The 224,853-nt window shown below is 45.8% G+C and overlaps 9 protein-coding genes across 33 annotated transcripts; 4 read left to right on the forward strand and 5 right to left on the reverse strand.

Annotated features, from left to right (window-relative positions):
• Positions 1-379: 379 nt before the first annotated feature.
• Positions 380-45,034, forward strand: CEP250 (centrosomal protein 250). Of its 7 annotated transcripts, none has more exons than XM_084888604.1 (33): positions 380-490; positions 7,102-7,390; positions 8,602-8,658; positions 9,781-9,863; positions 10,088-10,253; positions 11,030-11,136; positions 11,397-11,648; positions 13,222-13,318; positions 15,516-15,617; positions 16,363-16,524; positions 17,002-17,180; positions 17,479-17,661; positions 19,815-19,959; positions 20,717-20,863; positions 21,930-22,160; positions 22,982-23,175; positions 23,400-23,527; positions 24,632-24,801; positions 26,443-26,610; positions 27,000-27,134; positions 28,443-28,586; positions 29,257-29,390; positions 31,197-31,335; positions 32,236-32,578; positions 33,142-33,263; positions 34,234-34,354; positions 35,391-35,512; positions 36,001-38,583; positions 41,264-41,377; positions 41,556-41,711; positions 42,179-42,280; positions 42,958-43,017; positions 44,425-45,034. In XM_084888604.1, the coding sequence occupies exons 2-33, from the start codon at positions 7,205-7,207 to the stop codon at positions 44,692-44,694; spliced, it is 7,302 nt and encodes a 2,433-aa protein (XP_084744730.1). In that variant the 5' UTR covers positions 380-490; positions 7,102-7,204; the 3' UTR covers positions 44,695-45,034. The 7 variants fall into 7 exon arrangements, with proteins under 7 accessions (XP_084744730.1, XP_084744731.1, XP_084744734.1 ...); XM_084888605.1 differs by having other exon boundaries at positions 380-485; XM_084888606.1 differs by lacking the exon at positions 380-490 and adding an exon at positions 516-1,153.
• A 16,501-nt stretch (positions 45,035-61,535) lies between these two features.
• Positions 61,536-73,436, forward strand: ERGIC3 (ERGIC and golgi 3). 2 transcript variants are annotated; one of them, XM_084887960.1, is made up of 14 exons: positions 61,538-61,700; positions 61,836-61,906; positions 62,032-62,119; positions 62,335-62,454; positions 64,383-64,476; positions 65,537-65,702; positions 65,835-65,892; positions 70,371-70,385; positions 71,034-71,065; positions 71,873-71,969; positions 72,047-72,111; positions 72,782-72,918; positions 72,994-73,049; positions 73,217-73,436. In XM_084887960.1, exons 1-14 carry the CDS (start codon positions 61,613-61,615, stop codon positions 73,294-73,296), a joined length of 1,167 nt encoding a protein of 388 aa, XP_084744086.1. In that variant the 5' UTR covers positions 61,538-61,612; the 3' UTR covers positions 73,297-73,436. The 2 variants fall into 2 exon arrangements, with proteins under 2 accessions (XP_084744087.1, XP_084744086.1); XM_084887961.1 differs by lacking the exon at positions 70,371-70,385 and having other exon boundaries at positions 61,536-61,700.
• A 1,840-nt stretch (positions 73,437-75,276) lies between these two features.
• LOC311624115 (fer-1-like protein 4) lies at positions 75,277-105,734 on the reverse strand (the record flags this gene model as incomplete). The annotated part of the gene is given in 45 exon segments (XM_084886966.1): positions 75,277-75,513; positions 75,618-75,718; positions 75,796-76,094; positions 76,494-76,717; positions 77,020-77,118; positions 78,725-78,810; positions 79,560-79,720; positions 80,269-80,423; positions 80,845-81,015; positions 81,200-81,327; positions 83,136-83,252; positions 83,353-83,490; positions 83,567-83,667; positions 83,757-83,799; positions 84,426-84,632; positions 84,637-84,704; positions 84,841-85,036; positions 86,487-86,648; positions 86,742-86,858; positions 87,522-87,695; positions 87,815-87,949; positions 88,798-88,922; positions 89,057-89,210; positions 90,187-90,339; positions 91,496-91,612; positions 91,683-91,770; positions 96,856-96,956; positions 97,388-97,508; positions 97,602-97,776; positions 97,974-98,082; positions 98,461-98,822; positions 99,577-99,763; positions 99,865-100,048; positions 100,144-100,306; positions 100,496-100,580; positions 100,672-100,734; positions 101,414-101,545; positions 101,674-101,734; positions 102,506-102,667; positions 102,954-102,995; positions 103,187-103,278; positions 104,648-104,747; positions 104,845-104,933; positions 105,332-105,387; positions 105,656-105,734. Coding segments are annotated over 45 exon segments (6,087 nt in total). The 3' UTR covers positions 75,277-75,308.
• Positions 105,735-109,136: 3,402 nt separating this feature from the next.
• On the forward strand, positions 109,137-117,219 carry SPAG4 (sperm associated antigen 4). 2 transcript variants are annotated; one of them, XM_084887727.1, is made up of 12 exons: positions 109,137-109,535; positions 109,952-110,056; positions 110,329-110,395; positions 110,571-110,632; positions 110,851-110,894; positions 111,202-111,224; positions 111,309-111,453; positions 111,651-111,726; positions 111,896-112,011; positions 112,325-112,492; positions 113,116-113,205; positions 113,301-117,219. In XM_084887727.1, the coding sequence occupies exons 1-12, from the start codon at positions 109,259-109,261 to the stop codon at positions 113,448-113,450; spliced, it is 1,323 nt and encodes a 440-aa protein (XP_084743853.1). In that variant the 5' UTR covers positions 109,137-109,258; the 3' UTR covers positions 113,451-117,219. The 2 variants fall into 2 exon arrangements, with proteins under 2 accessions (XP_084743853.1, XP_084743854.1); XM_084887728.1 differs by having other exon boundaries at positions 111,345-111,453.
• Positions 117,220-117,338: 119 nt separating this feature from the next.
• On the reverse strand, positions 117,339-155,536 carry CPNE1 (copine 1). Of its 6 annotated transcripts, none has more exons than XM_084887722.1 (17): positions 155,396-155,508; positions 123,765-123,843; positions 122,840-122,968; positions 122,566-122,745; positions 122,323-122,397; positions 122,167-122,238; positions 121,937-122,017; positions 121,694-121,783; positions 121,500-121,586; positions 121,305-121,391; positions 121,151-121,210; positions 120,940-121,073; positions 120,785-120,839; positions 120,492-120,543; positions 118,253-118,386; positions 117,882-118,118; positions 117,339-117,678 (listed from the first exon to the last, which is right to left on the reverse strand). In XM_084887722.1, exons 2-17 carry the CDS (start codon positions 123,780-123,782, stop codon positions 117,538-117,540), a joined length of 1,632 nt encoding a protein of 543 aa, XP_084743848.1. In that variant the 5' UTR covers positions 123,783-123,843; positions 155,396-155,508; the 3' UTR covers positions 117,339-117,537. The 6 variants fall into 6 exon arrangements, with proteins under 6 accessions (XP_084743848.1, XP_084743851.1, XP_084743850.1 ...); XM_084887725.1 differs by lacking the exon at positions 123,765-123,843 and adding an exon at positions 149,750-149,802 and having other exon boundaries at positions 155,396-155,480; XM_084887724.1 differs by lacking the exon at positions 123,765-123,843 and adding an exon at positions 149,750-149,834 and having other exon boundaries at positions 155,396-155,445.
• RBM12 (RNA binding motif protein 12) lies at positions 142,192-145,782 on the reverse strand (the record flags this gene model as incomplete). The annotated part of the gene is made up of 1 exon (XM_084887720.1): positions 142,192-145,782. The coding sequence occupies one exon, from the start codon at positions 145,780-145,782 to the stop codon at positions 142,945-142,947; it is 2,838 nt and encodes a 945-aa protein (XP_084743846.1). The 3' UTR covers positions 142,192-142,944.
• Positions 155,537-159,409: 3,873 nt separating the features above from the next.
• NFS1 (NFS1 cysteine desulfurase) lies at positions 159,410-175,152 on the reverse strand. The gene is made up of 13 exons (XM_084887729.1): positions 175,018-175,152; positions 174,338-174,447; positions 173,510-173,626; positions 171,693-171,776; positions 168,011-168,163; positions 166,179-166,272; positions 165,485-165,619; positions 162,613-162,770; positions 162,092-162,197; positions 161,932-162,013; positions 160,932-161,015; positions 160,437-160,526; positions 159,410-160,081 (listed from the first exon to the last, which is right to left on the reverse strand). Exons 1-13 carry the CDS (start codon positions 175,112-175,114, stop codon positions 160,018-160,020), a joined length of 1,374 nt encoding a protein of 457 aa, XP_084743855.1. The 5' UTR covers positions 175,115-175,152; the 3' UTR covers positions 159,410-160,017.
• ROMO1 (reactive oxygen species modulator 1) lies at positions 175,020-176,637 on the forward strand. 2 transcript variants are annotated; one of them, XM_084887731.1, is made up of 3 exons: positions 175,020-175,275; positions 175,411-175,586; positions 176,453-176,637. In XM_084887731.1, exons 2-3 carry the CDS (start codon positions 175,456-175,458, stop codon positions 176,559-176,561), a joined length of 240 nt encoding a protein of 79 aa, XP_084743857.1. In that variant the 5' UTR covers positions 175,020-175,275; positions 175,411-175,455; the 3' UTR covers positions 176,562-176,637. The 2 variants fall into 2 exon arrangements, with proteins under 2 accessions (XP_084743857.1, XP_084743856.1); XM_084887730.1 differs by having other exon boundaries at positions 175,456-175,586.
• A 3,146-nt stretch (positions 176,638-179,783) lies between these two features.
• On the reverse strand, positions 179,784-211,776 carry RBM39 (RNA binding motif protein 39). 11 transcript variants are annotated; one of them, XM_084888184.1, is made up of 17 exons: positions 211,452-211,776; positions 210,758-210,821; positions 208,947-208,996; positions 204,202-204,396; positions 201,718-201,783; positions 201,567-201,617; positions 200,090-200,207; positions 199,343-199,495; positions 196,297-196,434; positions 195,029-195,094; positions 191,441-191,645; positions 190,732-190,809; positions 186,259-186,291; positions 182,984-183,065; positions 181,842-181,947; positions 180,850-180,928; positions 179,784-180,761 (listed from the first exon to the last, which is right to left on the reverse strand). In XM_084888184.1, the coding sequence occupies exons 2-17, from the start codon at positions 210,806-210,808 to the stop codon at positions 180,661-180,663; spliced, it is 1,572 nt and encodes a 523-aa protein (XP_084744310.1). In that variant the 5' UTR covers positions 210,809-210,821; positions 211,452-211,776; the 3' UTR covers positions 179,784-180,660. The 11 variants fall into 11 exon arrangements, with proteins under 11 accessions (XP_084744310.1, XP_084744308.1, XP_084744309.1 ...); XM_084888182.1 differs by having other exon boundaries at positions 186,259-186,309; XM_084888183.1 differs by having other exon boundaries at positions 201,567-201,620.
• Positions 211,777-224,853: the final 13,077 nt, after the last annotated feature.

Genomic DNA, 224,853 nt, shown 5'->3' on the forward strand with positions numbered 1-224,853 from the left:
GGTTCTGGATCGCTCCCGCAGCTGCTAACTGCGCTCGGGTTTGTGGCTGGAGGTGCGCCGGCCGCCTGGCACCATGCACATGCGCAGTGCGTGACCCCGAAGCCAAAAGTGGGAGGGTTGAGGGCAAGTTTTTTTTTTTTTTCCTATTTCTGTAATCCCCCCTTGATCCAATTCATCAGCTCTGGCTGTCCCCATTTCTAGCTAAGAAATCTTACTTTTCTTCATACCACATAACCCCTCCTTTCATTCTGGGCTACCCAAGGAAATCCCTGCCAGTACTCAACATGGCGGGCGGCCCCAAGCGGCGCCCGCGGAGCTCATTGGCGCCCCGGTTAAGGGGGCGGAACTCCCCCAAAGGGCGGGAGCCGGGGGGCGGGGCCTGGCCCCGGCTGGGCGGTGGGCCCGTTCCCGCCGGCCTGGCCTTCGCTGCGGCTGCGGCCGCTCCCGCGCGGAGCTGCAGGCGGGGGATCCGCGGACCGAGCGCGGTGAGGTGGGGCCTCCTGGGCAGGTGGGAGGTGCCGGGTTAACGGTCCGAGGCCGGAGCCCGCCCGGCTCAGGCGCCTCAGGGAGTTACGTTCCCCCGGGAGGACCCCGAGGCCCACAGGGGGTTGGGACCTGCCCCAGGGCTCCCGAGCCCTCCCCTCCGCGTCCGGCGGCCACCTCCACTCTGGGCTGCAGTCCGAACAGAAAGGGATCTTCCCGATCCCCTTCCTCTCCCGGCCGCCGGCGGGCCAGGGTCTCCTGGATCCGGCGCTGAGCTCCCCGCCCACCTCGCTCCCGGCTCCCTCTGCCTTTGGGGCTTTGCACGTGGTGTGCTCGACCCGCTCTGGAACTCGCATTCCTCGAGACCCGACTCAGGCATCCTCACTTCCTCCGAAGTCTTTCCACACCTCCCTGCGGGCGCAGGGAGTCTCGCTGCTCGGATTCTGCACTCGGGGCGCCGGGTCACTTTTCCTGCCCTCATCCACACCTATGCACTTGTTGGGGGCGTTAGGCTTTGCTTTTTTTTTTTTTTTTGCATCTCCACATCCCGGGTCTAGCACATGATGGCAATCAATAATAACCAATGTTGACTGAGCAGCCACAAAATGTCAAGTGCTACTTAATGCATCACATGTAAAGGCCCATGTCATCTTTTAAGCAATTCCATAAGGTGGGTTTTATATTTTCACATTTTATGCAAGAAAAAAGTTGAGGTACTCATAAATCAGTTTGCCTGGAGTACTACAACGAGTGAGTGGAGCTGGGGAACGAATTGAAGGCAGTTGGCTTTGTTAAATTTCTGCTTAGTTGGTCCGCATGAGCCCCTCTAGTTATGAAGGCCGGGACTAGGATAACACATTTTATTTCGTCGGAAAGGCTTAGAAAGGAGATGTTCCTAATCGTGTAGAGAGTTCATGACAAAACCAAGGCTACAGCCTTGCTGCTCTTCCTTCAGTCACACTCCTTTTCCATCAGAGATCTGCAGACTTCATCATTTCACACCCGTTAGGCAGTGTCCCTCACAGAGTTGTGATTTCATGTTTCATGATTTGGGAGGCACTTAATGGAGAGGGTACAGAGTTTGAAAGCAGGCTGGGGTTTAATCTTTGACACTGACCAGCTATATCCCTTCCATTTTTTCAACCTCAGTTTTCTTGTCTGTAAAATGGGGACAATAATTTTATCTCAAAGGTTTGTGGGGTGTGTTTTTTTTTAAACTGCAAATAATTGTTGTGAGAGAGTAAAGTGCTATACAACCTACATGATCTGTGTTTTTGTTTTTGTTTTTAAATATTTTATAGTTATAGAACTGTCAGCATTTTGCAAGACTATTGGTGATATGAATCAATTTACCTAATTTCCTTATATTCATTCAGGCATTGTTTTAGGAGCTGAGAATGCAGCACTCAACAAAACAATGTTCTTACATTTGGGAAATTTAGACTCTAAACAGGGGTCTTCAAACTACGGCCCGCGGGCCACATGCGGCCCGCAGAGGAGTCTGATCCGGCTTGCCAGGTTTTTTGGGCAGTGAGCGCAGCCGAGGTGTTACAGTAGGAATTAGTAGTTCATATAGTCCAGCCCTCCAGCTCTCTGAGGGACCGTGATCTGGCCCCCACTTTAAAAAGTTTGAGGACCCCTGCTCTAATAGCTGTATTACACATAATAATCAGGAAGGGACAGGAAAGGCACGATAAGGTAAATAGAAATTTGTGTGAAGGGTGGTGGAACTTTATTTTGGGTGGTTAGGGAACAACTTAATGAGAAGGTGACATTCGAACAGAGACCTGAAGGTGGTAAGGGAGTGAATCGTGAAGATAAATGGAGGAAGGAGCCCTGAGATGAGAGCGTGGCTTGGGGTGTTCCAAGTGTGTACAGCAAGGAGGGCTGGTGGCTAAGGGGATAGGGGTAAGAATGGGAATGAAAACAATTGGAGACTGGGATCAAATAATCAGGACCCTGTTGGCCATTATAATGACCATGGGTTTTACTCTGACTAGTATTATGCGTGGCATAATCTGTCACTGTTTTAAAAGGATCACTTTGACTACTCTTTTGAGGAAAAGCAAATACTGGAAGCAAGGTTGGAGCATTGCTACCATCTAGATAGCTTTCACAGTAATCCAGATGTATTATCTTTTTTTTTTTTTTTTGTGTGTGTGTGTGTGTGTGTGTGTGTGCAAGTAATTAGCACAAAATTTAGTAGCTTGAAACAACAATCATTTATTATATGTTTGTGGGTTGGAAATTCGGGAGTAGCTTAGCTGCATGTTTCTAGTTTAGGATCACCTAGGAGATTGTAGTCAAGTTGACGGTTGCTCTGCTTCCAAGTTGGTTCCTTACCACTGAGCTGCCTGAGTCTCCTCAGGACAAGTGGGGAGAACTGAGTGCCTTTTATGACCTCGCTCTGGAAGTCACTTCTGCTTTATTAGCTTCATTAACTTTATTCCAGCTCACTTTTAAGGGGAGAAAATTAAGCCCTGAAACTGGATAAGATTTCCTGGGAAATAAAGGTTGATGGAGAAAAAGTCTGTAGCCTGAGCTCTGGGGCCTCCAACTTTGGGGGAGATGAGGAGAGCCAACAAAAGAGATGGAGGGGAGAGGCCAGAGAGGTGGGAGGAAATGAGAGAGAGAGAGACCCCAAGTATGAGATTTATAAAAGGAGTTGCATGTTAATTTTTTTCCTGCAGTAAGAAACTAATTGTCTCTGCAGACTAATATATAGTTTCTTTGCTCAGAAAATAAAATGTTTGTGCCCTCAATTGTTTTTCCTGTTTTGCTTTAAGAGACAAATTCTATTTCATAATAGTAGTCCACATCTTAGTCCTTGCAGCATTTACTAGTACCTCTATCCCAAGTTTAGGTGGTGGTGCTTCTATTTTACACTCCTTTTAAATACTCCTTTTTGGGTATTTTGAATGAAGGAAGACCAAATACATAATCTATGCCACTCTTCTCTCACTGTCCGCCCAGGTTCAGAGTCTCCTGCCCTTCCCAGTCTGGTTTCTAGCAAAAGTAGGAAGTTGGTCTTATTCATTTCTGTATCACTGGTAGACAAGACTCCCTGCCACAGAGCTGGAATTCATGACTGTATATGGGGTAAATTAACGTATAAAAGAAGTGATTCTTCTTCCTTTTCCTACAGTAATGATAATGTCTCTTCGGTGGTTTACAGTTTACACTGCACAGTGGCATCCATTATCCCATTTGAATACAGTCTAGTCTTCCCATTTGCCAACTTCCGACCTTTTCCTTTTCTAAGGGACAGCGAAACCAACCTTCTTTGGGAGCTGTGCTAGTTTATTTTCTGGCTGATCTGACCGTGTGTTAATAAAAGGGTACTGAACTGTGTCTTGAAGCTCAGAACTGAATCTCAATTTCAGAATTGATGTAATTTACTATGCTCCCTCCCTCTTTTACTTGTTTTAGGGAATTGCAGTTTTATAGGGATTTTGTTTGTTTGCTTGTTTTAGTCGTAAAACACTTCAAATCATTTTTAAACTAGACTTAATTTTTTAGGAACCATTTTATTTTATTTATTTTTTTAATATAGTTTATTGATTTTTCACAGAGAGGAAGGGAGAAGGATAGATAGCTAGAAACATCAATGAGAGAGAATCATCAACCAGCTGCCTCCTGCACACCCCCTACCGGGGATGTGCCCGCAACCAATGTACATGCCCTTGACCGGAATCGAACCTGGGACCTTTCGGTCCACAGACCGACGCTCTATCCACTGAGCCAAACCGGTTTTGGCTTTAGGAACAATTTTAAATTTATAGAAAAATATCACAGTACAGAGAGTTCCCATATACCCTGCACCCAGTTTTCCCCATTAGTCGCATCTTACATTATTAGTATGGTACATTTGCTGCATTTTCAAATTATTTTCTGAGGTAAAGAGGGCACATAAATAAAATGTGAATAAAATGAAGCCTCAGGTTCCTTATGGTCAAATTAGAGGTTTGGACTAACTTTTTAAATAGCTCTAAAAATACTTAGTTATCTGCTAAGGTAAAATATTGGGTCGGCAACTAAGTAATTGCGGGTTTCACACATATATGGCTTCAGTTGAATTTTTAGGTTTGCAGACGTAGTACAAATGTAAAACACATTTTGTATTTGATAGTTGGCTATTCAGCTGTTAATCAGTAAAAAAAGTTTTTTGATCTGTTTTGTAGTTTTTGTTTGGCGTTCGTTGAAAAATGGAAAATCAAAAGGAACATTTTCGTCATATTTTGCTTTTTTATTTCTGCAAGGGAAAAACGCATCACAAGCTCATAAAAAGTTATGTGCTGTTTATGGTGACGAAGCCTTAAAAGAACGGCAGTGTCAAAATTGGTTTGCCAAATTTCGTTCTGGTGATTTTTCACTCAAAGATGAAAGACGCTCTGGTCGTCCAGTTGAAGTTGATGACGCCCTAATCAAAGCAATAATCAATTCGGACTGTCACAGTACAACACGTGAGATTGTAGAGAAGCTTCATGTATCACATACATGCATTGAAAATCACTTAAAACAACTTGGCTATGTTCAAAAACTCGATACATGGGTTCCTCACGAACTGAAAGAATCACAGTTAACGCAACGCATTAGCAGCTGCGATTTGCTAAAGAAACGTAATGAAAATGATCCATTTTTAAAACGACTGATAACTGGCGATGAAAAATGGGTTGTTTACAACAATATCAAGCGGAAAAGATCGTGGAGCAGGCCAGGTGAACCAACTCAAACAACATCAAAAGCTGATATTCATCAAAAGAAGGTTTTGTTATCAGTTTGGTGGGATTACAAAGGAATTGTCTACTTTGAACTCTTACCACCCAACCGAACGATCAATTCTGATGTCTACATTGAACAACTAACAAAATTAAACAATGCAGTTGAAGAAAAGCGGCCCGAATTGACAAATCGAAAAGGTGTTGTATTCCATCATGACAATGCAAGGCCACACACATCTTTGGTCACTTGGCAAAAATTAATGGAGCTTGGTTGGGATGTTTTGCCACATCCACCATATAGTCCTGACCTTGCACCATCTGATTACTTTTTGTTTCGATCTTTACAAAACTCCTTGAATGGTAAAAATTTCAATAATGATGATGATGTCAAATCGTACCTGATTCAGTTTTTTGCTAATAAAAACCAGAAGTTTTTTGAACGTGGGATTATGATGCTGCCTGAAAGATGGCAAAAGGTCATTGATCAAAATGGGCAATACATTACAGAATAAAGTTATTTAGTTCCATGAAAAAATTGTCTTTGATTTTCTTTAAAAAATCCGCAATTACTTAGCTGCCGACCCAATATAATATATAATTGATAGAATACTATATATATGTGTGTATGCATATATGTATCTACATCTGGGAGGACATGATAGGAAGTGACATTTGAGCCAGGATGCAGGAGGTATTGGATATGTTTAGAGGCATAAGAAACACGGAGGTCATGTAGCTGGGTACCCTCACTTTTGGACAAGGAGTATGAAGAGCAAGTGGCATGCCCAGGCAAAGCTTGGGCTAGCACCTAGAACTCTTCTTGACCACCATCCCTCCCCCTCTCCTGGGAATATCTAATGCTCATTGCCTGCAGGTAGCCCATTGCCCTGTTTCGGCCCAGCTCTGTGGGTGAGGAGGGTTTGCCATCCTGCTGAAGCTGGTTCCTTCTTCCCTCTCTGTTGGATCTCCCTCCTGAAATGCCTGCTACTCCATTTCTTTGAATTCAAATCCCTAACCAGCCAAATGCCAACTATGTGAACTAAGACATATTGCTTAGTTTTTTCTAAGCCTCAGTTTCCTTATTCATACATAGAATTATAATCGTACCTATGCAGAAGTGTGATAGGAAGGCAGTGGAAGGCTTTAAGATTCTTAAAATGACGGAATGGCATAGTGTTTGTAAAGAACCTATGAAGTGACTGAACCCTAGAAGCACTTAGCAAGTATTAAATATGATGATTCACACAGTTCACAGCCATCAGGTTGGTTAAATGCCCTTCCCTTGTTTTCCCAGACTGTCCTGCATTGCCTCTATTATTGCATATACTACATTGTACAGGTCCTCAAATAACATATTTTGTTCATTGTTGTTTGGTTATAATGTTGATGCAATGCCATAGGAACTTAACTCTTGTTTATATCAATTAGCCTGTGTTAAAATTGGTTTTGTTATATGTCGTTTTACTTAAAGTCGTAGAACCTATGAACGGCATTAAATGAAGATTTACTGTATTGTAATTGTGTCTATCTCCCTTGATAGATTAACATCACCTTTAGTGATTCATTCATCAGGTGTTTATTAGGCACGGTCCAGGCACTGGGATGCAATGGTAAACCAGGAGCTCTTGGTCTAATGCAGAGTTTCAAGAGGCATGGCAGGCAACACTAGTCCTGTGAGCTTGGTCATGGTCAAACAAATTTAGGAAATAATGCTCATCAAAGCTCTCCTTAGAGACCGGGGCCCATCTTAGTATTATAAAGGCTCTGAGGGGTCCTGTAGGAAAGGAACGTATTTACTTTGCCCAGCCCAGCTTTGTGGGACTGAATGAATATTTGCTGAATACATTTGAGTCTTGCAGACAGTCCTTTTAACCACACCGTGTGCTTTGGTCCCCAGCTCAAGAGAAGGTCCAAGTGGCACCGCGATGATTAGAGACCCTGCTGGGAGCAAACAGCCTCTGGCTGCATAGGGGCCTGTGGGCTCATCGTCTGGTGCCTCCATGGAGACGGGAGGCCCTGGATTGAACAATATGAAGCCCCAGTCACTGCAACTGGTGCTGGAGGATCAGGTGCTGGCGCTACAGCAGCAGATGGCAGAGAACCAGGCAGCCTCCTGGCGGAAGCTGAAGAGCTCCCAGGAGGCCCAGCAGAGGCAAGCCGTCCTTGTGAGGAAGCTCCAGGCCAAGGTGAGGCCGCTGCCTTTTCAGGGAGGGGAAAAGAGAAGAACGCCCAGAGCTGGTGCTGAGGTGGGATACGGGTTGCAGGTGGCAGATCCATGTGGTGGGAATGTCCCAAACAGCCTCTCTGATGCTCACAATTACTCCATGAGATATATATTATCTCCCTTTTATCTTTTTGTTATTATATTTAATCTTGACCTGAGGATGTTTTTTCTGTTGATCTTCAGAGAGAGAGAGTGGAGGGGGGAGAGAGAAACATTGATGTGAGAGAGACACATTGACTAGTTGCCTCCCCAACACACCCTGACCAGGGCCAGGGATCAAACCTGCAACGAGGTGTGGGCCCTTGATTGGGAATTGAACCCGCAACCCTTCGATCCACAGGCTGATGTTTCTAACCATTGAGCAAAACGGTCAGGGCTATCTTATCTCCCTTTTAAAGATGGAGTTCAGCCGAAACCGGTTTGGCTCAGTCTGTGGACTGAAAGGTCCTAGGTTCTATGCCTCTTGCACACACCCGGTAGGGGGTGTGCAAGAGGCAGCTAGTCGATGTTTCTCTCTCATCGACCTTTTTAGCTCTCTATCTCTCTCCCTTCCTCTCTGTAAAAAATCAATAAAATATATATTTTTTTAAATTTAAAGATGTAGTTCATGAGGGTTAAATTAGTTGTCTAAGGTTGCTTCCCTAATCTAAACCTAGGACCTACCATAGGTTTTCTGGTTCCAAAGTCCATGATCTTGCCTTTAATACAAAAGATGTAGAGAAAATATTTTTTAAAATATATTTTTATTGATTCCAGAGAGAGAGAGAGAAACATCAATGATGCGAGAGAATCATTGATTGGCTGCCTCTTGCACATCCCACACAGAGGATCGAGCCTGCAGCCTGGGCATGTGCCCTGACTGGGAATTGAACTGTGACCTCCAGTCACATTGGCTGGGCAAAAAAATATTATTTAGATGTTCACATAGAAACTATAAAATGTTTTGGGGGGAGTTGGCCCGGTGGGGGGGAGGGGGCGCTGGAGGAGGTCAGTGGGGTCGGGGGGAGAGGAAAGAAAGGGAAAAAAAGAAACTATAAAATGTTATGGCCTTACCTCAATGTCATCACCAAGTCCCCTGTTCACGGCAGATTTGCCCACGATTCTTGGGGCCTTTGGTTTGGGCCGTTTGTACCAGCTGTGCCCATTGCTCACATCCTGCTCTGCTTGCTTCAGGTGTTGCAGTACCGGAGCTGGTGCCAGCAGCTGGAGAAACAGCTGGAAGCCACTGGGGTGAGTGAGGCTGCCCTGTGCTCCCCCTGAGCCCGCAGTGAATATGCTTGTGAGGCTTCGCTTGCTGACAGGGGTTGGGTGTGATAGGCGGTGTTTGACAGAAGCCTCTTTCTTCAGCCCCTGAGGGCTTTGTCATGCAGATACCGTATTGGACCTAGCTACTTCTGGCTCTCTAAGGACAAAATGCAGCTTCAGGAGATTTATTTTATTTTATTTTTAAAATATATTTTATTGATTTTTACCGAGAGGAGGGGAGAGGGATAGAGAGTTAGAAACATCGATCAGCTGCTTCCTGCACACCCCCAACTGGGGATTTGCCCGCAACCAAGGTAGTGCCCTTGACCGGAATCGAACCCGGGACCCTTCAGTCCACAGGCTGACGCTCTATCCATTGAGAGAACTGGTCAAGTCAGCTTCAGGAGATTTAATCAGATTGGAAGTTTTGTGGAATCAGAGGGAAGAAATGCACTTTTCCTCCAGAAGGTGTCAGTGTTTCTCTGTCATAGAGAGATGTGCCTTTGCAGCCTAAAAACCATGTTTGTGGCAGAGGGATTTGTTTGTGCTTTTGGCTGGGTAGAACTGGCTTTCAACAACTCATTTGCCTTTGTTCCACCTCCCTCTCAGTACCATCTCACATTCCTCTTGGAAAATTCTCTCAGAGGAAGGAAAGAACCAAAATGTATTGAGTACTAAGGCCTGGCACCATTAGGCATTGTTATGTAATTATATCACTTAATCTGCAAAACAACTTTCTGAGAGGGATTATATTACTTCATTTTGTAGCTAAAGATTTTGTGGTTCAGAGAAGTTAAGTAACTTCCCAGGGTCCAAAAATTCGTGTGGTAGAAGTCAAGGCCATCAGTGAAAGACATAGCGTACGCTTTTTAGGTTGAAAGTTCTTTTCACTACCCGATGCCGTCTTTCATGGGAAGTCACAGTTCACTTTTGGAGAGAGGGATACAGTGGACTTACTCTCAGGATGCAGTGACTGAGAAAAGAGGCATACTGCAAACAAAGGGAAGAAAGAATAAAAAGGAAGTGGCTGCTAAGGGGGGCATCAGGGAGCTGGTCTGAGTGCTGTCCTCTTTGGAGGTAAATAAGGCTTGTCTCTGTCTGGCTAAGGGACCGATCCCTCAGATGTGGGACAGTGTGAAGGAGCCAAACTTGGAACAGCTGCTAATGCGATTGGAGGAGGAACAACAGAGGTGATGGACCCCAAACCCTCTGTCCTGGGTGCTTGGTTAGTGGGTAGGAAAGGCTGATGGGAACTTCTGTTCTGGGGGCTGACACAGATTAAAACATGGACTGCCAGCCATAGCCCTTCAGTCTTGGCCCTGGAAAATTCCAGGGGTTGTCATCTTACTCCAGGAAGTCCAGCAGTTGGACCAGACCTTTATTTTGCACTTGCTCTTCCCCTTCCCCAGTGCAGGTGTGAGAGTCTAGCAGAGTTAAACACTCAGCTTCGGCTACACATGGAAAAAGCTGACGTGGTCAATAAAGCGCTGCGGGAAGATGTGGAAAAATTGACAGTTGATTGGAGCCGGGCCCGGGATGAGCTGATAAGGAAGGAGAGCCAGTGGCGGATGGAGCAGGAGGTAGGAGGGACAGGGGCTGGGACCGTGCGAGGAGGGCTTGTACTCTGGGCACTACCCTGGTCAGTGTTGGGAGGGGTTTACTTGAGGACTTGGATGGAAACTGGGCTGTCATTAAAGTCTCTGACATCCTCACCACTCATGCTGGCAGCTGACCCTGCTTGGGCCTTCAGCTTAGTTCTGCCCTCACTTGCTTAGTTGAGATTTTGCTGGCAGATGACATGACACGCAAAGCAACTCTGTCCCTGTGTAAGTAGACTAGCTTTATAGATGGATCTGAAGTTACTGACTAGTCTGCCGATGTAGATGCTAAGGAGGTAGCTATTGAAATTGAATGGGAAAGAAGTACCAGATGTGGACCCTAAAGAATTTTCAGATCCCAGTTAAAGGACACTAATGTTTTCTGAGTCTTCACTCTGTGCCAGGTATTATATATTATGATAGGTGATTTAAGATATGTCGTATCATTTAATCCTTATTATAAATAAGTCTAATAACAATGGTAATAGAGTAGATCCCATTTGTTGAGCAGCTACTATTTATCCTTTTCTAATCTAGCTCAAAAGAAGGCCAGAAATGCAGGTCATATATCCCAGGCCCTTTGATCTCTTGAATCCCTCTACTGACTTGATTAAGCTCTTCAGCACAACTTGAGTATAGACACCCATTTATAAGCCATAAGTCCCTCCCCCTCAGTAGTTAGGAGGAATCCAAGACTCCTGGTTTGGCAAAAGATAGCCCTCTGCCCTTTGGTATGACCTGGGTTTCTGGACACACAGTTCTTCAAGGGCTACCTGAAAGGGGAGCATGGTCGCCTTCTCAGTCTGTGGCGGGAGGTGGTGACCTTCCGACGCCACTTCCTGGAAATGAAGTCAGCCACTGACAGGTCAGTGGGGCATTAAGTGGGGAGGTGGTTTGCCTCGACCATTCTGGACTTAGGATGGTGGGTGGGCTGCTGTTGGAGGGGATCAGATGACAGAGGGCAGGGGGTGGGGGTCGGTGAGGGGAAATGTTGGTGGGGAGGGCTGGTGTAACTGCGTTCAGATGATTTCTCCCAGACCTGCTCCTCAGGCTTCACTGGGTCTGATCTCCATGCTCCCTTCCCTGGTCCCTATTGGAGTCTGCTCTTTCCTTGCTTGTACTCAGAGACCTGACGGAGCTCAAGGCTGAGCATGTGAAGCTTTCAGGATCCCTGTTGACCTGTTGTCTGCGCTTGACTGTGGGAACACAGTCTCGGGAGCCTGATGGATCTGGGCGGATAGATGGGAGTGCGCCATCCCAGCTGCTGCTGCTGCTAGCCAAGACCCAGGAGCTGGAGAAGGAAGCGCATGAAAGGAGCCAGGAGTTAATCCAGCTGAAGAGTCAAGGGGATCTGGAGAAGGCCGAGCTTCAGGACCGGTGAGATGGGCTGGTCCAGAAAGGGGTCCCGGGGGGAAGTTGACTCCCATAGGGTGTGAGAGATAGCAGAGGAGATGTGAAGAGCATTGCTCCCATGAAAGGGGAAGGAGATGTGCCAGAGGGAGTAGGGTTTGAAACGAAATGCCACAGCTGGGGCCATGTCACTGCCCTCTGCCCTCAGACTGTCTTGTATCTCAGTTTCTCACCGTTGATTTATAGAGCTCGCTATGACTCTCTTCTATCAATACCAAACTGCGTGCCATCCCCAGGCCAGCCGAGCGCTTCCATGTCTCACTGCTGTTGTACATGCTGGCCTTAGCCTGCAATGCCTCCTTCCCCTTCGCTCTGCCTTACTCTTTAAGACAGTTCAGATGTCACCTCTTCTGTGAAGCCTTCTCTGACCTCAGCAGCCTGTTAGATTAGGCCCATCTTAGTCTTTTGACCTGCTTATTGCAGTATTGATCTCATTGTAGCTCATTAATTATTTAGTTTCCTTTTTTCGTTAATTTTTTTATTATAATAAAAAAAGATTTTTTTTAAATGGTGATAAGAAGGACAGGGACATAAACAAAGAGCCTGTTTGAATCTCAGGGCAAAGTTCAGTTTATACCCCATGGCCAGGGTTGTATGGTGGTGTCCATAAATTGCATTTTGTTTGGTTTGATTGTGAAGGCCCCGGGAAGTATGGCAGAGACCTTGTCTTAGTAAGTTTTGTGTCCCCAGTGTTTTGCACTTTTTCTGCCATATAGTACATACTCAGTAAATGTTTATTGAATGATGCAAAAGTTAAATGAATGATCATGCAGTGAGTTAAGGCTCTTAGAGTTGGTACAGAATAAATGAGTAAGACTTTGAAAAAAAATTAAGACCCCCTGGGGGAGATAAGAGATCAACTGAAGGACTTGTATATATGCATATAAGTACAACCAATGGACACAAAACTCTGGGGAGGGAGGGTATGTATGGGCGGGGAGAGGCAATGGTAAAATATGTACACAGATAATAATTTAATTTTTTAAAAAAAATAAATAAATAAAAGCATATAAAAATTAAAACTCCTAGATGACATTAATTCAAGAAATATTTCTTCAGCTACCCACATAATACCAGGTACTGAGCTCCAGGATACAGTGTTAAAGATGTATGGTGATTTTCCTGGGAGGTTAACCATAATCTCCTCCAAGTTGCCCATCCTTTTTTCCTATCAGAGAACCTTGGGACTATCCCCTGTGGCAGTTCTGATGTTCTTACTGACTTCAGGGTGCTTGACTTCAAGATCAAGCGGGGCCTGGAAGGGCCTGGGCCAGGGCTTACCTTCAGCTCTCAGGCCCACACACACGTGTTCCAGACTTGAGATGTGGTAAATCCCTGCATGCGTCTGAGTGGCTTTTGGCTTCCCCCCAGTTCAAAACGATAGCATCCTGTGGTATTCAGGGAGTGCCGGGGCTGCGGGCCCCCGGGCTCTGAGGGGGCTACAGTGGGAGTGTCTGTGTTGGGCATGGGGTGTGCTGCATAGTAGCTCTGTTCCCAGCAGTGAGCAGCCCAGGTGACAATGCTGTGCTCTTCCCTTCAGGGTGACCGAGCTCTCTGCTCTTCTGGCCCAGTCTCAGAAGCAAAATGAAGATTATGAAAAGATGGTGAAGGCTCTGAGAGAGACAATGGAGATCCTGGTATGTGATCCTGTGATCTGGGAAGGAGGTGGGAGTAGGCTTGTAGATTCCTTTAACTGGGTAGAGTTAAATCTCTCTCGGTGAAAACCCCTAAAGCTAGAAAATAAATATTGGCTGAATCTGAAAATTAACTAACTCATTTATTAATTCAAAAAATATTAACTGTCTACAGTCCCTGGGGAGACTACAGTGGTATACGTACGCAATGTCCTTAGCAGAGAGAGTGGGACACACATTAAGGGCACACTGGCAAACTAGAAAGGGGATGTGTGGAGAGATTCAAAACCTAGTCATAAAGGAACAACTGGGGAGTGTGGCGAGGTTAGCCAGAGAAGAAAGGCTTGAGGAAGCCGTGGTGGCTGCCTTCACATATCTGAAGGACCGACACTGGGGGAAGGGGTTGACTTGTTTAGTGTTTTCCGGATGGGCACAGGCAATGTCAGTGACTAGAAGTTACAGATTGGTAGGGTTTGGCTAGCAGCTGGAGCTTCTCCGTAGTTGAATGGTCTACCTTGGGAAGGAGCAAGGTGTGTGTCACTGGCTTGACACCTGCCAAGGCGGTTATCACAGGGATTCTCTCAGGCTGGGCGCTAGAACTGCAGGTTTGGTCCCTCATTTCCTTTCATCTCCAAGAGCGTTCAGACTTCTGGTTTTAGGCAGATCCTGAACCCTTACCCACATGCATACCCCTAGGATCCCAGCTAAGATCAGCTGGGAGCTGGACATGTTTATATCTTTTTGGTTCCTGTTTGTCAAGAATTTGCAAATTCAAAAGTCCGCAGGGTCCAGGTAAGGTAAAGTGAGTGAAGTGGTAAGAATTCCAGGGCTGTCATATTTAGTTTTCAGTATAGAGAGCACTTGATCTTAGTGTTAAGAAAACAGTGAGGAGTAGCAAGGACTGCAGGACCCTGAAGAATACGTGTCTCATCTGGAAGTGGTATCCATTACTCACTTAAGTAAATTATTGCCATGTAGGAATGAGGGCTGGTGTGGCCCATTTGTTAAGTTTTTGAGAAGACAGAAATTCAGATCTCAATTCACAAAATCTCTCAATTTTGTAAATGTTGGTCCAACAAAACATCGCTACAGGTATGTGTCATTAGGCCTTCACTAACACAATATGATAGGAAGGAAGAGAGGAAATCTTTTTTTTAACTATATTTTTATTATTGATTTCAGAGAGGAAGGGAGAGGAAGAGAGATGGAAACATCAATGATGAGAGAGCATTATTGATTGGCTGCCTCTTGCACATCCCACACTGGTGATTGAGCATGCAATCTAGACATGTGTCCTGACTGGGAATCAAACTGTGACCTTCTGGTTCATAGGTCAACTGTCAACCATTGAGCCACACCAGCCAGGTGGGAGAGAAGAAACCTTGAGTCTTTCAGATTTATTGCTAGCTTTGGGGCTAGAGGTTTCTTTGGTTTAACCTTAGTGTCTTTTTTTATATGTATATTTTTATTGATTTCAGAGTGGAAAGGAGAGGGAGAAAGATATAGAAACATCAGTGATGAGAGACAATCATTGATTGCCTCAGGTCCCCTTCTGGGGATCGAGCCCGAAACCCAGGCATGTGCCCTGAGCGGGAATCAAACCGTGATCTCCTAGTTCATAGGTCGATGCTCAACCACTGAGCCAAGCTGGCTCTAGTCTTAAGCATCATTTTGCTGTTTAAAGACAGTAACCATCCTCCAATGACAGCTCACATTTATTGAGTATTTGCTTTGTGCCAGGCATTATGTTGAGTAATTTACTTGTATTGTTTCCATTTAAGCATCAAACCTGTGAAGTAGTTACTGCTAATTATTTTTGTTTTAAAAGAAACTCAAAGCCCTGGGAGAGTATGGGTGAGTGTGTCCCAATTCTAAGTGCCTCCCCCACCCCCCATATATATATATTGGTGATATATATGAAGGTGATGAACTCTTACCTAAAGTTACCAAGTTAGTAACTGATAGAACAAGAACTCTGATCTAGGCAATCTAGTTTGGAGCTCTTAATCTCCAAACTGAGCTCCTAATCACCACATCCTATGGTCTTCAGTCTCCAGGGATGGCATTAGCATTCATGCATGGTCAGGAAAAAAGTGGGTTAACAGAATAGACAGAATGAGACTGGTTGATTTGGGGCTTTGGCATGATAAATTCTTTTCTGAGAATTTGACTCTTAGGTCCTATTTTGTTCCCTATTCAGGAGACAAATCATGCAGAATTAATGGAGCATGAGGCATCTCTTAGTAGGAATGCCCAAGAGGAGAAGCTGTCATTACAGCAAGTGATCAAGGATATAACCCAGGTACTGGCAGACCTCCTGTTCATGATAACCAGGTGATGTCTCACTCCTCCCCAGGCTTCCCATCATGCCTACATTTCCACCCTCTGAGGTGTTTGGACTCAGGATCCTGTGGGCATGATTTCTCTTAGTGTATTTGAAGACTGGAACCTAAGGAGGAGCTAAGCATTCGTGTGTTCGTTCTGCTTGCTGGAACAGGCCCCCTCTACTCCCGTTACTTCCCCCGTTGATTTCTAGAGAGAATGGGAGGGGGGGAGGAAAGGGAGATGGAAGGGAAGGAGGTAGGAAGAGAGACAGAGAGAGGGGTGGGGGGACATTAATTGGTTGCCTCACGCACGTGCCCCTACCAGAGTTGGGGAACCTGCAACCATGACTCTTGGGTCCATGGACGGACACTCTAACCATCGAGCAAACCGGCTAGGGCCAGGGTCCCTTTCTTACTGCCATCTGTAATTCGCAGGCCAGTGGCTGGGTTCTGGTCTATGTTACCTCAAGGGCCTCTTCTTCATTTTGTCATTTATTACCTTCAGAGAGTGCTCTAGCCTTGTTGCTAGTCCTAGGTTTAGGTGACCGAAGGTGATGAAGAGTGGAAGGAACCACCTGTTTTGCTCTCAGATACCCTCTTCCCACTTCCTAGGGAGAGGACCCGAGAAGGAAAACATCAGGTCTGTCCAGCCTGTGGTGTTAGTCCCTGTGTGGACTCCAGTCCGTGCACACTGGAGTGATGAGCTGGCTGTGTTGGTTTCAGGTCATGGTGGACGAAGGGGACAGTCTGTCCCAAGGCTCTGGTCATGAGAGCACCTTGGAGCTGGACTGTAGTGACTTCTCCTCCCAGTTTGACTCCCAGGACCCGGACAAGGCTCTAACTCTGGTGCGTTCAGTGCTGACTCAGAGACGCCAGGCTGTGCAAGTAAGAACCCCAGATTCCGCCTCAACCACGGGGTGCTATGTGCCCCAGGTACCCTCCGAGCCTGGACTGCCCCTCTCACTATGTTGTCCAGTCATAAAGTGTTTTGTCAACACCCCAAAGTTCCCATTAGAATCTCTCTGTGTCTGCCCAGTTGTACTGGTGGGTAACAGGCACATTCTCTGTGCCGGTCAATGCAAAGATTGGTGATCGAATCCCTGGGAGAGTATGGGTGAGTGTGTCCCAATTCTAAGTGCCCCCCCATATATATATATGAAGGTGATGAACTCTGAGACACCAGGAGCCACAGAAGCTCAATAATCTCTGATCCTCTGTCTTCTTCACTGATCGCATTTCTTCTTAGCTTACCCGTGTCGCGGCAGCCCCCAAGCCCTTTGCCCAGCTCTCCATTCAGGCTTCCGACATCCCTCCTCTCCCTCCCTCTTGTCCACCCTCTCACTTCTGCCACTCTTCCTGCAGGACCTGAGGCAGCAGCTTTCAGGCTGTCGGGAAGCTGTGAGCTCCTTGCAGCAGCAGCATAATCAGTGGGAGGAAGAAGGTGAGGCCTTGAGACAGCGGTTACAGAAGCTCACCGGGGAGCGGGACACGCTGGCAGGGCAGACTGTGGACCTCCAGGGAGAAGTGGACTCGCTCAGCAAGTGAGCAGGGGCTGCTCAATCCCCACTTTCTTCCTGGCTCAGTTCTTGCCTGGCCACTTACCCTCGTGTTTCTGGTTGGCGGGCCCTGCTCTCCCTGAAACCCAGGGCTGCCTTGCTTTGTGCTCTGCTTCTTCCTGCTCACTGGGTTTTGGGTTCTTGTGGTAAAAAAGTGTCCTCAAAAGGGAGGATGAGATATTTAAAGGAAACAGATGCCTCTGTCCTTTAACCCTGTGATGTCTGCTCCCAGGAAGAACTCTAGGTTCCAAGGTCTCTGCTCATGTCTGATTCCTTCTTCCAGGGAGCGAGCTCTCCTGCAGGAGACCAGGGGGGAGCTGCAGCAGCAGCTGGCGGTGCTGGAGCAGGAGGCCTGGCGCCTGCGCAGGACAAACATGGAGCTGCAGCTGCAGGGGGACTCTGCTCAGGGCGAGAAGGAGGAGCAGCAGGAGGAGCTGCACCTGGCTGTCCGAGAGAGGCAGCGCCTGTGAGTGTGGCCCGTCCCTCCTCACTGGGGCTTGATCTTCCCTTCATTTTTTAGAAAATACATTTTTATTGATTTCAGAGATGAAAGGAGGGAGAGAGAGAGAGAGTGAGAGAAACATCAATGATGAGAGAGAATTATTGATCTGCCTCTTACATGTCCCATAGTAGGTATCATGCCCACAACTTGGTCATGTGCCCTGAATGGAAATCAGGAATCAACATCCTGATTCACAGGTCAATGCTCAACCACTGAGCCATGCTGGCCGGGTAGTCTTCCATTTAATTCCACACCCTCCTCCACCACTCCCCTCTCTTAGAAAGTGGAGTAAATTGAAGCCTGGTGTGAAGTGGGTTCAGATTAGCTTACTACTCCTTTCTTTGCAGAAAGATGACTACAGAAAGTTCATCCAGGCTTTGCTTAGTGCCTTTGGGAAAACAAAAATGACACAGGCCTTAATCTCAAGCAGTTTGCAATCTGACGGGGAAGAACTAATTGTAGCATGAGGCCAGATGAAGTATAAGCTAAATAGAGTTTCAGACCAGGAGCATAGGAATAACAGTTATTGAAAGCTTCATGGAGAAGAGGGTAGACTTTGAATTGGACCTTGACATATTTTGATTTGTGGAGAGTGGAAGAAGGGCTAAAGGTGTAGGTTAGCAAAGAAAAGGAGGCAGGAAAGTTTATGGTGTGTTCAGAGTAGCCTGGGCTGGCTAAAGGGTAGGACTTACCTTGGAAAGTAGTGGGAAATGAGCTGGTCAAGAAAAGGAGTTCCCACCTTAGCCAGTTTGGCTCTGTGGATAGAGTGTTGTCTTATGGACTGAAGGGGACCCGGGTTCGATTTCGTTCAAAGCTACATACCTCGGTTGCAGGCTCCTCCCCGGCCTGGACCCTGATCAGGGCGTGTGTTAGAGGCAACCAGTTGACGTGTTTCTCTCACATTGATGTTTCTCTCTGTATCCCCCTCTCTCTTCCACTCTTTCTAAAAATCAATGGAAAAATAACCTCAGGTGAGGATTAAAAAAGAAAAAGAAAAGTAGTTCCAGAGTAAAGAGAACCAGCTAATCTGTAAAAAGGAAGGCCTTTCAGGCTTGGTTTAGATTATGGCGCTGCTACTTGGGCAGTTTATTTGTAAAGTGGGGGTGATAATATTTACCTTGACCAGTCAGAGGTGTTTGGTTGCCTCCCGCTCGTGTCCCTACCAGAGCTGGGGAACTTCCACCACAACCCTTCAGTCCATGGACTGACACTGAGCCAAACCGGAAGAGTCGTTGGGAAGATTAGAGTTTTTGCAAAATGCCAGTGTAGAGCCCTGAATACGGTAGGCTTTGTGTAACTGGTGCCAGGAACTGTATCTTCTTCACCTCTAGTATAACCCCCCTCCCCTGTGCCCTGCCTCCTTGCACCTAATAAGCACAAATAGTGGATTCTTGAAGGATTACCATAAGGATCATGACTTGTGCAAGGAATGGTTCTTTGTACCAAGGAGAATTATTAACAAACCATAATAAGTACATTTTAAAATTTAATTTGTTTGAACCGATAATACTTTTATCAATATTTGTCTGATTCAAAAGTCAAAACTATTCTAAAAGATATACACAGAGCCTGACTGGTGTGGCTCAGTGGTTGAGTGTTGACTTATGAACTAGGAGGTCACAGTTCGATTCCCAATCAGGGCACATGCCCAGGTTGCAGGCTCAATCCCAAGTAGGGAGCATGCAGGATGCAGCCAATCAATGATTCTCTCTCATCATTGATGTTTCTATCTCACATTCTCCCTTCTTCTCTGAATATATTTTAAAATAGATTAACAAAATGATTTACACAGAGAAAGTCTTACTCTCTTCTACTTCATTCATCCCATTTTTCTTCCTTCTCTAGGTAATTATTTAAATTAATTTCTTGGTTGTCTTTCCAGTGCTGCTTTATGCAAACAATGCATACTTCTTATTTTCCCCAATATCTTGTATATACTACATACACTGTTCTGCACCTTCCTTTTTGTCACTTTATGTCTTGGAGATCTTATCATTTATTAGAGACCTTCAGTTTTTTGGGTTTTTTTGCATAGCAAAGGTAATTATATTCCTGTTACCTTTAGTCGTGTGGCCACTTGTAAGACTTCCTCTAGCCCCATCTCCTTCCCACCTTAGTCAGGAGATGCTGGCCGGCCTGGAAGCCAAGCAGTCAGAATCACTCAGTGAACTGATCACTCTTCGGGAAAGCCTGGAGTCGAGTCGCCTGGAAGGGGAGTTGCTGAGGCAGGAGCAAACCGAAGTGACCGCAGCGTTGGCGAGGGTGTGTAGGCCTCCCCTCACCTCCTTCACCCTGCAAGCTGGGTCCTTTATGCTTTTTGCCTCAATCACTAGTCTGTGCTTTTGGGTTCTTTCCCTCCCAATGTACTCTCTATCTCGGAATTAGAACGGCTTTCTGAAGTATAAATATGTCAGTCTCTTTTCTAAAACCATTTAGTGGCTTCCTAGCTCCTTGGAGCTGCATTCAAAGCCCTTTGCCATCTGCCTCAAACTGTTTCCAGCCTCCCCTTCATCCCAAACCCCAGTCCTAGCTTCTCACGTGCCTGTACTCCTGCCACAAAGCATGAATTGCAATTTCAGTTCCACTGTGTTCTTTCATGACTCTAATACTTGCAGGTGTTACTGCTTCCTTCCTCCCCTTTAACCACAAACTGCTCCTTATCTCAGTAGTATTCAACTTAATAATGGTCAGCTCTCCTCCAAGCATATTTGACTCTCCCAAACTGAATCAATGCTTTCTGTGAGTTCCCAAAGCACTTTGGCTTACATTGTCTATGCTGTCATTCCAGTTGTAGTTGTTTACATCCCGCTGTCTATGCCTCTATGTGTGAGCTCCTCTTACTCCTCAGTGAATGAAGAAATGAATGAGTGAGTGAGTGGAAAACTTGGTCAGACTGTAAGGGAAGGAATGGAGTGCTAACTAATCTCTGCAAGGAAAGCAGCAGGTGTTGGGGATGTGAGCTGTGAGCTGTTGCAGGAAAACCGGAAGTAGGAAACCCTTTGACTCTCTTTATTTTTAGGCAGAACAGTCCATCGCAGAGCTGTCAAGTTCTGAGAACAGCCTGAAGGCTGAGGTAGCTGATCTTCGGGCCGCAGCTGCCAAGCTCAGCGCCTTAAACGAGGCTTTGGCCTTAGATAAAGTCACACTGAACCAGCAGCTTCTCCAGGTGAGGGGAGCTTTTTCTGATAAACCGGGTAGGGCTGGGCCAACTGAGGATAAGCCAGTGACAGAAGCAGCTGATACCCATGATAAGGAAGAGCCTTTAAATGGATCAGCTCAAGGCAGATCAGCTCCCAAATGTAGTTGAGAAATGAACAGAGCACTTATGGTGCAGAGAAGAGCAGACTATAAGGACTGGGCTTAGCCATTAAGCTACTCCCTTCCCTTGCCTACAGAAGACCCTCCTTTGGGCGTTAGGGTAAAATCACCAGGGCTGGGAAAGAGACCTGTGCCCTCAGGAAAGAAGACAGGGTTTTTATTTATTTAATTTATTTTCATTAGCATAACAATTTATTAGAAAACAAATGAAATGACACCTCTAGATCTCAACACATAGGATCTTAAATAATAAACATCACAAACACATGAAGATTAGGGTTTCTTAAAATTGCTGATAGTATTACAGATGTCTCTCGATTCCTCCCCCTTCCACCCAGCCCCACCCCCCAGGCCTTCACTACATTATTGTATGTCCATGGGCTGTGCATACATACATATATGTTTTTTGTTAATCTCTTCCCTCCCCCTTCCCCTGCTCCCTTCAGGTTTGTCAGTTCGTTCCATGAATCCATGCTTTTGGACCCATTTTGTTCATCAGATTATTTTGTTCCTTTAGGAAGACTAAGTTTTTAATCCTGTTGCGTGAGATACCAGCAGCCACCAGAAAAGGATTTGCTGAAGAGCCTAAGTCTCAAAGCATCTTCTCTATGGGTTACAAATTTAGCATGTCTCTTTACTACCTGTTCCCTTGAGCCCCAGAAATCTTTGATGTTTTCTTATTCTGAGTTTTTTAAGAATAAGGTTTTGCCTTTTTATCTCTATCCCAAGCACCAGTCCATCTAATACCTGGAATATAGGCACCAGATCAAATGAATGCATCGCCCCCCTCTCTTATAAGCACTCCTGTGTTCATCATTGGAGAAGAGAGTCATATCTCACTTGGATTTCCGTCTCAGCACTTGATCGCTAAGCTAACCCCTTGTCTTTGACGCCTTTCCCTTGTCGGTCAGTAGTTAGAACAGGAGAACCAGTCTGTGTGCAGCAGGATGGAGGCCGCCGAGCAGGCGAGAAACACTTTGCAGGTGGGCCTGGCAGAGGTGGAGAGGAGCAGGGAAGCCCTGTGGGAAAAGAGCACTCACCTGGAGGCCCAGCTGCAGAAAGCGGAGGAGGCCGGGGCTCGGCTGCAGGCAGACCTCAGGGGCATCCAGGAAGAGAAGGAAGAGCTTCAAGAGAAACTAAGCGAGGTAAGAAGTGAAATGCATTCTGTCATGTTCAGGTATAATACAAACTCACTGCAAAACACTACGGAGATGATTGAGAAAGTGATAAAGTCTTACTTCCTAGAAATGACCAGTGTTACTAGTTTGGGGTATATATTCCAATTTTTAAAAAGAATTCCTGTAGGAATCCTTCGTGATCCCCCACTACTCCACCCCCCAGCTTGAATTAGATGCCTCTCCTGTATGCTCTGGTAGTACCGTGTGCACACCACACCTTCATACTATATTATAATTGTCTGTTTACCTGTCTCCATCATCAGAGCACAAGCTCCTTGAGGCAAAGGGAATAAAAATATATTATTTGTTTTTGTTCCTCCAGCTTATAGTACAGTGTCTCACACATAACAGGGGCTCAGTAAGTTTTTCTGAACCAATGACCTGCTTCAAAGGTCATCTTCCTCCTCCACCACACTTTCCATTGCCATAATAATTACTCATAATCTCCTTTCTCAGAGTCCCTTTCTTAGGGCACTGATCGCTTTCTTCCCGGTATTGTGCACGTGTTTTTTCCTTAAGACTAAAAGCTCCTTAGAGGTAGGTCTCTTGCAGCCCTAGCACAGGGTTTTGCTCGAAGGAGAGCATGCTTCCTGTCTGGGGGCTCAATGGGTTGATAGAGAAATACATTAATGCTACTTTGTATTATTATATAAAGAGAGAAATACGTTAATGCAGTGCCCACAGAGCTGGGTCCAGAATCTCTGAAGAGCCGATGGTCCTAACCCATGATGGCACCTCTGCGGGGAATCCTGTCCGTGCTCTGAACCCCACCAATGTCTGCCCCTCAGGCGCGTCACCAGCAGGAGGCAGCCTCAGCTCAGCTGGAGCAGCTCCATCAGGAAGCAAAGCGACAAGAAGAAGTGCTGGCCCGGGAAGTTCAGGAGAAGGAGGCCCTAGTTCGGGAGAAGGCAGCTCTAGAGGTGCGGCTGCAGGCTGGGGAGCGGGACCGGCAGGACCTCTCTGATCAACTTCTGGGGCTCAGGTAGGACCCAGACCCAGTTCAGCCAAGGGCACAAGGAGCTTTTCGAGGCAAAGGGTAGCCAAGCTCAGTTCCCTGCCCAAAGTGTATGGGTTCTATATGAGTTATGGATTTGTGATTGCCCCCCTAACTTCTTCAAGTAGCCGGTACTAAGAACCCAGCTCCTCTTAAGGAAGGGTAAGGGCCTTGATGGGTAAGAACTCTTTCTGATTTCCTGAACCTGACAGCTCAGCCAAGGAGTTCCTGGAGAGCAGTCTGTTTGAGGCCCAACAACAAAATTCTCTGATAGAGGTCACCAAGGGGCAGCTGGAGGTCCAGATTCAAACTGTCACTCAAGCCAAGGAAGTAATCCAAGGTGAGAACCAAATGGAATGGCCGCCCGTGGGATGCTGAAAGCCTGGGAGGCAGAGGGAAGCTACCAGAGGTCCTTCTCTGGCCCGGTTCAGGGCTTCTCCGATGGGAGTTGCTCAGAGGTCTGGGTAGAGGAGTTTTGTGTGTGTGTTTTAATTAATTTTTTTTAAAAAGAAAGATAAGCCGGAACTGGTTTGGCTCAGTAGATAGAGTGTTGGCCTACGGACTGGAAGGTCCCAGGTTCGATTCTGGTCAAGGGCATGTACCTTGGTTGCAGGCACATCCCCAGTAGGGGGTGTGCAGGAGGCAGCTGTTGATGTTCCTCTCTCATTGATGTTTCTAGCTCTCTATCCCTCTCCCTTCCTCTCTGTAAAAAATCAATAAACTATATTGTAAAAAAATAAAAAATATAAGAAGGAAGAGGGAAAGATAGCAGCATCGATGAGAGAGAAACATTGATCAGCTCCTCCTGCACAGCCCCCACCAGAAATTGAGCCCACAGTCAGGTGTGTGCCCTGACCAGGAATTGAACTGGCAACCCCTTGGTGCATAGGTCTATGTTCAACCACTGAGCAACACTGGCCTGGTGGGAAGAGGAGTTTTGTTTTTATATTTTTTTTAATATATTTTTATTGTCCTAGCCAGTTTGGCTCAGTGGACAAAGTATGGGCCTGCAGACTAAAGGGTCCCAGGTTTGGTTCCGGCCAAGGGCACATACGGGTTGTGGGCTCGATCCCCAGTGTGGAGTGTGCAGGAGGCAGCTGATCAGTGATTCTCTCTCATCTTTGATGTTTCTATCGCTCTCTCCCTCTCCCTTCCTCTCTGAAATCAATAAAAATATATTTTAATTAATTAATTAATTTTTATTGATTTCAGAGAGAGAAACATCAGTGATGAGAGAGAATCCTTGATTGGCTGCCTCCTGCATGCCCCTGCTGGGGATTGAGCCGACAATTCAGGCATGTGCCCTTGACTGGAATCGAACCCAGGATCCTTCAGCCCGCAGGCCAATGTTCTGTCGACTGAGCCAAACCAGCTAGGGCAGAAAAAGGAAGTTTTAAAAGGAGGGCAGAGGCTCAGAGACTGGATCCTGTCCCTTGCATCTTAGGGGAAGTAAGGTGCTTGAAGCTGGAACTGGACACTGAACGGAACCGGGCCGAGCAGGAGCGGGACTCAGCAGCCAGACAGCTTGCCCAGGCTGAGCAAGAGGGGCAGGCTGCCCTGCAGCAGCTGAAATCAGCCCATGAGGAGGAGGTGAACCAGCTGCAGGAGAAATTGGTAGGTGGTGGATGTGGCTGGGGATGGGGGAGGCCTCCCTGGCCTCCCTTCAGGGAGTGTTCTACCTGCTGACTCCTGGTCCAGATATTACTGCTTATAAGAGTGAAATATGTATAGGACTAGCCTGGCAACCAGGGTGCCAACTCCTGCTTCTAGCTCTTTTATTTTTTTTAGTACAGTTCACAGTCAATATTATTTTGTACTATAGGCCTGGTGCATGGATTCATGCACTGGTGGGTCCCTCAGCCTGGCCTGCAGAGATTGGGCCAAAACCAGCAGTCCGACATCCCCTAGGGGTCCTATATTGTGAGAGGGTGCAGGCCAAGCAAGGCCAAGGGACCCCACTGGTGCATGAATCCGTGCACCAGGCCTCTAGTATGCATATAAGATCTTTGGTTAATCTCTTCCCTCCCTCCACCTTCTCCCTTCCCTCTGAGATTCATCGCTCTGGTCCATGTTTCCATGCCTGTGGTTTCTGCTCAAATGGTCGGAGAGTCAGACCGTCACTTAGGCATATATATATATATATATATATATATATATATATATAAATAAATTACTTTCAGGTGTATAGTGGCTAGGCAATCATATACTTTATAATGTGGTCCCCCCATATTTCCAGTACCCACCTGGCACCATGCATAGTTATTACAACTTTAGTGATTATATTCATATGCTATACTTTACATCCCCTTGACTATTTTGTAGCGACTAATGTGGATGTGTGTGTGTGTGTGTTTGTGTGTGTGTGTGTGTGTGTGTGTGTGTGTGTGTGTGTGTGTTGATTTCAGAGAGGAAAGGAGAGGGAGAGAGAGATTGAAACATCAATGATGAGAGAATCATTGATCGGCTGCCTTCTGCACGCCCCCTACTGAGGATCGAGCCTGCAACCCAGGCATGTGCCCTAGGCCAGAATTCAACCCAGGACCCCTCAGTCCGCAGGCCTACGCTCTATTCACTAAGCCAAACTGACTAGGGCTACCTGACTTATCTTAATCTAGGAGGGAGACCCTGTTGTTATCACCATTTTTCTAGATGAGAAAACTGAGGCACGCAGATGTGATGGACTTTAACTGAGGTCACACTGATAGTGTTGGACTAAAGACTAATCCAGGCAGCCTGGCTCCGGAGCCCTTCACCACTAACGAGAGCTGGGCTAGTCTGGGAGATTGGGGAAGGCTTTGGGAGGACCGGGTCCCGCGTCCTAGTGCTCTTGTACACTACAGGAGACACCCTTGCTGGGCGCGACCTGACTTTTTGGAAGGCTAACTGCCTCCCTGAGCAGGGAGAGTGGGCAGCAGAGAGCGGGTCTGCCACCTCAGTTCATTGTTACAACCGTGAGCCGTGATGTGGTTGCTTTAAAATAAGGCATAGTCGTAACTTACATTAGGGACAGCTACGCTTTAGAAAGCACTTTTATGTGTGATACCGTTTGATTTTTTTATAAATCTCATCTGATTCTCATAAAGATTGGTGAGATAGGGAAGGCAGGGGTTATTAGCCTTACTTCACAGATGAGGACACGGGCTCCTAGCAGTACCAGGGTCATACAGCTGGTGAGCAGTGGACTTCTCTCATCCAGGTTTTCTGCCGCCTCTCCTCACCCATTTGGTTCTAACAGTGTTTCCTTTGTATGACCAGGAGAAAGAGTGCTCCCGGCACCAGCAGGAACTGGATAAGGCTCTGGAGACCCTAGAGAGGGAGAAAACGGAGCTAGAGATGAGGCTGAGGGAGCAGCAGGCGGAGACCGAGGCTCTCCGGACCCAGAAGGAGGAAGAACGGGCCCAGGCCGAGAGCGCGCTCTGCCAGGTGGGAGTCTGGACGTCCAGCCCGCGGCCCCCGCCTTTGAACACCTCCTCTCCGCTCCCCAGGGCAGGCCGCGGGGGCTTCTAGGAGAGCGTGCAGCTGCCCTTTTGCTGCGACTGAGCCGGGTGACAAGCAGCATTCGTCGCAGGGCCGGCAGTATGTCATACTTCCTGAGGGAGGGCTGCCGTTTACCACATCCTGTCAGCTTGAAAACCAGTGGCAATCTTTGCACTTCCTGGTTCTCGGTCAGGGAGTGGGTCCAGACCTTCCTTTGCCCTCAGCCCCCACCCCATCTGCCAGAAGAGCAACAGAATAGCTGGGATATGCCGGTGGCCTAGTGGCTGAGCATGGTGACCCGATCCAGCAAGCCCTGCACTCCTGTCCCGCCCCAGATGCAGCTCGAGACAGAGAAGGAGAGGGTGTCCCTCCTGGAGACGCTGCTGCAGACCCAGAAGGAACTGGCAGATGCCAGCCAGCACCTGGAACGGCTGAGGCAGGACATGAAGGTTCAGAAGTTAAAGGAACAGGTATGGAGGGAGGTCCTGGGCAGGGAAGAAAGGGGAAACATGGATTTAGTCATGCAGCATTGGCCAGTTCTTTGGCACTTCGGGTCAGAGCCTGTGCTGGGTGGTAACTTATGGCAGGCATCCTGTGTGGCACCCAGTGAAGGTGACAGACATGGTCCCAGCCCTCAAGGAGCTTACTTTCCAGTAGCAGAGACAGACAAGGAGGAGCAGACACAAAATCAATGAGATGATTGCAGGTTGTGATAAGTACAGTAAAGGAAATGCATAAGGTGATGATATAATTGAGAGTGATTCAAAAGTGGCCACTTTGGGCAAGGAGGTCAGGGAGGACCTCACTGAGAAAGTGACATTTGAGCTGAGACATGAGGTTTAAAAGCCCCGTGAACAATAGGGATGGACCTTGGGAACATGCGGAGTGAAAGAACCAGTCACAGGAGGCCATACGGTGTATGAGTCCATTGATAGGAAATGTCCACAATAGGCCAACCTACAGAGACAGAAAGTAGAGGAGTGGTTGGGAGTGAGAATAAGGGATGGGAGTGTACAGGGTCTCTTCTGGGTGATGAAAATGTTCTAAAATTGATTGTGGAGGTAGTTGCAAAACTCTGTAAATACACTGAAAGACGCTGAATTTTACGCTTTAAAAGGGTAAATTGTGCGGCATCTCAACTATGTCTCACTCAGTAAAATTGTTAAAAAGCAAAGAAGCCAGCATTTTTAGGAGTAGTTTAGGCAGAGGAAATGGGCGCCATAAGGGCCCTGGGGTAGATAGTAACAGGTTTGGGGAGTTCCAGGACAGAAAGGAGGGGGCGTGGCTTGAGCGTGATAAGCTCAGGGGTGAGCGGAAAGTTAGGCAGGAGCCCTTTGGCAGCCATGGAGGAGCCGGGATTTGTTCAAGAGCAATGGGAAACTGTTGGTACTTGAGAAGAAGAGAAGGACATAATTGTGTGTGTGTGTGGGTGTGGGTGTGGGTGTGTGTGTAGGTAGTGTGTGTGTGTGTAGGGGGGGGAGTAATGAAGTAGAAATAGGGCTATGCAACAGGAGGTTGTTGTGATGGTCTGACTAAGGGACTGCTGCCAACTCAGGGACCTTGACCGAGAAACCCTGGGTGAGCCAGTGCACTTTGTGAGGGAGGAGAGGGAATGGGGCATGACAGACACAAGGGGGATTGCTGGGTCCTGCCTTAGCTTTTGCTACCCCAACTAAAAAATTAGTATTTATATGATATTGATTCCTACAACATGAATTTCAAGGCCAAGGCCCCTGTGAAAACTTTCCTCTTCTCACAGCTGTCTTCTCCCTTTGCAGGAGACCATTGGAACGCTGCAGACGCAGCTCCGGGAGGCTCAGCGGGAGTGGGAGCAGGCAGCCCAGCACCACAGAGATGACCTCACTGCCCTCCGAGGAGAGAGCAGCTCCCTGCTCCAGGATAAGATAGACCTGCAGAAGCAGGTCCCTCCTCCTCTCCTCTACTACCCCCCACCCCCCCGCACTTCCCCTGCAAAGCCAGGCTGTCCCCTCCTCCTGCAGGACAAGGGGAGCCTCGGGAGCTTGGGAGGAGAAGGGTAGGCCCCAGTACTGAGTGGAAGATTGAAGGGTTCCCCCTGAGCTCTGGGGTGGTAATCTTTCTGTGTTGACTACAAAACTTAACATATTCTCAGGCAGCTCTACTATCAGTTATTCTTTTTGTCTTCCCTCCTAGTTCATGGGTTAACACTCAACCACTGAGCCACACCAGCCAGAACAGATTCCTTTTTTTATTCTGATTGCTTCTCCTTCTCAAAGTCCTATATCAGATGGTGTTCTGATTGTTCGCTTTAAAAAAATACAGTCACTCTACACTTGCCCATCACTTTGCCTTTGGGTGTAGTTATATTCAGCGAAGATTTTTATTTCTGTCTGTCTTTATCCAGCAAAAGTGAGGCTGGGAGACAGATGACTAAGCTGATGGTGTTTGGGGAAGAGGGTAGGCAAGGAGAGCATGTAAGGGTTGATGGGTGGAGCCTCCAGAGCGCTGGGAATGAGCTGGCGATTGGGGTGAACCTGGAAGGACCAGGAAGCCGTGGGCGAGAAGCATCCTCCTTCTGGGCCCCTGCCCGTCCGCATGCCCTTCACTTTCCAGGTGGAGGACTTGAAGTCTCAGCTCGTCTCCAAGGATGACTCCTGGAGGCTGGTGGAGCAGGAGGTTCAGGAGAAGCGGAGAGAGGCCCAGGAATGTAGCCGAATTCAGAAAGAGTCGGAAAGAGACAAAGCCAGGTAGGCTAGCCAAGCCATGGGGTTGGCTTTTGCCTGACTCGCTCCAGTGGTCACTGGGGGGTTGACAGTTCTTTGCTTAGTCATCTAGCCAGCTGTGGGCTGTACAAGTAGCCAAGGGGGTAGGACACAGACCCTGTCTTCAAAGCCTATCCTTCTTTAGTAAATATTTAGACAAATGCATATGTACCAGGCGCTATGCCAGGGGTCAGGATACAGTGATAAGCAAGATAGTATGGTCCTCATTTCAACAGAATTTATAATTTGGTAGGGATGACATTAAGCCAAGAATCCCCAAGATAAATTATTGCGGATTATGTTCCCTGGTGTGGAGGAAAGAAACGGGATGCTGAAATGGAAAAGGAGCAGGCTGGGAGGGAGATCTACTTTAGACGTGAGGGAAGGCCTTCCTCCGCTGCAGGAAGAAACGGAGCCGCCAGCAGAGGCTGGGAGAGCTCTGTGCTGTGGGGACAGAAATCACACGCAGGGGCTCGGGAGCAGGTCAGAGCTGGGGTGTCTGGGGACCTGAAGGTGCAGCATGACTGGAGTCTGGAGACTGAGAAGAGTGACCTGAGCTAGACAATCCATGTCATTCAGGATTTCGTAGTTTACAGGAAGGAGTTTGTAGTTATTTTAGGTTTGGTAGAAAATCATTGCAGGGCGTTAAGCCAGCAACTCAACATAATCCAATTTATAATGAGTTGAACGGATAGTGATGACACAGAACATCAGGAATGAGGTCAGATCACCCGGAATGAAAAGCCGCATGTGTTCTCCGCACTGTAGGAGGTTGGGGAGGGACAAATCCTTTTGTGAACGACTGGAGGCAGGAAGACCAGTTAGGAGACTAGTAGGCTGTCTAAATGAGAGATACTAAAGCTGAACCAGGATAGGGGAGTGGGGTGGGGAGGACACAAGGGGTTTAGAGGGCGTTTAGGAAATTGGAATCAGTTACATGTAGTCATAGATTAGGTATATGTGGGATGAAGATCGTATATGTGATATGATCAAGGCTTCTAAGTTGGGGCACTAGGTGGGTGGAGGTGCCATTCATTCACTGAGCTAGGGAACATAATAGGGTGATTGGGGAGGTGCAGAGGGGATAGAACAGATGGGACATGTTGAATTTTAGCTATGATATAGATATTTCTGGAATTTCCCAGGTAAGAATAAACTATGGTCGAAACCAGTTTGGCTCAGTGGATAGAACCTCAGCCTGTGGACTGAAGGGTCCCGGGTTCGATTCCGGTCAAGAGCATGTACCTTGGTTGCAGGCACATCCCTGGTGGGGGATGTGCAGGAGGCAGATGGTTGACGTTAATCTCTCATCGATGTTTCTAACTTTCTATCCCTCTCTCTTCCTCTCTGTAAAAAATCAATAAAATGTATTTAATTAAAAAAAAGAATAAACTATGAAGTTGAAATTGGGTATCATATGCTAGAACAGGGGTCTTCAAACTACGGCCTGCGGGCCACATGCGGCCCGCAGAGGAGTCTGATCCGGCCCGCCAGGTTTTTTGGGCAGTGAGCGCAGCCGAGGTGTTACAGTAGGAATTAGTAGTTCATATAGTCCGGCCCTCCAGCTCTCTGAGGGACCGTGATCTGGCCCCCACTTTAAAAAGTTTGAGGACCCCTGTGCTAAAAGTATCTACAAGCACTTAGTAAGTGCTCAATAAATAGAAGTTTTTATTGTTACACTGTAATGATTATCATTACTATATCCATTTTGATTAAATGTTTAGAACAGTAAGATGAGAAGGCAGTTCATTCCCTGAGAGGATGGCCTAGCTCTCTGACCCCTCTTTTCAGCCTGACTCTGTCTCTAGTGGAAAAGGAACAGAGACTCCTTGTTTTAGAAGAAGCTGACTCTGTTCGACAACAGGAGCTGAGCTCCCTGCGCCAGGACCTGCAGGAGGCCCAGGGAGGGCAGAAAGAGCTCAGCGCCCAGGTACTTCACGCCGCTGACGGGCCCTGTTCCCTGGTGGAAGCCTGCCCTGGAGTGGAGATGATTGCTCAGAGTTAGTTCATGAAGAGGACCTTTCTCTTTCCGAATTACAGGGCATGCTGGGACTTCAGTAGCCCTGGCAGAAGGGGGAAGCCAGGACTGGGCAGGGTGAGGGTTTGGAACCTGACACAGTTCAGCCACCTGTGGAGAGCCTGATGGCCCAGAACACTGTGCCTAAAGGGCAGAGCTCATGCAGGCCTAGTTCATTCAAGCTTGGCTACTCCCTAGTGTGCTTTGTCTGTTTGGCAAGACACAGCAGGGCCATAGTATCACTCCAGAATAAGTAGGCAGCAAGGGGGCTCAGTCTGCTCGCAGGAGGACCCACCCCAATCCGTGGTGCAGAGGAAAGATGGAACTAGGCGGGGACGAGTAAGAGAGCAAGAGAGAGACAGGAGACTGCAGCAGAGAAGGACGCAGATCCTGAGTTAGACTCCCAGCTCTACTGCTTCCGGGTTGTGTGAGCATCAGTTACATCATCCGTGAAACAAGGGTGACACTTGTTAACTGTTATAGTTCTATAAAGTGTCAAGAACACAAGCATTCGATAAATGGTAGCCAGTATTATTGTGACTGGTCTTGGGTTCAGCGTCAGGGTTTCAGGCAGAATTCTAATAGCAGGGAGTTGGCATAGTTGCGGGGGGACCGGGGCCAAAGCCCATCTGTGTAGCCTGCATTCACGTGTTAGGAGTGAGTAGGTAGGCGTTCAGGTCAGGTCTAGGGCAGTACTTGCAGTACTCCCTTCCTGCCCTGACCAGTGCGGGACTGAGTAGTGTAAGACGAGGGAGGGTCTGAGGAGCAGGTATCCACCCCCTGCTCAGGGTGACTACTACTTCCTCCCTGTAGGTGGAACTACTGAAGCAGGAGGTAAAGGAAAAAGAAGCTAATTTTCTGGCCCAGGAAGCACAGCTGCTGGAGGAGCTAGAAGCATCTCGAGTAACAGAGCAGCAGCTGCGAGCTTCCTTGTGGGCCCAGGAAGCCAAGGAGGCCCAGCTGCAGCTGCGGCTGCGCAGCACGGAGAGCCAGCTGGAGGCGCTGGCCGCGGAGCAGCAGCCCGGGCACCAGGCCCGGGCCCAGCTAGCCAGCCTCTGTTCTGTCCTGCAGCAGGCCCTGGGGTCCGTTTGTGAGGGCAGGCCTGAGCTGAGCGGCGGGGGAGACTCTGCGCCCTCCTGCTGGGGTCCGGAGCCAGGTGAGGCAGCCGTCCATGTACTCAGTCCTGTGGGCCAAAGCCAGGCCCAGCTCCCAGGGGAGAGGGAAGAGGAATGCAGTTCCTTAGACCAGTGGTTGGCAAACTCATTAGTCAACAAAGTGGCAAACCACAGCTCGCCGACCACTGCCGTAGACAGTATGCCACAAGGCTAAGGCCACAGATTGGAATTAATCCAGAATTTGAACACCCCGCCCCCGTCATCTCTATGATTTGCTAGATGTATGTCCTTGCCCAAGTCACCTGTCCTCTCTCAATTATAAAATGCAGATATTAAAAGTACCTACCTCCCAGGACTTTCCTAAGGAGTTAATGAGGTTAGAGAGGTAAAATAGCCCACACAGTTCCTGGCACTTATTAGATGACAGCTAGTATTACTGAGCGCCCACCACAGTGCCTGGCACATAGGTATGCAGACAGTGCATGATGAATAAACTACTACTTAGAAGGGCTTCTTTGAGGGGAGGAGGGATCGGCGGGAAGGCCAAGGCCTTGTCTAGGGAGGTGGAGCTGTTTTTTCATATGGCATTGCCTCATTTGTACAGACCAGAATGGAGCGAGGGTCCTCTTTAAGAGAGGGCCCGTCCTGACAGCTCTCTCGGCTGAGGCGGTGGCTTCTGCCCTCCACAAGCTCCACCAAGACCTGCGGAAGACTCAGCAGGCCCGGGTATGTCTCCCTCTCCTTCCCTGACCGCTTCACTGCCCTGGAAGATTCAGGCAGCGGGTTAACCTGTTTTCTTCCTGAGATCACGTTGGGATGAGTTCCATCTTTATCACTTCCTGCCTGGAAACTGAACAAAGCATTGGGTTTTCTGGGCCTTGGTTTTGCTAGTCAAGTCGGGCAGATCATGCCTGCCTCACAGGGTTGAGAGTGTTAGGTCAGTGAGGGGCTTATGTGATCCCTATAAGCTAAAAACCCTGTACAAATGTGTGACATTATTTTGCATCATTTTCCTCTGGTGCCAAGACCTCCAAGAAAAAAAAACCAACAAATTGGGACACTGAGACTTGAGGTTGTCATTTATAGGAACATGCTAAGCCTAAGACTGAACAAAATGTCCTGTAAATTCCATCTCATAGTGAACGTATTATCCAATAAAAATATAGAGCCACCATGTGCCAGCTCGTCTGAACTGGGAACACAAAATGCAGAAAGGCCTGATTGCTCCCTCAAGGAGGCTTATAACACGGCTGAGGAGCCAAACTGCATTGTGAGGCAAAGCAGAACCGAAAGAATTAACTGGATCAATACAGATGCACATGATGATAATAGGAGGGACAATTCATTCTGACTTGAGGAAGGTCAGAAGGAAGAAATGACCTCTGAGTTAGGCTTTGAAGGAGGAGCTTAGGGAGAGGAGAGGTGACCCTGGGCTAACACGTTAGCAATAGCTCTGTTTCAAATGACACAGATGGGTCAAAAAGGGATTCTAGGCTCCAGTCAGCTGGAGCGGAGCTTGTCATCACTTCAGGAAGCCAAGTGCATACGAGTTCAGAGGTAAATAGCTCAGGATTATGAGTAGGTCCCACTGGCAAACCCCAAAAGAGGCTGAAGGGGAGAAGCGGGCTTGGGCCCTGGGCTGGGATAGGTTTGTGGGAGAAGAGGAACTGCGTCAGCCGTGGCCTTTCTTTCCCAGGATGACCTGAGGAATCAGGCACAGAAGCTGAAACAGCATCTCACTGACACAGAGGCTGAGAGGAGCCAGGTCCAAGCAGAGTTGCAGGATCTGCAGAGACAGCTCTCCCAGAGCCAGGAAGGTGAGAAGCTCAGGGCGGGCACAGGGACTCGGAGGGAGGAGAGGAGAAAGGCGGGAAGCCCGGAAGGGGCAGGAGCAGGCCTCGCAGCCACTCTTTACTGCTTGTCCACAACTGTGAGGAGGCCTGGAGGCATCGCCAGAGGGGTGAGACCCGTGAACCAGTTTCTGCTTCCCGAGGCCTTTGAGGGCCGTCCTGGCAGAGGGGGTTAAGAGGAACAGATCTGGTGAAGTGAGAAGTTGCTGGTGAGGCTTTTGTTTTCTCTCTCTGCAGATTAACAATTGGCAACTGTGAGGACATTTTAAAATTCTTTATCTTTTGTCATTTATCCATGTTACTTATTTTTTTCATCTTCAACTATGTCCCCAAAATGATTTAAGCTTTGACAGCAGGATTGAGGACTGTTGGAGAGATAGCAAGGAGAGGAATTTGGGGAGAACGTATCTGAGCCACAGCCATGGGCTGAAAAGGGTGGCGACTACTTGGAGGGGAAAGGAGAGGAGAGGATGTTGAGGCACACGGCTCTCCTGTGGAAGAGAAGAGGACAACTTGGGGAGTGGGTCTGGGTCGTGAGCGTATCCCAGAGCTCTCCCTGAGAGACACACACATAGAGCGGGGTTAGGTGCATTTTGCAGAAACAGTAGGGATGGGGACAGCCAGCAGACCAACCCTGGTCTCCAAGAACCGGAGCAAAATCATAGAGTAGGAAACTCGCAATGATCACAGTGTCATCCAGCTCAACCCTGTCTGGAACCCAGGGTCGAGGATCTGAATGTGATCAGGCTAAGAAAGTGCTGGGATGATTTAAGGCAGGACTGGAGCTGGGCAGCAGACACAGACATGAGTCTGGAAGCAGCCAGGAGCCTAGACAAGCAGGAGCAGCTGGCAGATGGGTGATGTCTCTATGAAACTGGATATAATTCTCTCCTTGGCCTTCTTCCCCTTTGATTCTGTTTCCCATCCTCCATCTGCCTCTGCCTCCCACTTTTCCTCTACTCCCACCACGGGCCTTGCTCCACTGCCTCTGCTCTTCCCAAAGAGAAATCCAAGTGGGAAGAAAAACAGAAGTCCCTAGAGTCTGAGCTGACGGAACTGCACGAAACTGTGGCATCCTTACAGAGTCGCCTACGGCGGGCAGAGCTGCAGGGAATGGAAGCCCAGGTATGGAGGTACTGGGATGGGAGATACACTGGTGAGGGCGGGGGTTGCTTCAGGAGTAGTCCCTCAGGACCCAGCTCTAGCTCTCAGACCCATCTTGGCCTGTGGTCCTATCTCACCCATATGTAGTGCCAGCTTCCTTCAGCAGCGTCTGATTCTCTGGCTGGCTCCACTCCCTGAGCCACTCCTAAGGCCCCAGAGAATCCTCACTCAGTTATTTTTCTAAACTAAGTTTGAAACTGTTGTCCCTTGCCCTGAAGGACCAAAGTCTGGGATGACTCATTTGTACAATGCGTTCTCTGGGCAATAGCCGATCCCTGGGACATGGCAGGTATGTTCTTTCACAGTAGAAGCTTAAGCGGAATGCAGGAGTTCTTTTGGTCCAAGTCCTTGACAATGCTCGTGCTATAAAGTCAGGAGAGAAAGGACCTGTGTTGGAGTGATGGCATCAGGAAGTGTGGTCTAAGGTGGCTGTGCGTCTTGTTTTGCAGAATGAGCGAGAGTTACTTCAGGCAGCTAAGGAGAGCCTGACAGCCCAGGTGCAGCATCTGCAAGCATCTGTCTCCGAAGCCAGGGCTCAGGCGAGCGCTGCAGGGGTCCTGGAAGAAAGCCTGCGAACTGCTCACTCTGCCCTGAAATTGAAAAATGAGGAGGTGGAGAGTGAGCGCGAGAGAGCCCAGGCTCTGCGGGAGCAGGGCCAGCTGAAGGTGGCCCAAGGAAAGGCTTTACAGGAGAACTTGGCTATGCTGGCCCAGGCCCTATCGGAAAGAGAAGGGGAGGTGGAGGCTTTGCAGGAAAAAATCCAGGAGCTGGAGAAGCAGCGGGAAATGCAAAAGGCAGCTTTGGAATTGCTGTCTCTGGACCTAAAGAAGAGGAATCAGGAGGTGGATCTGCAGCAGGAACAGATTCAGGAGCTGGAGAGGTGCAGGTCTGTTTTAGAGCATCTGCCCATGGCCATCCAGGAGCGAGAGCAGAAGCTGACTGTGCAGAGGGAGCAGATCAAAGAGCTCGAGAAGGATCAAGAGACGCAGAGGAATGTTGTAGAACATCAGCTTCTAGAACTCGAGAAGAGGGACCAAGTGATCGAGTCCCAGAAAGGACAGATTCAGGATCTGAAGAAGCAGCTGGTTACTCTGGAGTGCCTGGCCCTGGAACTGGAGGAAAACCATCGCAAGGTGGAGTGCCAGCAAAAGGCCATTGAGGAGCTGGAGAGCCAGAGGGAGGTGCAGAGGGTGGCTCTGACCCACCTCACCCTGGACCTAGAGGAGAGGAGCCAGGAGCTGCAGGCGCAAAGCAGCCAGATCCACGAGCTGGAGAGCCACAGCGGCCTGCTGGCAAGAGAGCTGCAGGAGAAGGAGCAGGAGGTGAAGTCCCAGCGAGAACACATCGAGGAGCTGCAGAGGCAGAAAGAGCATCTGACTCAGGACCTCCAGAGGAGGGACCAGGAGATGGTGCTGCAGAAAGAGAGGATTCAGGTCCTTGAAGATCAGAGGACGCTGCAGACCAAGATTCTAGAGGAGGACCTGGAACAGATCAAGCTTTCCTTGAGGGAGCGAGGCCGGGAACTGGCCTCTCAGAGGCAGCTGAGGCAGGAGCGGGCAGAGGAAGGGAAGGGCCAGGATAAAGCACAGCGAGGGAGCCTCGAGCACATGAAGCTAATCCTGCGTGACAAGGAGAAGGAGGTGGAGTGCCAGCAGGAGCGTATCCAGGAACTTCAGGAACACAAGGGCCAGCTGGAGCAGCAGCTCCAGGGCCTGCACAGGAAGATGGGAGAGATCAGCCTACTCCTGACCCAGCGAGAGCAGGAGATAGTGGTCCTGCAGCAGAGCCTGCAGGAAGCCAGGGAGCAGGGGGAGCTGAAAGAGCGGTCGCTTCAGGGCCAGCTAGAAGAGGCCCAGAGAGCCCTGGCCCAGAGGGACCAGGAGCTCCAGGCCCTGCAGCAGCAGCAGCAGCAGGCCCAGGGGCAGGAGGAGATTGAGAAGGAAAAGGCAGGCACACTGCAGAGAGCTCTGGAGCAGGCCCACGTGACACTGAGAGAGCGCCAGGCGGAGCTTGAGGACCACAGGGAGCATGTGCGAAGACTCCAGGGAGAACTGACAGAGGAGGGACAGCGGGCACAGGCCCTGGAGGAGGTGTTGGGTGACCTAAGGGCTGAGTTTCAGAAGCAGGAGAAAGCTCTGCTGGCCCTCCAGCAACAGTGTGCGGAGCAGGCACAGGAGCGCGAGGCGGAGGCCAAGGCCTTGCGTGATAGCTGGCTGCAGGCAGAGGCGATGCTCCAGCAACGGGACCAGGAGCTGGAGGCCCTGCGGGCAGATAGCCAGTCCTCCCAGCATCGGGAGGAGGCTGCCCGAGGCCAGGCTGAGGCTTTGCAGGATGCCCTCAGCAAGGCTCAAGCTGCCCTGCAGGAGAAAGAGCAACATCTCCTTGGACAGGCAGAACTGAGCCGCAGCCTAGAGGCCAGCACGGCCACCTTGCAGGCTGCCCTGGACTCCTGCCAGGCGCAAGCCCGGCAGCTGGAGGAGGTCCTAAGGAAGCGGGAAGGTGAGATCCGGGACCGGGATCTCCGACACCAGGCAGCTGTGCAGGAGCTCCAGCAGGCACTTGCACAGAGGGACGGAGAATTAAAACATCAGAGGAAACAGAGGCAGCTGCTGGAGAAGACTCTGGCCCAGAGGCTCCAAGGGGATGTGATCCAAGAGAAGCAGAACGTGGGCCAGGAGAGCGGAGAGGAAGAGATGAGGGGCCTCCGTGAGAGCCTAAAGGAGCTACAGCTGACTCTAGCACAAAGGGAAGAGGAGATCCTGGAGCTGAGAGAGCAAAGGAAGAATCTGGAGGCCTCAGCCCACAGCCGCAAAGCCTCCCCCGTGGAGGAGCCCAGGCTGCAGCAGGAGCTGGAGCGATTACAGGCAGTCCTGAGGCACACGGAGGCCAGGGAGATTGAGTGGAGGGAGAAGGCCCAGGACTTGGCACTGTCCCTGGCCCAGAGCAAGGCCAGTGTTAGCAGTCTGCAGGAGGTCGCCATGTTCCTCCAAGCCTCTGTCCTGGAGCGGGACTCGGAACATCAGAGGCTACAGGTGAGTCATCAATGGGTCATAGGGACCAGGGGAGCAGATGTTCAGACCTGGCGGCTGAACTCGGGGGCTGCCTGCCATCCTCCACTTGTGTACCTCAAGGTGTGGGAAAGCTGAGATCATGAGCATCTCAATGTAAGTGGAATCCAGGTGGTTGTGCTAGTCGGGGGGATGGAAGGGGGCAGGGAGAGGCACAAAGGGAATAAGATACCCACAGTCCCTACCCTCATAGAGCTTACAGTCCAGTGGGTTAGCAGTTAGAATGCAGCGCCTAATTATACTCAGTGCTTCTTTGGGGAAGTGTAGGTGCTCTGAGTGTGCTAGAGGGACACCCTACCTTTCCTGGGGGGCCCCGAAGGCCTTCCTGGTAAAAGTGGTGTCTAAGGTTAGATCTGAAGGGACCAGCAAGGAATTAGCCAAGCACAGGTGGGAGGAGCTTTCTGGGTAAGACAGAGCATGGAGTATCTGTGTAGGGAGTCCAGGCTCCTGGAACGTAGAGGAGGAGATGGCAAGAGAAGTGAAGACAGCAGGGGCCCCGTCATTCCGGGCTTATGAGTCTTTTTTTTTTTTTTTTTTTTTAATTGATTTTGTACAGAGAGGAAGGGAGAGAGATAGAGAGTTAGAAACATCGATGAGAGAGAGTCATCGATCAGCTGCCTCTTGCACACCCCCTACCGGGGATATGCCCACAACCGCAACCAAGGTACATGCCCTTGACTGGAACCGAACCCGGGACTCTTCTGTCCCCAAGCCGACACTCTATCCATTGAGCCAAACCGGTCTCGGCACTTATGAGTCTTGTTAAGGATGTGGATGACCAGCGAGAAGTGAATGAAGGGTTTAGGGCAGGCGAGTGACATGATCAGATATACAGTCCAGAAAGATCGCTCAGGCTGCTGTGTGGAGCAACACTAGACCTGAGGCTGTAATCGAGGTCAGGGAAGAGGTGGTGACCTGAGATAGTAAGTGCAGATAGAGGCACAAGTGCAGACCTAGATGATCATAGGACGTTAGGCAGTTGATTGGTCAAGAGACTGTGGAGTAAAGGAAGGACAGAAAGGAATCAGACCCCAGGTTCTGCTCACTGAGATGCACCAAGGCAGGTTTGGGGAAGAGGAGTGGAATGGGTTTAGTTTGGAAATGGAGTGAGGTACCTGTGGGACATGCAAGGGGAGATGTCCAGTAGGCAGATCTGTGAAGTGATCTGAAGGTAAAAGATGAAATTGAGACTAGAGAGACTTGGGAATATCAGCAGTTAGGAATGAGTAGGCTCCTTGGTGGAATGGTGAGTGAGGAAGGAAGTGGGCCTTAGGGTATAACGTTTAACCTCCTAGTCAGGGGCCATATCTTAGTCATCTCTGCACCCACAGCACTGAGCACAAGGCCTCCACCGAGTAGGCAGTCGGGAAAAAGGGTTGACTGTTTGCCAGGAGGAACCAAGCCTGCTTTTCCTGGGAGACTGACTGTACAGCCTTGTGCTGAGCCCCAGATCTCCCTTCACCACCTCAGGGGACTTCCTTCTGGAGCTCACAGTGCTCTGCTCTGGTTAAAGGGCAACCTGCATAGAAGGGGTTATATTTATGAACTTTGGAGTCAAGTTCCTGGGTTTGCAATGCAGTTCTTCAGTTTATTAGCTGTGCCTTCACTTTTCTGGCCCTTGGCTTTCTCGTGGATAAAACAGGGAGTGATGGGACCAGCCCCAGAGGGCCATTTTGTGTATGAAATGAGATAGCATGTTTAAAGTGCATAGGAAGAAAGCATTCACTGAGTGGGGGACTGTCCTGTTTCCAGGCTCACTGCTACAGGCACAGAAAAGTGAGGTGTACAGCTGGCAGGAGGGCCCTTCCTGACCATGCCCTTGGGTTACTGAGCGGTGATTTCTCTACTGTGGCTCGGGTCAGCCTCTCCTGCCACACCCACTCAAGAACATCTTTCAGATGCAACCCTTCGTCACAGTATAGTACCATTTTTTAATTTTTAAGTATTTTATATGCTGGGTGCTGTCATTCTCACTTTTTTCCACATCAAACCCGGAAAGGAGGAGCTGTTATTATTTTCACTTTATAAATGAGAAGTGACAGTTAGGGAGGTTGGATAACTTGCCCAAGGACACACAGCTTAGTAAGTGGCAAAACTAGAATTAGATCCCAGCAGCCCTTTAACTGCGAAGCTCTTCCTCCCAGATGACCTCCACCCACACATGCACACTCACGTGTCTCACTTCTCGGCCATTATCACTCAAGAAACTAAATGCCTAGAATATGTCAAGCACTAGGTTCCCCACTTATCTAAAGGGATTAATTCCAAAGGTTTGACTTACGCTTCATGGAGCATGTATTCATTTTACAAATGAGGAGATTGGGGTTTGGAGGGAGCCTCCCTGACCAAAGTCATCTAGCCAATAGTGTGACATAATGCCCAGCTCCGTGTGGCTCAGCGTCCGTGCTCTTTCCAGCGCTCCAAGTTATCACTGAGCTATGGGAGACCTAAAACAAGACGGGTTTCAGTCCTCGCCCACCACGTGTCTTGTTTTATCCATCTGAGAAGTGAGGGTTTTGCACTAGAATAGCTCAGAGGCTCCAGGACACACAAGATTGCACCCAGATGAGAAAGTTGAACTGAGGATAGAGGTGGAGTGAGTCTGGACCTGAGGTGGTGATTTGTTTCCCACCCTGGCCCCCAGGATGAGTTGGAGCTCACCAGACAGGCCCTGGAGAAGGAGCGCCTCCACAGCCCTGGCCCGGCCAGCGGAACAGAACAGGGACCCAGAGGAGAGGCAGGCGGACAGCTGGGCCAGGTGAGCGGTGGGTCTGGGGGAACGGGTGGCCCAAGAGAGAGCTTGTGTCCAGGGGCCTTGTCCCCTTCTCTTGGGAATCGTATGCTGAATCCCAGACCTGCCCAGTTGGTCCCTTTGCCCTCTGCCTGTTGACCTGTCTCAGGCACTGCCCAGATGAGATTCACAGTCTCTCCCACAGGCCTCAGGAGCAGAGGCAGAGCCTGGTGCTGGGATGGAGGAGAAGCAGCCCTGGGAACAAAGGCTGGCACACCTGCAGCAAGCAGTGGCACAGCTGGAGGTGGACCGGAGCAGGCTACAGCACCACAATATCCAGCTGCGGACCACCTTGGAGCAGGTAGCATCATCCTCAGCTCCCTCCCCCGGCCCAGTGGACATGAACTCTACTGCTGGCCCTGCCCGCAGAGCAGGAGCTGGTACACGATAGCCAAGGGCCAAGTTCGGCCTGCTGCCTATTTCTGAAAATAGTTTAATGGGGATACAACCAAGCCCCTTCATTCATGTATCGTCTGCAGCTACTTGCTGGCTACGATAATGGAGATGAATAGTTGCAACAGAGGTCAGATGGCTCACAAGCCCCAAATACCACAAAAAATGTTGGTTAACCTTTATTCCAAAGCCTGCGGGGCCTCCCTACCTTTCCTGCCCCAGGAGCACTTCCTTGCACTCAGGGCTGCCCTGGCATGTGCTCCCCTCAGCAAGCAGCTTAGCTCCCATGACTGCGCCCCCTGCCACTCACCCACATGCACTGGCCTTCTCATGAAAAGGCGGGCTGAGCCCTGACCTCTCATCGCCTCCCGGCAGGTGGAGCGAGAGCGGAGGAAGCTGAAGAGGGATTTCCTGCGCTCGTCACGACCAGGGGTCCCGGAGACCAGTGAGGCCACAGCATCGCCCCCCGCCCCGCAGGTTTGCCTCTTCATCGACCGCAGCCTCAGGAGAGCCCGGTCCCAGCCACCAGAATCATCCCTCTTCCGTGCATATCCCAGGCCACCCTGGCAAGGGGAGACAGGCTCTCTGCCATTCCAGAGAGCCCCTCCCGACCCGGCTCTGCCCCGGGCAGCTCTGCCCAGTCTGCCCTGCCCGGGAAGGAGGCTCAGCATCGGTGGGGTGGAGTCAGGGCCGGCAGCCCTGCATTCGGAGGAGCTCAGCCCACTGGTAAACAGCCCTGAACCCTCACGGGGACTGTTTCTGTGTGCTGAGCACCTCCCAGCTCTCCACCGCCTTCCTTTAATAAGAGCTTCTCAACGGCAGACACCTGTCTTACCTCCTCTCCACATCCCTAGCTCAGAGCCAGGACTAGCACAGAGCAGGTGCATGGTGTGCTTCTGTAAGCGAAACGGTGCCTCAGTGAGGCCAGTGCCTTCCAAGCCTTTTGGAAACAGCGTCAGGTCTCCGTGGGCATCACCCATGAGGCTGGTTTGGGCCTCTCCTGGCCCTGGTGCCCTAGAGCGCTCAGGCTGAGTCCCAACACTTCTGACCCTGAGCCCCCGTCCTGGCCCCCAGGCCTGTGATGAGCTGAGGGTGCCTGCAGAGCCCCTGGGTGGGAAGGCCTCTTTCAACAGGAACGGCCTTGTCTTCCACAGAATGGAAGAGGACAGAAGGGCTCTTCAGAGGCCACGCACGTGGTGGAACTGCAGAAAGAGGTATGTTCTAGAAGGATCCGTTTTCTAAGCCCCCTTTCCCTCACCTGCACTCAGGCAACCGGCTTTAATGCCTGCTGTGGCTGGCCCTGTGTGCACCTCCCACAGGGAGAGGGGAACAGTTCCTGGCTCAGCAACTTCAGCCTCGTGGGCGCTAAGAAGAGCCCAGTTCTGACAGCCTCCCAGTGGTTCGGTGGGCGGGGAAGGAAGCTTTCTCCAGGCCCCAGACCTCAGTTCCTGCTCAGGAGAGGAAAGGACAGGGGAAAGGACGGAGAGCAGAAGAGCCTAGGAGGAGAGACTAAAGCCAGAGAGCGCCCTGGCCTCCCTGCCCTCACACGCACCCTTGCAGGCAGGACTATTGCCAGCACACCAGGCGAGTAGCATGGCACCAGGCCCGCCAGGATCCATACCTGCCACACTCAGGGAAACTGTAAAGTGCCTTCTTGCCTCCTAGGCCTCGCTAAAGGTGCTCCGTCTTTCAAGGCCCAGAGGTAAAAAGAATTGGAATTTTTACCTCTGAGCCTGTTTTATAGATCACCAGTCTCTGCTGGCAGGGCCTGACTATAAAGCTGGACCTAAGCTATTACTTTGAGTTCATACAAAACAATCCCGAAGACAGGACCCGGATTAGGATGAGGCAAGAGAGGCACCTTGCAAGTAGAATTTAAGGAAGCCCTCACCCTAGTCCTGTGTCTGCCCTGAGCTCCCAATACTTCACCTCCTGGTAGTCTCAGTATACCCACCTGAGAAATGGGTGACTTTCAACCCTGGCTGCACATCAGAACCACGTGGGGGGGGGGGGGATTTAAAAAAAAATACTGCTGCCCAGTTCTTACCCTAATCTAATTAGGTCAGAATATTTTTTCAAAAGCTTCCAAAAGAACACAGTGGAACTTTCTGCAGTGATTAAAATACAGGGTGTCCCAAAAAATGTACACACACACTTTGAATAATTATTAAGGCAGTGTTTATTAAAATACATTTCATTTTCAAAACTGAGCCATCAGCTGTTAAAGTGTGAATACCTTTTTTGGGGACGCCCTGCATTCTGTATATTGATTGGGAGAGTGTTCCACATGGGTATACGTATACATTATCAAATTCATCAAGATGTACACCTCAAACCTGGGATTTTATCTCGTGTAAGTTGTCCCTCAGTGAAGCTGAGGAATAGTTCTGTTGTTCAAGCTCCCTGGTTGATTCTTCTGTGTAGGCGGGTTGACCATCACTGGGTTCTGATTCCCAAGGGCCCTTCCCCCAAACACTGTAAAGCCTGGTCCTGAGATTCGTAGATGTGATCGAGTTGGTTCACATGCTGGTCTGACGAGAGCCACGGGAGCAGAGTGGGAAGACTTGGAGCAGCCTCAAGACCCTCAACGGCTCTCTCCCTCTTGGTTTTCCTGCCCCCAGGTGGCCCTGCTGCGAGCCCAGCTGGCCTTGGAGCGGAAGCAGAGGCAGGACTACATCGCTCGCTCGGTCCAGACCAGCCGTGAGCTAGCAGGCCTGCACCACAGCCTCTCCCACTCCCTTCTCGCCGTGGCCCAGGCCCCTGAGGCCACTGTCCTGGAGGCTGAGACCCGCAAGCTGGACGAGTCCCTGACTCAGAGTCTGACATCCCCAGGGCCAGCGGTGCTGTGCCCCAGCCCCAGCCCCCGTGCTTCCGAAGCCACCTCCAGGTAGCAGCCTCAGCCAGGGCAGCACTCGGGTCAGCCTGGGAGCACACAGACAGACAGATGGCTGCAGCGTGGACCGTGGCCCCTCCACACAGCTGCAGGTTTGCCAAAGGAAAGGTCAGCTGGCGTTCCCAGGAAGAGAGAGGGAAACCTGCCAGGCTTGGGGGAAGGTCCCAACTGACATGGGAAGGAGACAAGCTAACCTTGCCTCTAGCCTGCAGAGTCCCCAGAGGCGTGCCCGCCCTGGCCCAGGGCATGTACTGCCTCTAGAATTTATTATCCCAGCCCTTGGCCCTCTCCTTCCTCTTCCCTTTCCCCTTCAGTAATAAACCCTAGACTTTTGCGTTTGTTCTGTCTCCATGTGTGTGGCTGGGCTACAAAAGCACCAGCGGCATCTATTAAGGAAGAACTTGCTACTGATTCCTGTCAGGTGGCATGAATGTGTCACCTGCCTGCGTTCTGATAGAGAAGGATTACAGGAGATCCAAAGACAAGCTCCCCCCGCAGGGAGCTGGACTCCAACTGCCAAGACAGACATCAAGGAGTCAGACAGTTCTGTGTGCTGACTGGAAGTGCTGGAACATTCCAGGGACTAAGAAGGAAGGCATGAACTGGCCCCTGAAGGAAGGAGATGTGTTGGGAGGGGTTGCTTAGCATGCTGGTGAGAAGATTGATCTGCCCATGGCAGAGTGTTGGGGCTGAAGTTGGATGGGTAGGGAGGAAGGTTATGGAGGGCTTTGGTATCTAGATTTGAACTCCTGGTTAGTAAAGAGCCATCATATGTTCTTGACTTAACACATATTCTGGGACTTCAAAAACACTGAGTTGACTAAAGTCAGTCTCTGGCATTCAGAAGCTCGGCCTGGCCTCATTCCCCTTCTGCTCTGGGTGAAAGTCCTTATGGTGTCCACCTGGGCATGTCCGCCAGAACCAGCTCGTCCCTGTAGTCCAGCCATGCATCAGCTGGTAAGGAGCATAGACAGCGGCAGGACTTGTCACGTACGGACTGGCCCCTGTGAAGGCAGTCTGGGCTGAACCCAGTTCACAGTCTTAAGACTCGTTGGCAACCTCAAAACCTAAGAGAACAGTTTTCCTTAAAGAATTCCTCTGGCATTCCAACAATAACCTGGAATTCCTCTTACCTAAGCCTGGGGTTGGAGCTAAGGCCCGGCCGAGAATGTGGGGCTTTGAGGGCAGCCCCCACCCACCAGACCTACTTACTCGGGGCTTAGACCCCATGGTGTCCCGTTGCGCCACACAGAGTGGAAACGAGGCTGTTCACAGCTGCTGGAGCTTTGTTCCAAAATCCCATGAGTGGGATGCAGCACATTGGTGTTCTTGCCAGGGTGTGGGCATTCTCGGGTGTATTATGCATAGGGAGGTTCCATCACCCATGTTCTCAGAGCCTAGAAGTGAGGCCTGATTCATTTTGCAGAGGCCAGAAAGGAAGTCAGGAAGGCACTGGGGCTCACAGCCTGGCACTGATCACACCCTCCCCTCCTGCCTCCACCAGAGCACAATGCATCCTCACCACTAGTTATCTCGTATTCCAAAGATTTCTGATTCCCTGAGTTCCCCACTGTATAGCAAAAGTCTGGCATGGAGGTTCTCAAGGTCTGGTTGGCCTGGGGATCAGCTGGAATAGTTCTTCCTTGGGCAGCTGGAGTTGAGTTTGATTTCTTGCATCGGTACCTACGGACAGGAGCACAGACCATTTCTTACTTCACTCCATGTTCTAGCTCAGAGGGGAGCTGGGCCACATTATAGCAGAGAAAGGGGCCAGGGAGGGGTTGCAACTCAGAACCCAGGACCTCTGGATACAGGGGTCTCCAACTCCATCAGGAGCTTCTGAGCCCATTCGGAAGCTTTGGTAAAACCAGGTAGATAGCCCTGCTGGTGAAGGCAGGTTATGCAAATGTGGTGCCTTATAAGCAGCCCAAGAGCCTCTCTAGCTTGGGGGCCAGCAGCAGAATCTCCAAAAGTTCTTGTGGAGGTGGGGATACCTCACCCACAAAAGCAGCCAGGCAACTGTCAGCCTAAGACTTTGCATGCAAACCTCATCTCAGCCCGTGAGACAGTTCCCTTATCAGGCAGCTGATTGGTTTAGTTTGGGCTTAGGACAGATGACACTTCCAGCTCCCCCCACCCACCCACCCACCCACCCACCAGCACAATACCTCACTTCCTCCTTCTGGACCTGATAACCACCTACTCACTCCCAGAGCAAGGAAAGGAGTAGCTGAGCTCTATGTAAATGCAGGTCCTAAAGAGCAGGGGTGGGTAGGGGCAGGGAGGAGGAAGCAGGGGCTGTCAGAGTGCTCCACACAACGAGATGCCTCTGTGTGACCCTGGGGAGCAGCGGGGAGGGTGTAGGCTCACCTCTGCTCCCCACACTTAGAAAGTGGGCAAGGGAGGAGGAAGAACAGGAACATGGGGTCTCGGGGCCCTGGGGCCCTGGGCCTTGGGATTCACTCCCTGTATCCTTCTGGAACTATTGTAGTTTGCCTAGAGCCTGGAGGAAGCGAGGATGGGCAGTGAGGCTTCTCCAGAGAAGGAAGGACTGCGCTCCCTTGTCCTGCTGATCTCACTCAATTCGCTTACCTCGGCAGCCTGTCACAGAGTACACAGTATGACCTCTTTTCTCTCAGTCCTTTGTTGCCAACACCACCAGCTGTTCATATGCCTTCATAAGGCCTGAAGCTTGACAACATTGGAAGGGCTTGGAGGTAAAAAGTTGGATGGGTCAGGGGTCCGCGGAGAGATGGGAGTCTGCTAAGGCTGGAAGGTGTCCCTCTGAGCCTGGATGCTCCCTATTCCCAGCACATGGCCATTTGTGTGAGGCAGGGAGGGGGGTGAGAATTAGTATTCAGATTTGATTCTTCTTTAATGACTAGTATTGTTAAGGTGAAGAATCAGGGAAGGCTTTTATTCAATGCCTGCACCTCCTATCTTGTTTCCTGTCATCATCTCTCCTGTATCTGAATATTCTAGCCCTATCAGTCAGATCCAAGAATCTAAGGCTTGTTGCTAACCAAGAGTAGTCTCACTTTTGAGCTGGCTGGTTTTCTCACCTTTTGCTATTGCCTTAGGACTCAACAAGTCATGCTTTGGATGTAACTGTCTTCCCTGAGTAAGGGCCCACCTCTTCAGCTTGTCTGCCCAACCTCAAATAGCAAAGCCTTGTGGATGGATGGAAAGCATGGGCTGGCTGCTGCTCCCTGCCCCTAATCCAGCTTTACACTCATTTGGCAAACACTCACTAAACCTGTGTGTCACAAAGCTCCACAATAGGCACTCAGAGGAGCAGCTCATCTCCAGGGGAGACAGAGCCTGGACATAGGCACTCGGAGAATGGCCTGGATGCCCGGAAGAGACTCACTGGCCACTCAGGATGAGGTCAGGGGAAGTGTCACCGCACATTTGGAGAAAGAGGGGGCTGACTGCCCTTCCAAAGTGTTTGTCAAGCTGATTGGATACGATGGGTATACAGGTCCTGGGCGTTGTACTACCTAGCATTGTTCCCATTAGATCCTTCTGACCAAAGGGCAGAAACATTGCCCATACGTGAACATCAAGGCGCCGACAAACCTAAAAACTACCATAAAGGCTTTGTTCCTGTCCCAAAGGAGAAGGCACAGGGCGAGTGGCAGGCTGACTCAAGCACCAAGCACTGGGAAAAGTAGGAAGCTATCGTCACAGACTCCACCCTCTGCCCTGGCAGCCTCCCTCACTTCCTCAATCCTCTTCATCACTTCTCCTCCCAACGTGTCTCCTCTCGTCTCCACAGCTACCTGCTAAGCCGTACAGGGTGCTCTTCTGAGGAAGCTGAGAGGAGGGGAGGGGTGACATCTGGTTTGTCCTGTGACCTCTCTTGAGAAAGGGTTGATGCCCAATGGGGTCCTTCATGCCAGTCCAGTTTTGTCAAGGACTCCACCACACAAGTCACATGGAGTTCCTGTACAGAGACTTTGTGGATAAGACTGCCTACACTTTGGCATTTAATCAGGGTCCAGCTGGTATGGGAGGACTTGGAAATCAAGTGTAATGGAGACAGAAATGAAAAGGGCAAGAATATGTACCAGGAATGATGTGAGAGGGGCGACTTCTATTCCCAGCGCAGGGTTGTGAAGCATGAAGTAGAGAGGGGAAAGGAAGAGCCTTTGGCCCCGCCTGAGGAAAGAATCTATACAAAAACCTTTTAAATATCTACCCAACCAAACTTTTTTGGTATATTTTCTTTTCATTTAATTTAAAATGAAACAATTGCATGCACATGATTTCAGGATAGAATATCACCCTACGGACTAAAGGGTTCTGGGTTAGATTCAGGTCAAGGGCACATGCCCAGGTTGCATGCTAATCCCCACTAGGGGGTGTGCTGGCCACTCAGTCTATATTAGAGGCCTGGTGCATGAATTCGTGCATGGGTGGGGTTCTGCCAGCCTTTTATTATATAGGATATACACTGAGTGGCCAGATTATTATGCATACAGAGATCATAATAGTCTGGCCACTCAGTGTATATATATATATATATATATATATATATATATATATATATATATATATAAACAATGTATTATTCATATTTAATTTTGTATGCTTTTAATGTTATAGTTGTAATTATTACGTGTATTTGTGTGCAACTGCTTTTTTTTTAAGTGAAATTCACATAACATACAATGAGTCATTTAAGTGTACAATTTGGTGTACTCATGTGTTGTGTGGCTACCAGATCTCTCTACTCAAGACTTTTCAAAAGCACCCTATACTTATCAAATAATCACTCACCATTCTCTCCTGCCTCAGCCTCTGATAACCACTAATCTGCTATGTCTATATATTTGCCTTTTCTGGATAGATCATATAAAAATTATTTTTTTGTGCCTGACTTCCTTCACTAAGCATAATGTTCTTGAAGTTCTTCCAAGTTGTAGCATGTATTAAAACTCTGCTCCCTTTAATAACTGAATAATATCCCATTGTATAGATAAACCATAATTTGTTTACCCATTCATCCACTGACAGACATTTGTGTGGTGTCTACCTTTTGGCTATTGTGAATAATGCTGCTATAAACATGTGTGTACAGGTTTTTGTGTAGACATATGCTTTCATTTCTCTTGGGTATCTACTTAAGAGTGGAATTGCTGGCTCATATGGAATTGCCAAACTGTTTTCCACAGCAATAAGGTAATGATCTGCTGGCCGTGGAACTCGCTGGCCTTATCACATACTCACCCAGTTCATGGAACTGCAGGAGAGCTATGAAGACTTAGTTTTGACTCTAGTTCTAGCAAAATAATGAATTAAAGATATCTAAAAACTCTCTGACTACACATAGACACAAAGAACAGACTGACAGCTATAAGAGGGAAGGGCATTGGAGGATTGGGTGAAAAAAATGAAAGGATTACAAAAAAACACACATGCCGAAACCGGTTTGGCTCAGTGGTAGAGCGTCGGTCTGCGGACTGAAAGGTCCCAGGTTCGATTTCGGTCAAGGGCATGTACATTGGTTGTGGGCACATCCCCGGTAGGGGGTGTGCAAGAGGCAGCTGGTCGATGCTTCTCTCTCATCGACGTTTCTAGCTCTCTCTCTCCCTTCCTCTCTGTAAAAAAATCAATAAAATATATTTTTTTGAAAAGAAAACACACAAACAGCCGAAACCGGTTTGGCTCAGTGTATAGAGCGTCAGCCTGCGGACTGAAGGGTCCCAGGTTCGATTCCGGTCAAGGGCATGTACCTTGGTTGCGGGCACATCCCCAGTGGAGGGTGTGCAGGAGGCAGCTGATCGATGTTTCTCTCTCATCGATCTTTCTGACTTTCTATCCTTCTCCCTTCCTCTCTGTAAAAAATCAATAAAATATAAATTTTAAAAAAAGAAAGAAAATACACACACAAAAAAACAAACACAGACAACCGAATGGTGAGAGCCAGAGGGAAAAGGGTTGGATGGAGGGGGAAGAGGGCAAAGAAGGGATAAATGGTGACGGAGAAAGACTTGACTTTGGGTGGTGAATGCAAGATGCAGTATGCAGATGATGTATTGTAGAGTTATACATTGAAACCTGTGTGGTTTAATTAACCTAGGTCACCCCAATAAATTCAATTTTAAGAAGTATAGTCTAAACTACATAAATAAATACTCTCCTGCTACAAAAATTCAGAACTGCTGGTCAAAACATAGTATTAAGTTTTTTAAATTGTATTTATTTTTGAATATGTATAATATGGCACACAGGCCAAAGGGTACAAAAATATATGAAAAGAAACAATCCATCCCTCCCTAGTTTTCTACCTACCCAGTCTCTTCCCCCCGCCCCAGAAGCAACTATTTACTATTCCTATTGTCTGTCTATCCTTCATGTATGTATATGTCTTATATACATATATGAAGGAGAGAGAGAGAGGGAGAGAGAGAGAGAGAGAGAGAAACAGAGGGAGAGAGAGAGACAGAGAGAGAGAGAGAGAGACAGAGAGAGAGAGACAGAGACAGAGTTTTTTATAGAAACTATTCTAAATGCTGAGCAGAGAGCAGAGAAAGAAAAACAGGAAGTCCCCAGATGCCAGAAATGAAAAGAGAAATGAAAAGCAGCACAGGGAGAGCTTGTGCTACCTGAGTGGCTGTAGGCGTCCCAGAGGACGCTGAGTACAGGGGAGGCAGAGAACTGGGACAAAACTCAAAGAGCTGAACCTTCAGTGAAAAGCTGAGCTAGAAAAAATTCACCCTCCGGCATAGGATGAAACACGGAGGCTCATCTCATGGGGAAAGAGCTTCCCCCCAAGAACTCCGTCTGGGCTTGCACTCTGCGTGAGGTTGGGTCTAAATCATACAATCTGCGTGATCCGGGGCTCAGGCACAGAAAGGCCCCTGAGATCCGCGAGTCGAGTCTGGCCATTCCTCTCCTGACACTGTCCTCGCAGGTAAGAAAATCAGACCAGGTTTTTATTCAGTGCCCGACCGATGTCCACACAATTTCCTCTCGCCCTTCACCCCGGAGGTCCTCGTTGCTCTGCCGTTGCTGCTACAGTCCCAAGATTCCCCTGCCTTCAGGGCCAAAGGGCTAGGACTGGTGTGGACTCTGACGGCGTTAGCTGTTGCTGGTGACTTCCATTTCTGCTTCTGTGCTAGGCATATTCTGATTAACTTTCTCCCGTTTTCCTCGCTTCTCTGATAAAAATCCAAAGCGGACATCCTGGTGAATGAGATGAATATATGTGTTAGTAGACTGTCCTTGTCCCACTTCCCCTTATTCAACATCGAATGTGACAGGCTGCCTCCTGGAGCTGGGAGGAGCATGGAGTTCACCTTCTCCAAGGAACACACAGTGACCCCGGAGTTCAGAAAAGAGAGCCTCAACTGGCTGCTCCTCCTCAGATGGGAGGAAGAGGAGGAATCCCCCAGGAAGACAGGAGAAGGGCACTCCGGGGAGGGGGAGCAGTGTGTGAGAAGGTTTGGGGGAATGCCAAGAAGCCCAGTGTGTGAGCCTGGGAGAGAGGAGGGAAGGAATCAGACCAGGCAGGGTCTTGAAAGCCAGGCAGAAAATGCCAGGCTCTGTGCTGAAGTAATAGGGGCAAAAAGTTTTAAGTGAGGAAGGGATATGACACTGAACCGGGTCACAGATGGACGAGGCACAGAGCAGCCATGAGCCCCTACGGGTGGGTACTGGCCCTGGTTACTGGCCTATTGCCCTGGTTGTATGAGGAAGTTGGAGCTGATCACCAGGACTTGGGGAAGAGGGGGGAGGGGGCCTGCCTCCCTGGGGCCCTTCCCACAGCAGCCCAAGCCATAGCTCTCTCCCTCTCATCCCCTACCTGGTCTGTGCTATGTTCCATTCCACTAGGGAATGAGATCTTCTTCCAAAATCTAGGAAAGAAGTAGGAGGTGGGGGAGTCTCAGCAGCTCCTAAGACCCGGACATGGCCTGCAGCTGCCTCCATAGGTTACCCTGCAGGCACCTCCCCGCGCCTCCGTGCTAGGATTGTCTGAGTGCCCAGACCGTCACCTCCTGGCTCAGAGCATCGGAGGTCCACGCCAGCCCAGACAGCTTCAGGACCAGCAGAAGCAGCTGCCTCCAGTAGCCCTGCTCCCCCACACTCCTTCGGCAGATGGGGCGTCCCCTGGTTTGGTTCCCTACCGTCTTGAAGCTCTGAATGGGTCCCTGGCTCATCCTGAGGAGGAGAACAGAAACTGGCAGAACTCCAGGGGCAGGCCTGGGCCTCCCTGCCCCTGCCCTCTCCTCAGCGCCCACCCGAAGGCCGCGGTGTGCCGGGTGGCGTTGTTGCTGACGCCAGAGGCCGGCAGGATCTTGGAGTTCCCCACCAGCACGCAGGTCCTGCAGTACAGATGGCTATGGCTCACCGAGGGCCTGAGAATCACCTTGAACAGCTTTTCCCACATTTTGCCCAGCTCGCTTGTCGAGTTCATGCCCTGGAAACAGCCGGAGGGAGGAGGGTGAGGGCTAGGACCCGGGTATCAGCTCCCAGTGGAAGGAAAGCAGCCCCAGGTGGGTGAGAGCGCCATGCAGAGCTCAGGGGCTGAGGCTCTGAAGATGAAAGGTGCAACTAAACCAGGGCCAAGATAGGGGTTTGGGCCTGAAAGTGGGAGATGGGCTAGGCCTGGGAAGGACAGGGGCCGGGACCCTGGCCAACCACCAGAGCACAGAATCAGGGGCCATGAACGCTGTTGTCCCCACCAGGTACCCCATCGTCCTCGCATAGCATGCATCAAACCAGCTCTGTCCTCGGACGGGGCGGTGGCAGAGGGAGTCGTTGAGGGTCCCAGGTGGGCAGCCGTGCTTCCTGAACTTAAACCAAAGGCAGCTGCCACGCCGCGGTGCCAAGTGCATCACTTTCTCCCGGGGTGCCGAGTCAGGCTTCTGATCCAGGCAGGGCACCGTCAGGCACAAGATGAGCACCCAGAAGACCCATAGGACACAAATCTGCCACATGCACTTCATGTCTGGCTTAGGCGATGGCTTCCATGGGCAGGCGGTAAGCTGGCTCCTCCACCTGGGACAGGGGCAAAGGATGATCACAAATGGCCTCTGTCGCCTCCAGGCCTCCGTCCCCTTGGCTTCTATGGCTCCTCAGTCCTCCGTACCATACTTCCTCCCAGACCCTCATCTTCTGCCTCCTTATCCATTTGCTCACCTCAAGTAGGACTCTAACTGGGCCTGGGATATAATGTGCAAGAGCAGAAAGGTAACATATGGTGTATCCTGAACCCTCTCTGCAGGAGGCAAGCTTGGCTCTCAGTGGGGTCCATCTGCCACCCATTTATACCACAGGTCCCATCACAAAGTGCACATTGTGACTCCCCCCTTTAGCCTGCCCTGTCTGTAACACACAGCTGCCCACACTGACTGTGAAAGCCATGCAGGCAGGGACCAACTTTGTCTTCTTTACTTCTGCATCCCTAAAACTTAGAGCCATATCATAAACGTTTACGGGATACAGGAACAGGGTTGAGAGGGAATTTAAATCCTGTTTTTGTGTAATACCCCCTCTCCAATTGTGGAACCAGCTCAGAATCCTCTCCTCTCCTCTCCTCTCCTCTCCTCTCCTCTCCTCTCCTCTCCTCTCCTCTCCTCTTCTCTCCTCTCCTCTAAACCCTATCTCCTTCAGCTATTGGACTTCCACTAAGATGTCTCAGAGACTTCTCACACTGAACAAGCCTGAGACTGAATTCAGATTTTTCCCTTTAAACCAATTCTTTCCCAAGATTTCTCTTTCTCTAGATGGTCTCACCATTCACTCAGTTGCTGAAGACAGAAGGCCATGTGTTATCCTTGACTTCTCCCTCTCCTATGATTTCCAAATACATTTAATGCATGTTTTTATTGACTCCACAGAGAGGAAGGGACAGGGAGAAAGAGAGAGAAACATTGATTGTCAGCCTCCTGCATACCTGCCACTGGGGATCGAGCCTGCAACCCAGGCACGTGCCTGGACAGAACTGAATCAGTCATCTCCTCATATATGAGTTGATGCTCAGCCACTGCACAACACTGGGGGGGGGGGGGGGGTGTCAATCCATTTTTAATCCATTTGCTTCTGTCTCCAAACTGCATCCTCTTCCTCTCCACTCTCACCCCTTAATTCAAGCCTAGCCTGGGTATTGTATAGCTTTTAAAACAATTCACAAAAAAATTTGAGTAAGGTCTGTCATCCAGTTAATTATATTGTACTGGTATCAGTTTCCTGGTTTGAAAATGTAATATTGGTACTACCCTGTTTCCCCGAAAATAAGACAGTGTCTTATATTAATTTTTTTCTCCCAAAGTTGCGCTAGGTCTTATTTTCAGGGGATGTCTTATCTTTCCATGCGCTAGGTCTTATTTTCGGAGGATGTCTTATTTTTGGGGAAACACGGTATATGGTAAGATGCTCCCATTAGCGGCCAGGCCCGGAGCAGCGGCTGCCAGGCTGGGAGCGGCCAGGCCCGGAGCATCCGGGTCTGGTGCGGCCAGGCCCAAAGCAGCGGCTGCCAGGCTGGGAGCTGCCAAGCCCAGAGCAGCGGCTGCCAGGCTGGGAGCGGCCAGGCCCGGAGCAGCCAGGTCAGGTGCGGCCAGGCCCAAAGCAGCGGCTGCCAGGCTGGGAGCGGCCGGGCACAGAGCAGCCGGGCACAGAGCAGCCGGGTCGGGTGCGGCCAGGCCCGGAGCAGCAGCAGCCAAGTCCAGAGCAACTAGGTCGGGAGCGGCAGTGACCAGACCCGGAGCAGCTGGTTGTGGAACGAACCAGAGCAACAGAGGCCAGGCCCGGAGCAGCCAGGCCCGGAACAGCTCGCTCCTCGCCTGCCCCTGCCCCACGGCTGCCTCTCAGACATGGCTGGAAACTTTTGTGGGAACTTGAGGGTCTGCTAAATCAAGTGATGAAGGCTTAGATCCGGATGTGTTGAGTTGGTATAGGGCTGGGGTGTTGATCTGTGAGTGCCTTGGGTGGGGCCTGGATGAGGCTGGTTGACCTATTTGGAAATGTCTTTTGTGTGAAATGTATCATTGGGCATGTGGAGGTATTATTGATATGAGAAAATGCTAAGTAACTGATTTACTATCTGAAAAGGGATTTACTATCGGGGAAAGGGAGGGAGGAAGAGACTGAACATAAACTGCACCTATGAATGAGGACAATGGGGGATGGGGAGGGGGCGGAGGGTGGGGGGGGGAACCTGATGGAGGGGGAAAGAAATGAGGAACCTTTGTAATAATATGAACAATAAAGATTGATTTAAAAAAAAAAAAAAAAAGATGCTCCCATTAAGAGAAACAGCATCAGTACCAAAAATGTTGCGGGTTTGATTCTCGGTCAGGCACATACCGAGTTCAATCCTCAGTTACAGAATATATGAGAGGCAACCGACTGAATCAATGTCTCTCTTGCTCTTTCTCTCGCTCTGTGTGTGTGTGTGTGTGTGTGTGTGTGTGTGTGTGTCTCCCCCTTCCTCTCTCTAATATCAATGAAAAATATCCTCAGGGGGGGTAAAGAGAGAGAGAGAGATATAAATTGTTTGATGGGTACATGGGACCTCTTACTATTTTTGCAATATCTTATGTGCCTATAGTTATTTCCAAATAAAAATATTTTTAAATCATCTAGAAAAAAATACATAGTAAGTTGAATTGCTGATTTACTTATGTCAATTGATATAATCTTTTTACTGTTGTAACACTCAAAAACTTAATCATTTTAGCCAAATCCCGTTTGGCTCAGTGGATAGAGTGTCGGCCTGCGGACTGAAAGGTCCTGGATTCGATTCCAGTCAAGGGCATGTACCTTGGTTGCGGGCACATCCCCAGTCGGGGGGAGGGGGGTGCTGGAGGCAGCTGACCAATGATTCTCTCTCATAGATGTTTCTAGCTCTCTATCCCTCTCTCTTCCTCTTTGTAAAAAGTCAATAAAATATATATTTTTTTAAAAACCACAATCATTTTAACCATTTTAAAGTGTACAATTTATGGTGAGCACACAATACAATATGCAGGTATTATAGAATTGTACACCTGGAACCTACATAATTTTATTAACCAATGTCACCCCAATAAATTCAATAAAAAAAGAAAAATGAGCAAAAAAAAAAAAAAAATAGCAAACTTCTGTCAGGATATTTTCTCTCATTCCTCTCCTGTTAGCCAGCCTATTGGCTGTGCATGCCCACTTAATCCATCAATGTGGTCCGCGGATTCCTCTCGAAGACCCTGCGTCGGTAGTAGTGAGAGTGTTTGGAACTCTGTGATGCCTGTGGAATTCAGACTGGAGAGAACCACAGGAGTGTTGGAGGTGGATAACGGGGTTCTGGAACTTCTTTTGCCTTCAAAGATGAAAACAGCGAAGAAGAAAAAGATGTAAACATTCAAGACTCCACGAGCCAGGAGCAACAGACCCTTTCCGGCACCCGGGGGGAGGCCACGTTCTCTTTAGGCAGGGCCGCATGTGGAAGGAAACTGGACTGGGAGTTAGAAGATGTGGGTGTTGTCCCCTGTCAGCAGCAATGAGCTGGGTGACATTGGCAGGAAAACTTGATCTTTACTTGGTCGTGGTTCCATCTTTTCAAAAAAAGAGTCCGGCCAGTGTGGCTCAGTGGTTGAGCATCAACCTATGAACCAGGAGGTCACGGTTTGATTCCCAGTCAGAGCACATACCCAGGTTGTGGCTCAATCCCAAGTGTGGGACATGCAGGAGGCAGCTAATCAATGTTTCTCTCTTATCATTGCTGTTTCTATCTCTCTCTCTGAAATCAATAAAAAAAATTTTTTTTTTTTTTTTACAGATGGGCTTATAATGTTTTTCTTCCACAACCTGCAACAGCTTCCTAACTGGTATATCTGCTTCCGTTCCATCTGTGGCAGAGAGAAGAGAGAGAGCACACTTACTTCTTTGTTTAGAAGTTTAAATATTTAGGTTTCTCCAGCTTGCAGTGGCCATGCCCATCCTGGCCAATTACCTGTTTCCAGGTATGATTGACAGGCAAGCGCCTCCCTTGTAACTCACACCTTTACTGGGCATGTGTCTAAGTTACCTTTGTTCAGTCCCTTCCCCCAGCAATCAGCAGGGAACAGACTTGGAGAATGTTAAATGCAGCTTTATGGCTAAGCTGAATAAATGGATCTCCCCTTTTCCCCTTTCCTGTTAAATAAAAACCAGGTTATTGCCATGGCATCATACCCATTCGTCACCCATTCTTCACCCAGTAACTGTCATGATCTTAAACTAATTTCCTACTTAGATCCTTAAAATGGTGTCCCATTGCACTCAGAATAAAATTCAGAATCCTGCCCTGGCCAGTGTAGCTCACTTGGTTGGGAGTCGTCCCGTGCATTGAAAAGTTGCCAGTTCGCAGGCTGGGAGCGGCCAGGCCCGGAGCAGCAGCTGCCAGGCTGGGAGCTGCCAGGCCTGGAGCAGCCGGGTCTGGTGCGGCCAGGCCAGGAGCAGCAGCTGCCAGGCTGGGAGTGGCCAGGCCTGGAGCAGCGGCTGACAGGCTGGGAGCGGCCGGGCCCAGAGCAGCCGCGACGGGTGCGGCCAGGCCTGTAGCAGCAACAGCCAAGTCCAGAGCAACTAGGTCAGGAGCGGCAGTGACCAGACCCGGAGCAGCTGGTTGTGGAACGAACCAGAGCAACAGAGGCCAGGCCCGGAGAAGCCAGGCCCGAAACAGCTCGCTCCTCGCCTGTCCCTGCCCACGGCTGCCTCTCAGACATGGCTGGAAACTTTTGTGGGAACTTGAGGGTCTGCTAAATCAAGTGATGAAGGCTTAGATCTGGATGTGTTGAGTTAGTATAGCGCTGGGGTGTTGATCTGTGAGTGCCTTGGGTGGGGTCTGGATGAGGCTGGTTGACCTATTTGGAAATGTCTTTTGTGTGAAATGTATCATTGGGCATGTGGAGGTATTATTGATATGAGAAAATGCTAAGTAACAGATTTACTATCTGAAAAGGGATTTACTATCGGGGAAAGGGAGGGAGGAAGAGACTGAACATAAACTGTGCACCTATGGATGAGGACAATGGGGGATGGGGAGGGGGCAGAGGGTGGGGTGGGAACCTGGTGGAGGGGGAAAGAAATGAGGAACCTTTGTAATAATATGAACAATAAAGATTGATTTTAAAAAAAAAAAAGAAAGAAAGAAAAGGGAATAGGGTGTCAAATTTTACCTACCTTACTTTCTTCTTAACAACGAGAAAAAAAAAAAAAGAAAAAAAAAAAGTTGCCAGTTCGATTCCAGTCAGGGCACATGCCCGTGATTGCAGGCACAGTCCCTATTGGGGTCACGCAGGAGGCAGCTAGTTAATGTCTCACTCTCACACGGATGTTTCTCTCTCTCCCTCTTCCTCCTCTCTCTCTCAAAAAAAAAAATCTATAAAAAATATATTTAAAATCCTCACTCATCTCACACATTTTCCAATCATTCTGGCTTTTTATTTTTTCTATTCCTAGAACTTTCCAAGTTCCATCTTTTTTTTTTTTTTTTTTTAACTATATTTTATTGATTTTTTACAAAGAGGAAGGGAGAGAGATAGAGAGTTAGAAACATCGATGAGAGAGATACATCGACCAGCTGCCTCCTGCACAATCCCCAATCGGGGATGTGCCCGCAGCCAATGTACATGCCCCTGACCGGAATCGAACCTGGGACCTTTCAGTCCGCAGGCCGACGCTCTATCCACTGAGCCAAACCAGTCCCGGCCCAAATTCCATCTTGCCTCAGGATCTTTGCACTTGTAGTTGCTCTTCCTAGAACATATTACTCCCTCCTACTCCCACCCTCAGCACTTCACCTCCCTACCTCCTCCCCTTTCTTTAGATCTCATGTTAATGTCACTCACTCGGGGATCCTTCTCCAACTCCTATATTATTGAAGTCCCTAAGAAGCTCTCCTAATGGGTCCTGAGACCCTCCCTGAAACATGTTACCATTTCACCATGGTATTCCCAAACCCAGGGAGACCTAGGAAATAGGAAGAGCTTGATACCATAAATACGTGTTGAAGGAGTGACAGAGCAGATCATTTAGTCTAGAGCCCCACTGAGGACGGACGGCTTTGAAGTGAAATGTGGACGGGCACAGAAGGGGCACAGGTCGAAGAGGAGAGGATGCTTTCTCTAAGGTTATCCCTGGGCATTGCTGTGGGGTCGAATCCTGGAGTCAAAAATAAGGCCACCGGGGGCTGCTAATTGATTAAAAAGCAGGCAAGGATTTATTGAACTGGCCAGGACGGCCGCGAGAGCACCACCCGCAGGTGGAGTCCACACTCAGGACCACGCCGTTCCAGGTGTAGGCAGTCCTTTCAAAGGTCTAAACCACAAAAATTTTCCTTTGTTCTAAATTCCAAAGGCTGGGAACAGCCTGCAGGGTCGTTCCCAGCCACATCCTGCTGGACATTGAAATGTGGCCCTATCTTGCGATAGCAGATAGTACAGAAGCAGAGCTGAGTGCTTAATCTCTAAAGGTTATCTACAGTTTCTACTCCTGGAGCTACTGAGTCAGTGGGAATTAATCTCCTGTGGTCCTGGTCCACAGACACAGGAAAATTGCCTTAGCCTCCAGGTCTCCATCTGGAAGCTGAGGCAACTACCCTATTGTTTAAGCAAGTAGGCGAGTGCCGAAGCCAGAATAGCAGGGTTAAAACTCAAACAGCAGTTTTTACCTACGTATGGTTGCTTCAGGCATCCACCTAAGAATAGTTGCCTCTCTCATTTGGTGGTGGCAGCTTATGTGTGGGAAAGACCCAAGCTCTGGAGGCAGAAAGAACAGGCCTTGAATCCTAGCTTTGTCCCATTAACTAACCCTGCAACCTTCGGCAAAATCAGCTCACTTCTTTGCTTCCCCATCTATAAAATGCGGTTTGAAATAGCACCTACCTCCCAGGGTTGTTCTAATGGTAGAAAGGAACTAGAGCAGTTAGCATATTGCCAGTTTTCAAGTAAGATGAGTTAGTCCTTTCCTTCTCCCCTTCCCTAACAAACTGAAGTCTGAGAGCAGAAGGGAGACTCTGGCACTGCTCAGCTTCTCCCGAGTCAGACTGCCACAAGGCACCCAGCTCGTGTCCTTCCTCCTGTTCCTGGAAGCCTTTCTCACCTAGCATGGCAGTCACTTTCTCCTACAAACGCCCGCAGTCCCCTGAGCCACCTCTCATCAAAGCCCTGGTCTCACCTCACTGGAACGATTTGAGCTGTGCACCACCAGGAGACATACTCAGAAGCACTGGTGCTGTTCCAGTAAAATCAGCCCAAGGACTCTGGCTCCCAGGCTTTGAGGGCCAGTAGAAATGGGTTGGCATCAGGTCCTGCCATTAATGAGCTGGGATTAGGGCACGTTACCTGGCTTCTCCAGGCCAGTTAGTTTCTCCTCCATGAAATGCACCACGGCACACCTACTTCCTATAGATTCTCAAGCTTGTAACTTGAGAACCACACCTACGGGTTCTGATTCCAAAGGTCTGTGGTTGGGCCCGACATTTTTCATTTCTAACCAGTTCCCAGATAATAATGAGGCTGCTGGATGGGGACACCTGGAAAACCACTGTTCCAGGAGGAGGTTCCAAGTGGTTCCAAGAAGTCTGATGTGAAACTCTTGTCGCAATTCCTTGCAGAAGCTGCTAGGCAAGCGAGTGCCGCTATTGCTCTTTGTAGCCCGCAGAGACCGCCTCCGGGCACCCCGGTCCACAGAGGACCACCCTGATTTGGGGCGACGTCCAACCCACAAAGCTGCCTGCAGCACCTGTGGCCGGAGGAAGGGAGGAGCGAGTGAAAACGCGGGAAGGGGCGGGGCCAAGCTGCTGAGGGGTGTGGCCAAGGGGTGAGGGGCGGGGCCAAGCGCGCGCGCGCTGCTGCGCCTGCGTGCGGAGAGGGGGCGTGGCTCGAACTCCTGGCCGGAAGCTGGAGGCTGCAGGGGCAGACCGGCTGGCATCCCCTTTCCGGCTGGTCCCCATGGAGGCGCTGGGGAAGCTGAAGCAGTTCGATGCCTACCCTAAGACTCTGGAGGACTTCCGGGTCAAGACCTGTGGGGGCGCCACGGGTAGGCGGCGGTGGGCGGGGGTCGCGGGGAGAGGGGCGTCCTGGAGTTTGGCTGGGCCTCCTGCAGGCAGCCGGCCTGTCAGGGGCTGCGGGAGCTGAGCCGAGGCCGTTCTGCCCCTCGCCCCCTGCCCTGCAGTGACCATTGTCAGCGGGCTTCTCATGCTGCTGCTGTTCCTGTCCGAGCTGCAGTATTACCTGACCACGGAGGTAAGGGGCGGGGCCGAGGCCGTGCGCGGGGCCGGACTTTCTAGGAATCGGGTCTTTGCGGATGGGGATGGGGATGGGAGAGGAAGAGGCAGGAGGCCAAATCTTACTGAGGCAGTGCCGCCCAGGTGCACCCTGAACTCTACGTGGACAAGTCACGGGGAGATAAACTGAAGATCAACATCGATGTGTTTTTCCCGCACATGCCTTGTGCCTGTAAGTACCTTCCCCCGGTGGGAATTGCAAATCCCAGGGTTCTCAGGTGGGCCTCCAGATTGACACCTCCAGCTTTAGACTTAGCTGGACCCCAGGACAGCCTCCTTCCCTTAACCCACTGCTGCCCCAAGGCAGGTCAGCATTCCCCTACCCTCCAAAACCCAGATTCCCTTGTCCCTGGGACCCTAGTCCCTTACCTGACTAACTCCTTCTAGATCTGAGCATTGATGCCATGGATGTAGCTGGCGAACAGCAGCTGGATGTGGAACACAACCTGTTCAAGCAACGGCTGGACAAGGATGGCATCCCCGTGAGCTCGGAGGCTGAGCGCCATGGTAAGTGGGGGCGGGGCCTGCTCTCCCATCCCAGAGCTCAGCATGCCTAAGCCCTGCGTTCTGACAAGCGGGCTGTGGCTGGCCCAGTGACCAGTGAAGCAACTGTGACCCGGAGAAGTGAAATGGCTTGCCTAGGGTTCCCCAGCTATTAATCGGAGCGGGCAGAAATCCAGGCTTCTGGCCTCTATCTGTGAGTACACTCCCTGGCTGCCATTCTCAAAGGTCCCAATTCTTGCATATCATGGTTTGAGAAACAGAAGTTTGAGGACATATCCTTGCAAGTATTTTCTCCCATGCTGTAAGTTGCCTTTTCTTTTTTTTTTTTAATATATATTTTATTGATTTTGTACAGAGAGGAAGGGAGAGATAGAGAGTTAGAAACATCGATGAGAGTCCTTGATCAGCTGCCTCTTGCACACCCCCTACTGGGGATATGCCCACAACCAAGGTACATGCCCTTGACCGGAATCGAACCCGGGTCCCTTCAGTCCCCAAGCCGACGCTCTATCCATTGAGCCAAACTGGTTTCGGCTGCCTTTTCATTTTAATTGTTTGTTTTGCTAGCAGAAGCTTTTTATATTGATGTAGTCCCACTTGTTTATTTTTGCTTTTGATGCCTGTGCTTTTGGTCAAATTAAAAAAATGATTGCCAAGACCAATGTCAAGAAGCTTTTCTCCTATGTTTTCTTCTGGGAGTTTTATGGTACCACGTTTTACATTTAATCCATTTTTAAAAAAATATATTTTATTGATATTTTACAGAGAGGAAGAGAGAGGGATAGAGAGTTAGAAACATCGATGAGAGAGAATCATCGATTAGCTGCCTCTTGCACACCCCCTACTGGGGATGTGCCCGCAACCAAGGTATATGCTCTTGACCAGAATCGAACCCGGGACCTTTCACTCCGCAGGTTTCGGCACATTTAATCCATTTTTAGTTAGTTTTTATGAGTAGTTTTTATAAGTAGGGGTCCAGTTTCATTTTTTCCATGTGAGTATCCAGTTTTCCCAGCACCATTTATTGAAGAGGCTGTCCTTTCCCCATTTTGTACCTTGGAACTTAAGTAGGGAAGTAAGGACACGAAGGAGTGGTAGTGTCAGTGGTGTCAAAGAATTGGTGGATTCCGCCGAAACCGGTTTGGCTCAGTGGATAGAGCGTCAGCCTGCGGACTGAAAGGTCCCAGGTTCGATTCCGGTCAAGGGCATGTACCTTGGTTGCGGGCACATCCCCAGTAGGGGGTGTGCAAGAGGCAGCTGATCGATGATTCTCTCTTGTCTATGTTTCTAGCTCTCTATCCCTCTCTCTTCCTCTCTGTAAAAAATCAATAAAATAATATATATATATATATATATATATATATATATATATAGAGAGAGAGAGAGAGAGAGAGAGAGAGAGAGAGAGAGAGAATTGGTGGATTCTGCATACCAGGGGTAGTGAACTGGGAAAATAAGGATAAGTAGTTGAATACTTGACATTGCATTTTTGAAAGTTTGAGTAATTGCTAATGATAAGGTCTAGGTGTAAACATGGAAATGGATAGCTGAGGTGAGATGACAAAATAAGAAGAGTATTGGAGGACAGGTGGTCAGGTTATTGAATATTGAAATTGCCAATTATGATGGGGTAGTTAAAGAGTAGGAGCCAGTGCAGAGACAGAGGTCTGAGAAGCACTATGGTGAAGTGGTTAAGGAAATACACTTTGGAATTGGAGCTGAAATCTGCAGTCAGTTCTCATCTCTGAGCCTCAGCATCTTCTCCAGTATGATAGGGGTAATAACCTCACCTTCATAGAGTTATTGTGAAGATGAAGTGAGATTATAACTTTTATTATTCCCAAGCCACAGGCCAAAGGGCCCGTGCAGGGCTTGTGAGTAGATTTCACTGAATCTGCCCCAACTAATGCCTGCCTCTGCTCTCTCCTTAGAACTTGGGAAAGTTGAGATGAAGGTGTTTGACCCTGACTCCCTGGACCCTCACCGCTGTGAGAGCTGCTATGGTGCTGAGACCGAAGACATCAAGTGAGCCAGACCCCGGTGGGAAGGGGCTGTTTGCCAGCCTTCCTCAGCCTCAGTCTGACTCTTTGAAAGTTGGACCAAGAATTTAGAGGGGATGGGGGTGTGTGCCTCAGTAACAGATCCTGGTGTGAGTGCCAGGCCCTGCCTGCAGACCTGGGCAAGAAGCTGAAATGGTCCTTGCTCTGGTTCAGAGGTGCTCTCCAGAGTCCAACCGCCTGATTCCACCCATGTGTCCTTGGGCCTAGCCACATAACCTCTCTGTGAATGGGGATGATCGTAACACCTTTCTCAAAAGAGTTACCTCTGGATTAAATATGTGTACCGGGTATACTCTTTGTAAAGCACTGAGATGGAAAGCCTAGTTCACATTATTAAGCCCTTGATATATAGCAACTGCTATTATGTTTCCAATCTCCTGACCTCTGAGAGGCTCATTCAGAAAGTCTGCCGTGGGTCCTGGGAATATGCTTTGTTTTGTTTATTAATTTTTATTGTAATAAAACATATATGACATAAATGTTACCATTCTAACCATTTTCAAATGTACAATGTAGTGGCATTAACTACATTCATAGCATTGTGCAATCATCACCACTGTCTGTTCCAAAACCTTTCATCACCCCAAACAGAATGGGAGTGTGTGTGTGTGTGTGTGTGTGTGTGTGTGTGTGTGTGTTTAATATACTTTTATTGATTTAGAGAGAGGAAGGAAGAGGTAGAAACATAATTGAGGAGAGAGAGTCATTGATTTGTTGCCTCCTGCACCCCTCAACCCCCCACTGAGAATCAAACCCACAACCCAGGCATGTACCTTGACTGGGAATCAGTGACCTCCTGGATCGTGGGTTGACACTCAACCACTGAGCAGCACTGGCTGGGCAGGAATATGTATTTTTTTAATATTTCTGCTGCCACTGAGGAAACACGCTTTGAGAACATTTGGTGGTCAGGGATGAGGCTAACAGACTCCATTAGCAGGCAGAACTGCTCAGGCTTTATTTCCCAAGGGGCCAGCACTGTTTTGTGCTTTTCTGACACTCAGCCCGTGCCTCCTCTCCTGCAGGTGCTGTAACACCTGCGAGGACGTGCGGGAAGCGTACCGCCGCAGAGGCTGGGCCTTTAAGAACCCGGACACTATTGAGCAGTGCCGGCGAGAGGGCTTCAGCCAGAAGATGCAGGAGCAGAAGAACGAAGGCTGCCAGGTGTACGGCTTCCTGGAAGTCAACAAGGTAGAGGAGGGGCTGAGGCGACGCAGGGCCAGCGGGGCCCCCTCCACTGTGAGCCTCGGGCCTGCGTAGGCCCTCAGGGGACAGAGGGAAGAGAGGAGACAGCTGGAGAATGAGAGGGAATATCCCCTACAGGTGGCTGGGAACTTCCACTTTGCTCCCGGGAAGAGCTTCCAGCAGTCCCACGTGCACGGTGAGTGACCCTCCGTCAGCCGCGCGGCGTAGTCCCTGCACCCCGGGCGGTTTTGAGCGCCCTTCACCTGCCCCGTGTCCTTTCGTCTTTGGCCCAGAAAAGACCCTCCCATCAGGGTGGCAGTTGGTACAGCAGCTAAGAGCACAGCTGAGGACCCAGACTCCTGGGTTCAGATTTCAGTTTCAGACCTTACTGGCTGTATGACACTTTGAGAAAGTTTCTTAACCTTTTAAACAATTTCCTACTTTACAAAATGGTGATGACAGCACTCATCTCCTAGGGTAGGGGTGTCCAACTCAATCAGAGAAGGGGCCAAAATCTAAAATCCGGCCTAAATTGCGGGCCGAATGGTTTACTGAACAGTCATAAACTGACAATGTCATAAACTGACAGCGGAGTGCAGTGATGACAGCGCGGTGCGGGCCACATTGCAAGGCCTGGCGGGCTGGATTTGGCCCGCGGGCCTTGTGTTTGACACATGTGTCCTAGGGTATGTGTGAAGCTTAAAACCTGTAGCCTAGAGCCAGGCTACGGCAGGCACTTGTTTAAAAGGCAGCACCCAGTCTCTGCTGAGCTGCATGTGAGGCTTTGAGGGAAACAGTGGGGTTGGGGCACAGGTCCTGCCACTCCCAAGCTGTGTCACAGTTGGAAGCAGTGAGCCCTGCTCAGTTTGTTCTTCTGTAAAGTGGGGCTGACGATACTAGGACTTACCTCACAAGGTTGTTCACGGGTATGAATAAATGAAACTTAAGCTCATTCATTCGTTCATTCATGCACTAAGTATTTAATTAATCACCGACTATGTACTGTATGCTAGTCTAAGTGCTAAAGATACAACAGTGAACAAAACAAAGTCCCTGCCCCTTAGAACATTCTAATAAAAAACAGACAATAAACAAGTATGTGAAATATATAGTATATCAGATGCTATTAAGTAATGTGGACCAAAAAGGCAAGATCGGGCATGGGGACGGGGGCTTAGGTGAGACGACACGTGTGTTCTGTTTTCTATGGGGTGACCAGGGAAAGACTGACGGGGCAGTATTTGAGCTGACCCTGTGGGCGTCTTAGGGAAAGTGCTTCAAGCAGAGAGCATAGCAAATGCAAATCCCTAGGTAAGAATTCAAGGTCCAGTAAGAAAGTTAGGATGGCTGCAGCAGAGTGAGCAGAACTTCACATTAGAAAGAAGGTGAGAGGCCTAGCTGGTTTGGCTCAGTGGATAGAGTGTCGGCCTGAGGGTCCCCGGTTCCATTCTGGTCAAGGGCACATGGCCAGGTTGCCAGCTTGATCCCCAGTAAGGGGCATGCAGGAAGCAGCCCATCAATGGTTCTTTCTCATTTTTGATGTTTCTATCTCCCCCTCTCTCTCCCTTCCTCTCTGAAATCAATAAAAAATGTTTAAGAACAAAAGAAGGCGAGAGCCCTGGCCAGTGTGGCTCAGTTGATTGAGCATCGTCCATGCACTAACAGGTCGCCAGTTTGATTCCCAGTCAGGGCACATGCCCAGGTTGTGGGCTCAATCCCCAGTAGGGAGCATGCAGGAGGTTGCCTGTCAATGTTCACAACAATGTATCTCTCTCTAAAAATCAATAAAAAGGAAGAAGAAGGTGAGAGAGGGAAGGAGGCCATGTCACGTAGGGCTTGGAGGGGCATTGTACAGCCTTGGGCTTTTACTCTGAGATGGGAAGCCCTTGCAGGGCCCTGAAGAAGTGGTATATGATCTGACTGAACTTTGAAAAGGCGGGCAGCACTCTGCTCTGTGGAGAAGACTGTGGGGGGAAGGGCAGGACCAAAGAGGCCAGTTTGGAGGTTTTTGCAGTGACCAGTCCAGGCACAAGGTGGTGGGGCGGGGCCAGAGTGGTGATAAGATGGTGAGAAGTGACTGCATATATCTTGAAGGTAGAGCTGAGAGTTGTTGCTGAAGGAAGTGAAGGGTAAGAGAAAGAGGAGTTAAGGTTTTATACCTGAGTAGGAGAGGGATAAAGTTGCATTTAGTGAGAGGGGAAGATTCAGGGGAACAGGGTTAGATGGTTGGAGGTGGGGAACATAAAGCAGGTGTTTGTTCAGCTTTTGACAGGTTCCGACCAAAGGCATTTAGATCCAGGATGTCTAGTATGTAGTGGGCTATTCAAGTCTGGAGTTCAGGAGAGAGATCTGGGGATACAAAGGTTATAGAGTCATCAGCGTATTTAAACCCATGGGGCTGGATGACATTGCCTGGCAGTGAGGATAGACGGAGAAGAGCAGAGCTCAAAGCACTGAGCGCTGGCTTCCAGCATGAGAGGACCAGGGCATCAGGAGGAAGCAGCAGAGGAGGTTAGTCAGACGCACCAGTGAGGTGAGAATGCGAACCAAGGGAGGGGTCCTGAGAGCCAGGGGGTGGAAGTGTTTCCAGAGCAGGATCACGGTCAGAGCTTCTGGACCAGGAATAATTGCCCGAGGATGTACATGGCGTGTTATCCACCCTGACAGAGCAGTTTGACGGAGTGATAGGGAGCACCCAGAGGAAGAAATGGGCAAGGAGTTGGAGCCAGTGAGTGTATGCAACTCCAGCTGTAGCCTCTCGAAGGGGAGAGAGGCTACAGCTGGAGGGAAATGGGGAGTCCAGGGAGGGCTTTGTAAGATGTGTGATGTGGGAACCCCTTTCACGTCGCGTGGTGCAGGGTTCAGGTTCAGAGTTTGCGTTTTGGAGAAGGCCGCACACAAATGAAAGAGACTAGAAAAGTATTAGTTTGGGAATATTGGGGGCCACCTCTAGGGGGAGGACTACCCCTCCCCCCCTCTGGCTTTGCTATCCCTTTATTAAGGTTATGAAATACACCCATATCCTTTAGGCAGGAAATTCCAATAATAGCCAATCAGCAAGAATTTACATAAGAGGAACAGGTGGAGGCTGCTTTAGCTACCAAAGTCTCAACTAAACAATGAGTGATTAGCTCCGACAGTTCAGAGCAATTAAGGTTGACCAGCCTTCGATTCCCTGTTCACATCTCTTTATTAGTGACAATGATCGGTTTTGCAGTGTGATATGTTAATCTGCTGTCGAATTAAGGAGAGACAAAGTGATGCTCCAGAGATGAAAGGGACAGTTAGTGCAGTGAGGACCTTAAGAAGGAAAAAGAAGACAGGATCTAGTGCCTCTGAAGTATAGGAAGCTCAGACTTGGCACCAGGAGGAAGGCAGACTGTTGGGTAAAGGTAGATTGGCAGCTGGGTGATAGGGAATCGCCAAGATCGGTAACAGAGTCACGTGGGAGAGATCTCTGACAGCCGGTGGCTAGGACCTGGGAGGACTGGCCTGGGGCTTTGGGTGGGGCTCTCAGTAAGGAAAACAAGGGGGGCTAGTTGGAGGGATAGTTTGCCAGGAGCTGCAAAGCTGGGGGGTTTTAGGGGAGATTGAGGGACAGTGATCCGAACGAAAGTGGCATTTAGGAGCAAGGAGGACCTCTCAGACCAAGGAGAAGGGTGGGTGTGGGGAATAGTCACCATTGGGGGCGAGGGACGCCAGGGAAATAGTCCTTCCAGGGAAGTGCCCGGCTGCGGCTGAAACAAGAAGGTGGGGGGTGTTTGGAGGTTGAAGATGTAGAGGTTTTGCTCATGAGTAACAGGCCCATAAAAGGTCTGGGAGGAATGGGAGTCAGGATCATAGTAGGTGACAGGAGTCTAGTGGGTGAGAAATGACCTGACAGCCCCGAGCTGCCCGTGGCTAAGGTGAGCAGGAGCAATGGCCCCGTGGAGGCAGCGCTGCTGGTTTTTCAGGCAGTCTGTGGGTGTGAGGCCGAGTGTGGGGAGGGACAGGTAGGTGGGTCTGGAGCCCCCTCTACCCTGGAAGGGGCTGAGGAAGGGTGGACTTATTGGGATTGTGGGAAGTTGGCAAGCTGTTGGCAGAGGACCTGAGCACATGCAGTAGGAGATGGTGCTGCAGGCTGCAGTAGTATCTGCTTCTCAGCCTGGGCTATTGTCAAGAGTCAGGGAGCCCAGGGCGAAGGGGGTTCAAAGCAGGAAGCTACAGTAGTCCAAGGCCAAAAGTCTAGCTCAGTTGAAGGGCCAGGACCTAGTTCTGACATCCTTTTGACTTGGGTGGGCGAGGAGGAGAGGTTATAGAGCGTCCGGCACTTTTCCATCTTAGATCGGACCTGTCCTCAGGACAGACCTTTGCAGAGGTTACTGAGGCCCTGGGAGGGCAAGTGATTTGACCAGCCTCACACAATTAGAAAAGTGGCTCGGCTCTAGGTCTTTTGTTTTTTTCTAGGCCACCTTACTCCTGCCCCCAACCCTCCTTTAACTCTTTCCTGCCCGGGGAAGGGCTCCTTTGCATCAGGAGGCGGCTTGTTAGCTGAGTCCAGGCCCTGCTGCTGAGGCAAAAACATTCCAGTCTTCCCTTCTACTACATATCTTCTTGCTTCATAGTCCTCATTGTAAAGCTCTGAATTTTCTCTCTCTTCCTCCCTTCTCTCCCCTTCTCGCCCCCATGCTGCAGTCCATGCTGTGGAGAGTAAGTGGCCCTGACCCTGGGGAAGCCAAGCCCCCACGTCTGGGGTAGCCTGCCCATCCAGGATGGGGGAGGTTTGGATGGGCCTGGGTTGGGGCCTTGTCCGGATGACTATAAAAAGCACTGGGACATATTTGAGTTGGGGTTCCTTGCCGCAGGAGGAATCAGGGTCAGAGGGAAGGAAGAACTGACTCTGGAACTGGTGGGACGGGTACCATAGGATTTCCTTCGGGAGCTCTGAGGGTAAGGGCGGAGGCATCCGGGAAAGAGCCTGGGCGGCATTCGCAGGCCCCGCCTCACGTTGGGATTCAGTGATTGGCCATTGTGAGAGACCAAAGTTGGTGGAGCCTGTTTCCTGAGTGCAAGCAGGGCCTTGGTGGGGGTGAAGTCCCAGAGCGATGCCCACAGAGGGCTCCTACATGCATCAGGGAAGAGCTGGGATCTGTGTTCTTAAGACGAACGGGCCCAAGGCAGGCCCTTCCCGGCTGCCCTCAGTAAGGCCAGGCTGGGAGGGGAGGGGAGTGAGGGGTCAAAGAAGAGCTGGGTGGGTCATACTCCAGAGGGAAGATGAGGAGGCCTGAGCGAGGGCTCTGAGGGAGCCAGGTGGCCAGTCCTGCTCCACCAGGTGACACTCTCCCCCTTCTCTTCTAGTCCACGACTTGCAGAGCTTCGGCCTTGACAACGTATGTACCGGGTGAAAAAAATAGAGAGAGGATGGGGGGGAGATGGTTGCTGCCTTAATTTCTCGTAAGGACATCAGGGGTTGGGGAAGCAGATAAAAAATATATACCACATTCTGATAGGGGATCTAGACTGAAGGTTGAGTAACTGGGGTGACTTTTGAACTGAGACCTGGGCAGGCTGGGGTTGGATAAGAGCATTCTGGTCAAGGTCAGAAGGGACATGGCACTTCTCATGAACCACAAGGGCCAGAGCCATTGTGGGTGGATGAGCTGGAGAGGTTGGTGGACGCTGGTCCACAGGACTCAGGGGCCATGCTGAAGGGTCTGGTCTTTGTCCTCAAGCAGTGGGAGGCTGTTCGCCTGCCTTAACTAGGGTCATGACATAATCTGATTGGCGTATTTTTTAAGATCCCTCTAGTGGCTGGGTTTGATATAGGCTGAAACAGAACAGGAGTGGGAGCTGAGGACCCTCCAGTCTAGGTTTCCTTGGCTTGAAACCTCAGGGAAAGCTAGCACCTGCCACTAAGGGCCCTTGCCCGTCTGTGTTTGCCTAATGTGTACGGATTCAATCGGAACCTCAAACTCCGGAACCCCAGCAGCCCACAGACTCTGTGAAGGTGGAGTTCCTAAGTGGGGAGGGGGTGCCTGTCTCAGATTCTCCAACAGGGCCCTCCCTCCCTCCCACCCCATCCCCACACATCTACTCCCCAGACCCAGGTGTCCCTGGCTTCTACTGGCCTGCAGAGCTTTTGACGGGGTGGGGTCTGCTGGGGCGTCCGTGCTCTGAGTCCCAGGTGTTGCTTACAGATCAACATGACCCACTACATCCGGCACCTGTCATTTGGGGAGGACTACCCAGGCATTGTGAACCCCCTGGACCGCACCAACGTCACTGCACTTCAAGGTACCAGCCTGGAAGGTCACCCCCAGCTCCCAAAGCCCGGCCCGGCACCCATGCCCCGTGCCCTCTCCTCCCTGCAGCCTCCATGATGTTCCAGTACTTTGTGAAGGTGGTGCCCACGGTGTACATGAAGCTCGATGGGCAGGTGAGTCTGCAGGAGCTCAGACAGCAGAGGCCCTCTCGGTGTCAAGCACTGGAGGCCCTTCAGCCTGGGAAGTGGAGTGCTGCTCTTATTCCCACGTGGTGGGTGACAGCCAAGGCTCCGAGAGTGTAGGCGATGTGCCCACCGAGGCCCGGGCTGTCCGATTTGAAAGGACTTGCTCAGGCTGCATCCATCTGTTCCTCCAGTGCCCACTGTCTGCCTCACTGTACCCCATGGCCTGCCTGGGCTGGGGGCTACCTTTCCTGGGCCCCCTGCTCCCTTTCTGCTGTGGCCCGCGGAGCAGCACCTCGGCAGACGGGTAGGATGCGTGGGACTGAGTTTGCAGTCAGGCCCAGCCTTGCCAGGTGCTCATGGTGCGGCCTTGAAGAGCTGCTTCTCACCCATGGACCCCCGTTGTGAGGATCCGCCATATGGAGCTGGGACTGGTAAACTCCAGAGAGCTGGTGACCCGCGGAGAAGCTGGGATGGTCAAGCTGGAAGAGGGCGTCTGGGTGGTCCCCAGGCCCTGCCATACTCATTACCAACATGGCACCTTGTTTCTCCTCCACAACTCTCAAGGTGCTGCCAGACTCAGGCAGGGACAGGGGCAGGGTGGAGGGGGTTGGGAGTCAGGGTGTAGACCTGGCCCCGGCTCAGCCCCCATCCCGTCCAGGTGCTGAGGACGAATCAGTTCTCTGTGACCCGACATGAGAAGGTCGCCAACGGGCTGCTGGGCGACCAGGGGCTTCCCGGAGTCTTCGTGCTCTACGAGCTCTCGCCCATGATGGTGAAGCTGACCGAGAAGCACAGGTGAGGGCGGGGAAAGGGAGGGCACCCGGCCTGGTGGCAGCAGGGGTGCCTGCTGACCCCCCACTCCTCTGCCAGGTCCTTCACACACTTCCTCACAGGCGTGTGTGCCATCATCGGGGGCATGTTCACAGGTTAGTAGCTCTAGGGAGTCTGTTGGGGGTGGGGGGTGGGGAGTGTAAAGTCTGGGCTCCCCACAGATTTTGGTTGGGGGAGAAGGGGCACCTCCAGGCCAAGGGGGGATGCCGACCTGGTGAGCAAGGCTCTGGCGGGCAAGCCAAGGGCCCTCGTCTCCCCCCAGTGGCTGGACTCATCGACTCGCTCATCTACCACTCGGCACGAGCCATCCAGAAGAAGATTGATCTGGGGAAGACCACATAGTTGTCCTCTTCCCCTCCCCCTTGCTGTTCCCTCTTTCTCCTCTTCTCTGGTTCTGTGGTCATTTTCCCAGCCGCACCCCTCCGCCCCTCCCGGAGTGTCTTTTCAGCCCCAGGTTGATAAATCTATTGGTTGTGATAGTACTCACTGGTCTCTGTGTGGTTCTTGGGTCAGAACCTGGGGACAACCGCTCATCACAGCCACTTGTGGAAGGCAAGCAGGACTGACAGGTCAGGCCAGGTGCCCCCGGGAGCCCCACGTGGACACTTCCTGGTGTACAGGCGTTGTTCGGACTAGACTGATGCGGGCCACACAGCCCTCTCCTCCGCCTCCTCACTGTGCTCTTTGGGCCTTCTGGTGTCAGCCTCAGGGCTGAGACGGGCCTTTGTAGGATGAGTCTCCTGGAGCCACCACAGCTCCCAAGTTCATGAGCGTCTGAGTCCAGTGTTAGTAATAGAGCCTTGGGAGCAGTGACAGCTGAAGCTAGGGCCCCTGCCACTCTGGCTTCAGTCACCTGGATCTGTGACCCTGCTCTGTGCCAGCCCTTGCTGGCTCCTGGTGCCAAGAGCTGAAACCAGTTTAACTCAGTGGATAGAGCGTCGGCCTGTGGACTGAAGGGTCCCAGGTTCGATTCCGGGCAAGGGCATGTACCTTAGTTGTGGGCACATCCCTGGTGGGGAGTGTGCAGGAGGCAGCTAATCGATGATTCTCTCTCATCGATGTTTCTAGCTCTCTGTCCCTCTCTCTTCCTCTCTAAGAAATCAATAAAATATATTTAAAAAAAGAAAAAAGAGGTGTCCAGCCAGATCCAAGGCAGACTCCTAGGTGGAGGCAGAACTGAAGAACAGGGAAGGGAGGTAGAGGCAGTCATTCTGCAGCAGAGCTAGCATCAGACCCCAGCCCTGGCCTCAGCAAGGGCTTCCCGTTAGAGCTGCCCAGTGTAGAACCAGGCCCTGAGACCTCACCACTCCCTGAAGCTGGTAGTTCATCCCGTCATGTCTCGGGGGGTTCAGTGTAAGACAGTAGAGGGGGAGAAGCAAAGGGAGGACAGGAAGCAAAGGAGGGTGGTGATAGCAAAACCCCTGGAGGCAGACAGCCCCGAGCTCCAGCTCTGAGGTGATCACTTATGACCTGAGACGTTGGACGTGTTCTCTGTCTACGGGCACTGGTCTCACCTGTATAATGCGGGTGATGGCTGTAGAGAGCCTTGTTTTTTGACCACCCAGGAACCATCCCCATTTGTTATCAACATCTTGAATTTCCTCTGGGAAGCCCCCTCCATCCTCTCAGCTAAAGGTTTGGATCGATCTCCCACCCTGAGCTCCAGGGGAGGGTTCCATCAGCACATCCCATCCCCCTGGTCACGGTGACAGTACGAGCCAGGCTGTAAGGACTAGGAAGCTTTCCTTCGGATGTGAATGGGGACACATGAGGTTGTCGCAGCCATCCTGCAGTCCCCAGGGGAGACCCTAGTGGTGAGTGAGCTGCCCCCAGAGGATAGCAGAGCCTAGAGGCAGAGAACCAGTCTTGGTGACATTTGAGCCCTGTGACAAGCTGCACTCGAAGCCAGTTTGTGTTGGGATTGCTAATACTTGCAGCCAAAAGAGTCCTTAACTGATGTGGCCACCCTCAGAGTTGGTGAAGAATAAGTGAGTCATTGAGCCTGTGAACTGCTTAGCTGTTATAAGCAGATTAGGCAAAAGGGACCCCGCCATTGGCAGGAGCAGTGCCTGACCACCGCATTCAGGTGGGCTCTCAGAGGGTGTGACACCTCACCAAGCAGGCCTCAGCCCTGAGCCTCCTGCCAGGTCCTATTCCCGGTGGTGGGGCCACGTGGTCAACTTTCCACCCTGTGCGTTCATTTTCCCAGTGAGTCCCCGGCATCTCTGTTCTCTGCCCCTGAATTCTGCACTTTCTCAGGCATCAGAGTGGACGTGAGTGAAGGTTTATTCAGAGAAAGCAGTGAGCCCGGGAGTAGGAGTGGGGGGATGGGTGCGAAGAGAGCAGTGTCCAGGTCAGTTGGGGCCCGGGGGGTGGTGGAGGGGCTGGAAGATGACCTGGCTGATCTGGCCGGGCATGCTGTAGAAGACCAGGAGGAGGAAGAGGATGATCAGCGCCAGCAGCACCAGGAGCACCAGGATGCGCCAGTACCGGCGCCAGATGAAGAAGACGAAGGTCTTCAGCGGGTTCACAAACCAGTTGAAGGAGGTTTTGGGGCGGCTGTTGGGGAGCAGGGCAGGGGGTCAGGCGACTGGAATGATGAAGAAGCCCAGCCCTCTGGCACCTCCCACTCAGGCTCCAGCGGCCTCCAGCCGCCCGCTCACTTGGGCTTCTCCAAGGGCTCGGGCTCCTTGCGCCCCATCCCCACTGGCCGCTTCTCCGCCTCCTCCACCGTCAGCAGCTCAAACTCTGCCTCCACCTTCCCCTGGAAAAGAGGGAACGGGCTGAGCTCTTCGGTGGCTCAGACCTGGCTCCCGCCAGCCCAGGCCTGGCTGCACCCACCGTGAGGATGTAGACGTTGCCTCCGGAGTCTGCAAACTCTAAGTCTTCTGGCCGGCCCTTCCTCCTCCTCCGCCGCCGCTTCCTGCCAGCCTGGGCCTCCCGCTGCTCCCGCTGCTCATCCTCCGGCTCCCGGAGCTTCACCACCGGCCACCAGCCCCGCACGCGGCGGCAGCGGAACAGACTGCACCGGGGCCCGGCCCCGCGGCGGGCCAGCCGCGCGGAGCACAGCTCCGGGCCCCGGGCGCCCCGCACCATGTCCGGCAGCTGCAGCTCCAGCGACCCTGCGAGGCCAGAGCTCCCTGGGTTAGGCTGGAGACCGAGGGGTCTCTGGGCCGGGGCAGGAGGCAGCACAGCGGGGTTGTAAGCCAGGGCATCAGAAGTTAGCATGTGGTGGTCAGGCCCCGCGGTGGACCACACACCACAGCCCCCGCGGAAACAGGGCCAGGGGCGGGACCAGACTGCTGAAGCAGCACCCCAGGCCATGGACTGGGCGTCCAGAGCAGCCCGAGGACTGAGGCAGCGACTTTGGGAAGGAATGGAGGTCGTGATGCATAGGGCTGAATAAACTTAGTAACTAGGCCGAGAGCAAAGTTAGTGACCGAGGGCCTGAAACCCAGGGTGGGGCTGGGTTAGAACAGGGAACCAGGGCCAGGAGGGCAGGAGTCAGGCTAGCTGAGGTGGAGGAGGCGCCGCAGTACCGAGGAAGTCGTAGTCCCAGACCTGCAGGACCAGCGCGGCGGGCTGCCGGAGCTCCGCCTCCTCCAGGGCGAAGGGTCCGGGCCGGCGCCGGACGCTCACCTCCCGCTCCGTGGGCAGGTAGTCGAAGCGGAACACGAAGCGCCAGTTGAAGTTGCCCTCCCCGGTCAGAGAGTTGAAGTGCACGTCTGTCTCCTGCTGGTCCTGCTCCAGCCCCTTCACCCAGCTGGAGCCCAGGGGAGGCAGGGGGCCGGCTGAGGGCATCAGCTGGGACCAAGCCCAGAACCCAGCCTGCCCCTGCTCACCCACCATGCCAGGCCCTCCCCCCCCCAGCTCCAGGCATCTTAGAGGGCCCAGCCCCAGGGCCCGGCCCAGCCCCAGGGCCCAAGCCCCAGCCCCAGGGCCCAAGCCCCAGCACCAGGGCCCAAGCCCCAGCACCAGGGCCCGGCCCAGCCCCAGGGCCCAAGCCCCAGCCGGCAATCTCACCTGAGGATGCAGGTGTTTGTGCAGCCCAGCGGGCAGGCCTACCTTTTCACATAGATGTCACTGGACATCTCTCCAGTGAGTGGGTTCACGTCATCCAGAACCACATCCTCCGTGTTCCAGATGATGACTCTGAGCTCATAACTGTTGGGCAGGGGAGGGGGAAGGGAAGAGGGGAAGAGGGGAAGAGGGGCAATTCAGATTCTTGAGAGGAGTCCTGGGAAGGGCTTCGGGAAGCAGGAAGGACCTGGCCAGGGTCACTGACATTGAGCACCAGTGTGGGCCAGCTGGGTGATCGGGCTGCTGTGGTCCCATGAAGGGTAAGGATCACTGACACCCAGCATGGTTTGCTGACCCAACTGAAACAGCAAGGTTCTCCCTCCCATAAGTTTGGGATTAAATCCTGAAAAGCTGAGTCATGTAGCGTCACAGGCAGGGTTGGAGCCACAGTAAGCCAAAGTGACATGCAGCCTGAGGTTTTGGGGTGCAAAAGGGGGGCTCTGAGCAGAGAAAGCCAGACTGCACAGAGAAGAGGGAGAAGAGGAGATAGAATGGCAGTGGCAGCATACAGCCCCTGGGGGACAAAAGGAGGGGCTGCAGCATTCTCGTTCCTACCCAATAGCCCCGGCCTTGGCTGTCATGGGGTGTCCTGGGTATCTCTTCTCTTACCCAGTATCAATTTCCCTCATTTGTTTATTTATTTTTTAAATGTATTTTATTGATTTTTTACAGAGAGGAAGAGAGAGGGACAGAGAGTCAGAAACATCGATGAGAGAGAATCATCGATCAGCTGCCTCTTGCACACCCCCCACTGGGGATGTACATGCAACCAAGATACATGCCTTGACTGGGATAGAACCTGGGACCTTTCAGTCCACAGGCTGACGCTCTATCCACTGAACCAAACCGGTTTCAGCAATTTCCCCTCATTTATTGACAGCACCCTGATTTTCTGTTGGTGACAGTCCCCCCCGCCCCCCACTACTGTTAATCTGTGTGATTCTGTTGGGGTAGACAGACCCCCCTACCTGGCCCAGAGGGGGTACCTCACCTCAATTACAGTCCCCTGACCACACTGAGTGGTTCAGAGATCAGCGTTTGACACAAGCTGGCCCAATGAGAGTCACCCTGAGACTTGTGCTCCAGTTGGAAACGAGGTGTGTATTTTTCTGCTCATGTATAATAGTCCAGTTGGTCAGATGTAAACCTGGCACCATTAGAAGCCATCTTGCCCTCAGATGTGAAAGTCTCCCTGAGAGTGGCACCAAGGAAAGCAGAGCCCAGAGGTGCAAAGTGACAGATGACTGGCAATATCTTAAGTGCATGCACACCACACAACACTCTACCCTATCGCTCAGGGCAGAAGAGGGCTTATTGGTATTGGAAGTGACGGACACCCAACCCACAGCAGCTGATTAAAAAGGGGTGGGGAGGCCCTGCCAGCATGGCTCAGTGGTTGAGTGTTGACCTATGAACCAGGAGGTCACAGTTTGCTTCCCTGTCAGGGGCACATGCCATGTGGGGCAGCCAATCGATGATTCTCTCTCATCATTGATGTTTCTATCTCTTTCTCCCTCTGAAATCAATAAAAATCTATTTTAAAGGGGGGAAGGATTTAATGGCTCACCAATTGAAAAGCCTGTGTCAACAAGCTCTGCCTGCTTCACCGGGCTCAGGTGTTTGGAAGGCCCTTTGGCAGGTAGTCCAAGATGTGCCCACCCCATGGGAAGAGGGGCCAGGACTCTCTCACCTGATTGGCTGCCGAGGCTTGATGTCAACTGGGGGTGGCGCAGGCACATTATGGGGGAAGATGTCAATCCACATGTGGAGGGATCCCTGTGAAGTGGGACCAAACTGCAGGATCTTGCTGGGGTCCCTACCTCCCCCAACAACCCAGGTGGAGAGAAGAGCTGGGGTCAAGAGGGAATGGCTGAGCCCGGCCAGTGTGGCTCAGTGGGTGAGCATGGACCTATGAACCAGGAGGTCACAGCTGCATTCTCGGTCAGGGCCCATGCCTGTGCCTGGGTTTCAGACTCAGTCCCCAATAAGGGGCGTGCAGGAGGCAGCCGATTAGTAATTCTCTCTCATTATTCATGTTTCTCTCCATCGCTCCCTCTCCCTCTCTAAAATCAATCAATATATATTAACATATGTATTAATTTTTTTTTTTTTAAGAGGGCATGGTTGGTCAGATCCTGGGTAGTGAGGACGAAGGTGGAGTCTGAAATGGAGGTTAGGTTAGGGGTTGAGGCCCCAGAAGTGGAAGGTTGAGAGAAAAAGTTAGATCTGGTATTTTCGAGGTCCAGATCCTAATGACCTGGTCAGCTTGGGAGTGCCAAGTGTGAGACTTAGTGGCCCAGGGGTGGGAATCCTTCAGGACCAGAGTCAGGGGAGGGGTATGAGGTCCAGGAAGGAGATCCAAGACTGGAGTGGGAATGCTAGGGACCGGGTTCAGGAGCCAAAATCAGAAGCGGTAGTGCAGTGCCCAGATGGAGGTCTTAGGAAATGGGCATCCTGTGGGCCCAGGGTCCAGCACCAGCTGGGAGTCCTGGGGTTCTGGAGTTGGGTGCTAAGCCCTCCCTCACCTGCAGCAGCCCCGGGCTGCGGGGATGGTACAGGGGCCGTGTTTCTACATGCTCAGGTACCAGCTGGATCCCCAAACCTGGCATCTCCTGCCAGCACCGCAGCACAAACAATGCCTGGGCCTCCTCAGGGACCTCACTTGCCACGTTAGGTCCTCGTCTGCCTGCAACAAGAGGTGTGTGAGGTTGAGTTCCACTCAGCTCCCAGCTCTCCTCCCTCCCTCCCCCATCCTTCAATCGAAGCTCTGAGCTGAAGCAGCTGCTGTGGTGGACAAAGTCTATGGGCTGGGCGCGCAAGTCCACATGCACAGAAAGTGGGATGCTGCTGCTGACACCCCTTTTGTCAGTGAAAAGCCAGCAGTCACGAGGGCAGTGGGATAGGAGGGACGGTGGCCTTTGCATAAACACTGCTTAGAGACAGACCACCAGCCATTCATGAGGCCTGAGGTCAATTCTAAAGCACTTTCTGTTGTAGGGGACCCCTGATGGACCACCTGTTCTGGGAACAGATTAGCTATTTTGGGGTCCACTTTGGCTCTCTGGCGATCCAATAAAGACCATTTTCTCCCCACATCCAGGAACCTCCTCCTTACTTAGCCAGACTCACCTCCTGTTTGCAGAAGGAAGCAGGCTCTTTGGGCACCAGGGGTCCCCTACACCTTGTCCTACCATCTTGCTCACTCTGGGCCATCCGGCAGAGAGGGACTGGTACCTGGGGGCAGGGTCTCAGGCGATGTCGGGAAGACTTTGCTGCCCACCTTGACTGCCCCGGCTCGGTATTCAGGGGCGGGGAGGCCATAGCGTTGGCACAGCCCCGCCAGGATCTGCGAAGGCCGGAATGCATCACGCCAGGCATTGTACCCATCCCTGCAGGCAGGAAGGGAGTATGCCTCATTGGGGACAGCCATGGACACAGCTGGGCTCAGGGGCAGGGGTGGGACCCTTGAAGACATGGGATCCAGGTCCATATCCTGATGGAAGTCGGCTTAGTCGTTGCTATGGTAACCATGAAAATAAAAAATGTATGCCAGGTGCTCCTGTGAAGGAGATACTAATACTATGACCTCCATTTTGAAGATGAGAAAACTGAGGCTTAGAGAAGAAAAGTGTCTCATTAGTTACAGGATCCCAACTCCCAAGCCCAGGTCTTGACCACTGAGCTTTAGTGTCTTGGTCATAGAGAGGTTTCCTTGCATGAAATCAAAGGATCTGCAGACACTAGTGGAAATGTGAAGTTGAATGTCTTTGGAAAGACTAAGAATGGCTCTTGAGGGCCCTGCAGACTCACACGTCATACTGGGAGGCCAGCCCACAGTTTGCCCTGTGGTGGCTATAGAATCGGTTTTCCAGGTCAATGTGGGTCTCCCCGATGAGGTCGTCAGAACCGACGAGGTCATGGTCAAACACAGCCACAGTCAGCTCTGGCTCAGCAGGGAGAGAGATGCTGAGCTCCAGGACCCTGGCCAGGAGGGAGAATGGCTGAGGACACCTCCATGCCCCAGGAAGCTGTCTGATGTGGGTAGGAGTTCCAGGGGTCTCAGAAGCTTCTGTCCATTCTCCCACCATCAGCACATAAGCTGCCTGAGCATGAGTCAGACCACTTATGTCAAAGTTACTCCCCAAAACCTAGGGCCCAGCCTCACTCTCCAAAGATGGGGTTCAGCTGCTTGGGGATGTAGCGCTCCTTGGTGTCCCGCCGCTCCCGGCCAGCGCTCACCACCACGTAGGGGTCTGCTTTGCCGTTGGGGTCCGCAGGAGCCAGGCTGGTGGCCTAGGGGACAGCGTGGAGTGAAACTGAGAGAAGTGCCATTGTCACACCCAAGACTTGCTGAACCGAATCTCAGATTGAGTAGGAGCGGGGGGTTACCAAGGAGAGGTCTCACACCAGAAGAAGTTAACTAGAGGTTGTCCAAGATGACTTTTATTCGATTTTAAATTAACTGTGAAATACCTAAGACATATAAATAGGTATAACAAAAAATACAAGGAATGAAACAAAATATATGGGATATGCATAGGGCTTCTATTCAATTTATAACTTTTCGTATTGTTTGACTTTTATTTTTTACAATGAGCATATTGATTTCCAGAGGGGAAGGGAGAGGGAGAGAGAGATAGAAACATCAATGATGAGAGAAAATCATTGATCAGCTGCCTCTTGCATGCCCCACTCTGGGGATCGATTCCGCAACACAGGCATGTGCCCTGACCGGGAATCAAACCGTCACTTCCTGGTTCATAGTTAAAATTAAGAATTTTAGCTGATGCCTGGACCGGTTTGGCTCAATGGATAGAGCGTCGGCTAGGGGACTGAAGGGTCCCGGGTTCGATTCCGGTCAAGGGCATGTACCTTGGTTGCGGGCATATCCCCAGTAGGGGGTGTGCAGGAGGCAGCTGACCAATGACTCTCTCTCATTGATGTTTCTAACTCTCTATCTCTCTCCCTTCCTCTCTGTATAAAAATCAATAAAATATATTTAAAAAAAAAAAATTTTAGCCGGGACCGGTTTGGCTCAATGGATAGAGCGTCGGCTTGGGGACTGAAGGGTCCCGGGTTCGATTCCAGTCAAGGGCATGTACCTTGGTTGCGGGCACATCCCCAGTAGGGGGTGTGCAAGAGGCAGCTGATCGATGACTCTCTCTCATCGATGTTTCTAACTCTATCTCTCTCCCTTCCTCTCTGTACAAAATCAATAAAATATATATTAAATTAAAATTAAGAATTTTAACTAAATAAAAGAATAGGACAATGAGCATATGTGCCCAGCTTAATTAATAAAATTCTGCTACCCAGCCAGAGTGGCTCAATGGTTGAGTGTCAACCTATGAACCAGGAGGTCACAGTTTGATTCCCGGTCAGGGCACATGCCTGTGTTGTGGGATCGATCCCCAGAGTGGGGCATATAAGAGGCAGCCGATCAATTATTCTCTCTCATCATTGATGTTTCTATCTCTCTCTCCTTCTCCCTTCCCCTCTAAAATAAATAAAAATATATTTTTATAAAAAAGGAAATTACTTTTTCTATTTTGATAGCTATATAACTTAGTATAACATGCATAAATTATTTAAGTATAATTTATGTACAGCAACATATTTTAGTGGTTTTTACACTGCTGCCTGCTATGTATGGGAATTCCAGATTCTCCACATATTGCCAACACTTGGTATTGTCAATCTTCTTTAATTTAGCCTTTGTAGTGTATGTGACATTGTAGCTCATTGTGGTTTTGATTCACATTTCCCGACGATAAAGCATGTTGAGCATCTTTCCATGTGCTTATTGGCCTTATGCAGATTTTCTTTCGTGACGTGACTGTTAACATCTTTTGCTCCACCACTGAGCTTTTCGTTTTAAATATCACTATGAACAAGGAGTCAGGGACCTCAGCGCTAAATTCTGGTGCTGCCATGAGCAAGCTTTGTAGCCCTGGGGAGTCTCTAAACTTTGTGTTTAAAATTTCCCACCTGAAAATAAAGAAGGTGAACTCTGATGCCTAAGGTTCCTCCAAATCCTTCCGTCTATAGGTTTTACGTATTGTTACCATTGCTGGAGGCGTGCTGGGGTGATGGGTGCTCACCTTTACGACATATACTCTCACCAAGAGTTTGACGGGCCGGTTTTGTGGGATTCCCCGGGAGATTTTGGGCCCCAAAAACGGCCTTGCCTCTGACTCAGGATAAATGAGGAAGGAGCCCTGGAGTGCAGGGAGGACAGACAAGGCCCCGGTAAGAGTCTTCCTCCCGCATCCCCGCCTATGCCTCCCGGTGCCCTCTCCACTCCTGCTCCAAGCACACCTTAAACTTGCCCACAAGGTGGCCCGAGCCTTCTCCCTCTCCATCTCCGTCCTGACCCCCAGGCCCTCGGAACAGGGGAAACACGTTCAGCCAGTCTTCAAAGTGGTTAAACTCTTCCTCCAGGGACCTGCTGTAGATCTGAGAGGCATGGGCCTCAGTGACAGCCCCATGTCCAGAATCCAAATAGAACCCCCTCCGCCCCGCACACAGTCACCTTCAGAGTGGCGGTTGCTTTTTTCCGGGACATGGAGTCTTTGACGTCAGCCTCACCCTGGTCCTGGGCTTCCCCATCCACGGAAGTGACTTTGACCCCATCTGAGAACAGCAGAATCCCCAATTAGAAATACTGGTGTCGGGGGAGGAGGAGACACAGAGAGCAAGAGCCAGAGGGCTAAATATCTTACCTGAATCCCCAGGATCATCCATTTCATCTTCACCAAAGTTGGGCTGAAATCAAGGGTCAGGTCAGAGATTCTGCCCCACCCCTCACCTCCTTAATCTACCCTTCTCTGGGATAGAAGGTCGAGAAACTTTAAGTTCCAGCTGGGTAAGCCCTTTGCAATTTCAAAGCTTCAGTTTATCATCTAGTCCTGTGCTGTCCAAGACGGGAAACCCCGGCAGCTTGTGTCTGTTGAACCCTTGAAATGTGGCCAGTCCAAACTGAGATAGCTGTAAGCGTAAAATGCACACTACATTCCAAAGACTTGGTGTAGAATAATGATGTAAAATATCTCATCAATCTCACCACTAATTTTTATAATAATTACTTGTGAAAGTTATTTTTAGATGGATTAGGTTAAATAAATGTTATCAAAATTAATTTCACCTGCTTTCATTTATTTTTTTTAAAGGTGGCTCCTACAAAAGTTATAATTATGTTAGTTAATGATATTTTTATTGGATAACAGCTCTGGATAATGGAGTTAAATAACCCTCAGTTTCTAGAATTGTTGTGGAGATGAGAAAAGATGACTATAATAAAGAGATCTGAGCTCCACATTCAAAGAGATTCTACCTCTTGCCATTTACCCTCCTCTCCCTCCACCCCTGCCTGGGGCCCCCCCCGCCCCCACCTGCCCCTGGAGCTCCTGCAGAGAAGCGTAGTACTTGGACCACCAGTCGAGCTCTTCAGGATCCGGGATGTCCTCCTCCAGCTCTGGGCCTTGATTCAGAAGGCCACTCAGGGGGAGCTTCTTCCGAGGATCCTGAGGAAGAAAGAATTCAGCAGACCTAACCCAGTACCACCCCCAGTCCGGCCATACCCTCCTCCACACATCTCCCATACGCCACCACCTTTGGGAGTCGCCTGGGTATCCCGGCTTCAACCAATAAGGGATCCAGGGACTTCCGTCCTGGGAGAGGGGGGATGAGATCAGGGGGTCAGGCGAGGAGTAGTCAGACTCCATGCCCCATCAGAAGGCTCCTGGAGCCATCTCGGCCTGGAACCACGGGCTTCGATCTGGTGGTCCCTAAGAGAAAACCTCTTACCTTCATGTTCCTTGGGCGCCAAGACCCCTGTCTCCTCGTCTCCTTCCTCCTCCGGGGGGTCCTCATGACCCCGGAGTGTGAATCGCATCATGTGGGGGACAATGTGGGAACCCACAAGCACTGTCCGGCCGAAGGCCCGGCGCTCAGTCACCAGGATGCTGAGGGGAGGCTGCAGGTAAGGCCGCTCTGGCAAGTCCTAGGGGTGGGGAGAGAGAACCCGTGTTTCTAAAGACCTGGGAGGAGGGAGGGGCAGCGGTAGAGACAGGTGGAAAACCAGAGATTTAAATCTGCATTCTCAGCCCAGCTCTGCCACAACCTCAGGGTGTCATCTGGTAAGTCCCTGCCTTCTGAGCCTGTTTCCCAGCTAAAAAGAAGAGACACAATCCTGGATTTGAAAGATTTGTAAATATCAAATGACATCATAGATACAAAAATACTTTGGAACCTACAAAGTGCTATAAAAAAAAAATGTGAGGTGCTTATTATTATAATGGAAAGGACCCATGTTCAATTTATTTATATAAATTTAGAATCCTAAAAATATGTATGCCCATGAATTCCATATCTATCAATAGATCCTAAATGGGAGGAACAATAACCATAATACTCTATTGCTGGGCTTATTTTACATGTATAATATGTGACAATTACAGCATGAAGCAGGGAGGAAGAAATGGAGCTATAATGCAGAAGAGTTTCGATATTCTACTATAGATAAATTATATTGTACAAAATCAGTATGCATCCTGGCCCATGTGGCTCAGTTGGTTGGGTATTGTCCCATGCACCCAAAGGTTGCTGGTTCTATTCCTGGTCAGGGCACATGCCCAGATTGGAGGCTTAATCCCTAGAAGGGGGCATTCAGGAGGCAGGAGATCAATGTTATGCTCTCACATCGGTGTTTCTCTCTTCCTCTTTCTCTAAAAGTCAAAATAAAATCTTTTTTTAAATCAGTATGTGTATCATAATCCCCAGAGCAACAACTAAGTAAAAATCAAAAAAGAAATTAAAGTAGTATACTAAATAACTATCTATTTAATACAAAAGAAGGTAGTAAAAGGAAGAACAAAAATATGAGACATTTGCAGAAAACAAACTGCAAAATGGCAGATGTAAACCCAACCAGAAGTTCAAATAATAAAAGTGTTTTGACAAGCTCCTAAGTGGCTTTGCAAGAATTGGACTCCAAAGCCCACACTGTAATAATTACAAATTACACAAAGAACACATTTTTCCTCTCAGCCCCTGGCATCTCGGAGACTAGAGTCCTTAAGACTCATGACCCTTGGCTAACCCGCCCATTCAGCAGAGCCAGAGCGCACCACCATTCATGGATGTGCAGGGATCAGCCATCAACGGCCTGTGAGCCAAATCTGGCCCAGTTTTTGTAAATAAAGTGTTATTGGAACACAGTCATATTCATTCACTTACTTGTCTATGGATATCTGCATGACACAATGATACAATTACTGATTTGAGTAATCACAAACTATAAAACTATATGTGTCACAGAGCCTAAAGTATTTACTATCTGACTGACCCTTTATAGAAAGTTTGGTGACCCTTCGATTCATCTAAGGTCATCAGCCTGGAGTTCACCATCCCACTGTCCTCTCTTACTTCTCAGCCCCAGCTCAGGCCCTCACCACGGTCAGGTGCCTGACGAGCTCCGTGAAATTGGGGTTCCCACGGTAACTGGCCAGGACCTCAGACTCCACTCGCTGCCCAGCCAGCTCCAGCACCACCTGGGGCTGCTCCACCTCGAACAGATGCACACGGCCCAGGCCCCTCAGGCCCCAGAACAGCGCCTAGGGTCGGGAAGTGGGAGATTCAGGGGCCTGCGCCTGACAGAGGGACCCCCAGGTGTGGGGGGAAACGGGGACGTGAGTGCCTTGTGCTACCTCAACACGGAACTGCCTGAGCACTGGGCGCACACTGGGCGGCAGGGAGAGGCGGCCAGAGAGGGGCTCAGCCAGCGGTGCCAGATCCTGTGGCTCCACATCGCTGGGCACTGAGGGCTGCAGGAGGCAAGAAGTCAGAAGTCAAAGAGGAATCAGGCCCAAGGAGGGAAATCCTGGACTCAAGAGAGAAAAATGAAGATGTGCTACTGAAATATAAATCCAAAGGGTCCAGGCAAGGCTGGACTGCGGAGAGGACGATGGCTAGGAGACAGCCCCGCATTTAGGAACAACGGGCGTGTGTCTGAGGTCTGAGGGTCAACCCACAGCTGCTTCTCTGGCGTTGGATGAACCTAGGCCAGTGGTCGGCAAACCCATTTGTCAGCAGAGCCAAATATCAGCAGTGCAACGACTGAAGTTTCTTTTGCGAGCCAAAGTTTTTAAACTTAAACTTCTTCTAACGCCACTTCTTCAAAACAGACTCGCCCAGGCCGTGGTGTTCTGTGGAAGAGCCACACTCCAGGGACCAAAGAGCCGCACGTGGCTCGCGAGCCACGGTTTGCCGACCACGGCCCTAGGATATGTCTGCTTCTAGCGTTCCCTGGAGTCCGGAGGTCTGATGAGGTGACCCCAGGAGACAGATTTGCAGCCTGCATTCTCTTGGGACGAGAGATCTGGGGTGGCCCCGGAGAAGCCCATCTTATATATCCGCTGGGGCTGGACAAGCTGATGGAATAACAAGAGGAACCCACAGCTCGTGGCAGGAGGCCACGGCACGCTGACCTCAAGCCGGCCACGGTAGTCCAGCTCGATGAGTTCAAAGGTGGCGACGAGCTCTCCGGCCGCCCGGGGCCCCTTCCTCAGGGGGAAGAACTGCAGCTCAGGGCGCTGGTAAGGGTCCTCCAGCAGCTTCACCCTCGGGGCAGCCAGCGCCCGGCCCAGGAGCACAGGGGGGCCCTGCGGGGAGCAGGCCAGTGGAGACAAAACCGGAAGAGGCTCTGGAGCCAGGGGAGGGGCAGCAAGACCAGCGGGGGTGCTTGGGGCAGGAAGCCAGGGGAGGCCCAGGCCGCACTCACAAACTTATTGTGGTCGAAGACATTGACGATCACCAGCGGAGGCTCCTGGTGCAGGTGCTCCCTTCGCCCGTCCACAATCAGCTGGTCAAACACCAGCAGCTCGTCCCACAGGGGGCTCAGCGTCTGCTCCAGGACCTTGGGTGCCAGGCAGGGGAGGAGGCAACGGCAGGCATCAGAGGAAGGCTCCCAGCACACGTCCCCGCTGAGCACAGCGGCCCTGAAGTAACACTTTAAATGACAGCTCGTCACAAAAGGAGTGGGAGCCGAAACCGGTTTGGCTCAGTGGATAGAGCGTCGGCCTGCGGACTGAGAGGTCCCGGGTTCGATTCCGGTCAAAGGCATGTACATGGATTGCCGGCACATCTCCAGTGGGGGGTGTGCTGGAGGCAGCTGATTGATGTTTCTCTCTCATCGATGTTTCTAACTCTCTATCCCTCTCTCTTCCTCTCTGTAAAAAATCAATAAAAAATATATATTAAAAAATATATATATATTCAGCCGAAACCGGTTTGGCTCAGTGGATAGAGCGTTGGTCTACGGACCGAAAGGTCCAGGTTCAATTCTGGTCAAGGGCATGTACCTGAGTTGCCGGCACATCCCCAGTGGGGGGTGTGCAAGAGGCAGCTGATCGATATTTCTCTCTCATCGATGTTTCTAACTATCTCTCTCCCTTCCTCTCTGTAAAAAAAAAAATCAATAAAATATATATTTTTAAAAATAAAGTCTTAAAAAAAAAAAAAAGGAGCGGGAATGTGACGGAGAGGATAGCACCTTTCCAGCCCTGGGCTCTGCTCACTGCAACCTGTCACCCTCAGAGCTTGTCTTACAGCCAAGCCCCGGAAATAGCTCCTCCCTCCTCAGACAGCCGATGCTACACCACCCTGCAAATCAGAGCTTCTGTCCTGAAAACCCAGGGCAGGAAGAGAGACGTGGGGCCTGGGGCCTCTCCCGCAGCCCCCGCGCCCACCCCCGCCCAGCCTCACCCGGGTGGCCTGGCACTGCGTGGAGATGAGGACGCGGGCGAAGGGGTCCGAGAGCCCGCTGCCATCGGCGGCCAGCACGCCGCGGGCCTGGTGCAGGTGCGCCCGCAGCTGGAAGTAGCTGAAGTCTGGCGTCGGGGAAAGAAGGGGCCATGTTTGCTCAGGGATCACAGGAGCCCGTGGCTGGACCCCGCTGAACCCCAAGCGGAGCACAGCCCCACACGTGGGGCCTCTCGGTGCCCCACCCCCGCCCAGCACTCACCATCGCGGTGCAGGCTCCGAGGCAGCCCTGCGGAGGGCTCGGGCAGCAGGTCCCGGGGGAGCGCCGAGGTGCAGGCCCTGGCTTGCGTGCCCAGCCCCAGCCACAGGAAGAGCTCCAGCTTGGCGCACACCTCCCCCGGAGCTGCCCCCGGGGCCTGTGTGGGGAAGAGGCACCTGTCAGGGCCCAGCTCTCATATCCCAGCTGCACCAACAGCCCTGCTCCCCCTGGAGGACCCCTATTCTCCTCACTGCCAGACGAAAGCCCAGATCCCTGATCCAATATCCATTCCCTGTGCCTCACCCTTACACCGGCGTCATGCCCTCTACTCAATCCACACCCGTCACCCTGATACTCCATGTTCCTCCTCTACCCCAACCCCCAAAACTGCACTCCGAGCCCCACACTCCCATCCCCACACGCACTCCCTCTGTCCCCACTGCCCACACACGTTTGGGTTCCCTGACCCTTGTCCCAGTGGTCACAGCTCCTCACCATCGGGATCCCTGTGGCATCTTTTCCAGGGACACCGCCTTTAGGAATATTTGCCCCCAAACCAGCTGTACTTACAAGGACCTAATTAGTCACGCTCCCCTTTTCATTACCACGCCCATCTGTCAGAGTCTGACAAAGTTTATCTCACATCAAAGCTGGCCTGGGTAAAGTCACAGCCGCCTTTTGGCTTTTGAGTGAGTGAAAAGAGTTTTGGTATACTTGCAAAAATTGTAAAAAATTAAAATAAATTTGCCCCGGTTGGTATGGCTCAGTGGTTAGAGTGCAGGCCTGCACGGGTTTGATTCCCAGTCCAGAGCATGTACTTGAGTTGCAGGTTCAATCCCTAGCCCCGGGTTGGGGTGCATGTGGGAAGCAACCAATTGATGTGTCTCTCTCACATCGATGTTTCTCTACCTCTCTCTTCCCCCTCCCTCCCTCCCTTCACTCTCTTTAAAAGTCAGTGGGGGGGGAAATGTCCTCAGGTGAGGATTAACCAAAAAAATTTTTTAATTGTTTAATTTAAAAATATTTGGGGACCCCCCCAAATTGGGAACCACAGGCCTTTGCCTCATGACCTCTTGCTTTAGGAGCCTTTCTCCACTCCCGTCTCCAGCACCCTCACCCCAGGACCCACTCACTGTGAGCAGCAAACTCTGAATCTTCCCACAGTCCGGGCCTCGGTCCTCCTCAGCCACAGAGAACAGCACGTCCTGGGCGGGGATCCGGGCGCAGGCCACACGGCGCCGCCCACTGAGCATCCAGACCAGCACGTCAGGGAGGGGTGGCTGGGGCTGTGGGCAGAGAACTGGGTCACCAAGGCAGATTTGGAGCTGAGACCATGTGTTCCCACAGCTTCCACAGATGGACAGGCCAAATATCCATCTCCAGGCTGCAATTACCCTTCATATATATGTAATTGATTTCAGAGAGGAAGGGAGAGGGAGAGAGAGAGGAACACCAATGATGAGACTGAATCATTGATTGGCGGCCTTTGGCACACCCCCTACTGAGGATCAAGTCTGCAAGCCAGGCATGTACCCTGACCAAGAATCAAACAATGACCTCCTGGTTCATAACTCAATGCTCAACCACTGAGCAACACTGGCCAGGCTGAAATTACCCATCTTTCAACTCTGTGTACTTTTGTGGCTTGGAGGTAGCAAAGTTTTCTTTTTACACAGGTAACAGAGAGCAATAAACATAAAAGAAAAATTATTGCCCGGAAGGTGTGGTTCCATGTTGAGCATCCATCCAGGAACCAAGAGGTCACTGATGTGATTCCAGTCAGGGCACATGCTCGGGTTATGGGCCCAATCCCCAGGAGGAGTGTGCGGGAGGCAGCAGATCAATGATTCTCTCTCTCATCATCAATGTTTCTACCTCTCCCTTTCCCTTCCTCTCTAGAATATGAATACACACACACTTATATACATATAATTTTTTTTAAAGAAGTAGACCCCAGCCCTGGCCAGTTTGGCTCAGTGGATAGAATGTCGGCCTGCAGACTCAGAGGTCCCGAGTTCTATTCCCGTCAAGGGCATATGCCCAGGTTGCAGGCTCGATCCCCAGTGGTGGTGGTGGTGGGGGGGCATGCAGGAGAAAGCCAATCAATCCATGATTCTATCTTATCACTGATGTTTCTATCTCTCTCTTCCTTCCCCTTCCTCTCTGAAATCAATAAAAATATTTTAAACAAAAACTTGAGAGAAAAAAAAAAGAAGAAGAAGAAGTAGACCCCAAAGGGTAGAAGTAGAACCCAATGTTGGAATTATTAGACAAGGACATTAAAAGAATTGTGACACAAATTCTAAAGGATTTAATGGGGAAAGTACACAGAGTTAAAAGGTGGGTAATTTCAGCAAACACATGAAGACTGGAGCCGAGCAGACATCGGAGAGCTTACGGGAGAGGGTGTTCAGTGTGGGGATGCGGGTGGGAAGGCAGTACCTCTTGGGCCAGGAAGCGCAGCTTTGCCAGGAGTTTCTTGGACAAGGTCACCTTCTCTTGTACGTTACCCCGTCTCAGGCCCCGTAGGAGGCGCAGGCCTTGCTTGGCGAACAGGTTCTGGAAGGCAGGACAAGACGTGAGTGGAGAGCCCCGCTGTGAGCCCCAGAGCCCCTCCCCGCGGCCGTACCAGGCTGTGCACCAGCAGTTTCCCCCGGCATCTGTCCAGGGCGTTGGGCCGCGTCATCGTCCTGCGCTCAGCGCTGCGGCAGAACTGTCTGCGGTGAGGAGGAGCACGTGTGCGGTGGGAGTCACAGGAGGGGGCCTCCCGCACCCCGATTCCCGCACAGCCCCCCTCAGTCTTGTTCTCAAAGAGGGGCTCTTCCTCAGCCAGGGAGGGCTCCGGACGCGGGCCACTCCCAAACTCACTGAGGCTACCTCACCTTTGAGCCCAGAGCCCATTAGTATTTAACCATCTACCACCCTGCTACTAAAGTGTGGGCGGGGCCAACAGCAAGGTGTCACCTGGGCAGAAATACAGAATGTCAGCCCCAGAGCACACCTGCTGCCAGCATCTGCATGTTTACACCCCGGGATTCATAAGATATTAAAGGCTCAGATGAGTGGTGCTTGACATTTCCAACAAACTGACCAAACATAGTTCACACACTGCCTGCCCAAATCAAGTGCACGATTTCCAATGACTATCCCCACTCCATCACCATCCCCAAAAATCCTGCTTTACTCCATTTCAGAATCATTCTTTTTTTTTCTTTTTTTAAATATATTTTATTGATTTTTTTACAGAGAGGAAGGGAGAAAGATAGAGAGTAAGAAACATCAATGAGAGAGAGCAACTGCCTCCTGCATTCCCCTTACTGGGGACGTGCCCACAACCAAGGTACATGCCTTTGACCAGAATCAAACCCAGGACCCTTCAGTCCACAGGCTGATGCTCTATCCACTGAACCAAACCAGTTTCGGCACAGAGTCATTCTTCACTGCTCTTTCTTCTTCCTACATTCCACATCAATCTATTAACACTCTATTTAACCTCTACCTTCAAAATATATCTGGAATCTGACCACTTCCTCCTTTTCCAGGACTCTAGCCCAACTCACCATCCCTCCTCACCTAGGAGGACTGCAACCACCTCCTACCTGCTCTCACCACTTCCACTCTCACCCCCTCTCCTACAGCACCTTCTCAATACAGCCACCACAGGGATCTTCTCCATGCTCTCCATGCCATTTCACTCCTCTGCAGAGATTTCTCATCTCGGAAGATAAAACACAGTTTTTTAAATGGCTTAAAGGGTCCTACACATCTGGCTCACCTTATCTCCTTGCATTAAACATTACTCCCCTCTCATGCGAAACCCTACAGTCACCTGGGCCTTTTTGTTCCTCTGTGAGTACACCAAACCCATTACCACCTTAAGGGCTTTGTAATTGCAGCTTCCTCTGCTAGAAGGTTCTGCCTTAGGTCTTTGCATGGCTCACTCCCCTTCTCCATTCAGGTCTCTGCTCAAATGTTACCTCCTCACAGGCCTCCCCTGGTCAGTCTAAAAAAGCTCTGCCACTCTCTCTGTCCTCATATTCTGCCTTATCTGTCTCTCTCTTTTTTTAAAATATATTTTGTTGATTTTTTACAGAGAGGAGGGGAGAGAGATAGAGAGCTAGAAACATCGATGAGAGAGAAACATCGACCAGCTGCCTCTTGCACACCCCTCACTGGGGATGTGCCCACAACCAACATACATGCCCCTGACCGGAATCGAACCCGGGACCTTTCAGTCCACAGACCAACGCTCTACCACTGAGCCAAACTGGTTTCGGAGTTATCTGTCTCTTTAAATAGAGAGTAAGGCAGGGCAGGGACTTCATTTGGATGACCATTGTATCCTTAGGTCCTGCCCCCTAATAGATGCTCAAAAATGTTTGTTGAGTAATGTAAAATACTTTATGAAACATATTTTGGAAATGTTTTTACCCCCACTGACCTAAGTTTTTATTATGGAAAATTTCAAAAATATATGGGACTCCGAAAACTTTTCACCTAATACCAATCCAAGAGCTTACACTTTAGCTTATTACTGTTCTTTGCTCCAAAAGCAAAAAGGAATCTAGGACCCTAGGAACATTTGCTATTGATTGAAAATCGACAGAAGAAGCAAATCTTCTCGACAAGATTCAGATCCACAACACTGGATTCAGGGAAATCGGATCCAGTAGAAATAATAGCCACAAAAGAAAGCCGCGTTGGTTAGAGCTATAAATAGTGAAATATGACCTGAGCAAATCCTTCACTGAAATGTCCCTGCCCAAGGATAATTTTTGTAATAAAATAATTTCATTTAAATAAAAGTGGAAATAGTTTAGTTTTACTGTATAAAAAATCAACCAAGGAATTAAATTGAAGTAAAGGTGGTTGCTCTTTTGGAGCTATAAAGAATGGAGACAAAGAAGAGAGCTTTACAATGAAGCATTTGGAACATTTAGAGGTCAAGAAGAGAGGAAGCCAGGAAAATTGATGAGAAGAAATGGTCAGGAATGCAGAAGGAAAACCAGGGTCATGAAAGTTAACAGCAGAGATTTCCAAGAAGGAGGGTGGGTCAACCGTGACTACTGACTTAATGGAAGACTGAGTAAGGTGAGGAGAGAAAAGTGACCATCTACGACCAGGCCCGTGGCTGAGTGTTCCTCTCACACACGAAATGCTGGAGCTCTCAGGTCCTCAAAATTTTCTTTTCTCTGCTTCCTAGGTGATCTTATCCAGTTCCATCTATGTATTTATTTCCAGCCTAGAACTCTCCATAGAACTCAGCTCATACAGCTAACTGCCTAGCAGACATGTCCACTCATTAGTCTAATAGACATTTATGTCTAAGTAAACATATCCAAAAATGCTTTTTTTTTATTTTATATTTTATTGATTTTTTTACAGAGAGGGATAGAGAGCCAGAAACATCAATGAGAGAGAATCATCAATCAGCTGCCTCTTGCACACCCCCTACTGGGGATGCGCCCACAATCAAGGTACATGCCCTTGACCGGAATCGAACCCAGGACCTTTCAGTCTGCAGGCCGACGCTCTATCCACTGAGCCAAACCGGTTTCAGCAAAAAAAAAAAAAATGAGCTTCTGATATTCAATTCTATCAGAACTTCTCTTGTTTTCCGTAGCTCAATAAATAGCACCATCTATACAATTGTGCAAGCCAACATTTTGGGAGCTGTTCAATACTCTTTTTTGCACATTGCCTCATCCTCTATATATATCCATTAGCAAGTTCTAAAATATCATCTCCAAATTGCTCTTGAATCCATTCGCGTCACTCTATGTTCACTGCAACCACCTAGATTCAATTCATCATCAGTCTCTTGGATTTTTACAATGCCTCTTTAGCAATCTCTCTGCTTCCTCTCTTATGGCATCCCTCCCCCGCTGATTATTTTCAAGGATAGGTTAGAGCACATCCTTCTCTTTTCAGAACCTTTACTAGTAGTGGCTCTCCATCACACTCAGAGAAGAAGCCAAGGTCATTACAACGGTCTACGAGGCTCCCGCGTTCCTCTCTAACCATCCTCCTCCTTCCCCCACATACACACCCTCCCACCTTATCTATTCTGCTCACTCTGCTGCAATCACACTGCTTCCCTCGCTCCTCCTCCATCACACCAGGCAAGCTTCATCTCAGGGCCTTTCCACACGCTGTTCCTTGTGCCCGGAACAGCCTTACAGACATGGTTTGCTCCTTCATCTTCTTCATGTCAACTTCACAGCGGCCCACTGTCCCCGCCTTTTAAAACCACAACACCTCTCTAATACTTTCTTCCTTTATTTTCTAACACTTATCCTTACCATACTTTTTTTAAAAATATTTTTTATTGATTTTTTACAGAGAGGAAGGGAGAAAGAGAGTTAGAAACATCGATGAGCCAAAACTGGTTTGGCTCAGTGGATAGAGCGTCAGCCTGCAGACTGAAGGGTTCCAGGTTTGATTCTGGTCAAGGGCATGTACCTTGGTTGCGGGCACATCCCCGGTGGGGGGTGTTCAGGAGGCAACTGATAGATGAATTCTCTCTCATCGATGTTTCTAGCTCTCTGTCCCTCTCTCTTCCTCTCTGTAAAAAGTCAATAAAATATATTAAAAAAAAGAAAAAAGAAAAAAGAAACATCGATGAGAGTCATCGATCAGCTGCCTCTTGCACGCCCCCCACTGTGGATGTGCCCGCAACCAAGGTACATGCCCTTGACTGGAATAGAACCTGGGACCTTTGAGTCCACAGGCTGAAGCTCTATCCACTGAGCCAAACCGGTTTCAGCCTTACCATACTTCTTAAATTTCTATCTTTTTATTTACATTTTCCCAGCCTCCACCCCATCTCCAACACCAAAACGTAAGTTTCAGGAATTTCGGTGGGCAAGAATGCTTTCTCACTGGTATTCCTATGCCCAAAACAGTGTCTGGCATAGTAAGGGTCATGAATACTTATTGAATACATGGATTACTACCTCTTTTGAGAAGAGGATCTGAAAAACACTGACATACCTGGAGTGAGCAGCTTATAGAATTCATTCAGATCAGTGAAGGTCAAAGATGGAAGTTACTGGGACAAGTTTATGTGGTTACATAATGACCCAGTAGCTAAGGACCACTTGACTGATCCCTCCAGTAAGGGAGAGGAGATAAAATCAAGATCACAGCCCTAGCTGGTTTAGCTCAGTGGATAGAGCATCAGCCTAAGGACTGAAGGCTCCCAGGTTTGATTCTGGTCAAGGGCACATGCCTGGATTGCAGGCTTGATCCCCAGTAGGGAGTGTGTGCAGAAGGCAACTGACCAATGATTCTCTCTCATCATTGATGTTTTTATCTCTCTCTACCTCTCCCTTCCTCTCTGGGAAAAAATAAATAAATAAATAAATAAATATAAATAAAAATAAATATATATATATATTAAAAGTCAAGATCACAGCCGTGGCTATGGGAGCAAGGATACTTCCTGCAATGTAGCAGGAAGGAAGGAGAGTAGAATAGATGGATACAGAAATTGGCAAAGGTGGTAGGCAGGTTGGAGGAAGGTGAGGCTTCTATTTTGTCCATGACACAGGAGAGGTTATTAGCTGGAACGAGTGTGCAGGAAAGGAGCAGGGGACATTTGAGGAGAGGAGTAAAAGCTAAGAATGTAGGAGCGTGGGAAAGAAAGTTTATTGGAGGAGACTGAACTAAGCCCCAACAATTTCCATCAAACTTCCTCCGTAGGGACCATCATCTCCCTCTCATTCTTCTGTGAAGCTAAGTCTGCCCTTGAGCCCACACAGCCACCACCCCGGAGCCGGCACAGACAGCTCTCAGCTCACCTGCTCCCGGCCACCAGCTCTTGCAGCACCTGCTTGAGTCGTGTGCAGGCGCCAGAGCCCGGCCTGCGCTGCAGACTCTCAACCTCCTGGAGCCCCTGGTCCTGCACAGCGGAGCGGAGGAGAGGGTCAGAGTCACCAAGCCCAGACTCCGACCTTCTCTAGACCACTCCCCACCCAGGACCCCGCCCACTCACAGCCACCTCTTCGCCCCGCCCTTTTTTGTCTTTAAGGGGTTGGTGGATCTGTTTTTCTAGCACTGAAAATCGGGAAAAATTTCTAGATTCCCCGGTAGCTTTACCCATGTCCTTTGCTGGCCCCTTCCTGAGTCCAGCAATTCTGGATCCCTGAGCTCCCACAATTCTGCTCTCCTCAGTGCAGGCACGAGCTGTGCCCTTTGACCCTCTGGCCTTGCATCAGTCACACCTGGTCCTGGCTTCCTGTTGCTCTACCGTCTACCCATCAGCCCAGCTCCAGAGCTCCCTTCAAAGACCGCGGTCTCCCGGATGCCCCCGTGGGCGCCCGCCTCACTCACCAGCCTCTCTGCCACTTTCCGCACACAGTTACTGCTGTGCAGGCGCCACGTGTGATTCTCCCAGCGGCTCCACACCCGCACGCACGGTTTGCGGTGACGCAGGGGCAGGCAAAGGTACGGCCTGGGCCGGGCCAAGAGGAGCAGAGGCTGTGAGGGGCAGTCCTGGGCCCTGGGGGCCCCCCAATGCCCTCCTTCTAGCCCCCAGAACACTCACCCGCTGCCATCCATGGGTTCAGGCCGCTGAGCTGGGGTCCCCCGCTCCTCCTCCTCCACCAGCCTGACTCCCACCTCCGACTTCAGCAAAGGCTGCTGTGCCTCCTCCTCCTTGTCGTCCACTCCCTCCTGGGCCCTGGGCCCTCGGCCCAATGGCTCCTCCCGGCCTGCGGGACCTGCCCAGACAGAACAGCAAGGCCAGTAGGCCCCTGGCTGAGGGGCTGGACCCCTTCCTCAGCCTCCTCTGCTTCAATAGAAGCCAGTATCCACCCCTTCCTGAAGGCTAACTGCCCCTTCCGGGAGCCTTAGGTCTGGAACAAGGGTGACCACCCTCACACCCGTGACCCTGCGAGGTTTCAGCGACGCCACACACCGATGGAGATCTCGAAGACGATGGGCTGGGTGGCCATGGCGGGGTCGATCATGGTGGCCTCGAAGAGCACCCCAAAAAGTAGGAAATCTTCACAGGGCGCCAGGGCGTTCTGGGGAAGACAGCCAGGCTGGAGTCAGCCCCACCCTCCCAGGTTCCAGCCCAGACTCTGCTTGGCCAAAACGCCCGCAGGAAGGTATGGTAACCAAGGCCTGGGAAGAATCACCACAGGCACCTACCTCCCTCTCCGCCCCTTGCAGCCCTCACCCACCGGGTCTGGGGCTTAGCTCTCCAGGGCCCACCTCCCACTGATCAGTCCCGCTTCCCCACGGTGTGTATATACAAACTGCAGTCCTCACCCAGGTCCCCCAATTGAGGACACCCCCCCCCACACACACACACACACACACACTCCTGATCTTAATGCCTCGGAGCCAGTCACGCTCCAGAGCTGGGGGGGTCCCGCTCCTTGGCTAAGCTCCGGGCCCACCTCCGGCAGCGGCAGCAGTTCCTCCACTTCCACCTCCATGGCGCCGGGAACCTCGGGCCCCGCAGCGCCGGGGCTGGCTTCCAGGGGCGGCTGCGTCCTCGCGGGGGTCTGGCCCCGCCGGGCTTTCCTCCTCTTCCTCCCCAGGAGCTGGGACAGCCTGGAGCCCGGTGCGGCCCGCAGAGGCTCCGGCCCGGCGCTCCCTTCCAGCACCTCCACGGACACGGCCAGCAGCAGGCGGCCGCGGAACCACACGCCCTGGCCCCGGCCTTCGTTGAGACTGTGAAGCCCATCCCGGATGCCCCCCGCCGGGGGCGAGCCGTACAGAGGCACCCAGGCCGGGCCGAAGGTGGGGTTAAACCCCGCTGTGGGGACAAGAGCGGAGTTTGGAGAGGAACGCGGGGCGGGTGGGCACCCTCATTGCCTGCAGGTTCCGGGGAGGGAGCGGGTGTCCGATCGGGCCTCTGGGGGGGCGTCTGCGGACAGGTGCGGGCGGGCGGACAGCTGGGGGCCACCGCCGGGAACTCCCACCCAGCGCAGCTCCAGTGCCGCCCACGGCGGGCGGCGGGCCCTGGGGGCGGGGCCGGGGGCGGAGAGGAGGGGTCAGGGCTGGGGCCGAGCTGCAGGTGATCCCCGTTCGGTGATCCCCGATCAGGTGACCAGATCGTCCAGGTGTTGGCGGGACAGTCCTGATTTCTAACCATTTTCCCCGCGTCCCGCAGCGTTTTTAAAAAGTCCCGATTTTTTTTTTTTTTTGAAACATTGGAAAGATTCTTTCAAAAAATCGGGACTTTTTTTAAACGCCGAGGGACGCGGGAAAAATTGTTAGAAATCAGGACTGTCCCGCCAACACCTGGACGATCTGGTCACCGTAGGCTAGGGTGGATGGTAATGTGGATTTGCTTCGGTCCGAGTAAATCTGTGGGGAGCACAGGGCTGGCGTGGTTCCTGGACACGCAGCTTTGGTTAGGGAGCCACCAATGGTGGGGGCGGCAGGGGAGTCTCCGAAGGGAGGAGCCCTCGCGGAGCACCGTTAGTCCTGGGGGGCGGACACTGGGGGGCAGAATGCGGGGCAGACAGGGCCCGGAGAGAACGCAGGGCGTCCCCGGAGGCGCTCACCCGCGCGGCCCGGGTGCGAGATCTGCTGCAGGTCCAGCACGTGCGTGGCCAGGGCCACGTCGGCCAGGGGCGCGTCGTCCCGCAGCTGCAGGCGCAGGCCGCGCGTCAGCGGCGGGAAGAGCTCCACGAAGCTCAGCTGCTCGTTCCACTCGGGCGCCGCCGCCTCCCCGCGCACCGCCGTCTCGCCCTGGGCGCGGGGTGGGGGCGGTGGAGAGGGGTGGGCGCGGGGTCAGGGTCTGAGCCTCGGCCGAGCGGGGAGATGGGGGGGACGGGCCAGGAGAGCCTTACCTGCTGGCCCAGGAAGGACACTCGCACGTACGGGTCCACGAGGACGCGCGGGTCGTGCAGGGCGCGGGCCAGGCCGCCCAGCAGCCCGGGGCGCAGCGCGGGGAGCCCCTCGGCGCGGTACAGCCGCACCCGCAGCCGCGCCCACGGCCGCTCGGCCGGCACCCGGCGCGGCAGGAGCAGGTTCCTGGGGGAGGAGGGGCCGCTGAGAAGCCGGAACCCCGGCCCTTTACGCCCCGGAGGCCGGGCCCCCTCCTCTCCCCTCCCCGGGCGCCCCGTCACCTCTCGATGTCCGCGCTGCGCCCCGGGCCCGGCGGCGGCGGCGGCGGCGGCAGCGGGTCCCCGCGCGCCCGCAGGGACAGCGTGACCTGGACGAAGCCTCTGGTCCCGGCGCGCGTGTCCCGGGGGTCGTACAGCGGAGCCCATTTCCGGGGGAAGTGGCCGCCTGCGGGCCGGGGGCGGCGGGGGCAGAGGAAAAGGGCGGGGCGCTTAGACCGTGGCTGGGGTGCACGGCCAGCTCAGTCGGGGGGACAAGAGTGTGGGGAAGCCGGCGCCCTGACCAGCACCCGCGCCCAGACAGGGTCAGTTTCCCGTGGCCCCGCAGGCCAGTTTCGGCGGGGGGCTGGCTCAGTACCTGGCTGATCGAAGAGAATGCCCAAGTCCATCCTGAAGGTGCCGATCCGGGTGGCCATAAAGGGGAGGGCCTGCGAGTGGAAAGCCTGAGGGGAGTGCGTTAGGCCTGGAGGTTCGGCACCACCCCCATCCCCCCACCCCTTGTCTAACAGAAACCTCTCACCCCAACCCCCTCACCGTAATCTCCAGCAGCAAATCTTGGAGGTGAAGTCGGGTCTCATGAAATTCGAACAAGAAATACTGGGTTGATGTGGGGAAACAAGAAAGATGAGAGATTATATGTGAAAGGTCCACACCAGCGGGGCTCTGCCTCTTGAAAAAAAAGAAAAAAAAATGCTCTACTGACACCTACACCCCCACCCCTACCCCACGGCTCCTCTGGGCACCCTTTCCTGTTGAACTTTAGGCCTAGCACTTGACTCACGTCCACCTAGGCCAGTGTTTCCCAAACTTTTGACATATGTGTGCCCTTCTATAACTTTTGTAACACCGAGTACCCCTCGTACTCATGAGAACGTAGAATTAGGCGCAGCTAAGCTCGGTGCAGTGCATATCCCCACCAAACTCCGGTGCAACACCTACCCCCACCGGACTCTCCCCGTACCCCTGGGGGTGCGCGTACCACACTTTGGGAAACACTGGCCTAGGCCATGAGTGGTCGGCAAACTCATTAGTCAACAGTCCCAAATATCAACAGCACAGCAACTAAAATTTCTTTAAACCTAAACTTCTCCTAACACCACTTTCTCAAAACAGGCGCGCCCAGGCCGTGGTATTTTGTGGAAGAGCCACACTCAAGGGGCCAAAGAGCCGCATGTGGCTCGCGAGCCGCGGTGTGCCGACCGCGGGCCTAGGCCGTGCTCCCCCTGCATGGGTCCCCTCTGTTCCCTTAGGCCTCCCTCCATCTAGGTCCCCCCACCTCGTTGTAGAAAGGGCAGTTTGTCCCGCGCTGCGTAGCGGTCACTCGGCGCTGCTCCCCAACACGCACCGCCACGTAGGGGTTAATGTTGACCCCCACCAGCTTCTGGGCCTCCAGCACGGTGACCCCCACCTGGAGGGGGCAGAGGAGGAGATGAGGAAGCCAAGCCTACCGAGGGCGGGAGGGAGGGAGGGAGAGGAGGGGGGATAACCTCGGGGTGGAGGGCAGGTGGTTTCCAAAGGCCTGCGGGGGAGGAGTACCTGGAAGTCCTGGGCCCTGGGCACCTGGAAGGGATCCCTCCGGGACAGGCCCCGGGTCCGGCTGAGGGGAGGGACACGGTCAGCCATCGCTTCACTTCCGCCCACCCCCACACCCCCGGTCTTGTTCAGCCCCTGAGACAGATGTCTTCTTCCTCTGAACGTTAGGATTTTGAATCCTTCTGGTCTCATCTTGCCCCCATCTCAACACCCAGAATTTGATTCATTCCTGGGGCTCTAAAACCATTCACTCATTCATTCAACAAAGATTTATTGAGGCCGAAACCGGTTTGGCTCAGTGGATAGAGCATCTGCCTGCAGACTGAAAGGTCCCGGGTTCGATTCTGGGCAAGGGCATGTACCTTGGTTGGTTGTGGGCACATCCCCAGTAGGGGGTGTGCAGGAGGCAGCTGATCGATGTTTCTCTCTCATCATTGTTTCTAACTCTCTATCCCTCTCTCTTCCTCTCTGTAAAAAAATCAATAAAATATATTTTTTTTAAAAAAAGATTTATTGAGGACCTCCTATGGGCCAACACTCGCCTAGGCACTGGGACAGTGCAGTGACAAAAAGACACAAAATGTCTTGCCCTCATCAGGTTTTCCTCACCTCCCCGGCTTCCCTAAGCAGCATGTAAGTCAGAATACCTGTGTGTCTATGTGGCCATGTCTATGCCGAGGAGTAAGTGACCATTAACCCCAGGGTACCCATTCCTCACCCATATCCCGGAGCCTAGAATTTGTGAGAATGGATGGACACTGGGCCTGCGTGTCTGAGCAAGTGAGGCGGACACACTGGTGAGTGTGGGGGCAGGTGTGCAGGATGTACGAGTTACCTCTTGAGGGGACTGAGCACCATGCCAGAGAGCTCCACAGGCTCATCTTCCAGCTCCAGCTCCAGCTCCAGCTCATTGTCCTCATCGTCCTGCTGAGCGAGGCCTCGAGCGAGCCTGTGGCCCAACGCCACGGCCTGCCGCTCCAGCCGGGCCTCCGCAGGCCTGAGAGGAAGGGCCCTCAGGGACATGTCTGGGACCTCGCACACGTCTCTGGGTGCCCCTTAACTTCCCTGACCCTGGAACTGCCCTCTGACCCTGAGACTAACCCCCTCTGATCCCAGGACTGACCTGGGGCATTTCTAGTTCCAGAATTCACTCCCGATTCTGGGACTGACTCCTGACCCTGGAATTGATCCAGAGTTTATCCCAGACCCCGGAACTGACCCCCATCACTGGTTCTTCATCTAAAGGGTGACCCGGTGACCCAAGGTCATCCCCACAAACTTACTCTAGCTCCTGGAAACCCACGTTGGGGATGACCAGCTCCGAGCTGGGAAGGAAAAGGAAAGGGAGGAAATGAAAGGGCCCGGCCTAAGTACAGAGCTGCAAGCTGGGCAGCAGGAGTGCCCAGATACCACAGCCCGCAGACCCAGAGTGGAACTGAGTACCAGTCTCCCTTCCCAAGGCCGATCTGGGCAGGGGCGACCAGGCCTTGCTTAGGGCTGGAGGGTGATGACTTACCTGTCCCGAGTGGGTGCCCCAAAGTCATCCTCTGCCCAGGCTCCAGGTGCACCCTCTGGGGGCTGGTACTTCAGGTCAAGCTCCACCTGGATCTGCAACAGATACACCGTGTGCCTGCCCCAGGGCCCCCCAAACTGCCATGGGGCTAAGAGAAGCCCAAGGACAATGCCTTTCACTCCTCCTGCTGGCCTGCATCTGTGGTGACCTGTGATTCCTCTCTGACCCTTACTGATATTGACTACTCACAACCTGTTAGCAATTTACCATGTGCAAGTTATCTCTCTCTTTTTTAAAAATATATTTTACTGATTTTTTTTACAAAGAGGAAGAGAGAGGGATAGAGAGTTAGAAACATCGATGAGAGAAACATCAATCAGCTGCCTCCTGCACGCCCCCCAATGGGGACGCACCCGCAACCGGGGCACATGCCCTTGACTGGAATCAAATCCAGGACCCTTCAGTCCGCAGGCCGATGCTCTATCCACTGAGCCAAACCGGTTTTGGCGCAGGTTATCTCTTGAAGGGGCCAAACAGGACTCCAAAACTCTCCCATTGCCCTGGGAAATCCATTACTGTGGCCTTCACAGCTGAGCGTGGTCTGGCCCCTGCAAAGCTTTTCAGCCCCAGCTCTCAGGATCTGCTCCGGGCCTGCCCTCCAGTTATGTACCGTCAGGGCACTGGGACTTTTGCCTTCGCCTGTTCTTCTGCCTGGAACAATCTCTCTTCTTAGCTAACTCCCGCCATCCTCATTCCCACGCGCAAGCACTGCTTCCTCCAAAAAGACCACATCCTTCTGTTATACCCTCTCCAAGCCCCCTGCCAGCTCTTTTGTAAGACTAGCCAGTGGCAATTTTACACTTATTTGTGTGGGAATTTGTTTAACATTTGCCTCTCTTTTAGCTACAGAGCTCTAAGAGAGCACATGGTTGTCTGGCTTTGCTCACCACTCAGTCCCCATCGGTCAGCTCAGCACTTGGCTTATGATGCCAGCTCAACAAATGATGGCAGACTGAATGAAAAGCTCATTTTGTATGATTCCACAGAATGTAACTGAGGAAACAGCCTCAGGAAATTAAATAACGTGTTCAAGTTTTCTCAGCTGGGAAAAGGCAGATCTGGTATTTGAACCCAGGTTTGTTTCTACCAGGCTCTACTGACCCCCATGACACACCAGGAAAATCTAGCCAACTTTATCTTTGTCTCCTGCAGGAATTGTGCCTGGAGCAGGGAGCAGCACAGGACTTCTTACCTGATCCCTGCCCTCAGAGCCCGTGTGGGACACCAGCAGGAGCTCTGCCCCGTGTGTGTGTGTGGGGGGGGGGGGGGCGGATTAAAAGGGATGTGGCGGGAGGGGGTTTACCACTCCTCTCTGGGCCTAGTTTTCCCCTCTGAGAAATACAGTCTTCTATTGAGAGGGCTCTGAGTCTTGGGGGTGGCAGGCCGGGGGCTGGTGGGACTCACCGGGGACACTTGCAGATTCTTATCCACCAGGGCCTCCCGTAGCACCAAATGCCCAGCGCTCTGTAGCTGCTGTAAGGAAATCACCAGGGTCCCCAGAGACCTGTGGGTGTGGCATGGAGCAGAAGAGTGACCTGGAGAATGGTCCCAAGCCCCCAGCCCCACCTGCATCCTTGATTTCCCAAGACCTGCTCACTCACCTGGGGCTGAACACAAGGCTGCAGTTGACCACCTGCACAGACAGACACTCCTCGGCCAGCGGAGCCCCATAGTGTGGCCAGCGGAACAGCTGGGGATAGGAGGAACCTTATGACACCCAGAGCTGGGCTGGTCCTCACCCCCAATCCAGAGCCTGTACCTAACATTGAAGCAGGAGCCAACCCTCCAAACTTGGAGCCAACCTATTTCTGATCTTTCAAACCTGGAACCTCGTCCCCGCCACCTCCCGCCACCCTCCGAAACATGGGGTTGACTCCAAACTAGGCTGATGTGGGAAAACTATCAGTCAAAACCCCCCATCTTAATTCTGATTTGTCTCAAGCTGGGTCTGACCGCTCAAGCTTGGGACTGACCCCCCCACCTCCTGAGACTATACCTCTCAAAACCCAGGAATGAACCTCCAACCCCGGGATGGACTTAGATGAGCACAGACCAGCTTTTCCCCATCCAGGACTCAATCTCACTGACCTCATTGATATCTGCTTCTTGGCCACAGTGAATTCTCCTTGTTTTCTGAATAAAACCTGCTCAGAATTGAATTTAGTCATTTACCACCCCTACCCCATGGAAAAAAGTCACACACACACACACACACACACACACACAATCCTTGGCCCAGAGTCCAGTCCCCCTGGACTCACTTTTAAAGAAAGGTAGAAGATAGAGAGGGAAGGAGGCACAGAGTTGGATATTGGGCTAAGGGAGACAGGGTACAGGCTATAGAGATATCTAGGGATGGGTCTGGGGGCCATGGGAATAGAGCTTCCCCGTTCCAAAAACTCTTAGCCTCACCCCGAAAGCTGAGCCTCACTTGTCGGTCATGAGTTCCCGGCAGCCCGGTCAGTCGCCGCACATTCACAGTCAGAGCCATCGTCCCAGGGCCACTGGCTCTGCCTCTACCCTCCTGCCCACCTTCCACACACCTGAATCGCCTCTGAGTCACTGGACTCACCCAGCAGGTTTCAGCAATCCCTGCCCTTTAGTCAAACACACAGACAGCAGGCTTGGGGGTCATAGGTGGGGAAGGAGTGGGAGGACTGAGAGAGGGGTGTGAGGTCCCTCTGGTCAGCTCAGTCCTCCCTCTCTGCACCAACTTTAGCCTCCATTCTGCATTCTTGTGTGGTGGGAGCTGGGACCCGGTGGAGATGGAGGCAAGAGGAGAAGATAGCACCTTAGTTTGGTCCAGCTAGCCTCTGTGGCTTTCAGGGCATGGGACCTCATGTAGTTAGTTCCTCATTCACTTCTCTGTCCTCAATGCCAAGCTCATGCTCTGGTTACATTGTAGACCCTCAAAGCACTGAGGGAGCCTGGCTGGTGTGGCTCAGTGATTGAGCATTGACCCATGCACCAAGAGGCCCCTAGCATTAGTACTGTAGGCACTCACACATTTATTGAATTAACGAGTGATTGGATATGTCCTTAGCTTGCACATAGCAGGTGTTCAAAAGCATATCTTTTAAAATATATATATATTTTATTGATTTTTTACAGAGAGGAAGAGGGATAGAGAGTTGAAAACATCAATGAGAGAGAAACATTGACCAGCTGCTTCCTGCACACCCCCTTACTGGGGATGTGCCACAACCAAGGTACATGCCCTTGACCAGAATCGTACCTGGGACCCTTGAGTCCGCAGGCCGCCAGTCTATCCACTGAGCCAAACCAGTTTCGGCTCAAAAGCACTTCTTTTTTCTTTTTCTTTTTTTCTTTTTCTTTTTTTTAATATATTTTATTGATTTTTTACATAGAGGAAGGGAGAGAGATAGAGAGCTAGAAACATCGATGAGAGAGAAACATTGACCAGCTGCCTCTTGCACACCCCCCACTGGGGATGTGCCCACAACCAACGTACATGCCCCTGACCGGAATCGAACCTGGGACCTTTCAGTCTGCAGACCGACGCTCTACCACTGAGCCAAACTGGTTTCGGCTCAAAAGCACTTCTTAAGCAGAAGCCAGAGGTCCTTGAGGTTTACTAGTGGGACTATAGATGAGTTCTAGGGAGTCAACAAACTCTTAACATTCTCTGTAAAATATTGAGCACGTGTGCATTTTTCTGGACATAGAACCCCTAGCTTAGGATAACAACCCTTAAACAGGTGTGTAGTACTTTTACTAAATGTACGAAGGAATGAATGAATCTTGTAGACTGAACCAGTGGATGGCAATAGCTACGTTCTGAGCGTATCCCATGGCCATCCACTGAATCATTCTACTTAACGGCACCTCCTAAGTGCAGGCCTTGTGCTATGACACCCTGAGGGAAAGGGTTTGCAGCCAGAGGTGAATTGGGCATGTTCTCTGTCTTCCAGTAGCTTTGTGGACGCCAACATCAAACACAGCCCAGAAAGACTGCAATCCCCATCAGAACAGAAACGAGTCAGGCTGGGCTGCTTGGAGGAGGGAGGCCAGAGGGGCTTCCTGAGAAGGGAGCATTTAAAGCGGGCGCTGAGGACAGGAGTGGAGCAGAGGTGGACACCAGGCAGTGCGGAGGAATGCAGGGTGTGTTCCTGGATCTGCGGTCTGTTCAGTTTGGCCTTCCCGTGAGGTATGTGTGGGACCGCAGCAGCAGATAAGATTAGGCCGTCAGGATCTGGGCCTTGTTGTGTGGCCTTGAGCCAGATAGGGTCCCTTCTTGTTCTTCAGCTTCTCTGTTTCAACAGTGGGGCTAGAAAGTCCTGTGCTACCTGTTTCCCAAGTGTTGATGTCAAATATGCTTTGGGTTCTATAGAACACCAGGCAACAGGCTTGGGTTGTTCTGTTTCTAAACAAGATCCAGGTTAGACCTCAGGCCCCCAGATGTTGGGGGAGGGTTTCACCTCCCCATTTGACAGGTGGGGACACCGAGACTCCCAGAAGGGGAACCAGAATCCTTAGTTTGCAGTGCCCTGGCCTTTCCCTTTCTTCCTCCCCTAAGCTCTGTGGCATCTCATCAAGCCAGGTACTGATGCCATTCCTCTGGAACCCTGCCCCTCCTTTCTGGGCTGGAACACAGCTGGCAGCTTTTCTCTCGGCCTCAACCCCTCTAACAACTGCCACTTCCACGTTCTAATATCCCAGAGAAGATGGGATGTAGTGGAAAGAGTACTGGGCTTTGGAATTCTAATCTCTATCACCCACTGTGTGGTTTTAGGGATGTCCTTTCCCCTCTCTGGACCTGTGTGCCTAGCTGTGCAACGTGCACAGGACTCACTGAATTGCTTGCAAAACATGGTCCTTAATCAGGATCACACACGTGGTCATTAAAAATGCATATTTCTGCCCAGCCAGCATGCCTCAGTAGTTGAGCATAGAACTTTATACCAGGAGTTCACATGGTTCGATTCCCAGTCAGGGCCCATGCTCAGGTAGCAGGCTTGATCCCCAGTGAGGGGCATGCAGGAGGCAGTTGATCAATGATTCTCATCATTGATGTTTCTACCTCTCTCTCCCTTCCTCTCTGAAATTAATAAAAAACATCTAAAAAATAAAAATGCACATTCCTGCACCCACTCTAGAGATGCTGAAGTAGAATCTCAAGGTGTACCTGGGAACTCGAATCTCTATGTGCTGCTGCACAGGAGTCTGTGAACCTCAGGTTTCTTGGCTTCGGCCATTTGTGACTTCCCCATTCCCTTCTCCTCTACTCAGATGGTTGGCGGGTGGCTACTGAACTTTCACCCCACAGACCCCTAGTGAACATAGGTCTGAGAGAGAGACCCACAGATACCGTAATGTCAGAGTTCTTAAGGCCTCGTGACTAGGATGAGAGGAGGGGCCTGAAGGGTTTGCAAAGCAAGAGAGACTAAATTATTATTTATTTTTAAAATATATTTTATTAATTTTTTACAAAGAGGAAAGGAGAGGGATAGAGTTAGAAACGTCTATGAGAGAGAAATATCAATGGGCTGCCTCCTGCACGCCTCTTCCTGGGGATCAAGGCCAAAACACGGGCATGTGCCTTCACCAGAATCGAACCTGGGACCCTTGAGTCCGCAGGCCAAACCTATTGGGGCCAAATGATTATTTAGAAGTCCCCCAGGTGACCCCTTGACTTTGCTTAACATTCATTCATTCATAAATATTTGAGAACCTGTTCCATACAGAGGATGTAGAAAAATAGAAATTCTTTTAAGCCGAGCAGGGTGCTCTGGGAAGAGCTGTGGTGTCAAGGCTCTAACTCGGGAACACCGAGCTGCCGCGGCCCCCAGTGACGTCACGATGAGCTCTGTGACGTGGCGCCGGCGTTCCGCGGCCGCGGCTCCTCTGTGACGTCAGCAGGCGGCTCGGGCACACGGAGGGCCGGCCTGGCGCGGGCCCGCCGGCTGCACGCAGGCTCCGGGGTCCCGGCGCGCGCACCGCGGAGGGCGGCCGAGGGCTTGGCTTTGGCATCCGGAGGCGCGGCGCGGAGGCAGGATGCGGCGGGGCCCTCGGCCGGGCTCGGCCGCGTCCCCGCACAAGCAGGCGCCCAACTTCTATAGCGACAACAGCAACAGCTCAGTGAGCACCACCTCGGGGGACAGCAGCGGCCACCGGTCAGCTGGGCCGGGCCCCGGGGAGCCCGAGGGCAGGAGAGCCCAGGGCTCGAGCTGCGGTGAGCCCGCCTTGAGCCCAGGACTGCCCGGAGGAGCACCGCGGAGCCACAGTGCGCCGACCGCCGAGGGCGCGGCAACCCTGAGGGGCGGGGCCTCGGGTGCGGGCGGGGTCGAACCCGGGTAAGCCGAGGGGGGCACGGGGGGCGCACAGGGCCGGGCTGGGCGCGGAGCCGGGATCACACCCAATCGGGGCGCCTGCTAACGGGCGGGCTTCTGGGGTGCAGAGGGGAGACCCTCAGGCTGTGATGGACCACCCCGGGGAGAGAGGAGGAAACCCTGTGATGGGGTACCGCGGAGGCGTGGCCTCTGGTTAGCAAGAGGGGCTGCCTGGGGGCCCCGAACCGAGACCTAACGCTGGGGGTGGGACCCACACGTGGAGGCGGGCCCGGGGGGCGGGGCTGCGGGGACCGGAGCCTGAGCGGCTGCTGGCCTCCGGGCCGGGAACGGCGTCCGGCCTCGGGGGGAAAGAGAGCCCGCAGTGCGCACGGCCCAATGGAGCCCGGGGCTCCCGCAGAACCGGCTGGCTCTCCCGTGGTCTCCGAGGAGCAGTTCCACCTTCTCGCGGCCCTGGATGTCAGGCAGGAGATGCAGCCCCCGCGAGTGTTCAAGAGCTTCCTGAGTAGGTGCCCAGCTCGCCCGGATGCCCTCCAACCCCCCCCCCCCCCGCGGTTCCCCTCCCTGCATTCCAGCTCTGACCCCCGTTCCCCGTCCGCAGCCCCTTCCCTGAGCCTCAGTGCACTCTCTGCCCCATCCGGTCCCCCTGCCCAGCCCCTTCCCTGAGCCTCAGTGCACTCTCTGCCCCATCCGGTCCTCCTGCCCAGTCCTCCTCGCCGCCGCCCTGCTCTGAGCAGCAGTCCCCTCGCCCTGAGCCCCTCCCTTCTCCTCTCCCAGGCCCACTTTTCCAGGTGCTGAGCGTGTGTGTGTCCCCGCTAGGAGACGTGCTGGTCAGTGTGTACAGGTCAGAGGGAGGAAAGGGGGAGCCCAGGGGCTGCTCTTTAGAGGAGGTGGGAGCGGGCTCAGACCGGCTGAGTGGCGTTCATAGGAGTGGCTGGATCTGAGCCTGGGCTGGGGAGGGGGGGCGTTTAGGGGGCTCACTGGGGTCCAGGGGCCTCAGCCTCCCTCCGGTTCTTCAGGGAAGTCTGTTCCATTCGCTTCCTGCTCACGGCTGTGTCACTGCTGAGCCTCTTTCTGACAGGTGAGGGGGCGAATTCCCCGGGGTCCCAGCCCCGGATGCTTTGGAGCCAAACCTTAGCGCATTTTCTCTTACATCCCTCTGCCCCCTCAGCCCTCCGCAGTCTCCTGCAGAGCCCGGTAGCCCCCCATCAGACTCCAACCCCTCAGCCTCTTCTTCATTGTCCTTTATGAAACCCTCTCCCCCTTCCTTCCCCTGAGACCACCCCCCTCTTTCTCCAGCACTCGGGTGGGGTGTCCTGTACCTGGTCCCTCCTTTGGAGAGTGTGAGTCCGGGGACCCGTGTCCGGGGTGGGGGTGGGGGTGGCAGGCTAGGAAACTGGAAAGTGTGGGGTGTCCCTTGGGCTCCCGGGAGGAGGGGCAGTGCTGGAAGAGCTGGCTATAGATAGGAGATGTCTGAGATTGTGCCCAGAGGTGCTTGAGGGCCTCTGAGGGGTCCTGGAAGGTCAGGGGAGGGGGTGGCAGCCCTCCAAAGGAAGGGAGGCCCTTTGAGTCTGGCTGCTCTCAGGCTGAAGTGAGGCAGGGGAGGCGGGGGAACTGAGCAGCGCTGTGTGTTGTCCCTCCCTCCCCTAGGAACCTGAGCTGCTGACTATCAGGTGAAAGATGGCACCTGGGGTGTGGAATGGGGGACTCAGAGCTCGCTCCTGTGGAGGGGCTCACGGGAAGTGTCCCGGGCACAGGGAGCCAACCACCCTGTGCCCACCTCCCGCCTGCAGCGAGTACCACGAGCGCGTGCGCACGCAGGGGCAGCAGCTGCGGCAGCTGCAGGCCGAGCTGGACAGGCTCCACAAGGAGGTGTCCAGCGTCCGCGCAGCCAACAGCGAGGTGAGCCCCGCCGGCCGCTCCGACAGCGGGGCCCGGGGCGCCGAGCTCCCCCTGCTGCACAGCCCCGTCCCGTTCGCCGGGTCCGAACCTTAAAGCCCTGCCCCAGAGCCCCAGCCTCGTGATTCCTCTGGGGCCACAAAGTCCCATAGCAGACACCTATGAAATCAGCCCGCAAGCCCCGTCCTCCCTCCTTTCAGAGAGTGGCCAAGCTCGTTTTCCAGAGGTTGAATGAGGACTTTGTTCGAAAACCCGACTATGCGCTGAGCTCCGTGGGTAAGACCCATAGTCACTGGGAAACAGACAGACACACGGAAAGAGACGCAGACGGTGACTTAGACCTAGACACACACCACGGATCCAAGGAGCCCGACCTCAGACGGACCCTGACCCGGCTGTGGGTCCGGCCGGGAGTCTGAGCGGTTGCTTCTCTCCCCTGTCCCAGGGGCCTCCATCGACCTAGAGAAGACATCCCGCGACTACGAGGACCAAAACGGCGCCTACTTCTGGAACCGCTTCAGCTTCTGGAACTACGCGCGGCCCCCCATGGTGATCCTGGAGGTGGGCCTGGGACGCGGTCCCGGATGGCCTGGGGGCGGGAGGTGGGGAAGGACCCAATAGCTCCCTGGAGGCGGGACCCAGCTGAGCCCGGTGGGGCGGGCCTGGGCGGGGCCCTGCGGGGCCAGGGGGCAGGGCTGAAGGCCGGACCTCGCTCGGCTGAAGCTCCTTTTGCGGAGAAACCTGGCAAGAGGTGGCGGGAAGGATCTGTTTAAGCAGGTGCTCGGGCTGGAGGTGGAGGACTGAGCCAGGCGAGAGAAGGACAAAGTCCCTCGGTCTGCGGATTCTGATCGAATACTGTCCCGTCCGATTGCAGCCAGATGTGTTCCCTGGGAATTGCTGGGCTTTTGAGGGCGACCAGGGCCAGGTGGTGATCCGGCTGCCGGGCCGGGTGCAGCTGAGCGACATTACCCTGCAGCACCCTCCTCCCAGTGTGGCACACACCGGGGGGGCCCGCAGCGCCCCCCGCGATTTCGCAGTCTATGTGAGTGGGACTGAGGCCAAGGAGGTGGGGGGTTTTGCTTAGAAACCACCAGGCACTCATGAGAACTGGTGCCGAGTCTTGGCTTGCGCATCTATAAAATGGAAATACCATTTGCCTGTCGGGGCCGCCATAGGTTATAGATAAGTACAGCCACACCCAAATACTAATGTGGTTTAATGAGCACTAACTCTGTGCTTCATCACCTGGCAGTTACACAACTTACATATCCCTTGTACAATGAGAAGAGTGATGCTTAGAAAGGGGGCCTTACTTGCCCAAAGTCACAGGTAACAATTGGCCAGACCACAAATTGCAGCCCCGTTTCTTAAGAGCCCACATTCCCGGCTACACTATCCCAACACCAAAGCGTAAATAAGAGCATGCATGCAGCTACTGACACATACATACCCTGTTTCCCTGAAAATAAGACGGTGTCTTATATTTTTTCTCTCAAAGTTGCGCTAGGTCTTATTTTCAGGGGATGTCTTATCTTTCCATGCGCTAGGTCTTATTTTCGGAGGATGTCTTATTTTCGGGAAAACACGGGAGTAGGTCCCCAACGGTTGCTTTCTCCTTCCTCCACCGGTGCCTCACTGTTCCTTCATTCACTCTTCACCCACCAGGGCCTCCAGGTTGATGATGAGACGGAAGTTTTCCTGGGGAAATTCACCTTCGACATGGAGAAATCTGAGATTCAGACTTTCCGCCTACAGGTGTGTTTGTCTCTGAGGTTGAGGGTGCCCAGGGAGTGGGACAGGGAGGGAAGATTGGGAAGGCAGTCCTTGGCACAATCCATTTGTCTCCCCAGAATGACCCCCCAACTGCCTTTCCCAAGGTGAAGATACAGATTCTAAGCAACTGGGGTCACCCCCACTTCACATGCTTATATAGAGTCCGAGCCCATGGCCTGAGAACCTCGGAGGAAGCAGGAGACAGTGCCACAGGGGGGCCCAATTAAACATGCTGATTGTTAAAACAGAGTGGAGGTCTGCGCGGAAAGACGCTGGAGCAGTGCTGGAGGGTCTGCTGGGAGCTCTGGTTGCCTTTGGCATATAAATACGATAAGGGGTCTACTTTCCATTGCATCCTCTCTTGGAGAAGTCCAGGTTGATACCGTAGTAGCAGCTCATGTTTTTGGTTGTGTTTCCATGTAAAAGAGATGTTACTTTGGACATTACACACATTCTCTAATCCTCACCACCACAAAGGGGAGGCCACTCAAGGTCACACACCTGGGGAAGAGCAGCATCACAGAGGCGCCAAGCCCACCTGCCTCCAGAGGCCACCCTGTAACTGCAGAGCCACTAGTCAGCCTGGAGCCGTGCTTGTGAACTGTTCCCTCTCCCAGCCTCTGGGGAAGCCTTTTCCTCAGGCAAACACTCAAAACCTGAGACTTGAGAACCTGTAGGAAGCATCTAAGTCAGCTGATGCAGGCGTGGTAGCCCCTATTCAGGTTATCTTCACTGAGACCTCAATGCCCAACTCAATACTAGGTGGAGTTCAGATGGCCTAGTGTTCACCAGTCTCTGCCCTCAAGAAGCCTGATGGGAGGGGATGCTCCAGAAACGGCAATTCATTTACTGATCCCAGAATTCATTAAAAAGGTAGAATTAGAGGAATAAGAGATGGAGACAGTCATCAAAGGATTAGAGTTCTACCTAGGCAGAGCAGAAAAGGGTGATAGTATCAGCAGAGACACAGACAGTGTCTTGGCTGTTAAAATCATTCCCTGTGCCTTAACTGGTTTGGCTCAGTGGTTAGAGCATTGTCCTGCCAACTGAAAGGTCCTAGGTTCAATTCCGGTCAAGGGTATGTATCTTGGTTGCAGGCACATCCCCAGTAGGTGTGCAGGAGGCAGCTGGTCCTTGTTTCTCTCCCATCAATGTTTCTAACTCTATCTCTCTCCCTTCTTCTCTGAAAAAAAAAAAAAAAAAAAAAATCAACAAAATATACTTGTTTAAAAATTAAAAATGAAACTTCAGCTCTACAAATCACTTAAAAAAAATCCTTCTCCCTGTATCCATGTTTTGGAAGAATATACACACAATTAACAGTGATAACCCTCTAGGAAGTGAAATGGAGCATATATCCATCTGTTAATTTGGGGTGTATTTTGTAATATGAAAACAAAGGGAAAAAAGGTCCTCTCAAATGGCCTTAAGCCTAAAGTTAGAAATATGAACTCTAATACAGCTTTTCTGGAGGGCAATTTCACAGTAAGAACCAAAAACCTTAAAATTTGTATACTCAGTCACTGCAATTTCATCTTTAAGGATCCAAAAGATACACAGATGTAATCAAAGAAAATACTTGAAAATTATTTTTTAAATAATTTATTTTTCACAGAGAAGAAAGGAGAGGGATAGAGACAAACACCGATGACAAACATCAGCTACCTCCTGCACACCCCCTACTGGGGATGTACCTGCAACCAAGGCACTGACACTCTATCCACTGAGCCAAGCCAGCCAGGGCTTGAAAATATTTTTATTGATTTAGAGACAGAGGAAGGGAGAGGGAAAAGGAGAAACATCAATATGAGAGAGAAACATCAGTTGCCTGCTGCATGGCACCCTGACCCGGACCAAACCCACAACTTGGGCATGTGCCCTGACCAGAAACAGAGACCCAGCAACCTCTCAGAGAACAGGATGAGGCCAATCAATTATTGAGTCACAGCAGCCAGGGCCGAAGAAAATACTTTTAAGAATGTTCATCAGCCGAAACGGGTTTGACTCAGTGGATAGAGCGTCAGCCTGCGGACTAAAAGGTCCCGGGTTCGATTCCGGTCAAGGGTATGTACCTTGGTTGCAGGCACATCCCCAGTAGTGGGTGTGCAAGAGGCAGCTGATCGATATTTCTCATCAATGTTTCTAACTCTCTATCCCTCTCTTCCTCTCTGTAAAAAATCAATAAAATATATTTTTTAAAAAAAGAAAAAAAAGAAAAAACTCAAAAAAGCATCTAAGAAGATAAATCATGCTATAAAAATTATATGTAGCCAATGGAAATGGTAATATAAGGCAATGTTATAGAAAGTAATGATATATGACTAATTTCTTTAAAAGCAAACTAGACTGCCCTGGCCATCATCCCATGCACCAAAAGGTTGCAGGTTTGATCCCTGGTCAGGGTGAAGGTGGGAGGCAACCAAGCAATATTTCTCTCACATCAATGTTTCCCTCCCTCCCTCTTTTCCTCCTCCCCCTAAAATAAATAAATCAAGCATATCCTTGGATGAGGATTAAAAAAAAAAAAAAAGAGGCAAGCTAGACTGGTATACATAAAAAATGTAAACTTCCATATGAAAAGAGTTCTATAGACCAAAAGATACTATACAATAAACAAAAAAAGTGTCCTGGAAAGAAACATTTTCAACATGTAAAGAAAGAACTGAATAATTATAGAATAAAGGCTATAAAAACCTATACATACATAGTTGGTTGAGTGTGGTCCAGTGCACCAAAAGGTTGCTGGTTTGTTGCTGGTCAGGGCACATGCCCAGATTGCAGGCTTGATCCCCAATAGGGGGCATGCAGGAGGCAGTAGATTGATTGTTCTCTCTCATTGATCTTTTTCTCTCCCTCTCTAGGGAAAAAAAAAAAAAAAAAATCAATAAAAATTTATATTAAAAGACTAAAAATACAAACCTATAAATAGGCTATCCATAAGAAATAAAATTCAAGGCCCTGGCCAAATAGCTCACTTGGTTAGAGCAGTGGTCGGCAAACTCATTAGTCAACAGAGCCAAATATCAACAGTTCAACGATTGAAATTTCTTTTGAGAGCCAAATTTTTTAAACTTAAACTTCTTCTAACGCAATTTCTTCAAAATAGACTCACCCAGGCCGTGGTATTTTGTGGAAGAGCCACACTCAAGGGGCCAAAGAGCTGCATGCGGCTCTCGAGCCGCAGTTTGCTGACCAGGGGGTTAGAGTGTCATCCTCGTACTCCAAGGTACCAATCGATGTTTCTGTTTCTCTTTCTCCCTCTCTCTCAAATCAATGCATTTAAAGAAAATAAAATTCATAAAAACATGAAATAACTAATTTTTATAACTAAATTCAAACTAAATTATTTTATTTTATATTATTATTGCCTGTCAGATTAACAGAAGGGGTAAAAACTTGCTATTGAGGGCAATTTACAACATTAAAAATTTAAAGAAATGTTTTTATTGGTATTTTAGAAAGAAGGGAGAGGGATAGGGACAGAAACATTAATGAGAGAAACATCACCAATGGGCTGCCTCCTCCATGCGCTCCACAGGGGACTGAGCCCGCAATCCAAAACTGTGCCCTGTCTGGGAACTGAACCTGTGGCCTCCTGGCTCCTGGGTTGATGCTCAGCTGCTGAGCCACACTGGCCAGGCACAATATTCAATTTTTAAATATACTGACTTAACATTTCCATTTCAAGAACAAATCCTTCAGAAACATCCTTCAGAAACACCCCTGTAAATGCTGTTAAAAAATTCTGGCTTGTGGCCTATTTTAGGACTAGAACGTCCCCTGCTCCCTCCCCAGGAGATACAGCATAGCCCTTGCTCCATCTTAAAGCCCACCCCTTCCCTAACACTTTCCACCTTGTCCTGCGTCCCCAGCTCAGTTCCGCTCTGAGGCAGGGCAGGCTGGGTATTTGGTTTACATTCAATTTTTGTATTTTCAAAAATGGAGTCAATGTCCCTAGATATCTAGCTAGGAAGACCCTATTTCTTTGAGTGAGGCTATTATGTAAGAGGCACACTTCATTCAATCCCTAAAGTCAACCAACAGGCTCAGAGAGAAGCAAACATGGCTAATAGCAGATTCCCACCCAAAAACACACAGAGTGGTTGACAAAGCAGTGGTCATCATTGGTCTTTATTGAATGAGGGGCCCCAGGGGCAAAAAGGTACAATCAGGAGCAGCAATAGCAGGAGCAAGTATAAAAGTATAAAATATAAAGTGCTAGCACCAGGCAGGTGTGCAGGGGTAGGCACTGGTACAGATGGCCCTTGGGGACACAGGGCTGAGGACCCGCCACAACCTATCCTCCAGGAGAATCTAGGGCTGAGGGGCCTGTGCGGGGCTCTTGGCCGGGAGTGGAAGCGGCTTGCATGGGGCCCAACCTTGGGCCTTGAAGTAGGAGACCAGTTGTCCGGGTACTTCTGCAAGCACCGTCTGTGCCAATGCCTCCCGAGGAGCCTGCCAGAGAAGAGGGGCAAGGTCAGTGGGGCCCATAACAGCTTCCCAAGGCCTAAATATTGATATTATACCCACGAAGGCATAGAAAACCCAACACCCAGCCCTGCCCCGGACTTAGAGGAAAGGGCATCTCTAACCTCTTCCAGCAGGGAGAGGTAGAGGGTCCACTCCCAGACCGGCCTGCCCCCAGCTTGCCCACTCACGTTCTGAAAGCGGCGGTAGGGCACAAACTGCACTATGTCACGGGCAGCTGCCTCCCCGGACCGTGTCCGCAGGGGTCCCCCGTCAGCATCCAGCTGCTCCATGGCCTCGAAGTCAGCACCGCCCACGCCCACAATGATCACCGACATGGGCAGGTGAGAGGCACGAACCACTGCCTCGCGTGTGGCCTCCACGTCAGTCACGGCGCCGTCCGTGAGCAGCAGCAGCACAAAGTATTGCTGGGGACAAGTGGGTTCATACAGTGAGGCAGGCCTTTTAAACCCCAGCCACACACTCCCACACTGACGAGAGCCCTAAAGGGAGCCACGGACCGAGACCACCCACCACCACCACTAACTCCCCCCACTCTCACCGAGGCAGTCCTCTGCTGTGCAGCCTGAGCTGCAAACCTGGCTACATGGTTGATGATGGGTGCAAAATTGGTGGGGCCGTAGAGGCGAACTTGGGGCAGGGCTAGACGGTAGGCTTCCACGATACCCTGGATACCTAGAGTAGAAGGGAAAAAACACTATAAAATACCGGCCCCCTCGGGACTGAGCCAGTCCTGACATCACCCCTCCTGGGTGAGGAAGTTTGGGAACTTGTGCGATGGTAACCCAGGGTACTTAACCTCATCCTACCGATGAGGAAAGTAAGGCCAAAGACAGGGGACACCTGCCCGACCTCAGAGCTTGAATTAAAACCCAGACCAGGGGAATACCCTGAGAAATCCAAGGCAGATGAGCATCAAATTAAAATTCATAACATAATGAATTACAATCCATTTAATAAAATAATAAATAATGAGAGAGAAGGGAAAGCTCTTAATAAAAGTAGAAAGATTACAAAATAATTTGACAATCAGAGATAACTGATGCAGGTAAGGATCATCAATGAATGCTACAACTAGAAGGGGTGAAAGATGAGTAATCAGATATTTGTATAAAAAGATACTTATTCATTACAAAGAGAAAAACAGTACTCGCACAGCAGGGAAACCTGGCAGACCCTACCGTCACCAAGCGATCACATTAACATGGCTGGTGATAGGCTAACTCAACAGCATGTGCCTCCTGGTGTGGTGCACCAAGAGAGCCCAGCCTCACTTCTGCAGTGCTCCCACCAAAAATGCAGTCTGAATCTAACAGTGAAAAAATATCAGGTAACCCCAAACTGAGAGGCATTCTACAAATTACCTAGCCTGTAATTTTTTTTTAACAAATAAATTTTATTGATTTTTTACAGAGAGGAAGAGAGAGAGGAATAGAGAGTTAGAAACATTGATGAGAAAGAATTATGAGAGAGAATTACCAATCAGCTGCCTCTTGCACACCCGCTACTGGGGATGTGCCCGCAACCAAGGTACATGCCCTTGACCGTAATCGAACCCGGGACCTTTCAGTCCACAGGCCGACGCTCTATCCACTGAGCCAAACCGGTTTCAGCTAGCCTGTAATCTTAAACCATGTCAGTATCATGCAAAGCATGAACTCAAGAAGACAAAACAATTGAATGCAACATGTGACCTAAGATTTTCTTTTACTGTAAAAGGACAATTGAAGAGAGAAAAAAGGAAAAACAGGAAAATTGGCTAAGTTTGAATAAATTCTATAGATTGGATAATAGTATTGAAGTTAATTTTCTGACTTTGAGAATTGTACTATAGTTATATAAGAGTGTCTTTGCTTTTAGGAAACACATTCCGAAGTATTTAGGGATAAAGGGCCATGTGCATGATTTTTTTTTTTTACCAATTTACTACAATTCTCAAACATTCCAGAAAAAAAAAAAGTGTGTGTGTGTGTGTGATATATATATATATATATATCGAGAGAGAGAGGAGAGAATTTGAGTTGGAGAATCTGGGTAAAGATAAACAACAGTCCCTGGGACCCCCCTATAAATATTCTTAAAACTTTTCTATAAGTCTGAACTCATGTTAAAAAAAAAAAAAAAAAGACAATTAGGTAGTTTTCCACTTTGGTTTGTTGCCCATGAAGAGCAGCTGAGGCCCTAGTCAGTTTGACTCAGTGGACAGAGCGTCAGCCTGCGGACTGAAGGGTCCCAGGTTCGATTCTGGTCAAGGGCTCATTCCTGGATTACAGGCTCAATCCCTAGTGGGAGGGCATGCAGGAGGCAGCCAATCAATAATTCTCTCTCATTCATATTTCTACCTCTCCCTTCCTCTCTGAAATCAATAAAAATGTGTGTGTGTGTTTTTTTTTAAAAGAGCAGCTGGGGAGCCACAAGGTTTGGCCCTTTTTAGACAAAAGAGTTGATGCCTTTTTTCTAGGCAGAGTATACTATAACCACCACCACTTTTTTTAGAGCACTTCTTATGTACCAGGCTTATTGCTTCAAACTTTACTCACATCCTCTCCTTAAATATTCAATATCCCACAGCATTGTAATCCTACAGCACACAGATGCTAAGCAAATGGCCCCCAAACACATGGGTAGTAAGTGGCAGGAAGAAGGTTTGACTCCAGAGGCCTCTCTCTAGAATCCATTCTTTGGGACAGTGGAGTCACTCACTCTTGCCACCACAGGCTTGGCCCTCTAGTTGTGATCAGATCTGCCTTATTCATTAACAAAGAGAAATGGGGTCTTACCTGAACAGTAGGGGTTACTGGGGTTGAAGTTCAGGGCAAATTCATGGGAGACCTGAGGGCAAGAATTAAAATGAGCTCTTCCCCCTATGATCACTTTTTTATTCAGCAAAAGGGCATCGTGGTATGTACCAAGCATCAAATAGGAGCTATTTAGCCCTGAGCGCTTGCTGCACACATGCCTGTGGGATTGTAATCATGCAGAAAGCTGGGTGCCTGACAGCAAGTGCACTGCACCCCCCAAAACCATGGCCCTGAAATGGAAAACACAGGTGTGCCGGGGGAAGGGTACTCACCTGCCAGTCAGGAGGCACCTGGGCCCCAAATCCGAACGCGGGGAACATCTTGTCCCTGGAGGACAGGGAATTGGGGAGGAGGCAGTGAGGACGCCGGCAGCGGGGACTGAGGCATCTGCGGGGAGTGAGGCTGGGCCAGAGGAGCGGCTACTCACGAGTCGTAGTCCTGGACCACGCAGCCCACGCTCCACAGGGCCGTCAAGTACTCGTTGACCCCTGTTGGGCTCAGGTAGTGCAGGGAGTCAGGCGAAGAGGGGTCCCCGTTGGAGCCGGTGAAGTCCACGCCCACCTGGGAGGATAGGAGGGGGAAGCTGAAGCCACCTTAAGGCCCAGATGGGTTCTCTTGCTCCTGGTAAAGCAACTTACAGTGAAGCTGATTTGACAGCCTCCCATCACATAGTCCAGGAATGAATACTCCGTTTCCACCTACAGGTGAAACCAGGGTCAGGACTGAGGTCAAGGGGTTGGGGCCATGGGACTCAGGGGTCAGAGCCTGGGTCTCACGGGTTTTTAGTCTCACCTGGCAAATCTTGACACGGATAATCCCAGAGTTTTTATAGCTTTTCTTTTTCTGCTGTTTCTCAGGGTGGATGCATTCAAGTTCCATCTGGTGAGGAAAGAAAGATTAGGGTAGGAAACTCAGAGCATCAGCCAAAACGGAATGAAGGTGCCCTGCCCCCTCTCCTCTCCTCCCCGGGGCAGGGCCAGCACTCACCGGGGCTGCCTGCATCTGGGCCAAGCTGGTGTGGCAGGTGCCAATGAGGTCATGCGAACCATCACTGTCATAGTCTGAGCATCGCACCTGGGGGGGAGGTGTGTATGTATGTAAAGAACAGGAGGCAGGTGCCAGGTAAGAACAAATCCCCCAGACTCTGCCCCCACTCAGTAACTCAAGAGGCAGCTCCTCACCTGAATCTGGGTGCTGGGGTCCCCCCCACAGAAGTGCTGAAGGGGGACAGAGAAGCGCTTCCACGTGGGGTTCAGGTTGTTCTTGATGACCTGCGGCGAAGGAAGGGCAAGGCCCGCAGTGACCGTGGGACTGTGCGGGGGCTGCCTCCCTTCTGCTAACCAAGCGCAGTCTCTTTCTCCCTGTGTCCCAAACCTTGGAGATTCTCTTACCCCACCCATCCCGCCCAATCCCAGGGCTCTCACCTCAGATCTGTATGTCAGGTGCCATTTCCCGTCACCCTGGCGGAAGAACTCCAAGAATGGATCCGATTTCCCCAGGAAGTCCTGTCAATGCCACAGAGACCTGTTGTAAGATTCAGGAAGAAACCACCACTATGCCAGACCTCTGCCCGCACCTCAGCCCCCATCACACCACGCCAGCCTCCTTAATTCTTGGGGAGGAGAACACCCCCTGCGCCCCCTTCCACACACACCTTCTTATCTAGGTTTCTGGCCTCCACCTCCATGGTTACTACACGACTATCCTTCAACTCCTGAGCCGAGACCTGGGTAAGGGAGGGAGGAGATGGTATCACTTCATAAATTCCTCATTAAAATCCCTGACACCCCGCTACGGAGTTCTTTCTTACAGTGATGGTCCCCTGCCCAGCAGGCTTTCCAGGCTTCAGCATCAAGGGTAGAGTTAGCATCTGGCTGGACACAATCTGGGGCACAGTAGGGAGGAAGAAATGGTCAAGATCTCAGGCAGCAAGAAAAAAAAAAAAATCTCAGGCTGAGTTAAGTCCTGCGTGACCCCCACCCTCCATGTCCCAAGCTGTCTGGGTTGTCTGACAGGCTCTTCCCAAACCTGTGCCACCCCTGGCTCCACGTACCTGTCCCAGGGAACACTCGGCCCCTCCTAGGAAGTCATCATCCCCCAGCTCGGGTGTCTTGTTGTCTATGTCATAGATGCCAAACCGGAGCTTCTGGACTGTTTCAAAGTGGTACTCAAGCTGCAGAGTTTTGGAGAACTCGGGGCTCGAGCAGTTCCGTACTCGCTCAGTCCGGCCGAGCTGTGGGCAGAGGCCAATAGCATCAGTCACATACCTTCCGCCCTGAAACAACCCTAGGTGCCTCCACAACCCGAACCCGCATGGTCCCCCTCACCTCAGCCCAGCTGCCCCCTCCCACATCCTGTAAAAGGACGCAGAGCGGGTCAGACTTGGAGCCAATGTCCTTGTCGATGAGGTGGTCACAGGAAATGGACAGCTGAACCAAGGTCACACAGCGGGCCATCTAGGGAAAAAGGACCAGAGTCAAACACCAAGGGTATGTCTCAGCTTGGGAAGGCAAGAAGACTACACCAGGCAGGCTGAGCGGTGTCCGCCCCAAGACATCCTCACACCAATACCGTATTTTCCGGCGTATAAGACGACCTCCTAATTTTACAGTTAAAACATAGGTTTAGGCCTATATTCGCTGTATAAGACTACCCCCCACTTCAAAGAAAAGATTTACTTTGCCGTCAAGATCTGCAGGTAATTTTTGTGCAATTTTTGTCTTTTGCTTCCGATTTTCGGTTGACTTTTTTTCGTTTCAAAAGTTGTCTTATACACCGGAAAATACGGGGTAAGCCATTCTTAATACAGCAACCACGGGGTCCTGTTAAAACGTAAGTCGGGTCATGTCACACCTAGGCCCAAACCCGCCAATGACTTCCCACTGCTTAGGAAAAAATCCAACTCTACCAGAGCCTACAAGGTCTTAAACGATTTGGATTTTTCTAACCTGACCTCCTACTGCCTTATCTCTTGCTCACTACATTCTGGCCACACAGGTCTGCTTGTTTGGCATTTCTCAAAGAAGCTTATTTCTAAACCTTACAGCATGGAATGTTCTGAACCTCATATCCACATGGCTTGCTGTTCCCTCATCTCTCCGGGTTTTTTATTCAAAATCATCTTATGGAGGAAAGGGCTCTTTTTAATAGACATATTAAAATTTTAACCCCACCGTCACCGGCACATCCCAAAGCTCTTTCTTGTGTTTACTCTTTAGTATTTATCGCTTTGTAATATCTATATAAACTTACATAATTTGTCTTTCCCATTAGAATGAAAACTCTGTGAAGAGATATTTGTCTCTTCTGTTTTTTGCTCTATCCCAAACACCTAGACAATAAATATTTATTGAATGAAATCCAATAGGTCACACCCAGCCTTAACTCCCAGCCCAGCCATCTCCAAGTTGGCAATCAAATACCACCAAACTTCTCCAATTCATCCACTTCCTCTTCTGGAAACACTATCTTCTTGTATGAGCCACCATGATTCATTCTCATGTAACCCCCCTTCTCCTACAGTCACCAGAACAATTATCCTCAGACCCTTCACTCTCCTTGTGTTCCCCCTGACCCACACACCTGCAGACCACCAGAGGTGCAAATAAGGTCAGATCCCTCCCCTCTTTCACTTAACATTCAGCATTCCAGGTTTCTCAGCACCATGCCCAGGAGGCCTCCAGTCCCAGCCTCCTTTAAACGCCCTCAGTCAATCCTTCCCCCTACCCAGCACAGTGCTGTTCCCATCTTGGCACTTCACGATCTCCATCTTGAATGCCATCAACCAAAGTTGGAATAATTCTTAGAGTTCAATTTGCTTCACATACTGCCTCTCCACAGCACCTCAGCCTCTATTTGGATGCATCCAATGGTGAAAAACCCACTTCTTACAATCCATTCATCAGAAAGCCCTGCTCCATAAAGTCCTACCCAAACCAAGCCAAGTCTGTTGAATTCTCACTTCTACACATTAGTCCTATTTCCTCCCCAGTCTAAAATTCCACAGAAAAGCCTTATTCCATTTCACTCTGAGAAACCGTGATACCTAGAGACATGAAACTCCCTGCTAAAATCTGAGAAACAGCCCTTGTTTTCTTTTGAATATTGCCCCTAGAATGTGGCTTATGGACTTCTGGCCAGCCTCATCAGCCCCATGAAGGTTCCCAAAGGCCAGATCCAGAGCAGAACACATAAACCGAGGGAGCCCAATGTTTCCCCAAGTCACACTCTGACTCCTGCTTCTTACCTCACATACTCTCTGAAGCAATGTTTGCACAGGATAGAAACAAATGAAGAATACTCATTTCACCATTGCTGAGAACAGTGAAAAATCTGAGACAGCGTATTGGGTAGTGACTAATTATGGGACATTCAAACAATAGATTCTGAGTAGCAGGTACAAATTACTAAGGCAGAACTATAATAGTATTGGTATTTAACGGTAAGAAAAGTATGACTCCATTTTAAACTTCAATTGCGTGTATATACAATAGAATTGAATATTTACATAAAATACACACACTAGGAAAAATGGGACACCAAATAACGCAACTTTTATGTACACCTCAGAGGATACACTCTATACATTTCTCTACTGTTTCAAGATTTTATACTACTTATTTTGTATTTGTTAAAGGGCCTCATTAGCATTTTCTCTCAATCCACACCTGAAGTTCAATTGAATATTCAATCTAAGCCTAAAGCCTCTGCCCCCAAGGTAACAACCCCTACCTAACTTTTAGGTTGTCTCTTGCCTCTTCCCTGATTTTCCCTCCTCAGCACTGCCTCACTTGGTCATATTGATGCCAGCTTTCAGAGTCTCTACCCTAACTAGAAGCTCTTACAGCTGCTTATGGCCCTGAGATTCAGAGCCAAAGTCCCTAGCGAGGCCACCTGTGGCATAGCCCCAGAGGACAATCTACACAGAATCAGTAGTTGTATAATGTGGTAATTCTGTGTCCCCAATTTAACCTTCAAAGCCTTTCCCAGACTGTTCTATCTCCTGCTGTTTCACCACCCACACAACTAGTCATCAACGCAATTTCTGGTTCCTCGATACCTCCGATTTTCCTGCCTAGCAAATGCCTTGTCACCCAAGGTTCGGCTACAGTTTTACTCCTTTATGATGCCTTACAGACCTTCCCCAGGTAGGATTTATTCTCTCCTCTGGGGATGGTTGCAATGGTTTGCTCATTAGTTTTTCTGCAACTACCCCCTCCCCCCCCACTTTCTCTTTCTCTCTCCTGTTAGCCAAACAGAGACCAGACCATGACATCTCTCAGTTTCTCTGCTTAGAACTCTGCTTCCTAACACTCAAAAATAAAATCCAAAGTGCGCTCTATGGTCTACAAGGCCCCGCAAGACCTAACCTTGTCTAACTCTGACCCTTTCCTAACTAATTATCTTGTCACAAAATATGTTCCAGCCCCAGGTTTCATTTCTCTTTCTCTTTCTCTCTCTCTCTCTCTCTCTCTCTCTCTCTCTCTCTCTCTCTCTCTCTCTCTCTCACACACACACACACACACACACAATATCAATCTTATGGCCTCCAGAAAATAAACTGCATTAGAGTAGGAACCGTATCTGGCTTGTCTACCTCTATTCTATAATACCTACAATAAACTGTACCTACTCTATAGTAAATATTTTTTAAAGTATCATTGAAACCACCACATCATTTTTTTTTTTTTTACTTTACATTTACCCATAGATTACATCTACCTTGTAATCTTGGAATGAGGACTGGGTATTATTTCTGTATCTCTAATACTAGTGCTCAGTACATGGCTAGTATTAACAACCATTTGCTAAAACAAATGAAATTATAAATGTACTTTTGTTCAACTCAAACCTTCAGGCTTTTTCCATTTAAAGGAATGTCCTGCAATAAATCTTTCCTACCATGATCTTATATAATTTAAATGCAGGATTCCTGGAACTCAATATTAAATGACAGTCAATTTTATTTATTTATTTATTAAATATATATTTTATTGACTTTTTACAGAGAGGCAGGGAGAGGGATAGAGAGTTAGAAACATAGATGAGAGAGAGACATCAATCAGCTGCCTCCAGCACACTTCCTACTGGGGATGTGCCAGCAATCAAGGTACATGCCCTTGCCGGGAATCAAACCTGGGACCCCTCAGTCCGCAGGCCGACGCTCCATCCACTAAGCCAAACCGGTTTCAGCAAATGACAGTCAATTTTAAAATGGGCAAAAAATATCAATTACTTCTTCTTTTTTTTAAATCAGTGACTTCTTAAAGGAAAATATATGAATTGGAAATAAGCAAAGGAAGTGATCAACAGCACTTAGTCATCAGGAAAATGCAAATTAAATCCACAATGAGATATTACATACCAACCACAATGGCTAAAAAATAAAAACACCAAGAATGCCCCGCAAGGGACATGGAACTCTCATTTGCTGTTAGAGAAAGCATTAGCTACACAACTTTGGTTAGAAAACCAAACATACACCTAGTCCAAAACAATTCCACTAAATTTTTACTCAAAAGAAATGAAAATACTATGTCCACAAAAGGATTTGTACAAGAATGTTCATAATAGTTTTATTCATAATAGCCCCAAATTTGAAATAGTTCAGGTGTCCATCAACATGAGAATGGACAAAGCATATTGTTTATATAGGTAATAGAAAACCACTTGGCAACAAAAAGAAGCTATTAATATCTTCAACACGAATTTTAAGCATATACAGATTATACTTAGAAAGTTTAGAACTAAGTCTATGGTGGAAAAATTTGTACTATTGGTTGTTCTTCCCTTATCCCACAGGGGAGAGGCAGGTTTTAACTAAGAGGAGAGAACTCTATAGAGAATAGAAAAGTTCTTTATCTAGGCAGGAAAGTCTGTCACAGATGCACTTGTTTTTTATGTGCATTTTTTTAAAGAGGGGAAGAGAGAGAAACATCTATCAGTTGCCTCCTGTCAATTGAACCCGCAACCTTTCGGTGTACCAGACGAAGCTCCAGCCAAAGGAGCCACACCAGCAGGGTGCACTTGTCATTTTTACCTAATGGTATTCTTAAGGTGTATACATCTTATTGTATGTAGAATTTACTGCCCTCGCCCTAGCCGGTTTGGCTCAGTGGATAAAGCATCGGCCTGTGGACTCAAGGGTCCCGGGTTCAATTCTGGTCAAGGGCATGTACCTTGGTTGGGGCCACAGCTGTGCAGGAGGCAGCTGATTGATGTTTCTCTCTCATCGATGTTTCTAACTCTCTATCCCTCTCCTTTCCTCTCTGAAAAAAAATCAATAAAAAATATATTTTTTAAAAATTTACCACCCCCCCCCCCAAAAAAAAAAACAACCAATACATTGACAAATATTAAACTCAAGTTGTCATGTTGAAATGTTTATGGGTGAGGTATGCTGATGGTTACAGTTCTTTGAAATGTACCAAAAGCCAAAACCAGTTTGGCTCAGTGGATAGAGCGTCAGTCTGCGGACTGAAAGGTCCCAGGTTCGATTCCGGTCAAGGGCATGTACATTGGTTGCGGGCACATCCCTGGTAGGGGGTGTGCAAGAGGCAGCTGGTTGATGTTTCTCTCTCATCGACGTTTCTAGCTCTATATCTCTCTCCCTCTCGATAAAAAAAATCAATAAAACATTTTTTAAAATGTACAAAAAAAATAAAATGGTTTGTTGAATGGATATGTGTGGTAAAACAAATATAGGGGAAAATTTTCATTATAAAACCTAAAGAGTGGATATATCGGTATTCACTGTACAACTTTTTCAACTTGTATGTTCCAAGTTTTTATAATGAAGTGTTGGGAGAAAAGTTTAAATGGAGGAAGGCAGGTTTCTCTCTCAAAGATTTTTGTAGTGAACTACAAAAACATGAGCAGTCATTATATGTGGTGGTGAGATTACAGGCAACATCTGGAGCTGCTGCCTCTTCCATGATTTTTCTCAAAGATCCCAGAGAGAGAGAGGCTTTTGGTCTGGGCCAAACATAAGCATTGGCCAGGAGTCTTTTCCTGTGCTAGGCCTCAATTTCTTTCTTTTTTTAAAATATATTTTATTGATTTTTTACAGAGAGGAAGGGAGAGGGATAGAGTTAGAAACATCAATGAGAGAGAAACATCAACCAGCTGCCTTCTGTACACCCCCAACCAGGGATGTGCCCGCAACCAAGATACATGCCCTTGACTGGAATCGAACCCGGGACCTTTCAGTCCGCAGGCTGACGCTCTATCCACTGAGCCAAACCGGTTTCAGCATAGGCCTCAATTTCTGATAGACCAGAGCATTCTTTTATATTATCATTTGTATCCCATTTCCACCACTTTCTCCACAGCTAGTCCTATTCTATTCTTTTTCAGTTTCTTCTCTGTCCACACTAGAACCACAACCAGAATGCTGCGGACCCACACGTGCAATAGCACATGGAACTTAATTCCATTCTGAGAGATTAGCACTACCTGTACAGACACAGTTTTGTTTTTTCAAAAATCTGCCTCCTTTGCTTTCTCATTGGAATCAGCAACTCTTTATTACATGAAGTTTTCTTTAAAAAAGATTTTTATCGATTTTTAGAAAGAGAAGAAAAGAAATGGAGAGAGAAAAACATCAATGTGAGAGCAAGATATCAATCGGCTGCTTCCAGCATGCATCCCATTGCAGGGATGGAGCCTGCAATCCAGGCATGTGCCTTGACCAAGAATCAAACCTGCAGCCCTTAGGTGCACAGGATGACACCCAACCAACTGAACCACACCGGCCTGGACTATAATGTGCAGCTTTCTAGCCTTTAAATAACATTCCCTTTAAACTATTTAATCATAGATTAATCTCTCCCAAATCCTATTTATCTCCTTTATAATCTACATGAAAGTCTACCTGTTTGGAAATCTTCTATAATTAAAATTCCTAGTTCCATGTCACTCTTCTGTCCTATATCTCTTGAACAGCTATATACTTTAAACCAGACTTGCTTACTTTCATCTAGCCCCAGTGTAATTAATTGTAAGGGACTTTCAGCCTCCTTTATAGAACTGGAACTTAACAAAACCATAGTAAATGTCACATTTAAGTGAATCAATAAGAGAGAAGTCTCAGAAATTTTCTCATGTTTTTATAAGAGAGGTTTGGCTAATACTCACCAGATCTTGCCTGGATATCTGTCTCCTAACTGGTCTCCCCATTTCCTCTGTCCCCTCTGATCTGTTCTCTATGTTGAAGAGACCTTTTCCTAACTCCAACCCAATAAAACCCAGCTTCTCATAAATCTCTCAAAATGTGTCACTTATTTGCTTATTATCGATTTTCCAATTAGACTATAAATTCAACAGGAGAGACCAAATCTTGTTCCCATTTGCACAGAGCAGGTGCTTTATAAATAACTGCTGAGTTTATGCTAGGAAATGAGTAATAATCCAAGTATCCTCAGAAATAAGCCAAATCTAGCCCTGGCCACTTGCTGTTGAAGCCATCAATGGAGAAGTGAACTTTCTAGGAAAACTCAACACAAAAGACTAGCTTATGTTTCCCAACACCCACCTTTCCACTTAGTGCTAGTCAAGAATTGCGCATGGAAACATCTAAATATATAGCATCAACCTTTTCTGCCTTCACTTCCACTTGGAGTCTCATTGCTTTTCACTTCTCGTAGGTTGCTTTCCTCTGCTTATCCCCATCACAAACCTTAATGCTTTCCAAGCCCCATACCCTGACAGGGCAATTTTCCCCACTTTCTTTCTTTTTAAAGATACTTTTCTTGCTTTCAGAGAGGAGATAGATAGAAACATCAATGATAAGAATCATTGATCAGCTAGCTGCCTCTTGCACAACCCCTACTGGGGATTGAGCCCACAACCTGGGCATGTGCTCTAGACCAGAACCAAAACTAGACCCCTTCAGTCTGAAGGCCAACACTCTATCCACTGAGCCAAACTGGCTAGGGCTCCCCCACTATTTCATAAAGCCATACTCATTCTCATTTAAAAAAACAATTTTTTCAAAAAATGTTTGTATTGATTTTAGAGAGGAGAAGACAGAAACATGGATGAGAGAAATATCAATCTGCTGCCCCCTGGGGAATGGAGCCCACAACCCTGGCATGTGCCCCAACCAGAAATGGGCCCCGACAGATTCAAACTGGGACCTCTCAGTGCACTCAACCAACTGAGCCACACTGGCCGGGGGGGGAGGGGAAGAAAGTCTTTAATCCTCACCCAAAGGTGTTCATTGATTTTAGACAGAGAGGGAGGAGAGAACACCGATCAGTTGCCTTAAGTATGTGCCCGACCTGCGACCAAACCCGAAACCTAGGTATGTCCCCTGACCAGGAAACAAACCCACAACCTTTCTGGTGTATAGGACAACACTCCAAACAACAGAGCCACCCAATGGGGCTCATTCTCATTTTTATAACTTAAAATTCACAAAAATGTCAAAAATTAAAAGGAACTGAGTGACCATCTAATCCAAGTCCTTCAATTTAAGGACGAGAGGAAAGATGTGACTTGGCTAAGGTCATATAAATGGTTAAGAAAAAAGAGGAATGAAATTCAAATATTCTGACTCCCACCTAGTCTAGAACTTTGGGCTGGAGCTATAACCATTTTCTCTACTAAAAGCAGCTTTCTTCTTATATTCAACTAGAGGCCCAGCGTGTGAAATCACACGAGACCACAGCTCCGCTGCACAGTGAGACCCATCTATGCACCTCCTGGTGACTGATCATTTGGTCATTACGGCCACTGGCCTTTTATAATATAGATAGCAATCTGATGTGTGGGCAAGGGTATGGGTTCTGCAGTGAAGTGACCAGGCTCCAAATACTGGCCTCACTCTTTCCTGGCCAGTAAGAAACTACCACTCACCTATGAGAATGATATCTTACCTATGTAACTTGGGCAAAATACTCTCTAACCTCAAGATCCTCAGGTGTAAAGTGGGTGATGTTACCTATTTCTGAAGATTTGTACAAATACTGTAGGAAAGGTTAGTACAGAATCTGGCACTATTATTACCAATGAGTGTTGACTATTATCCTTCAAGCTTAGTTCTCACATGCTCTCCTTTTCATGATCCCACCAGTACTCAATATCTCACTCTGGACTACTATACTCAATCCATGCTGCAATTGTATTGTTAATGTTTCCAATCCTCTGCCCGTCAAAGAAATAAACTTAGATGATACTTCAGCATCTCCTATGTCACACAGCACAAAACTGTGCACATAATGAGAATTCAAAATGCCTGAGGGAGGCTTGCAGCAGTGTGCCAAAGCAGGCATGTATGGTTTGCAAGAGATAACTGTTAAATATTAAGAAATTTTGTAAGCAAATGGCCTAGGTAAGTTTTAAACCACAGACATTGGACAATGATAAAAATGAAGCCTTCTCTTCCCCTAGCTAGCCTGTTGACCAGCATACCACTGTAGACAGGGAATCCCACTCTGCCAATAGGGAGGAATCTGCCCTTCATATTCTCCCTGCCTTGGGAGAGTCTATCTCTGCTCTTCATAAATCCAAAAGTAGATCTTTTCTCCTAGATCCAACTCAGTGCCGGTTGAGCTGAAACTCATCAGTACTTTATGCTTAGGAGTCACACTGCCCTGTTCCCCAAAAGCCTACCAAGAAAAGATGCACCAGCCTCCAATCCCATTTCCAGACTGTGAGGACGAAGAATAGAATGCCAGTGTCTGGGTGGCAAGAGTGCTCCTTCAGCAAACCAACGCCATGTTGCACTCCTGTTGCCTACCTTGCCAGGTGGGCGCAGCTCAGATGCTGGATCAAGTCTTGAAAGACAATCAGGAAATTCTCCATAGGTTCACAATGGGTGGAAGAGCACCCATGGATACAGTAAACCATCGATTTTGCAGACCTTGATTTAATAGACTTTGGATTTAATGGACAAAATTCCCAGTTTCTGTTTGTTGTATTAAAACACTTTAAGCCAAGATTTGCTTATAATTCACTGTCTTGAATACATTTTAGCAAATAGACCGTAGATTGAAAAATAATACTATAGTCATTTTTCTGACATAAATAACATATCTACAACTATAGTCTACACATTTAAAACCAAGAACACCACTTGTAAACATGTTCTGTAAATGATTAGCATGTGCTCACACTGCATAGCGCAAGGTAATTGATTTTGTTGTTGCCTGGCATGACTTTCTGCAGGAGTTTTAACTCCTGCCCTGATGTTCTGCAGTGTTCTAACATCTGATAAGCAATGCCCCAGCCATGTAGATTTGTTTACTCTCGATGACTGGTGAATGCACCCATTTACTAGACCTATTCAATATAAGTTTAAAATTATAGTAATGAATATACAGAAAACTTCTCTGTGAAATTAAGCTTTTCATACATAATTTTAATTACACAAACGTGTCTATAAGTAAAATAAACTAATGTGTCAATTTTTTTAACATTGGCATTCAGAAAACCTACTTTATTATATAATTGACTTTAATGGAAACCCAGTTACCCAAATCAGTCTGTTTTATCCCGAGTTTACTGTACTCTCTTCCTATGAGATTGAAAAGACAAACTATGCCTACCACCACCATTCTTCCTTTCCTTCTCTGCCTACTAAAAGGACATGGAGCCCTGACCGGTTTGGGTCAGTGGATAGAGCATTGGCCTGTGAACTGAAGGGTCCCAGGTTCGATTCCGGTCAAGGGCATGTACCTTGGTTACAGGCACATCCCAGTAGGGGGTGTGCAGGAGGCAGCTGATCGGTGTTTCTTTCTATCCCTCTCCCTTCCTCTCTGTAAAAAGAAATACAAATAAAATATATTTTAAAAAATAAAAATAGCTGAAACCGGTTTCTCTCAGTGGATAGAGCGTCGGCCTGCGGACTGAAGGGTCCTGGGTTTGATTCCGGTCAAGGGCATGTACTTGGGTTGTGGGCACGTTCCTGGTAGAGGGCGATGTTTCTAACTCTATCCCTCTCCCCCTTCCTCTCTGTAAAAAATCAATAATATATATATATACATACACACACACACACACACACACACATATATATATATATATATATATATATATATATATATATATATATATATAAATATAAAATAATAATAAATAAAAATATAAGTTCATGGAGAGGGTAGACAAATTTTTTTCATTCTTTCTTTTGCCTCTATAACTCAGGGATTTCCCAGATTTAAATCCATAGACCTCATAGGTCATCACAAACTGACAGTTCTTTTAACTCACAAACTAAACCAAATATGCAAATCAGTACTATAAAACAACACATTCTTGCCCTAGCTGGTTTGGCTCAGTGGATAGTGTCAGCCTGCAGACTGAAGGGTTCTGGGTTCAATTCCAGTCAAGGACACATACCCAGGTTGTGGTCTCGGTCACTAGTATGAGGCATGTGGGAGGCGGCCAATCAAAGGTTCTCTCACCATTACTGTTTCTCTCTCTCCCTTTCTGAAATCAATATTTTAAAAAACCCCAATACATTCTTTAGCCATACATATGACTAACAGCTACAAAAACTGGTTTATAGAGTATCAACAATAAAGATATATTTTAAAAAATTGTGTTTATAAATGAAAATTTTAAGCATTAATTTGGTTTAGATCCATCTGCCATGCAGTATTTGGCAATAGCATAAAGGTTAAAATGTGCACCTTCACACAAAAGGTGAAAAATGGGAAATATGATGAACTGTTTCCCATCCTGTTATATTCTGTGATGGTCAAAAGGTTTGGAAACCATTGATCCAACTCCAATGTCCCCACAATACTTAACCCAAAGTTGAACAAATCCAATCTGTACAACTTTTCAAAGAGAACCTAACTTGAGTAGAGAACTGGACACATGGAAGAAAGCAAACTGAGGAGGAACCCTCCGCTTCAAGCGATAGGACTGTATTGGAGCGATAGGACTGTATTGGAGCGATAGGACTGTATTGGAGCGATAGGACTGTATTGGAGCGGGAGCTTCTCTCTGCCCAATGACTCTGAATGTGCTTACACAAAGCTTCCACCTGACTACTTCAAAATAAACACTGGAGCACTAGAGCAGGTTCAAGACCCATGACAGCGAAGTGCTGCCAATGGCCCTCCACATTGACCCACAAGAGCCAGGAACAATTGAGGGAGGGGTTCAGCCTAGAGTAATGCAGGCAGCCTATGATCTCTCTCCACACCTTACCACCAACAAGACCTTTGCAAGTTACTTTGCTCCTCTTGTGCCTGGATTTCCCCATCTGTAAGTGGAGATAATAAGAATGCCAACTTTATCAGGTTGTGAGGATTAAATGAGGTCAACCTTGACAAGTGGCCCTGTCTGGCACAGTTAAGTGCCCAATGTGTGCTAACTGCTACACTTTTGGTGCTTATCAATGAACCAGAGGCCCAGCGCACCAATTCATGCACGGGTGAGTCACCAGGTTTGTCTGGCAATCAGGGCCGATTGGGGCCTGCTGGCTGGGGCCAGGGACCATGGGAGGTTGGTCACCAGCCCCCTGGGAAAGGGGCTGCGTCTGCCATCACCCAATCCTGGTTTCCCATCCTAGCCCCGGAGCCCGAAGGCCCCAGCGGGGTCAGGAGAGGAGGCAATGGTCACCAGGCCACGCACGGAAGGAACAGACACTGCATGCTAAGCTGCATCGGCGCCCTGCCACTGTGCAGTTTTCTGCCTCCCCCTCTCCTCCTTCCCGCTCGTAGTGACTGGTCGACCAGTCGTTCTGGGTATTTGTTTGTAATGGTTGCTTAGGCTTCTATATGTACAGATGCTTTTGTGATATCTTGATCTACTTGTTGGTTCATGGGACACCCAGGAGCAATGCTTCTGGTCTACCTGCTCTAGAGAACCTACTGAAGAAATGAAGACCCTCTTTCTCCAAGAGAAAATGGAGACTCCTCCTCCTTTTCTCTCTCCTAGTGAAATTCTCAAACTGCAGTGTAGGACAGCAATCACTCAGAAAAAGCAGTAGAGCAGGTAGCAAGACCAAAATTTTGAGTGACACTAACCTCTCTCTCCTTAGTTTAAGTAAGGTTCAAATTACTAGATTTCCCAGGGGACAGGGGAAGGAGATTAATCAAAGAACTTATATGCTTAGCCCATGAACACAGACAATAGGGTGGTGAAGGCCTGGGGGGGTGAGGACTAGAAGGGATTAGTAGGGGAGAAATGGGATATATGTAATATTTTCAACAATAAAGATTTAACTGAAGAAAAACAAATAGCCTTAGTCGGTTTGGCTCAGTGGGTAGAGTGCCAGCCTGCGGACTGAAGGGTCCTGGGTTCGATTCCGGTCAAGGGCATGTACATTGGTTGCGGGCACACCCCCAGTAGGGGGCATGCAAGAGGCAGCTGATTGATGACTCTCTCATCAATGTTTCTAGCTCTCTATTCCTCTCCCTTTCTCTATGTAAAAAATTAATAAAATATATTTTAAAAAATAATAAAATAAAAAAATCTTCCATTAGAACAAGGACCACAAGATTAACATTTTATACAAAAAAAGTTAAAAATTCTATATCAAACTCTTCCAAAACTAGAGAAATAAACTTTAGGTAGTCAACTGCATATAAGTAGTTAAACTGATGGGGAAATTCTGAAGTATTTATGAATGTCTTAGAGCATTTATAAAAAATGATTTCTGACAGTATTCAAAAGGTTATTAAGAAGACTAAAGGTTCTATTCCTCTGCGAGGCCAGGACACTAGAGCCAACCCTTTCCTGCCTACCTACCCTGCTGAGATTACTTGGGCTGTGGGGACCTCAGGCTATGCTATTGTATAGGACTTTAAAAGCTTCCAGGACAAACACTATTTTAGAGTGATACTATGTTCCCTCACAATTTTCGTTATTTCATTTTACTAAATTAACATATTGCACCCTCCCCCACAAACCTTGGTTAGACATCATGCTTTCCCTCAAGTAACAAACAAGGCTCCCATTATACTTGTTTCTGGCTGACCATTTAGCAGTTGGCCAGGAAAACCTTTATACAGTTCCTGTGAGACATAAGTGTATCGCATACATGCCTAGTGCAACCACACATTTATCTGTGTAACTTAAGATTTTAAAGTCTTTAAAAACAGTCACTTAATTTTGCTTCCTTTTATAACACAGCATCGAAGTGCTAAGTGCACAAAACTGCTCAAAACTTAATTAGCAAGGTTTACAGCTCCGGCTGAGTATATATCCACGTGAAATTGTCTTAAAAGCTGGGAGGCAACAGATGTTCCCAATTCCAACCTGTCGATTCAATAGTCATAGAAGCAGAGGTAACTGGCAGTATCTACTTCAGTAGGAAGAGGAACCTTAGTTTTCCCACTTTAGCCAGATCCACAGCAGAGAACCTTTTGGCCCCACAGATCCACACCACAGAAGGTTCTGTATTACAAACCAATGTGTGTGGGAGTGTAGTGGCATTAATTCACTTCCAAGTGGAAAAGGAAAAAGAAAATCATCAATAGCACCAGGTAATATGACTTAAGACTCCTTTGAGTAGTTGAATTTCTTTTAAGTTTTCTCATCTGTGAGGACTATCAAGTGACTTGTAGCACAAATGTGGTTGTTACATTTGATTTACAGCACAAGTGACTAACTGGGTAATCTTATTCATTAATCAGGAGTCCTGTGTGAGCTCATGCCACTTTCACTCCTTAAGAAGCTAGGGCTACAGAGATAGCAGTGGGGGGGCTTCCATTTAAGTAAAACTCAGTCCTGGTTACCAGGAGATTTACTATATAAGTGGGTAAAAGGGGGAAAACTGGCAACATTAGAATTGAGAAGGAATGAAATAGCCTGTTTTAATACAGGATAGCTCACTCCTGGGATGTGTTATGCTTATTCAACATCTTTGACTGTCCATACTGAATTATGTTCTCTGCTGGTCATAGCTTTATTTTCCCCCAAATAGTCACCCCTCCTCTCTTAAAAAAAAAAAAAATAATAATAATAATAATAATAAAATATATATATATATATATATATATATATATTATTGATTTTTTATTGATTTTTTACAGAGAGAGGGATAGAGAAACATGGAGAAAATCATCTATCAGCTGCCTCTTGCACACCCCCTACTGGGGATGTGCCCGCAACCAAGGTACATGCCCTTGACCAGAATCAAACCTGGGACCTTTCAGTCCGCAGGCCGACGCTCTATCCACTGAGCCAAACCAGTTTCGGCACCCCTCCTTCTCTTAACATTAAACAGCAAGCTTCAGTTACTGATCAGGAAAAGAGACTTGAAACTATTAAATTTCAGAGTCCAGATCTCTGGAACAGCTGGGGCAGCAACTCTGGTGTTCTGCTGTGCCACTTAACCACTTCTCTACAACTGGTATTTGTTTAGTCCTATGACCTATCATTTTTTATTAGAAGGCCTATGGGCCTCATGACAAAACTCAAGGAATATAGTTAATGAGATTTCCCCAGCACTATTTCCTACCCTCAGATTTCTCAGAGTGCTGCCCTCTGTCTAGGATACTTGCAGCAGCAGGTGGCTTTTTGCCCCTTCTGAACTCTTTAGAACAGCAGTGCCACCTTAGTTGTTTGTTGCTAGTTATGCAGATCCAGAAAGAAGCCAAATCTAGGATGCTTATGAATTCTCTGGCACAAAGTAGATCAAGGCAACAAGAATCCAAGAACAGCAAAGAATTAACCTTCATGTGAGCAGGCACCATTAAGAGTTGAACTTGCTTATGTTGTTGAACAGAAGGGTTTTCCCAGAAAAGTCCTACAGCATCAGAGAACTGTGTCACCACCAGAGTACTCTTTCCAGAACATTTTACAGTAATTTGAATTGATCAGATTTTGTTATAAAAGATGACACTGAAATCAAACAATTTTTAATTAAAAAGGACAGCCTTAAGTTCCCATTGAATCATATCCCATTAAAGCTCTACTTTTGGGAAATAAGGAGAATGGTGGGGATGCACATAACTGATAAACTATTCCTTGTAACAAAATGTTGAAAAATGGACAGTGAGTGATAGAAGTGAATGATCTCACCTGAACAAGAAAAGGACTTATTAGCACACAGTTCACTTCTTTAAGATCACAAAGGCCATTCTGGATCTCTGTAGGCAGCTGATTTCACTCTGTGATTTTTCAAATGCTTAGTTGAACCTTCATAGTTTTAAAATAGCTCACCAACTACCCAGAGCTGTCCAGTCTATACCCTTCTAATACAAACTGGATATTCAAACTCAAATACCGGCTAAAATGATAAAAGTAAAAGTTATATTTTTCAAGAGCTTTGGTTAAAAGAAATAGCTCACAAATTTCTCTGCAACTCCAAACCAGATTTTATTTTTCTTTAAAGGACCTTATGGAGCTTATGAAAACTTTTCATGTTTGTTTATTTCAGTAGAAATTGAATAAACGTGGAAGGAACAAAACCAGAGCATCAATGTCAGAGCAGTAAGATTTTTTGATTTCTTTCTCCTTTTTCCCACCTCAAATACACTACTGCAAAAAAAACACAACACAAAAAACACACACAAGTAAACAAGAAGGAAAAACAAAGCTTTTAAGGTATATGCGATTGGTAATGTATTCTGAATGTTTCTTTTCCCATTTCCTATCAGTTTTTTAAAAAGACAATTCACAGCCCGCTTTAAGACTCTTGGGAAAAGGAGCATCTGGTTTCTTGTTGAGTCCACATAATGAACTGGGCTTGCTAGCAAAACATATAATAAAAGTCTTAGAGGGTTAATACCACAGATTCAACCTAGAATCAAGTTTCCTCCCTGCCGTTCCAAGGAATCCTCTTCTTCCCATACTTCTGCATTAGTGGACAAGGATAAGCAACAACTGCTACCTCCAAGATCTCCAAATCCACCTTTCCAAAGGCACAAAATATTTTCAGGTGTTAAAACACACACACACACACACACACACACACACACGAAAACCTGATGGTATAGCTCATTAGAGTATCTTGTATAATTAAAGCATTGAAAGCATCAGCCTGTTTTATTTTGTGACAAGTTTATTGAACAGTATCCAAGACTTCATCTTTATAAACAAAAACCCCTGCTGAATGATGCCAAGGCCATATTTGTTGGCAATTTTTGGCCATACTGGCAATGAGTCATTTTATTGTGTTTGGTTTCTGAAGTATGAACCACTATAGAACTGTCAGTGAAACTATTTAAGTGTAGAAGTTTGAGCAAGAGTGGTAATTTAAAAAGTGATCACTGCCAGAAATTATTTCTAAAAGATTTGACTAATAGCAATTTTCATATTTTCTTTACTTGCTTTTTAAATGTTCCTGAAACTAAAGAGCGGATTTATTTTTAAATGTTGACCCACACTTGTACACAATGACAGAATTCAATAAAAGGACTCTGAGTTTGATTAAGGATTTCATGTATCCTTATTTTTATCCAAGGTATTTCCACCCAGAATGTGTGTGCTTACTTCCATACACAGCACTAGATTTTTATCCAGTGGCTTAAAACTGACATGATTAAGCTAAATATTACTCTCTGAAGTTTTAAAGAAAGTTTCCCAGGGGAAATATAAATCAATTTCACTATCATTGCATTGCTTTGGTAACTGAGCACAAAGCTGGAAACTACATTCCACTAAATAGTATTGCACTTTTTAAAAAGTCGCTAATAATTGCATATCCAAACTATAGTGTATATCCAAAACACACCTTCAAATTTTGCTTGTGAACTAAATGTTTCACTAAAGTTCAGAAAAATTTACAAATTTGTTTACTTATAATTTTGTAGATTTCTCTATTCCTTTAAACTATTTAAAACCACCACCACCAGACACCCCCCCCCCCCCACATGCACGCACACACCATCAGCTTGGGGGAAGGGGGGGACGATGTAGAAAAAATATTAAACCTAATGGAAAAGCTTCTCTTCCATTAATGTCAGTCACCAAAACAGACAATAAAATTTACACATTAAATTATAAATGTTTACAAATGCACACAACTTTGAGCAAAGCTTTACAAATCCTTCATATCATACAAAGCAAATAAGAAAATGTAAATTACCACCCAAAACCTAGTCCATATAAGAAAATGTGCAAAAAAGAGGTATGAATAGTTTCATAAAACATATTTTCAAGTATTTTTTAAAACTCAAACTCCAATGCCCAGCACAAGATGAATAGTATGCTTAGCAGTTACCAATGTAATATGTAATGTCTCAGATACACAAAAATCAAGTTCCAAAGGGCAAAGCATTTAATTACATTTCACAACAAAAGCACTGCTGTGATTCAACCAAATATGAAACAGTTCTCTCCAATTTCTAAACAACCACTATTTTCTTAATTTATTTAATTTGATGAACAAAATCAAGTTTTCCTTTTCAGCATTTATCTGAGATGTAGAAATAACAAAATGGTTGCAATAAGGATGTGAAATATTTAATAAGAATGTATGAACATATGACCAAAATAAATTGTGAAAAAAGATAAAAGACTTTCATCTTCAACCAATTTTTAAAAAATAAAAATTGTCAGCTTTCCAGTGGGGAAAATAATCTACAGTTGAAATCAAACTCCTATAAACAGTGCTGAAGTTTTTTGCACTCTGTCCTTGGTATTGAGAAATGATTACTTAACAGAAAACTTAAGTTGAACAGCATATACAAACATCATATTGCTTTTTTTAAATTGAGGAGGCAATATCTAGTTATCTGTCAAAGCAAATTTGTATTTGTGAATTATCAAGATCCACAACACAGCCATGTCTTTTTTAAAAAGTCTAACCAATCCTTTCCCTAAACAAAAATCCTGTACTGTCAATCTTCTAAGATTATAGTAATGATAGGCTTTCCAAATCTTAACACAAAAAAATGAAATTGTTGCCACTATTATACGACGCGTGTATTTCAGTGTTCCACTGACTTGCAACACAAAAAAGCACTCCACAACCCCCCCCCCCCCCCCGAAATACTTCTTTTAAAAGGCTGACCCCTTTGTAAGTACATTGATTTGTTAGGAAATGTTGAGGCTGTTTTAAATCAACACAAAGGCCCATGTAAAAGACAAAATTTGTTTTTCATAATATCTCCCCAATCCCCCATTCCAACCATGTTTATTACGTGGCAGTTCTTTAGAATATTTTCGCTAAGAAGGAAAGTAACCATAAGTAGAGCCTTTGTCGCAGTGAGCAAGACATTGTAAGGCAAATGTTTTTCATGACAAGGACACTTATATCGACCAGAACCCATGTGATCATCCTGCTTTGGTATCCTGAATGCCAAAGAAAATAATATGAAAGGGCAAGGAGTCTCAATTCTCTTCCCTCTGGCAGCTGTATTTATATTCTGTATGGAGAATTTTTGTAAACAGGCTCCTGATCATACTACTAGACCAAAAGCCTCCAAAAGTAATAGGATTAAATGCATATTAATCTACACACCAGCTTATATATTTTTTAATTCTACAACACTATTGCTAACACAGCTAATGATTTCAACTTCAATTTTAAAAACCTAGATACAATAATTTTCTTTCTTATAAATGGACAATTTAGTTATAGGCCAAAATTTAATAAATTTGGGACAGAAAGAAATTGGCAGAACATTAGTCCATCACAGACTTGACTTCAAATCAGGAATCTTAAAACAATTATTATAAAAGCAGTTTCTAGTTTTTGAAGCCATCCAAGCATCATGAATAATTTTTAAACTGACTGAACTAAAAGTTGGCAGTCAAACCAAAAAGGCTCTGGTAGGTGGAGAACTCCGTATTTTATTTTTGTGGCAAAGTCTTATTCCACAGTTTTAAGTATGACATCAGAAACCAAAATTCAAGGTTATAGCACAAACCAAGTGTGGAGTTTATATTAAAAATATATATATAACAAAACAGTTCTGCTCATTTACAAATGAGTGGGTTAGGCAAACAAAGCAGCAACTTCAGAAGCAGGACTGTCTATACAGTAAGAACCCTCAAAAAGCAATAAAGGTACATACAGTGAATCTGTATACAGAGATTTTATTTAATTTTAAAAGAAAATAAAGACTTTAGACAAAGCTTTGATCCTATAACAAAGCAAATCTGTCCAGCTTTAAACCAAATTCCAAGAGTAACCAACATCTATTTTTCAGCAGCTGGCACAAGCACCCTTAATGAGCTCTATTGACAATTCTATTTTCTTCATCCCATGTGGTACAAAACAAAACCAATCTAGACTCCTTGATAAGCTTTATGTCGTCATTTGAGTTTTACAAATCGTTTCTCTAATGGTATGCCAAAATCATTTTTTGTGTTCTTTCCAGACAGTTTTACTATAACATACAGCAATGTTATCCTGGTTGTGAGTCTTCTGTAAACAGTCAACCAATGCTCTATGTTATGAAAACCAATCTATATGCAATAAAAACAATCCACAGGTTCTAACCTGGAAATACTAGGAAAACAATCTGGATGCATTAATCACAACACTATGAATATCTAACCTACAAAGAATTGATTTGAACAGCTAACCTAATACAAGTTTTACTTTCCTTGAGCCTATAGGCCTGTCATTCAAATCAATGACAGCAGCTGTGGCTTCATCCCGAGATTCAAAGGCCACCATGGCTTCTCCCGTGGGCATACCCTTCTCATTATATTTTAAACAAACTGAACCCGGGATCACTTGATAGCCATAAAAGAAATCTAAAATCTCATCAATAGACACAGTAAAGGGCATGTTCTGCACTTTAATTACTGTAGGTCCTGGTTTTCCAGAACTAGATCCAAAGCCAGGGGGACCACCAATATGGATTGGACCAGGCCCGGGCCCGGGCCCTGGCCCAGGCCCAAAAGCTGGCGGCCCACTCAAGTGGCCAGGGGCATTTCCAAGACCCGGAGGGCCATTTCCAAAGCCTGGGGGACCACCTAAGCTACCAGGGCCATTTCCAAAATGCTGAGGACCCCCTCCAAATCCAGGCCCACTTAAATTATTTGGTCCACCTCCAAAACCTGGAACATCCAGTCCCAGACCAGGCAAACCACTATTTCCAACTGAAGGCATACCAGGCCTAATATCACCAAAGGCTCCTCCTAATCCTGGAGGAGGCAGTGGTGGGCCAAAAGCATTTGGCCCACCAAAATTACCAGGAAAATTAAATGGAGGCCCATTACTGGCCTCCTTAGGTCCTACAGTCAAGAAGGCATGCTCTTCACCTCCTGCACTAGGCATCCCTGCATTGGGCATCCCTGGATTGGGCATCCCCGGGTTGGGCATCCCAGGATTGGGTATTCCCACATTGGGCATTCCAGCACTAGGCATGCCGGCACTGGGCATTCCTGCACTGGGCATTCCAACACTGGGCATTCCTGCATTGGGCATTCCGGCACTAGGCACTCCAGCACCGGGAATTCCTGGAACTGCAGGATTACCTGGCACAGGCATCTTTAACCCCTTTTTGCCTTGGGCAGGAGGATTTTTCTCAATCTCTCTCATATCTTCTAGAGTAACTACATGAACAAAAGCTTCTCGCCCATTAAGTTTTTTACGGTGCAAGCGTTCAGACTTACGTGCATCATCTTCATTTTTAAACTGAACCAATGCCTGTCCTAGACCTTGCCCATTGCTATCAACAAGAACATGGACAGCATTTTCATCCACTGGGATTCCTTCTAGGAACTGAAGAACATCCATCTTGGTAATGCTGAATGGAATATTTGTAATGTGAGCACAGACTTTGGTAGAGCTGACATCCCCCTCCGGATTTAACATCATTTCTCTCTGGTCATAATTGAAGTTCTGTAATCTTTTCCTAATCATATCTATCTTTTCTAGCATACCTTTCTTAGTAATTGGATGAACCTGAATAAAGCGATTGCCCATGTATTGTTTATGACGACAGAGAGCAGCCTTATAGTCAGCCTCATTCCTGAACTCCACAAAGCCTTCACCAGTTGCTTTCCCATTGGGTCCATAAGCAATATAAATACTATCTTCCACAATATCCAACTTTTTAAAAAAATCAATGACATGTTTGTTTTCAGCTTCAAATGGTAGCCCTTTCAAGTAAACACAAAAACCAGCCTCATGTGGTGATCTTGACCTTGACCTTTTCTGCCCACTGGGCGATTTTGACCTGGGAAGTGTCTGAGGAGGGGGATGGGTTTGTCCAGAGGGTCCTATACTTTGCTTAAAAGTGATATGGCCTCCAGCAGCTACCCACTGTCTCTCTGTTGCAGGACTAACTTCCACATAACGTTGTATCATCAGCATCCTGTTTCGTTTCAAGGCTTCAAATGTATCTTGAGGGGAGAGAAACTTAACCAATCCATTCCCATTATTTCGACCTACATGATCTTTCAACAAATGCACTGCATCAACACGAAGCCCATGAAAAAAATCTCTGACATCATTTTCCATTGCCGAAAAGGGCATTCCATGCACACTGACATACAGATCATCAGGGTTGATGGGAAGTGGTTTCACACTGCTTTGAGAATTCATCTGGATAGGGTTAACAGGATTCAATGGGCCCAGAAACACGGGGTTCAGGTTATTGTTCAGATTCATAGGTGCTCCAGAGCCATTCATTCCAGCAGGCAGAGGTGCCACAGGTGGTGGGTTCAAGGGCGGCATGCCCGACATGGGTGGCAGTGGAGTCAGGGGTGGCACAGAAGGAACTGGGGGAATTGGGGGCACTGGAGGCACAGGAGGCAATGTAGGTACTGGAGGAGGAACTGGTATTGGGGGAATGGATGGCATTGGTGGCAAAGATGGCATCGCTGGGATTGGAGGAATTGGTGGTGGTGGGACTGTGTTCATTGGCGAGGCTGTGCTCGAAATGGTTGAGCTAAACGTTGGGCTCCCAAATGAAGTCCCCATATTTGGAGGAGCCGTTCCTATGCTGGCTGTGGAAAATGTCTGTATATTTTTGTTGCTTTCATGAACAGAAGTGGTGGCAGTAACTACACTGGGTGAAGGGTTATTAAAGTTGGGTACTGTTGTAGGCAAGTTAACCCTGCCACTCATTCCTGAGCTGGGTGGTGGTCCTGACCTACTAGCATTTGCTGGTGGTATATCTAAGTTGGCAGTTTCAAAGCGCCTACGACTCAGTTCAATCATATTCTGCATTTCCGTTTTACTACTCAACAACAGTGTTACTTTTGACCCTTTAATTGTACCACCTGTGCGCATCATACCAAGCCTTGCATCTTCATCAGTGGCAAAAACGATGAAAGCCTCACCCAGTTCACCCCCTACAATATGCACGCCCCCATCAGGAATGGTCAATCCAGAGAAGAAGTGGCGAATGTCCATGGTCCCCGCCACAATTGGGAGACCTTGCAAACGGATGACCACAGCCATGCTGCGCTGAAACCACACACACCTGCAGATGAGAAAAGGCAACGGCCAGGTCAGACTCCTGTTTATCACACCAAGTTTTTAGCTACAAGAATGACCAGCTACCACATTAGGCCCTCAAATAATCCCTCAAACTATCACAAGCAATATCGTTTTTTAAGAAAATTTGAATATTCTAAAAACTGAGCTTCATGTACCATTTACAATGTAAAACCTAGACAATTTCAACTTCCAAAAGGAATTCTGGAAACAATTAGAAGTTCAGCCCCAAGACTCAAAATTTCAGGGGGGAAAAAAACAAACAACCACAGGACAGTAAATCACCAATTACATCATTCAGACCATGATTAAATAAGACTTAAGATTTAAAAGAAATGTGTACATCAAATCAGGAAACAAATTCAATAATCTATAGGGGGAAAATATCCAAAGGATCCATCAAAGTTAGTATTTAAAACTGGCTTAGAATCTTCCTTATAAACCTGACAACCTTACAGAATTATCTGTGTCCTTTTATGTAGCTCAATCTAAAATCCAACAAAAAGAGAAACTAATTAATTAAAAATAATATTCAACATTAGTTTCAAATCTCAAATGAGAACAGACTCCATTTTTTTACCCTACTAACTTTTCAATCTTCCTTGCAGCTTTATTTATTAAAGAAGACTACATATAAAAGTATTTATTACAAACAAGGCTAATAAATGGTAAGAATCCTTAAGAAATACTGAATAAAATAGCCAAAATCTTAGTTACCTATATTCACTTCAAAAAGTAGAACTTGGTTACAGTACCATTCATCATGGCTATTTTAATTAAAATTCAGGTCCAATAACTCATTCCCAAACCTTCCGTTAAAAAAAATGTTTAAAAATGTTTTGTTTTTCTCATAAGAGCTGATAATGGAAAAGAGGTAATTTTTTGTTTTAGAACTAGAGTATGAACTTTAGTCAGTGACTGCTTAGTCTCTGGCCCAACATAACTCCTGTGAAATTTCTGGGTTCTCACTGATCTCCTTAGATAATGTCTAATAAAACAAAGTTTGATCTAATTCTTACCCTGTCAGGTATGGCTCAATTGGTTGGGCATTGACCCATACACCAAAAGGTTGCCCGTTTGATTCCCAGTCAGGGTACATGCCAGGTTTCAGGGATGTTTTTCCCTCTCACACATTGATGTTTCTCTATCGCTTCTCTAAAAATCAATTTAAAGTATTTTTTTAAAAAAACTTTCTCCTACCCTGTCTGGTTTGGCTCAATGGATAGAGCGTCAGCCTGCGAACAAGGGTCCTGGGTTCGATTCCGGTCAAGGGTATGTACCTTGATTGTGGGCACATCCCCAGTGGGGGGTATACAGGAGGCAGCTGATAGATGTTTCTCTCTCATCAATGTTTCTAACTCTATCCTCTCTTCCTTTCCGTAAAAAAACAATAAAAGGTTTAAAAAAAAACACACACCAAAACTTTCTCCTAGTAAAATTTCAGTTTTTATGGCTTATATGAATAAATGCCAATGGCAGGTCTTTGTAAAGCGACACACAACAAATTATTGGCACTGGAAAAATATTAATTTCAACTTTATGTCCTCAACAACATAGGATGCTGCCCAAGCCATCTTAAGAATCAACCTTTAAATAGAAACCTCCCCAGCCCAGATCTTGGTTGGAAGTGTGTAGGAGGCAACCAATAGATGTGTTTCTCTCACATCAATGTTTCTGTCTTTCCCTCTCTCTAAAAATATCAATGGAAAAATATCCTTGGGTGAGGATAAACAACAAGAAATATATATATATATATATATGAACCTATTAAACAGGTTCTATGACCTCAGGGAAATCATAAAATATTTGAACTTTAGTTTTGTCTTCTCAAATGAGAGCATTAGAAGAGCAAAGTTTCCTGTTGCAAACTCTAAAAACTCGACAACTCGCCCTAGCTGGTTTGGCTCAGCGGATTAAACCATTGGCCTGTGGACTGAAGGGTCCTGAATTTGATTCCAGTCAAAGGCACATGCCCAGGTTGCAGATTCCATCCCCAGGGTGGGGCATGCAGTGCAGGAGGCAGCCAATCAATGATTCTCTCTCATCATTGATGTTTCTCTCTCTCTCTCCCCTCTCCCTTCCTCACTGAAATCAATAAAAATATATATATTTTTTAAAAACTCCACAACTCGCCGGGACCGGTTTGGCTCAGTGGATAGAGCGTCGGCCTGCAGACTGAAAGGTCCCGGGTTCGATTCCGGTCAAGGGCATGTACCTTGGTTGCGGGCGCATCCCCAGTAGGGGGTGTGCAAGAGGCAGCTGATCGATGATTCTCTCTCATCGATGTTTATAGCTCTCTATCCCTCTCTCTTCCTCTCTGTAAAAAATCAATAAAATATACATTAAAAAAAATAATAATAAAATAAATAAAAACTCCACAACTCTATGAAAGCAGTTTTTCAATGTTAAATATTATATGAATAGTAACTCACTGCAAAAAAAATCTGTAATTATAGCTCAATATTATGACTGCTGTACAGAAAGGAGAAACATTATTTGGCTCTGACAGTTTTTACACACATATACGTAAGCACACACACACCACCTTCAAATTTAATCCTGAAAGGTGGACTAGCAATCAGAAAATCCTCTTGTGAGACCATTATAAAGCATCAGAAACTGGTGGATGGAGAAGTTTTTATAACTGGTCTGTAAGAGTTGACAAGAAATATACTAAAAAACAATCACACCAAGAGACTCTTTTTCTCCTTATTTACTATTTAGCGGTCTCTATCAAGAAGTTCATTAAGAAGCATCCAAGTCATTATATTTCTGACTCTACAATAGGGGTGTCGAACTCAATCAGAGAAGGGGCCAAAATCTAAAATCCAGCCTAAATCGCGGGCCGAATGGTTTACTGAACAGTCATAAACTGACAATGTCATAAACTGACAGCGGAGTGCAGTGATGACAGCGCGGTGTGGGCCGCATTGCAAGGCCTGGCGGGCTGGATTTGGCCCGTGGGCCTTGTGTTTGACACATGTGCTCTACAATATTGGCTATATGCAAGCAAAACTGAGACAGCATTCCTGTTCAACTTCAAAAAATGCTTAATCATTTAATCACTATCTACGGAGGAAGCATCATCAGTATTCTATGTATACAAAACAATTTGAGAGAGAGGTGTTAGTTTGCATTGGGACAATAAAAATGGGGACTTGATATGGTCCCAAGAACATAAGAATTAAACACAGGGTTAAAGTAACATACACAGAATGTCTTCAAACCATTTGCTACTAAGTCAAGGGATTTAGTTAAACTCTGTACAAGGTACACATGAAAACATGGTATTCAACATCTACCCCGATTATCAGCTAGAAAGGGCTGAGGACTAAATCAAAGTAGAGCACAAGATTTTTTCATAAAGCCACATAGAAAACATTTTTAGCTCTAAAAAATATGAAATAAGATGTGCTATTCTGCTACTAAGTACCTATTTGACAGATATACTAATATCATTTCAAACTATCTGGAGCCTACCTTGGTTATTTAATAAGAGGGTTAGATTCCAATTACTGAGGTTCCATTGAAGTAAAAATTTGTATTCTGAAACATATGATCCATTACCTATGCCTATACTTCTAAGAAATATTTTAAAAACCATACCAATAACAAGCACCTGTATTTGTAATTAGTCTACATGCTACTGAGGAGGAAAGAAAGCAGCTACTTACTGCCTAATTAGGAATTCAGCAGGAGAAATGCATCCCTATGAAACTGACTACCAAAGAAAAGAAATAACTGTTCCTCCATCATGGTACCCAACCCATCCCTATCCCACCCCTATCTTGTTTTATCTTTTATCAATAGATAAACTTGTTAAAAAAAAAAAAAAATCCCGCACAATTTACTACACATATTTTCTTGTTACTTAATAAGCTATCTCATTTTATTTTGTATAAAAGCAAACCCTCTATTCAAAATCTCTTACCTGATAAAACAAGAGATGTATTTTCTTAACAAGAAGTAGAGGCCATGTCAATCCTGTGGGCAACCAATTAAAACCAACTTTTAGACTGCAATAGAGAATAAATGGAGGCAAAAATCAATGCAGGAAACACAAAACACACACAGGCCACACTGAACTGTACATTACCAAGGTAAATCTGAAACCAGAGTACTTTATTAGAATGTATATAAAAAGGAGGAGGAAAGGAAGAAGACATATACCAAAATTCTATACGTGCTTATTACTCAGTATTGCTTTCAAATTAGAGTATTTCTCAAAATATTATATAAATATCAAGAGTGTGTCACAAATTAGCCCAAGAATTAAAAACTAAAAGTCATAAAACTCTCAGCATCACAGCAGGAAAGTGCTTTTATCACCTAATGTTAAAGCAGTCCAGAAAATTCCCTATCGCAAGTCCAACTACAGACTATTTTCTCAGATTCTCACCAAATTTTTAAGAAAAAGCACAATAACAAGTTTGTACCATAACAGTTCCAGAACAATCAATTCAAGGATACCGATGAAAATTACTGCAATAACTCTTTCAGTGTATTTTCTTTTGCACCAAAATAGCATCAAACATAAAAAATAGAGAGACAAGTCTGGCTGTAAGAACCAATACCAAGTTAAAACTATTGGGGTTCAAAATATTAAGGAAAAGTGGTTTTTCTTTTAACACCAAAACAGTCCCAAGAAACTTATTTCTAGAAATCCCTAAAAACATCTGGGATATTAAGAGTACTTCCCAAAGTAAAAACAGATCACTCTTCTTTCACTGGAATTTTCCCCAAACTGGTGAAGCAATGAACAATTCACAAGCAATATAAATGACCAAATGATTTGACAACTAGACTCAAAAGGTCATTTTTAATTCAAATAAATAAAATACAAGAAAATTGTCATGTTGGGTATTAAGATTACTATTACAATGATGCTCATTTTAAACTACTATCTTTGAAGATCAAGATACCACCAGTCAACTTAATATCACAAAAAGCAAAACATTAAAAAATTTTAGTGATACTCCCAACTTTTCTAAAGGACAAACTAATCATCTAAGTAACTACTCAAATTACTCAAAAACAGTGAGACTGAGATTGTTTTGCCACCAAGAGCTATGCAAATATCTTTTAAACAATGCCTTCAAAAGCTAGAGCATTGTATTAATCTTTTATATTGTATAAATTGATTCTAATGAAAACTAAGGAGTTTTCAAACTCTTCATTTAAACGAGCCACAAAGGGAAATGTAAAACAAAAAGCTTGCTTTACATGAAGACTATGAGCCAAAGCACCAGGGTAATTTTCTAGATAAGCATTTGTGATAAACAAATGATCCACTACAGGAGATTATAATTAAAAAGCTGTGTGGGCCCAGGACATATGCCCTATGGGTAAGGGAAACATTCCTTTGTCTCTTCCTTTCCTGACCTGAGAAAGCACGTTATGTCCACCAGGAAAGAAACATACCAGGTTTATTCCCAGAAATACAATATTTACAGAACTGCCAGGAATAACTGTAAAAAGGAGAAAACATCTCATTCCACAAGGAAAAATTCCAAGGCTCAGTTGAACTTGGTTAAACACCTAGTTCAAGATTTGTGTGTTCAATATAAAGTGGAAAATCAATCTTTTTTTTTTAAAGGATCAAACAAAAATAAATAAAAACCAAAATCAATCTAGACAGAAATGTGTAAATTTCAGCAAAGGGGAAAGTCCATCTCATCCCATACCAAAGAAAAGTACACAAGAAGTTCAGGCCAGAAGCCAGATTTTCACTACTCTTGCTGTTACACTTCCACCTTCAAAGAGGCAAGGTATTATATATAAACTGAGAACTAAAGTTCTTTTGCTTTCTACACCTCACTTTGTAAAGAACACCATAATTTAATAAAAGCATCACTGTTTTCCAGGAAGCCTACTCATTCCAAATGTCAGCCAGCAACTGAATGCAGGATATCAAAATGAAAAATCCACTCCTATCACCTTAAACTTTGGTTAATTTTAGCAGGATAAGACTAAAACAATTCTATGCAAATACATTTTTTTACCTATGCCTAGAGCATAAATGTAGGGAAGGAGAAAATAGGCCTGATTAAGCCCACTGCTACATTTCAGATCTAAAGCTTATTTTAGGCAGGCCTGTATGGCCCAGTGGTTGAGCATCGGCCTATGAACCATGAGGTCACAGTTCAATTCCCAGTCAGGGCATATACCAGGTTACAGGCTCAATCTCCAGTGAGGGACATGCAGGAGGCAGCTGATTAGTGATTCTCATCATTGATGTTACTATCCCTCTCTCCCTCTCCCTTTCTCTCTGAAATCAATTTTAATATATATATATATATATATATATATATATATATATATATACACACACACACACTCATACACACACACACACACACACACACACACATTTTTTTAAATAAAGAAGCTTTAGTAAACTTTTCCACTTTATGTTAAGGAATTAGTCTTAACAGTGGTCTTGCTTCAGTTTTACAAATACCACATACATAAATGCGCAAGTTACAAATATCTGCTACAGAAATTATTATGAGAGGGCAGATTTTATTTACTAGTCATCCCAATCACTTGAAATTTCAGAATAAAATGTCTGACAACAATCCTCTTTTATCAGGAAGCCAAAGCACAAACTTAACCATTTTCACTCTCCATCTGGTAATAAATATCCAAAAGTGAATTTTAACTTTCTTCAACAATCTTTAAATAACAAGAACCAGAGTATAGCAGAGCTAAGTTCTTCAGATTTAAAAGAAACAAAAACCAGTACCTCTCAAATGTTCACCTCAGAGATAAGCAACAGAGAACCAATTATAATGGGCATAACACTATAAGCAGCATGATTAAATTATGGTAGTCATTACAAAAAAAGAAAACCAACCCAACCAAACAAAAAAATACAGCTTCATCCACTTGATTTTGTTCCCATCCTCAAATGGATCACATTTCAGATTCTGGGATCAGTCTTAATGAAACAATTCTAATACTGAGCGAGATATATCCCTTTGATAGACCACTTTCCCATTAGTCTTCAGTCAATATTCAAAGGCAGCAAATCAAGACATTTCTAAATAAGATATTTATTCCTCATGAAAAAGACTATAATATTAAATTTTACAATACCCCCCAAATGCCAACAAAAATATTCATTATCTTACTAGATTTAAACTTCAAAGTAACAATACTATTTCTAACCTAGCAGACCTCATTCACCCTCGCTATTGATATTAAGATGTTAAAAGCTGCCTTTAAATTTAATTAACTAAATTCTGCAAACCAAAAGGTATAGGGGTGGTGATAGTAAAATCAGATAACTATTGTATAAATTAGATGCACAGTTGACCTAAAACAATTAGCAATATTCATTTATCCCATGGACATTTATTAAGTACTTTTTGGGGAGGGATATCTAAAATCATCTTTTGTGCCCTAGTGGGTTTGGCTCAGTGGATAGAGCATCCCACCTGCGGACTGAAGGGTCCCAGATTCGATTCCCATCAAGGGCATGTACCTTGGTTGTGGGCACGTCCCCAGTGGGGGGTGTGCAGGAAGAAGCTGATCGATGTTTCTCTCTCATCGATGTTTCTAAATCTCTATCCCTCTCCCTTCCTTTCTGTAAAAAAAAAAAAAAAAAATCAATAAAATATATTTTTAAAATTAAAAATAATCTTTTGTGCAGCCACTACTAACACTTATAAATTCTTTCGCTAACATCCACACAAAAAAATATTAATCTAACTGAATGATGGAGTGGGTCTTTACAAAATGGAATAAAAACATTATTAAATTGTCACTGGATTTCAACTCCTAGAACACACTGCCCACAAAATCAAGTTTCATATAAAAAATTGTACCAAGAGCCCCCAAATTCTCAATAAGCAACAATCAAAACATTTGGCATGTCAAATAAAGTGAAAGCCTGAATTATACTGCAATTAGCACATAACAATATGTTCCAAGTAACTACCACAATGGTTTCTCAAGTTTCACCTAACAGATATGAACATAAGAAAAATTGAAATTGTGCATTACAACCCATAAACAGCATTATCAAACATTTGATGGAGCATATAAAGGTGATACAAAAATGAATTCCGTTTTGTTCAAAATAAAATTCCAGCAATATAAGCACATCCTCTACTTTTATATAAACACACTAAACATTTCATTTTCTTCAAAAATTACCATAAAATTATTTTAATCACCTATAACAATTCTTCCCCAACTTTTTAATATTCTTGGAAAATACCTTAACATAATTACTTTCCACAACGTCCAGAAATTCTCCGTTCTATCAAAGCCACCAAATTTCAAAATCAAGTACAACCAGTCTTGTATTTCTGTAATTAAAACAAAGTAAGATCGACCTATATGTCCAGACTTGTAGAATTTTTCTCAACTGAAAATGCTCTAAAACGCATTAATACGAACTATACACCAAAGTCCAAGGCAATTCATGTTCCTAACACTGCATTTGCCAAAAAAAGCACCACTTTAAACCAGTCAAGCAAGGAACTCTAAGAGAAATACTTCCGTCACGTCTCCCCAACAAAACTTCAACTGCAATTTCCCCCCCAGTTATACTGAATAGCATCACCCTAATCTTGAATAATACAGAATGGTTCCTGCCAACAACCCCAATTTACATCGGGTCATCTCTGGGAATCCTGGACCAAAGGAGGATTTTAAGAGTCCAAAAATCTCTTCTACAGAGCCTGCAACTCCCAGTATACAACCACCCCCGGCATACGGCTTAGCGCCCAATAACCCAGAATAACCCTCGTGTTTTTCACAATAAGGCACCCTTTGGTGGCGCACCTAAAGCCCGTACAATTACAATCTAGCAGTTGAGCGTCGGCACTAGCGTCCATCGCCGTCACTAAGCCGTAGGTCCGTCCGGAAGGCTCCTCCCACACATTTCACGTGGCTGCAGAGCAGCACGACCAGCCTCCACCAACGAAAACTCATTCTGCATCAAAAGCGCTCTCTTAAAGGGATACCAGCGTGGGCTCTGGAAGCATTTCAACTGCAACCCCTTCCACCTCCAGGCCACGAAAACGGCCAGCTCGGAAACTTCTTTCCTAGACTCCTAGGAATGGACCGATTACAGCTTCCTCCCCCCAGGGGTGCCCTGAGTCTAGTCCCTTTTCCTGATAAGCCACCCGGCCTCCTTCCCACTTCGGGTGGAGGAAGTGTCCTTACCATAATTAGCCCCTCACTCCGGGGCCCAGAAAGGTAGTTATAATCCCTAACCCCCTTTGGGGGCATGGAAAGCCTCGCTCCACGCAGGATGTGGGTATGCGTTCTCTGCCGCGGGGCCACCCAACGCCGGCCCCCCTCTCAGACCACAGGGCGCCCTCCCTACAGCCTCGTTTCCCCTTCCGGAAGCAGACACAACGTCTCTGGCATCCTTCTGGAATACTCTCGGGATTCAGAGGTGCAAGGAGGCGGCCAGCAGTCACACCCGACCCTTTTGTGTGGGGCGCCCGCTGCGGCGGGCTGCGGCGGGCTGCGAGGCCTCCGAAGGCCCCGCCCCGGGCCACCAAGGGGCGGCTCGAGCCCCGCACAGCCCCGCCAGTTCCGGGGCTTGCGGGAGTCTTACCGGGGAGAACTGCGCGGCACCCGAACCCAGAGCCGAGTTACTCCCCAAGAGAGTGCCTCCGCCCGCGGCGGACTGCCCCAACGCGAAACGGCTTCCCGGAGCCTAGAGCAGCCACCACCTCCTTTGCCGCTTCACAAAATGGCCGCCGGCCCGCTCCGCAGGTCCGCGTTCCAGAAGGGGCGGGATTGGGTCGTGGCGTCACGGGCGAGACGGCGCAAGCGCAATGACGTTTCCGGGCGACCTCCCGGAAGTTGCCCCGGTTGGTGGTGGAAAGAGCGGTGAGTCCCTGCGAGCGACTCTGGCGCACCAGCCCCGCCTTAGAGTCAAACGCTGGTGGCGGGATGGATACGGTATCTGGGTCGGCCCCTGACTGAGGGGCTTTGTGCAAATTGCTTCACTTTCTTAAGCCTTTGCGAAAGGAGATAAATACCTGCTTGGGGTGATTGTTTTGAGTGTTAAAAGGACCATAAAATGGTGCCTAGTGATGATTCCCTGTCAGAAGAACCAAAACCTCATTCTTTTTCCATTAAAAAATTTCAATCGGGGAGCCTGACCCACCAGTCTTCATTAACCTATCCACAACTGCACTTCAGTATTATTTTTAAAAAATATATTTTATTGATTTTTAAAAATATATATTTTATTGATTTTTTACAGAGAGGAAGGGAGAGAGAGCTAGAAACGTCAATGAGAGAGAAACATCTACCAGCTGCCTTCTGCACACCCCCTACTGGGATGTGAGGAAGGGAGAGAGAGAGCTAGAAACGTTGATGAGAGAGAAACATCTACCAGCGGCCTTCTGCACACCCCCTACCGGGGATGTGCCCACAACCAATGTACATGCCCCTGACCAGAATTGAACCTGGGACCCCTTAGTCCGCAGACCGACGCTCTACCACTGAGCCAAACCGGTTTTGGCTATTTTATTGATTTTTTATAGAGAAGAAGGGAGAGAACTAGAAACGTTGATGAGAGAGAAACATCAACCAGCTGCCTTCTGCACACCCCCTACTGGGGATGTGCCCACAACCAATGTACATGCCCTTTACCGGAATCGAACCTGGGACCTTTCAGTCCCCAGACCGATGCTCTACCACTGAGCCAAACCGGTTTCAGCCACTTCAGTATTATTATAGAAAAGTTATTCTGATGCTGCTTTGGTCCAGGCCTCCAAGACTCCAACTGCCCCTGCCTGTACCCTATTCCAGTGGTCGGCAAACCGTGGCTCGGGAGCCACATGCGGCTCTTTGGCCCCTTGAGTGTGGCTCTACTTCTTCAAAATAGACTTGCCCAGGCTGAAAATTGACTTCTGCTCATGGGCCATGAAGTTTAAGTCGAATTGTATGTGAGTGCCGCCCGCACGAGGTATTTTGTGGAAGAGCCACATTCAAGGGGCCAAAGAACCGAATGTGGCTTGTGAGCCAAGGTTTGCTGACCACTGCTCTATTCTATATATACTATATAATAAAAAGCTAATATGCAAATTGTCTCCTTGGGAGTTCGACCACCCACTATGATGTGTGCCGACCATAAGCTTTCCCAATTATTCAGGGGGAGGGCGGAACATGGCGGTGGCCAGCTGTGGCAGGGCACTGAGGGAGCGAGGAAAGGAGGAGGAGGGAGGCGGGGAACCTGATCATCTCTGATCCCCAGCCAGGCCTCTGGACCCCACCTGTGCATGAATTTCATGCACCGGGCCGCTGGCATCTTCATGAACATATGTTCATGAATATCACCATAATTGAACTAATTTTCCAAAGTGAGGAGTTAACTAATAAAAACAGGGACTAAATTTCCACAACTTCAACATGCTTTTAGTTAGATTAATGTGGCAGACTTGCCTGGTGCTGGCCCATTGTGCCAAAACTAGCAAATTACAAAACCAGGCCTGGCTAGCTCTCCCTCTCTGGAGCACCTACTGGCCTTTCCCTTCTCCCTTCTCTTCCCTCCAGGCAGGTCACCTTTGCCTTTCTCTCACCTAAGTTCTAAGGGCCCTTCTGCCTCTATATTTTTTTTTCCTGAGCCAATGCAGCCCCTCTGGTTTACTTCTACTGCCTCTGTAACTTTCTAAATAAACTTTCTCTTACAATTTCATTTTTTATTTTATTTTTTAATATATTTTATTGATTTTGTACAGAGAGGAAGGGAGATAGAGACCTAGAAACATCGATGAGAGAGAGTCATCGATCAGCTGCCTCTTGCACACCCCCTACTGGGGATGTGCCCGCAACCAAGGTACATGCCCTTGACCAGAATCGAACCCGGGTCCCTTCAGTCCCCAAGCCGACGCTCTATCCATTGAGCCAAACCGGTCTCGGCTCTCTTACAATTTCAAAGGAAGAAAAGAAAAGGATCACATTTTAAAAATTGATTTGAGAGAAACATCGATTTGTTGTTCCACTTATTTATGCATTCATTGGTTGATTCTTAAATGTGCCCTGACTGTCGGATGGAACCCATAACCTTGGTGTATTGAGGTGATGCTCTAACCAACTGAGCTACCTGGCCAGGACCATCCCACGCTTAAATGAAATCTATACTTTATTCAATATACTCTTTGTAGGTATAATATAGTGCATTACAAACAAAACCTACTAGGCATCTCTCCAGGGAGCATGCCTTTCTTCCCTCTCAGGTATGCACCTCCTAAACTGGAAGGGTTGCCAGAGAGCAGTGGGCAGCTGCAGCTCATCCCAAGATAACCCCCCGAACCTGTCCCTGTCTCCAAGGCCCCTTTTCTCTGACTTTCCAGTGAACCAAAGTAACTGCCTAGGCTCATTTCTTTCCTATAAGGTTTCTAGAGAACCAAAGCAGCCTCACTAGTCTCTCTCCTGATGCTTCCTTTCTCCTAAACTCTTTATGGTTTCACTGTCCTCAGCTTTAACAAATATAATCTCAAAATCACCTGGACTCATTCTGTGGAAACTTTCCTGCACCGAGTCAAAAGAAAAGAAGAAAAAACTTACTACATGCAATGTTGTGTCCAGGATTGGATCCTGAAACAGGAAATGGGCATTAGTGGGAAAACGGTTGAGATCTGAATAAAATCTGAAGTTTAGTTCATATTAATGTACTGATGTTAGTCTTAGTTTTGACAAAAGTACCAAGTTAAATTAGAAGAAGTTGGGTGATTAATATATAACTGTACTATCTTTACAACCTTTTGCTAAATCTAAAATTACTGAAAAAAAATTTATTTAAAAAATGTATTTCATCTCCTCCTGTCCATCTATATTCACCATACTTTAGACTAGTGGCTTTCAAACTTTTTTGATCATCGCCAGCATAAGAAATACATTTGCAATTTAGTATATACATGCAAATAAATAATTTAAAAATATGTGTGATGTAGTCTATTTTTCTCTCATTCGATTGTGTTCTGGTAACTATCCACCTATGTCTTCAGACCCACAAATGGAAAAAACTCTACTCTAGCTGCATTGGCCTTCTATTGGTTTCTCACACACACCATGCTTTTTCATAGCTCAGGCCTTTTTGCTTTTTTTTCACCGATCAATGACTGTTTATTGAATAAATGTACTACTGGAGTAGGAAGTGGCTTAGAGTCCAGTATAAATGTCCCTATTGCTTTTGTTGCTCCTTCCATGACTGGAAATCACATTTCTGCTCAAAGGACACATCTTCATATTGACTGTAGATAGAACAGACTGTTCTTATCTCCTCAAAAAAGATTTCAAAGTATGTCCAACATAGTAGGTTCTCCCCATTATCTCTGTTACTACTCTATTTCTTCCATAGGCTTATTTATTTACTCATTATTTTCTGACTCTCAACAAGAATGAGGGGAAGGTCCTTTTGGTCCTGTTAACCAATGTATCCCCAATACCCAGAATAATATCAAGCTCCTGACAAGCACTCAAATAATTGTTGAAAGAAGACATATGCAAGCACACTGAGTCATCTATGGAAATCAAGTGGAGTAGTAGTCTTCTCCACAATTCAGAATCACAGCTTGGAATTCTCCCTAGGCCTCTCATAAAGTCACAGAGCAAATAGAGGAAGACAATTTTATTTCTCTAATCTGCAAATTAACAATTTTTTAAAAAGAAACAAATTATCAAAATTATGGGTATTATTATATAGATATTTCTCACTCCACTAGGTCAAAAGAAAAGGAGATAAGAACAGTCTGTTCCATCTACAGTCAATATGAAGATGTGGCCTTTGAGGCCACAAAAAAGTTTAAATCATAGTTATTATGTTATTCCTAAAGGAATCAGTCTTGCTAGTAGCAGTAAGCAACAATTCAAATGTCCATGTACAGCAACAGGGTCCCTGAACAAAGAGCCTTCTTCTCTTCTGGTTCTCTCCACCAAGGATATAGAGCAAGATCATAACAAATGTTCCTTCCGTTTCAAGGTGAGACATCCACTGACGATACGAACAGAGGACTCCTGGAGATAAATGGGGAGTGTTTCCCACCAAAAAAAAGCTGAGACCCAGGAAAAAGCCTGTGTTTCTGTCTTGGAGGTGAGCTGATGCTGAAGTCAACTGGGCTATACCAATTCTGATTTGAACATAAACGCCCACTGGGTGTAATGCGGGGCCGCGCAGTGATGACGAGGAGCAAACAGGAAGCACAACGTCCGAGGCCCACTCTTTTAGTGCTGGGACCACTTGATGCTCTTAAGGTCAATGCCATCCTGCACCATCTCCCAGAGAGGGCTGCCAAAGAGAAGAGATATTGGATGAGGGAGGGCTTAGAGGAGAAGCAGTTAAGAATCCTTTATTAAAGGGAGTTTTCCTATACTTAAACTACAAATCACAAATTGTGTATTGATATTGCTGCAATGACAACTATGAAGACTCCAAAAAAACACCTGAATTTATGTGCTTCTTTAGTTTTTAAAAGCATTTTTCCATATTCTGAAAATAAGTAGCCAAAGATATTCACTTTTTTGCTTTGTGGAACCTCTAAATCCTAAAATCCAATTATTTGCAAACTCTGGTTTCCGGCTACGTGAACCCAGCATGAGCACTGCAATTCCTTCCACGGGGTCTCTGCTACAACGATGCGTACCTCATTTCGCGAAGACGCTTCACATGGTAAATGCACTTCTCTACCGTGTAGTCCACTTCCTCCTCTGTAGTGAAACGGCCAATGCCAAACCTGAAAAGGGCATAGGAGAAAGCTCTGCATCAGAGCTCTAGCACTGAGGTGAATTCATTAGCAAATACTCAGTGAGGATTTACTCCACACACAACATGGAGAGACACGGCCCTTCCCCTCTAGGGCTCAGTTTCTGTGGTTTGTGGACCAGCCACATCAGAATCTGCAGAGAAGTTTCCTATTCCTCCAGGCCTAGTGAATCATTTTCTCGGAGTGTAGGATTCAGAAATCTTCATCTGACACAAACTTCCCAGGTGTTAGTCAGTGAAGTCTGAGAATCACTAGTCTAGAAACGTTCATGAAGACTTAAGGAGGAATAAGGAAAACTAGGTTGAGGAGACGATAACAGGAGGTAAAACACACAAAAAGACGCCTTTCATAAATGTTACAGCTCAGCTGACTGACCTGATAGAAGAGTGAGCCAAATCCTCATCAGTGCCAATTGCTCGAAGGACATAAGAGGGCTCCAGGGATGCAGAAGTGCACGCACTGAGGAGAAAGAGGCAGAGCCTTGCTCAGTTCATCAGCATCTGATTTTAGCCCCAAACCCCCAGACTTCTCCCATTTCCCAGGCCCCTACAGTCATAACATGGAGACAAAAGAGACATTCCCATCTGTCAGAGCCAAAGGGCGGGATGCTACTGGCACTTTCTGGGATGTAAACCAAGCTCCTCTGGGCCATATGGAGGTTAACCTCCTTGAACAAGGATATTGCCACAGAATGACACCACAACAAGAGCTGGTCTGACAACAAGAGGCAGCAGAACAGTGTTCACTCTCCTGTGACTGAATACACCATATTGTACCAGCATAGATGGCAGCTAAACCCGTACCCGTGGTGGCCTTCAAAGTATACTTCAGTTCTGAGGCCTACTACAGAACTGCTAATATAATACTAGAACAGATACTTGCATCTCCCAGGACTATAACACGTACAAAATTCTACCCCAAGAAGCCCTCCTAGAATTGCAATTTCAGCCTGTGCCCAGCTAGCTAAAAAAATAGATGCTTACGCCCTAGCCAGGATGGCTTAGTGGATAGAGCATCATTCTGTGGACCTAAGGATCCTGGGTTCGATTTTGGTCAAGTACATGTACCTTGGTTGCAGGCTCCTCTCTTCCCGGGCCCTGGTTGGGGCAAGTGAAGGGGGCAACCAATCGGTGTGTTTCTCTTACATTGATATTTCTCTCTCCCACTCTCCCTAAAAATCAATGAAAAAGTATGCTTGGATGAGGGTTAACAAAACATAAAAATAAGTAAATAGATGCTTACAAAATGACCTTTATTCTTAACCAAGAGCTCTTGTCTCTGTTATTTCTATGCTGGAAAGCTCAATAATCTGTTATAACACCTAGAAGCCAGGCTAACTGGTCCTGCCATAGTCCTTTTGTCCGGTCCAACTTACCTCCCCGAAGATAAGGCCACGTCCTTGAGTGCCATCAGCAGACTCTCCCCTTCCACATAGGCAAAGGAGAGGTTGATACAACCTGGAAAAGAGAACCACTATAAGAGGAGTCTTAGTCTCAGGCTCTTCCAGAATGGGAATAGAAAAGGCCTGTCCATACCTGGGTAATGGTGAACAGGGTCCCCATTCATCACAACATCTGGAAGGCTCTTCATAATCTTTTGTATCAGTCTCTCTGCTAACTTTGAAATTCGCTTGTGGTCGTACTAAGGAACAGGCAAGAGAGAACTAGGCATAGTGACCATCAACAGCACAGGACAAGGAACCCCACTCCTGTGTCCAGAAGTGACTGTGCATTAGACCTATCTATCATCCTATGCTACTCTTGGAGACCACTGTATCCCCAGCATGGAGCACAGCACCTAGTATGCAAAGGTGCTAAATAATTGGACACATGGGTTCCAATACCCAGAAATAAATGAGCTGATAACTACTGAAAGAACCTGGATTTTGGAGTCCATAACACCTCCCTCCAAAACAAGATGCCAGCAGCACTGGGACAAAGACAGTTTTCTTAAACGTCCTCTTCTGCCAGAGATCTGATTCATCATGCTGAGAAGCTTCTAACAGGAGACTCAACACAGGGGAAAAGGGTGTGAGAGGAAACTGCTCTCTCCATACCTCCATCTCTTGCTGTGCCACTTCACACGCTGCCCCCAGGCCCACCACCAAGGGTGTGGGCACTGTCCCAGACCGCATACCCCGCTCCTGCCCCCCTCCACTCTGCAGGGCCTCCACACGCACACGGGGCCGGCGGCGAATGTAGATGGCACCAACCCCTGGGAAACAAAAGTTTGTTACATAAAAGAGAAAAAGAAAAATGCAGATGAAACAAAATATAACTTTCCAAAGGGGTCAAAATAGTCTTTCAACTTTTCTGTAAGCTTGAAATTTTTCAAAATTTTTCTGTAAGCTTGAAATTTTATAAAAGGTTGAGGACAAAAATAAACAGCAGTAAAAGCATAATACATATCAAATCAAAATTATTTTTTAAATATATATATATTTTTTTATTTCAGAGAGGAAGGAAGAGGGAGAGAGATAGAAGCATCAATGATGAGAGAGAATCATTGATCGGCTACCTACTGCACCCCTCCTACTGGGGATCGAGTCTGCAACCCGGGCATGTGCCCTTGACCAGTATCGAACCTGGGACCCTTCAGTCTGAAGGCCAATGCTCTATCCACCAAGCCAAGCCAGCTGGGGTTATATCAAAATTATTTAACATCAGGAGGGTAACTACCAGAAGGAGTCAAAACTCATTTTTAAGTTTAAAGTAGCTCCTTAAGCATGTGTAAAACGGCATCACCCAATGCAGCATTACTCACAATAGCAAAAAAAAAAAAAAAAAAAAAAAAGGAAACATCTTAGATGTCTTTCATCAGGAGTATGGGCAAATAAATTATGACACATGAAATACAAAGCAGGTGTATAAAAGAATGAGAAAGCTCCTTTTATACTGCCGCTGTAAAATCTCCAAGATACACTATTAGAAAACACTTAAAATTTTAACAATCTATACTTTAATTTTTTTTAAATGTATTTTATTGATTTTTTGCAGAGAAGAAGGGAGAGGGATAGAGACTTAGAAACATCAATGTGAAACATCAATCAGTTGCCTCCTGCACGCCCCCTACTGGGGATCAAGCTTGCAACCAAGGTACATGCCCTTGATCATAATTGAATCCAGGACCCTTCAGTCCAGAGGCGGACGCTCTATCCACTGAGCCAAACTGGTTAAGGAGTGTACTTTAATTATTTTTAAAAAGATATACCCAGCCTGTGTGACTAAGTTATTGAGCATCGACCTAATGGGCCAAGTACAGAAGGTCACCAGGCAGAAAGTCCTGAAAGCCCAGCAAAGGACAGCTGTAGGATTGGACCTCGCCCCCAGGTGACTGTTCTTCCCCTAGCATTTTGCTGGCCATGCAGTTTAGACCCCCTTACCTTTCCTTCTTAGAGATAACATCAGTTTTATTTCAGCTCCAGGCCCAGAAAAGCAGCAAAACCAGACCAGTGACCCCATGGCTGACCTCAGGACCAGCTGCATTGACTAAAGACCCACTGCAGTTGAGACTTAGACCCTGAAAGGACACATCTGGAAAGCTGCTGAATATTTTTTTTTGTAATATATTTTTGTTGATTTTATTAATTTAGAGATGAAGGGAGAGGGAGAAAGACCTAGAAACATCAATGATAGAGATAATTATTGATCGGCTGTCTCCTGTACATCCCACATTGGGATTGAGCCTGCAACACAGGCATATGCCCTGACTGGGGATTTAACCATGACCTCCTGGTTCATAGGTCAATGCTCAACCACTGAGCATGCCAGCCGGGCTGAGTATTCTAATGAGATCTTCCAGTGGGACCTCCTTTAAAATCTCCATCCAGCCTTAGCTGGTTTGTCTAAGTGGATAGAGCTAGAGTGTTGGCCTGTGGACTGAGGGTCCTTGGTTAGATTCTGGTCAGGGACATATGCCCGGGTTGCGGGCTCCAATGATTCTCATCATTGATGTTTCTGTCTCTCTCTACCTCTCCCTTTCTCTCTGAAATCAATAAAAAAATATTTTTAAAAAATAATAGCCCTGGCCAGTTTTGCTCAGTGGATAGAGCATTAGCCTGTGGACTCAAGGGTCCTGGGTTTGATTCTGGTCAAGGGCAAATGCTTGGGCACAAGGGCTCGGTCCCTAGCGGTGGTGGTGGTGGTGGTGGTGGTGGGGTAATCTCCTCTCTGAAATCAATAAAAAAATATTTTTAAAAAAGAATCAACCAGCCCAACCCAATTTGGCTCAGTGGATAGAGTGTTGGCCTGCGGACTCAAGGGTCCCAGGTTCAATTCTAGTCAAGGGCACATGCCTGGGTTGCAGGCTCGGTCCAACGTGTGGGAGGCAGCCAATAAAGATTCCCTCTCATCACTGATGTTTCTATCTCTCTCTTCCTATTCCTTCCTCTCTGAAATCAATAAAACAAATATATATTTATTAAAAATTTTTTTTTAAAGAATCAAATAAGTGGAACAACAAATCAATGTTCTCTCTCAAATGTGTTTTAAATAATAATAAATTAATTAATTAATTAATTAAAAAAATTAAATCTCCACCCAGTGCTCTCCCTCCCCAGAGCATGACCATGCCTTTCCCTTTCTCTACCCCTCTCTACCCTCCCCCAAGGCATGTTACCATTATCTTCCTCACTCCCTACCTTCAAGGGTTCTTCCTTTACCTCTATGACTTGTTTCCTAAGCCCATTTCTCCTAGGAATTACTTTTTCTACCTCTGTGCTTTACTAAATATATGTTCTCTTATAGTTTGGGTCTTGGCTCTAAATTCTTTCCTAGCCAAAACTCAAATACTGAAGTTGCTGAACCCAGGACTGGTCTGACCCCACCAGCAATAGACACTTGGTGCTATGTTGCCTACAACACAAGAAACACCAATCAAAGGGTTTACTGGGAAGTACAGAGCAGAGGGACTCTAGGAAGGGCTGGTACCTTTGGGACCATAGATTTTGTGGCCACTGATGCTCATGAGATCAATTTTCATGTCGTTGACATCAACTGGGATTTTTCCAACAGCCTGGGCTGCATCGGTATGGAAATAGACCTTTCTGGAACTGCAAATCTGCCCTGAGGAAACAACAGAGGGAAAGATCAGAGCACCATGTTGGAAAGTCACCCTGCAGTGATCCCACAATGTTCCATGAGTTCTAAGGCAAAACTGCATTTGGCATTAGCCTCAAACCTTATAAGTCATTTCTCTTTCTCTCTCTTCAACACTGATCTTTCATAACCCTTTTTATGTAAAAGAGACCAACTTTCATAACCCTTTTTATTTAAAAGAGGTAAAGATTAACAGATGAATTTGCTAATGTGACTAGGAGGTTAAGTCTGGCTCTAAATTAGCATAATAAAGAGATGTTCAAAAGTGAAAACAGCCAGAGGAAGAAAAAAAGAAGAGCAGAGGTTTTGGGGGATTTTTTTTTTTTTTTTTTTTTTACTATACCAATTGCAGTAAAATGAAAAGCACATAAAAGGTACTAGACCTGGATTCAAATACTGGCTACATCATTTACAATGTGTCTTTCCCCGGGTTGCCATACTGTGCTCTATAGTGTTTCAGCTCCCAGCCCCCTCCCACTACAAAGATGCTTGGTGGACTAGCATCAGGGTTCACCACCATACTCACCTATTTCCGAAATGGGCTGCTTCACTCCAATCTCATTGTTCACAGACATGATTGAGACCAGGCTGGTATCGGGCTGGATAGCAGCCTCTAGTTCCTAAGAATATCAGGAATAAGAAGGCTGTACAACACCACCAGGTACTCCCTAACTTAGAATGTGGGCAAGCTTAGTCTTGAAAAGGGGATCTTTTGCTACACCCCTATCAGAATACTGATAATACAAAATTGCTGGGGAGAATGCAAAGAAACGGTATCATTCATATATTACTCATGGAATGTAAAGTGGTACAGCCAAACTGAAAAACACTTTGCCATAAAAACCAAACACTTTGGCAGCGTTTGTTCTTTATAAAACTTGTGAACAGCCGGCACCGGTTTGGCTCAGTGGTAGAGCGTCAGTCTGCGGACTGAAAGGTCCCAGGTTCGATTCCGGTCAAGGGCATGTACCTTGGTTGCGGGCACATCCCCAGTAGGGGGTGTGCAAGAGGCAGGTGGTCGATGATTCTCTCTCATCGACGTTTCTAACTCTCTATCCCTCTCTCTTCCTCTCTGTGAAAAATCAATAAAAATATATTTTAAAAAAACCAAACAACAACTTGTGAACAAAAAGAGGTGCTGTAGCCGAAACCGGTTTGGCTCAGTGGATAGAGCGGACTGAAAGGTCCTGGGTTCGATTCCGGTCAGGAGCATGTACCTTGGTTGAGGGCACATCCCCAGTGGGGGGTGTGCAGGAGGCAGCTGATCGATGATTCTCACTCATCAATGTTTCTAACTCTCTGTCCCTCTCTCTTCCTCTCTGAAAAAAATCAATAAAATATATTTAAAAAAAAAAAAAAAGAGGTGCTGTAATAAATCAATGACCAAAAATAATCTCACAGGGTGATCTGATAAAAAATTACTAACTGGCCCTGAACAGTGGGATCAATGGTTAGAGAATCAGCCTGAGCATCAGTATTTGAATCCAGGTCTCAGCTTCGGTTCTGGATCAAGGGCACATACCCGGGTTCCAGGTTCGCTCTCTGGCCCTGGTTGGGGACACATGTGGGAGGCAACCAGTTGTGTCTCTCTCTGAAACGCAATGGGAAAAATATCCTCAGGTGAAGATTTTATTTTTAAATTCCTAAAAAAAATTCTAATTGGGGCAGGTATGGTGGGTACATATGCCCTTGACCTCTAACTTCTTTAGTGAAGTTTACCTTGGACATCTAGGTTAATACACCTTTGAAATGCCAGAATAATCCTCTTTTCCACACCTCATAGGAGCACATAATCTTGTTAACTATCCTGTAAACCAATCATGGAGATTTCTCTGCCTCACTTTCTCCAACCTTCATGTAATCTTGAGTTCCCTCATCAGTTCCAAATGTACATGACAGGGTTCTGTCTACATACTACATCTTAGGATTTGTCTAGGGATGCTAGTATCCAAACTCTGGTGGACAAGATGCTTAGACTCACTACCCAAAATGGACACATAAGGACATAGGACCAAAAGGGAAATATTTTTCTAAAAAACTATAGCTCCTCTTTAGAGTAGGGGAGGAAGAGGCCAGAGCTTCACCATGATATCAGCCCCTGGCATCCTACGCACACATCCCACACAAACCAGGAAGCAGCAACAAAGCTGAGAAATACATGCTCCAGAGAAAAGGACGATGGTACACACTCAAAGGGAACATGCTCTTGGTTTCTCTGCTAGGCCTACTTCTCTAAGCCCCACCCTCACCATTAGATCTAGTCCTTCAAGCTTAAGCTGAGACTGAAGATAGATATAGATACAAAGGCAGGAGCCATGCTCCTCCAATTTCCCCCCTCATGCCAAGAGCCACTCCTACCTTCAGGTCAATGATCCCACTCTTCTTCACTGGGAGGTAGGTGACCTTAAAGCCCTCAGCTTCCAGTGAACGGCAAGAGTCCAAGACACATTTGTGTTCTGTCTGGGAGGTGATCAAGTGCTTTTTCCGTGACCTATAAAACCTAGCCACCCCCTGTAAATTGGCGATGGTGGGAAAAAGGAGAATATACTCAGAGAGACAGCAATGACTTCCATTCCATTTGTAAAGGAAAAGTGGGCAAGGGTGGTATACTTCAAGGTCAATTCTCTAACACCCACTGGTTGTCCCACAAAGGATACTAACTACCCAGAGTTAGCCCAGGTTAAGGGGCCCAGGCCCAGAAGACTGCTTCCATTTCCAACACCAACTGCAAGTCCTGGATGTTACAACCCTCCCCCGCACCCCCATACTTCTGCCCAGCTGGTTACAAATTTAGGGCTTCCATAGCCCTCTAAAGTTCAATAATTCACTAGAATAACTCACGGGACTCATTAAAAGTGGTGTACTTATGACTCTGGTTTTATTATAAAGAATACATCTCAGGAACAGCCAAATGGAAGAGATGCATAGGGTAAGGACTATGTGGGGAGGGGCCCAGAGCTTCCATGCTCTTTCCTCCTGGAATCTAGGCATGCCACCCCTTCTCCACACACCCATGAGTCCACTAACCTGGAAGCTGCTGCAAGCCTCGTTGTCCAGAGTTTTTATGGGGGCTTCATTACATAGGCATGACTGATTAAATGTTTGGCCATTGAACTGAATCCAATCTCCAGACCCATTCTCCTCCCCAGAGGACAGGATAGCTGGAAGTTCCCACCCTTTAATCACATGCTTGATCTTTCTGGAGTAGGCAGCCTGTCCCTTGAAACTAAGGGCCCACATGAATTACTCCAGAACCATAAACACAGAATGGTACAAAGAAGCTTGCTTTGAATAAGGAATGACAATCCTGTCATTCAGAAAACTCCAAGGGTTTTTGAAGCTCTGTACAGGAACAGAGAACAAAGACCAAATATATTCACAGGTGGAAAATCCAGAGCATGCCTAACCCTACGCCACAAGCAAAAGCCTCTCTTTTATTTCTACTTAAATAGCAAAGCATACAAATAGAGAGATACTGATACCCAAAGCTGGCAGTATAGAAATGAAACTCATATACTTATTCCTTGCTAATGGCATATTTAAGCTCTAAATCTTCAGATAATTGTGTAGAAAGATGTCTTAAAAGCTGTATTCACATTCTTTTTTTTTTTTTTAATATATTTTATTGATTTTTTATAGAGAGGAAGGGAGAGAGATAGAGAGCTAGAAACGTCGATGAGAAAGAAACATCGACCAGTTGCCTTTTGCACACCCCCTACCGGGGATGTGCACGCAACCAATGTACATGCCCTTGACCGGAATCGAACCTGGGACCTTTCAGTCCGCATATCGACGCTCTACCACTGAGCCAAACCGGTTTCGGCTGTATTCACATTCTTTAACTGTGATTCCTCTTTTGGGTGTTTACCTTAAGAAAATATTTCAAAAAATAGAGAAGCTATAGAGACAAAATATGCTTTAGTTATATTTACAATCCTCAAGAAAAATGGGAAGGTTAAACACATCCAAGAGAATGAATAGTATAATAAAATGAATACTAAGTTGTAATAATACAACTCCATAAACAAGAATGTACTTATAGTAAAAATAATGGAGTTTGAAAAAAAAAATAATGGAGTTTGAAATGGAAGAACATAAGATATGTTATTAATGGCTATAGAAGAATAAGTATTACATGCTACAACTTGTGAAAATATTAAAAGCATATTCATATATATGTGTGTTTTTTTTTGAAACAACAATAAACAGAATTAGTTTAGTAACAGAATTCGGAGCAGAATAGGGGAGGAAGCCATATTATATTTTAAACTTTTCTACAGAATTAAAAATCATACTACAAATATATGATTACTTTCTAAAAATTAAAGAAATAAAATGTACAACTCCATTCCTCCAGAGCTTATCATAGAGCACTACTATAAAATAATATAAACTAATTAGGCAAAATTTGCCGAAATCGGTTTGGCTCAGTGGTAGAGCGTCGTCAGTCTGGGGACTGAAAGATTCCAGGTTCGATTCCGGTCAAGGGCATGTACATTGGTTGCAGGCACATCCCCAATAGGGGGTGTGCAAGAGGCAGTTGGTCGATGTTTCTCTCTCATCGACGTTTCTTGCTCTCTATCTCTCTCCCTTCCTCCTTTCTGTAAAATATCAATAAAATATATTGAAAAAAAACAAAACTAGCCGAAACCGGTTTGGCTCAATGGATAGAGCGTCAGCTTGGGGACTGAAAGGTCCTGGGTTCAATTCTGGTCAAGGCCATGTACCTTAGTTGCGGGCATATCCCCAGTAGGGGTTGTGCAAGAGGCAGCTGATCGATGACTCTCTCATCGATGTTTCTAACTCTGTATCTCTCTCCCTTCCTCTCTGTACAAAATCAATAAAATATATTTGTTAAAAAAAAAAACCAAAAAACTAATTAGGCAAAATTTAAAACAATATAATAACTGTATGTTCTCCAGGATAAGAGACATAAAAGGAAAACATTTAAAAGTTGCCCCGTCTCCTATCTCACTTAACCACAGTGTAGAAGGCTCTCATAGCACATAGGTATTTACTTTACCCATCCAGGGGACTGAAGGGAACAATGTCACAACTATTCTTAGTGATCCTTAAGCTCTGGGTTTGGGATCTGTGGGACCTTTCAAAGCAAACATTTTCAAAGTTTTGAAACCATCCCCATCTTTAGAGGGATCTGGCTCTGTGATCTCTATAGTCCAAATAAAGGATGCTTTCCTGCTAACAGAATCAGGCAGTATGATTCTGGAGCCTGTCCCTGGCCTCTTACACTCAGGACAGGTCATAAAATAAAATAAAAATAAAATAAAACATTGGACGCACAGTTGAGAGACCATGGTGAGAGGGGGTAAAGCCAGGGTTGAATTTATAGCAGCCCACAAGTTATCAGAACCAGGGTATTTACACAAGTGATCCTAGTAACCAGGCTCAGTCAGAGGTGAGTATGTTCCATGAAACACCAACATGACTACTGAGTGTGGAATTTTACTTTTATAAGTACCAAATATCTGTAGTATGTCCCAAGGATAGAATTGCTGATCCTAAAATGAGTGACCAAATGAATGCCTGCAGAGGGTACCAGAGTAATCAGGACTTTAAAAAATGGGACATCTAAAAAAAATGGGAGGTACTTGTTGCAAAAAGATCTGATCAGAAAGAAAAGGAAGGCTGAGAGGAAGGCAGCTGTGAAATCATACATACAAGAATGAAACTGAGAAACATGCCCAATTATAAGTGCATCTGGACTTCACTGTGACTCGATCAGAAGGACAGGGGAAGTGCTAAGTCACCATTATCCACTCTGTGAAGTAGCTGCTATCCAAAAAATCAAGTGATCCAAGAGCTACCTCCTTTCCTATCCAACTACCTTATGGAGCTCAGTTCAATAGGAGCAAAGATTTTTAGATGGCAAAGAATTGAAGGAAACAACAAATTAGAAAGAGTATGTGTGTCTTTTCTTCACAATAGGGCGGGAGTGGGTGGCTGGGAAATATATGTATGAGCCAAGATGATAGAAAGATACCATATCCCAAGTCAAGAAAGCCCCAATATGCCCTCTTACCTTAATTGCTATGTTATTGGACTCAGTAGCGCCGCTAGTGAAAATGATTTCACGAGGATCAGCCCCAATGAGGGATGCTACTTGCTGCAAGTCAAGAAACAGAGATGAGTACCATCAGTTCCCCAGGAAAGTACTTGACCCCAGGACACAGCTAGGACAGAGCTCTAGACCTCCACTGTGTCCTATCCACTGCCCAAGAACAAGCTCTGTACCTACTAGGGTCAGACAAGGATAAATTCACTTACACCCCAGATCCCAGACTCTTTTCCAGCCCAAAACAAAATAATAATAATAATATTTTTTATCTAAAAATATTTTTTTATTTTGATTTCAGAGAGGAAGGGAGATAGAAACATCAATAATGAGAAATAATCATTGATTGGCTGCCTCCTGCACGCTCCCCAATGGGGATCAAGCCTGCAATCTGGGCATGTGCCCTTGACTAGAATCAAACCTGAGACCCTTCAGTTTGAAGGTCGACACTCCATCCACTGAGCCAAATCAGCCAGGGCTGATTTTATTGATTTTAAAGAGAGAGAGAGAGAGAGAGAGAGAGAGAGAGAGAGAGAGAGAGAGACAGAGACAGAGACAGAGACAGACAGAGACAGAGACAGACAGACAGACACTGGGGATCAAACCCAAAACCTGAGTAGGTACCCTGACCAGAAATTGATCTGGTGATCTTTTGGTGCATGAGATGATGCTCAACAAACAGCCACACCTGCCAGGACAATAATGCTGTTTTGAAGAAAGTACTAGTTCACTCTGGCCAGTTTGGCTTGGTGGACAGAGCATTGGCCTACAGACCAAAGGACCCTGGGTTCAATTCTGGTCAAGGGCATGTACTTTGATTGCAGGTTCCTCCCAGACCTGGGTCCCTGGTTGGGGCACATGCAGGAGGCAACCGATCGATGTGTTTCTCTCATATTGATGTTTCGCTCTGTCTTTCCCTCTTTCTTCCACTCTCCCTAAAAACCAATGGAAAAATATACTCAAGTGAGGATTAACAAAATAAGAAAGTACTAGTGCCTGGCTGGTGTAGCTCAGGGGTCAACCTATAAACCAGGAGGTCACAGTTTGATTCCAGGTCAGGGCACATGCCCTGGTTGTGGGCTCGATCCCCAGTAGAGGACATGCAAGAGGCAGCCAATCCATGTTTTTCTGTCAATGATGTTTCTATCTTTCTTTCCCTCTCCCTTCCTCTCTCCAAAATCAATAAAGACATTAAAAAAACAAACAAACAAACAAAGAAACAAACAAACACTATTTCAGCCCTGGCCAGTGTGGCTCAGTTGATAGGAGCATTGTCCTGTATATAAAAAGATGGGTTTGATCCCCAGTCGGGGCACATGTGGGAGGCAATCAATCGTCTTTCTCTTTCTTTCCTTTCCTCTAATATCAATTTTTAAAATTTGTATTAAAAGAAAAAGCACTAAAAAAAAAAAAAAAAGAAGAAAAAAAGAAAGAAAAAGCACTATTGGACTCATCAATGCATTAGATTAATAAACACATCACTAGCATTGTCTTATTTAATTCACCCAATAACCCTAGGGAGTAGGGTTACAATCTCATTTGCAATGTGAGGAAACTAAGGCTTAGAGAAATTAAATAACTTGCCAAAGGTCATTTCGTTAGGGAATGTGAGAACTAATCAAATGCCTTTAGGGGATACCAAGGCCTGCTCTCTGAATCTCTTAAAGAGTCCCAAACCATTTATACCTCCATCCATACCTACCAAGGAAATGCCTCCCACAGGCCACTAAATCCATGCCATCAGTAGGCCCCCCCCCACCCCACCCCCATTCCTCTGTACTAACCTGGCGAGCACGTTCCATGGCCGCCTCACTCTCCCAGCCATAAGCATGTGTCCGGGAGTGTGGGTTCCCATAGTAGTTGACTAGGTAAGGGAGCATGGCATCAAGTACCCGAGGGTCCTGAGCACAAAAGAACAGATCAGTCTTCGTGAGCCCCATAGCTAACTTAGGCCCCACTCCATCTCCTCAGACCTGCCTCAGCAAACTCCCAACCCTTCAGACAATGCCCAATTAGGCCTCAAACATCCCTCCAGTCCCTCAGGTACTAACCAAATATCAACTTAATACACTCCCACTCCCAATCCTTCTTAAATCAGGCCATCTACCATCTCCCTGGGTAATCTAAAAAACACTGTCATTTCCTAACAGCCATTTCTGCAGATGTTTACATTCCTCCCAGGATATGTGACTTTCAAGGGGCCAGGTTATGACAGAGTCCACATATTGGTGAAATCTTGTATTAATATTCAAGTGCTCATCATGTGCCACACTGTTAAGGGCTGTGTTATGTCTTTTTAATTTAATCCATTTACTACTTGCCCACACTCATAGTTACTAAATAGCCATGCTGCTACTTCCAGAGCCCATGATTTTAATTACTACTGTAGTGCCCCACTGAAGTGATTTGACCAACATCAATAGCTTGTAAGTAGTTGAATCATTTCAAGTGGACTACAAGTTAAGCCTCCTAACTCCTAGCTCACTGCTTTTTCCTGCACACACTCATCAGTGGCTCTTAGTTCTACAAGAATCCAACCACTTCTGTACATTGTCACTTCCACAATATAATCCCTATAAACGGCGTGGGAAAAGCTGCCTCTCCATTCTTACCAGAGGAGTTGTAGCTTGCACATCCATGTACAGAGGTCGCAGCACTGACTCCATCTCTGGAGCAATGGCTGTATCGGAGGGAACAGCTGACTGGGGAGCATGGTCTGCAACTGCCAGAAATATGGAACAGAGTGGCCAAGTGACTATGGACACAGGGTATCCAAGACATCAGAAGGTAAAGTTTAAGGAATACTGGGGTTGAATCTTAATGAAAAACGAAAGAAAACATCAGGATTTGAGCAAACTGTAAACGGAGATAAGGGATAGAGGCAGGGCTCTTGGAGAGGGATGTTAGGGACAATATTAAAGTTGCCTCGTTGGGAGTTGGGAAGGCTCTGAAATGGCAAAGCCATTTAGAAGGGATGTGGAGGCATAGTAGGGAAGATGGCCTTTGAAGGTCCCTTGCTGGACGGCTAGCATCTCTAGAAGTTGGTTAGAAGAATGAAGGCCTAGCCTCTCAGGCTGGGAAGGCCAGTGGGATAAGATCTGAGTGGGTCGCGGCGAAGTCGCTAAGAAGGCCAGCTAGAGAAAACTGGAGGGATGAAGCCGAGGGAAAGGGTCAGAGGGTCCGGGTAGGGGCGGAAGAGGGAGGCTACGGAATATTGAGCTGCGTCGCCGCGCGGAGGAGAAAGAAGGCGCGCCTCCCGGGAGGGTGGCAGCGAGCGGGACCCAGAGCGTACCGCGCAGGCGCAGACCCCGGGTGGGCGCCTCGGGCCGAGGCCCCGGAACCGCCGGCAGGGCCGCAGCCACCCGCCTCCAACCTGTCCGCAGCAACATGGTCCCGGAGGCACAGCCCCTCGTCCCGAGCGGCTGCAGCACTTAGCTACGGACTCCCGGAAGTACTGCTCTGCGCCCCGGAAGCGATTCCTCGGGCCACCAGCGCGCTCCACCTTGCGTTCCGTGAGACGTGGAACTGCAAGACCGAGGCCGCGAGCGAGGTGAGGTGGGGGCTCGAGGGTCGGAACGCTCAGAGGGTGATGGATTCGGGTTACACGCTGATTTACCTTCCCGAGCTTCCTCGAACCCTTAGGTCCGCTCCCCACCCCTTTTCCTCTGACTCCGCCCGACTCTAGGGCTGGCGGTCAGGCCTGCATTTCCCTGATCCTCGAACCTCGCAGATGCCGGTGACCGTGGGTCCCTATGGACAGTCCCAGCCAAGCTGTTTCGACCGGGTGAAGATGGGCTTTGTGATGGGCTGCGCCGTGGGCATGGCGGCCGGGGCACTCTTCGGCACCTTTTCCTGCCTCAGGTGAGGGCGCGGTGGTGACCTGGGGTGGGACTCGCGGACCTCCCCGCCCTCTCCGCTTGGCCTGCTGCCCGAATGGAGCCTAGCGCGTTCCAGTCTCGATGACCTCGGAGCGAGACCAGTGTCCTAACCACCTTCAGTTAGGACCGGTCGGAATCCCTCCGCCCCAGCGCTCCACTTCTGTAGCCTTAGGCAAGTTGAGCCTGGGTTTCCTCAGGTGTAGAACCAAGTTAGTAACATCTACCTCCTAGAGTTGTAAGGATCAAGGCAGAGAACACTTAGCACCGAACCGAGCATGTATTAAGTCCTCAGGAAATGGTTATTACTGTCGTTGCCGTTATTCCCGACTGCACATCATGAAACTTGAGCAGTTTTACTACAGGCAACAGGATGTAGAAATGCAGCAGATAAATTCTACACAGTGTCACTTTCACATATGACTCTCCTCAATTTTTCAGACTGAAATTACTACTTATTTTGCACTTCGTGTCAATCACTGTGCTAGATGCTGTTATCACAATTCTTTTATACTTGACACAGTCTGTAAAATGACTCCACAATCACTTTTAACACTAGGAAACCATCTAAAACACAGCTGTTGTTATTGAATCATATGTACATGCTTGAAAGGTAAAACCAAGCAGAAAAAAATGGTTTCCATGTACTTGACACTGTATTTGCAGCCTCTCAGAAACTAAAGGCAGTCTCTGATAGATCCTTTTCAACTAGTCATTACTGATCCTGGGGGAGGGGCTAATGTCCTATTGGACTTCTTGAGTGTATGGTTCATCCTTAGAAGCACAGTTCATATTTCTCCATATATAATATTTGTGTTCCCAATTGGCCCCATCTTGGTTTCCTCCTCTCAGGATTGGAATGCGGGGTCGGGAGCTGATGGGCGGCATCGGGAAAACCATGATGCAGAGTGGCGGCACCTTTGGCACATTCATGGCTATCGGAATGGGCATCCGATGCTAATCAGGGCAGTGGTTGCTCACATCTACTCTATCCCATCAGCCCCAGCCCATGTACTATAATAAAAACACTTTGAGTAGTCTGTGTTTGGAGGCATTTTTTTCTTCTGCAGACTATTATACAGCTTGTTTAGAGATTTTCCGAGGTGGGCTGAGGTTTCTTTTTCACTAGACCTGAGTGTTTACAAACTAGAAAATTTTTCCATGGCTGGAAACTTTCATAAATTCTAGTAAACCTTTATTACTCAACCTTTTGTTGATTTATCAGTTTTAATTTTTTATAAATCTTTATTGTTGGAAGCATTGCATGTCTCCCATCATTAGTGTTTTAAAGGTAAAAAATTCATTTCCTTGCCAAAACCGGTTTGGCTCAGTGGTAGAGCATCGGTCTGCGGACTGAAAGGTCCCAGGTTCGATTCCAGTCAGGGGCATGTACGTTGGTTGTGAGCACATCCCAGGTGGGGGGTGTGCAAGAGGCAGCTGGTCGATGTTTCTCATAGACATTTCTAGCTCTCTCTCCCCCTCTCTGTAAAAAATCAATAAAATATATATTTTTTAAAATTCATTTCCTCAAGGTCACAATTCAAAAGGGTGTTTTCTTTTTTAGTACGTTTAGCAACACCATCCAGGCAAGGGTGTTTTATTTTCAATACTTCGTTCATTCAAAAGTTGTCCAGATATACCTGCTGGCTTGATGAGAAAAAGAACCAGTTATCCATGGTGACACAAAATCAAACTATCAGGCACTTTTATAGCTTTTCAACTAAAATCAATCCCAGATGATTATCTTACCTGTCATCAATGAGGATGTGAATTGTATAGACTATTCCTCATCCCCCCACAAAATTATATTGGTCAAACCTCAGTTCTCAAACATCTCCCATCTCATTTGAACAGTTTGCTTCTCGATACAACCCTTTCATGCTGATACCCATCTGTATGATTCAGTTATGTATCTGAGGTGAAAAAGGAAAAAATACAGGAGTATAAGTCTGTTTACTACTGTTAACATCTCAGGGAATTGTGCTGTATTTTCCTTCTCATTAAATTTTCATTTTTAGCCGAAACCGGTTTGGCTCAATGGATAGAGCGTCGGCTTGGGGACTGGAGAGTCCCGGGTTCGATTCCGGCCAAGGGCATGTACCTTGGTTGCGGGCATATCCCCAGTAGGGGGTGTGCAGGAGGCAGCTGATCTATGACTCTCTCATTGATGTTTCTAACTCTCTATCCCTCTCTCTTCCTCTCTGTACAAAATAAATAAAATATATTAAAAAAATAAATTTTCATTTTTACTGTACATTTTCTTTTGGTAAATTTCATGCCTGTTTTTAAAGTGTCTAAACAGTACAGTAATGTACTATATATAAGAAAAATTATGCCCTGGCCGGTGTAGCTCAGATGGGTTATGCAGGTTCTATTTGTCAGGGCATATACCCAGGTTATGTTTGATCACCAGTCCAATGTAAGGCAGTCAATTGATGTTTCCCTTCTCTCTCATGGATGTTTCTCTCTCCCACCCTCCTCTAAAAACCAATAAAAAGATTTTGTTAAAACTGGCTAAAACCGGTTTGGCTCAGTGGTAGAGTGTCGGTCTGCAAACTGAAAGGTCCCAGGTTCGATTCCAATCAAGGACATGTACATTGGTTGTGGGCTCGTCCCGTGGGGGTGTGCAAGAGGCAGCTGGTCAATGTTTCTCTCTCATCTACGTTTCTAGCTCTCTATCCCTCTCTCCTCTCTATAAAAAAATCTATATATTTTTTTTAATGAAAAAAAAAAAAGATTGTTAAAAAAAAAAAAGTGCAAAACTGATCATTTGAGTCTGGAACAAATTATTTCTAATGGGGGGAAAATGCTTTGGTTTTCTAAGTCTTCCAGAACGAATTATGTTGGACCGCGGTTCAGCTGTAATTGCCTTGATGAGTAGGTTCTAAGTAAATGGGAATATTTACAAGAAACTAGACCTAAAATATTTTGTGGTCATAAGACTCAGATTCAGCCAAAATCAGGGTTACTTCCAGAATACAAATAGATTTTCCAGAGTAGGTGAGATGTCTACCCAGAGGATTTCACTCAAAATAGCAATTGGCATTCCTTTCTATGTATCAGACTTTTTAAGACATTTGCTTTGAACATCATTTACAACCCAAATTTCATCCTGTGGTAGAGCTAAATTTCGCTGCCTTTATTAAACCATGGACATCTTTGTTGGAATGAGCAAACCTGACAGAACAAGGCTTGATTCAAGAATTTAAAAATGACTTTTCTTTTGGGGGGGGGGGGTAGAACACATAAGTTAGACCCAAGAAAAACGGTTGCCCAGTGTTTACAAAATCAAGTTAACTTTAATTTTAAAACTTATGGTTGAATAATTTAAGCAATTTTGGACTAACTCATCCAAAAGGGTTGGTAGAAAATTGTGATGGCTCCATACAAAGTAAATAGTGTAAAACCTGTGCCTCAACGCTATCAATGCAACAGAAACAGAAGTGAGGTAAGAAAATCAGTATTGTCATGCCGAGAAGGGTCCCGGGTTCAATTCCGGTCAAGGGCATGTACCTTGGTTGCGGGCATATCCCCAGTAGGGGATGTGCAAGAGGTAGCTGGTCGATGACTGACTCTCATCGACGTTTCTAACTCTCTGTCCCTCTCAATTCCTCTCTGTGTAAAATCAATAAAATATATTTTAAAAATATATATATATATTTAAAAAGAAAAAAAAGAAAATCAGTATTAGATGATAGTCATTCCATTGGGATCAATACCTATCCAAAGGTGCAACCTATACACAACTTGAAACAGAGTTCAGGGTATAAATGGTGATGGCTCACTACCCAAGTTAAAGCTCAAAATTCCATAATGAAGTAAATGCCTTGATTCAGTTTGGGAAATCACTTTAAACTTTTTTGTTCAGTATTTACTTTAAATAGTAAAGCATATTTTTACAAGGATGTCCAGACAACACAGGAAAATTAACAATACCCAAGTTTAAAGCCTGAATTTGTTGTTTCCTTTTTGTGTAAATCAGTTTTAATAATTACCCTAAGTACAATGCAAAGAGATAATATAGATAATATACAGGAATGTACAGAGACAACTCAAGGGCAAAAATTTTTCCAGACTGCTAATAATTGTTCCAGAGGCAAATACCTAATAAGTATGAAAAGTCAAAGAAACTAATATTCTATTTGCATGTTTCTATGACTTCAAAACATTTCAAAAATCAAGATTTCTTGTGGCCTTTTTAAGAGAATTTTATTTGAGTGGTTCTTACAAAGATTGTTGCAATATGAAAGTCATTTGTTTGATAGAAATATCAAGCTGTCTTGTCAAACACACTGAAGTAACCCAAAAATATATTTCAGAGCTCACAGAGCTTAAAAGAGCAAAGATTATATGCAACCAGACAAAACCTATTTCTGCATTTCCCATTTCTTGCTCAGCCTTTTGCTTACCAGACTCACTAAACATCTTGAGGAAATGCAGGGAGCATTTTGTTTGGAATCTTAGACACACTAACACACATATTTACAGAGAAACTTTTACAGATACATTAATTGAAAAGATACCATTCAGAAATGTAATTTTGAAATATTTTCTTGCCAATTGATCAGAGTGCAAGATGAGATGTTAATCAAACAGCCCTTTAGCTGTCTTGAATTTTCATACACCAAATGTATTTCAGAAACCTGTCTGCTAAACCATTAGCCAATATCAACATTAGTGAAAATGTGAAATGTAACTGTTGTGTAAAAAGTTAGGCTTCTGAAATGAAACATTAAAAACATCATATCCCTGTTGTCTGCCTTTATACATTAAGCACATTTGTTCCCCTAGAGCTATTTCTATAGATCCTTAATGTAATTTTCTACATGTACATTTAAAAGGCAGAACAAGAGAACAGTTTTGTATACAGTGGGATTTGCTATATAGGGAGAACGAGCACACTGCATTCCTGTTAACATTTTTATTTTTTCACGGTAACAGGAATTGTATACAAATGACAGTAGACCCTTGCCTCTTTATTTTTATCTAAATAAAAGATAACTCAAGATGAATTCTCAAAAGAAAAAGAGCTATGTACATAAGAGACTATATATCTTCCTTCATCGTCTACTTGGGACCAGTAGTTGTGTTGCTGTCATAGAATCAGGAAAGAGGTTGTGATAAGTTGGAAGAGGTACATATGCTGCTGTTATCATTTTACCTGTTGAAAAAAACAGATATTGGTAGTTTAATATCTTCACTTAGATTAATTAGAGCCATAATAATCAGAAAAGAAAGATTAAACTCACCAGCAAACCATCTGCCATGCAATGCATTTACAGCAGCAATGGCTGCAGCAATTGATGGGCACTTCACATACACATTGCCCTAAAATACAACCAAAAAAAGTATTACCCCAAACAGTGTGCGTTTGAACAGGTTTATTAAAGCGGCCTACAGTGTTCTATAACTATGTAATTGTTTAATCATAATATGACCCAAGCATCTGTAAAGTTTAAGGCAAAGAGAGCAACATTTTTGCTTATTAGAAAGACCTAATAGCCGAAACCGGTTTGGCTCAGCGGTAGAGCGTCGGTCTGCGGACTGAAAGGTCCCGGGTTCGATTCCAGTCAAGGGCATGTACCTGGGTTGCGGGCACATCCCCGGTAGGGAGTGTGCAGGAGGCAGCTGGTCGATGTTTCTCTCTCATCGATGTTTCTAGCTCACTATCTCTCTCCCTTCCTCTCTGTAAAAAAATCAATAAAATATATTAAAAAAAAAAAAAGAAATAGAGCAAATAGCCCCCTAGCTGGTTTGGCTCAGTGGATACAGTATCAGCCTGCAGACTGAAGAGTCCCAGGTTTATTCTGGTAAAGGGCACATGCCTGGGTTGTAAGCTCGATCCCCAGTAGGGGCATGCAGGAGGCAGCGGAATCTGATTTTCTCATCACTGAGGTTTCTATATCTCCCTCTCCCTTACTCTCTGAAATCAATAAAAACATCCTATCTAATAAGAGTAATATGCAAATTGACCAACACTCCATCACACAAGATTGCTGCCCCCATATGGACACAAGATGGCCAGCAGGGAGAGACCAGGAGTGCAAGGGAAGCCAATTAGTGGCAATCAGGATGGCAAGGGAGCAGTTAGGCCAGCTTGGTACAATAAAATTGGGCCTAAAAGGGCAGTCGTACATCCCTCAAAGGATCCCAGAATGGAGAGGGCTGAGGGACACCCCCTCATGCACAAATTTTTGTGCACCAAGCCTCTAGTATTAAAATAAAAAGAGCAAATAAATACCTGGGCTGAATTTTTGTCGACATAAATATGAATAACTCCTCCATGTTTATTACATTCTTCAATCACATCATCCTTAATCTCTGTATCCCATCCAGCTTCTTCTTCTCTGTAAGGAAGTATTAAGCTTTATTAGACACTGTATAAACATTTTAAAATATGCATTCTTTTAATTTAAAAAATCAGATATAGGGCACTGGAAGAAATAAAAAAGATATAAAACATTTCTAAAGAAGGTCATAAATTCTTAGGCTCTTTCTATGGTAAACTCTGAACTAATATTAATATAACAGCATGCTATAAATTATTCAAATTTATAAGTATGAAACTTATTTCCTAAAAAATAGTGACTGATTAAAAAATTTACAGAACTAATAATTTATTTATTTTTAAATAAGTAAATAATAAAAAAATAAATAAAATAAAATCATGGACCTAGAAAACAAGTATATAAACCATGTTATATAAATCAATTTTTAAAAAAATGAATTTCTTAAAAAAATAATAAAAAATAAATAAAAATAAAAATTTACAGAACAAGACCTAACTGGTTTGGTTGAGTGGATAGAGCATCGGCCTATGGACTCAAGGGTCCTGGGTTTGATTCTGGTCAAGGGCATGTACCTTGGTTGAGGGCACATCCCCAGTAAGGGGTGTGCAGGAGGCAGCTGATAATGTTTCTTAACTCTCTCTCCCTTTCCCTTCTCTGTAAAAAATCAATAAAAATATATTTAAAAAAAATAAAAATTTACTGAAACCCCCCTCGCCCCCAAAAATACAAAAAACAACAAAATGTGGACTCAATAAATGGACTTCTAATCACTGGATAGGAAGTAGAAAATATTTCTAATTAACAGCCTGCACTAATCAAAAGCAAATTAAAAAAAAAACTTTTCTATTAGACTGAAATAAACTTAAAATCTCAAAGCCCATAATTGCTATAAGCTGATAACCAAAATAAACACTGACACAAACTTTAGCAATATAAAATCTGGATAGCTTTCAATTCCAATCTTACAAACAGATCCAAAGAAAATAACCAACAATGTGCATAATAATTGTGCTACAAGGATAAAAAGTATTGCACTATTTGAACTATGAAATATATGGAAACATCCTAAGTGTTGAACTTGAACATTACTTACGTTTGAGGGTTAAACATGTTAGATAGTTGAAAACACTGTGTTGCAAGAGGTTGAACAGAGGCAGCTGCAGCTAAAGCTGAAGCTAAAAAAAAAAGGGGGGGGGGGGAATTAGTTTCATGGAAAATGCATTGAAATAAAACAAAAGAAAAAGCCCATTAAACCCATAAACCCAAAGTATGGAACTAGGGTATAATGTCAAGCCAGCCACTTAACTAATTTAACTTATTTAATAAGACTATCAAAGTGTGTAACAGAACTCATTTTAGTTGCCAGAAAACTGCATCAACATTTGAAGTGGCCAATCTTGAGAAAGTTGGTAGTTTTATTTTTCACAAGGGAAATTCAACTTTATGTGTAATCAAACTTAGAATTATACAAAAAACAAATCAATCCAGAAAGACAAAGGATTAAACAGAACATTGACTTTGTAAAATTGTTTTGAGTTTATACCTGTGTATTTTGGCCCAGCCAGGGTCAATCAGAAATTTAGCATCAACCTAGGACCAAGAGGGTCACTGTTTTGATTACCAACAGGGGCACATGCCTGGGTTGGGGGCTCAATTCCCATTAGCGGGCAGCTGATTGAAGACATTTCCCTCATCAATGTTTCTACCTCTATCCTTCTCCCTTCCTCTCTCTGAACCCCCCCCCCAAAAAAAACACTAAGAAATAGGATTTTAAAATTTCAAAATAAGGCCTTGGATGGTAGCTTAGTCCCAATATGCCAAGGTTGTGGGTTTGATCACCGTTCTGGGCAAAGCAGCAGCCAAGGAATGCATAAATAAGTGGAACAACAAATGGATGTTTCTCTCCACCCCCTGAATTTCTAACATGAATAAATAAGTAAAATGCCAAATAAACGTATGACCCTATTGTATTTCTTAGGAGTCTACCCGTGAATACATAAACACAAACATTATAAAAGGAATGTCTTAAAAATAAGATGCATAAAATTACCCAAGCATCTAAGATTTAATATCCTAGAATTATAAATTATATTACAAAACCAGATTAATCTTTTAAAAATGATTATCTGCTTTAGCATAAGAAATAATAGACTAGCACTAAAAATAAGACTAAAATATTCACTATATTAAAAGTAAAAAAATATTGAACACTGATATTTAAGCTCAGCATTTAAAACTTTTGGTTTTAAGTTTGAAGTGAGAGCACTGGACAAGACAGCCGCTTCATTGTCCACATATGATTTATACAACATTAACAGTAGCTGTTATACAACTCACCGTAATCAAAACATTTGACCAAATTTCATTCCAATACATAACAATAAAGCTAAGGATAAAGCAGTGCATTAGAAATTATAATTAAACATTCACCTGAAGAAGTATCAGAAATGTTCCATTGAATAAAAATTATGGTTGCACATGAAATACATCATAAAATAATTTTTTTTCCTGATATAATTAAGCTACATATTAAAGTGACTTAACAGATGTCAAACTTTATTGGGGATAGTTAAAGATGCAACCATGTTTATATTACGGTTAAAAAAATAAAGCCAGCCCGACTGGTGTCACTCAATTATTAACCTGTTAAGCAAGCGGGACCTATAAATACATCAAACATAAACAATATCGGGAACGGGTAGGACGTATGAATACATCCTTGAAATATATGTTGCGCCCTGAGAGGGACGGTATATATTTTTTGTAATCTTTATAATTGTTTGTAAAAGTTAGAATTTTTTAATTCGATGTTTCCATTTTTTTGTTGGTATTCTTTTCTATTTTATTGTAATTTTGTATTTTCCTTTGGGCTTTATATATAAATAAACGAAAATATATATATTTCATTTAAGTATAAATAAAAAAATATGAAATTTACGTCCTCCGGGCGTGGCGTACTGACATGTCCTAGTGAAAAAGTACGCGCCTGTTACAGGTTGCGTAATTAAAAAGAAAACTTCCCGGTTAACAGGTTAAGTATCAACCCATGAACTAGGAGGTCACCGGTGACTCCCAGTCAGGGAACATGGCTGGGCTGTAGGACTGATCCCACTAAGGGTCGTGCAGGAGTTGGCCAACCAATATCCTTTCTCTCGTCATTGATGTTTATAACTCTCTCCCCCTTTCTCTCTGAAATCAATAAAAATATTTGAAAAGCAAACAAAAAAAGATAGGTGAACATGTATCTTAAAAACAAAAAGCCTACGTAACCTCATCATAAATAAATAAAAGTACGCCTGTGGAAGAAAAATTAGGTCATTACAAAATAATTGACAACTTAATTTTTCCACTTCTTCTAATTAATTATGACAATATACTAGGAATACTGAAAAATATTTAGAAAATGTATGATAGAAATATTCCGGCTCAACCTAGAAGAATGCAGAACACAATAAATTCAGCAGAAAAATATAGTTAATAGGAAAATCTACTACCCTGTTTTCCCGAAAATAAAACAGTGTCTTATATTAATTTTTTCTCCCAAAGTTGCGCTAGGTCTTATTTTCAGGGGATGTCTTATCTTTCCATGCACTGTTTTATTTTTGGAGGATGTCTTATTTTCGGGGAAACATGGTAGTTCACCTTTTAAAAATCTGCTAGAAATAAAAGGATTGAATATAGCTGCCTCATTTACTGGAAAAACTATACATTTAATTCCCATCAAGGAACATGGTAGGTATTTCTCATATAGAATAATTTCCCTTAACAACTTTAAGTATAGCCTAAAAAAGATGGATACTGAATTTGCTCAATATCAAATGGCTCTATTAAATGGCAGATATTAACATGGACATTAAAAACAAGAAAAAATAGCCCACTTTATAAGTTATTTCAATCTCTGAAATCTGCATGCAATTTTGTCCTGGATAATATTCTCATTGTTTGGTACTGCATATACAAATCATTGGAGTTAGAGCCAGTTTTTCCTAATCTTATATTAAGTTGACAAACTATGTTCTGAAAGATTTGTCTATCTAAATAACTTTCTGACTTCTATGTAAAACTAACAATCACTACACAAAAATAAGCATAAAAGGCTTATTAAAATACTTCTAAGAAAGCTAAAGCTAAAAAAGCACAAACATTTTCATTTTTTTATCCATGCAATTTTAATAGTTTGGATTTGGGCCTTCCAAAACATTCATGTATTAGCAAAATAGCTTACTGTGTGTGTAATGTAATATAAATATATGGCTGTCATTCTGATAAAAACTGGACCAAAAATAAAAGACAATGATGAATGTAATAAAGAATTATGTCTTGCTATATTTACATTTATTTTAAAAACAAATGAAAAGCTCAACTCACCTTCAGTCTGTTGAGAAAGTCTTGTTTGCAAATCTATAACAAAAGAGAATTCTACAGCTCAGTGCAGGAACAATGAAGAGCCTCAACTAACAGGGTAAATGTCAGGAGAGCATTAATAAAAGAGGACTACTGTAGCAGGGTTTGTGAAAATGAACTTAAGAGTAAAACCTGGCAGCCAAACCCCCTTCCCCATTCCTCATTGGCAAGGCTTTGGGGGCCTTCTTTCCTCCTGTCCTAGGAAACTTATGCCTCTCTTTTCTTATTCCTATTTAAGTACTCTTCTACATCTAAAATACATTCCACTACACTAGTCTGCAAATGGGAATAATGGGAAATGGGGAAAGGGAAGCACACCGGTCAGAAAATACATGAAAACCCTGATCTTGAGAATTCAATTCCAAGTACTTGGGATAGTCAACTATTTATTGTTCTAACAGTGGGAATAAGCTTTTAAACTTTTATAAAAATAGTGATCCCTGCAATAGTATCTAACAGCTGTAAACACTTTCACTAATGTACCAACTGAAGTAGTAAGAGCAACACCAGTGGAAAATACACTATTCTAACTTTATACTTTTTAGAAGTGCTGTTAGTATTAAAAAGTCTAGTCCAGCAGAGAAGATGAATTTTTTTTAAAAATCTGGTTTTATAACCTCATCTGGAAATTGAGGCAGGAATGAAATCTAATTGGGTTTATCATAATTTATGTAATACAGAAAAATCTAAGCATCTAGTCAGCATTAAAAATAAACAGGAATTTTTATCAATATATTTCCCATATATAATTGTTAATACTTCTACACTAAAAGCAAAGAGAAAGCTGCTAGAAGTGAAAACAGCAGCAGATCTGAATAGTCAAGAAAATGCCAGTGTTGAAAAGCTATCTTTAAAAAAGTTCAAAAGTTTCAGAAATATACAGTATAGAAATTGTTTATCTTTAATACCCAATTTTCATTAACGTGAGATTCAACTGCAACACTTTGCCATTTGGGTTCCTTGCTGAGTACATGAAAATGATCAAAAAAATGGGCAAAAACTAACAGGATCCGCAGCCCAAGTTATATTGGGATATAAATATACCTGGGTCCTAGGTGCTCAAAACTGGCATCTCAAGGAGTTGAAGAAATATAACTGGTGTATACTGAAGGAACTTGAAGATATGACCATAGGAACGGAACATTGTCAATAAACTTTAAATTAAAACACAATTTGTCTTTTTATTTTTCCTAAAATGGGAAAAAATGTATAGATATCAGAAATCCATACTATTTTAAGTGTTAATAAATCCCTATAAAAATTTCAAAAATAAATACTTTACATGACTTTCTGATCCCAAGTTTATGGCCAGAGGAATATGAAGCCACCAAAACTAATTTGGAGGTTGCCAAGAACTTATTTTTAAGTCTGACCAAGTACTCTGACAATAAGATATGAATTTTTAAAATCATGTTTTCTTTTCATAAAAAACCTTCAAATTATTTTTTTATGTCATTGGTTATAAGTTAGAAAATAAAGCATTGGTTTCATAAAGGTAAAAACTCTATTTTAGAATCTATTAAATTTCCAGAATATAAGCATGTGGAGTCTGGCCAGAGTGGCTCAGTTGGTTGAGTATGATCCCATGCACCAAAAGGTGGACCATTGCCCTGGCAGGTGAGGCTCAGTGGATAGGGCGTCGGCCTATAGACTGAATGAAGGGTCCCAGGTTCGATTCTGGTCAAGGGCATGTACCTTGGTTGTGGGCACATCCCCAGTAGGAGTGTGCAGAAGGCAGCTGGATCGATGTTTCTCTCTCATTGATGTTTCTTAACTCACCCTCTCCTTTTCTCTCTATAAAATATCAATAATATAATTTAATAAAGAAAAAAAAGTGGCCCATTGATTCCCAGGCCTAAGTTGTGGGCTCAACCCCCAGTAAGGGATTAAAGAATGCAGCTGACTGTAAAATCTTCAATTAGGTAAAGATACTGTTTTGAAAAAGATTAAATCAATGTATTTGATTTACCATCCAGAATAAACCTAAGATTGTTAAGATATCAATCATGTCACTGCATCAAATTCCCAAAGACAGGAAACAATTTAAGTCACTATCCTTTAGTGAGAATATCTAAAATATGTTGAACAATCAAACATTTCCTAAATTACTGTATGACCTGAACAATGAATGGCAAGCAATACCAGAATGGACTTCAGACTAAATAATTTTCACATCACAAATTAGGGACTATTTATAGCAAATGATTTCCTATAACTACTTGTTCACTGAAAATTATATTACTAATGCTTTTTTAAAATGTCAAAATAGCTCTAGCTGGTTTGAGTCAGTGGACAGAGTGTCAGCCTGTGGAATGAAGTGTCCTAGGTTTGATTCCGGTGAAGGTCACATGCCTGGGTTGCGGGCTTGATCCCCCAATAAGAGTGTGCAGGAGGAAGCAAATCAATGATTCTCTCTCATCAATGATATTTCTATCTCTCCCTTCTCTGAAATCAATAAAAATCTAATTTAAAATTAAAAATAAATTATTGGAGTAATTGTTCTGATTTTTAATCTTTTTAAAAATATATATTTTATTGATTTTACACAGAGAGGAATTGAGAGGGATAGAGTTAGAAATGTCAATGAGAAACATCGACCAGCTGCCTCTTGCACACCCCCCACTGGGGATGTGCCTGCAACCCAGGTACATGCCCTTGACTGGAATCGAACCCGAGACCTTTCGGTCTGCAGACCGACGCTCTATCCACTGAGCCAAACCGGTTTTGGCTGATTTTTAATCTTTTTTTAATCTTATAAGGTTACAGTTGGCATGGTTTTGTCAGAAATTTTACAGAATAACTATCAGATTTCAAAATAAATTGCTCAATATGACAGGAAGCACAGAAAACTAAAGACAGTTTTCTAAAGGTACTTTTAGATATTAATAAAAAAAAAAAAAAACCACAAAACAATGGCCTGGCAAGTGAGCTCAATGGTTAGAGTGTCCCTTGTCATTTTCCAGGTCAAGGGAAAGTAACTGAGTTGCAGGTTCCAACCCTACCTCGTCCCAGCTGAGGTGGGGACAACCAAGTGATGTCTCTCTCTCACATCAATCATCAATGTTTCTCACTTTGCGCTCTCTCTCTCTCTGGCTCCCTCCCTCCTTTCCACTCTCTCTAAATATCAATGCGAAAAAAATACCCTTGGGGGAGAATTAACAACAAAGAAGAAAATAAAAGAAAAGCCCCTTCTAACTAATGAAGAGCAATATAAAAGTAGAAAATTATACTCTATTAATCAGCTATTGAACTTGCATTTACAAGGAACCACATGAACTTTTTATATAGATTCAGTACCATCATCATTATTTCCTTTACTTTTTAAAATAATTTTTTATTTTTCAATAACAATTGACATCCAATGTTATATTAGTTTCAGGTGTACATATATCATTTTTTATATATTGCAGCCTCAATTTGTAGATGTGGTAAAAGGACCAATTCATAATATAAACTGCGTACTTTCTTGGGATAAAGTATTTCCTGTCATGCAGGCTTCACAATACAAATAGTTTTGATACGTACAAAAAAAAAAAAAACACAAGTCGTCAACATTTCAAAATTAAATGTTATCCTAACTTGTAGATATGCACTAATACCAAGGTATATAAAGACAAATCCACGTTATTAAGTTAAGCCATATAAGAGAGGAAGACCCTGTGTTTCATGGGGGGAAGGGGGGGAGTGGCGGGGTAAGGGGCGAAGAAGGAGGTGTCCCACAGCCAGGCCTGCACCTCTCGCAGTCGGGGAACCCTCAGGGGATGTCTTGACTGACGGCTTAGGCCTAAGCCAGCAGTCAGACATCCTTAGCGCTGACAGAGGCAGATTGTCTGCCACCGCTGCTAAGCTCACCAGCTATGAGCCCAGTTCTGGCTGAGCAGGACTCCCCCTGTGGGTGGTCAGTGCGCATCATAGTGACTGGTCCTTCTGCGCCATTTTGCATATTAGCCTTTTATTATATAGGAGGATTATAATAAACTGCCAATGCTCTCCTCCCTTTCTGTCCTCTACAAGAACTTAATTCCCTAACTTAAGATCTCAAAATAATGTGTACTATTTAGGAAAGAACTTTATTGGGCAATTTACTGAGTACTCTTGATACTGTAATCACTTCAGTAAAGCCCTCTGGTAGTTTTCTGAACTTAAATATTATAAAGAAACATTTTGTTCTGTAAAGCAATATAAACGTTTTGGTCTCTATGGCTTACAGCAATCTAAACTAAAATTGGTGTGAAGGATTCAATATAATATCCTAATAGTTTATTATGATTAGTAAATAATTCTATCCTCTATCTCCATTTTCTTATGGGAATTTATTGGCTATAAGTACTTGATGAATTGAATTCTCAGTAAGTCCTTTTAAATACAAAAATTTGGCAAATTTTCGAATTAGGTGAAAAAACAATGATTTCAAATTAGAAAAGATTCAATTCCTACCTGCCACAGCACCAAATGCCAAGGAGCCACTCATTTGCAGAGCTTGCTGTGCTGCTGGTGGGATCTGCAAACCTGTACCTGGAAAAGAATAGGTCTTAAAGTCATTAATATGTTAAGAGCAGAAAAATCCAGTCTTCTGAGTCTTTACTACCAAAGTCACTCCAATAATAAACATGACAAGCAGCGTATTAGTGTAAGAGCTACAACTAACTTTATTAAGTTTGAGAATGTTATTTTTATAGAAAGCATAAGGAATCCTGTAGCATGCACTGTGGTACTCAAAAAAGTAGATTCCATTAGAACTTTAAGGTGAGGAGCTTAATCTATGAAATTAAATACATCTGCTGCACAAGGAGAACATCAATTCCAAAATAAATCACTTTCCATTTATTAGTCTCAATCAGTGGTCGGCAAACTCATTAGTCAACAGAGCCAAATATCAACAACTGATTGAAATTTCTTTTGAGAGCCAAATTTTTATAATTAAACTATATAGATTGTTAACTTAATTAGGGTCCTCCTACCTAAGCTGGCCTTTGCTAAAATCTCCACGGGAAAAAGAGCCGCATGTGGCTCGCAAGCTGCAGTTTGCAGACCACTGGTCTAGATACCTTTCTCATTATCATAATCATACTAAATCATTAACACTAAAAAAAAATAAAATAAAAAAATAAAAATTGGGGGTGGGGGGAAAGGAAAAAAAATTTACCCTCTGCAAGTCTTGCCATTAATTGAAGACGACCAGTTGTTCCCAAATCAATTCCAGTCCTTTCCAGTTCATCACTGTCCAAAAAGGAGCTAGCACTGGAAGCATCAGTTCGTTCAGTAACGTGACCAACTTTCATTGGCCTTCCTGCTAGCTCAAATCCATTAAGTTGTTCCAAAGCCTTCTTGGCACATTCTGAATCAGAAAACTAATAAAGAGACAGATAAATAAATAGTCCAGTAGATTAATTTACATAGATAAGAAAATGCTTATTTATTAGTTTACTAGAGTCCTGGTACATGAAATTGTTGCACTCGGGGGTAGAGGGGTCCCTTAGCCCAACCCGCACTTTTGCAGTCTGGGAGCCCTAGGGGGATGTCTGACTGCCTGGAGGCAGAAGAGGTTCCCTCCACTGCCACTGTTCTTGCCAGCCTTGGCTCTGGGCTTCTGGCTGTGAAGCACTCCCACTGTGGGAGTGCAGTGACCAACAGGAGGCAGCTCCTGCATTAAGCATCTGCCCCCTGGTGGTCAGTATGCGTCATAGCGAATTGTCATTCTGCAATTCAGCCAATTTGCAGATTAGTCTTTTATTTTTATTGAAAATTACATACGACCATATTCAATAATTACAACTGGGCAGATGATGAAGAAATTTTAACCTATAATGTAATGAACATAATCAGACCGTATTACTGACATGATTTAAAATGACTTAGATAGCCAAAACCGGTTTGGCTCAGTGGTAGAACGTAGGTCTGCAGATTGAAAGGTCCCAGGTTCGATTCTGGTCAAGGGCATGTACATTGGTTGCAGACACATTCCCGGTAGGGGGTGTGCAAGAGGCAGCTGGTTGATGTTTCTTTCTCATTGACGTTTCTAGCTCTCTCTTTCCCTTCCTCTCTGTAAATCAATAAAAATATATTTTTTTAAAAAAAAACAACACATAAAATGACTAGATAGGGTCCAGCTGGTGTGACAAAATGGTTGAGCAACAGCCTTTGACCCAGGAGGTCATGATTTGATTACTGGTCAGGGCACATGCCAGGGTTGCAAGCTTGATCCCCCAGTGGGGGGTGTGATTGGAGGCAGCCAATCAATGATTCTTTTTCCATCATTAATGTTTTATCTACCCCTCTCCATTTCTCTCTGAAATCAATAAAAATATTTTAAAAAGTAGAGAATGATAGGCTCCTGAAAGGAAGCTTAAAAATAAAATAACAACCGAAACCGGTTTGGCTCAATGGATAGAGCATCGACTTGGGGACTGAAAGGTCCCGGGTTTGATTCCGGTCAAGGGCATGTACCTTGGTTGCGGGCATATCCCCAGTAGGGGGTGTGCAAGAAGCAGCTGATCGATGACTCTCTCTCATCGATGTTTCTAACTCTCTACCTCTCTCCCTTCCTCTCTGTACAAAATCAATAAAATATATATTTTAAAAAATTAAAAAAAAAAAATAACAAGATAGGGACTTCCTCTTGAAAACATGCCAGCACCTTTCCCATCCCCTCCTCCTCCTTACCCCCCTATTCCCTAAGCTCCAAGGGCCTTTCTTTTATCTCTGTAACTTGTTCCCTGAGCCCATTTCTCCCATGACACATCAATTGGAGCCTCTGACACCCCCACCCCAGAATCAATCTGGGACCCTTTAGTCCATGGGTGGACACTCCAACCATCGAGTCTGGTAGGGCCAGATATTATTTTTAATACAAAGTGCTGAGTCAAATTTTCTTGCCAATTAAATCATGAATATTCTTAATTCCAGGTTGCAAATGCAGAAAAATTCTAATTCATACCCTCTGGTTTTACTTTAATGAAAGAAAGGAACATATTCCCATGAATTCCGTAGTTCAATCTTTTATCAGATTATTTAAAATAATTTCTGGCCCTGGCCAAGTAACTTGGTTGGTTAGAGCATCATTCTCATATGTCAAGGTTTTGGGTTCAATTTCTAGTCAGGGAACATATAAAAGCAGTCAATGAATCATAAAAAAGCATAAGTGCCGAGACCGGTTTCGCTCAGTGGATAGAGCGTCGGCTTGGGGACTGATTCCGGTCAAGGGCATGTACCTTGGTTGCGGGCATATCCCCAGTAGGGGGTGAGCAAGAGGCAGCTGATCGATGACTCTCTCTCATCAATGTTTCTAACTATCTCTCTCCCTTCCTCTCTGTACAAAAAAAAAAAAAAAAAAAAAAAAAAGCATAAGTGAATGAAACAACATATTGATGTCCCTCACTAACCCCCCTTTCCTCTTAAAATACAATATTTTAACTTACAGATCATTATGTTACGTTTAAAATTCCCCATTTAAAAAAAAAACTACCAATATTAATATTTGGGGCAGGAAAATAACTACCTTGATGTTATAGAAACAAAAATGTTTGTGGTTTAAGAGTTTTATAAACAAGTTTTCTCCTTTCACCAGCACCACAGGAATGAAATAAAATCCTTGTGACCATACAAAATATTCTCTCCTAAAACAGGTTAAAGTTTATGAAAATTTGAATATAACAAATTGTAATTTCTTAATTAAAACTGGGACCTATCTGTATTTTAAATACTTGGGGGTATGAGAGGCACAGCGATACATTATTTGTTGTTTCACCTATTTATGCATTCATTGGTTGGTTTTTTATTTTTTAATCCTTGGCAAGGATTTGTGGTTCTTTTAAAATCATGGACTGGGCCGAAACTGGTTTGGCTCAGTGGTAGAGCGTCAGTCTGTGGACTGAGGGGTCCCAGGTTCGATTCCAGTCAGGGGCATGTACGCTGGTTGCGGGCACATCCCCAGTAGGGGGTGTGCAAGAGGCAGCTGGTCGATGTTTCCTATCGACATTTCTAGCTCTCTATCTCTCTCCCTTCCTCTCTGTAAAAAATCAATAAAATATATATTTTTTTAAAAATCATGGACTGGGCTGTAACGGTTAGTCAGAAACACAACTCATTCCTCATCATTGTGATAAGATACATAGATATAAAAAGGATTTTAAGTAAAATGAAATCCCAACAGACCTCATTCAACAGACAAAAATGTGTCAAATAGCCGAAACCAGTTTGGCTCAGTGGATAGAGCTTCGGCCTGCGGACTGAAGGGTCCCAGGTTCAATTCCGATCAAGGCATATCCCCAGCAGGGGGTGTGCAAGAGGCAACTGATCAATGTTTCTCTCTCATCGATGTTACTAGCTCAGTATCCCTCTCTGTGAAAAATCAATTTTATATATATATATATATAAATATATAAAATTGATTTATATATATATAATTATATATATATAATTTTATATATATATAATATTATTATATATATATAATTTTTTTCTTTTTTTTTTAATGTGTCAAACAAGAGTCAAAAATTAAAGGAGTTGATGACTTTAATTATAAGAACAGCTGGCTAAGAAAAATGACCAAATGCAGGATAATAGTAAACTGTTTAAAATTTTATATTTGGTAGATACATACTGCTACTAAAATATGGCTATATGACATTGTGCTAATTTAAACCATGGTCCAATTCTCCACTAACAATAACTAATGAAGTTTTACTATACTGCTTAAACCAAAAACATTTAAGTTGTAATGTTATTTGTTTACCGTAATAAATCCGTATCCCTTGGATCGACCTGTTTCACTATCCATCATGAGCTGGATACTTTCAATCTAGAAATAAAAAACATAATTATTACTAAGTAAAAAGTAGGGGGGGGGGGGAATGTTTTTCCTTGAAACATGACTGAATAATCTCCCTCTCTTCCCTAAATAACAAATGAAAACATACCACAACCCAAAATACCCCACCCCTAAAATCTTCTGTAAGGATAGCAACTTCCCAAGCAAGAAGTCATGTACCAGGGAGCTAAAAAATATTTCAAGAATATTAATTTTTTGCCTCAAAAACAAGTAACAAAAAATAAAAAGTTCTTTGTAAAATACAGTCAGATGTTAGAAATGAAAACATTTTTATTTCCTTTCCATTATGCCGAAACCATAAAAAAATAAATTGCCCAAAGTGTTGGAATTATTTAAAAGGAACATTGGACTTAGTGATGATTGTGCAACTCTGTAAATATAATAAAAAGCAATTGTTTACTTTAAATGGGTGCATTGTGTGGTTTGTGAATTTTATCATACCCCAAAATAAAGCTGTCAAAAACAAAGCATGAAAAAATAAGATACAGCATGCCTATCAATTTACTCATGTTCTAGTGGTCTCAGGAAATTCATTTTATGATTGATCAACCCATTCATTTATGACTTGTGTATATTTCCAATACACAAAGCATTCACAATTTCAACACCCCTATGTTTACCACTATTGAATTAAAACAGTTTTACAAAGGGTTAAAATGGGGTAATGAAAGAAAGCAAAAAAATATACATTCAAGAGCAATGAACATTGCTAGTGGGTAAGGTTCAGCAGGAACCAAGATTTTTATTCACGGGCACAAAATGAATCTTGTAAACCAAAGAACAACCTACTGTTAATATTTATTCTGCAATAAAATGTCTTTTCCAAAATGAGGACCCACTGGACATAAACAGAAAATATAATTATACTTTAATTTAGTAGAGAAACCTCTCTATATATCGAGAAAGAAAAGCATTCAAAAGAACCAAGGGTTTTGAATAACAACATATTAATAAAATATCTAACTTCACACGGTATCTTCTTACAGGGAAAAGGAAGATATCGAGGGTTGTCACAATCCTGAAGATTAATTGAAATTATCACAAAAACCTTGCAGAATCACCCTCCCCATCTTAATTTTTATAGAACAACAAAGTAGATATACAAAAATTATTATAGTTACACTTGGATCAAGAGCCTATTGAAATTTATTGGTTCAAGAAATGGAACTTACCCTTCCAAAAGGCTCAAAGATCCCCCGCAGCATATCTTCAGTTATGTTAAAGTGTAACGAGCCCACATACAGCCTCATAGGGCCAGCACTTCCCTTTTGTAGATTGTTTGCCATTGCTGCGGCTCTGTTTTTTTCTGCCTACAAGTTAGATTAAGTAAAAATGTACATTATAAATCAAATCAAACCATTCAATCATAACATTTTTTCCCAAGTGCCTATCATAAAAAAATGGCGTACTTTGAGTAGTATAGGAGAAAAAAAAGGTTAAAGTTAAGTAAATTCAAACCTCATTTGATGCTTCTGAGCCCTGATTGTCAGGTGAATCTATAAACTATTATATTTGAACTCCTCCATCAGAGGAAAAGAACAGACCAATTACTTTTCTATTAACATACAATCAAGTGATAAATAGCCAACATTAAGAACTCCCAAAATATTAACTAGGACATTATCACCTTTTACAGGTCATAAAGCAAGTAATTTGATTATGGTTGCTTAAGACTTGTTAGCAATGAAACTGGAATTTCAAATTTGATTTGGTTACAAAGCTTATTTATACCTTATATGAGTCTGATGAAAGAACCAAATAATTTAGGAGTTATGGCAATATTAAATCAGTGATTTGAAAACCTACCAACATGTCTATTTAGATGTTGAATCCTAATGCATACTTTCAAATTATATAAGTTATAGAGGCCCGATGCACAAACATTCCTGCAAGAATGGTTTGATGTGATTGGCTCTCAGAGCTGCCTTTCCACTTTCCCAGGCTGCCCAGAGACTGGGAGCAGCTGAGTAGGCTGAAACACCAGCATCCACTGCCACTCAGTGTATGCAAATTAACCTGCTATCTTTGTTGGGCTAATTTGCATATTCACTCACTCGATTGGCTGGTGGTAGTCACAAAGGTACATAGATTTGCATCTTTTCTCTTTTATTAGTGTAGATATTGATACATCCCAATTTCTCCTTGTCTAAATGCACTAAAATATTTATTTCCAATTTTGTAAAGAATCAGCATAGAGGAATTATATTACAGTATCTTAAAACTTATTTCTTTCTTTTTAAATATATTTTATTGATTTTTTTACAGAGAGAAAGAGAGAGGAATAGAGTTAGAAACACTGATGAGAGAGAATCACCGATCACCTGCTTCTTGCACAAGGTACATGCCCTTGATCGGAGTCGAACCTGGGACCCTTCAGTCCACAGGCCAACGCTCTATCCACTGAGCCAAACGGTTTCGGCTCTTTTTTCTTTAAAAAAAATATATATATTTCATTAATTTTTTTTACAGAGAGGAAGGGAGAGGGACAGAGAGCCAGAAGCATCCATAAGAAACATCGACCAGCTGCCTCCTGCACACCCACCACCAGGGATATGCTGGCAACCAGGGTACATGCCCCCAACCGGAATCGAACCTGGGACCCTTCAGCCCACAGACTGACGCTCTATCCACTAAGCCAAACCGGCTTCAGCAAAGATATTCTTAAATTAATTTGGACTATTTTAGAAGATGCTCTTTTTTAATAAATATTTTTACTGATTTCAGAGAGGGAGAGGAAGAAGATAGAAACATCAATGATGAGAATCAATGATTGGCTGCCTCCATATCCCACCCTGGGGATCAAGTCTAAACCCTGGGCATGTACCCTTGACAGCAATAGAACCAAAAACCCTTCAGTCCACAGGTCTCTATCCATTCAGCCAAATCAGCTAGGGCTACAAGATATTTTAAATTAGCTTGAAATACCTTATTTTATTTTATTTTAAAATATATTCTATTGATTTTATAGGGAGGGAGAGGGATAAACATCGATGGGAGAGAAACATCAATCAGCTGCCTCCAGCACAGTCCCTACTATGTGCCAGCAACCAACGTACATGCCCCTGACCAGAAATAAACCTGGGGCCCTTGAGTCCACAAGCCAACACTCTATCCACTGAGCTAAACTGGTAAGGGTTGAAATACCTTATTTTAAAGAAATACTAGAAATGATGGCTATTCAAAAACTACTTTTTAAAAAGTTATTGATTTTAGAGAAAGTAAGGTAGAGAGAGGGAATAAAAGAAGGGTAAAAGAGAAACAATTTATTGTTCCATTTATTTATGCATTCGTTTGGTTAATGTTTTTGCCTTGAGTGGAAGGGATGGGGACAGAAAGAGGACCACTGATGTGAGAAACATCAATTGGTTGCCTCCTGCATGTGGCACCTGCAATCAAGGTACAAGGTATGAGACCGGAATCACACCCAAGATCCTTCAGTCCATGGGCCAAAGTTCTATCCAATGAGAAAACCGCTAGGGCATTGGTTGATTGTTATTATGTGTCCTGATCAAACCTGCAACCTTGGCATTATCAGGATGATGCTTTTAACCAAATGAGCTAGCCGGCCAGGGCCAAACTACTCTTGACATGAAGTAAAATCTTCTGAAAATGTTAAATTTTTTTTGTGTTATTCTCACCAAGAATTGTTTTTAATTCTCTGTGGTTCACTGGCTAACACTATCCAGTGAGCTTACCAGCCAGGACAGAAAATGTTTTGTTTTTTAAATGTCAAAATTAGCGTGCTCTCCTGGGAGCTTACGATGTCTTTCTCTCCTCACCTTTTCATACCTTATAGGCATGCATCTCCTAAATTCTTGCAACCAGGGCAGCAATGAGCAGCCAGTTCTCCTGGTCTAAAGCCATAAATCTGTCTCCAAGGCCCCCTTTTCTCTAACTATTTAGTGAGTCAAAGCAGGTCTGCCTAGGCTCTTTCCTGTTGCTTCTTGTATTCTAACCCCAATTTTAATAAATGTACTCTAAATAAAAAGTCAAAATTGTTCAATTTGACAAATTGCAAGGGAAAAACAAGTTCATGGTTGCTTAATAAACAACAGAGACTATTACAAATCAATAAAATTCTAGGTCAAGTTCTCAAGTCTTTTTTATGAAATAGGTATTCACACCTTAAGGCACAAAACATTACAGCACAACACTAAGCCAAAAGCAGGTTTCCATTACTCTCAATGATCAAAATCTAAAGCAAGAAAAAAAAATTACCTGTGATGCCTGTACTATGATTGGCACTCCTAAAACACGTTGGCCAGTTAATCCTATTGCTAGAGGCACTGAGCTAACATCGACAAACTCCACATAAGCAATTCCCTTGGACCGTCTTGAATTTCTATCAGAAATCATCCTCACATCTCGAACCTAAAAAGAAAACACAAGGTTGTTTGTGGAATAATCCAGTATAAGCCATTATAAATAATTTTTAAAAAAGCATGTTAATGATAAAGCAAAGTTGTAAACTATTAAAAAATTTTAGAGATATGTACATTTGTGGGCTCACTTCTCCTTTTTTTGGATAAATGTGGTAACCTTTATCATCTCCAATATTTATTAACTTGCAAGTGAGGTCAAAATAGAAATGTTACAAAAAATGGATTCTTTAATTAAATTCTACTAAATGAAAAGGTTTGGTGTTTATTTATTTTCATTTTAAAAATACATTTTATTAATTTTTTACAGAGAGGAAGGGAGACAGCTAGAGAGTAGAAACGTCAATGAGAGAGAAACATTGACCAGCTGCCTTTTGCATATCCCCTTACCGGGGATGTGCGCGCAACCAAGGTACATGCCCTTGACCGGAATCGAACCTGGGACCTTTCAGTCCGCAGACTGACACTCTACCACTGAGCCAAAACGACTTCGGCAAGATGTCTTCTATTTTATTTGTCATACTGACAACTATTGAAATTTTTGCAATTTCCACTTATATGATCATCCTAAATAGGCTAAGATTACCTTTCCTACTGTAGAAAAAAACTCTTCCAGATCCCTTGGCCGAATTCTTGCTGCCAGCTGCATGCAGAAAACCGTCCTTGCATCTCTTTCCTCAGGAGTTAGATTATCAATAGGTTCCCTAAAAGGAGTAAGAAAGATAGCAATTTATAACTTATTCTTGTTAAAGTGCATTTTCAGTAAACAAAATAAACTTTATGGAACTAGGTTGCCACTATTCCCAAGCCTGATTTATTAGGTCAAAAATCCACTGGCTTCTCAATCTTAAAAATGGTAATTTCTCCAGGATAATACAAGATCAACAGACTACTGAACATTTATAAACGAACAGTAATAGTATATAACCCCAATCAGCCACATATCAGACTGGTCTTAAGTTAGTAGAAAGGATGATTTCTCACAACAAAACCATTAAGTCATTAAGCGAAATTAAATTTGATAATCACAAAAGATAAACTTGAAAGTAGAACCTGAAATGGCAAAAACTATTTAATTCTGCCGAAACTAGTTTGGCTCAGTGGATAGCTTTGGCCTACAAACTGAAGGACCCCAATAGGGGGTGTACTTTGGTTGCAGGCACATACCCAGTAGGGGGAGTGCAGGAGGTGTCTGATCAATATCTCTCTCTCATTGATGTTTTTAACTATCTCTCTCCCTTCCTGTATTTTAAAAAAAAAAAAATCAAGAAAATATAATTTCTTAAAAACAGAGATACAAAGCTCGACTAGATCCAGATAAGATAACTGAAAGGGAATTTTTAGAAAGAAAATAAAATATTAGAGTTAAACTGGTCAATAACTGCAAGAGCTTTGAAAATTGAGGTTTTTACCAAATCCTGGAATAATTAGAATATACCAAGAAATAGGATAAACACAAGGTTAAAAAGTTTCCTCTAAGCTTAGTCAGCGTGGCTCAGTGGTGGAACATTGACCTGTGAACCAGGAAGTCATGGTTCAGTTCCAGTCAGAGAACATGCACAGGTTGCAGACATGATCCCCAGCGTGGGGTATGCAGAAGGCAATTAATGATTCTCTCTTCACTGATGTTTATCTCTCTCTCTTCCTTCCTTTCTGAAATCAATTAAAAAATAAATAAATAAATAAATAAAGGCTCCCTTTAAGGGAAGGCAGAACACCAGTAAAGAACAATACTATCATTATAATGCTGCCGATATAATAAAACATTGCTTGAACAGAATGGTAAATTGGACAGGTAAGTCTTATATTTAAAAGGAAAATAACCTATAGAAACATGCAAGAACCAAAGACTATTTAAAAACCAGTCAACTTGGTTAAGATTTATATGAAATTAGAAGGAAAGCTGTTGAAAATTTACAAATACATTTAACAGTACTAATGCTACAAAAGGACATTTAATATGGTCCAATTTACTTAATGTCACTAACTTTAGCAATAGTATAAATTACAAAAGCTGTATAAAAACTAAAAGTTCTAAAGAAATAAATAGTGACAACAGCTACCTCACGGGGCTCTTGTCTTTTCTGAATGGACTTTTGCTTCGGGAACGTCGTCTGCTGCAAAGTTAAAAAGTTCCAGAAGTTACCCAAACAAATACACCACATTAGTTCCTTGAAAAAACAATTTAAACAATTCAGAAGTATGTTTAAAAACCTTAATTTGACGCTATGAGGCAACCCAATCTTTCCTCGGATGGCACTGTTAAATTTTGGTCCGGAGCTAAAAAGGAAACACAAAATTACACTAGTTACAGGTTTAGGGTCTTGCTAAGATCACGTTCATGTGCTCTCCAGCAAGCTTAACATTGTTTAGGCTGCTTCTTTTCCACCTCAATTATGAAGAGGAAATAGACTTTTTAATTCTATCCCAAGCAAACTGCTCTTACAGCTATCCATCCTGGACCACTGAAAGGTGCCAAGAACAAAGGTTACAGCCTCAAAATTTTTAAATTCTGAAAATGCTCACTTATTTTTAGTCTAGTTTTTAAAAGATTACACATTTATGAATACATTCCTGAGGTTTAAGAAAAACATAGAAGTCCTTACTTCTCTCACACCAGATAATACTAGAGTTAACAATTTGGCGTGCATTTCGGCACTTCCTTCCTCAGGAACATACATATAATTCATGTATTGTTAAGAGACTTATTTTAAAAAATAAGGAGACTATACATAATCATGAAACTCCAAAATTCCATTTTATTCAAGTCTCAAGGATTGCATAAAAATACATCTAGCACATCACACTTCACTTCCCTGTGGCAAAATATTCCATAGTAAAGATGTGAAGGAAGTTTGATTCTTTAAAACAAACAAACAAAAAAAAACTATTTTGAGGAGTTGACATATTAAAGGTTAAAAAAATAAATAAAAAAGGCAACTATTCTAAAATAACTCTTAAAAAGGTCCAGCAATTTAGGAGTCTTTTATTTTGAGAGACCAAAATAAACTAAATTTAAGAGACAATCAGATGTCCCTTAGTGCTCATCCTGTTATTCTTTTCCAGAAAGGTAGCAAAATGAATTATCTAGTGGTCTGTGACCCACCATTTGAATTTGTTTTCATGAGTTACATATGTACACAACAAACAATTACAAATAAATTTTGTATTAATCCTTTGCAATTCATGCTAATACTGATAATATACATTTTCTGAATAAATTAAAAGTTCAAAGAATGTATACTTTCTTTTCCCTTAATTATAAAAGTCCCAATTTTTGCCTCCAGTTAAAAATCACCTGAAGCCAAATGTTAAGAACTAATTTTTAAGTCAGACCACGATCATAGGCTGACTTTGAGCATTTATTACTGAACAGAGAAAATATAGTACTCAATTTAACGTAATCCTTTTTCCTCCTATTTAGTTCATTTTGGTTAAAAATTAAAAAAGAATGCAGTAGACTGCGAAGTTGGACAAAAAGCAAAATATTTTCTAATAGAGCATTTAGAATTAAAAACATGGCAGAACCTTTAAGCACTTTATAAAGTTTATGAAATAAGCAGCTAGGAGGAACTTAAAAAACAAAGAATTCAATTATTTTTATTTTAAGATTTAAGAACCAGAATCAGAACTCAAAGTGATACTAACTTTAATGGCTTCAAACACCAAAACATTTCATGAATAGCAGTATGATGGGTGTTTTATTTACATTCTCTTCAATGTTCATTAATAGTTTTTCATTTTAACATACCCCAGTTTATAATGGTATGTTTATTAAGGGAAAGGCACTAATGACTGTTAGATTCAATCCTTGCTTAAAAGTTATGTGTAGACAGACTCTTACCAGGTATTTAGTTGAGGTGTTTTTAATGACTATATTGAAACTTTGCTCCTTAAATAGCCACATCCAACTTTTCTTAGCTATTTAATCTTCAAAGCACATTTAGTGCTTTATTTAAAAAAAAAAATAAAAAAAACCCAAAAAAACCCAACCTTAAATACAATGTGACGAGCCCCCAAAATCATCATTATCCAGGAGCATATACCAAATTCACAAAGGGTCTATCATTTCAGCTGTAAACAGCCACACAGATAAGATTACTGTTAACGAATTACATACTTGACTATTTTAACTTACATCCATCTGAGCTTTAAACTTTTAAATAAATTTATGTTCAGTTAATGTTTACATACCAAGTATTTGGCATTACATATCAAAAAAAAAATTTAAAGCATTCTAATGCTTTACTTTGGACTGGGCATACAGTTTTAAAATATTTTAATATAGAATATCAAAATAATAATCTGTATGCCTAGAGCACATGTGTCAAACACAAGGCCCGCGGGCCAAATCCAGCCCGCCAGGCCTTGCAATGTGGCCCGCACCGCGCTGTCATCACTGCACTCCTCTGTCAGTTTATGACATTGTCAGTTTATGACTGTTCAGTAAACCATTCGGCCCGCGATTTAGGCTGGATTTTAGATTTTGGCCCCTTCTCTGATTGAGTTCGACACCCCTAGCCTAGAGTAAAACAGATGTATTTGTCCAGTTTTCCATTTTACTAGTCCTTCTGCCAATATCCTTATTTAATGAAATACATTGAAAAGTAAAATTTCACAGTTCAAATCACTCAGATTAAATTGCTATCTGGATACCCAGCAAATGACTCTCAAACTATCATAATTATAGTTACATACTAAGGACTTCGGTAGCGGCCTCTGAATCTGCGATCTCGACTTCTTGAGCGGCTCCGTCTCCTTTCTTTGCTTCTACTTCGCTTCCTTTCACGGCTTTTGCTCTTTTTCCTTTCTCTATCTCTGCTTCGCTTCCGTTCCTTACTTTTGCTTCTTTTTCGTTCATGACTGCGACTTCTGCTCTTGCTTTTTTTCCTCCTGAGAAGAAAAAAGTCATCATTATATTGTTGGTTTAAAATGTGCCAAAATATACTGCCTTTTATGGTCAGAATTTAAAATATTTTTGTAAATTTTGCTTTTTTACTATCATACAATGATACATAATCATACTTATGGAAAAATAATTCCTAGGTAAGATAAACACCCACCCTTTTCTTTCTACTACTGAAATTCAGCAATCAGTTGACAAAGAATCATTTGAGAGAGCAGGGACTATTCCTGAGAGTCAGCTACAGCTCTAACAAGAAAAAGGTCTTATCAACAGATAGAGATCAAAACTTGAACTTTTAAGTAAAAACTTCATCTTCTAACTGGCCAGCATGTATTACTGTAATCCACAGGATACAGTTATAATAGAATACATTAATAGTTAAGTATTAATACTGGACCACATATATAATTTTTCATTAAGTATATTCATTTTCCTTAAGCCATTTTTGACCCAATTTATAATTTAAGTTCTTTCAACAGCCATGCAAACATCAGTATTTTGTTTTTTATGAGCAAAATTATAGGAATGACAAAGGACAGTCAAACTATTGCAGTAAAATGTATTCTGACACTCCTAGACTTTATTGTAACCATTTCAGATACTTTCTTTTGAAAGTTGTGAGTATACCGAAATATGGAATATGCCATTTTTATGCCAGTTCATACGAGCCTGAGGGGTGCAACAAACAACAATCAACATCTCTCCATATATATCTCCTTAAAAAATTATAAACTCTGAAAGGTAAAAAGCCAGCAGTCATATCTTCCTGTTGATTTCTGTATTCTTCAGTGTGCCATCACCCAAATTTTAGAGGTGCCTTCAGATATTTCAGTATAAATTGAAAGACATTTCAAAATAAACTTATTCCACTAAAAGGTCAATTTCTAGTGGCTAAAATATGGAACATTTTGACAAGTCTACATCATTTGGAAATTTAGTCCTTATCAAAGCAAAATTAGCACAAGAGCATTGAAGTCTGCCTCAGAGAGAACCTGTAAGCAGGTCATCTTAGAGTGCATTGAAAATAGAAAATGAAGACACCCACCTTCTTGAATCTTGAAACCCACACTCCAATCACAAGGAGATGTAGAGCTTTCCAAGGAGGCAGAAACTTTTGTCTAAAATTTCAAGATAATCCACCTGACTGTCAGAAATGTATATGCTAGGTAGCACATGACAGAAAATTAGGCTACACTCATTATTTATATAGAAGTCATCAAAGCAATGCCCAGAAGGGCAACAGATAACATTCCAACTTTGTTGCCTGAAAAACCTGACACTATCTTTTAGTAAGTCTGTGTAATAGCTATATAAGACCTAAATATAATCAATTAGAGGACAAAGTAAAAAGTAACTCAATCTTCCACAAATAAGACAAAGTTTTGCTCTGCTCATATATAGCCCATAGTAGAGGCAGCAAACATATTTACCTCTTTTTAGACTCAAAACTTATTTTATCAAAGGAAACACTCAAATATTGGAGAGCTAATTTCAACTTAAGGTCTTCCTAGGACTTTTAATGAGTCCCCACCCACATCTGAAGGCAACCCCAGACAGGTAAAAAGACAGGAACCTGATTAAAACATTCAAGATATACATTTCTCTGCATAAAAGCCCAGACAAATATTTAAGGATGTAAGAAAGCAATATACTTCTCTATAACAAATTGCAAAGTATTAAGTTAACTAAAGAAGGGTTATAAAAATCCATACTAATAGTCAAATCCTGTTACAACTTAATGGGACTTTCCAAAGTCTTTAGTGGCAGTGGAATTTTGTACTGAACATCATTGAAGTAAATGGTCCACTGGGCTGGGCCTTTGGACTTTTTGGTTATATGGCCTCTGCTGTAAAGGTGTTTTGCTATAACTGGATTTGACCTCTTCCATGTAAGAAGATCTAAATTTTAAATGCAAAGTACTCTGGAAAATAAGAAAAAAATAGAAAAGTCATTTATTCCAAAATTTAGATAATCCACACCACAGTAGCCAATATATTTCAACTGTGTCATTTTATTGTTATCCCCCCCTTTTTTTTTTCTTTTCACTAATTCCTAAAGAGCTTAACTGAATGAATGCTGATCTAGACTGCAAAACTGATTACACTAAGAATTAACATTCCCATGAAGGCAAGCTCCAGTACCTGATGTCTTGCCAAAGTCAGGGGTATATAGCTCTTTTCAAAGTAGGTCAATTTAGAACCAATTTGTGTTATATTAAACTTAGTTCCTTTTACTATTAGAATACAAATGAGTATATGCATTCAGAATCAATTTTTTTCATGGCTTTTTTTAGAATTATTATTTTTTTAAAAGAAAACATTTACTAGTCTTTCAATTCTCAGCTGTCTATTTTCCTGCTACCTTAAAACTACCCTGCCCTAGCTGGTTTGGCTCAGTGGATAGAGTGTCTAACTGTGGACTAAAGTGTTCAGGGTTGATTCCAGTCCAGGGCACAAGTCTGGGTTGGGGGCTCAATCCCCAGTAGGGGGTGTGCTGGAGGCAGCTCATGATTCTCTCTCACCATTGATGTTTCTGTCTGTCTCTCCCTCTCCAGTCCTCTCTGAAATCAATAAAATATATATTTTTAAAAACTATTCCAACACTCAATTACTTTTAAGACAATGAAGTTTTAGGATGAAAAATGCAAGGTAGCACCTTCCTTTTGTTGACTTACACTAAAAATTAATCACAAAACATTTACTTATTTTATATTATATCCATCGCTAAACAACAGTTTCTTCTAGGTAACTTTGAAATTAATTTGAAAAAATAATTCCATTTAAAAAGTGGTGAAAGTTCCTGACTGAATAAGAGCTCCATTTATTTAATCAGCTATACATAATTGAGGCTGAGAAGACTGATAGAGAAATAATTTGTACACTTCAAAAGGTATCAGATAGTAGTTTGGAAAGTTTTGCCCTTATAAAGGGAAATCCCTATAGTCAATTACAGAAAACTGTCCATTCTATTTAGTCTCATAAGACTTTTTACGTTAGATAAAAGGCCACTAAGCATCAGTCACTGAATCCTTGTAAAAGCTTGGTGGCCTTAATGAGCTTAAATGCAGGATGAAAACAAGTAAAACTGGAGATGGTACAAGCAGCAAGGAGTGATATCTGAGAATGGTACAAACAAAGGTCTGTGCCCCACAGTGTATGTCCTCATTCTTTCCATACTTAACTGTGAGTTTTACTCACCCACCAGGCCTGATACCTAGAATGGATCATTTCAGTCATTATATATGAATATCACACCTTTCCTAAATTTTCTTGGATTATAGAATTACATATTAGAACCATTAATTAGTAAATAGTTACTCTGTTTAAAAATCTAAAACCAGATGACATTAAACCCGGCATGATTGGTTGATTGCCTCACATATAACAAGTCAAGACTAAACCCAACCTAATATCTATAGGCTAGTAAAGAACTAACAGACTCCCACAAGAAAAAAATGTAGGACATTCGCTACATTTTACATTACTTTTAAACCATTACCACTACATTATCTTGAGATGATTATACTTTTTTAAAAATGTGGGTAAGAAAGCCTGAATAATCCCATCTGACAATTTTTAAAAATCTTTTTATGAAATTATATCAACCTACACCTAACGAAGTTGTTGTGAAAATGTTGAAGTAGTGTATTATAAAAAGCATTTTCAATTTTTAGGGGAAAAGAGCAAAAAAATAACCTAGGAGTGAGTATTTACCATCATTTTTCATTATGTATTAAGAGCTCAGGAACATGATAAAATAGTTTAATACATTACAAGTATAGGTTAACAAAACAACTTAATTGTTGTAACATCACTAATCTTAGAACTAAAAGGAAACTCCAAGAATAGTATCCAACCTTATAAAGTAGATTTAATTTATGCTGTTACTTAGAATTTTGTCTACTGTTTATTATGTAGCACTGAGTTACTACTTTGGGTTACTCATTAGTAATTCAAATAAATTGTATCCCTCGATTTTTAAGAACTCCCCATTCTTACTAATAAATTCCAATTGAGTTTAGAAAGTTTAAGACAACAAAAGCTATGTAAGAAGAACGTAAGTACTTAAGTATGCTACAGCATTAGGACAAAAAGGGCCTTTGATCAGCAAGGATCTTAAATAATTCATAGCTCTGAATCCTTCAATAATTTATACCGAATAATCCTTTCCCTGGCCTGATTATTTATTCCTTTTTCTTCTTCTTCTTAATCCATCTTCAGTGGATATTTTAGTATAATTTGTAACATCAATAAACATTAAGACAAAAGATAAAACTCTCATCCAAACAGTCATGGATGTACTTGGAAGGGAAGGTGTCCAAAATGTCCCTGAAACCATATCCTAAAACCTAAGGAAAGACACTTTTATATCCTCAAATAGTTTCTCATCCCAAAAGATAAAGAACCACTTTTCTAAAAGAGGAAAGAAAAGCTTCTGAAGAGAATCTTAGTTTGATGCTTCATCCAGAGGAACAAAACTTTAATAAGATCCCAAATACATCAAGTTCCCCCACCCCAGGTCCCTTCTTAAAACTTACTTTTTGCTACGTTCTTCATGGCCATTAGCACTGCTCAACTTGTTCTCATCCTAAGCAGGGTTGATAGAAGAACATCATGAGGACGAAGTGGTAACATTTCAAGTTGTCAAAGGGTAAAGGGAATAGGAATAAGAAAATACAAAACAATTTTAAAACTAATTACTTATTCATATTTTAACATGGAAGGCTATAAAAAAATTTAGATGGGTACGTGTTTAACCACTTTGTTGCTTACAATTAAATCATCAAGACACATAAATAAAAAAATACATATTAACATATTACATTTTACTTTCTTAGATAGATATTAAGTTATCCAGATTTACAGAGTTGAAGTAGTTAGAATTTCTTTAAGACACGAATGAAGTCCTGTTTGAGTTTTATTCCATGTTCTATGGTCCCTTTCGTCAGTACCATGGCTCTATTTCTGCCTAAGCCCCAAGTGGCCATGCTAGCAGCCAGCCACTATCGATTTCCTGTGACCGATGCCATTCCTGAGATCTTCGCCCATTTCCGTTGGAGGGTTGGGACTGTAAGAGCTTGATGCCACCTCTGTCACACATCTCGCCCTGAAGCAAACAGGGATTCACACTGCTTTAGTAATGTTGACTCTCAAGAACCCAAGAAAGTCAATTAATAATCCACCAGTCCAACCTAAACATTTCCTACTTCCATACCTGTTTACATGGAATTTCATCCATGTTAAACTAAGACACAAGAATCTTAACATTAAAATATAAAACTCTTCAAGAGTCTTAAGCATTACAAACTATGTACACTATTTAAAGCTATAAAGAATTCATCCAAATTGGTACCACATGGTCGTGCTACACACTCCAAAACAAATGTATTTTAAAAGGTTTAGCGCAATGTTTATTTTAAAGTTTGATTACACGAGTTAATGGAGTATAACTGCTAACTTACAAAGCTTACAGTTTGTGACACCAGTGATAATGCATGCACACTGCTATTTTCACCACCAACTGGTGAAAGAATGAAAAGACACTTTATTTTTACTGTGATACTGAAATGGGTCAAAGACTATTATTATTAGCCAAAATACTTCCTTTGTAGTTTTTAGTGTGAAATATGTCAGGGACTAATTAAAAATAAAAAAAAACAATATGGAGAACAGTAAAAAAGTCATCAAGTGACTCTAGGTTGTGATACTGCCTCTTTTGCTTTAATTTTTTTTTCTTCTATTCAGGGATCCAAGAATTTTAGTAAATTTAATTGAGCAGCAGATCATCAGTTGCCTGTCTTAATTTTAATATCACCAGTCTTTTTATATGTATATAGAGAAAAAAATTTAAATCTCACCCATTTCTTCTTGTAAGACTTATCAAGATTTGCTTGCCACAGACTGGTTATACTTTGTGATTCTTGGACCCCTGCTATTTTCCCAAACCACTACATTCACCTTTTTGCTATACCAAACTGGAGCTGGTAATTCTTAGTTGAGTCATTTTACCTAGGGGACCACGGTACAGCGATAAGTCACTCAATTACTACCTTATGATTGACAGTTCACACTGGAATCAAAGGTGAATTCATGGGAGTAGAGGTGAGATATCGTTAGGCAAGTCTACAAAGAGAGATAGATGGGCATTTATTCATCACGCTGAAGTGAAACTACTGCACAATATTATTACATCAATAGCATATATTTACTTTTGTAAGTTATAAGTAATGCATCTCTGATAAGATAAATCAAGAGGGCTCCGGGGAGGTTAGTTTACATTTCAGCAGTAGTTTCGTGAATAATGCTAAATTAAGAAATATATAAACCTCACCAACATGTTTTTTCTCACCTTCTTGTAAGGAGCCTCAAGCATTGCTTCAATATCAATATCGTCTGCCATTTTCTCTAAACGCCTATGAAAACAATAAGGTAATTCTATGAATAAATATCCTTCGATTCTGCTCAATTTCTTACTCCAATATTACAAAAGCTTCAGAACAACCTTTTTAAAAGCCCAGGCATGATTAAAGTACTTTGCCAGGCTTGGCAATTAAATCTGAAATGCCTCTAACACACAACACATGAAAACCGAGTAAATGTTCGACTTTAAAGAGTCTGCGATGAGCTCCAAAAGCAGAACCCCCGGGAATCTCAAGCGAGAGGGCCTCTTTCCACGCAAAGCCCGCGCTGCCATTTTAGAAGCAGGGGGAACTGCCTCGGCTGGGAGGGGTTGGGAGCCATGGCTGCGTTCGGCTGGCGCCATGTTGGGAGGTCGGGGCCGGCCCGGGCCTCCAAGGGACTGGTAACCACCACCTGCCCGAGACCTCTCTGGGGTTCGTGCCACCCCAACACCCTGAGACATGCCCGCCCGAAAAAGAAGGGCGCGGTCGTCAAAATGGGACCCATTTCTCGAAAACCTGCGCCGCCCTCCCCCCCGCCCCGGTCGCTAAAGATCGCCTAAAAGGAGTGTCCTCAACCCAGAAAAAAAAACACCATACCTCAAAAAAAGTCTGACAATACTCTGCTCAACCACACTGCCTTACCTGCGCGGGCTTCTGGGCCCCTGTGGTGCTCGTATTCGGAAAAAAGGCTGCTGCAGCTGCCGCCGCCGCTGTGGCTACAGTTAAGTCTCTAGGCCCGGGCCGCGGTACGCCCAGCCCGAATTTCGGGCTCCGAGGGCGGATAGGCCCGAGCGAATCTAAAAGAAACAATGGGATTAGAGAAGCCCGCGCGGGAGTGCAGGACGGAGACTTCGGCAGCTCAGGATTCAACCCTGCGACGGCGTCCGCAGACTCTCTGAAATGGCGGCCGCTGCTTCCCCGTACTCACATTCACTAACACGCATATACACACAAACACACGGGGCCTCCAAGAGCCCTCGGCACGGGCTCTCGCGAGAATCCGCACTACTTCCAGACTGAATAGACCGAAATATCGCGAGACCTAAGAGCGGCCCTGGCGACCAGGGCTCAATCTCGCGCAATGATTGCGCCATAGATAGTCCCATCCTCCTTTCGGAGCGGCGCCTCTGACTCCGCCCTCTGGCTTAGCGTCTGTATCTCGCGGGACCGCGCAAGTTGCTAGAGCAAAGGCAGTTGGTACGATTACTGTCAATCTTTTAGAAAACTCAACGCTGAGTGGAACTCCATTGTCGCCACTTCCTCGTGGCGCCTCCTCACAGCATCTGAAGGTTTTTATCCCCAGAGCCAACCGCCCCACCCTCCCCCGGACCTCCCACCCAGATGTCTGTCAAGGTCGCCCGCCATCTGGCAGCTTGGTCCAGATGGCGGTAGTGTAAAACTGAAATAATCATGTAGGTTATCCACCAAGGGTGAAGAAGTGAAAACCACGTAACAGAATGCAGGAAGAGACCGCACCGGGGTACAGAGTGAAAGGCTGTAGAATAAAATGAGATGTTCCGGACTTTTGCAGCCGGCAGACTAGGCTCTCTGTTTCAGCTGTCCAGCTTCAAAACCGTCTTGGAAGCAGTAGAAAAAGGCAGAGATGAAAAAAACAAAACAAAACAAAAAAACCCAACAACAATCTGTTTCCCTGGCAGAGGATCTGCCTTGTGTATGTGTTATTGTTTCTTCCAAAATGTCTCCCCCATGCTCCTGGGTCTTGGCTCCTCACCCCTGAAGTCTCCCAGATGCCTGGCAGTTAGGATTATAACTCACCATTTGTTTTTTGGTCAATACTGGGAAAAACAAGGGAACGGAGAGAGGAAAATGTTTGAAAAAAAATTAGGAAGATGACATAAAATAAAAAATCTTATAAAAGTCTACTAGCTGCTTAATAATTGAGGACAAAGATTTGAAATGAGATACGTTGGTTTTGTAGCTGCTCCAATACTGTGTGACCTTGGACAAATAAATTTACCTGAGAACCTATCCCATTTTCTCTATGAGGTAGAGGGTCACACAATTAGGAGGCTAAGAGTCGGCCAATAATGCTGAACTCTCAGCGTTCAACCTTGTGCCCAGCCAGGTGAACACTCAATAAAGGAATGGATGAATGAATGAATGCCTGGTAGTGTAGTGAGGATTAAATGAGATAATGTCTGTAACATGTCTGGCAAATATTTAATTCTCAAAAAAGTTAGCTTGCCAAAACCGGTTTGGCTCAGTGGTAGAGGGTCAGTCTGCAGACTGAAAGGTCCCAGGTTCGATTCCGGTCAAGGGCATGTACCTTGGTTGCGGGCACATCCCCAGTAGGGGATGTGCAAGAGGCAGCTGGTTGATGTTTCTCTCTCATCGACATTTCTAGCTCTCTATCTCCCTTCCTTCACTCTGTAAAAAATATCAATAAAATATATTTTTAAAAAAAGTTAGCTTGCCTAATTTATGTTGTTTTGCAACTTAGAAACCAGCTACAGTTTGGCCCACTTAATAAAACACCTGAAACAAACAAACAAACAAAAAAGTTAGCTTGCCTAAAGAGAGCCAATCAATGATTCTCTCTCATCATTACTATTTCTATCTCTCCCCTCCCTTCTTCTCTGAAATCAATAAAAATATTTTTTAAAAATTAAATATAGAATTACTTTATTGCTAAACAAATTATTTGGAGGAAATGTAGGTACAAAGAGGTTTTCTGTTTTGAGTTAACTTTGCATATAGTGTTTCTCTTAGAGGGTTAATAAATTTTGCATAGTTAGTAATCTTCCCCTATTCCTTTTCCTGAAAATTCAAATCTTCTCATTTTTAAGTGTTGAAAATCATTACAGAAGCATAATATGTTAAGGCCAGCTAATCTTTTCTCCCTTTAATTCCAGTATCGTGACTTGTTAATTGTACAAATATCACAGCATAAAGATAGCCCTTTCTTTTTTTTGCTTTTTGTTAATCCTCACCCTGAGAATATCTTCCCATTGATTTCTAGAGAGTGGAAGGGAATGGGAGAGACAGAGAGAGAGAGAGAAACATCAACGTGAGTCCTGCACGCATCTTGACCTATGAACCAAGAGGTTACCATTCAATTCCTGGTCAGGGCACATGCTTGGAGTTGCAGGCTCAATCCCCAATGTGGGCATGCAGGAGGCAGCCAATCAATAATTCTCTCTCATCATTGCTGTTTCTATCTCTCTCTTCCCACCCTTCCTCTCTGAAATCAATAAAAATATTTTTTAAAGTTAAATATAGCCGAAACCGGTTTGGCTCAGTGGTAGAGCATTGGTCTGTGGACTGAAAGGTCCCAGGTTCGATTCCGGTCAAGGGCATGTACATTAGTTGCGGGCACATCCCCGGTAGGGGGTGTGCAAGAGGCAGTTGATGTTTTTCTCTCATCAACGTTTCTAGCTCTCTATCCCTCTCTCCTCCTCTCTGTAAAAAATCAATAAAATATATTTTAAAAATACATATAAAGTTAAATTTAAAAATAAATAAATAAAAATAAAGTTAAATATAGAATTACTGTATGACCTAGCAATTGCATTTCTAGGTGTAGACAAAAGAATTGAAAACATGGATCAAACCAATACTTATACATGAATGTTCATAGCAGCACTATTCAAGAGACCCCAAAATATTTAGAACACACCTAAATATCCATTAATTTCTGAATGAGTAAACTGATGTGGTATATCCATGCAATGGAATATTACTCGCCCATAAAAAGGAATGAAGTACTGATATATGCTACAAAGTAGATGAACTTGGAAAACATGCTAAGTGAAACAAACCAGACACAAAAGGTTACATACCATATAATTCTATTTATATGAAACATTCAAATTAAGTACTCTCAAAGAGACAGAAAGCAGACTAGCAGTTGCCAAGGGGTTAGGGGGAGTTAGCTACTTAATGAGTATGAGGTTTTCTTTTGGGAAGATGAAAATGTACTGGAATAAGAGAGTGGTGATGGTTGTACAATATTTTATTGATTTTTTACAGAGAGGAAGGGAGACGGATAGAGAGTTAGAAACATCAATGAGAGAGAAACATTGATCAGCTGCCTCCTGCACACCCACTACTGGGGATGTGCTTGCAACTAAGGCACATACCCTTGCCCAGAATCGAACCCAGTACCCTTCATTCGGCAGGCCGACACTATCCACTGAGCCAAACCAGCTAAGGCTGAAATAATTCTTTAAACAAATACAAATTAAATTTATACTATATGCAGCCATTAAACTAGGCACTGGGAAAGCAAACAATAGTATATAAAAGCAGCCTTTCTGGACCTAGCCAGCCTTGCTCAGTGGATAGAGCATTAGGCTGCGGACTGAAGGGTCCCAGGTTCAATTTTCCCTTACTCTCTGAAATGAATAAAAATATATTTAAAAACAAAAAACAAAAAACAAAAACAGGCCTCCTGGAGTTTAGGCAAGTATTAATCAAAAGACCATACAAACTAGAAAAACAATCCAACTCATAATAGCTTCAAAAATGATAAAATACAGCCCCGCTGGCGTGGCTCTGGGGTTGAGTGTGGACCTATGAACCAAAAAGTCATGGTTTGATTCTCGGTCAGGGCACACACCCAAGTTGCAGACTCCGTTCCCAGTGGGAACGTGCAGAGGGCAGCCGATCAATTATTCTCTCTCAGCATTGATGTTTCTTTCTCTCTCCCTCTTCTTTCCTCTCTGAAATCAATAAAAATATATGTTTTAAAAATAAAAAAAATATATATATATTTTAGGGGGAAAAAGGTCATATCAATAAATGAAGTTGTACAACTGTGACAAGTGGTATAAGAGAGGTTAATTGTGTTATGAAAGCATATAATAGGGAGATTTAGCATGAGGTATAGCATTTAAAAAGTGAAGAACAGAAAGAAAAAAAATTAAAAAAGAAGTGACAATGCCGAAACCGGTTTGGTTCAGTGGATAGAGCGTCAGCCTGCGGACTGAACGGTCCCGGGTTCGATTCCGGTCAAGGGCATGTACCTTGGTTGGGGGGCACACCCCCAGTAGGAGGTGTGAAAGAAGCAGTTAATCAACGATTGTCTCTCATCGATGTTTCTAAATCTCTATCCCTCTCTCTTCCTCTCTGTAAAATATCATAAAATATATATAAAATTATATAAAATATATATAAAAAGAAGTGACGAACAGCCCCAGCTGGTTTGTCTCAGTGGATAGAGCGATTCAGGTCAAGGACACATGCCCGGATTTTGGGTTTGATCCCAGTGGGAGGTGTGCAGGAGGCAGTCAATCAATAATTCTTTCTCATCATTGATGTTTCTCTCTTTCCTTCTCCCTTCCTCTCTGAAATCAATAAAAATATATATTAAACAAAAAAACACCAAACCAATTCTGTAAAATTAAATAAACAAAAAGTAAAGAACATCACAGTCAAAGAATAGAATATGCTAAAGGCTTTGTAGCAGGAGGAAGCATGGTGTCATATAAGGCCTGGCAGAAGGCCGTGTGGCTGTAGCAAAGAAACTTATAAAGAGGCAGACCATGCAGAGCCTTCTAATACTGGGTAAGGTGACTCTCTTATTGCGTATTGTCTCAGTTCCAAATCCACTCTTCTGCTTTACAGTTTGGGTTGGGACTCTGCAAACAATGTTTCTCCTTGCAAACTGGCTCTCTCTAAGCTATCCCAATGGACAGGAGGAGGAGGATGGATGTTTCCTTCCTCTTAGCTTCCTGTTTCTATCAGCAAAACTTCTTAATTCTGGCAGAGGCAGTTTCTTCCCATTACAGCAGCTGACTCAGTTTATGGTTTCCCAACACTTAGAGAACCCATCTCATTTCTCCTTCTTCACAGACACCAGCATCAAACTGTCCAGTGTCCCCTACTCACAGGTCCAGGCCCCAAACAGGCCCCTCTGAATCCTGAGACATAGCACCCTCCAAGCAGCACCTCCTTTTCAGAGGTCTGAGTTTCAGCTCTGTTTGACCCCTCCTTTAAGTTTCTGTGTTTTAATAATTTCAACTTCTTTCCTTTGTTTCTTCACTCTGGGGGTGGTAGCTATTCCTACAATTACTACTTCCATGCCTTCAATTTCTACTCTTCAATTTCTTGTGCAGTTAATAATCCATTACATTAAATTCTCCCTCTTCAAATAACATGTGATTTCTCCCTCCTTACATGACCTTGACTGATAGATAAGAATCTAATATTTACTCTACAAGGTCCAGTTCAAATGCTACTTTCTATGTAGTGTTTTTCCACTACTCTCAGACAAGATTATTCCTCTAGTTAATTCTTTTTAAAAAAAAATATATTTTATTGATTTTGTACAGAGAGGAAGGGAAAGAGATAGAGAGTTAGAAACATCGATGAGAGAGAGTCATCGATCAGCTGCCTCTTGCACACCCCCTACTGGGGACATGCCCCCAACCAAGGTACATGCCCTTGACCGGAATCGAACCCGGGTCCCTTCAGTCCCCAAGCCAACGCTCTATCCATTGAGCCAAACCGGTTTCGGCTAATTCTTTTTTTTAATAAAATATATTTTATTGATTTTCTACAGAAAGGAAGGGAGAGGGATAGTGAGCCAGAAATGTCGATGAGAGAGAAACATCTACCAGCTGCCTCCTGCCCCCCGCCCCCACTGGAGATGTTCCCGCAACCAGGGTACATGCCCTTGACCTGAATCAAACCTGGGACCCCTCAGTCTGCAAACCAACACTCTATCCACTGAGCCAAACTGGTTTTGGCTTCTCTAGTCAATTCTTTTTTTAAATATAATATATTGTATTGATTTTTTTTTTTTTTTTTTTTTTTTTTTTTCAGAAAGGAAAGGAGAGGGATAGAGAGTTAGAAATATCAAAGAGAGAGAAACATTGACCAGCTGCCTCCTGCAGGCTCCCCACTGGGGATGTGCCCACAACCAAGGTAAATGCCCTTGACCAGAATCGAACCTGGGACCTTCAGTCTGCAGGCTGACGCTCTGTCCACTGAGCCAAACTGGTTTCGGCTCTAGTTAATTCTTTTTTTTTTTTTTCTAGCTAATTCTTAATATCTTTCTTAAGTCCTATAGATTTTTGTTTTCGTAATCATATGTGAAATCAGACCCACATGCCTACATTTACACTGAAACTCCTTCGCTCTCCTTTGATACTTTATTTTTCTCAATAACACTTGTCATCATTTAAAATATTATATATTTTATGTTATTTATTTATTTCATTGTCTATCTCCCACCATTTTTATAGTCCCAGGGTCTGGAATATCTACAGAACCCCAATCTGATTACCATGGTGTGCTGATAAACTTGCTCTCTCAAAAATAAATAAATAAATAAATAAAATAAAATAAAAAAGGTCTGAGGTATAGTGTTTGCCAATATCCATAGTGTAAATAGTTCCACACTCCCATTATGGCCTATTTTAAGCTACCAACTAAATGCTGAATATTTAGCCGAAACCAGTTTGGCTCAATGGATAGAGCGTCGGCTTGGGGACTGCAAGGTCCCTGGTTCGATTCTGGTGAAGGGCATGTACCTTGGTTGCGCACATATCCCCAGGGAGGGTGTGCAAGAGGCAGTTGATTGATGACTCTCTCTCATTGATGTTTCTAACTCTCTATCTCTCTCCCTTCCTCTCTGTACAAAATCAATAAAAATATATTAAAAATATTAATAATAAAAAATAAATGCTGAATATTTAATAACCAGCTCTTGCAAGCCAGTAAAAGCGGACTCCAGTATTCAACTGTATGTTTGTGACACTGAGTGAGTTATTTAATCTCTTAAGCCTCCGTTTTCCCATCTGTGAAATATCTGTGTGGGATAATGATAGTCCTATTGTAAGTTGATATAATGTATAAAATTGTGGCAAAAGTTTAATGAATTAATACAAATAAAGCACATAAATGGGTGGCTGACAGTGTTAGTTTTATATATATATATATATTTTATTGATTTTTTACAGAGAGGAAGGGTGAGAGATAGAGAGTTATAAACATCAATGAGAGAGAAACATCGACCAGCCACCTCTTGCACACCCCCTACCAGGGATGTGCCCGCAACCAACGTACATGCCCTTGACCGGAATCGAACCTGGGACCTTTCAGTCTGCAGACCGACGCTCTAACACTGAGCCAAACTGGTTTCGGCTGACAGTGTTATTTTTATTTTATTATATTTATACTAGAGGCCCATTGCAGGAAGATTCCTGCAATAGGGCTTCCTGCTGTGGTCACTACCCCACTTGCTTCCCTTCCTTCTCCCTCGCCCCACTTGCTTGATTCTCCTCAGCTTAGCACCCTTCTGCAGTGCTTGGCTTCTTTCTACATTGACTTCAGTCTTTGCTCTGGCCTGAATATGCAAATTAACCACCTTCTTGGTTGGGTTAATTTGCATACTCACCCTGATTGGCTTGTGGGTGTGGCTTGTGAGCGTAGGTACAGTCAATTTGCAAGTTTCTCTTTTATTAGGTAGGATATTTACTTTTCTCCACATCTCACCAACATTGTTTTGTCATATCCAATGGTGTTTTTGCTTCATTTTCCAATTTTATACTGAGTGAAATAGATCTATAAAGTTCTATGACATTCTTTAATCTATCAACAAAATGCTCACTTTGTTGGCCATAATTTACTGATAACCAACAGTTATAAAATGTTGGCAAACATTTATCAAAACATGGAACTGGTTGTTGTATTTCTATCTGCGTTTGTGATATACTCATTGATTTTCACAACTTGCTCACTAGAAATTCTGCTATAATGGAGTGTAATAGAGCTTCCTACTGAGGGTTTGGGGAGTTCAAGAAGCCTGATCATTTGTTTTACCCCACTTTCTTAATCTGTCTCAGAAGTCTCAAATTGTCTGTTATGTTCCTGCTTAGAAAATGTCTGTCCTTAAAAATATTTATGTTTTACTAACTACAGGAACCAGGCCTTTGTCCTGCCCACACTTATTTGACACAACCAATTCCTCACTATTGCTCTTGTTAGATTGTAATTCAACTTCATTTCTTAGACATTTGCCTTCTCTACCACCAGGCTGTGAGCTACTCTGAGAAAACCTACTGCTTCTCCTTTATCTCTATTCCCCAGTTCCTAGTATGCTGCCTGGAATGTGCTGATTGTTTAAGAACCATTTGTTGAATTGGTTGGGGTTGCTTTGGAGATGGATCAATAGGTCTAAAGATGAGAAAGAACTTCTCAGAAATAGAGCACATTGCCCAGTGATAATTGAGTATAAACAAGCAGAGCATGTTCTCATACGGACAGGAATTCTGCGTGGGCGAGTTGAGAGTTAGAGGGAATCCATTGGAAAGATAGGACTAACTTATTAAAGGTTTTCTACACTCTGCTAAGAACCATAGCTGTGGTGTGTACTGGAGTGGGCTCAAGCCAGCTCATAAACTGATTTTAATTGTCCAGGAATTTGTGAGGCCATTGATCTCACATTGATAGTTTGAAATCAGCCACAGTGTATTCACAACACAGTTAATCTGCAAATGCTACAAATCAACCTTTTCTTTTTTCTTAGAGAGCAATGTGTTCATAGGCCACTAAAAAGTTTTGGACATCTCATTAAAAGGTTGTTAAATCTCACAAGTTTGTTATAAAGATTAATTGAGAAAATAAATATGTAAAGTACTTAAAGTGCCTGGCATAATGGAAGCACTTCAAAAATATTGCTTGCTGATACCGGTTTGGCTCAGTGGATAGATCATCAGCCTGCAGACTGAAAGGTCCCAAGTTCGATTCCAGTCAAGGGCATGTACCTGGGTTGCGGGCACATCCCCAGTAGGAGGTGTGCAGGAGGCAGCTGGTCGATGATTCTCTCTCATCGATGTTTCTAACTCTCTATCCCTCTCTCTTCCTCTCTGTAAAAAATCAATAAAATATATTTTTAAAAAATTAAATTATAAGCTGTTTGGGGAGTAAAGTGGAGTACCAGCAGGTTTAGAGACTGTTCATTATTTTTAAAATTATTTATTTTTAGAGAAAGAGAAAGGGAGACGGAGAGTGAAACATTGATGTGAGAGAGAAACATCAATCAGCTGCCTCCTGCATGGCTCAGCCAGCAACCCGGGCATGTGCCCAGACCAGAATCAAACCAGCAACCCCTCCCCTCTCACGCATGGGGAGATGCCCTACCTTCTGAGCCACTGGCTCCAGGGCTAGAGATGGTTTAATCAACTTCTTTTTTTTTTAAAATATATTTTATTGATTTTTCACAGAGAGGAAGAGAGAGGGATAGAGAGTTAGAAACATCGATGAGAGAGAATCATCGATCAGTTGCCTCTTGCACACCCCCTACTCAGGATGTGCCTGCAACCAAGGTACATGCCCTTGCCCGGAATCGAACCCGGGACCTTTCAGTCCGCAGGCCGATGCTCTATCCACTGAGCCAAACCGGTCCCGGCTAATCAACTTCTTTATAACCTCCATTTCCTTAGTCCCTGGGACTAAACTCCTTTCCCTTTCCCTTTATCTCCCGTCTGGCAGGAGTTTTAACCCACAGGAAACAGGTATTAAGTATGCTTAATTTACAGGGAACACTTCTAGGTATTGGGACTTCACAGGACATAATCCCTGCTCTTGAAGTAATCCAGGTGGGTGTATCACTCTTTTTAGTGGGTAAGACAAGAATAAAAAATGTCCTTCTCTCCTCTTTTCCCTCTTTCCTTATAATCTTTCAAAATGCTGGAACTATATTGGAACTCCTGCTTAATTCTCCGCCCCCTCACTTAAAGAGTAACAGGTCTTTGAGAGCTCAGGACTTTCCATCAGGCCCAGACTGGAAGACCTCAGGCCAGGCCAAGACTCATCCTGCTTCCCTTGGGTCCCCGGCACCTTGTGGAAATTCTTGGACCTCTTAAGATGCTGCTGTGACTGTGGTTTCCGGCTTCCTGAGTTCTCTCTCATACTCAGCTTGGTTCTTCAGATATCATACCCCAGTTCCTGCTTTGAAGACTGACATGCTCAAAAATGATGATACTCTGAGTACATGGAGTCTTCAGCTTATAGCTAAGAGACTTGCTTTTCTGTTTTAGTCTTCCTCCTCTTCCTTAACTCATTGTAAGTGCCTTGGGGTTACGTAAGGACAGAGTATAAAGATTTTCTGGGTAGAGGCTGAGAAAGATCACTTTTCTAATTGAATATCCTATCTCATGTTAGGTCTTTAGTTTTGTTTCTCTTAATCTAGGGACCTTTTGAACACCCTAGACAACAAATCTAGTAAGAAAGCAACCAAGAATTATTTATATGGAACTTTACAGTTTACAATACATTTTCTCAGATGTTATTTAATGTAAATGTGACAATTCTATAAGTGAGGATAGATAGCCCATTGTAGAGATGAAGAACTGTGATGCTTAAGGAGAGAAAGAACTTTTCCTTGCAGGTATTGAATGCCTGCTTTACTACTGTTTATACCTTGGTATATGCAGGGCAACATTGTGGAGCTATCTTTTTACTGGTTGGGACCATACTTCTGAAATTGTTAGATAGCAAGAGATTCTACTCTCTGGAGTTGAGGCTGCTATACAGCCAATATTTCACTCATTCATTCAATCACAACTATTAGTTGAATACCCATCCTGTACAAAGAAAGGCTCTACCTAGTAAAGAATTGGGAATTTAAAGACCAACTACTAGTGAGATACTGGGAAGGATCTTAAGGCAGAAAGGTGAATGCTGCTTAGTAGGCAGTGGTAAGACCTGTTTTGTTTTGTTTTTAATTTTGTTATTTTTTAAAAAAATCCTCACTCAAGGATATTTTTCCATTGATTTTTAGAGAGAGTGGGAGACTGAGAGAAATATTGATGTGAGAGAAACACATTAATGGATTGCCTCTTGCATGTCCCTAAGCAGGACCCAGGCCAGGGAGGAACCTGCAAGCAACCCCATTATGTACCCTTGACCAGAAAGGAACCTGGGACACTTCTGTAGCCTGACATTCTATCCACAGAGCCAAACTGGCTCAGGAGGGTTAACACTAGAACGTTGCAAACTGGAGTTCTGTGGCTAGCTAGAAGAGGGTGAATGTCCAGTTAAGAAGAAGTTAGTGAGGGAAGGGGTGGAGGATTGAAGGGGGTTCTAATATATGGTGATGGGAGAAGATTTGACTTTGGGTGGTAGGCACACAGTGCAATATACAGACCTTGTAACATAGAAACCCACACCTGAAACCTACAAGATCATATTAACCAATGTCAGCACAACAAATTTAATAAAAAGAAGTTAGCAAGCCAGGTTTCTGTAGGGTTTTAAATCAGAAAGAGCTTATAGATACTTTATTCATATCTGTATTTATTTTTGCCCAGCCAGCATCAGTTTTCCCCTCGGTCGCCCTTTGGTGGGGATATCCTAAGGAGCAGATCACTCTTCTCTTCTTTCCCTGGGAGCCTAGACTAAGCATGTCATACTCACATGGTTGGCCAAGACTATAATACATGTGACCTGAGATTGACCAATCAATAGTGGCTCCCTGCCCAATTGTTTCCCTGCTCTCTTGTTGATGCTCTGGGGCCCAACAACATACTTCTTTATAATATTTCTGTTTTTCTTGTGCTTGCAACAGACAAAAAGAATTTTAACTTACAAATTGTGACAATTTCTTTACCAGGCTGTAAGCTCCTTGAAAATGGAAACTAAATGTCATTCTGCTCTTTAGCTTTGGTGCCAAGTTCAGCCCTTCTCAATACATGCAGGTTGAATAAGTGAATAAACATGCTATATTTATATGGGGCTATGGAGTTTGGGATTCTTGGCATTACTGTGGTTGTGGGGCAAAAAGTTCTGTATATATTATCACAGTCATTAACAGTTGACAACTTCATGTTAATAAATGGAAACCAGAAAATCCTGGGAAGGTCCCTTTTCCCCTGTATTTGATTACTTAGATCTCTGCATGTTACAATTTTTGTATATGTGCTGTGGAAATAAGCACAATTAAACTTCTGTCCCTGGTTTCCCAGGACCTCTTCCCAAGCACTGCCCTTTGTCCTACTTCAGCTGTGGCAATATCCTCTTCAGTCTCCAGTCCTGATATGAAGAGTACCTTTCCTATGAACTCAGGTCATAAAGAAGAACCTGCCATTTTTTTTCAACATTATTCTCTTTTCTTTCATCCCTTCCTCAGATACACACACAGAGTATCTATTATTTGTCAGGTTCTGAAAGTTCGGAAGGTACAAGGTAGTCCCTAATTTGAATTCAGGAAATAGACATATATAACCAAGAGAATAGACAAGTGAAATAATAACACATTGTGTTGTGCTCTGTTGAAAACTCAAGTGATAAGGTAGACAGTAATTGCCTGGGGAGGCATGTGGTAGAGAGAAGCACTTTTAGATAATGCAGCCAAAGAGGATCTCACTGAGATGAACTGAGACCTACATGATGGAGTCAGCTTTGCAAAAAGCAGCAGCCTGTTTAATGGCCCAGCAGCTAGAGAGAAGCTTGGAAAGAGCCATAGAAATTGACAGAGGCCCTGCGGGTATGGTTCAGTGGTTGAGCAGTCCACCCATGCACCAGGAGGCCGCTGATTGAATTCCAGGTGAGGGCACATTCCCCAGGTTGAGGGCTCCATCCCTAGTAGCAGGAATTCAGGAGGCAGCCCATCCATGTTTCTCGCTCATCAATGTTTCTCTCTCTCAAATTAATAAAATCATATTTTTAACAAAGAAACTGACAGAAAATCAGTGTAGTGCGGCTAGAGGATGAACAAGGGTGGAGAATGCTGATGAAGAGATTGGTAGTTTTAGTCAGGGCAGTGCCATGATTAGATTTACATTTTAGGAAGTGCGATTTGGCTATTCTGTCCTCTCTCCAATGTACAATAAAGTTGTTATTGCTCTTATAAATGACAAATGAGTAGCATTTTCCCTTGGGACTTCCCAAGTCCCATTGGGAAAACATTCTGGAACATTCTGGGGTAGCTGCAACTCTGATCTTGGTCTCTGGAGACAAAACACATCTCAGTACCAGCTATGGGAATCCTTTCCTAGGAGTTAATGAGGCAAAGAGAAGGAGGAATAGTATAAAGGCCTTGAGGTGAAAAGAAACCTGGATTGTCTGAGCACTTGAA

The sequence above is a fragment of the Pipistrellus hanaki genome (assembly GCF_964339955.1).
Source record: "Pipistrellus hanaki genome assembly, chromosome: 6".
Lineage (NCBI taxonomy): Eukaryota > Metazoa > Chordata > Mammalia > Chiroptera > Vespertilionidae > Pipistrellus > Pipistrellus hanaki.

Excerpts from the sequence above, each read along its gene's own strand:
- CEP250 (XM_084888604.1), top strand. The coding sequence starts at position 7,205 with ATGGAGACGGGAGGCCCTGGATTGAACAATATGAAGCCCCAGTCACTG. Across the intron at positions 15,618-16,362 it reads TGATCAAGGATATAACCCAG|GTCATGGTGGACGAAGGGGA; the intron begins GTACTGGCAGAC and ends TGTTGGTTTCAG. Across the intron at positions 41,712-42,178 it reads TGCGGACCACCTTGGAGCAG|GTGGAGCGAGAGCGGAGGAA; the intron begins GTAGCATCATCC and ends GCCTCCCGGCAG.
- RBM39 (XM_084888179.1), bottom strand. The coding sequence starts at position 210,808 with ATGGCAGACGATATTGATATTGAAGCAATGCTTGAGGCTCCTTACAAG. Across the intron at positions 191,646-195,028 it reads AGGGATACGGATTTATTACG|TTTTCTGATTCAGAATGTGC; the intron begins GTAAACAAATAA and ends TCTCTTTATTAG. Across the intron at positions 186,310-190,731 it reads GGCATTTGGTGCTGTGGCAG|AATTCTCTTTTGTTATAGAT; the intron begins GTAGGAATTGAA and ends ACTGAGCTGTAG.
- ERGIC3 (XM_084887960.1), top strand. The coding sequence starts at position 61,613 with ATGGAGGCGCTGGGGAAGCTGAAGCAGTTCGATGCCTACCCTAAGACT. Across the intron at positions 61,701-61,835 it reads GACCTGTGGGGGCGCCACGG|TGACCATTGTCAGCGGGCTT; the intron begins GTAGGCGGCGGT and ends CCTGCCCTGCAG. Across the intron at positions 62,455-64,382 it reads CTCGGAGGCTGAGCGCCATG|AACTTGGGAAAGTTGAGATG; the intron begins GTAAGTGGGGGC and ends CTCTCTCCTTAG.
- CPNE1 (XM_084887721.1), bottom strand. The coding sequence starts at position 153,370 with ATGAGAGAGAAACATCGATCAGCTTCTTCCTGCACACCCCCCACTGGG. Across the intron at positions 122,239-122,322 it reads CTGGGCAGGGGACCATCACT|GTCTCGGCTCAGGAGTTGAA; the intron begins GTAAGAAAGAAC and ends TCCCTTACCCAG. Across the intron at positions 121,211-121,304 it reads TCCGTGTCAAGATTTGCCAG|GTGGAAACGGAGTATTCATT; the intron begins GTGAGACTAAAA and ends TTTCACCTGTAG.
- ROMO1 (XM_084887731.1), top strand. The coding sequence starts at position 175,456 with ATGCCGGTGACCGTGGGTCCCTATGGACAGTCCCAGCCAAGCTGTTTC. Across the intron at positions 175,587-176,452 it reads GGCACCTTTTCCTGCCTCAG|GATTGGAATGCGGGGTCGGG; the intron begins GTGAGGGCGCGG and ends TCCTCCTCTCAG.
- NFS1 (XM_084887729.1), bottom strand. The coding sequence starts at position 175,114 with ATGTTGCTGCGGACAGGTTGGAGGCGGGTGGCTGCGGCCCTGCCGGCG. Across the intron at positions 173,627-174,337 it reads TGCAAGCTACAACTCCTCTG|GACCCTCGGGTACTTGATGC; the intron begins GTAAGAATGGAG and ends TTTTGTGCTCAG. Across the intron at positions 171,777-173,509 it reads CCATGGAACGTGCTCGCCAG|CAAGTAGCATCCCTCATTGG; the intron begins GTTAGTACAGAG and ends CTTGACTTGCAG.
- SPAG4 (XM_084887727.1), top strand. The coding sequence starts at position 109,259 with ATGCGGCGGGGCCCTCGGCCGGGCTCGGCCGCGTCCCCGCACAAGCAG. Across the intron at positions 110,895-111,201 it reads TGGTCCCTCCTTTGGAGAGT|GAACCTGAGCTGCTGACTAT; the intron begins GTGAGTCCGGGG and ends TCCCTCCCCTAG. Across the intron at positions 111,727-111,895 it reads CTATGCGCTGAGCTCCGTGG|GGGCCTCCATCGACCTAGAG; the intron begins GTAAGACCCATA and ends CCCCTGTCCCAG.